Source organism: Falco biarmicus, chromosome 4 (genome assembly GCF_023638135.1).
Source record: "Falco biarmicus isolate bFalBia1 chromosome 4, bFalBia1.pri, whole genome shotgun sequence".
Lineage (NCBI taxonomy): Eukaryota > Metazoa > Chordata > Aves > Falconiformes > Falconidae > Falco > Falco biarmicus.
Window position 1 is genome coordinate 96,918,733 of NC_079291.1, and position 227,370 is coordinate 97,146,102.

General features: G+C 45.8%; 2 protein-coding genes across 3 annotated transcripts; both read right to left on the bottom strand.

Moving 5' to 3' along the window:
• Positions 1-3,987: 3,987 nt before the first annotated feature.
• Positions 3,988-7,408, bottom strand: SNTN (sentan, cilia apical structure protein). Its single transcript, XM_056338016.1, has 4 exons — positions 7,212-7,408; positions 6,567-6,601; positions 5,679-5,818; positions 3,988-4,235 (listed from the first exon to the last, which is right to left on the bottom strand). Exons 1-4 carry the CDS (start codon positions 7,319-7,321, stop codon positions 4,077-4,079), a joined length of 444 nt encoding a protein of 147 aa, XP_056193991.1. The 5' UTR covers positions 7,322-7,408; the 3' UTR covers positions 3,988-4,076.
• Positions 7,409-13,628: 6,220 nt separating this feature from the next.
• SYNPR (synaptoporin) lies at positions 13,629-123,503 on the bottom strand. 2 transcript variants are annotated; one of them, XM_056338068.1, is made up of 6 exons: positions 123,371-123,503; positions 123,212-123,277; positions 43,344-43,468; positions 25,452-25,650; positions 16,162-16,353; positions 13,629-15,416 (listed from the first exon to the last, which is right to left on the bottom strand). In XM_056338068.1, exons 1-6 carry the CDS (start codon positions 123,386-123,388, stop codon positions 15,150-15,152), a joined length of 867 nt encoding a protein of 288 aa, XP_056194043.1. In that variant the 5' UTR covers positions 123,389-123,503; the 3' UTR covers positions 13,629-15,149. The 2 variants fall into 2 exon arrangements, with proteins under 2 accessions (XP_056194043.1, XP_056194042.1); XM_056338067.1 differs by lacking the exons at positions 123,212-123,277; positions 123,371-123,503 and adding an exon at positions 59,284-59,457.
• Between the last annotated feature and the right edge of the window lie 103,867 nt (positions 123,504-227,370).

Below are 227,370 nucleotides of genomic sequence, written 5' to 3' on the forward strand. Positions count from 1 at the left end.
CAACACTCCGAAGGAAGGTTTTCCTACCATGCAGCCACAGTTTAACTGCTACCTTGGTGGGCTGTGATGCAAACCTCTACTTCTCTCTGCAAAGTGACCTGCTGCAAGAACTGCGTAAGGGGAGGCAGCACGCAGCTGCCGAGAAGCTTTCATGGGCCACGACACGTGGAAATACTGAGTGGGGGCGTGCATCACACACTTGCAAAGTGCGTGCAGCCAAGGCAAGTTTTATTTTACATGAAAAAGTAATGCAACACCTACTATGAGAGAGGAGGAGACAGGCAAAGCATCTCTCAGACTGTAAGGTTCCTCAGCATCCAGGCTCCAGGGCCCCAGACAGGAGGTCTTACTGAAAGTGCGATAACAGCGAGGCAGCTGGGGAGCGTATTTCTCGTTCCTGAAAGATCTATGCAAAGCTGCAGACCCCACACGTGTGGCCCTAGGCTCCTGGCAGAAAGCTCAACGTGCAAAACTGCCGTGACTCACCCCCTGCAAGTCAGTGGGCTGGATGCAAGAGCTCCCCCGTGATCTGGGAGGGTGCCTTAGAGGTTAGACTGAAGCCAGATCTTCAAAACCTTCCAAGTCCAGCAGGCCATAGAGTTAACACCAGATATGAAGGAGGAAGCCATGGGGAGAAGCTGAAGGTGCACTAATTAAAGTATGAGAATGAACCTGCCTTCCTGAGCTGATATTTGGAAATGGAAACTGAAGATCTGAGGCTCTCCCTGACCCTAATTTCTCCTCTGGCAGTCATTTGAGAGCTGCTCATGTAACTGCAGAGATGACTCAGACTTTTCAGGGCAGAACTTCAAACTTTGATCCAAAGTCTGCAGAGCCTCCCAGGGTGGCTATTCACACCTGGACAGTGTAGCTGGACAAATCCCAACTCAACCCTGAGGCCACAGAGGCCAGGTTTTGACTAGCTGCTCTCTGTGCTGCCATCAGTTCTAAGGGGTATCAGATATTGATAAGATGTTCACGCTTGCTGAGGCAGAGGAGCCTGCAGATTTTATCAATTTAGCTGCCTCCTCAACTCCTTAGCACTTGCGTGGGCTCTGTTATGAGAAATCAATGACGAACTCCCATCACTTCCAATAGGAGCAAGCTAGGGACAAAACAAAGCACAACAGTAGCCTTTTAAGCAAGCTTTTAGCCAGCTCCCCGAGGATGCAGCCAGACATGCTGTTTACGCCAGATCAGCTTCAAAGCCGTTAGCTGAGAGTGCTCAGGGCAGCCACAAATAGTCTGAGCTAATAAAAGAGCATCTTCCACAGCCGAGCTGCAAACTTCTGCCTACTCCTAACTATAAGAAGATGCTGGGGCTCTTCCAAGTGTGTCCGTCTGCTTTTGAGCATCAGGCAGGACTTTCAAGGACTGATGCAAATCAAGCCTTGCATATCCCATTCAATTTACGCAGAAATTCTTGCAGAAACCATCGTAGTGCCTCTTGGAAAGCCGTGGTCTTCTGTGCAAGAAGCTCAGTGTAGACTGGCATCCAGTTCCAGCTCTGCTATATGTGCTGAGCAAGGTACTTGGTTATTCTGTGCCTCTGATTCCTTCCTTACCATTTGAATATCTTTGCTATTGAGTTGTTCAGGAATTTCTTCTTTCTTTGTATTTTCGTCGTGCTTAGTACAAGGGGCTTTTGATCAAAACCAGGGACTCAGGATGCTAGCTCACAATACACCATGCTAGAATAAAAAGGGTTTGCATACAATGAGATGACAGAATGAATTGGTCTGATAAAAGCTTCTTAAGTCATTAATTCAAGTCATGCAAGATTAAGAAACATTTCAGCAATAACAGCAACTGTGTTAGGGCCTTGGGAATTTCAAAGAACTCTTTCTTAATTGGCTTCACAATATTGTTCCTTTCGGATTTTTGTTGTAACAGAGGAATATTAGGAAATTCATGCTTTCAGAGTCACCAGTGGCTCCCAAACAAGTTTTTCGGGGCTGTGCCGTGTTTTCTTTACTTTAGTAATGGGCAAGCCTTCTAGGGAGCCTCACATTCGATCCATCTTTCTACCCCAGAAAAGGAGCACCAGCTGATTTTTCAAACTTGCATAGATCTTCTACCTGGCCAAAACCCAAGGGCACAAGGGAAGAAACTGAGCAACGCTAGGGACACATTATCGATATGAAGCTGTGATACCCATATGGATGAGGCTACAGATTAAGTCCTTATTTTGATCCAGATCCAGAGTGCTTGATCAAGGTCTGTTTCCTCAGTGGACACAAGCTTAGAAGAGACGGTCTCCAAAAGAGGTTTGCCCGCCTCACCCATGCCCGTGCTCCCATATCCCACCTCTGGGAGATCTGACGTGCACCCCATGGGGGCAGTCATCCTTGCGGCACAGGGCCACTGGTCCCTCAGTGGGATATGTACGGGAGGGACACCTCCATGAGCAAGCAAATAGACAGAAACAGCTGCTCACTGGTTTTGTCACTTGTGGCCACAGGTTTGACACTGCCTATTCTTGCAAACCACCATCAGAGCAAGGGACTTGGCTAGTGCAAGTTTTTATGTGTAGGAAGCCCACTTATGCACATTTAGCCTCCAGGCCAGGCCGTGTCTCAGCTGAGGTTCAAAGCCCGTGGAGCAGCACCTTACCTGCTGAGCTTCATTTCAAAACCCACCACATCCATCTGCATTTCTTCTTTCAGCTCTGTCCCATACCACACAGAGACACAGACCTCCCCTCTCGAAAAAACTGGTTGCCGGCTTCCTACTGCAGCGTGTCTTTCCTTTGCACCAAAATCCATTACAAAACATCCTCTTAGCTTCTGGAAACCCTAAGAGCCTTTTTATGTCAAGGAGTTAAATCTTGTTACTCAGCTGACATTAATTTCCCTCTTTCAGCACCAAAGGTTTTGATCCCTTCCTGTTTAAAAAAAATTATGCACCAAAGCTAAATCATTCTTGTCCTCTCCTTTCCAGACAAGGAGGGAGAGAAAATGAAAAAGATTGCAACGTTTTGCTGGCTTGCTCATCTTATTTGTAGTAGTCGAGGCTTATTCAATTCTTGCAGAGGATATTCTGCTCCTGGGGTGTGAGACTGTTTATTGGTGCCCTAAAGAGATGTCACAGTGGGCTAAACCTTGGCTCTGAGCCAGGACCTTATAGGTAGGAATTGAAACAAAGATTAGGATGATGAGCATTTAATATTGAGGTTCTGGCCCTAACCAAGCCGATGGCTGGGAAGCCAATATCATTCAGATCCAGTAAAAGCACTTTACTGGCCACCCTTCCCACCCCCCCACCCCCCCAGTCTGGCTGACCTCTTAGCTTATCTGGTTTCTTGTCTGCACAGTTCCATGAAACAACAGATAGTCTGACATGCTGAGCTAAGCCGTCCCTTCGGTCACACAAGTACAGCGTTGCCAAAGGTGCATTGCAAATACTGGGCTTGAAATTCCTTCCATAGTGATCCCTCAATGAAGAGGGAGGTCAGCTGGAGGAGGAAATACAAAGAAATAAATGCTCCTTTCAGAAGGATTAATGGTGGGTTGGAAACCAGGCAGACTAAAGTCAATGTTTACCAAAGGCTGCAACAGATTTTGTGTTCGCTGCCAATTGCGAAACCTGCCACTGGTACCACCCTGAGGTAACTGGGAGAGCCCTGGGGAGCTGAGCGGCCACGCCACGGATGCTGCTGCCCCCAAGGGCGATGGGGCTGCACATTCCTGCGGCAGTCTCCCCATCATCTCCCCACAATGGTGTGGGAGACGATGGAGAGGTCTGGGAGAGCATGGCCTGCCTTCCCCTGGCACTGAGCTGGGCTGGGGGCTGCACCCAGCTGCTGACTAGTGCTGGGGCCTCAGGGCCCCCCGAGAGCCCCTCAGCACCCCCCCACCCCCAAGCACATATATAGTAGGCACAAAGGCCTGAGCACCAACATTTCACTCCACAGACCATTTCTACAGAGGAGTGAGTTCAGCCAGGTTTGGACAAGACTTTATTCCATTTAGCAGGGACCCGCACAGGGTATCCAGGCACTCCGTGTGATCTCCGTGTGTGGTTTGCTCCTGCTTTCCTTATAAAGTGCCAAGCCATTTCTTCTTTTAAAGCACTGATCACTTTGTGGTTTTCACATTTTTGATCTCCTGCAGCAGGTCAGACATTAGAGTGAGACTGACTAACAAGATCATGAAATCTTCAAAATCAATTTTGTTCTCTGACTCCTCATCCAGGGCAGAAATTATTTCCTGGTATTTCGGTTTGTTTTCTTGGCCCTATGGAGAATTAAATTAAAAAATTAAGCATGAAGTTCCTTTTTTGTTGCATCATTAAAAAAGGTAGAATGAATGACACATACATAAAAATTCAGGTCTTTATCTTCCCATTCAGGTCTTTATGTCCACATTCATATTAGTTTTTTCTAAAGGTATCCCAAGAAAGTCAGAAACATTACTGCAATAAGACAGGAGAATCACCAGTCCCCAAAGCTTCCACCTGAACCCAGAATACATCTTTTGAAAGACACCTAGTCATGACTGAAAATCTGGCAGTGATGATGTGATGATGATGCAGCTGGTAACTTTTTTTTTTTTTTTTTTTTTTCCCCCAGCAAAGTGTCTGTGCCTTGATAAAACCAGGGAGCGTGAACAACGAACCAGCCCTCCTAACTTTAATATTCAAGACAGGTCCTCAAAAATACACCGTGGAGGTCTCAGAAACTGTTGATTTTACAGATTTAACTTCAGTAGTTGTTATTCTCTGTCCTGTTGGACATTACCACTGGAATGGAAGAGTTTATTAAAATTACGTGTCATGTCTGTTATTCGTATTTTCTAATTAAAAAAAAAAAAAAGCTCCAGGATTATTTTTTTTTAACTTCATAATCTTCCAAACATCTCATGATTCCAAATTTGATTGGCTATTGATATTTTCAAGTCCTTTTCCATAAGGTGCCTAGTTTCTAATTTGATACCAATTCCAATTCTTCAACCAGTCATGCAATTGTTATTCTTGGAAGCAAAGGTATCACCAAGAATGTATTTACTCCTAAACACCTCTCTCATTTACTTAGTTAAGCTCTTTTTACTAGTCCTATACAGTTTCTTTCTACCACTTGATAAAACTGTTTGGTGTTCTGTTGTTTATCATTTAGGGAGAGGAAAAAAAATCTGCAAGAACTTTACAGCCACAAGTGCAGATGTAGCTGTTTTTCACCGTACCCAGCTGCCACCAACGCCCCGGTGGGTGCCCAATGGAGAGATGCTGCCCACTCCCTTTCCCCCAGCAGGGACCACAGTGCACGCAGCGGTGCTGTGGCATGGGACTGGCTCTCCTGGCACTTGGTTGGTGCTCTGGCAAACTACCAAATGTCTCATTAATTGAATGGGATTCTTCTTTTCATAAATACAGTCTCTTATCATCTGAGGGTTTTTTTTGCAATTGCCCTATTTTCTTTAAAAAAAAAAAAATGCAAGCAGGCGCATCAGCTGTGGTTTATTGCTGTCCCCCACTCCTTTAGCCCTGTGTTAGACATAGGCTCAACATAAAGCAACTAATTCACTGAGGGTGTTTGTGCCAAATCACTAAAGCCTCACTTGGGATTACTGTATGGACCGATGCTTGCCCAGCTTCAGGGCAGAGCCCAGGGTGCCATTCCTGCACCCAAAGCACCTGGCCAGCGCTGGCCCAGTGCCACCCACCCACCCACACCCTCTCACCTGTATGAAACGCCCAAACTGGGTTTGCAGCAAGCATTTGGTTTCAGCTTTGCTGAGCTTGCCCTCAGGATCAGCAGAATTGTTATACACCAAAGCTGCGGTGGCAAAAGCTTTTTCGAGGTCTGAACCTTTTCCTAGAGCTGAGAGGGGAAAAGTTACCAGCCTATCGGAAAAAGTGGCATTTGAGATATAATTGAAAAGAATTGTCAGAACCATCCTGAGTGGGTGGAAATCTGTGTAGTTTCATTAAAGTTAATGAGACAGAAACTGTTTATGCCCACAGAGGACCTGGCCCAGATTTTATTTGGAGTGGGCCAGCAACATGCCTCACGTCCCATGGAAACACATGTAAAGGAAGCATTCAGTCAGAGCTGGGGCACTAACACCGAGTGATGTGCAACACCCATCTGCTCTCTCCCCCCACCCTGAGCATCCAGCAAGGACCTGCCACACCATGGGGACAGGCCACGCTGGCCATCTCCTGGGTGCATTTGGACTCCCAGGATCCCGTATCAGGGAAAATATGGCCCATTTGGGAAACCTGGCTGAACAGAAATCCCCATGCTGAAGTGCAGCGCTGATGCTCAGACGCACAGTATACTTGGGATTTGGGCTGGATTCCTTCCCCCTGCTCCTGGGCTGCATCCTAAAGACTGCACGCTCACAGCCTTCCATTAGCATCAGGTACCACAGGTGGCTCGGGCTGTGATTTTTAATGATGAGGTAAGCAGAAGAGGAGATGCGCATCAACGCAGGAGCACGTCGCACAGGGCTCCACGAGACCCTCCCATCTAGCACCAGCTGAGGGTCTGCACGGCCTCACAGCTCCGCTAAATCACCAGGATTTACTGCACTGAACCCCCAAGGGACAGTGAATGGGTCCCTTACCTTTTATCGATGCCAGCTGCTTGGCTGTAGGTATGCTGGTAGTGAGAGAGACGAGAGGCACGGTTATCACCTGCTGATTTGTGTGTGCGTATATAGTTTCTCCATGAGCGAGCTTGCTCATTTCTGTTTCATTTAATCCCCCAGGAATTCAGGGCTTCCCAGGGGAGACTGACTTTCCTTCACAGTGGAAAGGAAAATGGCCTTTACAAGCAGCACGCAGCTCCTAATTCTTCACTTGAGTAGCCTGGCATTGTTATTAAAGATGATTATTAAATAATTTTAAGAGGGGGGCATTGCAACAGCATTCAAGTAATTTCTTCAGAACCTGAAAGAGCCCCAGGCAGTGTCTCAGGTTTAAGCCCATCCCCAGAGGGGTCCATCATCCCCCACTCACCAATGCTCCCAGTCTGGAGCAGACACATGGCTTTTATTTCCAGCAGCACTCACATCTACGAGAAGAACCTCCCTGCTCTCTGTTAAAACTTAAAGCCTTCTTACTTTTGCTGAAGTGCTGGAAACTGCTACAGAGCAGCCAACAGGCAAAACAAGAGCTGGTTTGTGACAGAGACACAATTACATCCAGATAACAAATTTCCAGACAAACTGGAGATCACCAGAGATGCAAAGAACAAAGCTATGGCTTACCGCTTGGGCATGCCTGCTGCGGCCAAAGGGCTTGTTTTGGTGGAAGCAGGAGCTGGCTGGTTGACTGAGTACTGCTTGGTGCTGGGAACACTGGCTCTGCAGCCACACATCTCGAGGCCCGGGTGTTTGTGATCTCCAAGCAACTCGCATAATAGCAAACAGGTGAATTCAAGCTCTGCCCTGTGAAAGCAGCCTGCTCACAGCCATGCCCTATCAATAATGCAAATGCTGCCTGGTGATCGTGGAGCCAGCTAAATACATCTGTCTAAAGCAGCACTGCCAGGCTGGCAAATAGAGTGGCTTTTATGTGAGAATTTGACAGAAACAAACCAAACTAATGGAGCCTGAATCTTCCTAGATCTGTAGGGATGTAACTTTGCATCAGGAATAACTAATACACTGCATCCGTTCAGCTATACACGTTATCATTTTAATGGGAGTGGGCTCATGTAATTTGCCCCGGGCTATGAAGTGAATTGTTCCTATAGACAGAGTCAGAAACCAAGGGCTTCACAATTGCTGACCCGGCATTCATCCTCCATGAGCACACTCCTGCTCCACTATTTATCCTCCCAGCGCAGTGCAAAGAGGAGATCTGTTCTTCCTCCAAACCGCTTGCAAAGCAGCATCCAGCACGGAGCCTTTCCTTCGGTTTCTACCCGAACGGATGCTGCCTGCTTCCAAAAGCAGCACGGAGCCATATGGCAGAGCAGTCGCACATTAGAGGGACTGGAAGGGCTCTGATGAACTTTGTTATTTATTGGCATGGATATTGCTATTAGAAAACACACAGCTTGTCACGCTGCCTATCTCTGTGCACAGTCTCCTTTCTGCAGATCCCTTGCCTAGAGGTGTCTAGACAGGGTAACTTCCACCTAAAAGACCAAGCGGCCGTTGCAATCCCAGGGTGGTCTGTTAATAGGTAGTGACTTCAGCTACCTCATCCAGCTCATCGTGGCTGGTGAAAGGATACAATACTGATGTTAAAACTACCCAGGATGAGACTTTATGTAAGAGGACACGCAAAGGAGACTGCAACAGATGGCCTAGAGAATTAAAATGTTTTCCTCATTTGGTAGAAGCTAAATTACTGAAGGCTAATGAATAAGGATGTTCACCACCTTACTGTTCCTGGATTTTAATTATCTTAAAAAGCATGGGAAAAGAGAACCTTTAATTTTCCATCTAAAAGTGTCATTACTCAAACAATTCAGAGCCTTTTTCTGAGAGGTTTAAGCTGTCTTAGATCTCTAGTGCATTCTTTAGGACTGGCTCATGAATAAAACAGAGCCTGTAATTGCAATGACGCAGCCAAAACACATATAATCAATGCTCATTATCCCATCAATTAACACACTAAAATTAAACAAGAATTCAGGCTTAGTAATCTGCCATCAGCTAAAAAAAAAAAAAAAAAAAGGAGTCTTGATATCATGTTGAAGTGATAATTCCCTTTCACATCTGTTGAACCGTACAAGGAGGCATGAAAAGCCTTACATCCCGGTTAATCTGCAGCATGGTAATGTTTGGTCTTAACATCCAAGGTAAAAATGAGAGTGAGAAACAGACTCCGTTGCATGTTTATCAGCTACAGGCAGTGCTGTGAGCTGGCTGGCAAACCCAGCCCTCTGCGTTTTGGGCTCTTTCCACCATAGATCAGATTTCAGCTCGCAGTTTTTTTTAATCTAACTGACTTGGGAGCGCCTGAGCTCTAGAACAGGTAATTTGCTTTGCTAGGGTAGTAACAAGTTCAAGCAAGCCTGGGGTACATTATCCCTCTAAAATATACTAATTAGCGTATGCAGGAGCATTAGTGCCTGACAGATAAAGGGTAGCATGAGGATAACCCTTGCCTTTGCAGATGATCGGCTTTGAAGACAGCAAGATTTTGGCTGGATGTGTTGCTCGAGTATCCTGGTCAGCAAGGTGTGCGGGGAGCCAGGCCATCTGCTCTGTAGCTATTTTGATAACACACTATTTATGTTTGAAATATCCAGGTGCTTTTATCGGTCAAGTTTTAGCATGTTTCACACCTTAACAATATTGTCTGCACAAAATACGCAACCTGATGCTCAAAACTGCAAAATCTTTACAGGCAGTTCACTGAAAATAATTGCCACTGCAAAAAGCTGCCGTCTCCACTTGACTTTGGGTGTTTTCCCATCCTTTTTGCTTTCTGCAGTTCTAGAAGACTTACATTGCGAAACATTTGTGTGTGATGGAGCCCTGGCTCCCTCTGAGATGGCCCTGGGACAGTCGGCAGGGGCAGGCAGGGGCATGCTGGGGCTGGCAGGCGTCGCTGGGGACAGAGGCGCAAGGGAATACCTGAAACAGAGGATGCACTCAGGCTTTGTTTCTTCAGCGAACGCTTCAGCAGCTGTAGGAGAAGTGCTGCTAACTTCCACCCAAGAAGGTAATAGCTTCATTTCTTTGTGACCAGAATATGGTCATTTTGATCTTAGAGAAGCCCCACACTCCATCTTAGCCCAAAGCAGGACTGGCTGCCACAGCCTAATACTATTTTCCTCTTGTTTCACTTGAAATCAATTACTTAACATGGGAAAAGCCAGCAGAACCAGCAGGTCTAGCGTGCTCACCATGGTTGGTCTCTCCACACCAGCCCCAACCTGTGGTGCCCGCACGAGCAGGTGGGCTCAGCCCCACCGGGGAAGTACCTTCTCTTCTGCAGGGTGGCATGCGAAGAGGAGACACAACCCAGTGCAGGTTAATGAAGGATTTAACCAGCTCAAGGGATTGATAGCTGTGCTGCTGCAACAAGTAGTCTGCTTTGCATAAATACCCTCTGGTCACAGAGCCACACAGGCTCCTGCTCACCGGTAGCTGGTTTACCCCTGCTAACGTCCTGCTAAATAGTCTGAAACCTGAACTGCTGAACCCCTGCATTTATCCCAGGAGGCAGGGAATGTGGCGGATAAAGAAAATTACAGAGTATTTCCTGCTCATTTGTTTCTCCATCACCATGCCATTTGGGGTGCACGCTGCTGCTGCTGCTTCCATCTGTGCTGGGATGGTGCAAGTAAAGTCCTGTGTGTCCCAGGAACATTTCCCTCTTGGCCATCACCATTTTTTAAAAAATACCTCTTCATAGTCAATTCGATTTCACTCAAGGGGGAAGTCTGCACCACTATTTATCTGCATCAGCTGGGCTGGGTACAGTTTGCTGAGCGGTGCCTGATGATGAAACTGTGACTGGCTGGGTAATGCAAAATTCTGCCCCACTCAGCGGGCTCAGAGGGTCTGTGCAGGGGTCGGGGTGAGGGGGAGACCCTGGCTGGGAGCCACGGATGGGTCAGCCCACCTCCCCTACTGCACACGTAGGAGATAACTCAGCTCGCCCTGGGATTTAGCTCTGGGGTCATGATTAAAATATTTATGAGTCCCATTGCTGAGACAGAGCAGGTAAAATGTCATTTAAGAAAAGCTATTAGAACCGGTCTTTCTGCAGGGGAACACCGTTTGTCATCTCATGTCCAGACATTTTTCAGACATGGTACAGCACTTTGGCCAAAATAGGCTCGTGCCTCGTATGGGGACTGTCAGGGAGCAGAGTGGCTCCAGGGATTTATGATAGGACATTTAGACTTCAAAAAGGCAGCTGTATTTATAAACCCCTAATATCTTATTAAAGGACACAACAGTAAAAATGTAAGAAAAGAAACTGGTAGCTAAATGCAACAAATGGGATGAATTAAAATTTCATATTGAAACGCTAAGATCTTCATACTAAGGATGTATGGCATTGACAAATGATGGGATAATCAGCACCAGATGTATTAATACTAAAATACAAATTATTGCTGCTTTTAGAAAATTCCAGGAGGAAAATCTCTTGGGTTTAGTAGGAGGGAATAAAAAGAAATCCTGAAAAAGAATAGTTAAGTCAGGGAGACTACAAGCTAAGTAACCCATCCATTCACATATATAAAAATTTTGACTCAAATCTGACTTAAAACTAGTAGAGAGAGGACTATGCTTTTGACATGACATAGCATAATATGAGAACTTTTTCAGAAAAGGATGAAACAATACGTGGCAGTTTTTACTTTGTAGTTCTTTATCTGTCTGTAATATTAACTGTGAAACACGGGAGATGCTGTCAGGAGCAGACTATAGACAGGTGCAATGTGTCTTGCATGTAGCTGCCTCCTTTATCAGTACATCAGAGTTTCAGCTAAGAATAATTCAGGGCTAGAGCCCGAATTGCTCATTCAAATTGAGAGCATATACAGATTGGAAATAATTAACTTAATCAGGTCAGGTAATTGCAATATGAATTCGTGCAACAGGAGCACAAACTTTCTCAGAGTCCTGGCCATCACTGAGGCTCTGTTACAGGCAGCTCAACAGCCACAGTGAAGGAGATTTTAGGAGTCATTTGGAAAGAATTGCACAATAAAAAAATACCCTGTCAAGTAAGGGCACAGCCCTGTAGGCTGGATTTGCATTTAACTTCATCCTTTTCTCCTCGATGTGTGGGGCAGGGAGAAAAGCAGGCTGCAGAGCACCGGGTACCCAGCGTCATGCTGCCTGCCCTCTCCAGCACCTCCCCGCGCAGGGCAGGATGCTGCACCTTTGCAAAGTGCATCCCCTCCCCAGTCAAGAGCGGTGTGTGAGCATGCCTCTTCCTTGGCCTCTGAAGCACCTGGAGAGAAAGTCCTGTGCTCCCACCTCCCCCGCCACACTCGCAGAGGTACCAGCCTCTCCTCCACAGCTCTACACTTGATAATGCAAATATGCTCCCATCTTGAGTAGCTGAGAAACGGGCTATAAAGAGAAACACATGGGGAAACAGGAGGGACAGCACAGAAGATCAAGGAACATGTTTTTTCCAAGGCTGACCTAGTTATTTAACTAACTGGCAGAGATACTCACTAATGATGAAGTAGGAAAGCAATCGGTCTGCCAGCAGCAGTTTCACAGAGGATGCTCAAATTTACTTAGCTATTTGTCTTACACCTAGGAAACATCAAATAAAGTCTTTTCCATCTTGCTGCTCAATGCTTTGGTATACAGTCACTATCCCCAGTTCAAATAAACTTCCAATTTCTCAACAATTGCCAAAGGATGTGATAAGAGTCGAACCCAGAGGAACACAGAGGAAACATTCAGATACATTTTCTTATATAACACAGAGAAGTGCATGCATCATTTTTGTTTTCGTTTTTGCTGCTGCCATACTATATTCATCTGAGAAGCTGTAGAGGAAGAGATATTTCATCCCTCCTAACTCACAGTGAAGACTATAGTCCCCAAAGGACAACAGCCAGCTCAGCTGTTCTGCACGGCAGCAAGGAGCCAACATACCTGTGAAAATCTGGCGAACTGGGCAAGTCAAAGGGCAAGCCTTTCATGAAAACATGTGCCTCTCTCACTGCTTTTTCCAACTCCCTTCCACCAGTTCTGCCCTTCATGAGAAAATCTTAAGATTTGGAGTTAGGCAGATAATACCCAAAATAAGTCATCAACTTCATTCTGTCCTCAGTCCTGTGTTAGGAACTGCCCTTTCTCCAGGGGTGTCCAACTCCTGAGGCTTTGAAAGCTGCAGTTCTTGTGCTCACATGGTTACACAAGAATTTCAGCTTGTTTGAAATGCAGGAACAAACCTAAGCAAAACTCAAGTTTCTGACCCTCAGCATTGGATAGAAAAAATTAGGAATGGGACACTGCTCATCAGGGTAGAAAAGTTCATGGAGAAAAACTAGTTGACACAAAAAACTCTATCCATTTCTAGTGGGGAGGCTCAGATAAACCAGCTTGGGATATTCCTGATCAACCAATACAAAGTGGATTTAAAAAACCCAACCAAACAAACAGAAAAAAGAAGAAGTAGGACTATGTGGGATGGGGTATGAAGAGCATACATCCCCTCCCCCCATCCTTTGCTTCACATAGATTTCACTTTCTCCTGGCTTGCCTATATTGGACTTTTCCAAACTAAAAAAAAAAAAAAAAAAAGAGGAACAAAAGGACTAAGTAAAATTTTTCATTGACCAATAGAATTGTATTTTTCTCCCATTTGGAATACCAGGACATTCAGATATTCCGCTTTGTCCTCTCTACAGCTCAAACATGGCTTTCCAGCAATCCACAGAACTGAGATAGCACAGTACTGGGCTAGTCCTAACTGACAGATGGAAAGAGAGGTAAAGAGGCAGGCAGGTATTCAATCACACAGTTTTAATTATTTTTTTTTAATTGTTATACTGACCTTTAATGACAAGCGTCTGTAGAAGTGTCGTACTCTACTGTACATTAAAACAATCCTCATAAAAAGTGTTGGAAAACAGTAAGAATATGACCAATAAGGTAAAGCACAGGAATAGTTCTTTATCTTTAATAGTTATCATAGTTATTTTGCAGTGACATTTTAATATTAACATACTCTGAAAACAGGCATTGTATGCAATAACTTTATTAGGGTCAAATAGATATCACAATATAGATTCATCCACCGAGTAGCCATAAATTGGTTACAACAATCATAGAAGAGACTAAGCTGTTTTAAGCTAAGATGCTTTCAACATTACAGCTCATACAATAAGATTATATACTGATAACACTTTGATTTAGAAATGCAGATGATCAGTTTTGATTACTATATTGTGCTTCAGGTTTTTGTTTGCGTCAATGCATCCCATGTGCTGTAGTGAGGAGGGGCTGAATTTCCCAGGGAGAGATCCGAACGGGCTACAAGCCTGGCTCTGGCTCTTTGAGGATGAGTTCCTCCGAGCCTGGGTTATTTGGTCAATCCGGTTACATTCTCCAGTAGCACCAAGCTAGCGCTCAGAGCAGGAGCCTAACAGAGGGACACTTCATCTCGAAACAGCACAGATGGAAAGGTTTTCTTATTATAAGAGGGTATAAAGGAATGTTTATGCTTTGTAAGGTCACAACAACATGGTTGTGATATGCGGTTTTCATGTTCTGCGGTATTAAGCAGCAGGGCATTTTCCCATGGGTTTGTATACTGATATCTGCACCTCTGTTATCTTAGTTAAATAAATACCTTTGTAAACATATAACACAGTTACTTGGTCCTTATTCTCCACAGCTCACGTTAAAAGATTCACAAAACATCCATAGAAATAGTGGTTTACAGAATGAATACTTAGCTGAGTTAAATGGAATAAACATTGGTCAGGTACCATATATACTACTGAATGCCATTTCAAGGAAAAACATTTTAGTTACAAAGCATTCAGAACTTGGGTAAGCCATATATTCAACTCTGCAAAATATATAAAAGATGCATACTTCTTTTAAACATACATTTAACAAAATGTAGTGGCAGAAGTCGAGAAGTTCCGTTTACACGGTCCAGACATTTGGTAGTATGAAACTGCTTATCCATGCACTAAATTACGGATGACTCAGTTAACTGAAATGATAGTAAAATTGTCTGAAACAAAAAAGTTTAACAAAAAAGTGCTCCAAAGAGTCACAGACAGGCAGTTTTGAAAATTTAGGTGCAATGTTACATGCATGGATATACAGAGTACTCTGTAGAAATAATAGTAAAACACTTTTGATTTTCACCAAAATGCAGAAGGAAATTCAATTATATTATGCATATTAAATACTACAGACTTGAGGCTACAAAATGCTTCTACCGTCTTAACACATAGAAAACTACCATAAAGTTATCTCTACAGTACATACTACAACACTGACTCCAGGGCATCACCTGCCACAAGCATATCCCCTGGATCTGGCTAGCCAGGGGAAAAAAGGACAACTCCAGCCCGCCGGCCACCTCCCACCTGCCTCAGGAGGTAGGCTTAGATCTTCAACTGACATTAAACACCGTGTTGTAGTCGTAATTTATGGAAAACCCTTAAAAATCTTGGCGCCACTGAAACTTGAGACCTGTGAAACTCTCTACACGTGGGGGATGCAGGAGCTCATGCTGCGTGAACCCTAGATCTGATTAGCGAAGGAGGTCGGCCCGCTCTGGCCGTAGCTCTGCGACTGGCCGTATTCACCCACCTGCCCGTAGGAGCCTGGCTGGTTGTAGCCACCATCCGGCCCGTAGCTGTCTTGGTTGTAGCCACCTTGGTTGTAGCCACTGGGCTGCTTCTCCATGGTGTCCGGAGGGTGCCGCTGGCCCGAGGAGTGCCAGCCCGTCTCCTTAAACACAAACCAAATGTTGCCTGCCCAGAGGATAAAGTTCAAGAAGCCAAAGACCTGGGTGGGGAGAAGAGGAGCTTGTCACTCGGCAGCCGCGGTCTCACAGCCCAGCCCAATGTTATGGCCCTTGCATGGTTCTGGGAGAAGTCAAAGCTGCTCCCAGCTCATCCTCCTCCCAAAACCTGCTGGCAAATTTTCTCAGCTTTGGAGCAAATGCCCAAATTCATGTCCCTTAGCTGTAGCTCACAAGGTGTCTGTCTTCCTTTTTGTTCCGAAAAAAGATTAAGCTTTTAGGCCAAAACATAGGGGTTTTTGTTTGAAAACGTAATCTAATTTAAAGAAACCATAGAAAGATAATATTGGTATAAACCAAAAAGTGAGATATTAATTTGTCAGCTAACTGGATGTTTTTTGTTGTTGTTTTTTTTTTCTTTTTACGTTCTGAAGACCAATTTTATGTTGTATTCTTAAAGGAATTTAAGGCACAACCCCTTTTCCTCCTAAAGGAACACACAGCCCCTGTCGCAGCGAGCAAGTTAAAAGCAGACAGGCCAAGCAATGCGCTTGGACAGACACTTTGCATCCTCCCCATCCCAACCTTGCGCCCTCATCCTACTGTAGCTCCACGGCATGTAGCTGCCGTGAGTCATGCTCTGCCTTTCCCCGCAGCAAGACTGTACTTCCAATTAAATCATTTCAGCTAACTGGTTTACACCAGCCGATTTATGCCAATGCACAGGTGAAAAGAGACGAAAACATGTGTTCAAGGTAAGGGTGAAAAGCAGTCATCAAAGTCACTTACAACCGAAGTGTTGAGGCTTGACATAACAGGGCTGCGAACAGGCAAGCATTTGTTGGACTGCTGTTTGCAGGCAGACATCAGTAACAGCACTTCGTCTGGGTCGGTCGCAATCTTTACATCTGACAGTCCTTTAGCCCAAGCAGATGAGCTCACTAGCCACAAGAACGAGAAGACCACTGTCACAATGAAATCCTAAAAGACAAATCAGTTAGAAGCATTATACTGGTGTGTCCAGTGGGGAGGAAAAAAATATTAAAAATCACCAGAAAACCAAAAGCTTGCAGTAGAGGAGAGAGAAAACAAGAGCTTGTAATTTTGTGGAATGTTGTGATGACTGTCATCACCCACAGCACTGATTTTCGAAACGCTTGATGTGCCTGATGGGGCAGAGCCCTTCGGCTGCCATCTGCATCTCCGACCTTGAGGCCAGATTCCCACAAATGTTTGGCCGGTACCCGGGATGCTGAGCTGCCTTGGAAATGTAGCTGTTCACAGCACCTGGCTGATGAATTGGGATCAATGAAAAACCAGAGATGCCTGGAAAAGAGCTGGGCCCTCCCGAGGGCTGGCTCTGGCCCCGGCTGCTCCTACAGACAGCTGGGGTGGGTTTCCAATAGGAAATGTTTCCATCTGCGGCAGCATCTCCGGGAGAACCTGAAACTGGCTGATCCTCAGCTACCAGATGAGGAGTTTTCTCACCAGCTACAGGTAAGGCCAAAAGTCCCTGCTGCACGAGCCATGCAGCTGCTAATTATCACGAGCAAACAAATAAACAGCAAGGCTTGCCAAGCACCAAGGCTCCCCTCTGTCCCGGTAAAGCATTTGCTCCCAACGCCTCTCCGTGTGGAAAGAGGGGAGAAGGGGTGGTGGTCCCTCCTGGATCCAGTGCCTCCGAGCAGCTCTGTTCTGAACCACTCTGCTCACTTTTCCCTCGAAAGACTCTCAGGAGCACACACAGGCATAAACTTCTCCTTGTCTTAGCCAGAACAAGTGGCCAAGTGACACTGTTGTTGTGTGGGTTTGGGGGGAAAGGAGGGAGGAGGTGTGATTTTTCAAGCTTTCTTGTGTCTTGCTAAAACAGAAGAGCCTTTCTGCTGTCATATTTCATCCCATCTGTCAGCCCACAACAGATGGCAGAGGTGCCAAAGTCTAACATACCACTAACTGCATCGCTGCGTCTTGATATCCCACCTCCCATGGGGGCTGCTTCCCCTTCCTCCTTACCCAGTGAAGGTGGACATGGGAGGAAGAGAAAACATTCATTACGAATACAGCACTTCAGGTTGCTATCCAAAGAAATAAGTGATCCCTAAGAAACATCATTCTCCTCTTCTACAAGCATGCTTGACATTTGGGGAAGGAGCTCCCCATGGCACCACAGGGACGGAGGACACGAGCCTCCGGCACGATGGAAGAGGCACCAGTCAATAAACCAGCCGCACAAGCCAGCCATGAACAAAGGATTTCTCCACTCACGCAGATGGGATTAAATTAACTGTGCTTGGATGCTTTCCCAAAGAATACATCCTTCTCTTTTAACAGTGCCACAATTTGTTTTCTGCAGGTCTGTGTCTGCCACAGAGCTTTGAGTTCCTCTGACCTCCCTTCATGCTGCCCAAATGGGATCTCTTGAAGAGTGTGAAGCTCTTAAACTATCTTAAAACCCAAAGAGACTCTGTGTAGGCAGAGGCATATAGCCCAGAGTAATTTTTCTTCTCAGGGAGATTTCCAGCGAAAGAAATTATTGTATCTTATATGTCCTAGCAGTAACTGCATGAGAAACTGACTCCTAGAGGCAATTCAATTGCAAACATTTCCTAAAAACTGCAGTTGGTAGAAAAACCAGACATTCACTGAGCTGTGGATTATGATGGGATATGCTCTTTATTTGCTATGAAGCTTGACACGTTATCTACCTGGATGCCAAGACCCCATATAGGCGCCGACTGACACAATAGACAGGGACACACCAGAGTTTAGGCGAATATATTTTTTAAAATGACAAGCCATTCTCTCTCAATGCCACCGTGCTTCTAGACTTTGCAATCTAAATCACGCCATCAGTTCATTGGCAGCAACAAAATAAATGCATAACAGCAGGGAGAAATCTGCAGCAGAGACAAATGTACCAAAACTAACACAATGTAGGAGCTTAAACTTGCTAAAAAGAGGGAAGTTTTAAAGTGAGCAAAGTTCTTTGAGCAGGTGGCAGCAGCTCGGACCTGCTGTGGAGCCCCTCGTAGACCCTGACCCCGTTCCGGTGAGGCAGTTGTACAACTCATGGCACAAGTGACTGTGATGTGCAGGAATCCATCACCCCAACTAATGGCTGGCTATAACGTGCTGGTAGGAACACCCAGCGGCACTGTGCAGTTGAGGGGCTGGTCCTAAAGAGATGAAGTATTTAGTGTTATTTCTCAGGTCTTGCCTTCTCCATCTCACCCCATCTTCCAGCCTTCTGCTGACCTCCTCCGCTCCCCTGCACCAGGGTGTCCACACGCACCTAACCCTGCCCTCTCTGCCACCAATTCCCCTATGAGAGCAGATCGGAGCCCTGGGGAAAGGCTTTGTACTCCTGGTGGATGGGATCAGCCCTCTTACACAGGAACTTCCAAAACCAGTTAAAGTCTGGCCAGGTGCAAGAAACACACCGTGCCAAGAGGCAAAGATCCTGCAGTGGCACTCGGAGAAGGAACCACGCAGCCCATCCACCAGCTGGCCAACATCTTGTCAAGAAGTTTGGTCAGAAAGGCAAATGAAACACCAGGAGTTTTCAGCAGGTGCTCTCACCAAGGCTACATGGTGAGGCTTGGGCTCTTGGAGAATTTGTTCCATCTCCTCCGTGCTGTGCAAGGAGCAAAATATATGACTAGAGCAAACTCCCATCTTCCTATTTATTCTGAATCTTCGCTAACCTTCAGCTTTGGCTGGAACTCGAACCTCACTTGTTTTCAAGTGGGTTTGGATTTCTGGCTGAACATTTTCACAGCTCTGGGTGGAACGCAGCTACAAGATAATGACATGCTAAAAAGTGAATTTCAAGCTAAGCTGTTCTGTGGCTTAATGTCTATCTGGAGAATTTCTCCTTGGTAATTAAAGCCAGAGCGTCTGCATACTAAAACAAATCTTGCATTTGAATGTTTAATATCCCCATAGCATGGGTGATTCTTTTTTTCCTTTGGAACAAAGTAATTTTTGTAGTTGCTCTCTTGAAATGGTGTCTACAGATCTCTTCTGTGCGCCTTGTTGTACAGTTATGCTATGCTCCTAATACTGCAAAGTTTCTTTCTCGGATCTCAGCTGAGATACTTTGGTCTGCCTTCAGGTGCCTTTGGGAAGGAGGCAAAATAGGAATGTGTAGGAGAAAGCAGAAAACAGTATTTAAAATATGCTGAATATCCAAGCAGGGAGTTTTTAGAGCCTGAAGTATGTGTAACAAACAAAAAAAATAATCTTGCTGCCTTTTTCAAGTTGAAACTTGCTATTACTGAGTTTGCCAAAAATGCCTACTTGGAACAGTTTTGTATATTATACATTTTAGAACAGAACTGTGAATGCCTTTTCTTTTCATGGCAACTAAAACATTTCTCCTTGCTATCAAGCTACTGGCTTTTGCAAAATGCCCATCTCTGGAGGGGACAATCACTTTGAGTTGCTTAAACCTCCCGAGCACAGTTTCAGATCAGTCAGCATCGAGCGCGATCTCACCCAGCCAAAAGCATCTGCAGAAGCTGCTCGTTGGCTTGGAAAGGGGACGTGTTTCCTTTGCTCGTGGCTCTAGCAACCCCCAGGGCACGGTAACACGTGTCCCCGAGCGCACTCTGCCCTGCTCTCTCTCCTGGCCAACGTGGTCCAAGTTTGGCATGATGGCCCTGGGCTGCTATGCTTGAAAACGTGCAAAACCTCAGCTCTGGCCAGGCTGGAGGGTGCCCAGCATCCCTGCTGCGCTGGCGCTCCCTCCTCCCTCACTGAACCACAGCTGCGGGCCCCGTAACTGGCTTCCACTCAGGGCTTTCAGTGCCTCTCTGCAAGCGCTTCCATCTGCTAACACTCCTGCTACAGAACCTTTGCATCTGACGAAACCCTCTCAATACTTTTACAGCAGACGAGGGAGCAACTCCTCACACACCAGAGCCTACAAACCCTCCCACCAGAGCCCACCCAGCCCAGCAGCATTGCCTACAGGCTTCATGGGCAGCCAGGCAGGAGCAGAGGCAGATTTCTTTACCCCAGCAGGGACAAACCATTCAGAGGATTTGCTTTCACAGTAACAAACAACTTAAAAATTCAAGAACCACCCCGGTGAGAACCATAGCCCCAGACCAGGTAAGTCCAACAGCAGGTTTCTGCAGGCAGCAAACACCTTCTTCCTACAGTGGCGTTTTAGCTCTTTTTTGGTTTGAACAATGTCCCACCCCAGATTTTCTGCTGAATGAAGTTTTGAAAGAATTACGTGCTTCTTGCAATGGTGTATGGCCTTGCAAGCTTGCTTCTGCCAGGGATGTGCAGAGCCCTTCGGGAGGCACCAGCGTGTACAGCAAGGTCACCATGTCTTGTGTTTCAGAAAAGGAGATGACAACAGTGGGCTGAAACAGCTCTTTGAAATGCAAAGAATTATTCAGGTTATTCATAATTTCATTTTCAAACTGCAAGAGTTCAGTCTTTGTTTTTACAGATGGCTCTCTATTCTTTTCCTATGCATTTTCTAGAAAGCTGGACAAAGGGGAGGAAATAAAACGTATTTAATCAAAGACATCTCCAAAGAGCAGACTAGGAGTGTGCTTAACTCGCTTGGTCTGCAACATGTGTCGAGAACCAAACTGCTTAACGTGATTATTCACATAACTCCAGATGGAAAGGAAAGATTTCATCTTCTTACAGGTAAGCATCTTTATGCACTGTAAGAATGAGATTATCTACTAATCACTATAAAAATGAAATATTTCTTTTCACGGCTATGTCAGCCACTTTTCTTGGCTAAATATTTTTATGTTTTTGTATTAGTAGATCAGAATACTAATAAGATCATTTACATTTATACATGAATATATTTGTTTTTCCATGACCAACCTATAACTTCCCCAAGACAAACCTGAAGGCACACAGAGACAGAGTTGCCAGCGTGGGTTTTAAATGGAGTACATACGGGGTATTAAGACGTCTGAGTGATACGTACAGATACATATTGACTCTGACTATTCTTTCCTTTATTTTCCCAGAGATATATGGAAGCATCTACCCCTGATCCCCTAAAACTTCAGCACAGGACTGACTGTTGGGTCGGGTACTCTCTGCTCGCAAGCAGCTGCAAACGTATAGATCTGAAGCAGGGCATCGAGACAGAGGTGCTAGGGGCAGCAGTCCCAGGGTGCAGCTCATCTCTGCTCTCGTGACAAACCAGCAATGCCTCCCCAGGGTACATAGTGGTACACCAGTGGAAACCAGTTTAGGTTGGTCTGGGAGATGCAGACATACTGAAAACTGGTGAGATTTTGTACATAGCATTCATTAAAATCTAAGTCACCATCTCCAATTAATTTTCTTTAAAATGTTTTTGGCTCTGGAGCACTAATCAGTCATTTGAGACACTGGCTTGCACTTGTCACCGCCGAGGTGAGCCCCCAGCTCCTCCCTGTACGTGTGCATTGGCGGGAGTTTGCAATGAAATTAAACGCACAGCTGCAGTTTGCAGAGCTCAGAAACACATTGCACATATCTATTAAGTATTTAATATCTGGCAAACTGCTCCTTGTGGCTTTAGGAACTGGGAATCCAAGGTCCTCTCTTAGGTTCATCTATCTATTACGACCCCCCCGCCCCCTGAATGGTCTCTGCATGGAGCTAGCGAGGCAAGCGGAGGGTGCACACAGCAAGGGCTCACTGGGAAGGGGTGACCCTGCCTCCATCACAGATGTGTGACACAACCAGGGCCCTTGTGTGACCAAAAGGAAGATTTTCATCCCCCACACCTGACAGGCGATGTTAGCAACAGACATGGCTCACTGCACAGCGAATGAAACAAGGTGGCATCCAAACGGCCACGGAAGGAATAACGGCTTCACCGACTGGAAATCCTTCCTTGCCGTGATGTCTCACTTCAGGCTGAACGTTACAATATTTTTCCACAGTTAAAATGATGCTTTGTGAGATCTCAGCACATGCAGTTGAGCTTCCCTATATCTGTATAAACAAGGTAAATGTGAAACATCTGTGACTGAAATGTCTTTGCGAGTTTCTCCTGACTTAGTGGTCATTAAATTCTTTATAATTGTATATTCTGCATCCAGTCAGGCTGCTGCATGTTGGTAATATATTGATGATTCTCTGACTGTCTGTGCAAGGTTGTTTTTTTTTTTTTAAATACTTTAAAATTTCAAGTGAAAGGGTTTTTTTCCACTCTCCACTTCTCCTGTCATACTCATTTTTCAAATCCTGAAAATTTGTCAGGAGGAAAGGCAGCCAGTTCGGAGAGGGTGCCACTTAAAGGCAGATGTCATCCCAGACTGAGCAAATATCAAGCCAAGAGGAAGCACAAGGCTTAAAATGGGAATGGGTTTAAAATGGTTTTTGTGATCAGGCACTGCAGCAGAAGCAAGGACAGATGAAACTATCGTCTTCTAACTCTTCACTAAGAGGTAAAAAAATGGTAGTCTGGAAACAGTGCCCGCCACACAGATCCCACCTGGCGACAAAGCAGTGTGGGCTGCCCTGCCTCCTGCACCCACACGTGCTGGTGGCTGCTGGCTGGACTCGGGTGTGCACAAAGTACCTCGGATTTCTGCAGCACTTTTTTTTTTTTTTGGAAGGAACAGTCTCAGGGATGAGACGTACTCACACATCTGATCTGATATACGTGATATACGTGTGATCTTGCTGGGTACATCAGTTCAGTGTAGCATCTCCCTGGAGCTGGAGGATGCATCGCCTGCCTCCTTTGCACAATGCATTACACCCCTTAGGTGAGCCCTGCGGCTGGGGAAGCTGGTTTTCACTCTGAGTTTCCCTTGACCCTTGAATTCCTCCTGGCTACAGTTACTTGTTTTTTCTCTGCCTGGGGCTCTGCATTTTCCCTACACCTCCACTGCACAGCAGGACTCCCACCCTGTCCCAGTCAGGCTGTGGTCTCGCAACCATTGCACTGTGCAGCCTCCGGAGAGACCAGCAAGGATGTGGTCCAGGTGAAAAAGGGTCTTTTTTTCTAAAAATACCCAACACAACAGAGCTGGCAGCGCAAAGGAGATGCTGAAGCGTGGGGCTGGGGCAGATGGGACTCCCCTCCCAGCAGGCACAAGCTGAGCACAACCCTCAGCCACTTCCCACCACCACTCACCCGCTGGAGCTGCTTTTGCTGTAGGACAAATTCAGAAGCATCTTTATATTCTGAACAAATAAGGTCATTTAGGCTTGGTTTAAAGACTGGGAAATAGCAAACAGAGGCTTTGGTAACAGACACTGTTAAATTTAACCTGTGGATTCAATTACAGTCTATTACACAGAACAAATTAAATCAACTCCACGTTAGCGCTGTAGCGGATTGCACCACGCATCCTATGACAAACATGACTGCAGCAGCAAGGTCCTGGACGATAGCAAACAGCCACATCCTAATCTGACTTATTAGTATTATTTCTTCCTCTTTCCTTATTCTGTTGCTACACAGGATAACGTGGTTGGTGAGAAGAAAGAATTATTTTCCTCAAGAAAATTAAAGTGGCAGATCTCTGCAACTAATTCTTTGATGAGACAGTCCAAAATGAGATATTGCTTGGTATCAACCGAATCAAGAAGAAGCAAGGCACTTCATTTCTTTACTGTTTCTGTAGGGACCCCTTTATCTTGCCTGTTCTACCTCTCCTCTCTGAAGATTTCCCCTCCTTTCCTTGCCATTTTCTAGGGAGAGAGGAAAGGTCCCAACAGTCCCCAAATGAAGAGATTAATTTCATTTGATATGGATTTAGAATTTCTCCTTCTGTAACAATTCATCAGTTCTGAATTATGCAAACTTAAATAAAACAAGTCATATCTCCTTGAGGGAAAGATTTTCCTGCTGCAAAACCCTGTGATGCTAAGATTACCTTCCTACGGTTTAATCTTTTGCTTACTGTTACTGTAGTTATTCCCTTTAACAGGTACAGCCTTTCTGTGCTGGCATTTATTTTCCTTTCTGTTTTTTTCTTCTTATGCTCTTTACCGGTGGCTTTCAGTCACTTAAGGCAAAATCTCAGCCAAATGTCTGCTTTCTGTCCATCGTAAAATTTAGATTTTTCTGAAATCCAGAACTAACTCTTTACATCAGTTCTCACTAAACTCTGCCCACCTCCCCTTTGAATTGCTCTCTTCACACCAAGACATCAGAGAAATATTTCCTCTACCTTAGTGTGACCTCACCCTTGCAGCCACGCAGGAGAGGGCTGCCCATGGAAGGGACAGTGCGCTGCAGCGCTGCAGCCCGCGGAGACCTGACCCAACTTGAGCGCAGCGGAGGATGAGCACACAGCCCTTGGCAGCCCGGCAAGCCCATGGGGTGTACCACGGGCTGGGATGTGTGGACAGGTAAAGCACACCGCCAACAAAATAGTTCTTACTGCCTTTACAGTCTGGATTTATGAGAAAATGAATGCACAGCAGCACTTGCTTTTTGTCACAAGCCTTCAGGAATCAGTAAAAAGAAAAATAAAGGCATGAACAGCCACAGCTTGATGGGTGCATAGAATGATAACTGGAAAGTAAGGAACCTCATAAACCAGTGCTGAGACATAAATGTGCTGGGAGCTCAGCGTAATACTGGAAAACCAGCCACAATTTTCCAAAGCAAAATAATTTGGCTGTACCTGGCGGTAATTAGCAATAAGCAATCTCCCTGGCTAGGCTTTGGTCAGGGGCATGGTTTCATTTGTTTGCTAGGGTGATGTCCAAGATCTCCTCTTCCCTTTTTTCCCCACCGACCAAGCTGTGCTGTCCCAGATGTATGGCTCAGGCCCCAGTTCTGCAACCACCCAGCTACATGTTCATTGTTTGTGTGAACACCATCACTACATGCAGTGGGAGAGCAGCAGGGAATCCCACAAGTACAGACAAGATTAGGACTAAACTCCACCCGCACTTAGTCTTTGTTACGTTTGATGTTACAAGTTTAAATCATCATTAAGATTAAAAAAAACAGAGATGAATGCAGAGATGCTTTGGGCATCGGGACACCTGGATCTCCCAGACCACACTACATCCTCGACCACCAAAAAAAAGCAAGAGGTGAAGACCTCTGCATGAAAATGCTGCAAATGCACACTTACAATTAGAGGCCCTCTGTTGTTTTCACGGTACTTGTTCTGGAAGAAGATATAAACCACGGTGGCCGCCAGCGAGTAGAGGAAGGCAAAGACTGCAATGGTGACAAAGAACTCCGCTGAAGAGGAGAAGTCCCCTATCAAGGAGAGCTTTTCTCGGCGCTTGCCTTCACAAGTGGGAGCATCGAAATTCACTTGATGCAACCTGGAAAACATACCAAAGAACGGCAGGTGAAGTATAGAAAAAGGGAACTGTGACCTGAATAAAGATATAAATACATTTGCTCTGTCTCCCTATCGCATTCCTGATGCGCATCGATCTCCTGTTTGAGTGCAAGTGGTCTTGTGGGCTGCGCTCATCAGAGCTGCTTGTACACATGAGATTACCTCCATGCGAGTGTCTACGTGAGACTGAGGACTTGAAGCACATCTTTTAATCAGCCTCAGAAAAAAGTTGATGTTCCAATGGTTTAACACAACCTCCCTCTCCTTTCTGGGGTTTTGCCATGGCAACAACTGAAAAAGGATAACACAAAACCCAATTTGATTCTCAAATTCTTATAGTCAAGGCAGCAGAAAACAGGTCCTATCCTCTATACTAAGCCCATGAGCTACCTGACTTTGGAAGTTTATGACTTTCTTGTCTAGAACTGCCTAGTGCATAACTACCCGGGGCTGCTAGCCCCTGGGGCCGTGAGCCACAGAGCACTTCTACATGAAAAGCTTTTAAAACCAAGCTGCAGCAGGAATACACAACTTGGCTCAAAGAAATCGTCCGCATGCCCTGGTTTAGGCAACCAAAGCCCTAACCTTATACTCACGCACCGTTTGCAATCAGCGGCCAAGCTAATAGATTTGTGGCTCTGACTGGTGGCTCCTGCCAGACTCTTTTTTGCTGTAATGATTTTAATTTCTGATTCAGAAAGAGAAAGGGGATCCCTGGAAGGGGTACTTGGGCAGGTCCTGTTGCATGGCCCAGATTACCAGCAGTGGGGACACAGAGATCACGCTGCTCTGCGCAGGGAGAGTGGAAGGGATGAAGCCAGCAGCAAGTTAACAGCAGCAATTAAAGAAGTTATGATCTGGTGCAGAGAAAGGATGAAGCCTTCTGGGAGACATTCCTCTGCTCAAGGGCAATTAATGTGTGCAACAGCAACCCAACTGTAGCAGCAGCCATGAATATATGACTAAATAAGAAGTTGGGCCCCCAGAGGAAAACAAAGCACCTGCAGCAGAAATCACAGAAGATGGATTAGTGGATGTTAGAGGATTGCATGACTTTTCACTTTTCCTGGTCCAAACTAAATGTACCCGAATGCCTGGCCAGAACCTTTTCATCAGCGGTTGACGCATAACACCGGTTATTTGCCTCAGGCATTTTCTTCCCTGAGATTCTGTCACTATAGTAGTGGTGGGATGAAAACAAGAAATGTGTCTGCCTGGGCTGCGGAGACGAGCAGCAGCTGAGTCGCCTCCCCTACGTGAACCCAGGAAAGTCTGATGAAAACTGAACACATAAGAGAGGCTCTAATGCTCATGATCAGACAGTGTGCACATACACTTTGTCAAGGCTTATTGTGCTTTTCTAAAGGGGGTGAAAAAAATGGAAGGAAGATTTCCTAGTGCCTGTCATGCCAATTTTGCAGCCTGGAGAGAAGGTGGTTTTGTTTTAACCCTCGCCAGGATTACAGAAAGATTTGAAATGCATGATCTGCATGGTCTGAAAAGAAAGGTTCCTCTGCTTTCCTCAGGCACATGCAGCTGCTCAGGTGCTGTACTGACACAGAACGCTGGGAACCTGGTTCCAAACCCTTTGAAAACAGTGGCAGCCTCTGTAGGGCTCTGGATCAGTAAGAATCTTGGCCCCATCCCTGCTTGCCGAGGGAATGCAATGGTGTACAGCCAGAGGCTGCGCTCACAGTCCCCTCCAGGGCTTGAGGCTGGCTTCAAGCACACTCCCCACCCAGCCCGGGGCAGGGGACACCTGCAAGGTGTGCAGAGCCAGCGCTGGCAGCCACCCTGTGCTCCTGTCCCCTGGCACACCCAGGGTCTATCATCAGCCCAGACTTTGCAACTCAGTATAGACATTCAAGGTTGGGTGAGGGTTTGTGTTTGTCTGTTGTTGTTGTTGTCACCCCCACCAAAACACCAAATGCTTAAGTATCATTTTCTGGTTCTTGAATAACTAACCACGTTTGCTGTGTTTGAACGGTCGCGCTCAGGTACCACAGCTGCTTTTCCAGGGCCCCGTTTCAGGGTGTGTTTTCTGCTTTTCCAGCTGAGCACAGTGAAAAGGCTCCGTCCCCTCACCAGAAAGCCAGGCTTGGCTGCAATGGTGGGACCTCTAGCTTTACATCACCACCTCACACTGCTAACAGGCTTTAGAGAATTGCTCTGCCCCTCACATTGCTTGCACAACCACTGTGGAAATGGGCTGAGTTACATTAAACACAGTCAGATTGCTTTTTTTGGGGAAAAAAAACCCCAAAAACCAAACTAACAAGGCAATTCTGCACACATTTTGTCATGTAAAACACATCTTCAGGGTGGTTTTTTTTCCTCCCCTGGAGTCCTGAAATAGCACACCGGGCAACGCATGGTGTTGCAAGTAGCAGTTGACACTCCTGAGTATACCCAAGATGAAATAACTTAAGGAACGTTTCTATCAGGATTTAGGTTGGGAGCTGCTGCCCATCCCTGGCCCCTCTGACTGGCCTCGGTCACCACAGCCCCACCCAGTCTAACCACCACCAACCCATCAGCCTTTCTGAGACCACTTTCCTTTTCCATCCCTGTTTTCCTGACTGCACCTTAGTTCTGAATCAAGCCAGAAAAACCCCCACATTCATACATTATATTACCATCATACTTGCATCTTCCCAGCAGTGCTTTTGTGGCCAAGCATCTGTCAGGGATACCAGATCACAGAAATCTTCTTCCATCAAGTTATTTTTATTCACTTTGCTTTTTTTTTTTTTGCTTTTTTTTTTCCTTCAGATTTCCCTAGCGTCCAAGAGGATGTGCAGTAATTGGTGCCTCTTGCGGCCACTTCACCGCTGCCCAAACAACCGAGATCTCAGTTGTGCAAAGGGCCCCAAAATAGACCATGACTCAGACCTGGGAAGAGAAGACGTGGCAGGGAAGAGAGATGAGTGAGCCAAGCCCTGGGGTGGTTAGGGTGGATGTCGACTTTGCAAGATAGATTTGAAGCGTTTCTTTAAAGCAAGGGAGGATCAGTGACAGAAAATCCAGTTTCACTGATCGAAACCTCTTTGATCTGGAATGGCATCCCAGAGAGAAAGCGCTGATTTTTCCACCGATGTTGCTGAGTCAGCCTTTCTGGGGGCAGGATGGCTTGTTGATGACTCACAAAAAATTAATTGCCTCTACCTCTGCCTCCCACTTTTGATGTAATTCTACCTGTTCTGCATCTTGCTTTCTCTGACTTGTTCTTCTTTCATCTTCTCTTATCTCTCACTCTTTGCACCCCACCTTTTCCTTCAAGTCATCTTGCGTCTTCCTTCTGCTGCTCCCCTTATCTCTAGCACCACCCCTGCATTTCACCTTTGCCTCTCCATTTCTTAAGCAAAACCAGAAGCCCTGGCAGTGACCTTTGCAATCGTGCCCTTTGTTAGCACTTGAGCAATACTGGTGGGCTGCATTAGCAGAAGTGATTTTCCCTACTTGGTGGACAATGTAAATAAAGAGCACTTCAGTAATAAATTGATCTAATCAGGGAAAAAAAGTAGTGAAAAACCTTTCCCCTCTAAGTTCCTCCAAAAATAAGCTGGACAGTGCTTTTTGCCTTGTATTACACTGAGTGCTGTTATTAATTCAGAAATGAAGCTGACGACTCAGGAATGTGACCTTGCAGCCCCCACTCAGGCAGCGTGGCACCAAGGTTGCCCTGGCTGCTCACTGCCACTGGCACCATCCCCTTCACCTGCTGGTTCTGTTTGCAAACAGCCACCGCCACTGCCAAGCCATCCAGGTCCAAATTCCCTCAAATTCCCTTGAATCTGTAGCAAGTCCACCCAAGGCAGTCAAGTTTCACCGATGAAGTCACAGTAATTAAGGGCTTCTGAGGTTTCTTCTACCATTTGGCAAACTTTCTGTTGCCGTGGGAAATATGATGACAAGACGGCTGTATTGTCTGGCTTGACAAGATCAAAAGAGGGCAGGAATGTTTTACAGTGAAAAAAAGGATTTTTACATTGTTCCACAATAGCGAAGAGCAGTTACATTTTCAGACACTAATTACCCCTGCTCTGAAAACAAGACGTGAAGCCAGACATGCTGAACAAAGCTACAGCTGTTGCATATGCGTGGGGGAGCAGAAGCTGTGCTCTCTCCATGTAAATGTCAAGTTGCCTTTCCTTCCTGAACTTTCTCAGCACAATATTCAAGCCACAATTCTAATTTTAATTATGGCCCCTCTTTTTTTTCTGAGCAGCCTAGTCTACCTGATGATCTTTGAGTTACAGAAATGGTCAGAGCCAACCACCCCAAAGACCCATCTTGTCCCATGTCCCACTCCACGGAATTAGGGACACGGAAAAGCCCAAGCAGGAGAGTGTGCACCAAGTGATCTAATCTTGCCTGACTCACCAAACCTCCCCCTTCAGCAATGCACACAGGGCTTAGACTTGAAACCAACAGAACATGCAATTAACAGCAAGTATGTGCTCAAGTATTATTGATGAACCGGCACAGATTTCCTCTCCTGGGCTTTGATCAGTGCCTGGATTAATAAATAACAGATAAAGTTCTGCTTCCAAAAATTCTCAATGGGGTTAGTGTTTCTCCATTCTTTTACTAGGACGTGGTGAAAAACAGTCAAAAAAAAAAAGCTATCTGTTTTGGCAGGTTGTCCTATTTTCTGAAAATAGCATCTTGTAATCCACCCCCCAACCCGTCTACAACATGCTTGAACAAAATCTGCAACACCCACACACGTGCTTGCAAAAACCCAGAGATCCATTATCCTTTTACTGGGCTTTATTTCTCCCTCACTTGTTTCTGGTAGTCAAATTGTCAATTGTATTTATTGTCTGCAAAGTAACGAGAGAAATATACTGCTGGAAATTAGTTACTGCAGGTAGCATTTGTGGAGGAATTTGCAGTGAGATGTTTATCTTGGCTGATAACCTTCAAATTGAGGGGGAAAATGAAATTTCAAAACAACAGTAGTGAGATGCTGAGTGTCACAGGGCCCTTGAGCAAATCAAACCGCTCTGTCGAGGCACAAGAACATGACAGGGTTTTTCGCCTTCATTTCTCTGGGATCAGTGTAAAAGCATTTCTTTTAGTTAACCCTGGAAAGGCTGCAGCTCCCCCATTTCAGAGGACTGTGCTGATGTGCTTTCACACCAGTGCCTCCAGCCAGCCAGTCCCGGGGTAGATGCCCCTGCAAGACACCAAACAGGGAATTTTCATAGGTTTAGTAGAAGAAAACTAAGAAGTGGGAGCCTTGCCTCTCACAGCAGAGCTCATCACTCCCGTAAAGCTCCTCTAGAGATATTACCTGCGTTAAGAAAAATACTTTAGAAGTAACCTTTAATGCTCAGGTGAAAGTGGAAATCTGCCTGAGACGGAATGGTCTTTTCTCTAACGAAATGGAAGTCTGTTGGCTTTTCCAGCACTCTTCCCAGCCTGTTCTCAAGGACGAAGCAAGGCACACAGTGCTCCTCACTGCAAAGAACATTTCCTGTGGTGCTGGACATCCCTGCATGTTCAGTGCTAAATTCTGGCTATCTGAAAGGCTGCCCACAGGGAACAGGCTTTCTTCCAGCCTTCGGAAGGGTGGATGGAGTTGAGCTCTGCAACTTTCTCCTTTGCCTTCCAAATCTGCTCTGGAGGGGGGAACCCTGCAGCAACGAAGCTGTGCTACAAGCTCTCATACACACCATGAACTCTTGCAGAGGGAGCCGCTGCTAAGCGGTTTCCCTCAGTCCATATTTCTTGCCAATTATAACCATTATCTAGTAATTCCTGTAGGTTCTGAACATTTGCACCCAGGCATCCTGGAGCTGTTGACATCAGTCTCTTCTTGAGGTAGTCAGCCTGTTAATACCACATTTGAACTGCTCAAAGTCATTAACACTGAAGTTCTCTCCAGCCCTTCCAGTGAAACAGCTGAAATGTTAGCAGAGCCCTGGGCAGCCGTGGGGTTGTGATGGGCTTAGCCCAGCAGCGGGACAGCGGGTATCACGGACACAACTGCTCCCTGGCCCTTTTGCACTTGTAGTGTCCTAGCAAAGCCAGAGTTTTCTACCCCTTCACGAACAGCGACAAGACTGTTTCTCACCCCAAGCCTGCTCCCTAACAGCTCTCTTCCCAAGATGAAGAAATTATCATTTACTTGAGCGTTCCTGTCCCCCGCTTTTGCCACTGCCCATCTGCCACAATGCGCACCCCAGCGCTGCCTGCATATGCCACAGACATTTGAAACTGTGAGGTGCTTGCCAGTATTTCCTAACTGTCCCAGCAATTTTGCATACCTCACTCTACCACCCCGCAAAAAGAAATACCCGCTCCAGACTTCCCAGCATCCAAAGGTGCCTTCAGTACCCTCCCCTCCTACGTCTCCTCCCCTTCCAGAGCAGCTGCACATTAGTTTCTACCACATAGCTATCCTTACAAAATCAGTTCATTTTTCTCTGGAGATGGAAAACAACAATAAAATTATCCAGCTGACTCAGCAATCCAACCTTGGTCTTTTGTTTCTTTGCTTTCTAGCGGAAGAAAGAATATAGTTTGCTCATCAAACAGCATTCAAAAAAAAAGTATTTCACCTTGAGCTTCTGTTCTCTCAATGAAATCTCACCGTTTCTTCCCAAAACATCCCAAAGCCCGTATCTCTCTAGAATTATTCAACACTACCAGTAGTTTCACTCACATACTTCATCTTGCAAACATTTATTCCTAACTTATGTCCTGGACATTTGAACATCCTAAAGATCTCCCCCTTGCTTCAGCTGCCTTCAGTGGCTTACACCCATCCAAACACATGTCCAAAGCAGCATCACCAAAAATACCCCAGAAGACGCTGCTGGGAAGCTAACCAGGAAAGCTGTAGCAACCTGTATCTCCTCTTCTGGTTTATTTCCAGTCAAAATAATGGAAAATATCCCCCCACCCCCACCCCATATTTTTGATTTCTTAACTTGTCAGGTTCCCAGCCCTCACTCGCACATAGCCGTTGTGCAAACATTTGGCCAGTACTATTTTCCTACAGTAGTGTTTTTAATAGGACAAGCTGTCAGCCACAGTTGCTGTTGCAACACACCACACTGTGCGTACCGTGCTGGGAGCAGTAGCAATTCCCCCAGTGCAGGCAGCTCAGAGCAGGAACACCAGGATGCCTACCCAGAGCTGCACGACATGCATGTCCTCTGCTCCATCCCTCACCACCTCACATCTCTCTCCTGCTAATACAGTGAGTCAGAGACCCTCTGACGCGCTCGGGTCTTCAGGCAGGGAAGCTACAAAACCCTTTTGAGGATGGAGTCTAAAGACATTGGAATAGGGACAACCCCAGCGGTGGTGGGGAGAGGGCAGCAGTGCCGTGTCTGCAGCCTGGGAACCCTCTTGCAGGACCTGCTTCCAGTGATCACGTTCACAAAGCTCTTGGAAAACAGCCTGCGTAACAGCTTCGTCACACTCCCAGAGGAAGAAACATCCCAGACGTGTGCCAGCCATAGCAATGAACCTCCCCAGACTGTGCACGTAGCAGTAATGCAAACCCTCGTACTCTGTCGTAGCACCAAAAAAGAAATAAAACGGCTCATTATAGCACACATGCCGCCGGGAGTGCTCGGAAAGCTGAGTGGGTGATCCCAACCCCACTTCCAAGCCTACATCCAGACCCAGATTTATCTCCCAAGATATTTTCACAGCTCTTCTCAGAAACACACGCTTTTCCTTGCTGTGCAAGCAGAGCACAGCGCTCAAAAGACATGCTCTACTGGTCTTTACAAACCCAAATACCTCCTCAAATTCAGCACTTACGTTCTCTGCGGTACAGAGTGGTGGCACTACGCTCTCATTTCCCTATTTTCTTGAGGTGAACTGCCTCCTAGTCACTGGGAAGTCTAGATATTATCTCTGAAGGAAGGTAACCCTTGGTTATCTTAAAAAAAGTCATCGTGTCCATGGAATAACGCACATTTGGAGGCCTGGAAATGCCACAGGCATGTATCTGCATTGCCATATATTCAACTGCCCAACATTACCCGGTCCCACCATGAGATCCTGACTGAAGCCATAGCTCTGATGTCCCTCCTGCTGCCCTCTCTGCTGGACCTACTCAGGAATTAGCCTCCAAACTAACAAGCCTCTGTCAGAGCAGAACAAAAGCTGCTGTTCAGAGAAAAATCTACCAAAACATAAACATCTGGATATGTGACATAAGCAATAGAAAGTGCAAAGCAAAGGCCTACAAAAGTCACGGAATCTAATAAAACTGTTACTGAGAGCTGGGTGTATCAAGTCCCCTGGCAGTGCTTTTGCATGGAGCGATGTGGGACTGCTGAGCCCCCCTTCCTGCACCCCAGCACGCTCCGCTGCTGCGCGCATTGGTTCATAGCACTCGCGCCACCACCAAGCCACCTCACCTTCCACAATCACACGGGTTATGATCTTCCCATAAAATCAATGCAAGTTCTTGGGCATCACCTGTTGTTCAGCCAGAACCACCTGAAAGCATAAATCCCTGAGAGAAGCAGCGTTCACATACAGTTTAATCTAGGTCTGTAAACCCAGAAAGCAGCAATTTCACCTCCAAGACCAGCCAAGATAAATGCAAGAGCAACTACAGAAGATGCAGCTATGTTTATTCCTTGTATTGTCTTTTTAACATTAATTTTGTATTTTAACTATAATTTTCCCAAGTATATTGGCCTAAGGTACTTAAGGCAATCAAATTAAATCCTCTGTAGAGTATTATGGCATGACTCCAATAAAAATCTCTATCAAAATATTTTCATTCCAAGTACATGTCAAATCCTTTCCTCCAGGAGCCCGTGGTCTCCGTCGCAGCCCGAGCAGCACGAAGGGCAGGAGCCGAGCCAGACCTCTGGATAAACCATCAGCACCTTCACACTGAATAACTCGCAAAGGTCACTCCTGGGAATCCAGACAGGACAGCGAGAGGGACCTCACCGAGTGGAGCTATGAGGGATGGGGCTGGATGCCCACCCTCTCCATCTATTGAATAAGAAGCAATATTGCATTAAACTCTTGGCAAAGAACTTCATGTAGAAGCCAGGTGTGAGAGGAGACCAAAGACATCCCATTTATCTGGTTCCCTACGCTCCTGGGGAAACTTTGAGGGCTGCTGCACAGCCAACACGCGTTTGGGAGCAGGGAAAAGGGGAAGGACATGTGTTCAGTTGTCCCCTAGCTGGGTCATCACATGCTGTCTGGGGCATGGGATCAAATGCCAAACAAAGCAAAGCCAAAGGGTTTCTGCTTTGGTTGCTTTTGTACTGGCAGCATGAAAATGTGCAAAAAGAAATTTGCAAGGCAAGTTGTCAAAGGCCTGACTTTTAGAAAAAGCCATTGTGGCAGGCACAGATAAAACGCCATCACTGAGTAAACCACAGAGACTGTTCATGAATATATATTAAAATTTCAAATTGTGAAAAAGCTGCATATATTAACAAACCCAAAAGTGACTTCCACCTTAAGAACAAATTCAGGCTAAAGCATTAATGAAGACTTTTTCTGGCACTGAAACAGCGTTAAACATAAAATATAGCTTCTATGAAGCAAAATAAGCCAGTCTGGATCAATACCACCCAGATTCATCAAGAATCCAATTGTTATGAGTGCCAAAAGAAAAGCTTCTACAATTTAACAAAGATTTAAGAAGCAGCATTCTCTCTTCTCTGCAGCAGACACCATCTCCAGAAAGTTGCTACCAATTTCCTTCCCCATCTACCTCCCAGCCAGCTGTGTGTCTGTGGGCTCTGTGTTCACCCAACGTTTGTGTGTGGACGTTCATAACAGAGGACAACACCTGACCAGTCTGAAGAGCTGCAAAGCAAGACAAGGCTCCTCTATGGCCCCAGTTCAGCCCCTAAGGTTGCGTTTGCTTCAAATGTTAAGTCATTAAAAACTACAAAGTAGAAGCTGGAGAGCACTGAGGAGAGCAGCAACTGAGAAGACCTCAACATCTGGAAAAGTCGTCTTGTCTGCAGAGCTGCTGCCCCGTGACAAGCCCGCTGGCTGGAGCAATCAGCCTCTCCCTGGCTGGGTAACGGACTAGGGGCTTTACAGTTTTACAGACTCTGGCAGCCAGACCCCCTCCTCTCACCTACACAAGCACTGTATCACCGCACACAGCCCAACACACCAGCGGCGTGAATGGGCAAGGACTTTGCCGCTTACGTAGCCACCCTTGGGCTGTGGCTCCCTGGCTGTGTACAAAGTAGTCTGGCATGGAAGCCAAGCCGTTCAGATCAGCTAAGAGATTGTGGGGTAGGCAGGGTGCTGGATGCTGAGTGTGGTTGTGCAGAGGACCCTGTGCACAGGGTCAGCCTCAAAGAGAAGGTGAAGATGTGGCTGTGTCAGATTTCTGGTGGTTTTCTATAGATCTCATGCAGAAACAAAGCATCAAGTGGTTGGAAGCATCTCCCAGTCCCTCACTGGTGGGAAAAGGGCACTGGCATTTATCCGCAGTTCCAACAGAAGCGCTAGCTGGCAGTAATAACCATTCTTTGGCCAAGACACCAGCCTTGAAGTATTCTACAAAGTGGGTTTTGAAGACTGTAATTGGGGTCAGGAAGAGGCACTCAAAACTAGAAGAGCTACAAAGTCATCCTTCTTGATACCTCATTTTAATCAGAGCAGCAACGATTTAAACTCCCTGACAACAGGGATCGTACCCTGTGCTCACAGACAGCCATTGCTTCAGACCACTGCTGTCCGTGTATAAAAGCATAGACATCTTCTCCCATTTTACTGTCCTCTTGGTCTAAGGACAGTATTCCCAGAGCCAGTGTGGTCCTTGAAGACCCACGGACACTGAAGAATACCAATTTGCAGATTTTAATTGCTTTTAATAACTCATTGATTGGAGAGCTTGGCTTGCCTACACCAGCTGCACATCCAGGCTGCTTACAGACTTGCTTCAGTACAGAGACTTGACCAAGATCTTGATGCCTTCACTGCCAGGGAAGCCACATGCTTTAAACAGCTCAGAAAGTTCTTGCATTCATGTCATCATGGAATAAAAGATTTTAACTGGATTTTTATTGAAAAACAAAAAAGATTTTTAAACAATCAAGCTGCAATTTTCTGGACTGCCCTAAAAATTACCAGAATGTACAAATGGCAACCAAGGTAAAAACCAACTTCTGTATTTCCTGGTTAAAAATACATCTTAATGCTTCAGTCTGCTTTGCATCATTAGGTCACATTAAATATGAAAATACTTTTGTGAAGGCGTCACAGTTAGAGATTATCTGTATCCTGAAGGATTCATTTCCTGAATTTTGCCCAGCAGGATGCAACATTAGGCTCCTCACTTGCATCATTGCCAGTTTCCACTAACAGTACTTAAAATCTAAAAGTCCTTGTTAGGCAAATTATTCAAGAGGTCAAAATCAGGTATAAAAAGCACTGTTGAGATCAGGGTTTGAAACTGTTGTGGAAGAAGATAATTAAAGCCAGGACTGAGCCCTTAGGGCCCATCCTGAAGAGCCAGTTTATATAAATTGAGGTATTGATGAAAATCTCCACCTTCACTAATGTATTATCGAACACCTTCTTGTCAGTTCAGATATTAACCCCAGATCTGCAGTGCCAGATGAGGTGGTCAGTTTGGCAAGAAAAGGGACTAAGTTGATGCAGCTTTCGCGGGCCAGCCGATGGCAGAGCCAGAAGGGACCACTGCAACCATGCAGCCTGTGCCCTCTGCTGCTGAACTTCACCCGGCCGTCCCTGCAACTCCTGCTTGTGCAAAAGCACAGCTTTTCAAAAGGCACCAAGTTTTGATCTAAGGAGTTCCAGGATGGAGATTTCTCCCTTCATTAAGCTGGAATAGGTCATGCAGGGTTTAACCAGTGCCTCTCACCTTCCTGGGAGCTCTGCCAAATCCGCCTGGGAACTGGGGCATCTACATATTGGCACAGAGCACACCCAAAGCTAGTGCAACTTCTGCTGGCTTGCTTTTGCTTCTGTCTACGCACAGAAGTCTTATGAGGCCACAATCTGCCTTTGCAGAAGGGGCATCTTCTGTGTGATGAACACATACAAAATAAAACACGAACCTTAGGGAGTTTAACCAACTAGATGACTTTATTCCTTCCCATCTCCCACCTTTGACTGGTACATCGGTCCAAGCCAGCTGGGAGCGGAGCCTGCCACTGGTGCCTGAAAGTCAGCTTTGCAGGCAATTACTTCATTTAAAGACTTCCTATTTATCAGCAGCTCCTGGTCTGCCAATTTATAACCCTTTGGCCAGAATGTTTTCCACTGAGTTCTGAAGCAAGATTTACTACAAATGGATAATAATAAAAAACAAAAGGCTGGTACACTGGCACCGAAATGTGCTAATATTAACAGAGGCTTTTTGCAAAGAAAGACAGTTGCAAAGCACAAAGAGTTAGCTACTTTCTCCTTAATTATCATCTGTAGCTTCTAAGTAGACAATTTAGGTCTGGCTGTCATATTTTAAATGAAAGACTAGCCTACCGATCGCATGCAGATGAGGCATACACTTTAAAGGGTGCTCAATGGGAATGTCTTTATTCAGATGAGATGCTTAGGGAGTGAATGGAAAGCTCCCATAAAACACAATTTCCTTTTCCTTCAGAAGCAAGGATTACTTCAAGAGACAGTTTTACTAGCTCACTGGAAAGGTGGTTTAAAATAAAATAAAAAAATAAAATAAAAATGAAAACAACATTTGTTTTGCTCATTGCTGTGATACAGAGACATGCACAGACATTCTTTCATCAGGCCCTCACATTAGCAGCATCAGGCAATCCCATTCTGTCCTGCTAGTGGCTATGGCTCAATTCTCCTAACACCTACGCACACCCTTATCTTAACCACTGACTCAGGTGAGACTGTTTAAAATTTAATCAAGTGATCCTCTGGGCCAATGCTTTCCAAGTAGCTTGCAGGATGAATGCCACAAGAAAAGCAAGATACACTCCAAATGGATTCCCCCATGCAGCATTTAACTTGGAGGATAGCCTGTGCCTGCAAGGTCGGCTAAAGCACCTCCAAAAGCTAAAGGCAAAGAGATTTTAGTTCAGGACCTGCCTCAAGACTTGACAGACAGCACTCCTATGGGACTCCACTGACCACGGCACTGCAGCCCTGTGCAGCCCAGCCCTTCGTCCTGGTGCTCCCCAGAGCCATGAGCCCTGTGCAGCATCGCCCCACAGCCACGCTGGGCAAGGTGTTCCTCCCACCATCAGGACAGGGATTTGCAAAAGTGAGATAACCACAAAGCAGCAGGTGATGATATTAGCAGATAACATCTGGCCAGCAGCATGCTGCCTGCCTGTGCAGCACAGCATCACCAGAGCGCTTCTGCTATGCTAAGTTTAATCTAAATCAGTAGCTGAAGAAGCCCAAATAGTTCACTACAACTGTACCAGTTACAAGAAAACCAGTTTGTGATGAACAATTATGTCGCAAAAAATCTTCAGTATAGACTCTGTAAGTCAAGCCTGACCACTGAGCTTGTAACTAAAAAAAATTTGCTTTTAGGAGGATTGGTTAAAAAGCACCTTAAAACAATGAATACCAGCAACAAATATGTGCACAGTAGGTGTACTCTTCAACCACTCACTCTCAAAGTAAAACCAATGAATAAAAAAGTACATGATAAAGATGTTGCTGGGATCAGAATAATATAAAAACAAACAGGACCTTCACCAGGACCCTTACTATTGAAAAAAAAAATACTGCTTCAGGGCACTCGGATGAGTGACAAATCCAATTTGAAAGGGTGATTGACTGTGAAAGTTACAAATAATTCCAAGATGCTGATGTTTTGGTTTTTTTCCCCCCCTCGCTCAGAGGATCACTACTGGGGTGAGGGTCAAACTGATGAACACCCTAATGTGGGCCAAGTCTGCAACAGATACTGTACCAAGCACAGATCCCAATGCTGAGAAAAAACTGCTAGTGTGGGACCAGAGATTTTTTTTCTATATTTGAACTTGTAAAACTTCTGAAATACATATAGAGGTATCCAGATGAAAGGCTGATTTGTGCTTCAAGGCATGAAGAGGTAAAGAAATCCTGTGTGATAAAACTAGAATCAGGCAGAAATGAGAGGAAACTTCAGGTGATTATTAGAAATGGCCTTATGAATATCAGCTTGGACACAGAGGAGTCTGGCAGGATGTGTAGCGAAGTGTGGCAGAGCTCCAGGAGACAATGCTGGAGGGTATTTGGATTTGAACTACAGGTTTCTCTGTACATTACAGGGTGACTACAGGGTTATGGATGTGGGTTGCAGGAAGCTTAAATGAATCTGTGCAGTTGTAGATGGAAAAGCATCCACCTCAACTCCTATTCCAGAGGAAACTATGGAGCCAGATTTGGGTTCAATTACTCGGTGATGCTGGAGAGACCCCTCTGCAGTTAGTACACGACAGCCTTGCGCAGGTGCCCACCACATGGGCTTTTCTCTGAAGGGATCACTTCTCCTGGCCATGCATAAGCACCACTTTGCCAGATTACTCTGATGGTCTTCTCTAGTGATGAATGTACTTATCTGTCTTTCCTCACTTGTTCCATTTCAAAGGGCAATTGAATCCAGGTCCAGAACTAAACTGGGAAGAGAATGTGATTCTCACAGAAGTGAGAATCAACCACTTTGTGCAGGGGATTCCTTTGGGTTTCTTTTGATGCTCCCCAAATTCCTGTTGCGAGATTACAGTGGCAGTAAGATAATGCAGGAGCCAAGCACAACTATCATCTTACCATAACTTTAAACTGCTATTAGTTCTTCCTTGACTTTTAACTATACCCTTCAAAACTCTGTCTGCTGGAACAAATGATTTCTCTTTAATTCATTCACGCTGTTTGCTGGAGACCTTTGCAACTTCTATGTTGGGGCTGAGAAAAATCTCGGTAAGAGGGCACGGAGATGCTCCTTGATTTGCAGGAGTATTTGGAGCTACCTGCTGCAGAGTGCAATGCTTCAGTACATCCAGGACTAGCCTGGGGCTACAGGAATCACTGGCTTGAAGTCAGCTTGGCAATCTATGTTTTAATCACACAGCCCCAGACCCCATCAGCATTGGTTTTGCCCTCCTGCATCCACCCTAAGGTGATGGGCCCCAGTCACAAGCAGACTTTCAGTCTTGGAAAACTCCCTCCCCATTTTGATCTTGCTTTAATGGGCATGTTTTCAGGCTCCTTCGACCTCACTTCCAAAACATCTAAGTCCTCTTGCTTTGCCAAGCTGTCCTGTTGAGCCTTACAGTTTTGTTTACTTGCGTAAAGCTCTTGACATGTAGTTATCAACTAGCCAAGGTCTGGCAGTTCAGCTTCTAGAAGAAAACAAAACCTCAAACTCACAGCAACAGAAATGAAAGCAGCTGGTAGCACGGCTGCATGGCTTTCTTCATTTCAGGTCATGCTGGAAGGTGCAGCTCAAAAAGCAGCACTCGGGTATTCGACTGCTTCAGTGTCACTGCTGACAACCACACCAGCCCTGTGGTGTCAGATGCTCCACAGCATCTCTCCTTCCACCTACACCTCCCCCAAATGTCAGCCACTAATCAGAGCATTGAAGGCATTTGAAAGGAAAATGCCATGTGAATATGGACTTACTCAGATCTGGATGCAAGGCAACTGGTGGGAAATTCATCCTACCTACACAAAGCCCGTGCCTACATGCCTGTGCAGGCAGATGAGCTTCAGGATCACAGTTTTGATGAGAGAGCCTGTACTTAAAATGTGCCTACTTTTTCCAAGGGCATCAACTGCTCTAATATGAGATGTTACCGTTCCCAACTAATCTCACTGCTGTTTTTAGAGCATCCTCTCTCCATTCTGAGGAAGGAGCACTGGAGAAAAGCAGAAAGAGCAAGTTCATGAGGACATTCCAGGAATATTTAGATAAAACAGTGAAATGACACCAAGTGCCACAGGTAGCACTGGGCCAGGTTTTCCAGGCACCCATCTGCTACCCCACGTAGTCTGTGGATTTGGACACTTCTTTGCACAAGCCTCAGGTTTAGCATGCAACATTCCAAACTGCACAAAAATTGAATAATCTTCATGCTTCTCCCCAAACACCAGCTGGCTAAGTGTCACCTACCTTCTTCCCTGCAAATTGAAGGTGTATTTACACACGTGGCCAGCCATCCCACTGTACACACCATACACCCTGCCTGTTCATGCTGAGCACACCCCGCCACAGCTGGGAGCCACACAGGCAGCTCAAGGGCCACCTACAGCCTCAGCTGGGTCCCTTCTGCAAATAAACTCTGTTTTGCATCAACTTGCCAACATGCTGGAATGTTACAATTACCCAGAAATTATTTCCCATTTTCTAATAAGCAAGACTGTGGGAAGCTGCAGATCCAGCTACTTCCTTTGAGAAGCAATGGTCAACAAACCTAGTAAAACACCACGAGATACCTGCTGGCTACTTCTCTCCATTTTATTAACCTCTCACATGAAGTACTACTTTATAATCATGCAAACTAGAAGCACTTTAGTGTAGTATTCTGTAATGAATGCCAGAAAAATGACCTATTTGGAAGTGAATCACATTACAAATTCATATAACTCAATTTTCAGGATTTCTCTTATGCATACTAAGCAGAAATGAAAGAAAATGCAGACAAGTTCAAGACAAAAATAAACATTTGTAATACCAGGAAATGTGCCGCTGGAGTAATAAATGTGTGTCAAGGAAGAACAACAGTTCAAAGAATCAAATTCAATTTCCACTGTTTGGAAGTTACTGCATTTTAGAACATGTTAAAGAAGTAAATGCTATTACATCTGGTCTGTGCATAGCAATCATAAGCAAAACAGCATGTGATTTCCAAGGAAGCAAAATAATTTTAGAGTCACAGTGTACTAGACTTGAGATTAGATTATGCATTCTTTTCTTAATCATCTCAATTCCTCAAAGAAATCACTTATGCAGAAGTGAAAGGTTTCTAGAGTGGACTTGACATCTTTGAAAACAGAAGGCTGCGGATGTTCTTCTGAAGCAGGATCATAAATGGCATGAACATTTATATATATATATATACCTCTCACTACAAGCTTTCAGACTACTTAAACAACATAGAATCTGGTTTTCCCAATTCTCTAGGTTCCAGGGTTTAAAGTATTCAGGCACCAAGATATGCAGACAGGCAATTGTAGAATTTTAAAAAGCATTTCAAAATTATGGCTCAAATTTATTTTGTCTTTTGCTTCCCTGCCCCCAGGAAGCAGCTCTTCTATACTCTTGCTACTCCAACGGCTGGGAATACCCCCTCATTTCCAGCTTAATGGCAATGCTACAGTCAATGGACACTTTATCCCCCTTTTTTCATGGACTGATGTGTTTTTGGTTGGTTTTTTCCTTCCCCTCGTCTGCTGTATTCTGCCCCCTGTGAGTCCCTGAGCTGCCCTGGTCTTTATGGGGCTCTGACACCCACAACTGCTCTCTTCTTCACTGAGCTCCCATTCCCCAGCGGTGCCCACAGCCCCATCCACACCAGCTCCAGCCAAACTCATTCCTCCCACACACCCAGAGCCTAAACAACATTGTGAGGAAAATTCAGGAGCCCCCCCCCAGATTGGTGCTTAATCAGAATCTGCTATAAATTATGGGACACCCCCCCGAAAATGGGCTCTGCATCAGCCCCCGAGTGCCTGCTCCCTGCAAACGAACCGCCACGAGCCCAGCCGGGTTACCTGAAGGGGTAGGCAAAGGCTATGTCAATGTTGAAGTCACTCTCTGACTTGTTTGCACAGTCCACACTGAGGCGCAGTCCTCCAGAGTACCCACCGCATGTTGCAAATGCAAAGATTGCAAAAAGCTGTCAAAAACAAACAACATTTTTATTTTATTTCCTTTCAGCAACCACCACAAGCAGATCCATGCGGCAGCTCTCGCTGCAGCACCGGCCCCCTTGGGTCAGGTTATCCATTACTATCACTCCGTGCATTTAAAGCATTGCCATACATTACTCCAGTGCCCTTCCCGAAAGCAAATACAAAGAACCACAAAACATGAAGCTCTTTTGCCACACGTAGATGCAATCATCACCATTTGTGTCAGGCATTTCTGCCCTCCCCTCCTGTTTTGAACCGCATTTGGGATTCACAGCCCAGGCAGCTATTTAAATCATCCCACAGACAGGCAAGCTCGGACAAGAAGAGAAGGATGAATATTGACTGAGCATAATGAGTCAGTCTTAACCCAAATAAAATGCTGGCAGAAGTATTTATAAGGAGCAACCAGGAGTAGCAATAGTAGATCAAGGCAGTTCATGTGGCCACTATCCCATTACATAGCAAAACACAGAATCATGCTGCCTCTCTCATTTCATGTGTGACTTGGCAAAAAACCCACATTTTTTTTATTATAGCACCGAGAGGTACAATAAAGTTACACTCAGCAAAGCAGAAAAAAAAATATCAAGAGTTAGGATAAGCTCAAGCAAACCAGACAGAAGCAAAGAGCTTGGGTGGTTCTGACGCAAACCCCTATCGTATCTTAATCTTCCAGGAGAAAAATGTGAAGGAGGGAGCATGCAGGCCAGAAACACCTCGGCATTGATACCAAAGGGTTCAAACACAGGAACTGGAAGCAGGCACGTGTCTTAAAACGTCATTGACAAAGCAGGCTTCCCTGGAAAATCCTGAGCAGAAGCAGGGACAGTTTATTTATGCAGTTGTAATTTAAATTAAAGGACAGGTTAGGTGGTGTTGATTGTAGCACTGTAGCTCTGAAACAACTCCATCAGCTTTAACAGAGTTACTCTGAGATGTACAGTAGGGCTGATATGGGAAATGACAAGCAAACAGCCCGATCCCTGTCGCCATTAAATAAGCCAAAAGTCAGCAATGCAGAGGAAACAGTGTACACATCTGGAAAAGAAAACACGTTCCTGGACACCAAAAGATTATACAGCACGCAGATGTAATGGCAAAATAAAGGACTGAACATTTCAGTAAAAGCAATATGGAAATATGATAGAGAAAACAAACCTATCCTCGCTGCACAAGGCTCTGCAAACACATCATTAATCTTAGTTTTCCCAATCCACAGCCAGAACGAAGCCAGGAGTTTCAGCTGCCTCCTTGGACTTCAGTTCTGCATGTGCATCTTCTCCCCAGCCACTGCCGGGTTATGGGATGATTCCTGAGGAGAGGGGCACGGAAAGCTGCCCCAGTTGCAGGTGATGTGCTGAGCACAATGAAGCACAGAGAACAGGAAAATAATGCAAGTTCCCACCCGGCTACTCCCCAGGGCGTATCACCAAGGAGAGATTTGCAAAGGTATTTAGGTGTCCAAGGATAAGGAAGGTTGATAAAAAACTTTGATCAAATCAATTCCTCATGCTGAGCTTGCTGGAGAAAGGGAAGGCTGAACTTTACTGTGAATTGACTTGTTAAATATGTGCCATGAAATAAATGTTTCTACTATAACTTGAATTATGTTCCCTCATCTTCAATGAGACACTTCCTCTGCAAATACAAGAGGTTTCTGCCTTTACGTGTAGCACAGCACTGAAAATCAGTATTAAACATCTTCATTTAATTTGTGAGGCGATGTCAGAAAACAATATATTGAGATGATGGAGAGATGAGTGTGACCTGCTTTCTGACCTAATTAATGGAGTTGCAAATATAAGTGTTTTGCAAATACATAGGGAGGCACAACGATTAATGCAGTGATACCTCAAGAGGGAACTGAAGGGTTGCGGTGTGAGACAGACCTGCCATAAAGGAAAAGCCATCGCCTCCCACCCACAGCGCTCAACGTGGGGACAAGCAGAGAGGAAAGATATGCAATGGAAATGCATCTCCCTTCATCAAGTACTGGAAACCAGCATCAACATGTGCCACGGTGATTATTCACCAAGGCCATAGAGCCATACCCAAAACCACAGCTCGGGCTAAAAGGGATCTCCTCCAGAGTTCCTATTTTTTTCTCTCACCTACTGAGAGCACCTCTGACAGCAGACTCAGCACCCAAAGCCTCAGTCCCTCAGGCAGTTGAGATCCAGTCTTTACTCACCCTTTAGCCCCACTTTCAGCTCCAAACCAGAAGCTTTCCAGATGCTTTCACTTGTTCAGCAAACCCTTCAGCCTCCTTCCTCTTCAGCCACAACCCACCAGGGGCTGCCCACCAGTTTTCACCGTTACTCATCACGGATGCTGCCACAAGCACCCACAGCACCCACAAGGCAGGTAGGAGAGGGAGAAGGAGCCAGCTGGAGGTTTTCATACCGAACTTCAGCAAGGCCACAGCCAACCCGAGCCTGGCTCTCTGCCGTGGCTGGATCAGGTGCTGCTAACGGCTGGCATCACCCAGCTGCCAGTAAAGCCCAGCCAGTCCCCACAGCTGGGTGCTGAGGCCGTGCAGCACCTTTTGCAAGCATATTTACGTTTTGCATTGAAGGAGAGCAGGGTGAGGGCTGTAAATCAACGGTATTTCCCTGGGGTATCTTGGCCAAGCAGCAGGCATAATTCTCCTCTTGCCCAAGCAACACCCCCCCGCCCCCCCTGCCCCCAGTTTTGCTGCTTTATATTGTCAGTGGAGTGCCTGGTGCAATAAGCCAAGATTTACTTGTTGGGTTTTGCGCACACTGTAATTCTGTGGCAGTAGCAAGAATGCTGTAAACACCACTGTATTTTATTATAGCAGGATTTGTGTAAATGGCAGTTGTAAACCCCATAATGGGAGCTTTATGGGCCAGATTCAATAAAACCTCCATCTGTGAGATAATTTTATTGAATCTGGCCTCTCTGAAACTGAAAAGTTTATGGAGAAAGGGAAAGCGTTTCCCTATGTTCCTATTTACTCCTTGCCTATAAATCCACACCCAGCGCCAGTCCCATCTGCAGTATGCATGCATATTGCTTTTCCCTTTCGTGTGAGATAAATCTCCTCAGCACACGGTTTACCTCTGGTTACCACATGGCTGCTGCCTCTCAAGGCTCAGCCCCGATGGCCGGTGCTGCACCTGCCTTCCCGGAAGGAGCAGCAGCCGGGAGAAACATGGTGCCCTTGAGGCAACAAATCCTTGCTGCAGTGGCTGTGCCGGGCTGCTCCTGCCTGCTGGCACGGGAGAGGGTGAAGCCCATGGGCACTGCATCCCTCCTGCAGCTGCAGGCATTGCCTTGCAGCTGCGATGCAATGGCGAGGTCGCTGCCTTCACACCTGCCTGTGCCCTTGTGGGGAAATGGGGAATGCCTGTCCCCAGCCTGGATCCATGGTCCATGTTCGATATGGGATAAGACCCTGAGCAAGCATCCCGCTTGTTTGACGTGCGCTATGGAAGCAGTTACCAACGCACCCGAGGAGGCCATAGACCGAAGCGGGAGGAAGGGACATTATTTGGGCTCTCCAGCACAGACCAGAGCAATGCACATCTCCCATGTCCAGTCCAGCCTGGCTGGAAGATCACCCTTCTTCCACATGGTTTCCCACACATCTCTAACAAGACAGCACATCTCTGAAGCTCACAATGCCTTTCTGTATGGTGATTAACACCCCATCCACTGCTCCTGTTATGGTGATATTCCCTGTAGGACCTTGCAGCCTTGGCCTGTACTATCGGTATATTTTTGTAAGGAAGTCAGGTAAATCCCATAGCCTAACTTAACCAACAGAAATTACATTTATTATGGTATTGCACAATAACAAACAGCCTTCTCTGTCAGATCAGATTAGCATGTTTTAAAGATCACTTGGCTCCTTCACACTTTGAGAAAAAATAGCAATATAATATCCAGCAGAGCACACACTTTTCACACCCACCCAGGGCAGGCAAGAGTTCACCAGCTGATTTATGGGATCATCTGGAAGGCCTCCTTCTTCTGGTGCCAAGCTCCAATGCAATGGCAATGGACCCTCTAATTCAGTATTCAGGAGCTGTTATTTATCCAGACTCCAGGCTGGTCCCCTTATTTCCCAGCCCAGACGTCCTCGGTGGCCAGGGGCTTGGGGCATGCGATGCCCTGGGGGAGCTGAAGTCCCAGCTGTGCATTAGACAGTTGGCAGCGCCTCGGCAGACGACCCTGGACATCACTCATCCCGCCATGCAAGGGAAAAATGGGATGATTTCCCATCGCTTCTCCACGTTTGGCTTTCCGACAATTCCTCTCAATGCCTGCTGAGCGACAGGCTCGCTGTGCGCACCAGAAGAAGGCAGAATGGTTCCTGACAAGGCGAGTTAAAAGGTTTATGCAGAGCATGTTACAGCTAAAACATCCCGTTAGGAAGATAACACTGTCATTTAAAATTGATGAAACTTTTATATAATCCACTTGCTGTTTCCGGGAGCACGTCTTCCCTGTGCAGCAGCCTTTGACAGCTCACTGGCAGATGAGATGTAGCCACCCTGGGGATGCACCCCAAATCCATCCTGGTGCAAAGGGGAGATCCTTGCTCTGCCTGAGGGCTCCTCAGTGACTCCTCCAGGATGGCAAGATCTTGAAAAGTAACTGTCTTGGTCTTACCTGGAGCTGTGCTGGCCCAAAACAGTCTGTGAGGGACACATAGCTCACTATGTGGGTTGGTCTTCAGCACTTTCACTTGGGCTTGAGGGAGGAAAATGGGAATGAACCTGTTGGATGCTTTCCCAGAGAGGACCCCCAGCCCCCTTCCCGTGCCCTAACACTGGAAAGCCAAGGGGAACTCCTGACACTTTTAAAGAGCAACCTGAAATATTTGAAACGCCTACTCTTTTGTTAGTCCTTTAACATGTTCAAAGCGTTTTACAACAGGCGTATTTTCTTGGCATCATTTCTTGAGGTAAGACTTCCCTTTCTCCGGCTCACCATAATAAAGAGACAGCAAAAGCTTTGCCAAATGTTATATTGCTTTACATTTTCTGCTGCTCACCGTGGCCAAGGGCATGTGTGAGAGCGGGGAGGGAGCACGCTGCTGCCAGGGCCCTGGAGACATGCCCCCCACAGCCGGCATCGCTCACCCGGCAGAGTGTCTCATTAAACTGAGATTATTTATTTATAAAGCAGAACCAGTAACTGAACATTATTATTAAGGCTGTAAAGGGAAGGTTTGAAGGCACTAACTGACTGTATGGGAAAACATTTACTGCAGAGCTGATGGCCCAAAATATGTCACCAGTGAAGGATTAGGAAGCACTCTCTCCTCCGGGTCTCTGCCTGTTTCTTTTTTTAAAATCTGGCATTTTTCCTGCACGGCTCTGAGCTGCAGACTTCCTGGAATCACTTCTCCTACATACAAGCCTTTGTGCACTGGAGATTATCAGATTATTGACTTCGGCATCCCTAATTATATCAACTTGACTGGTTGATGAATTGGAGGTGGATAGCATCGCAGCCGACGCAGTGCTGGGCGGGTAGGCGATGACTAGCAGGAGTCATTATCCTCCAGCAACTATACAGGGAGAAAACTGAAATATCTTCTGCTCCTGCTGAGAAATAAACCCTAAAGCAATTGTTCACTGCTTGCTGGGATTTAGCGTGTACCCCCTTACAAATAGATTGCAGCATCGCAAAGAACGATCCTGTGCCTGCCCACACCTGTTCTGCATGGAGGGGAAAGCCCAGGGATGAGGGAACATCTCAGAGTCTGGGGCTTGAAGAACCATGTATGCCCCATCTGGGGAATGTTGTATGTCTGCCCAAACATTGACCCCAGCAGTGCCTGTTTTAGCACCCCACTGAAGGACCACTCAAGCAACCGTCTCATGTCCAGAGGCACCTGCAGACCATGGGCACCTCAGGATGTGGTGGCAGCTGGGAAAGGGCTTTTGATGTCACCATGCTGGAACTGGGGACATACAAACTGTCCAGATCCAACACAAAGCACCTCATAGCTTTCACTTAGCATCAGACCTAATGTTTCCAGTGTCTTTTCAAAGGGGAATGGAAATGCAGGTACAGTTGTGCTGGAGGAACATCTCTGCATCAACAATTTTGTATGGTTCTATACTGAGCTAAGTGAAGGATGCCCCTTCTTACGCATGCTGTGTGGTGAGGATGGCTATTGCTGGAACACACCACATCCTCCAGCCCACAGAGGCCAGCGGGACCTGCACAGCACGAGCTGCCGTGTCCCCAGCCACTGCCACCCACCTGGAGAAGACATGCTCCAAGACCTCCCCACATGGCTGGGCTCTTTGCTGGGGCACTTGCAGCAGCAAACCTCTGTTGGGCATTTTAGGGCACCCTGCAGAAAGCAGCCCTCGATGCTGCCAGCTGGACAGAAGGACCTGACCCTGCAGCGGGCAGGAACCCTGCAGCATCCTCTGTTTAAAGAACAGCATTTCATGTAGTGCTTTGCATTTTTAAAATGAAAAAAAAAAATCCACTTAATTTGATTCTTAATGGAAAGATTTATGGAATGAAATTGGGGTATTTTTACTGAGTAAAGACCATTTTATAATAATTTAGTTCTACAATACTTTAATCCCAAGGAGACAATTTTATCTTTTTTCCTTTGAAGAAAACCTTTATCTTTTTTATTCATCTTTCGTTGATTATTATAAAAAAAATCTGTCCTGGTTTCAGCTGGATAGAGTTAATTTTCTTCCTAGTAGCTGGTACAGTATTGTGGTTTTGAATCTAGTATAAGAATAATGTTGATAACGCACTGATGTTTTAGTTGTTGCTAAGCAGTACTTTAAATCAAGGACTTCTCAGTTTCCCATGCTCTGCATGGAAGGTGCACAAGAAGCCAGGAAGGAGCAGAGCCAGGACAGCTGACCTGAACTAGCCAAAGGGTTATTCCATACCACAGAACGTGATGTTCAGTATATAAACTGGGGGGGTTGGCCAGGAGGGGCTGATGGCTGCTCGGGCACTGGCTGGGCATCAGTCAGCGCGGGTGGTGAGCAACTGTGCTGTGCATTGCTTGTCTTTCTTGGGTTTTGTTTATCTCTCTCTTTGTGTTGTCTCCCCTTTCAATACATGATGATGATGATGATGATGATGATTGTTGTTGTTATCATATTTAATTTCAATTATTAAACTGTCCTTGTCTCAACCCATGGGTTTTACCTTTTTTCAGATTCTCACCCCCATCCCATCAGCGGGGGCGGGGGGGGGGGGGGGGGGGGGAAGCAAGCGAGCAGCCACACGGTACTTAGTTCCCAGCTGGGGTTAAACCACAACAAAATCTCATTTAGCTCCACCACGTAATGGTACAGCAGTCTTTTCTCATTATATTTTAATAGAGTAAACCCCAACTGTATACGAGAGGACTAGCTAGTCATTCGTCGAGGTAAAGAACACTGTTCCTCCAGATGGCCAGACAGAATCTGTGTAATGCCTTTCCTATTTATTAAGCTCAAAATATAATGCAAGATGGTGAGATGTGTTTCACCCAGTATTTAATGGGTAGCCATAAAGTTGAAAGCTAATGCTAAGGTTGCCAGCATGCACGGAAGAGTTAACGGGCAGAAAATAGACATATTTAGAAAGCCTGTTCTTGGACTCAGAGAAATGAAAAGTTGTCAGGGCACAAAGCTACTTATACAGTGGGGCAGAGATGCTAAGCTCTTCCAGCCCCTCTAACCATTTGCCAAAGGTTTGAGAGAAACATTTACAAGGACCTGAGGGTCTGTTTTGTTATTTATTGTGTAAATTGCTTTCTGTACGTGGAAACTGACAGAGTGGCAACAAGTCTTCCATGAAACAAAATCCACCAATACTTGCTGCAGAGAGATTTAGGAGGACCTGGGGTAATCACCAGGGGTACGCTGCTCCCATTGGGGCGTACCACAGAGCCACAGCATCACTGCACTGACAGCTAGCAGCCCTTTCCCAGCCCAGCTGTAAGGCAGTCTGGAAGTTACAGCTCTCCCTCTGCGGTCTCCACAGCTCCACATCCTTTTCAGAATTCTTCCTCCACTCTTCTTTTAAGGATGTGGGAGCACAAGTTGGACAGTTTTGTTTAGATTTGTACCTATGATGCCCAAATAACTCAAGGTGTGTCATCTCTCACTTCAGAGCAGAGACATGCACTCCTTTTCAGCCCTGAAAGCTTTTCCAGTCGTAGACTGCTAGCAAAACAGACAACCGTGGTGGTCTCGACAAGGATCCGCACTGTGACAGTGCCCAGAGCATTGCCAGTGCCAGCCCAAGAGAGCAGCCACCTCCAGGCTGTGTCCCCTTCCTCTCACCCATGCCAGCTGTCCCCCCACATGCCTGCACCATCTCATGAGCTGCTTTGGCATCGATTACGTGTGACTGCCACATGCAAAAAACAAGGAAAGCCATGCTCAGGTAAAGGAGAGGTTTTCTAACAGCTCATGTTAATCCTTATTTTATTAACAGGTAAGGTTCGGCAAGCCAGCAGATGCTCAGGTTCATGCATAAATGTAATTCTTTTCCTGCTCCCTCTTGAAAACACAGATTTTGTACAGGCTTTACAGGTTGATTATATGGGATTTACTGTGTAACAAGTGTAAACATTTAATTATAAAATAAAAAAGGTTGGACGGCTGCTCTTTTCCTTGCTTGCTTGGTGGGTTTAAATCATCTGGGTTTAAAATGGCCCACAAGATAATTTAAATGCATACAGAGTATGATCAAAGTTATTACTAAGGATTTACTCCTTCTAATAAACACAGGGGTTTACCTTACGGCTGAGTGACATCCACATGTGGGAAGCACTCAGTGAACGGAAAGTGCCCCCGAACTTAATGTCACTGAATCCCTGATGGTGGATATGGCCTCAGGGGCTCAAGGACAACCAAGATTACACAACACCTCCCCGGCCACAGTGCTGGATGGCAGGGGACAGCAAACCCAGCTGGCAAAAGCAGTGTTGTACGCAATGTGCATCTGCCCTGGGCTGGGGCTGTGACAAGGCACCTCTCCCAGCCCAGGAGCCCAGCCCCAGCTCTCCCAGCATCACCCCCAGGCACCCCAGCAACACCGCCTGATGGCTGCTGTAACTGCTTCCATACCCAGTTTGCGTTTTTGCTCTTCCCTATTAGCTTCAGCTCCTCTTTCCCAGCACCACCTGGTAGACCTGGGCTCCGGTGGAGCATTTTCCTGCTCTGGTGACAGATGCACACAGAAATGAGAGGTGGGGAGCACTCCTCTGACCAGAAAATGCTCCGTCAGCTCGGTCCCCCGGCGCGGCACAGCATGGGGGCTGCAAGAAAGCCATCCCGGGGTCAGCACCAACTGAAAATGATTATTACAGGAAAGGCTGCTGTCCTTCAATCATGCTGTATTATTTATAAGCTAATGATTGCCCATTGACTAGCAGGGATTATACGTTCTCGAAGATGTTTCTGGGTGAATGAAAGGGCATTAACCTCATTATTATCACGTCTGTGCTCATCAGAGGCCATTAGCAGCTTCCTCAGCTCCCCGTGCTGCTGTGTAGCTATGTGGTGTCATCTGCTGCCTCTCCACCCGCCCACCCCACACGCATGCATGCCTGCATTCGGGTCTGTCTCCTTTCTCAAGCAGATTTAAGGAAATGGGCGAAAATTATTTAGCTTGGCAAGGAATCTGCAAAGCCCTTGGGATTAATAATCTAGTGCAACAGCTTTTTCCCATGAGGATTTGAAAGTGCTTTCAAATTGCTAAGCAATGGGGCCTCCAATCCCTTATTACATACCCAGCTGCACTCTTTCAGATGAGGTCTGACCATTTTTTTCTTTTTTTTCCATCCCATAATACCTGTATGAGCAGGACCACTGGGAACCAAGGATCTGCTTTTGGAAAAGCACAGCTGGTTTTCCAGGCAGTGTGTCTGCAAAGCCCTCCAGAGACCATACAGCCCTGGCCATGGAGGCTCATTAGGGGTATCCTTCATCCATCTGACCATCACAGGTGTCCCCTTCTTGCTCCAGATCCAGCCTCACCATGGCACCTTTTACGATGGAGGATGGCTTGAGCCATCCATCCCAGAGCTCTGCCTGGCATCCGTGGAGATGGGACCCAAACACGGGACCTGTTGGCTCATCTCAAACCAGTTTTGGGTGGAAAATTCCACTGAAGCTGGCTCTGACCTCAGCACTCGCCTCTGTGAAAAAGGCTGGAAGAAGAATTTGCTCCTGGCTAACTATCAGCCCACATGGTAAAAATAATTTCTTTTCTAATAATTAAAATGATGGGCTATAAATGAACGTTTGCTTTGCTGAGCTCTGGGAATTCACAGGGAACATTCTGAGCATTTTTAAAATTAAAACCTCTCTTCCCTCTTTTTTTTCGCCACTCCTCTTATACTCTGTCCCCGGAGATATCAGTGCTCTCCATCCCACATTTAATCATAAAAAGCAACACCTAAACACAAATGTTTTTAGGAAATGATAAAAACAGTGTCCTTAAATTGAAATAAAATATTCCTTATCTCACTAGCTCTTGACACACTTCATCTGGACAGCTTAAGTTGTCCTGTTTCCTCTCCATCCTCCCCCTTACTGTGCTCCTCCACACTTCTTGCCTGTCTCTTTTTCTTTTCACACCCTTTCATTCTTGTTCCCTGAAATCTGCAGCCATACCTGCTTCTAAACACAAAAAAAGATAACAAAAAAAAAAACTTGGCAAAAACTTTGCCTGAATGTTCTCCGTTTCCTCCGTGGCTCAAAATACTTAATTCTGAAATAACCAGGCGTCCTTTCCTTTCTCTCAGCTGCTAGCAGCTGCTGCACATCTTCTGTGTCGCTTCCCAATGTACTTCAAATCCTCCTAGACCTCAGAAAAAAGTAGGCATTTGGACAAAACCAATAATGCATCAATATGTTTTTGGCTGTTGCAATCTTTATATCTGCACTGCTGGAGATGATTATCTAGCTTTTTTTATCTGTAGATTCAGGCCTGTGGAATAAAACCAGGGCCAATAAAATAAGGCAGAAAAGAAAACACAAGCAGAATAAAAAAAAAGCAATTGAACATGCTGTAAATTCAGAGTCAGGTAAAAGCTAATTCTGGACATGCTCACTAAAAAGATGAGGACGCAGCGAGGGAGATAGACTTATTAATTATTTGTGTTATGGTAGCACTTAGAAGCCCCAATCCTTTATCTGGGACTAGCTGTGCTATACATGGCAAACACTCAAATATATCTTTGGGTAATTGCACACAGTTTTAAGAAAAATGTGCAAATGCTCTGTTCTTTCACCTTCAGCAGTTTCTGGTTTGTTAATGGTGTTAAAGGAGTCCAAGTTCACCATCAGTCTCATTCTGAGCAGCTCCCAGGATGGTCCCATGGGTCAAAGAACAAATAATTCAGCAGGAGGGCACCCTCCACCCATAGCCGGATTGAATAAACCACAGCAAACCCCCCAAAGTGGACATGAGATACATCCATCGCTATTGCCATCCCCATCCCCTGGTGAGGGGGACAGAGCACTCACTGCTGCCAACACGGATGTTTCATCCTCATTGACTCTGTGCAAGTTTGATTGCTTTTCTAATTAAGATACATTTTATGGTAATCTACCAAGCCCCTTAGACTAAATCACTCACTTAATCTGTTGTTAGTGCCCATATGTTTACAGCTTTCCAGCCTGCTGCAGCATATTTGCTTTGCCACAGCACCGGGGACGTTTAAGTGACAGATGAGCCGCTGTGCAGCCGTTGGGGTGGCACAGAGCCCTTCCACCCGGACAGCCCGCGGCACGGATGGATGGATGGACGGACAGACGGACAGCCCCGGCACCCGGCGGTTGGGAGAGGAGAGGAGAGGCACGGCATTGCAGACACAGCACCCCATGCTGATCACCTGCCTCTCCCCCCAGCTGTACAGAAGGGTGCAGCATATCTTTCTCATTTTCCTTTCCTTCCTTTTCCCCTCCAAAATAAGAGGTTGTATACAACAGGGGAGGAAGGCTGAGCAGTTTCACAGCACCCTCACGTCTCTGGCCCCAGAGCTCACTTATGAGGATTTTCACCGCAGGCTCAAGGGCTCCGAGCAGCCTTTGAGTGAAGGGCAACAACTACATTTGCAGACTAAGGACAGGCAGAGTCGGACCCTCCATCTGTGCTGGACACTGAATTAAATAAAAACTGAGCAAGCGCTCCGCAGTTCTGCTCCTGCTGACCCTGTGAGCCTGGGCAGCAGCATATGCCCCCAGCCCAGACACTCTGATGGGCCCTTCCAACCTCTGCAGGGCTGATGCTATGCCACCGCACGGCTGGTGAGGAGCTGCACCTCTCCTTTGGGCTTGCCTGGGCTCTCCAGCAACCTTGCGTCCTGTACGGACACGTGTGTGCTGTGCGGGCAGGCAGCAGCTTCATCACTTCATCCTACACCAGGCTGCCCATGGCGGTTCCAGGTGAAGCAGGAGCGATGCACCGAAACGGGATGTGGCTCTTATCTCCCCAGTCTACAGCTCTCCTCATGCCTTCCCACACGCCTGCATCCCATGGTGGTACCCACATAGGCAGAGCTCAGGTAGGGTCCGTGGACCCCAGTTCTGCTCAGACTAGCTGGGCTGAGCCCCCAGCCCACCACACACAAACACGTTGTACTTACACGGGTGTACCACGCTACTATTGAAACAACTTGTGCTCAGCTTGCCTAGAGAAAGAGAGCCCAAAGGCAAAATCAGGAAAACCACCCAAACTCTAGGTCAAGTTGCCATCTGCCACCCTAGGTACAAGGAAATATTGCCTGAAAAAAAAAAGGTCATATAATTGTACAGGATCTCCTAATCAAGAGTGACATGAAGAATAAAACACCACCTGCCATCACCAGCAGTGACAGGTAGCTACTGTCCAGCATCAACACTAACACCTTTCCCCCTGTAGAGAGCCTATCGATCTGAACAGGATCAACAGAGGTGAGGAAAGTACTCATTAAGTCTTCCAAGGACTTGGCTAAAAAAAAGTATTTGGCATTCAGGAGGAGCCAGATATTTAAGAAATCAATTTTTTATGAGTTTAAGGAATTTTTCTAGGAACTGTTTGAGCTGCTAGAGGAGCAGCGAAGGAGACAGGACTCAAAGGAAAAGAAGCTCCCCAGGATCCATACACCCCTAAAATAATGCTTCAAACTCCTTTCAAAGCCTGATGCACCTGCTAGAAAAGGTCAGTGACTCCTCCATCCCGCTGGCACAACTCTCCCATTTTCAGCCCCAGAGTTTGTGAAGCACCATGCTGTGAACCTGTCCCTGCAGCTGCACCAAGCCCTGGCGGCACATCAACCTGAGGTCATCTTGCAGAGAGGATGTCATGCTGCTGGGGAGGTGATGGAGGCTGCTCCCAGGTCCCAGAGGCAAGCGGTGGTCTGGGGTACTGGACTGGGGAGAAGCTGCCCCTAGATCTGCTACCACCAGGTATCCAGAGCTGAAGGAGCACCACGCACTGCAATGCTAGGATGGGTAAAAGGCAACAGATGGAAAACCATGAGCACTGAAGACTTCTCTGTGTGTAACATGAGGAGCAGGGCAAGCTCTCCCATCCTCCTGAGTTTGTCTCAGTCGCATCCTGTACAGACATCATGTAGGGCTGAAGGGATCCTTTCTGCTCAGCCACAAGCTCCTCTGCCAAGGGAAAGTCTTGCAGTGATGGGCTTAACCACATTATTCACCTTGTGCCTCACACTCCCCTGGCCACTGGCGACCTGCCTTCCGGGACAGGGGTGAGCCGTCCCCCTGCCTGCAGTCAAACCAACCAGCCCTGGTGACATTTCCTGCTCCAAAGCTGTTAAGATGAGCTCAACTGGCTTCCTTAATGAACTGCAGCCCAGCTTTCAGGGCGGTCTGGCACCTCTGCTCTGGTGAATTACATGGCACAACCCCCCCAGGCCTTCAGTTCTGCAGGGTAGGAAGCAGGAATCATGCTCCTCTGTTCATGCTACACAGCTCCTTCCCCTCCAGGGTCATCCAAGTGTGCTCTTTGATCACCATCCTTCTGCTCACCTGGAGGACATTGCACTGAGCCAGACAGCAAGGCTTGGCAAAGTTAGAAATGCTTAATGCTGTCCTCAGGGAAGCAGGGTTATGCTTAGAAAGTGTGTGAGATGTGCACTGCTCAGACACGCATGCCCTCCACACCTGAGAAGTTAAATGACTGTGAAAAAGACAATTATTGTTACGTACCTTGTTCTCTGACACTGTGGTACGTAACACATTTTACGCACCATGTTTTCCAACACCGTGCCAAGCACATACATTCAAGTTATGCAGCTGGAATAAATACATATATATATATGGCCTTTATGAAACAGCAATCATGCAAAAGCCAAAAATCCACTGAACCGAGTGCCTGTTAACTACGTTTTCAGGAGCCGAGTGCACGGGCTCGCCTGTGCAATGCCCCACGCCCGGCTGGCTGCCGTGGGATGCTGCACGCCAGCACCAGCTCCTGCCCAGCCCCGGCTTGGGCAACCAGGGCACAGCCCCCAACACAGCTCGTGAGCCCACTGCAGAGGGACACACCACAAAACATTCCCATCAGCTGCTCCTCAGGCAGGTGAGAAGGCAAGTGCAACTATTCAGTTTTGAAAAAACAAGAACAATTAAATTGGTTCAAAAGCAGCTTAAAATGACTAAGCAGTTATTGCCAATCTGAAATTTCTCTCCGGAGGAGTTTAGCTTGGACTTCCAGACACAACATCTTTACCTTCTCCTGTGGGTTTAATAAACTCATTTACAGCCTTCTAACGTCTTATTAAAGTACACTTCGTATATCTATTAGCATGCCCCGGTATCATGAGAGTAGGCAGATTATTCTGGGTCTAATACGTTGATTTTCTGAGCAGGTAGATACTTAAGCATGTTCTCACAGCAGCTCCAGCTTGTGCTGCAGCTGGAGTTTTTAACGACTTCTGAAACGCCAAAGCGACTGACTCCCATGGACACGATTCAAGTATGAAAGAATCGAAGTGCCAATAAATTAATCAATATAATGCTGCAAATTCAAATATTTATTATGCAGTCTGTAAGTATGACAGCTATACATCTTGTTTTCCTCAGCTGTGCTACTACGATCACTGTCTTGCACTCCCTGGAAAGCACACCAGGAGCTATGATGGGGAGAGATAAATAACTGCACCTCGCTGTTATTTACAGGTAACGAAGAGGGCTCCAAGTTAGCCAAGAGCTGAGGAATGAGGCTGCTAAGCTCTACAAAGCAGAGGCAGGGAGCAGAAAGTCAGAGCAACAGCCTATTGACCTGTATTTATGATGTTACACTCCGAAAGCAAGCTATTTTCTTAATTAATTTAAAGATTTTCTTTATTTCATGAATACATTTTGATGAGGAGCATGTTGCTGCCAACCTGCTACACTTCAGATTGATCTTTCTAAGGTAATATGCAGGCAGATATTCATACTTCAGCTTGATCATTATTAAGTATCTCTTACTGTTTTTTTTTTTAAATATCAAATATTGTTGCAATATTTTTGAGGCCTCTTTGATTTAAAATGCCATAAGGAGCACAATAAATCAGAATTCCCTTTCCCTTTAATCCTCGCTCTCCGCGTTTCTGCTGTAAAATGAAGTGCAAAACAAGTTTTCAAAGCAGGCACTCTCCTCTGCAAAGCAAAATACAAACTGAAAATATTTCAATCTATCTAAAACCCATGGAACAGTTGGGCTCAGCATGAGAGTACAAAGAAACCAAACCTAAAAACAATTCTGTGAGCTTCACAATTCCTGTAAAACCCCACTTCTCCCCCAGACAGTACAGTTACACAAATAAACAGAGATGCACATAACTTACCGGAGCAAATATCACCATACACATTTACAAAAGAATTTATAATCCAACTTGCGTCTCCTGAAATAAAGCAAGGTTTGTCTCATACTAAAAATAAAGGCTCCCAAAAGCTTCTCACAGGAGAGAGAGAGAGAGGGAGGGAGGGAGGGAAGGAGGGAGGGAGGGAGAAGGAGCAAGCAAGCACCAGCTCCTTGCCTCGCTTTTTATGAAGCAAATAAGGAGAGCAAGAAAATCAATGCCGAGAGAAAGTGAGATGATATACCAATCAGGCAGCAGCCTCAGCCTTATTTGCAGAGACATGGCAAAATGCTCATATTATTAGACAATGACTACACACAGCCTAAGTAGAGAAAGTGAATACTTTCCCCTCGGTGAGAGGCTGGCTGCTTTGTGTGCAGGTACCACCACAGTGGGCTGGGAGATGCAGCCCCTTCCTCCCCACTGCTAACGCAGCATCACTTTGAGTCCTTGTGCGTGCTCTACAGGAGAGAAACAGTTCACAATTCTGGGCTAAAGTTGCACTAAGCTTAAAGATCCTCCAAAGTTCTGATGCTTACAAACTGCCATTGGAGCAGTGCTTCTTCGTTGCTGGGTTTGGGGGGTTTTTTGGACTCTACTTTGAGATGCCTTTCACTGCATCTTAGAAAGCTACTGCAAGGAGCCCACCCAAACAGGGGAAAAGACCCCTCAGGTCTCCCACACTTTAATGGGCACTGAGCTCCTCCTGTGCTCACACAAGACTAGACCTCCAAAGTGTCCTCCAGGAACCGGAGCTTTCACCCCCTTTTGTGTATCAAAGAAAACCTATGGGAAACCACAGGTTCCCTTGCGCCAAAAGGGAAAATTTCTGTGCTATTAATCCACCCACACAAACCCTTTGCTGTTCCCTGTGTGTGTGGGGAGGAGGAGGAGGAGAAGGCAGCAGGAGGTAAGCTCATTGCCTCCGACATACAGGCACCTGCTTGGGAACAGGACACATCCCTGGCAAGTGCCTGCCACCTCTGTGCAAAGATGCCACATTTGCTCCCCCCAGCAGCCACACAAAGACACAAACCCCACGCCGTTCCACTGCAAACCTCCTCACAAGGGGGGTTTCAGGCTTGTCCCACCTCTCCACTCTGTGTTCAGGACTTCAGCACATTAAAAACATAAAATGGATCCACCAGCCCCACTCTGCCAGGCACTGCTTGCTGTTACCCAGGCTGTGAATCACGCTCTATGCTATTTATTTATCAGCCTTGGGTTTATCGCTGTTTTGCCCTCTTTTCTACACGCTGCATCAAATATTTCCAAATACATGTGACAACGGATGAGACACAAGGTGAACTTTCTGTTTTATTTGGAGACAGAAGTTACACGCTGGTATACAGAAACACCTGCTGGGTGACAACAGCTCTCTACGCAGCAAAATTGGAGCACAATTGCTTTTCCCCAGCGGCTTTGGATTTAGGCTGTGCAAGAAGAGCTGGAATTCACAGGGAAAATCCTGAAGACAAAACCAAGGAGACTGAATTTGTCTGATAATTCAATTTATCTGTTTGGGGCTGGCACTTCTAGTACAATCCAGACACACAGGATGCTCCAGCAGCCCTTCATGAGTGCTGATCCTCAAGGCCCCTTCCCCACGAGCAGAAGCTGCACTGCCATGCTGACAGATGTCACTGCTGATGATGTGACCCCGTGTTTCCAACAGATACAGCCTGATGCTGGCTGATACTGTAATGAGGAGACATCGTGGTGCTGAGAGAGTTCTCCGGGCTGAAGCACTGCTCTGCTGCTTGGTGCATTTTAAAGTATGGGAAAGCATTTGTCGGCTACTGTGCATGCTGCCCAAGTCCCAGCCACACAGATTAAACTCAGCACCTCTGGTCTGCAAAGCTGGGCAGCATCTGCCTCCCACTGCACCGTGAGCAGCATTTCTTTTTGTTGCCTTACCCACACAGGAACCGCACTCTGCAGCCACGCTCCCACCATGCAGCCTGCATGTGGGACACATAATGTCTCAGCATTTGCCTCGTTAGTGTTAGTTAGTGTTGGCCAACACACCTTCCTCCCCGAGGACAGGGCTTACACATCTCACTCCTTCCTTGCCAGCTCTAGAAAAGACAGAGCAGCCCAGACAAGGTATGGAGGAGATTTTGAAGGAGTAACACAGACCCGAAGACAAACATGAATCAAAAGCCAGCAATGGGCAAAGGTGCCTGAGGACGACACAAAACTTGCCACCCACTGCATCAGCACAGGGGTTACTGCTGGCTCTCCCATAGCCCTGGGAGAGCTCTTCTCCAGCCTGCGGGTGCCTGGGTTTCTCCCACACATTTGGCTGAGAATGGCAGGAGGATGTTCAGCCTGCCTGAACTCCCCAGCTGACACATCTCATTGCTCCTGGCCTTCTTCATTGCATTCAGCTCTCCAGCTGGCACTGAAACTTGCTGTATCTCATGGTGACCAGCCTCTTGCTGCAAGGTGTGACAGCAAGTGAAATGCAAACACCTCTCATTTTCATTTTCCAGTGAGATAATTTTATTTTCCCTTCCCACAGCTAACAACTGCTGTTACTGAAACTCACTAAACTCTCCTGAAAACTTTGAAAAACATGCATTAAAATAGTTTTGCAGAGGTGCCCCTGGGAGCTGCTTTGTCTCAGCCTTCTAAAATGTGTGCCCACTTGGGCACCTGTGCAGGACGTGGGGGTGAGGATGCAGTTTTAGCCAGAGCACGATGGGTTGCAGCAGGCGATGACCTGTCCTGTTGCACAGCTCCTTCAAACAACGCTGCAACACGGACTACGTGACATAAGGAGATCAAAGCCTGCTTTTATTCCTGAACCAGCGACAAAACATGAATGCTGTGGATCAAGCCTAACGTTGCTGAAAGCAGATGTGTCGGTGTTTGCTCACAAGGCAGACCACTTACCGGGCTGCAGCAGACCCTGCAGCACTGCAGGCTGGTGCTCTCTTCAGCTTTATTAGATTCTTTTTCAAAAAATTCATCTGAAATACTGAACGGGGCACTCAGCATCACCAAGCATAAAGACAGCTGCTGATGATGCCAGCGCTGTTATACCATGTTGCTCTCTATGCTGTATCAGAGCCTTCCACTTTTGATTTTTAAGTTGGGAGTTTCAAAGCAAACTAAAAAGCTTCACAGGATTTAAGCCCCAAACTCCTTTAGATACTACTGAAAAGCTGTACACATCCAGCAGATTACCGCCAGCTTTGCCACATCACTCAGGGCTGAAGAGGTTTAATCCCTGCCTCTATGAGGTTCATGGCCAACAGAGCTAAAAGGGATGCAGGGACACCAGTACCAGAGAGGGCTGCAGCCTGGGGAAAAGACGTCTCCCCGAGTACAGTAGCAGCCATGGGAGGCATCTGCACAAGGATGGCAGGAGACGGGGCCACTCTTCTGGCTCCCCACTGCGCTTTGCTGTCTCTTCCCACAGCACCCAGCCCACCACAGGGTACCTAAAGCCCCCACAGAGGGAGCCCAAAAGCACTAGTTACATTGAGACCCTCTCATTGCTGTGTTGCTTTACTCTTAACGCATCTGCTTATATTACCCCAGGAACCCTGTCCGTGCTTGCACATGTGAGCAGATTTACAGATGCCTATAAAATCACCCACTGCATGGTAGAGATGAAGTTTTACTGGTCTCACCATGGAGGACCTAAGCTAGAGTTTTTTCAGCATTATGGCCCTCAGCTCTGCCCCAGGCTGCATCACACCCAGGCTTCCCTGCCCAGGCGAAGGCAGGAGCAGGCAGCACCACCACAGGCCCTTTGACCACGCTACTACGCATGTGCCCACTCCACATTTGGAAGAGCTAATGAGTAATATCAGAGCCTCCATCCCACCTGTTCTGTAGAGAAAACATCAATCAAGGCAGCAGCGGCTGTGTGAGCAGGTTGGAGCTTGGCAGAGGGGCTGCAGCCCCGGCTGGGGCAAGGAGAATTGGCCAGCCCAGAGTTGCTGCTACAAATAACCCACCAGCCCAGGAAATACTAAGATGTGCTGCCTGTTTGCCAACAGAGATTTTCACATTTCCCTCTCAATCTTTATTTAAATTTGGGAAGACAGAAAATTAACGAAGTCTGAGATATATAACTGGAAACCATTTGTTTTCCTTGTGGAAATGGAACGTTTCCTAATGAACCTCCCCTCCCCCTGTGCCATTCGGCTCTGGATGCAAATATTGCTGCGAGTTTATCAATCTGTGGCTTGTTTCACGCAGTTTGCAATGCTAATGAGTAAACCAATTTTGACATATTATGTAAGCCAGTTTCTGAAACAGAGATTCTTGGCAGGCCAAATGTAAACACAGACACCCTCTTGCATCCAATTTAAATGAGCATGTTGCTGAAAGCACTAAGGGCTTGATTCTGTTGACTTATTCCTGATTTACTCCAGTGAAAAAAGAAAAACAACAAAAAAATACCCTTCAATTCAATTACTAGTGCAGCAATAATTTGCAAAATGGATCTAATTTTGTAACAAGGAAACATGCTGGAATAAGCTAATGCAGGGTGGTGACTCGGGCACTGCATGAGCATCAGCACAGCACACGATTGGAAGCACACACACCATTCCAGATGGAGTTAATGGGGGAGATGTCAGCTCTCCTCTCCCTCATCCTTCCAAGCCAAATTCAGCTCCAGGTAGCACCCCATGGGATGGACCACCCCCAGAGGGTGACTCCTTTCAGCCCCTCTGCTCTTCCACCATGGCTTTGCAGGAGAAAGACATTACCTACCTGAGCAGTAGGCAAAGCCCAAGAGCAGCACTGAGTGTTTTGAGCCACATGCTGCCCCTGCTGCAGTTATGCTGGGGGTGGTGGGAACCCAGAGCATATTTGTTTCAGCATGCACCAAAGGTCTGTGCCACACCAGGGCATACCTGGGTGTTGAGAAGACATGAACTGCTCGCTGCCTTGTCCACCTGCCTCAAACCTGGCAACTGGCCCCACCACAGAGGCAGTTGGACACCCTGATTAATGGATTATATCCAGGTTTTACAGACTATGATCTCAGCACCAGAATGACGTGCATCGGATGGCAGACTGCAATGCCCAGCAGCACACCTTTGAATGACACAGGGACAACCTGAAGGTCACAAACTTAGAGTTAGGGGTAGGAGAAAGGAGGAGGGAAGCATTTTTAAAACCCCCTAAAAAAAAAAAAGGCTCTACCAGAGAGATGAACACAATTTTATTAAAGTGAGGAAAAGCTGGAATCAAATCTTTCATTTACACTTTTCCCGGTACCATCTGGAACATTTGCATCTGCCAAAAGCACAGCGTATTTCTGTCGACAAGTGGAAGCAAATGAGGTAGCAGCATACCTGGAGGTGGCCTCTGCCCTGCTAATTGCTCTGGGCACCTCCAGAGTGTATTAAAACTAAAACATGAGTGTAAAGTTGAACTGTGATGTTACTGCTATGGCAGAGGAAAAGTAAGAGTCATACTCTGCTGCGAGGTCAGGTGTGCTGCTGCAGAGCTTCTTTATTGCACGTGTCCAAGATCCCACCAGGCACCGGAGCTGCAAAACACACAACCTCATATTCAATCCCCTTCACAGCCTCAGGACCAGGATATCATTTATCATACCTGGCTCTTTTGTATTATAAAGTAAAGGAGAGCAAGAGGAAGAATACTTTTAGCCTCCAAGCAAATATCCCATCCTGAGCTTTCGACGGTGAGAGCAAACCTGAGAGCTCTTTCCTTTGTGCTGCATAGCGCTTTCAAGCTATGATCACAAGCAACTGAAATGCCACACATTTGCTGGCTCATCAAGTTTTACCCTGCAAGTTTGGAAATACACAGTTGATAAAGTAATTACAGTTTTTATGGCATGAGAGAAAATCTACTGCTGTCTAGACACAAAAAAAAGGACCGTGCTTGAAAGGAGGGCAGCTGACAAGTAAGCATCCCTTGGGATGAGAATGACAGGGATACGTGCCGCCCGTACAGACCCAGCACATCACAGCACCAGGGGCTGCAGAGGAGCAGCAAAGATTGGGAAAAGATGCCCCACAGACCTGAGGGATCGTGCAGATTCCTGCCTGAATCAGTAAAAGCCTAGCTCTTTGCCAGCCAACAAATACCTGTCCCCACTCACGCTGCCACCCCAGCACGGAGCCCAAGGTGGGAGCAAAGCCCAAGACCGGATCACCACATCGGGTCCCATCCCAACAAGGGAGGCGACGGCAGCGAGCACCTGGCAACCAGACTGATGTACTACAGCACTTCCCTCCCTCCCTCCCGTTATCTATGTATGGCACAACACAGCATCAGGCAGGCAAAAGAGTGCTTGATTTATAACATCTCATTTTTACCGTAATTTTAAATGATTTGGAGTAACTCCTGTGGTTAGAAGTCCAGCTGTTATTCAGGGCAAGTCAATTTGGAAAGCCCTCACTGTCCATCCAAGCACCCCATGGATTTCTGATGCTTGGAATAGTGTCACTGCAACACCCTAACTCTTAGTGCTTTCTGCATTTTTCAGCTTCAAGTCTTGTTTCTGCACATCTTAAATACCAGACAGTAAAAACACAGAAAATAATAATCTGAAGGTCAAATGGGCACGGACTGTATGATGAAAACAGCTTGGAATAAAAGAGAATGAGATGACTTTCTATTGTAATTTTTATAGCTATTTAACAGGAAGAATGAAAAAGTCTAATTACTGTCAACTGTAAGTTTTCAGCTACCCAGCCAGTAGAGCGCTGTTATTAAACTACTGCATAATTGCCTCTTTTACTCTGCTTCCCACAGAAGTTGTGTTATTTCACTCATAGTTAAACTCATAATATTGGCTTCATAACTAATCCTGTCAATCGAAATCCCCAGGGGCTACTGCAAGGATAAAAATAGCACAGAGTTGTTTCTTCCCTCAGCTTTCCTTCAAAGCCTGTTTCTGGAATTACCGGGGCTGTGGCTCGGCAGTGCCACGGACCGTTGCACCCACCACCGAGACGGGAATGCTGCCCCTGCGGCTCAAGCCAAGCACGGAGCAGAGGGATGGCTCCTTCCAGCAGGCGATTCTGTTCCCTGCACTGTGGGTCTGTCCCGGCCAAAATAAATCCATCTCTCCCTCCCGACACAAGCAGCTCAGATAAGATATTCGGTGTTGTGTGGCTGAGCCTCCATCCCCAAGCCCAAAGGTGACTGCCCACCCCGGGGCTTCATGCCAGCACTGAAGTTCAGCTGACACTTGCAAAGCCTGGGGACGCACGAAAAGCGCAGGTTTCTCCCTTCCCCAGGCATCAAGCACTGGGTTGGCTCCTCACATACAAACCCACAAGACACCCAACTACATGTTCAAGACATCCACTGAAATACCTGTTGGACTTGATGATCTTATTTTCCAGCCTAAATGATTCTATGAGATGAGCACAATTTGTGCACTTACGCAGGAGACTGCTTAAAGCACCAGATTTTTACCTGCCCAAGTTCTGTAAACTCCGTCTGAAGCCCTGCTTGCTCCCTGTGCGTTGGACTGATGCTCCTTGCTAACTCCTGGCACGGTCCTTCCCTGGAGAGGGCGTTGGGCTTGCTGTAGAAGACCCAGGCAGGGTTTCTTGCCAGAGCTTTGCATGGCAGCATGTCCTCCCTGTCTGGTGGGATGCTCCTCTTGTCTCAGACACAGCATACATGGTGGGGCCAAACTCACCATTCAGCTCAGGTCTGGGATGAGACGATAGGGCTGGAAGGGGTGAGGGAAGATGGATTTGGCCTCACACTCAGACCTGCCATCTCTGTCTGTGTCTCTCTGGAGACAACAACCCTGTGCTGGGATTGCTCTCTGGTGGGCATGCACAGAAACTGCTGAGAGCTGGCGAGGAACCGACGGGAAAGAACACATTTCCCGAAGCGGGGTCCCAGAGCAAGGGCCTGGGGTGCCCATGCCAGGAGGGAGGCAGCGCCAGGGCTCTGTGTGCACCTGAACCAGCCCCAGAGCCATCACACTTGCCTCTGCCCTGCCCAGCCACCACTGGAGGAGCCCCTCGCTCTGCTGCGACTGACAGCCCGACAGCACATAGCACACTCACTGTACCACCAGGTCCACGGGGGAATCACGGGAAACTGCTTCAGTTGAGGTGGTTTTCCTCCTGGAAAAGCCACCACCCTGCCTATTACAGCCACAGGCAGGTGATACTGCACAGACCTGTGATGCTGCAACATCACTCATGGTCTGCAGCTGGAGCCATCCTCATGCTGGACAGCAGCAACATCCATCAACCAAGGAGTGAGAAAACCAGAGGAGCGGTTTAAAAATCTGTGCAAAAAGAAATTGCTCGCCCTCTCCCCACCCCTCCGCAGCAAGGAGGGACCAGCTCCAGCACAACACTTTGCAGCCACACAGGAATTATCGCTTCCCACGCAAGCCTGAGACACCCTGACCGGCACTCCAGAGGGGTCCCAGGGTTAAACAGCCCCTGTGCATGCACTAGGAGAGCACGAGGGTGCCCAGCACAACCCTCTGTGGGATACTCCTTCCTCCTTCCACCACTGTCTTTGCTTTACTGTTTGAAACAAGAGGATAGAAAATTATTCATGCCATTGCCTGGGCTGCCAAGCAGCGCCACGGTGCTCTTGGGCAAACTGGGAGAGCTCCCAGCAAGCCCAGCTGGGAGAGCCCCAGCGTTCCCAGGGGTTAGGGTGTCTCCCCAGGAACCTTACCACTGCATGACTGCCTCCCAGGAGGTGGTCCTCACCACCTGCAGACAGCAAGCCTACCAGAGGACACCCCTGGAGTCAGCGGGGCTGTGGGACTGCCTTGGTGGACACGGTTCACAGCAGACCCTCAGATTTAAAATAAACACAGCCTGACGCAGTGCTCCTGTTCTCACCCATGGTGCTTGTTCAAATGAACCCTCAGGCTGATGGATCTCCTCACCCAGAAAGTCGCAGAGACCCAGAGAAACCTGTGTTATAGCCAAAGTTACCACTGGCCAGAGAGCAGAGCTCACAGCTTCCACACCTGTGCCAGGCACAGGAAGGACAGGGGGGTGAAGCACCAACACATCAGGGCTGAAGCAAACCCATCAGCATGGCTGGGAACTGTCCCTGTGTCCAAGTACAGGTTGAGAAGAGAAGAGTAAAGGGCAAACAAGGAAAACTGAAGCTGCCAGGCAGAAGGGCAGCAAAAACTCCTACGGGAGCAAGTGTGGTGACGGCAGAGTGTGCACAGAAGCTCAAAGCACCGGAACAGATCAGGTGGCATGAGCCAGCCTACCTCCACTGGGGGTGACACCATACACCCCCTCTTTGCATGCTCAGCAAGGTCCTCAAGGAGAACACGACAAAGCAATCGCTCTTATAAACACAGGCCTTGATATCTAGATGAACGTCCTTGGGGTCTGACTCTTCAAAGCCTCAAAAACTGCTGGGGGCTCCTGATCTTCCTCCATCTCCACCAGACTCTACTGCTTGTGGTGTGTCCATTTAAACTTGTCAACTCTTCATCCTCAAAGAAGAGGAATGAGAGTCCCAGGCTGTCCTGTGCTCTTCCTGATGCGGCACAATGGTTTTGACAACTTCCCATCACTCAGCAGTAGATCCTTCAGGAGGAATCTGGAAGAGGAGAGCACAGGCTGCGTAAGCACTGGGTTAAGTCCAACTGTCAAATTTGCACAGTGATCCGAGCATGCAAGAAAACACATGCAGGGTCTCACTATTTCCCCAAACTACAGTACTATAGATAAAAAGGGTAAAATTGTATTCCAATTGACTGACTGGGAAAAGGAAAAAAAAGTGCCTTCCTGTTTCCATAGCATCAAATTAGCAATGGAATTTTAGATGCAGAAAGCAGAGCATTCATCTTGCCACGTACTTTTCATTTAACATAGTTCAATCAAAGTGGCCATCAACTCTCCTGGATGGAAGTAATTAAGGAAGGCAAAGGCTGCTGTGTTTCCAGTGGAGAGGAGAGCCTTTCCTTTGGCAAACCTTATGCGTCTGGATGCGTCCAGCCCACCAAAAGTTTTCAGTCAGCTGTTAGCCCAAGGCTTGTTCCCAGATGTGGGGCACCCCACTGCTCCAGCTCCCTCAGATCCGCAATCCTTCCCCCACCATGCAACTACATCCATTATGTGAGCAGAACACGGCTGTTCTGACAAGCGCACACCATGCAGCAGACATGCCCACGTGCCTGGGTGCAGGGAAGAGGAGCTGTCTGCATGCGCTCATCTGATGATGCAGGACACTTGCACTTCAGCTCTGTAATGGATGGACATCTAGTCACACCCAAAGGAGTAGGTGGCCCCATGTAACAAGACCAGGGACCACTGAAGAACCCCGCCATAGAGAAAGCAGCTAGTGCAAGGCAAGGGGTTGGCTATTTGGTGAAAGCCTACACCTCTCCCACTGATGCCCAGGCAGACACTGCAGTGCAAGACCAAGAAGGTAGCTATGCCACCGTGCTGAGTGTCTGTTCAGTTCTGTCTCAGTCGTGAATGAATGTCTTGGTCACCACTGAATGTTGTGAGGGTATCTTCTATGGTCCCAATGCTCAGAACAACCAGTCATGCACCTGACAGCAAGTAACAGAGCTCATGCAAAAAACAGATAGTATCTTACATGAATCATCATCATCAGGGCTCTTCCAGACACCAGCTTCAGGAAGGTCAGGTGGTGAGGTACTGTATGTCCCCTGTGAACGAAGGGGAATGGTGCATTTTTTTAAGTTTCACATTAGGCAGCTGTACAACTGCTTTAGGTGGACCTTCCCTGTGGATCGGAGAAGACTGTCCTTGTCCAACCATCAGAGGGTTTCTGTGCAAATCACCTCATTGTCCTTGGGCTTTTGCACATTTTCACGTGTATAAGCTTAAAGTGTTTGTTATTATTTCTTGAAGTGAGGAACCCCCAGAAGCACTTGGTGAGTTTGCATGGAAGACAACACACTTGCACATCATTTATTTCCAGTAATGTATTCAACAAATATCTGGGTGTCCAGTACACGCTTGTTGGGAATTTATGCAAATTTATTCTACAAATAATCTTGAGAAACAATGCTAAGAGTGAATTTGAGCTGAGACTGTCTGAGATTGAAGGTGTTAGTTAGGTTATCAGACACAGTGGGTGGCATGTTAATGAGTTCACTTCTTAACTAGTGGGTATAAGTGAGAGGCTTGATCTACAACTGAAAGAAAAAACTGAAAGAAAATTTGAATTTAGAGCACAACAGCTATTCCTGAATAGATTCACATGCAGGCACTTGTTTTACCGCAATGCCTACAGAAATATGCACGGAGCAACTGTTTCTGAATAGCCCTGTGTATAAACAAGCCTGTAAAATTTGGTTTCTGGTCTAAATATTTAAACTGGCTGTCTGCATGTAATACAAGGTAATAGTCTTCTACAAAATCACTGTTTCAGTGAATTTACTGGCATCACCTTTGTTTATCTGTGTAAGAAGGGGAGGGAAGCATCAGACAGGCCTGAAAGCCAGCAAAATAAATTCAGGGTTATTTTCAAGAGGACTGCTTGTCTCACAGTTAAGAAAATGGACCCGGAGATGGAAGGTCCCATCTCTGCCATGGTCTATTTTAACTCTGCAGAAAATCAGGATGTGTTTCTCGTACCAGACACAAAGCATTTTCTCTTACTTCAGCCGACAGTCATTTTTCCCTAAGCAGTCACATCAAACCACTTACAGTTCTTTGCATCCTACTGTAGCTTTGTTTTACTGTAATTGTCCTTATTTAAAAAAAAAAAAAAAAAAAAAAGTACCTTCCCTCTTTTTTAAAGCGATTAGAAATGTCATTCACATTACCCTCTGGATGTGAACTGAGCTATTCCCAACAGCCACTCAAAAAATACATAATCACCATAATTACTAGTGGCATCTAATTAACATTCAACTTCCTCTCTAGAGCAGCTACAGCTGGACAACCCATTTATTTCAACCTAAAACTAATGCCCTCCTAATTATTTTCTGTCACACTAAGCAGCCCACCTGTGTCCATCTTCACCAGTGCCTCCGTCTGGCACAGCAAGCCAAGTGAGCACCTCTGCACACACTGTGTGTGCTCCGCCTGCTAACAAACGCCTCGTGTAAACATGGGGACCTGCTCCCACTGATTATACAGCTGGTGGCTCTATTAGCGTTCTTCACCAGGATTCACAGGAATAAATAAATAAAAAAAAAAAAAGAAGAGAAAAAGCAAAGGAGCCTCCTACATCAAATGCAAACCACCCTCTGCTTGGCATCATCGCTGGGGAAAAAGGCTGCAGCCACCCCAAGGTACTCAGTGCTCTGGGTCTGACCTCTTGGGAGAGGGCAGAGGATAAAGAAGCCCATAAAACACTTGTGCCTCTTGCTCCTGAGGATGCTGGGGGCTGTTTGCCCTTTACCATGGCTGTGATCCACCCTGACTGTCCAGGGTGCCGCAGCCGAGCAGGAGGGCTTTGCCTACGCCTGCACTGCCTTCAGCTGGGGCACCAACCACCCTGTGCCCACACCAGGGCCATGGCTCAGTCTGACAGCTGCCAAAATTCACTTCCATCAGCCAGGTGGCAACAGGGTCTGGGTGGGCATGCGGACGGCCCCAAGTCCTGGTGTGTCCTGGTGCTGGTCTCCAGGCTGGGGCAAACCCTCTGCCATCACCTTCGTTCTCCTTCCCTGGCCGCTCTGTAGCAGCAATAGCGCCAATACTGCTTAACCCAAACATGATTTTAATAATCCAGACAAATAGGGATTAGACAGATTAAGCAGCCTGTTTTTATGAACTGCGCAGTATCAGGCACTCATTCTGAATAAACCAAAGTACATACAACTCCGCGATACCTCGGTTGTTTCAGCCTACTCCTAGTCCTTTTCTGTAGTTCTTGCAACCCCCATCCACTAATCAGGCAACTTTTTAATTCTCTTTCATTCTCCAGACACACATCATCCCTGTTGGTAGGAAAAGCAATGCCTGCTGCTGCCATCTAGATGAGCTCCAACTCATTAGCTCTCTGTTTCTTTCCAGAACTCAGCTGAAAACTTATTTTCCCTTTTGCTCACGCCTCTCCATTTTCCTCTCTCTTTGCTATTATCTCTGTACTTATATTATTTCAGCCTGTAATTATTGTAGCACTCCTAGGAAAGACGCTCTGCAAAATTACATCATATTTGCATTCTCATTTGAGCTTTCATCATTACACCGACCACATATATAAAGGGGATGAGAAGGAAACTGACAGTTACTGGGGGAAGCTCTGACTAAACTTCTCCCAAACTCAGGAATTACTAATGCCTCTTTCTTTCCTTCTCCTCTGCTTCCATTTGTCATCTTCGGTGTGAACCTCTGCAAGCAGAGGTCCCTGCTCAGCCCAGCAGCCACGTAGGGTCACAAAACCCACAGCAATGCAGTATTTACCCCCAGTCAAATGTGGCTAAGAAGGTCAAAATCTATAGGTAGAAGGAAGAAGCTCAGACAGCATGATCTTGCAGGCTTCGCTTGCTGAGAAAAATACAGCAGATCAAGAGTTGTCAGAAATGGCCTGAGTTTCAAGGGAAAAAAAACAATTAGAAAAAAATAATTAGTGCATGCACATTGGTGGGCCATTTATGTGATAGCCAAGTTATGGTTTTGATGCCAACATAAGAACTGCAAGCCCCAGTTAAGCTCCGAAATTCAGTATCTTTAAACTCTGCATGAATTTTTTCCCACCCATCATCACCTGCTGAGCAGTAAAATGCCTCCAAATTGAATTGTCCAACCTTCCCCAAATAAATTTCCTGCACCACAAAAGAAAATCTCTTCATGGGAGCTGATTTGCGAAACAGTTTAGACAAGGCTATAAGCAGATGATCAAACTTTATGAAAATGCCCTAGCTCTTATCAGTGCAAATCAAGCTAAGACGGATCAGAGTATTGAAGTCTTAGCGTTTCATAAATCAAAGAGCTGCCTACATGCTCTGCTGGCTGTCCAGGAGCACCTGCGTATGAAGGACTAATTGCAAACCAGTATATTTTTCTTTGCTACTTTTCCAGAAAAGAACAGAGTTATCACAAAGTGCTACTCTCCAGCTAGCAAAACATTGCTAAGGTTTCCCAGGAGAACCACTTGCACCTCATTTACCTTCCCAGCACATCCCAGGTTTGCAGACACCTGGGTTCTGAGCAGCCCACCCCACACCCCACCCTGCCCAGCATCCCACCACCGCCCTGGCTCAGACCTTCCGCTGCATATCGGTTCTCCTGGGAAATGCACCGAGAGCATCAGCAGGGAAAGAGCCCTTGCCCAGAGGTCCACAACCAGCCTGGTGGCAGAGGAGGGCTGAAGGTGCCCCGCACAGCATGGCTGCCTTGCAGCTCCACCACTGCCATAAGGACTCAGCAGTGCCGTCAACCAGCCTGCTAGCCCTGCTAGCCTTGGCTCCTTCATCCCATCCCTGCTCCCACGGCCAAAGAGAAGACACGGCCTCTGTCAGAGGCTGTTGCCGTCAAGCCACGTGCAGTTTGTTGATCAAAAGAGCAGGCAGGCGCTCTTTTGAAGGCAGGAGCTGGCGGTGCTAAGAAATTGGGGAAAACACATCAAAGAAAAGCATGAAGCATTAAATCCCAGTGGTCTCCCCAGCCCCTGGCTAGCACCAGCAGCTCGGCTTTTCAGCTGATTAGACACGGGTCTGCAGGGCTCCGCTGACACGCTCTGCCAGCGCACACCAGCCCTCGCCCGCTGTGCTTGCCCGCTTTAATTGCCAACGAAGCAGAAGGAACCAGCTCTTCCCCTCCCCTCGCATCAGCATGCTTGGCAATGCAATGCCCCGTGGATCTGCCTCCCCAGTCCTCTCAGCGTGGATTCTCTGCTGTCTATAAGAAGCTGCACATACACCACCTCTACAAGAGCTCTCAGCAGGGGCAGTGTGGGAATTGTGGGCGTTCCTTTATTTATTTATTTGTACAAAACTTCCAGAAATGCAAACTCTTTGAAGTCATACCACCCTGTCCCACTGAGTTGATGCTGGCCAGCAGGTTCAAAATGTATTTGTACACCTTCTCGAGCTGTGGGGAGCCAGACAACGTGCAAGTTGAGTCACAACAGAATTATTTCAGCTGATGCTTAAAGATAAGACTTGCAGACAATAAAACAAGCACCCCCTTCGAAGTAATAGTCCCCTCCAAAAGCCAAGCAGATAGCAACCTATCACTTCAAACCTCAGCTAGCACTCACCTGCATTCCTAATTGCTTTTTGTCTCCACTTGAGGCAATTAACTCCATACCCCCCCTCTGACACTTTCTCACTCCAAAAAGCAGTTTCCATTTTACTGGCACAAGGCTCTGCATTTGGATCTCAAGCTTCCGTGCTTATTCCCTTTTCTCCGCAAGGCTCTGCACATGTTTGTGTCTGGGCATGTGTTTTCTCACCCTGATGAATTCATTATTTACGGGGCTGAAAGAGCGAAGCTGCTGAAATGGTTGTTCATCATTTAGCTCTTCTACATGTCTCTCAAAGGCATAACAAACATTATGGGAAAGCAAATATCAGACTCGACGGGGCTGCTTGAGTGAAAACACAGAAATGAACTCGTGGTTACTGTGCAGAGGGTATGTCAATACGTGCCATACATCCCTGCCGGGCATGGAGCTAGCTAAAACCCTCCTAACCTGGAAGCTGCCAGGTTTCAGCCATTCCCAGGCCCCCAGCATGATGCCCAGAGCAGCCCCAAACTGGCACAGGTCAGTGTGCTCCAAGGGATGCACTGGCTGAGGCATGTTCCCAGGATCACTGATGTGTTGGGTTTTAACAGATTTGGGAAATGGTACCAGAGGGCAGAGATGTTTACCCTCAGCATAACCAAGACAAGGAAAAAAAATAAACCATTACTTTCAAGCAGCTTTTGAAATCTCCACAAGCCTGTCCAATATCAAAAGCCTGTTAATATGCAAAAGCCACTCAACATATTTCCACTTAGAAGTGACAAGCACAGGCATTAATGAGCCAACACTTCCTTGCTTTTACCATCTTTACCAAGACTGGAAGACCTCCAGGTGTGAGACAGCCTCTTGCCAACACAGCAGCAGCACTGCCAGCAGGGCCAGGTGTGGTCCAGGGTGCACAGGGCAATAGGGATAACCTCTGCAGCAGGGAGGTAACAAAGCCCGTTTTCTTCCCATCGCTGATCTTGATAAAAAGGTTTTTACTCATCAGGAAGCTTTGATCACAGAGACCTGAAATTACAGACCACACTGATACTCTGATTGCTGCTAAGCATCTCGACAGATGATAAGTGCTTCCAAACAGACAAAACCTTCCAAGCTTTGTTTAGAGCAGATGACCACAGCCCACGGGAACCCCTGTGGCCAGGCAAGCAAGACTGTGTGAAGGCACATCCACCACACCTACAGCAGGATCTCATTCCAGAGGGCAACTCCACCAGCCACCACTACTGCAGCCAGACCTCAGCTTGCTGTGCCGGGCTCAGGAGGAACGGCAGGGACCACAATTCCCAAACCTGACACACTTACACTGTTACATGCAAAGTGTTTTGGACAGTATACACTTGCTAACTTTTTTTATTGCACTTTGCTGCACTGTTCTGGTAGCAACAGCTCCCTCTGAGGGGGATGCCAGTGCAGAGAGCCCCACTCCAAACCACGCACAAATCCTTTTCTTATTATTTCCCCAGTGCACACAGTGTGCTTTTCTTTATTATTATTAATAAAATCAGTCATCCTGCAGGCCTGCCTACTGTTGAGCAGGGAAGCAAAGGAGTCTTGCATCAGAAAGTCACCGTTTACTCCAGAGCCCAAGAACTCGTTCCTAAAGCAGCACGAGCACGCTGCACTGTGCCCAGCTCCATGCCCACAGCCATTCCACAGGAGAATCCCTCCTGAGAGGGGAAGGAAAATTCCTGCAAAATACAACTCAGAGCACAGTGCAGTCACGGCTCTGGCAGCAGCTTAGAATAATGCTGGCCATCTTGATAGCATGAAAAAAAAAAAGTCTATTAATATTTAAAGAGAAGGATGAAAATAATAATTACACCAGTTTCAGGTCTCAGTCACGTTTTGCCCCCTGCCACAGCTACTTTATTCCAGGTCTCTTCCCCCTGGGCACACTCTGCATCTCCTTCCTTGCAGTGGAAAGCAAACACGTTGACTGATTTTTGCGCAGAATTTGCTTTCGATGTCATCATAGCAAAGATGGTTGGAAGGAGCCTCAGAGCAGAGGCCAGGCAGCCCATCACCCTACCTCAGGCAGGGTCAGCTCTGTCTTTTCTGGCAAATGTTTGTCTAACTTCTGACCCCCAGTGACTGCAGCTCCACAACTCCCCAGGGTAAATCTATGCCAGTGCTCCTCTACCCTCATCTTAAAAGTACATATCCATGCCTTAATATCACTTCTCATCCCAGCGACCACAGACATAGAGAACCGCCCATTCCCTTTCTTTCTGCAGCAGCCCAGGAGAACTCAAACATGATCTACACCTCCTTGCAGTTATCTCTTCTTGACAGTAAAGGGCCTTAGCCCCGCAGCCTCTATTCTCAGCTCCTTTTTGCTGTACCTTTCTCAGCTCTTCCCCTAATTATCTCCTTCTTTGAGGACAAAGCCCAAAATGTGCTGCTTTCCCAAGGGCTAACCAGCACAGAGTAAAGCAGGAGGGATTGCCTCACCACCCCATTAGACAGCGTTCCCAGTTTGCTGCAGCCCCACACCTATTCGGCTGCTTTGCAGAAGAATACTTGTTACTTTCAGTCTACGAAGCATCATGTGTTTACCAAACCCTTTCCTCAAAACACCCCTCCCTGCAGAGTCCCACCCTAGGCTGTAGTTGTAAAGCTGTTCCTGCACCGCCCCAAAGGAGGCTTACACAAAAACAGACAGCTGCATATATTTTCTCAGCATCAAAGTCACCCCTTGAATTACCTTAAGGAGCATCCTCTTTCCACTGGCTACATAAAAAGCCCAGCCAGACCACATAACACTGTTTAATTAACCTAAAAATCTCTCGATCCCCTTACTTGCTGGTCATTTTGGCTTCCTCATGCATGTTATCAGTCCCACCCCACCTATCTCCACACAGGGGTCATACTGCAGAGAAAGGCAACAGCAAGGACCAGGCAGGTCTGACACGAGCACATCACCTGCCCTGCTTGCATCCCTGCCAGCCACTTCATCACAGTCACTACTCCCTCTCTCTTCCTGAAAAGCCCTGGCTGAACAAGGCTCTGCAGGTGTGATTAATGACAGTCTCTTAAACTTTCAGTCCAGGTGATCTGAGCCCACCTGTGCTGACTTAGGCATTCAGGATTTGGTGATTTAATTTCCTGCTCACAAATCCCAAATACACCACAGGTGTGGCCAAGCCCCCCCCTCAGTTCATCCATCCCCACACGGAGAGGCTGTGTGCAGCACAGGCAACTTGGGGGTTGTGGAAAACTTGAGTAATGTTTAGATTTACAGATCAGCTTCCTTCACTCCTTTCTGTGTACAGCACAATTTGGCACGCAGTCATCCTCTTTTAAACAGAGTTGGGCAGAGCACTAAGATGGATGCTGTCCCTGTTCCCCATATAATTACTAATAAATTACTCCTGGAAAGCAGCAGCAGTAGATTAATATTAGATAAATTTCTTTCACCAGCTGTGTGGTCATTCCTCTAACTGTGACTGTGGTATCATGTACAGCGGTGTGGGAACACTCTGCTGGGCTTGTTTAACTTACACTTTATGTCCAGGTCTGCTGAAAAGCTTCATGACCTGTCTGAAAAAAACTTCATTTTTTTCACAGAAGCTGACTCTGAATTACAGATCACTCAGGAAAAAATGCTTATGAAAGTCAAAAGTGCTAAACTGAATATGCATATGAATAACAAAAGGACTAGCTCCCTACCGAGCAGAACACAAAATACTAGCGCTCCTGCATAAAATGAAATTAAGCCAGACATGGTTTAAGCAGCATTACAAATATAACATTCCTCTAACGTTAATGACCAAGCCTGAGCCTGGTTCCAGCCACCCTCTAGGATTTTAGCATCTAGCAATTCTTGACTCTAGCCCAAAAATGCCTGCCAAATCTGCCTGTATGCGTTTGCAGCAACTCATATGCTGGTGGTGCAACAAAATATATGATTTGCACATGCAAATTCTCATGAAAATCATAAACACACAATTAGCTTAGACAACTTTTCAGTACATGCTCGGAAGCTGTTTGACAATTTAATCATTTTAAGTATTAAGAACTCTTTCTCTTACTGCAAAACTGGGGCCTGTCATGAGGTTATAAATAAAATACATACAAATCGCTATCTGAAGGGTATGAACCATCAAAGCCAAAGAACACCAAGGCCTGGATGGATTTAAAATCAGAGCAGAGCTGGCATCAATCAATTGTGGTAAACAAGAGCCTTCAAACAATTTCATGCATCAATCTCTATGTGTGTGCATTTGGCTACACATATTATCATATTAAACGTGACATGTATAATACATGTTTATGTAATACTTTAGGCACGGCTGGCCGTCCTGGAGGATCTTGCAGAGGGAGCGTGCACGTGCCATTTCACTCAGTGGTTTTGGACAGGACTGTGCCCATCTTCACCTACGTGACGCCTCCCATCCCTGCCAAGGCTGCTTCTCCCGGTGCCTGCGGATGCAGCCAGCGCTGTGTCCCCAGCGGGGAGGAGAGGGACCCAGCTCAGGGTCTCTGATGTGGAGGAACTGGGCTTGTAGGCTGGGGAATGTGCCTTTTCTGAGCAGCCCCACAAGGCAGAGAGTGAGGATGGGGTGGGACAGGCAAGGGCCAGGCTCTGAGCAATGCGCCGGGGCAGCCAGACGGGTACGGGGAGCTGCAGTGTGCCCCAGTGCTCCCCGTTGGGTTGGCAGCCATCGGACTGCTTCCCCGTGCCCCCACCTCGCTCCCTCTGTCGTCCCTCTGTCTTGCACCTGCAGCTCACTTCTGTCTCATATGGCTGCCAAATATTTTGAAGAGTTATCTCATCAGTCAAGGGAAAAAAAAAAAAAAGAATATCAGATGTGACATTTAAAAACTGAGAATCACCTTGTAGCTGCAAATCCACATAATTAACAAACCCATTTTCTCTTCCATCGTGTGAGTGTTTTTAAATTCAGGAATGCCAGCTTTAATAAAAACGTGTTCCATATGAAAGAAAAAAAAAGTTGCTTTATTTGTAATATAACTATTTGATTCTCTTCTCAAATATTTGCACAGTTTTGTTTAATTTTGTAGAAACCCAAAATGGAGACCGAGATCAAAGAGGCCGATTTCACTAGAGACAATAGCTTTCACAGAGCTCTGCGAAGTTCTACCATCGCCTGAAGATGTTTTAATGCAGGAAAGATCTTTACATTTCCAGCCTGCCAGTTTCAGTTAAGACTAATAATTACAGTCCTAAACGGACCTCTAGTTCTTACCCGAACTGTGATTTTAACACCCAGTTTGGAGGCAATGTTTTCCTGTTCATACTGGGCAATTTGGGCAGGGTTAGAAACGCTCGTATCAGCCTGGTCACTTACAGCAGTTGACAGCACGGTTCATGTTTTGGACTAACAAACTGCAAATACTTTACTGTACCTGGAGAAGCAAAGAGTGGGAAATAAGGAAAAAAAATCTCTAGCCCTGCGTTTATTTCAGCCAGTCATGTAGTATTACACTATTTTATTACCTTTTCTTGTTGTTGTTCCTAACTAGAGTTTGCTGGGTCCTCTGTATAAGGATTATCAGTGGCAAAATTCAGTAATATTCTATAGTACATGACTTCAAACATACACAAGCTTAAACGAGGCTTTGTAGACAGTGACACTAAGGGGTGTCAAAAGGAATGCATTTGCTCAGCTTTGGGGGAATTGACATGGTGACTAAAACTAGCTGCATCAAAATCCAACAGGTCAGACTCTCTCTGCCCTCACTTTTACATCCATTAAGCACTGGGAGGTGATGGGGGAAATGGGCCATTATTCACATGGCATATGATTTCAGCCAGCCCTCTTTAATAACCCCAGCACAGGAAAATTAATGACAGTTATTTCTTTTAAAGCCATCACAAAAATACCCCAAACCTCTAAAAACTAGTATCATGTTTTCCAAGTCCACAGCTAGAGCTCTCCACTGCCAGCAGGTTCCCAGATCAAGGCTGGGGAGCGAAATGCAGCTCCCACGGGGGACGCCACGCATCGCCCAACCTAGGGCGACCTAGCCACACACTGGAAGAAATCTCTGGCTTTTTCTGCAATGCTTTTCCTTGTTTCTCTGCAGCTTGATTATCCTGGTAGGGCAGAGTGCAGTCACTAACCACTCCAAGCCCAGGGTGGCAGTACTGAATCTTCAAGATTTTAGCTAATAAAAGAAATTTATATTTTTTGCTCCCGCCCCCTCCTTGAGGTTTGGACCCAGGAAAGGCACAGAACCTTTGAAACTGCCCTATGCAGGGCTCCTGGGAGAGCTGACATTGCTGCCGGTGGGGTTTACGTTGGTGCCATCCCGCTGCGGTGCCGGAGCCGCCCCAGGACCACGCTGCAGGGTCGGCAGGAGGCATGGCCAACACTCACTGCTCCACAGGAGGGCTGTCCCGGAGGCGGTTCGTGCAGAGGGATTTGTGCAGAAATCTCATGCTAGCAAAACACGCAGCTCTCAAATAGGTCAATCTTCTTTGAAGACATTTTTTGTTACAAAATTAAACATATTCATTCTCCAGCTGCCTGTCGCCCTGTGTGCTGGGCAGCCCCCTGCCCAGCGGGATGCCCCTGGGCAGTGAGCCAGGGCTGGTTCTGCTGCAGGGACTCCCTAAACCCCGGCTGCAGCTGGTCGAGGCCAGAGCAGTTTATCACAAGCAGATCCAGCTCCACCAACAGAGATGACGCTGACCCAGTGGCAAGCGATGGTCTCCTCCACAGGCTGGTTTTCTCATCAGTCTTCTCCTTCTGCAGATCCACCTCCTTCTCTCCAGGTTTCATCTCAAGCAGGTCAGCAGTTCCTGTTGCCATTAGGGTAAAACACTGCTGTGTTAATCCTGGCCCCAGTCTGGGGCTTATGGAGACAGCATCTGACCAGAGCTCCCAGGGGAAGGTCAGGGTGGATGTGTCCCCTGGCCCACAGGCCAGCGTGTTTTGGAGGAGATGGAATACAAAAAAAAGAAGAGCCAAGGCTGCCTCTTCCACAAAGCTTACAGCAAGTAATAACATAATGCAGGTATTTAGTGATCTTGTAATTGCTGTAATCCAGGCACAGTCACGGCTGAGTCCTTGTGGTGCTTTGATTTTCAAGCTCAAGCCTTGTAAACAAGTTGGCTGAACTAAGGATACGGATAAAGGCAGCGGGAGGCTTTCCCTCTGCAAAAAGCAGAAAACTGTTTGTCTTGAAAAAATTAATCACAAAAACAGACCTCTATTTAAACAATTTCTTTCCAAAATTTTGGAAGGGATTTAATTTCCCCTTGAACTTGACATGAAAGCAGACGTTATGTTTGGGTTAACAAGCACCAGAAGTAAAACCAATTAAAATTTTACTGTCACTGAAGACTGAACCGACTGGGCATAAAAGCCTTCCAGATTTTTGTTGATGCAGTGATGAAACACAAATATTTATGAGCTGCATACTGCCTCCAACATAATTCAGAAAGAGTCCTTTTTGTGCTCCAACCATCTTGTCAGGATTACAGGAGAGGAGGCTTGCCACTGATATGCTCTTCACCTTAGCCTTTCCCGCAAGGCAGATACCAGCAGCTGTACGTTATCGCTGCATGTATCTCTTCTTCATCAGTGTTAGCAAAGGCAAATGAAAATGTGAGACAGGATAATACCGCTCAAGAAAAAAAGAAAGAAAAATCTGGAGATAACTTTGAAGTGATGAATCAAACTACTGCACAGAAATATGCAAAAGCAAGCCTTATTTGTTTCACAGCAGTAAGGCTGGTGTGTTATTGAAAGGAACAGCCTTGAGCTCCTGATAGAGGCAAAGAAGATCTCACTTACAGCTGAGGCACAAGAAGAAACCGCTTCCCAGCATCTCACAAAGTGTGTGACCCAGCCAAGAGCTGAGCCCGCAGTTCCCGGTGGCAGTCCAGCACCAGGAACACATCCTTCCTATCAAAGAAAGGCTGGAAGAAATGCCCTGGCAGTGCAAATCCATACAAGAAAATTAAACCTACCTAATTAAGAAGATACTCCTCTCTGTCTGTGAAATCTATTACTATAGGTCAAGAAGAACTTGTCTTGTCAACTCATAAACACCATGCACACCTCACAGTGCTCTGTGCCACCTCAGCAATGTGCTGGTAGAGGTCCAAAGGGATGTGGAGAGAAATATGGCAATCGTGGCACAGCACCAAGCAGTCCCTCTGCAGCATCCTCCGTCGGGCAAACAGGAAGGGCCATCTGGGCTCAGCCCACAGCTCCACCTAGCTCCATGTCCTTTCTTCATATGGCACAGCTGAGAAATGACCAGTGCCAGCCAATCCTTAGGAAAAGGGGAGGAGAGGGGGAAAAGCAGGGCATGCACAGACTGATTCTCTTTCCCCACTTCTATTAATGAGTGGGTTAAAGACTTGCTGAGCTGGAAACCATCTTCTTAAAAAGCCACTTTCTTCTCTTCTCTTCCTTAAATCTACCTGCTCCTTTTTGCTTTTCACTTTCATGGCATTATTAGGCAATGACTCTTACAACTTCACTCAAGTTCCCTCAAATCAATAGGTATTTATTTATTTAGGACTCAGCATTTTAAAAGATTGTTCACCGTTGCCTGCTATTATACATCCAGGTATATGCAAGTCACACATTTGAGTTTAGAAACTGAAATGGTTTGTTTTCTGTATCATCTGAAATCCTACAGCACCAGGTGCAGCAGTACTGTTACTGTTATGTGGTTACAGCTGTAACTGAATAGTTTCAATTTCTTTGACATTCTCTATCACGCACTTTATACGTACAACATGAAAAGCTACTCAGCCTAATTTGTCAAAGCACACCGTCCTAGGACTGATAGTCATCTATTTCAAACTTCCATCTTCCTCATAGAATGTTAGTTCCACCAAATAAATGGCAATAAGTAGTTGGGGCTACTGAAGCACTGTTTTCTTTTTAGGGAGTTAATGGGTCTCCATCATTGGACATACTGGGAACAGGTAGGTTAGATAAATCCCTGTGGGGAATAGTCTAGGCTGATCCTATCATGGGGTAGGACAACGGGTGAAATGAACTCTTGAGATCGAAAAGGATGTGAAACAGCTGAATTACATGGAAAAATTATTGATCACTGGATGGGCAAAGTTGAGCAATCACTTGATTATCTTTTTTATTTCTCTGAATCAGGAGAGATCCTGTAAAGCCAAGTATGGTCACACTGCTGTGGGAAGAAATGCTCATATCAAGCATCCCATTCCCAAACTCACTGTCTCTGTCACATACCTGCTCTCATGTAACCCTCATGGAGGAAGAGTAGCTACAAACCTGTTAGGAAAATAATCCTTTTAGTATCTATCATGATACAATCTACAGTGTCCCCTCAGAAGGCTGTGGAAGAATATAGCAGCTAGAAACCAGAATTGGGTCAGTTATTAAGTTCAAGCAACATGTTAATTAAGAAAAAAAACCCACTTCCAAACCCTTAGGGGAGATGGAGGAAAACCACTCCCTCCATGGGCCAGGTCAGTTCAATACCCAGCTGCAGGAAATTCTCTGAAATAGCAACAAATGCTGTGTTCTTGCCTGGGATGCTGCAGGACTCAGCTTTTGTTTCCTGCCCAGGTCATTCCTGTCTCCATATGGAAAAAGACAGTACAGCTGCAATGCGCAGAAAATACATGCATAAAGTTAATAACCTCTGTTAGCTTAAACTAACAGAGGGAGATTCCAGCTTGATGTAAAGTGAAGAACTGGAGGTCAGTTGAGACGCTGAACAAAAAAATCCTTTACAGTCACCAGACTGCTTTTGCCCACTTACCAGTTTGCAGGTTTGTTCTACTTTCTTAAATAAGAATTTGCTATCAAACACTCTATTTTATGTATCTATCTAGGTGATGAATGTATGAATCTGAAGGCTGAAGTGTGTCACAGAGCCACACCACACCTGCAGGGTGGCTGCTCAGCTTCATAAGTGCCCAGCCCACATCGCCCCAGAGGTGCCAGACAGCGACAGCAGGAGCCTCCCTGCCAGACTCAGGGGCAAGGACTGCAGCACCTGGGAGAGGAACAGGAATTTTGTGATGATCAGCAACAAGAAGGAAACTTGTTTGATGTACCACAGGAAAGCAGGGAGTGTGCCTGTAAACCCGGGGCCTTTGTCACAGTTGCTTGAACAAACACTGAAGAGAAAACGGATGCTGTGCACCGTTTGTGCACTCACTGAAAAACACACACTAAAACGCCTGTAGTAACTATGGAGACTACCGGAATGAAACTACGCAGTACGATGTCAAATCATAGGTAACCAGGAAAAAATATTTTCAGTTATCATTCCCTTAACCTGAATCGATATGTAATATCCAGGGGCAAGTTTCCCAAGGTGTGGGCACATGATTACCCACAAGACTTCTGCAGTGCCAGCCTGACTTTGGGGAGCATCTCCCGGGTGCTGCTTTGACAGCTCAGCTGTGAAAAGCTGGCAATGCAGAGAGGCACTTAGTGTAAAAAGCCTGTGGAGATGAGGAAAAGAGGGCAGAGTTCTGCAGGGCTAACCTGTGGCTGTGCTGTCGGAGCACGGGCATCCTGCACCAGTACCACCAGGAGCAGCACTGCCCGTGTTGCCAGCCCGGGGCTGGGGGCCACCCTGCCTGCACCCCCCTTTTACCTGCTGGGAAAAGCAGCAGCAAGCAAGGAACAGCTGGAGAATGATGCCTTCCTTGTGACGGACTTCAGACAGGGCTTCTTAAACTTCTTAAACCAGTAGCTTCTTAAATGTCTAAGTTCTTGGACGTGCATGGAGTGAGGCGCTTTTGGCACACCCAGAGAGCTCGGTGTGCGGTAATTTGCTACACCCAGAAATGCTGGTGCTCACCTCCTGACGAGACAGCCTTTTCTGCACCATCCCTCCGGTGCTGCAGACAGCTGGGTAACTGAATGGCTCAGAGCACCAAGACGCGCAGAAAGCAAGCCTAATAAAAGCAAGGTAAGACTTCTAAGTGAGTTACAGTGCCACTACTGTCGGTGAAAGCTGCAGCCACCACAGACCTCATGGAGGACAGACAGTGAAGTTCATTAAAGTGCTCTCAGCAAACATTTCTTGTGTCAATCCCATTCCAGAGTTAGCCTGCAGCTTCTATCTATGCTGCCTGTATACCTGGTTCCTCTGGGTTATTTCAGAGATGAGCAGCTCTAGGACAAGGCATCGCTTCCCTGCTCTGCCCAGGACATCAGCACCCTCAAAATGGTGAATCGTGTTGGGGTAGAGCCCATAGAAGAGTTTGATTTTCTCTAAGCTGCCCCTGATTCACCAGCTGCAGCCAATTCCAGCAGCCAAGCTCAGCCTGTTGGCATTTTTCTAAGAAAACAGCATTGGATCTGGGCTGCATCAGGGAAAGACATGTTCATGCTTTTCGTATTCTCTATCCACAAAGACAGTCCCCTCTGGGCCAAGCTTCCAGCATGACCACTCCAAATATAACACACACACATCTGTTGAGGAACGGCTGGATGTGATCCTGCCTTTTACACACAGCTGCTTATTTGCCATCAGTCCTCACTGCCAGAGAAGGTCAGGCTGCCTCCTTTCTCACCCCCGAGCTTCTGTATTGAGCCCCATACAGAGAGCATCCTTCTACTTGCCTTTAATACCAGGGTGGTTGAAGTTCCCCAGATAAACACAGATTCTGCTTGCGTGGAATTGTCCCCCATGGCACAGGTTCAGTTGTGACAGGACCAAGAGGATTTCAACGTGGCTGAGAGCTGGGTACATTCAATATGAGGCCAAGCCTTCAAACTGCCCCATAATGCTTTTCTGATTTTTGTTTTGGTTTGATGGTTTTGGGGTTTTTCGGTGGTGGGTTGTTTTTTTTTTCTTTTCCATATTCTTACACCATAGGCAGTATGTGTGTTGGGGGTGGGGAGACAAACCGGCAGTAGATGAGCAGGCAGGGGAGTGGGGATTGAGACATTTACCACATTTTGGATATTACAGGAGAAGCACATGGGAAATCGTGGCTTTCCCAAATCCTTAAAACTCTACAGCTGCTGCCAAGCACAGGAGCTTGATCACAGCAGGGGCAACAGGAGCTTGCCTCAGGGGAGAGATGGGTTGCATGCAAACCTTCACCCTCAGCATCTCGCTGTCTCACTGCAGCAACACAGGCTCCTTCCACACTACTTTTAAATACCACTCTTGCCACACAGTACACATAAACATGCACTAATCCATGCACAGGAATACCTTTGGCTGTCTCTGATACTGAAGTTATAACTGATGGCACAGCAAATGGGGACCATTGCTCTTCACACCAAATAGCTTTTCCCTGTATCCAACTTCATCACAAGTAGGTTCTTATATGCTAAATTTATGCAAACCAATGCTATTTTGGCAAATTGTTTTGTCAGCATTTTCATGACAATGGATACACGCATAATGCAAAGAATCCACCTTGCTGAAGAAAAAGGCAAGTGTTTCTGAGAAAATTAGAAAGTTTTAGGGAAAAAATATTCTGGTCTGGAGCAACTGTCAGTATCTTCATAAAATTATTCATTGGTTCTTTCACTGGTGAAAGGTATTGCAAATGAAGGAAAAGAGAATTAAGGAGAAGCAGGTAAGTCTCTTTAACAGCCACCCTCTGCAAATCAACCCTTGGAGCCTGCTTGCCATTTACCAAAGTACGCAAGGGTAGCAGGGCTGGTTTCCCACATGAACTCGTGTAATGCATGACCATCAGCAGCAAAGCATCCTTCTCTGGAAGCTTGCCAAGGCCCTGACTCACCATCACACACATCTGTAGCACATGAAAGCTGTGCACTTGTTCTCTCCAAGCTTTGAGAATAATGTCCCCTATCAGACTAAATAAAATCACATTACTTCAAGATACATCACTGCAAGGGCTTCACCCAGGCAGATCACGGTAGTGGAGCCCTCCGTTCAGTGCCTTGCAAGAGCATAATCCCTTAGTCAAGCCTTGAAAGACCAGGCTGCCAACAAAGTTCAACCCATTGTGCCTGGGATCTCCTTAGAGCATTTGGATGTTCTGAGGAGCAGGACATCCTTCCCCTGCCGTGGCATCTCCCAGCACCAGCCACAGCTGGTGGCTTTCTGAAGTGGTTTCTAAACCACAACCACAGGCAGATCTGCAGCCTTCAAGGTGGCTCCTTCCCTATTTCTGCTGGGAGTGCAAAGCAGATTTTTGCATAGATAAGGCCAGATATCTGGTTTGGGTTTGCTTTTTTTTTTTTTTCAATTATGCCATAATCTACTGATACGTGTAATGCAGATTACAGATTCTGTGTACATGTAAAAATGGCAGCTTGCTTGGTCAAAAGGTCAGAATCACAAGGTGGTCCCAGATCATAAACAAAAAAGCAACATCTCTCCTTGAAAACTTTAAAAAAGTAATTCAAATTAGTGACTTTCATCAACCTGGTGACGCTGCACTAGCTGTTCAAGCTGAGAGGTGTTTTATCAAAAATACATTCTGTATTTGGAGTCCTCCATCCATGTGTCATAACCTCAACCACAGCTTTTTTTATCGCAAAAAGTCTCTGCAATTATGATCCTGTCACTGTTCTCCCTTACAGGTAAGAAAAGAGAAATAACTTTTTCATTTGCTTTTAACAACATTTTATGGGATTCAATGTAAATACAGCCACCTGTGCAAACCCAGGAAACTCCCCTTCAAAATAAGCTTGATTGCCAAGAGGAGCCAGCTGCAGTAAAGCAGGATGGAACACAAACCCCAGGCAGGGAAGGAAACATCGGTTTTCCCTCTACTCCACTCCCCTGACACATGTGCATAAAGGCACAAACCAAAAGAGGGACAAACTGCCGATGAAACACGGGCTTTTAATCTTCATGTTGCATCTGAATAATACAGTATAGAAGTGGATTTCAATGCTTAATGTTTTCACCTTTATTGAGATGGAGCATTAAAAAAAAAAAATCTAATACAGATTCAGAATGGTTCCAAAAGTTTACAATGATTTCAACAAACACCTGATGGATCAGAACAGATACGCTCAGCTGGTGTACAATTAAAAAACTCACCTGAGAGGACAATGTTACCGTCTTTGTCCATCGCAGAGGCCAGATGAGCTCAAAAAGACAACTCTAGGTATTTTAGACCAGGAAAGTTCTTGATTGACTGTTTTTAGGAGGTATACATGGACTTGACCTTCACTGGAAACAGTTGTCATCTTCATCCATGCACAGGCTCATGCACGATTATGAATGTGTATATATGTAAAAAAAATAATGCATATTTTACATACATATATGTATATGAATAATGCCTTGGACTTCATAAAACAAGCTTATACCAGCATAGGCTTCCCCTTTGGCCCCTGCACTGATAAAACTACACAAGTAAGATGCTGTACATTTAATAAACATGGTTTCATTGCACAGAAAGCAGCAATACATGCATAAATGGTCACATACCTATCTTCAGCATACCAGGATAAACAAAAAGATCTACTAAGGACACAGAGTGATTTTGATATTACCGTGCCTGGGTAAGCAGGGAGATAATGAGCTGTCACAGCGAGTAACAGTTTGGCACCAGTGATGCGGCTCTGAATGGTCACAGCTACCAAATAATAATGTTTACTTCAGCATTTCTGTTGAGATCAACTTGACGCCTCAGGCGGTTTGGGGAAGAATCACTTAGTCAACATGCAAAATCCAAATTCAACTGGACGAAACTAATTAAACTGATAGCATGAAAGACTTCCAAAACATTAAATAACATATGAAAAGACACCTTAGTACAACCAAACTGACTGGATTTTTGGAAAAGTCTCTATTTCTCTGATCTTAAAACACTGGGCATTTTAGGCCATCCAAGAAATACATTTCATAGTTAAACTCTTGCAATAAAGCCATCACTGGAGAAGGAATCAGCAGCAATACCTTCTGAATAATCCTTTTCACGTCACTCCTCTGATATAATGATGCTACACTCCTATTGACCAGAAGATGTGATTGTAAAGGATGAAAAGTCACTTTCAGGAAGTCTTCACAAATATTTTAATTGGTTTTCATTTTACAGGGGTTTGGGACTGGAACCGTTTTACTCTTTGAGATGCAGGAGGATCCCGATGGCAGCCTGGCTGAGGCTCTTCCCTTTGGCTCAGCAGTGATGCCTGCCCCCCCCCCCCCCCCCGAACAGCAGCTGTTGCTCATCCCAAACGGCTGCTCCATCCATGCACCAGCCTGGCAGGCTCCAGGAGTGCGCGGGAAGGGTGCTCACACCAAAAAGGGTCAGTGACTCCAAACCTCCCCTAACCGGGCAAAAGTATTCTTCCCAGTTCAGCGCTGGCCAGCACAGCAGTATGGATAAATGCAAGCACGCTGTTTTGGTTTTTTTCACCATTTCCCTATGTCTCTATAAGATGAGCCGGATACTCATAAGTGATACAAAACTTACGCATCCTGCTAAGTAGAAATGGTATTTAGTTACTCCGAAATACACTAAGTAAGATGCCAGTTGAGCTTAACCTCTGCTACAGTCTGTCCTTCCCCAAATTTCCCATATGTCACAGAAAACACATTCCAGGTGATTTCAGAGGAGGGCATCGGCTGAATTCAAGCAGCTAGAAGGCAGCATGACACTCGGGGACATCACTGCCTGTGCAGCCAGGAACCACATCTGAGTCGGGATGCTCCTATTGCTGCACACAGCTACCTACCAGGTTTTATCTTCGCAAAATCCTGGAAGACAATACCTCTGATGTGGAGCGTTTTGCCCTTGTCAGAAAACAGCAGCTGGTCCCGCAGAAGCACATTTAAAGGGCAATGGTGGAATCTGGGTCAGGCAGCAAAGCGCATGTTCCCCGGCGGGTTCCGCAGCCAGCCGGCGCCTGCCACCAGGTGTCAGCAACTTCTTGATTAACGCAGATCAGATCTGAAAATGCTCCTTCATCAGGCTATTTATTACTCAAGGGGACAATTTGCACACGTACCACCAAAATAACCAGAAAAGACGGCCACCCTCACCTCCAAAATCGGGTGCTGTTTGCCTCTGTTCCTATACAAAAGCTTTCGGTACCGTTGCCTCTGGATCAGCATCTTATATCATTCCTGCAGCCTGGCACCTTACGGAAAAAAGAGAACTGAACTTGTCTATCAGGCTTAATTCTCGATCCCCAAAAGGCTGTGGAGGCTAGGGGGTGTCGCAGGCTGCTTCTGAATAAAGCAGACTGAATCCTGCCCTAGCCTATGGGGAAACCCAGTACTGACGCCTTTGCTTTACTACCAAAAACTGACCCACAGAGCAGTTACAGTCCAGATTTCCAGAGGGGAACCGGTTTGGGTCAATCCCACAACTCCAGCTGAGGGGCAGTTAGCCCCTAGGTGTGTAAAGCAAGGTATAAGACACAGGAGATAAAGAGTAGCTTGGAAAAAGGTAAGTGACAACTGCAAAAAGCACAGTTACCTACCCTGGTGTCCAGAGCAAACAGTGCTGAGACAGAGGCTTCCTACATCAATCTGAAATAACACGGAAGTTGGAGCAACAGAAAGAAAAACAGCTCAGACGGGAAATCATCTTTCCAAATACTCTCACATCTTCATGTACCTGTGTGACATTTCTACAATCAGCACAGTGTAGGAAATAGAGAGAAAATATGAGTTACTAATACCTCTGCATCATTCACAGAATTACCTGGTGGGGAAAAAAAAAGACGTTATGGCAGGAGATAATGTATCCCGGCCCTCTGGTGCAATGCCACACGTGGAGGCAGGGGTACACATAAGCAGCAGCCAGCACTAGCTCTGGGAGTGCTGCCACCATCCTTGGTGCCTACAGACATTGCCACACTTTGAAGATGATCAATGAGGAAATATTCTTGCAGCATCTTGACACTGCCTCGTCATGTGAAAGATACTCCCGGAGGGACTCAAAACTATCTTTTTATTCTGATTTGAGCTGCCATGGATACAAATGTCTTCAACTGGAAACAGACCTTCCTTACTGGTCAATAAGCCCCAGGTCTTCTGGTTCAAGCAAGTAAACCCTCACAGAGTGACAAAACGTAACAGCAGCCTTGAAACCTTCAGAATCATATGAAAATTAAGATCTTCTGTTTTTCCTCTCTCTCCCTCTGGTTATCCATCCCAGTGATGGAGCCTTATCAAACAGCCCAGAACTTAGAGCATCCATCTGGCAGGTCCTCATGTCATCATATTCCTTGAAATTGTCACTGTAATGTCGACTGAAGGCACCATTACTGCGGACACTATCCATTAGGTTCAGGGAGGACACTGTCCATATCTTCATATAAGACAAACCATGGAATCTAAATTTTTTGCACGCGCTTCATTAGGCCATGCAGATACAGAATCTGAGAGACAGATATGAGACCAGAAATGTTTTACTTTATTTTCAAGGCAACACTTTATATGGCATCCAGGGATATTTTCACTTCGAATGGCCACAAAACCCATGTCCTCCACATGAAGTTTAAGTCACGATCTTCATCTCAAAGCTGCAAGAAATCCCTCAAGATTTTCAATTGTATTTAAAAATCCAAAAAATTCAATTCAATCCAAAGCTGTAAGTAAAAACGCCTCTGATCTGTATTGATTTCAAAGACGCTATGTACAATTTGCAGCCCAACCTTGCCTGATAGCAGTGCAAAATCTCAGGAGTATTGTACAATGTGTCAAAAAAACCTTGTAATCTGGGATGGCAGAGATTTTGACAGTCTGAAAAGCGAAGGTGCTAGCTGTGGTTTCAGGACAGGCGTATCAGCTGAACGGTTCTGGTAAAATCTCAACTAGTGAGTGACCTGGGCACATTCAGCTCATTTGTCACTGGGAGGCACAAATCCTGCACCTCTCTCTGGTTCTCTGCAGAGCCAGAAAGATGCTGTGTTCTGCACAAGGAAATACACAGCCTGCCTTTGAGCCCATGGCACATTTCACACTGCATATTCTGCTCTGACAAACATAATGCACCACGGAGATGTGCAGCAAGGCAGAAACGTCCGAGGTTTGGCCCTGCTCCCACAGCGGATCTGGGCAGCATCTTCCTCGCAAGCCCAGGATCAGGCCCTCTGCACTTAGAAGCGGCTGAGCCATTTTCTCAGTGAAGGTATCTTCTCATCTGACAGCACTGGGCTCGAGCAAAGAGGGCTTGTGTTCTGCTTTGATTCTGCATCTCGTTATCCCACTCTTCACAGTGAGCAGATGTGAGGAGGCTTTTCGCTTTCTGGAGCATTGCTGTATCCAGACTGGGTAGAAAATACTGCACGACACCAGACAACTGCCCAAATGTATCAAAGTGCTACAACCTCTTATCCCTTACCCTACTGCTTAATCTAGAAGTAATCCAGGCCTCCTCCTCCACTGAACTTTCATTTTTCTTGACGTATGATGAAACCCAGCTTTGTTAGCAGCATCAGTAGGTGAAGCCGGCTGTCACATCATTAAATCAGTGATGGGGACTCTGCAACTCTCGATTAAATTCCCAGTTCAGACACCCTTTCCCTGCAGAGGCAAACACCAGCCTTCCCTGCTCCTTGCTTTCCACGCATGAAACAGAGGTGGCGGCTGTTTCTCCAGGCTATAAAAGTGGGGAGGGTGTTTGGCAGCACTTACAAGCCACGTCTCAATACAGAAAAGGGTGAAGCGAATGCCTAACCCATACTGAAGTGTTCTAATTGTGTTTTTCTCAATGGTGAGGCATTGCAAGTCAAGAGCTGTGACGATATACCCTAAATCATACAGGATTACTACATTGTGTCAAACAAACATATAATTAAGCAGCTTTAATATGTTAACAATTTGGAATCAGATTAATGTTGTATTAGGCTAATAGAGTTGGTCCCCATTAATCCAGATCAATTGCTCAACTCTGTTAGTTAATTTAGGTTTTTTTTCCCCCCAGAAATTTAAAAACATAAATCTAGTTCTCAGCAGAATGTGCACATGCTGCAGGGCAGGATGAATTCATCAAGATAACTGGGCACGTGGATAAACCAAGTGCAGCTTAACTGGTTCAACCGCACAATGCAGAACTAAACCCTCTAATCCCCTGTGATGGGATTTTTGTGCTGTACGAACACAGGGAGTAGCACAAGAAGAGAAGATGCATCTGGGCAGCAAGGTCCTGAAGCACCTCTCCACATGTGCAAATGGCACCGAGCCCTGTGCGGCTTAACACACTCTCAGGACCAGTATCGGAGCCCAGCACCACCTTACATAGCAGACACAGGTGACAGAGGGAACGCTGGTTTTGGAAGCAAAAAGGCAGGTATGCAAGGCACAGACACATGTAAAACCTGCTGCCCAGCTTCCCCATGCTATCTGAACCTTAAATATGGTGTTTTAGGGATCACACACATCGTGACAGCAATGCTGGGATATCAATCATGACGAACATGTGCAGGACTCAAATGCAGGGCTTGCACTACAGCACTTTGCAAGCCAGCCCCAAAAGGGTCTTTATTTTCCATCCATAGATGACTCTTAAGGATGACCACGTGGAAGCACCCGACTGAAAGAAACTATTAATACGGGGGGCAAGGAGGGGGGTTAAGGGCCAACCCATATAGCTCATGACCTGTATAGCACTGACAAGATTTAACCCAGCCTCGTTCAATGCAGCCTACTCATGGCACATGCAAACACGAACTGCAGCAGAGTGACACCATGTCCCATTTAAGGTTCGGTACAGATTTCAAACTCAGAGGTGATGCTTCAAATCCAAATGCCTACAGCCATCCACACACACACTCTCTACTTTATTTATATCTATATGTGTGTGTGTGTGTAAATATATATATTTAATCTTCCAACATATGCATCTTTTCTATAATCTGCACATAGATGTACTCTATATTGCAGCAGGGCAATGGCCAGATTTTACTGCTTTGGTTAATCTGGCTAAGGCAAAATCACACATTATAGATGCAATCTCTTTTAAGCAAATTCTGTATTGCTTTATACTCGCAAAACATGGAATAAGTGTAGGCAACACCAATGTACAGTTGTATTAAACTGGATCAATTGTCCACATTTTTCTACGTCACTGCAAAACCTGCATTTTAAGAGTTATAAATATAAGTTCATAAACAATGCAATTTCTAACAAGACAGTTTCTGAAGTTCCTGTCTACATTCAAGGTAGCTTGAGAGTAGCTAGAAAGAGGTTTGATTTACATTGCATGAGTACTAGCAAGTCACTCAAGCACCCATAAAGCAGATTACCGTGTAGAAGTGCCAGAGAGCTAATTCATCATGCCCTTTCTGTGACAAATCCTGCGGTGCAGAAGGCAGGGTGCTGTAGTCACCCGAGATGGGGACATGAAGCTTTTATTCACGGTGAGATGTTATTCTCAGTACAGAGTACCAGCCCTTGAGGTACAAAGCATAAATCCTGGTCCACCATGTTTATGCTACTGGGGCCAAAAAGTCTGCTTAGAAATATTGCTGGGAAAATGTCAAGCAACGAGCTATTCAGGATGGAATGGCATGGAGACGATGGGTTTTGTTCTAAGAGTAAAATGGCAAAATACAGGATGTAAATAGGTTTGGACAGCACAGTTTTTCCCAAAGCCTGAAGCTCAGCACACAACGCTATAAAGAAAAACCACTTGCATCCATTTTGTTTATGACTGAGTCATAAACAGCAGTCAGGTAGGTATTTTTTCTGTGCTATCAAGCAGTTATTGATGTGTAGCTCACCAAGATGAAAATATTTTACGGCGAAGACATCGGCGAGCATCCTTACACCAGCAGAACGCAATACTGTGCCGAAGCAATATGGTACAAACACTTCTCTTCACATACATCGGTATTTACAACACGCAACAGTAAATGGCGCATAAAAAACATGGCCACAGGCACTTACCTCCAAGAGCAGCCTCAGCAACATGTCATTAACATGTATTTGTTGACCATTTTGAAAGCAAACAGGAAAGCCTGTGTGGCAGCTATGCTGGCAGACAGCTCACCGGTGCAGCTCTAGCCCCCTGCACTGTCACCACGTTGATGGCCAGGCATGTTTTCTCATTAATATGAGCTACTGGTAGCGGACACAGTGCTGCCCATGGGTAGTTTCCCCCGAGGGACAGGAGGCTCCTCTCGGTTTGGGAATGCACCTTTGCTAGGGCGCACTCGCTCCCAACTGCTCTGTCCCCATAGCCGATACCAAAGTGCCTGATCCTTTGTCGGGGAGGAGCAGGACCCATGAGGCGGCACTGTGCGAAAGTGTGCTCCTCAAACCTGGAATTTCTCCCAAGGTCACCTTGTGAATCATGTTTCTTCCCAAGAAATGGTAGCCTGACCTCTGCTCTTCCTTATCTCTCCATCTGCAATCAGCCACCTGCACAGAGCCAAGGCTGCAGCGCTGCTGGCTCCTCGGTTTTGACTTTCCATTTCCAGGATGCCTCAAACATTTCTTTGCTCTCCAGCAGATAAAGCCACGTGTCATACTGGGACTGTGACAGCAGTGCCATCAGCCACATCCTCCTGAAACCTCCTGGCTTCTGCAAACAGTGGGCAGCAGTGGGAGATGGTCTCCTGCGAGCTCCCCCAAGCACCGTTGGTACAGCAGAAGACCCATCTTCCCTTCCCATCGACAAGAGACCGGTTGACTGAGCTTCAAGAAGAATTGCCATTGATTCTCAAAATATGCCACAGGTCTATACCAGCCATTACCTCTTCCGTTAAAACTGAATTGTGTTAAGCAATGCAGCTGGAAAAGAATTTCCCAAAGAACTATTATTGTGCATGTGTGTTTTCCCCTTCAGACTTTGATTTGTCACAAATAATTGCAGACAGGAAGGATGACATGTTCTGCACAGACATTTTTTACCTTGTCAAAATTCTCGTTCTGAAGTTTTCAAAATGAACAGTTTTCATTGAAAAATTTTCATTATAAAATTTTAACACGAATTAAAAACAAAAAACCCCACAAAAAAAAAAAACCACCACAAAACCAAAAACAAACAAAAAAAGAGTATAATGGATCTAAATCAAAATACTTCAGCTGACCAGACCTGAGTTTTGGGGTGTTGGTATCTTTTTCAAGGCAAACAGACTTTCAAGTTTTCAACATTTCTTCTTGACTCAAACCAGATAATATTTTGGCAGTCTTGCCTTTTTACAGTGAGACGTGAAGGCTGTTTCACACGTGGCTTTGCCAAGCATCATCGAGGAAGAAATTACCCTCATGTATAGGGAAAGGGCACATTTTTCTCCTCCCGTGCCCCTCACCCTGTGACAGCTCCTGGAGAGCAGTGGTGGCCAGAGAAGGAAACACCCAGCTGTGGAAGCAACCAAGAGGGTCACCAAGTCTCCTGCTGCCGAGGCAGGACCCCACCATCACTCCAAAATTTCCTAGCTTGCTCACAAAACCAGCTTTGCTTCCCTTCTTCCCACCACGCTGGCAGAGGAGCCTCATCCTCCCAAGGGTGGCAGCATTCCTCTAGCCTACGGTGTGCCTACAGCCACACAAAGGTGGTTCATTAGCTCAAACAGCTGTTCTCCCCTTCATGTGTTTAAAGAGCAAAGTTATTTTTAAGTGTGCCCATTACACCAGAAAAACCAAGCCAAGCCTGCTTTTGTCTCCCTCCTGCACAGCGATCTCCATTTCTCAGCACACCAGCAATTTTTTGCACCTTTCCCTGCTATCAGAAACTCATTTAAAATCAAACACCAGGCAGGAAAGCTCTCCTTGGCCACCTCTTTTGCTCTTTTTGTAAGGTGTGACCCAACTGTAAACATTTATCTTCCACAAATAGTGCCTAACCTCCACAAAAGCAGAATAGTTCAGCCTTTTCGGTGTGACTGCTAACAGATTTATCACCTCCATCTATTACCTGGCCTATGACACTGTTAAGATTGATTCGTTTCTAGTACGTCAAGAAGCAGAGCATGCTGAGGATGCATTTTTTCCCAGAAATCAGACTTCCAGCAGCACACAGAACAAAGGGAGGTACAGGGACCCCCGACAAGCACCCACTCCACACTCCAGCCAGCCAGCTGTGCATCCACTGCATCCCAGCATCCAAATGGCTCAATGTCCAAAGGGAGACCAAAAGCCCTTGTGGAGGCACCACAAACCTCACAGGCTTCACACTCAACCTTGGGAACAGCAGTTTGTTTTCCTCATGAACTTCCCCTTCTGCACTTGAAGCATGGACCGGCAGCCAGCACACACAGTACACCGGGACCACGAAACCCACAGCCAGAGGTTTTATCCTGCACAGAGGCAGATGTTGTGGCTGCCATCCCCAGCCCAACCTTCCCCTTCAGCACTTACATGTATTGGTTGAGGATAATGAGCCTTTAAACCATTGCTCTTAAGACTCTGCCACTTTCCATAAATCAGATGGAGTCTTGGTTTGGTTTTATATTTTGGAAAGGAGGAGGAGGGAGGCTCTGATATTGCCAAAACGCCCCAAAAAATCCAACAAAGTCAAAATATACCATTTGCTTACCAATAGCAGAAGCTTGAGCTAGCTTTTTATTTGTGTTTATATACAGTGAAGACATTCAGGTGAGAATAATAGTAAGGTACTGTGTCACAGGCTCAAAAGTACTGTCTTCCAGGTAACAAAGCACTTATGAAGACAAATCTGCATCACAATTTCATTCATAATCAAATATGAGGGAATGAGTTGGCATAACTGACAACTCCATCTTTTTGACATATTTGTAATTTGCTTTAAAAAATTAATGCAAACACGAAGTAAAAAATGTTCAACATAGAGGATAAAGAAACCCACGACCAACGACTCCGACTCCCCTCAGCCGGAGGTGACACACTCCCTCAAACACTATATTTATCTTGGCATGTCTAAATTATTGGCTGTTATCACCATTTTTTCTCCTAAAGATGTGCCAAGGTATTACTTTCCAAATTACTGGCCTGTATTCTTAATTACCTGCAATTTCCATCTCCTGTGAAAGTCAGGGCAGCCACGTGGAGCTAAAGGCTGGCAGCACGAGGGGCCGTTTGCCCGTGAACCCCCTGGCCTTCAGGGCGCTACAGCGCAGGGACCCCCCCAAACACAGCCCGTGCCAGCTGCTGCCCGCACCAAAGGGGCTGAGATCAGGGAGAGGGGAAGGGAAACCAAGTCACGGGGCTGCCGCCGGCCAGGGACCACCCAGAAGAGGTGGGTGAGGTGTTGCAGCCATGGAGCTGACGGGTGCCTGCCTCCTCCCAGCACCCCAGCCAGCAGGATGCACACCGACACGGCACCCTGCGCCTGGCTACGGCCCCTGCAGAGCACATCGCTTAAACAAGCGCCAATTGTTCGGTACTCAGGAGAAATTTGGCCAGGCTAGATGTTTGGAGATGCTGTTTAGCATCATGTTGATGCATCATCCTCTTACCACAGTATTTTTAGAGATATCTGTAATTCCTAGCCCTTTCCAGGCTAGAAAAAAAAAAAAAAATTCCCACTTTGGCCATGATGAGCACATGTCAAGGAAAAGCCACCACATATGCACCATCGCACTGTGAACATGTAGCAAGTGCTGGTACCCTTTTTTGCTGTAAAACAGAGGGACCAGACAACTGGAGCATTTGGATCCAGATCTTCTTCCTTCAGGTACTGAATTTAAACACTTTGCAACAGCTAAAGCAGCACAAGGATTCCACATTCAGTTCTGAACTTCTCCCTAACCTTTGTGGTGGCATTAGCATAAGGCAAGGAGACATATTTTGACTCCCATCTGTGCAAATCCTCCCCGTGCTGCAGAATCAACATTCTGTCAACCAATTATTTTATGCTGTATCACAGCACCGAGGGGTGGGGGAGGTGGGGGGGGGCGGGAAGATGAGGGGGAATCATCACACCTACAATCAAAAGAGCAAGGTTTTGCAACATAGCATGTACTAAAGATGTCTGTCTTAAGTCAAACTAGCAGCCATATTTTATTCAAGAAGCATGTAAACAAATCTGGCACATTCATTATAAAAAAAATTGTGTACCTAGCATGTTCATCACATTTCAGATATTCCATTCCTCCCTCCCCACTAAGCTCCATGGAGACAAGTCAATCACAGTTAACCATCTGGTAATCCTTAGCCCAGGCTGTGCAGCTGCTACCTACCATTTTTAATCAGGGCTATGTCTTCCATTCATGCTAAATAGGAGGCACGAACAGCTGCTTGGCCAACACTTTCAAGCAAGCTCTCTCTCCCTCTATTTAGTATTCCTGGCTTCTCTTCCTTTCAGCTTTACATTTTACCCATGTTTTACAAGCTCTCACTTAAAAAAAAAAAAAAAAAAAAAAAAGTAATAGTGAAACAAGAGGAAAATGCTACTGATCATTAAATCTTTAGAGGGTATATCTGTTCTAAACAAGTTCCTGGGGGACACAGACTGCAATCACAGCCTCTCCCTTTAGAATGTAAAACTCAGTGCATCCATGGAAATAGGTTGGGCTTTTTACCTACAGGGCCCCGCAGAACAGCTCTCCACTGCACATTTCAGGTAGTGAAGTTCCAAGCATCTCACAGGTAAGAAATTTAAATTGTTGAGATCCCTTTTTAAAATGGGCAGAGTAACTTCTCTAGCTTGCAAGGAAAGTTTCCTGCAGGCTTTTCTGTATCCCAGCAGCCAAGCAGAAGCCTCCCTGCCTCCAGGAGATGAAGGGCAAGGGCATATCCCATGTACCAAAATCACCACCAAGCCAGGCTGCCTCACCTGCTTTGCTTGGACCCAGAGGAGCTGCTCCTATGTGAACCATGTATTCAGCTCCTCTCCAAATCAAAAAAAACCCCTTTGGGTTTATTTTTGTAGCAGGTCCAACTTTTATAGCAACCAACCATCTTTTCCAGAGGTCTAAATATAATAGCATCAGCATGGCAGCATCCCAGCTGCAACTGCTCCAGAAGGTGGCATGTATCCTGCTTCAGGTGGCAGATACCAGCCCAGCGCCATGCTGGGCACACACACGCAGTCCCTCATTCTCTCTCTTGTGTGCAGCCAGAGCAGTGACTGTAGATGTCTTACCACAATAACATGAAAAAAAATCAATTTTTATCCATTGCCAATGACAGATTTGCTGCAAAGTCAAGAAGATGGGCATGGCAATCTACGGTGATGCCACCTAGTAGAAATGACTCGGACGGAATCAGTACCCAACCCAGCATGATTTCCACCCGGATTTTGCAGGTATCGACACTGAGGTGTTAGCTGAGCCTGTTTGTTTAGGCCAACTCCTCCAGCACAGGCTGCTTGTGAAAACATTTATTTGCGTTTGTTTTTTCCCGAAATCCTCTTTCAGCCACGAGATGCATTATTTGTATTGGCCTTTTCAGCAGAACAGTATCCTGGAGTATGGAAATGGCCCGCCACCTCTGCACCTCACACCGTGCAGCAACCGTCACAATTTGTACCCCAACACCATGTTACAGGTAGTGTTGTAACTGCAGGACATTGTTCCTTGCTCAACCTAACAACAGACAAAACCAACATGAATGTCATGCTGAAAGTAATAATAATAATAAAAACCACAATGCTATAGCTATTAGAAAATGCTGTCTTTATTAATAGACACATCACTGGGGAGGTAAACTCTTCCTTGGCCAAATCAGTTAGTTTGCCTTAACAGAAAGAAAACAGAGCACATGTTCAGCTCAGAACAATGCATCAAGGTTAGTGTAATTGTGTATTCCTCTTAGCCCACCATGAATGCAGCATTTAACTTCTGAGTTTGCCACAAGTAAAAAAATCAAGAACTAAATTAGATGACAGGATGGTGTTTCATCTTGTGAAGGGCAAATTCCTCCAAAACATGTCAGAGCAAATTGTAAGAGAAAATAAAAAAAGGTCTAGAAATGTGGTAGAAGGACCTTGTGAAAAAATAGCTCCAGGATAATGAGTGCCATCAAATCGATAAGGTTTACTTCTCTTTTCGGTCTTTATGCATACATACACAAAAAATCACTACAAACATTCTGCTATAATGGCATTTTAGTATTTCATAGGGGATAAAAGAAGTCTTAACTGCTGTATCTAAATGTGCAGATTGACTTCAACTCTTACATCAGCCAGAGGGGATTGGAAAATCTTAAGTTTCTCTGTCACAGATCAAAGAATAAAATCCAAACCCTATGTTAACCCTTTTGGGAAGTCTTATTTCAACCAAAAAAATCCTCCTGATGAGTTATGGACCAATGCCTATATGTCTCTTAGGCAATGATCAGGCTGACAGCAGTGAAAATGGGGCAAGAGAGGAGAGCAAGGAAGAAAAACAGCCAGTGAAGAGCACAAGTATGGATGATTCCCTGGCGGGAAAAATAGCGTATAATATGGTGGAACAGTTTTCTGCCACAAACTTAACTAAACTTAACTGGAGCTATGTGCTGTACATATGAAACTGACCCTTGCTGAAGGCTGCCTTCTGCTTGTAGGTTGATATTCCTGGTCTGCAAAGTCTATGTTCTCCGAAAACCTCTGATGCACCCTGCCTGTTGCGCATCCCTCCATGTTATGGAAGTGAATAAAATCTAAATTTAGCACAAAACACATAGTACAAGCCAATCAAAAACTTACATACACTAACAAGCGGCAGCAAACTAGAGGACTATTAGGAAACCATGATACCCAAAAGATTTTATGGTACTTTGCTCTGATTGTGCCAGCTGCTCTACTTGCTCTGCGGACAACACCGAGAACACTGATGCTTTTCCAGAGGTGATGACGTGGCAGAAACCCAGGCTCAGCAGCACCACCTAAACAACTTTCACACAAACTACCACATGCCAAAAAAGCGCAGAAAAGACCTTCTGTGACTGAAATGAAGAACAGACTTCCTCAGTCACTTCAACACTACAAAGTTGTAAAAACCTAAGCTTTGCAGCAAAAATACTCTTACACATTATCCTAAGCAGCAATGCCCGTGCTGTACCAGTGGTTGCTATTTTTGGCAGAGAAGCTTATTCTCTGATGACACTACTGCTACACCAAAAGGGACCATCCTTTTTGATAAGGAATTACTTCCCTGAGCCCTTGATTGCACTGTTACAAGACGAGGCAAGTGATGTTACCCCTTTCCCAAGCAAGGAATGTCTCCCATAATTAGGAAAAGCTTATGGCACTTACACCCTTTGCAAGTGAAATCAGTGAAGTACCGTTAACCCTCAAAGCCCTGGACAGACACACACCACACACTGCAAAGGCTCAGAATGGCTACATGTTTCCATACTGACATAAACTATGCACGTTTACCTCAGATTTAAAGATGTCCAGGGTGCAAATACTGGATGTGCTGGGATGCTGTGCACAAAACCCATGCAAAGAAGGGTACGGAATTAGTAATATAATCTTGGGGCTTTTTTTTTTTTTTTAGAGCTAAAGTAACACTTTCCCATGGGGAAAAAGCTCATTTTTACAGAAAGTGATCCCAATAAAAGAACACATTCTTCCTTAGATTTACCCCTGAATAAAAACCAGTTTGGCATGTTTGTTGGTTGAGGAAAAAACAAATCTCAAACTGCCAGATGTGAGCTATAATAATGGTGGTGGTGATGATTCCAAGTTTGGATTTTTTACCCCCATCATGTATACTAGTTATGAAACGGAGACTGCAAGGGCTGAAAGGGAATTTTAGCATCTTTAATTAAGAAAACAGAATGAACTAGAAAACTGGAAAAAAAACCCTTGTGACTAATATGCAGATTTTATCAGCTTGTAGATCGGAAGCCACAGTTTGCTGGAAGTTGTCTCCTTTTTGCTAATTTTCCTCTGATGAAAAAGGCACTTGTGTTCTCTTTAACTGAATGCTTTACTTCCATGCCTTTTGCAGCATATGCTCAAGTTTGCAGTTACTATTGATAGAATGGGAAAGAATTACAATTCTTAAGATTTTATAAAAATTCTTTCAAAGCCTAAGTGCTGTAGAATTTAAATTACGATTCAGATATTCACACTCAAACATCATTCCTGGAACCTTCCCTTGCAAAATTCCTACCAAAAATGGAGTTTAAATTAAATGAAGGCTGTAACGGTGGCCTCATTGGAGCCTGCATATGTGCATGAAAGCTAGCGATGCCAGGAAAACAGCGTTCAGATTATTTTAGGTCAAATGTCCAGTGGGACACTTGAAAACTGTTAATTTGGAAGAGGATAGACACGTGACTTTGAAGCAAGAAGAGAAGTCTGCTCCTCTGTGATCATTAAGCTGAAACCTTGGGAGTATCTGTGCCATTAGCAGAGGGAGCTGGCTTAGCCAGAGGATGTGGGCTGGGAGAGCAAAGTCCCACAAGTGAAGGATGCCCGAGCCCTATGTACACCTGCACAGCAAGCATTTCTTGAGCCCACCAGTCCCAGTGCTAAGGTATGGGAAGCTGAAGTCATCAATCATAATCTGCAAAAAGGATAAAACCAGTATCACGCACAAGGTTACTCTTGCAGGACTGGGGCTTATGATGACCCTCAACCAGAGTTTTCTGCAGGGATCAAACCCTTGGTTTCCTCCCTCCCAAAAAAGAAGAAAAAAAAAAGAAAAAAAACCAAAACCAAAACACCAGCATCTGCTTAAGTGCCAAGGCACTAATGCTGATGGACTCTGGAGAGCATCTCAGAGGCTGTGTGACAGCAGCAGCAGATTAGGTGCCCCTGGGGCAGGGACAACGGCTGCCAGAGCGCTACCCCTACCCTGGGCATTGGTGCAGCACCAGGGGTTTGGGGGCAAAAGTGCACGAGATGGTGCATCGGGGCCCAGCAGACAGAGCAGCTCTGCTGCTGCCGCTGCTCACCCCTGACTCTGCAGCCAAGCCACAGGAGATGAGATGAGCGATGAGGAAAGTGCAGATGGGGCATTGCACTGCCCACCTCTGTTTCTTCTGCTCTGATTTGAGAATTCTGTGAGGCATTTCTATCAGAAAACACTAACTATACCAAACTTAGACTCCATCAGTGTACTATAGTATATAACTCTGAATAGGAAAACTGATCTCCGTGTTATTGGGCATGCAATAAACTAAAGGCACCACAAACAGGAGGTATATGCATCTAGCTATAGGAATGCCTTTGTTACACTTGAGAACTGTTAAGTATGAATTAGACCGGGAAACAAAATTTCCATTTCCTAGGCTTTTACTAAAGCAACATCACAGGAATATAGACCAGATATATAAGCACGGACAACCTCTTAGATGAGTGACTAAAGCTATCATAGTATGTATGACCGGGTAAGAAACATGATACTGTCACTCAGTTAACAACAGGATAAATGGGAATGTAACACAGAAAATGTATCCCTATGGAGTGTGAAAATACATTAACTCCTTGATGCTCTTTACAATCCATTATCAGCTACAGAAGGCACACCATAATATCCAAATCCCAAGTGCAAACATTAAAGACATGATATGCAGCCATAATCAATTGTAATTACATTGTTTCATCCACAATCACCCTGTAAACAGGTCGGGAGCTAATTAGATCAATAAGTGAATTCCCATCAAGTGCAATGAGCTGCACATTCAGCAGGATAAGTTACCCCTGCCTATGGCTACAGCAAAAGAGTGCGTTCGCAGCATCAGCCGGACCAGCTCACTTTTAAATTGGCTCAGGCTGCAGATCGCAGCGTTGCCTGCCCACTGCTTCCCAAAGGCTCGCTGCAAAGGGCAAGGCTTTCAGTGGCTACAGATAGCTTACGTACCCACCGCAGTGGTCTTCCTTATATTCCGTATTTGAAGCATAAAACATTCAACAATGGGATATTTTAACTCCTAAAACCAGTCAATTACATTTGCCAAATTAGCCTGTGTGACTGAGTTGGTAAGCGCAATGAAGGAGTAAGAGTGAAACAAAAGCCCTGTTGGAAATAGGTCACTCCTTTAGAAAATTTTGCAATGACACACTGCAAATGCATTTGTGTGTTCAATGAGTAAGACGTGTTTCTTGCAATGAGAAAGCCTGGAAAAGCTTAATCAAAGCCTAGCTTATCAGGAAAGGCTGATTGGCTTCCATTGTGCCTCATCCAGCAGAATCTAGCATTAGCGTAAGCTTCGCCAACCATTAGTTGGCAGAAAATCCCAATTTATTTTGATACCAGAGGTCTTACCTCCAGGGGTTTCCATGACCACATAATCAGGTGGTGCATCAGTAGCCCATCCCATGCCCTCCAGTCAGCATCACCCAGTTAATCAACTTGACAGCCAGGAAGGATGGGAACTGACCATAATGCAGAGTAATTTGGGAAGGAAGAGAGGTACTAGGGTGATACATAATGAGCTGAAATATTTTTCTTTGAAGAAAGAGTGCAAAAGAGAAACTAATTAATAAACTGCCATGAGTGATTCAACCCAAAAATGCAAAATAATGATGGACTGAAGTTTTCCCTACAGCGAGCTGTCATCTGAGTTTGTGAACTGTAAGGCTGATTTCCCCAGCATTATGCAAAGAAATGGTCCCTTTTTGCTTTTATTTAGACTTCATATTTTAGCTGCTGAGTCTTCTTTACACTGAGGTGGGTTTGCAGGCACAGAACAAACCTAACCCTTCTCTTCCTGGGCATGATCTGCCTGTGCAAAAACGTGGTCACATTCTGGGGAAGCACTTCTCAGTACTTCCAGACTTGGATATCTACCAGGATGACACATGACAACAAATGACAAAATCTAAAGGAAGTCAGACCTTATGGGGGCCGGGGGTTAAGCACATTTTATATAAATATGAATTTATTCATTTAACATTTCATCTGAACTCATCTTACATTTGTGCCACAGCTTGACATTGTTATAATCAATCTAGCAGAAAGTATTGTGAGATACCATTGGTGCAAATAAACATCAAGGAGCACGAACCAGAATTTATTGCCATTCTAAACCTGGTATGCAGGAAATATTTTTGTCGTTTCAGTTCAGTGACTACTTCAAGGGTGAAGAATCAAGTCCCACCAGGACCACCTGTAAGCATCTCGTGGCTATTTGCCACGAAGCCACTGCAAAATGGGATCTTCTTGCAGTCTCGTATAGCTATCAAAAAAAAAAAAAAAAGTACGGGGCAAAGGTAAATGAGATAGCTCTGCAAGCACTGAAGACTCATCAATACGGCGCTTCATTGCTGAGAAGCAGAGTTAATTAGCACTGCCCCATTGACGGCACCACATCAGGATCCAAGCCATCCCCTCCACACAGCACTGCCCGGTGTTGAGTAGATCCACCAGCTCGTCCGGAGCCAGCCAAGGCGTATCTGCCCTGCTAGCCTTTGTCATTCAAATCACCCAGCTACGAAACTGTGACTACAACGGTTAAACACAAGCAAAACAATCTAATTTTGTGCTTCAGAAGACCAGCTAAGAGTCCCCTCACCATCTGTAAATCCAAGTGCCAGACCTGGGCGATTAGGACCGCATGTTTCCTAGGTGATAAGCCTTTCATTTTTCTGGAAGACACTTGAAATAGAGCATAGGAAGATTAATCCTCCCCAGAGAAGGGAGAGTTCACTGGCTAATTTCTCTTGCATTTAGATGTAATAATTAGGCGTATTGATTCTCCTGCTTTATTCCTTACCATTCTAATGAAATAATTAAGACAACTTCAAGGAAATATTTGAAAGCTCATTTCACATTGTCTCTTCAAACACGGGCCACCTAACACTTATGTGCACACTCAAAGGGAAAAGCAAAGGCAGATTCTCGCCTTACTTATCTCCGTAATTCATCAGGCATCAACTTCAGGCAGCAAAGTGCTGCCCGAGGCTCCACTCCATTTGCTGCCTATCATGACTATGAACAGCAACACAAATGAGATCCATCTGGTGCAACCAGGACACACATTGCTCCACTAAGCTCCCACAGCAGCTTGTTATCAATGGGGACTGGAGAGAGGCCGACCCTCTCCAAGAGTTCCGAAGAAAAAAAAGCCACATGGTTAATTCCCCTCGCACAGCCTCACAGTAGCATTCTTGCAAAATATCATGCATATGCTGTGCCCAGTTCAAACTTTTAATTTTGATTCTTGGAAGGTAACGCTGAAGTGTCTACACCAAAGGGCACTCATGATCTCCATTCTCTCAGACAGCCGCACAACCAAGCTTTTCAAACACAAGCATGAAATTATCCATGAAGGGCTCAATCTTCGCACCGCATCCACAGGAGGAAAAAGGACCCCTGAGACAAGTGGTCTGGGGGCTCCCTGATGGCCCTCAGGGATGTACAGTGTGGCTGAATGGATACAGTTCAGACCCTGATGCACTGTGCACATTGGCACAGATACTCAGGGAGAGCCAAAACTGGAACAACCGTTAGAAGGATGAATGAAGATATTAAACATGCAAAAAGTTCTAAGAAAAGCCACTTAAATTGAAAAGGATTTTCTCATGTCTAATTCAACATTACTAATTCAACAGTTGATAACAGTTCTCTGATCTCTCCAGCATGTCTCAGATTTAAATAATTTTCAGCAATTTTGTATTAAATAGCCTTTAAAATATTAATCTTGTAAAAACATAGGGAAATGCATATGCATTTTAACACACGCTTGCTTCAAAAAACCACTAAGCCCAGCTGATACAAAATTATAGTCTCCCAGCTGCCAGGGGCAAAGAGGATGACTGAAAAGAGCTCACGCCGCCAAAAGCATGCAAGAGATGCTGTTCTGGATCTAACACAGATGTGTTAGATATTGATGAGTGTTTCGGTCCAAAGTGAGGACCAAACTTTCCAGAAGTGAGGCATTTACTGCAGATTGAGATCGCTTGAGTACCTTGACCCAAGCAGTACAGTTGCAGGCTTCTTCGCCTCTTCCCTTCATGCAAAGCTCACCCAGACCCTCGTGACTGATGTAGCTCTGGCAAGGCATTAGCTATAAACATTTAATAGGCGTCTCCTGCATCTAGTGGTCACTCTGACAGCAGGGGACTGATGTTTATGATTGAACACTTCAAACAGAAATCTTGGATATGGCTACCTCTCAGGAGGAGGAAACATCTGAAGAATGTGTTTTTCTGATATTTATATTCCCTTAGAAATGAAGGGTGTTTTCTGTATGACTCACATCCATGTTTTTCACTTGTGATATTTTTAAACTCCGAATCCAGCACTGATTGGAGTGCAAAAAGTGCGACTTCTCTCCCGTCCTACCCCGAAGGGCCTTTCAGCCAGGTACAGGTGACAGCAGGAACTAAGAACAGGTCATCTCCAGGTTTGCTATGGGGACAGAAAGCCTAAAACAAATAGCTTTGGGATCTACAAACATCAGTCATATGTGAAAGCTAAAACCTGGCAGGTTTAATGAAAAAGGAGTAAATAGACCCATTTCCTATGAGAACATCATGTATATTTGAAAACAAACAGAAAAACCCACCCAGAATAAGGGCTTCTTTCTCTCCCCTCCACCCAAGAGTATCTTTACAGTTGAGAGCAGAGCTAAATTAAAAATTGCAATTAATTAAACAAACAATTCAAGGAAATATTCGCATGACAAATGATCTGATGCAGATTGCTGGCATTCATTTCCTCCTGCTGCACATCCCTTCTCAAAGTCAGCATGCTCGCATGAGGCCATCACGGAGAAACCCACGTCTGTCGTAGCTATGTGGCAGGGGCTGCACCCAGAGTGCCCAGGTCTGCAGTGTCCAGTCCTCAAAGAGACAAAGGATGCAGAAAATAAAACAAATAATGATAAAAATTTCAGTGCTTTGGAAGTGCTCCCTGGAGTTTCAGCTCGGAGAAGGCTAAAGGTTTCCTCACTGGAGCAAGGCTCACCATGAAATCTTGTTGGCTGGGCTACAATGCCTTTAACATCAGATAAATGTAAATGCTGCCTTTCTTTAAACACAGTTTAGTTCCTTTATTGCATCATTCAAGAGACATAAATGCCAGCCTCAAGCTCAGACAGACAGAACAAGCTATTCAAAGGAAAATCACGGGCAACATTTTGCTCTGGGTGGAAGCATTCTGCTAATGGTTTTGCAAAACATCTTTTTCCTGCAGGAGCCAAAACGAGAGGGAAAGTTGAGGCAGAAAACCTGGAAACATGAGAAAAGGTAAGAGAGAGATCTCTGCCCAGCCATGGGGAAGGAGCCTGAGGATGCAGGGTCCCTCACGGGACACAGGAACGTGCCAGGCTCTTCCGTACTGCTGGTGCAAATAAGCATGAGTACATCACCGAAACATCTGAAGTAACTTCTTTTAAAAAAAAATAACTGGCAAAGATCTGAAAATTTGGCTAATGATTCAGATCAAAAGGGGTACCATTATCACAGAATCCCACTCAGCCTATACAAAAATGCTCCAGCTCTCCAAGTGACAGGGAATACACTGTTTTCTTTGCGGTAACACAGAACTGTACAAGATACAGGGTTTAAATACATTTCCATTCAGATAAGTTATCTCTTCCCCTCCCCACCAGCAGCTTTTAAAAGATGCATCTTGAACTTACAGCACTGGAGGGTTTTTTCTTCTCAGATTTTTAATCCACTGGCATCATAAAGACCTTTTAGCAATTCACAGTGTGAAGAGCACTTTCTCTTCGGACTGCCCTGCTTTGAGCCAGTTTGTACCTTACGGTTACTTCATTACTTACATTGCATTACACAGGGGCAAATGAAGCAGCCGTGCTCCTCTCTGTGGCAGATGTGCCCCGGGGCTGGCATGAGCCAGATGTTTCCCAGGGTCCCACATCAGGCGCAGAGGATGGACTGCCCAGCTGCTTTACCCCAACTGCCCCTCCGCGGCGTTGAGCCAGACAACACACTTCTGGCCATCATGCTAGCTTGAAAGAGGGGAAAATCAGAGATATACTGCAGTGGAGGCAGCCACATCATCAGGCTGCACTAATCAAGGTGTTGCAATTAGCAAAACAAACAAAACCCACCAAAACAACAAACTTGTGGGAGACATCCAGTTTCTGTTGAACTACAGAAGGAACACCAGAGGGACCGGAATATATTTCTTGCTGCGATGGTCTTGGCTATTTGTCCTCCTGCAAGCCAGTGGGACACGTGCCAGCCTCTTCAAACCCTGAAGCCACGCTCCCCACGTGTGGTTTTGGTGACAGTTTCATCAGGGGTTAAGAGTCACAAATTTAATGTTTAACAACTGTAACGAACCAACATGCAAAACTTTTGCTCCGTTACTCAGTTTCTGTCTAACAAAAAGGCATCTTGGCCAGCAAAACCCATGGGTCTCCTTCATACACGTACAAAACAGAGCTCTCCCACGACTCGTTGGCTAATTCCTGACCACTGCTTCTGCAAGACATCTCTTTTCCCTGAGCCCTTCCCGTCTGTACATGTTGCACGTCGGCTGTAAACATCACGAACAATACAGGTTGTAAAAACCAGAACAGACTGCAAGAAGCTCGTTTCCCTCTTTGAAGGCACCTGTGCTTTCTTGGTAACGTGGTAAGCTGATGAAACGCCAGGAGGATGGTCTATAGGGAATACACAAGCACTATACATGGCACGTTGAATCCGATTTTGCTGCATACCACCATATGGAATGGAATCTCAGCGGCATCAAACGTTTACCTAAACTCCATTAATGTCTTCTCCAAGCCAATATTTATAGCATACACACCAGTATCTGCTGTCAGAGTGTGTATAAATGTTAAACTGAACTGTTAAAGAAACATAATGACAGATGTAGAGATGCTGAGGAGTGCAATCTATTCTAATTTATGATAATTTATTTCCATCATCTGGAGCCCTATTCAGAAGAGAAAGCTGAATGCATCCCAAAGCGCATCACGGGGTGGAGTGTAAAAATCCCCAGAAAAAAACCCTCTTTTGAACCAGGCAAGAGTACTCTTGTCCTACCACCCAGGACATGCTTAGCAATCTCTCTGCACAGAAGGAATACAGATGTGGGGTACTCGAGCCCTGCCTCCCGGCAGCCCAGTGACATGCAGGTTTTATGGCAAATTGGGAATAGCTGGGAACTGTTTGTCCCATGAGAGACGTTTGATCGTTGCTGAGTCACTACTTTTGGGGGACTAAGCTGCGCCAAAACCATTTATTAGCTCTGTCAGAGCCTCTTCAGCTGCATTAACAACCAATGCTGCACCCATGGGTGGCCAGCGCTAACGAGCACATAAACAAAAAGATGGAAACCTATTTTTAAAAATGAATGAACTATGCCACAGCGAGCTATAGAGCAGAAAGAGCTTTTCTATTTAACTCCTCAGCAACGCATGCTGTGCTGGATCGGTTCTGCCATGAGACCCGAGGTCCGCCTCGGTCTCCTGTTGCTGTCATTCTGCTGTGAAAGCCATGACGAAGGGGATGAAAAAAAAGAAAAGGGGATAATAAATAAATAAAACCCAAAACCAAACAAAACAAAAAAAGCAGTGACAGCACTTGGTCCCTGCAGTGGGAGTGGCGGGCCGTGGAGGACCGCAGGCAAGGAGCTCATTTTCACGGCATCATCCCTGCCCGGGAAGCGCGGTGACGTGGCAGCGGGAGGCGTTCTGCCGCGTGGCACAGCCAGAGTCCCCCGCATATGTCGGCCCACCGCGAAGCCAGCTCCTGCTGCCTGCCAGGGCCGCGCAATCTGGACAGGCACAGATTCTGTGCTGGAACGGGCGCCCTCTCCGCAGAGCTGCCTGCCACGAGTGACAGGCTGCGCTGGCAGCAGCGGCAGCGCGTACAGCCCACGGAGCCAACGCAGCAGAACAAGGCGCTGAGGAGCATGGCTCACCGATTCCCTGCTCAGTGGACTGTGCTGCCTCAGCACAGCCCTGAAACGCTCCACATTTGACCAAGAGAAGGGCTAGGCACACAAGCATGAACTACAACACCAATATGTAAATGCTGCCTTAGATCAGCTGAAAATTTCCCACCAAAACCATTTTCTGCATTGGAGACTCACTCATCTTTTTCAAAACAAGTTGTCTCTCAAAAAACGTAGCCTCCTCTTTCTAAGTCCCAGTGCCAAGGGCTTGCAACAGCCACCCTGGGGACACTGCTGTGCCCCTGAGGAGCCCGGGCTGGCCCCTCGCTCTGCCCCTGCTCTGTCAGTCGGGCTCCACAGCCGGACGCACCGTCCCGGTGCACAGGGGGGTCACGGGTGATGTGATCCATCACCGGCTGCTCTGGGAGGGGCAAGCCCAGGGCACTGCAGTGGGGTGTGGAGAGGAGAAGGAGAATGGGACCCAACCACGGCTTCTTTACAGAAATATTTCATGATGAAATGTTGTAGTTTCTGGCATAAATTTTTCTTCATTCATGATCTCACCAGAGTGCCAGTTTCCAATGGAAATTTAGATTAAAAATTACTTTTCCCCCAAGAAAATGAAATCTGTTTTACCAAATCAGCTCCACCAATGACTTTTTGATGCAGCAATGACAGATGCTTCCCTGACATCAAGGTACAGCCCAAATTGCAAAGCACAAACACTCCACACACCCCTCAGCTACCTGCCCCACGCTGTAACGCACGAGGAAACTCGCTCTAACACGTTTCCTTGCTATGAAAATACCACGTGCTCCCAGCTCATTTACCGCCTCTCATCATCATCATCGAAGCCCAGCCCCCAACGGTGCAGGGGAGACGATGTGTTACCTCGTCTCTATTTGCAGACCCTTCCACACATTTTGAGATGGGCTGCGGTGGGGCTGCTCGGCTGCGCGCCGCTCAGCACCCAGTGCCGCACCGCAAGCCGGCAGCCTGCCAAGCGCTCCCAAACCTGGCACTCGGCTGGGACTAATCAATAGAGGTGCCTAGCCAATGCCATACAGCTCTGCTTTTGCTCTGAAGGATCAAACTTTATTAATTAACCCACATGAAAGTGAATGTTTTGCAATGAAATCTCTGCTCCTGGCCTCAACTCTCTCAATGAGTAATTCCATCAAGGAAACTCTTCTTGCAGTACCATTCACAGAAGTAGATTAAAAATGGGGAGAGAATATGTTCAGAAAGAAGCTCGGTTGAGTCATACTCTTGAATCATCTCTCTTTCCACACGCCTGTGGTCACCAGTTGGAAAAGTCAGTCTGCGACGCACTTGGTACCTGGCAGCGTGCAGCTTTTGCACTTTTATCCATACTCAAATGCATCCTTGCGTCTGTGTGCAAGATTAGAACAAAACACTGCTACGACACAACAGCAGACACCATGTATATCAGCTTGCTGAGATCAAAGGCACGCAGCAGCAAAGAATTTAATTAAAATGTTAAAATTAAACAGGAAGACATCCATTGTTTAATTTTTTGGCAGGCGTGTTCTTTCGAACCAGGACCTAATTCCACTCCAGCACGCTGACTGCCCTTGGAGATGGCAATCAGGAGAGCTCTGCTGGATTTATCAGCTGCTGGATTTGGCGGTGGGGGAATCCCACACTTGCTTTGGCTTTCAAGCACAGCCTCTGAAAAAGCACTTGGAGAAACTGCTCAACTCCAAAGAAAAATTATCTCAATATACATATTCTGCAGTAATAACCCAATTTCCAGTATCAGACCTAACCCCACTGGGCTGGACACGATACACCCTCACAGGCATCATTCCCTCTTATGGTCCCAACAGAGAGCTGTGACCTTGCTATGTTCAACCACTCCCAGCCACCACTCTCTCCATATGAAAGATGTTTTAAATAGGGTAAAACACTGATGCAGAGCAGTGCTGCTTTGTGTGTAACATAGCCTCTGCATGAGGAATAGCAGGGTAAGCAACTATGTGGTTTTTAAACTTGCACACAAATGGGGGACTCGCCTTGTTTTGCTTCAAGCATACCTCCAGCGCACAGCCAGGGAGAAGATTATTCTGAAAACAGTTCAAGCAAGGCTCAAGTTTGCTTGTTAAATAACTCTAAGGTATTTCCTGGCATTCTAGGGTATTTTGACTTGGATACTGAAGGCAGTCATAGGCCATCATATGGCCCACATCGGGGAGCCTGAGCCAAGCAGCCTGTTGTGTCCTTAGTTTCTGAGAAGCTAGCAAGGAAGATTTTGCTACTTTTATAGTATTATTTGGGGTGCCACTGAGGCTTTTCACCTAATATTAGGAAGATTGGCAGTGTCAAACACGGGCCCCTAATACAAGCACCCAACATGCAAGTGCCAAGGATTTGAGCTGAGGCTTATTACTTCAAGCAACAGAAACTCTGGATTTGCATCACCTGAGAAATAACACAGGAGGGCAGAGAAATGGCATCAGGAAGAGTGAAGACTGAGGACAGACACAACCACTTCTTGAAATTCAAAGAGCTGTTGCTATAAATCACTTCCTGATGTATCAATGATCTTGCCGATGTTAGGTGGCATTTTTTTCTGAGATCTTCTGGGCAGAATTTCACCCTCAGTACTTCAGGTTCTTGAGCACTTCTCAGGAATATTCAGTCAGGCTGTTTGCAGCAGGGTCTGGTATTTCTCATGGAATAAAGATCAAGTTGACAGGTTGGGGGTTTTTCAGGACAGTCAAATCAGATTTATTTCTGACAGTGGGTCTGGGACAGTACACCTCTCATCTGGAAATGTATAATACTTTATTGAAATCCTCCTGCTCCACAGTTTTTCTCCTGCTTCCTTAACACAGAGGAATGGGAGAGTATCTGCCCCCTGCACATCTCTGCCTAGGATGCTTGTTGGGGGTCTTCTCAGCAAAGAGACATCCCCAGTCCCCCAGCAAGAGCCCCTGTGCAGGGTGACACGATCTCCGACCATTCTGAAAATACCCTCGCCAACTTTTACCTTGCAATTGCACTGCCAAATTGGGGCTGGGACATCTGCACCAGCACTTCTCTAGGAACAGGAGCCCACAAAGCTCCCCCAGATTTCATCCCAAGCTCCGGGCTGCAGCACTTTCTGCTCCCCACAGCATTAGCTCAGCAGCTCCCGCAGGCTCTGCCTCTAACACAGCCTCTTCCCCAGACACCGAGGCATTTTGGAAGAGGCACAGACAGAACAGCTTGTTCAGAGAAACACATTTGTCTATCCATTAGAACATCACAGAGAAGGAAAAGGTAAAACAATAAAGGGCAATGAGCACATTACTTCAGCCTTTCCCGGCCATTTACATACCCCACTGCTTTAAAGACCAAAGTTGGCATTAGGCTTGAGAGACCTTTCTGCTTTCCTCTCCACGCTGAGGACCAGAACACTGCTTCATGCCACAGATGGCTGCTCATCCAGAAAGCCCCTTCTTGAGGGGCTACATCAGTCTAATCCTTTGCTGATCCTTCTCCCCTAGCAGCACTATGAAAATACACAACCACAGCAGCAACCGAGCTGCCCGATCCAAGACTCCCTGCCTGGACTTCCCTCCCTCTCACACCAACAAACACCTGAGCCTGACCAACACCAGTTCTCACCTCACCATGCATTTCTGCTTCAATTCAAGCACTTTGAAAATGCATGCCAATACTACATGCAAAAATCTTCTGGACTATGTGATCATGGATGTGCCCGCATCCATAGGCTGCTAATGAGACAACATCTCATATTTTTTGCTTATATAAAAGGTTCTTAGAGAATATTTCCTTACTGAATGCTATTAACAAGCCCTTTCCATGCCACGATTTGTACCTACAATTATAGTCACTGAAACCCCCCATGATTTTATGCAATCTAAGCACTTCCTTAAGAATGGGGAGTGAAGTATTCTGAATGGGAAAACACTGCTTCCAAGGACAAACCTGAGAAGTCTCTACGATAGCCAGAAGATAAAACTGTGCAAATTAAACAAAGCAAAAGCTTGCAGTTTTTCTATATTCAGTATTCTTTGGCTTTTGCCAAAAAGCAAGCAAGCTGTCACCTTAGCAACTATGTCACACTTTGCAGTACATATGCCACTTTGAACAAACACCTTAAAAGCCGAGGCTCCACGCTGTATGCTCCTTTCAATAACGTTCCTTGCAGCACTTTGCAGGTGCCCCCTGAGAGCAAAAGCCATTAAGACCCTTTTGGCCAGTTGCTGGGCTGGACAGCCAGCCAGCTGGCCAAGTGCTGTTTGCCACACTGCACCCCAGGACCATACTACTACTTAACTACTTTTATTTGGTGCCTAAGGGGACAGCGGTGCTAGCAGGGGTGTGACGTGAGCACTTTGTCTTCCATTGCCAGCCCTGCGCAGAGCCCAGCGCTACCCTGCTTCTTTCCTCCCCCCTTCCCCTGCATCAGGAGGGGGTCCTCACTCCCAGAGCAGGGCAGAGGTTTCAGCCAGCAACCAGGAGGTCTCCTGCCCCTTGGGACTACACCTGTGCCATGAAGCCAGGTCAGCTTGGGGGTTACAGGATCCATGATGAAAGGGTTTTGTCACAGGCACCTCTGAGCCTGTCCTCCCCCAGCTGCAACATTTGAATCCAGAGATGTCAACATGCAGGGCTTTCACCCGGGGCTCCAATTATGCAGACGCTGATTTACAGGAGTGATGACTGGAACATCTCCCTCATAAAAATTGGCAAGGAGACTTTAACCGTGTATGTCTAATGGCAGAGCCCTCTATCTCCGTGCATCTCCTTGCTAGTTTGAAAGTCAGATCATTTTTGTTCTTCCCTTCATAGAAACCTGGTTTGCATATGTAATCAAATTTAGCATTAATGAGTCTCTCTCCTCATCTTCTATTCCTAATGCTTGAAGCAGCCACACTCAGATAATGCCAGCCATTGCAATGTCTTATCACGAGGAGCTTTTATCGGTTTCACCCAGGAATTTCCACGGAAGCAGTACATAACTCCAAAACCTCCTGATTCCTGGAGCACCGTATCTCAACCATATGTGCTAATCCTACATAATTATTTTATATCAGGTCTCACTCCGGGCTGCTTGAGAATCATCAGAATTTAAACAAACTTCAGGCGACCTTTTAAAATCAACTCTTCCATGACCACAACATGAGCCTACGTGGAAAACGGCAGGCACTTTCCAGATGTAAGGTGCCACTTATTTGCAATGTGGCTGGGCATTGCTGGCCTCTTCTCCTTCCCTCCTTGCCTGTGCCAACATTTGTACCATTTTAACTGCAACCTTTCGATGGGACAAGCACAGTTCTCAGTTTCCAAGATCATCTGCATACAGCTAAACACGCATGTGAACAGCGTGCAGAACAGCATGCAGAACAGCCAACTCTCTGCACTCTGTGTAAACCCATGGGATCACAAGACAGGTTTTCTGCTCTTTCATGTTTTGGGTTTTCAGTCTTTAGGGCTTCCATCCTTCTTCTGCTACCCTGCTCTAAAAGCATATGGTTTATCAAAGCCAAAGGTTTCAGAATCACAAGACTCTCAGAAGTTAAGACCACAAGGTAAAATACCACGTAGGCACTGTTACTGCTTCTGCTGCCTTTATCCCAGTCCCACGGACAGAGGGACACGTGGCTTTCACATCTGGCTTCAGTAAGACTACAAAACTTTTCAGATCTCTCCTGTCGCACACAACACAGCCTGATGTCTAATGGCAACATCGACCTCTCGGTTCTTCCTAATAAAAATAACTTGTCCGACAGAGTTCCCTGCCTGCAGATTACTGATGCCCCGATACGTGGTCAGAAGTTGTAGGTCCAGTGACAAGGACCAATACAGCCTGTTTGCAGGGCTCAGGGGTTTTTGGATGCTCGGATCCCATTGTTTCACTGTGGCAATTTTTGCCTGTACAGAGCTGCAGTGCATTTTGCATGCATTATGCTAAGCTGCCTATAAGAAATCATCCAATTAATGACAGCTTACAGAGAAGGGTTAGTTACAGGGTAATTACCTTTCTAATATTAAAATGCCATAGAAATGGATTTACATTTTTTTATTAAGTGGCACAGGTTTTATTGACCTGACACTACACCTACAAGACCTTTGAGGTAGCAACTGGGACCAGGTTCTCAAGAACAGTTAGGTACCTGCATCCCAAGGCAGACATCAAAACCAATACATTTTTCACACGTGTTTGTGTAGCTTACACATCAAGACAGATGGACCCAACACTAAATGCAGCACTTGATCCTGGCATTGCATAAGCAACATTAGCAGTCAGAAAGAAATATTTTATTAAGGTTTCTCTTTCAATATGAGGGCAGAGAAGAAACATTCAGCTCTTCCAGCCCTGCATTCCTGAGGAGCCTTAAGCTTCTGCAAGGTTACCCTGCTCCACCACCTCAAGTCTCCGCCCATGCCAGAGCAAACAGCAGCTTTCTGGTTAAGCAAAAACCAACCACACATAAGCAAACATGATGACGAGTCTCAAGCAACTACAAATTATCTCAGGCCCATAATACACTATGTAGAGCAAACTACTAAACACACATCCCTCGTGTAAGCATTACCTTCTTAATTTTTTTTTTCATTTATTTTCAGCATCTCAAGATATCTAGGCTTTTCTAGGACACACTTGAAAGCATGCAGCTACTTATGGCCATTCATATGCATGCAAATATAATCCAACAAAAGCGCTCCATGGCCAGATGAGCAATCAGCATTAGGACAAAAAGACAAGACTTATTATCAGTCTTTCAAGATTCAGATTCCCTTTGCCTTCGAAATACACACCTGTTTGCGAGGCAAGGGGTGCTAACCCTTTCAGAATCTACACAAGCAAAGCAAGCTTGACTCTTGCCAGGCTAGCAACAGCCTGGCCTTTTTCTGGCTCACCAGTCAAATGATCAGCATCATGAAGGCAAGGAAGCAAAGCAAGGTTAGCTCAGTCCATGTACACATAGATTTTTCAAACCACCTTGCAACTCTCTTGTCCAGTTTTCACTGGAGGTGGATGGGGATTTGTTGTCCAAATGCCCTGCGCTGCTTTGGAAATCTTTGGCACATCCCATGAAGATGCTCATGAGCAGTGATGAGCTGCAGTCAGGCAAGGCCTGGAATGTATTTTCTCTGCACAGAGGCAAAAATAAAAACAGCTCCTCAGACACATTCAGGTCCACTTCCAAGTTGTCCTACAAAAAAAGCCCCAGCATCCACAAGATCTGTGCTGCAGCATAAATGACTCGCATCTGTCATTTTCATCATCATCATCGTCATCTCATCATCAAAGACACTGGCTTCGACAGAGCTACTTGCACTGTCTTTGTGCTCATACCAGCCCAGACAGGGCTCCAAGCTGGCGGAGCAGGAAGCTTGTTGCACGGTATTTTAAAACAATCTGCAGATAATCAGCAAGGCAAACACAGCACCTCCCAACTATCAAAAAAGCTTGAGATTCTGCAACTTTGCTATTTATCGAGGATTACAGGGAAAGGTGTTATGACAAGCACTGCATCTCCTGTTATTTTACACAGAAACTGGACAAATGTCAGGTTGCTTTGGGTCTGCAGTAGGAAAGTTGTTTGTGGCAAATCGCTGCGAAGTTCATTAAAAACCTCAGCCTAGTGATACAAAGTTCCCACTTTTACAAAAGTATTTTTGCAGGTAACCACCTGATTATACCTGAGGTAGTTCATATACCCATCACACCGCGATGCGCAGAGCCTTGCTTTTCACTTAATTTGCCTTTGTTAAGGCTCCAGAGAGGCAACGACTGAGAAACAAATAGACCACAACTGACAGACTTGCTTGTCTTGCTCTCTTTTTGCAGACCCCAATAAAAGCAGTCTAAACACATCCCGAGATTCACAGGACTGAAATTAATCCAGGGAGACGAATGAACATATTTCTTTGCTTTCATCTTTCGTTATTCATTACTGTCAGGTGCGTGTATAGGAGAGTCATTTCTCAAGTGAAGTTGTAATAGGGTTTGTGACATTGCAACTGGTTGTAGTGCCACAGTAGATTATCATGAGAAATAAGCTTCAGAAGGACACCCTCTTCTCATGCAAAGATCCGTGGAGTAACAGCCAAGGGAATAAAGAAGAGCAAGGACACACAGAGCTTTCAAACAGCTTTTCCCTGCCCCCAGCACATGTCATGAAGCAAGAGCTGACTCAAAGCTAGAAACACCCAGGGCTTATCTTGTACAGCTATGTGCAGTTTTCCAAGCTCAGTTTGTGATCCACATACTCCAAGTACACAGTTACCAAGGTAGAGTTTAAAAAACACAACTCTTGCTTAATTGCTACAAACCCTTCCCCTCCCTTCTCTTAACTTTTCCTGGGCTGAGCCAACGTTGTCTCTTAATGGCTTCTAAATGCAATGTCTTGGCTGAAAGAAATACAATGTATGTCGTAAATACAAATGAACACATATCACAGTGCTGTGAATATTCCGAAGAATCAGTGTTGTCTCAGCATCTTGTCTCTGGGTGTTAGGTGACAGTCGAAGTAGAAGACTGAAAAAGGTCAGATATAGAGACAAAAGTACAGAGACAGAGGTCCATGTCTGAGACAGACTATAGGTAAACTGGAATTTGCACACCTATGGATTCATTCTGCAATAGCTACAGTTTCATGCCTGAGAAACCTACAGCCACCTCAGCTGTCTCCAGACTTGCAAGTGTTTGCACTCGTTAACACACAAATTTCAGCAGCACTGTTGTGCAAGAGGTTTATTAACAAAGATGCGCAGACCCCTGAGCCACCGTGGGCCTACCCAAATTGCCCAGAAGATGAGAGTGAAGATTCAAGGCTGGACTGCCCAGCCCACCTGAGGACATTTTCGGTCTACACCATCTCCACCCCAGCAGCCTTTCTGAGGAACCCCCATTCCTCTGCCATCTGTGCTGCAACACCACGAAGCCTCCCCGCAAGCACAAGAGCCAGCCATCGCCCAAGATCACTGTGTCACCAGCTGGGCTATGAACTTTATTTCTTTGCAGATGCAATCTAGGACTCTAGTGGGAGGTGTTAAGAGGTGTCATGAGTAGCATATGGGCTATAGTACACAACAGGGCAGAAATGCCAGTTTTCCCCTGCTCAGATTGCAGAAAGGGCTTTCCCCACCCTCTGTGTCCTACCTGCTTGTTTTTCACACTAGATAGCCACAACTTGGCTTTCTGGGAAACGTGCATTAAAAAAAGCATAAGCTTTTCAAAAGCAGAAGTTAACACCTCCCTTTTAGATGACAAATAAGCCAAAAGAAGACAACATTAAAATTACTGCACTTGCTTTCCCAAATCCTAAAACTCTGTAAAACTGGGTGTTATGATTCAGCTGCCACATCATTCACATGACACCAGTCACACCCTCTGACAGGTGATTACTGTAAAGCTCAAAAAAACCTCATCAGCATTAACAAGAGCAGGTCTGATAAATTCCACTGTCACCAGTACTTTTTGCATAAAAATGCCCCACTCACACACCATTTAACACCCGAAATGAAACGGCTGTAAATCCAGCAATTAATGGTGTAATTTGACTGTTCTGATCAACTGCACCGAGGGTTTCGAGGCTGCCTGGGAATGCGGAATCGGACACAGAATCAGCTGGAGCATTTGGTCTTTAAGTTTAAAATGCTAATTAGGCTGATAAAAGGAGTTTGAGGGAGAGAGAGACAGTCGAGACTGGAGATGGCAGGGAGGTGGATAGCAGTTGGTAGGCATGGTGAGAGGAAGATGGGAGCAACATGATGAAGCGAATAGAGCTGGAATTTGGGTAATCCCAAAAGCCTTTCAAGTATTTTAAAAAAATAAAGTCTACCACACTCTGAGATATTATACACTAAGATGTGCTTAGTTCTACTTACACATACGCGTCAAAAGGGGGAAAAAGTAATTTCTTAGACCATCTTAAATGTTAACATGCTCCACTCCCTTCTCCTGCGTTCCCTTATTGCCAAGGACTGACACACTGCAGCTGTGTCGGAAGAGCTCTGCCTACATGCAGCCGCACGTGTGTTCCTGTACACGCCAACGGGCAACGTGCAGCTGGAGCAGCCAGAAGACTTCGGCGGGGGGCTTTCAACCATGACAAAGGCAGCTTTTATCTTCGGCCGTTGGAAGAAGTTACAAACCTAGAACACTGCCAAGGGAAAAGAGCTCCCACTTGCTGTCCCAAGGATGCCAACACGCCGGGGGGAAGAGCTTCCTCAAGGGCACAGCCTGCGGCCCCCCGCTCAGAGCCCTTCGCAGAGGGGCTCGCTTCCCAACCACCACCAGGCACAGCTTCACCGGGCCAGCAGTCAAAAGACCCCGTTCCCAGCAGCAACTGGCCATAGAAATTGCTTTGCTCCCCTTTCTTCTGCTCCACGGCAAGTGACGCGGAGCAGCTGAAACACCCTCAAAGCAACATCTGGGGCTCAACCCCTGGGTGTCCTGGCTCATCCTCAAGGCAGGAGCAGCAGCCAGGTGGGTTTGCAGGAGCTCTGGGCGAGGAATGCTAGGGGCCTTGTCCATCCTCCACATGCAGGTCACCCAAGCCCACGGCCCCACCACATCCCCATCACCCATCTCCATGGGACCCACTGCGTCGAGGTGCCCAGTGGGGAAGAGGCGCTGCCGACCGCAAGCAGGGACTGGGAAGGGGTCCGGGGCGAGCAGCTGCCCCCAGCCCACCTCACCAGCCCCTCACAAACACCCTGCGGCCTGGCTGCACAGCGGGTGCCAACATGTGGCTAAACGCACCCGCGTGGGGACGTGCCCCCCAAAATCCGCGGCTTACATAATTCCCCAGCCAGCCGGCGTTAGGGGAATGTGATTAATCCTCCGTGACATGTTCTGAACTTTCCGTTCAGAGCGGCTCGCTCCTCCCGCAGACCTACTGGCGATGGATGTCATTTGACCTGCAGACTTCACTACGAATGAGCATCACAGCAACACACAGTGACATTGCTCCGCAAACCAATTATCCGTCGCCTTCCCCGCTCGGCCCAGAGACAAGTTTGCTAAATGCATAATGAGGATTTTATTATTAATTATTATTATTATTATTATTATTTCGCCCCCTCGTTTGTAAAAAGTCGTTTACAGCCAGCACAAGGATGGGGCGGTGGGGGCACCCGCCAACCCTCCCGCCGCCTCGCTGTAGGACGCCAGTCCCCCCCCCGGCCCCTCGGTAGCCCCCGCCGCCGTCCCAGCGCGGCTCCCACCTGTTCCGCGGGGCGCGCAGTTTGGGAGCAGCCCCCCCGCGCCCCCCGGCACTCACCCACTCGAGCACCCTGAGGAAGGCCAGCGGCTCCTTCACCACGCGGAAAGTGCCCGCGGAGGCGAGCTGCGGGCAGAGAGAGCGAGTCAGCACCGCGCCCGCTCCGCGCCCCCCCCCCCCCCCCCGCCGGATCCCGCCCGCCCGCGGGGCTCCGCGTACCTGGTCCACCGCCTCCATGGCGCCGCAGCCCCGCGGAGCCGAGCGGAGCCGAGCGGAGCGGAGCCGCCCGCCAGCCGGGGATGCGCGGCGCTGCCCCCGCGCACGCCGGGCGGAGCAGCCGGGCGGGGCCCGCACCCCCCGCACCGCCCCGCGGAGCCGCCCCGCGCCCGGGCACCGCGCCGGCCTCCGCCCGCCGCTCCGTAAATCGCTGTTCGTCTATTTCCGATTTTTCTTAATATTTTCTTATATTATTATTTCGGGGCGGAAAGGAAAACGTCGGGATAGAAGAAAAAAAAAGTGGGGGGGGGGAGCCAACACACTGCGCCCCCCCCCCCTTTGGCTGGAAAGAAACTATGAATATTTTTGTGAAGCAGCAGGCGCAGGGGTGGTGCCACGCTGCTCCGTGTCCTCCTGTCCCCTCTCGCCCTCCCGGGGCCGCCTTGCCCGCCGCCCCCGGCCCCCGCAGGGCTGCAGCTCTGCGAGCCTGCTCTCTAAGCACGCGCTCCCTCCTGCTTTTCCAGCATTTCCTTGACAGCAGAACAGCATTTTCTGCCCTGCTGTTGTTCTGGCCTCGTTTCCCAACACAACCTTAATAATTAGAATACATCCTGGGTGGCACAGCCTGGCAGAAGCTGCTGTTCCCTGTGTCTGTCCACACTTGCTCGCTCACCACATTCCCAGCTCCTCGTGGCATTAACCCATCACCATGAGGGGCTTGTGATGGAGCCAGTGCCTGCCCCGGCATTGCCGAGGGCACAAACCCATCACCCTATTTAACAGCACACATCCAGCACCAAGAGTTAGGCCTTGATTCCGCAAACATTTGCATATTCAACTTAACTGCCACCCTGACAACCAGTTGTGCCACCAGGACACCAGTGCTCAAATAGGATTTGGGCCCTAAGTAGGTCAGAGATGGTGATATCTGCCTAAAAAAAATACCTGAAGCTTTTATGCCCTGTAAGGAATCAGCCATCTGCAAAAGTTTAATAAGTCAATTAGTTTTGCTCAGACTAAAGCTCTTTTTGAAGAAAAACCCAATTGTGTTTGTGGAGTAAACAAGATGCATGTAGGGGGAACACATTTCTGAAGGTTTCATTGGAATCTGAGGCAGAGGATTTTGTGTCAAAGTCATGGATCTGCAACAAACCCAGCTGAAGTCTGTGGTCTCAATGGGCGTGGGTCAGGTTCTATTATTTTTTTTTAAATAATCTTTTTTTTACCTTATCATAAACCAGCTTCGGGGTCAGAATTACAATTATATTTCATTTTTTTGAGGAAAAAAAGGTTACGTTTTTGTGCCTTCCTTTTTCTGCCTTAGGAGAAAAAAAACAACAACAACCAACAAACAGGAAAAAGAAGGAGAACTTTTCCTTAAAAATGTTACCAAGTCAGCTTTTGTTTATTTACTTAAATAACCTCTAGGAAATATAACAAGCTTCTCGGAAATTCTAGTAACTGCCTGCGGGTGGCCTAGTGCCATGGGAGGCAGAGTCCCTCGCAGAGGCACAAGGACACAGCATCCCTAAGCCTCCGAAAGGCACAAGCAGGCAGGGACAGGCAATTACCCCTCTGACTCTCAGCCAGAACCTCCCGCTGGTGCAGGGATGCAGGGCCAGGTCCCTGTGAGCCATCTGCCCTCAGCTCCCACGCCTGAAGAAGAAATGAGTCCAGTCCCCCAGAAAAGCAGGGTAACTGTGCTGCCTCCTGCAGAGATTTCCAGCTCCGGTATCTGCTCTCAGCCCCAGTTTATACCAGCACAGGTTCTGGCCATGGGAAGTTTTGTTGCTTTGCAGTTTCCCGCCGGCATGTGCCGTTTCCTTTATTAGGTTTTTTTCATGGAGAGACTTAGAGCTGCGGATGTATTGAAGCAGTTCAAAAACCTCCTGAGAGATTAAAAAAAATACTGAAACATTTAGTCAAGGCATAGCTGAGCAGTAGGCTGGGGAGAGGTGGAGAATCTTTTTTCCTTAATTTTATTGGCAGTATATTCTGGAAAAAAACACTATGCCCAATCTCCATTGACTGCCATGGAGAACTGGAAGCCTAATTCACCCTTTATTAATTACTCCCTATCATAATCTTGAGATTTTTCAGTAACACTTGAACTTCAGTTCTCAAAAACTGTCGAAGACAGAAAACCAAAAGCAAATATTCTTAAGAACTTCACTACTGGCAGGCTGGGCCCTCCTGAAGACTGGGATGGTTTCCCCACTGCTCTCCAGCTCAGCACAGCGGGTGTGCAGCAGCTTCAGGAGCTCCCTCATGCTGTGTTTTCATTCCCCTTCTACCCTCCCAGCTGTGTTTTGGCTTGGTGCTCTTCAGCACTCAGCCACCCCCACCTCGGCTCCCCCTTTGGCTGGAAATCCTTGCAGACCCGTGGCAGCAACCTGGTTTTAACAGTCAGGGCTGGTGCCTCCTCTAGCTGTCAGTAAGTCTTCCAGTGGCTGTTGGCACGTGTACTGCCCTACGGCAGCTGCTCTCTTTACACACGGTCCCGGTTCGCTCAGAAGTAGGAGCATCTCCCACCCAATTTTTGAGCCTCCCAGAGCAAACCTTGCTCTGCAAATGGCATTAAAGATCCCCACTTTTTTGATACTACATAACAAAATACACTGAAAGTTACGTTCAAACTAGCAGAGATAACATCTGCAATTACCGGAGATACAGCAAACAGCTATACACCACAGTACTAAATTATATTCACTGCTCACACCTGGATAACCGTTTGATATTCATTAACCAAAAAACGCCATAGAGATGCAGTTATGAATCTCCATGATGAATGAAAATAGCCTGCAGAGACCTGAAGTGTTTCTTAGAGACAGCACTCCCCACTGAGTGTGCTCCCTAAAGACAGGAGCCTCCCACCCATTCTTTTCCTTGGAGGGGGTCCACCAGTGCCATAGGGGAAGCGGCAATGCCAGTCCTGCATCACTGCTGGGGGCCAAATCCCACCCCACCCCCCATGACACTATTGCTTTAGTGCTCTTCCCTCTTCCCTTCAGAAGAATAAATTTAATGGGCACAAATCCTGACAAGGCAAGTTTAAAAGCTACAGTCCTCACTTCAGAACTAGCACCCTGTCCCGCTACAAGCAGTGATTCCTTCCTGTTCCTAGGATGCACATACCCTGATTTTTCATTTGGGTAGGGAGGTTCCCTGATTAATGGCAAGTGTAAGAATTGCATCTGTTCGATGTGATATATCAGCAGCAAAGCAACAAGGGGTGCTACATCTCTGCTCTTACCTTGGCAAGGTTTTCTCCCAGGGCCTTTTCAAGAGGTACGTTAGACTTCTGACCCGCCTGAACCTGTCTTCTGGCAAATAATTTCTGACAGTGCCCTCCAAGTGCCAAGCCAACTGAATTCAGCCTTTCGCCCCATACCCGTGGGCTGCAGACCACGCTGCGCCGGAGAGCGGTGGATCAATGCAAGCAGTAGGTCAACGCAAGCACAGCTGTGCCAGCACGACTCCCGAGCACATGGCTCGGGATCAGATTGTCCCTGTGGGAATGGAGAAGGTCATCCCAAGAAGTGAACACCATCTTCAGGGACGGTAGTGATGCTGTCCCTGCCCAGGGCTGCAGCAGGCAGAGCTGTGCCAGCCTCAAGGGGCTGAAAGAGGACAGTGGGGATTTGTCTTTGCTTGGGATGTCTTTTAGTTTAAATCTTACTTCCATCTGCTAGTGGCGAAACAGTAAAGAATGATCTCTTGACCTGCTAGACTGGACATTAAATGTAAGTCAGATACATTTACACACAGCTATATGCATGCACACCTATGAAAAGTAAATAGTTGAAAATGCATTTTTCCGTGCACATGGCAGAGCACAAAGCCTATGACCCAGGGGCCATGTGGGCTGCAGCAGCGAGGACCAGACGGTGGGGTCACCCAGTTTGAAGCGAGTTTAAGGCAACTGGTGATAGCACCAGTGCTAATTTTTGTGAGCAGTTGGGTGTAGAAATGAGGTCTCGCACGCGCGTTAGGAAGACCATATGGCGCTTAGCACACCAGATTTCCCAGCTCCAGCCAGGCCTCAGTCTCACACTCTACCTGTCACTCTTCTCAAGATCCACACTGTTGAGGGTCATTTCATCCTCTCGGGGTCTCCATCAAATTTGTTCACAATACATTATCCCCAGAAAGGGAGAGCTTGGTGCCATCTCTTGGATCTTTCTGCTGTTTTTAAAGCTACCAGTGACTTTGATTAGGTTACAATATTTTCCCCTGGGGCTGTATGCTGCACCAGGGAGCTTTTAACTTTTTCCTGGCACAGGGAGTTCAATCTCCCATCCTAATGCCAATTGCCAGTCATTTCATGGCTTGGCTTCATTTGTTTGATGTCTTCACTCTAAAATTTAATAACAGATAAGCAACAAAATAAGAGGCCTTGGGATAGCCAAGAATTGCCACCCATGTGACCAGGAACAATATGCGGGGATCTGTGGGAGAGACCAGTCTCTGTCCCTTAGGTCCCAGACAGCTCCTGTACCACATTTTCCAGCACCCACAAGCCTCCCCCCTCATTCCTTTTTCAAATTCTAGGTTTGCACCCCTGCCTATAAATAATCCCTAATAAACCTGATTTCCCAAAGAACCTCATTTCCCAGTTTTCCTTGTGTCCAGAGGATAGGGCCAAGCAGGGACGTTGCTCCCCCTTCACCATGTGTTTAGGTCAATAAGCTGAAATGTCACGATATTGCAGAATATTCCACCCTCAGAAGCTGAAAAAAGTCTGCACAGAGAAACCCACGTGTGCTTGTTTCAGAGCAAAATAGCTTGGAAAAAAATGCGTGTCTCAATATGTTGCCGGATAGACAGTAAAAGTCTCCAGGATTCGAATCAGTAGAGGAATGAGGCCATCACTCATTATTAAGCTAAAGGTACAAAAGTATTTTTAAGAAGAGCTTTGTTGAATCAGCATTTGTTTTTCTAGCAGCATGCACAATTTCTTTAAGCAGGGTTATTTTCAGAGTATGGTATGAAAATAATTATGGAGCACTTTCTAAAGGTTCAGTGATTAAGGCAAGCAGCCAGCTGTTTGGCTGCACAGCTGACATTGACCAAGAAGTACCATGTCTACAAGTCAAACTATCTTCGTAAGATTTCTAGATCTCACACAAGACTTGACTTACAATTATTTCTCTGCCGATCTCTAAGAAGAGCTGCAGAAATCATCTTTGGTGTTTCTTTTTGGATTTCAGTTATGTGCCTGTGAAATGAAATTGAAAGTCATATTATTGGAAGTCAAGTTTTCCCTAGCCCAAAAGGTTTGCCTGACTTCGCTGCAACCTTTGTTCCATGTACAAAGAGCGGTCCTGATTTGATTTTAAAAATTAATCGGTCATTTTTCTTTTCCTCCTTAATCCTTCACTGACATCAAGTCCTGTCATTTTTGATCCTAGCTTCCAGAGAGCATTGTCTGGCTTTAATCAAAAGCATTCTGTAATTAGGTTCCAGCTAATTTAGCTTAGACTATTTAAAAGCAAAAAATAACCTTGCTTCCTGGTAAAACCCAGCTAAGTTTCAAAGGAGCTGAACACCGGTAGCTCCATTTCATAAATATATTGCTGGCAACCAAATCCTTCCCTTAAAAGCACGGGGATATAATTTATCCTGGGCATTTTGAGGGTGATTTTGTACACAGGAACATGAAGAGCACAAATGAGCGTGAGAAGCACTGCTGCAGTCATTTTCTGTCTCTCTCCAAAAACCTGGGTCTGGAGCTCTAGAAGGGACACTGTCAGGGCTGGGATCCTTCAAATCCGACCTACTTTTCCATTTCATCCTTTACCAAAGCAAATGTTTAAATGCTAGATTTTTTTTTTCTTCTTAAAGGAAGAGGGGAAAAAAGTCAGCGCACCGTCTCTGAGGTACAGCTGCAGAAACCAGAGGTGCTTTGGGGTAAGCACTGTGGAAGGTGCTTGCACCACATGTCCGCACATCCATGCTGTGCCTTGGCCCAATGCCTGCTCATTGTACCAGAGCAATAGCAAAATCCCACACCCATGTTGCTGCTGTTTTTTGGGACAAAAGCCCTTTCCAGTGTAAGGAGCGAGGCAGTCAGGAGTAGCCAGTGGGGAGGATTTGCCTTGCCAGCTCCAGGACTGAATGAGAAATATTGCAAACCCAAACGTTATCCCTCAATACTGGTACAAAGGACATGCACGCAACTTAAATCCAAAGGGATGAGGTAGGCATACTGCATGGACATCTCTGTATCACAAGAGGTATTTCCCCTGTCCTCCCCTTGCTAAGGGAGCATCTGTTTGTCTCCCTCAGCCTGGATTAAAGCTCCATAATTGGGCAGCACAGTAGGTGCAAATCTCTCAAAACACAAAATAGAAAAAACACACTCACCAAAATCCCCAAATTCACACCAGCAAAGCCCTGCAAGTTCAAAGGCGTTTTTCACGCTAGCCATGTAAGATAGCTAATAAAGATGCAAAGGATGGGAAACATCCCAAACACTGCCACTCTTCAAGGCGCACCCATGTAACTTCACATGCACCCACAGCCTGAAGCTGGTGCTCCATCACTTCAGAGAGCAGCATCAGCTCCTTCTCCTTAAAACTGCTGCTTGCCTTTTACCCTGCTGCCTGCTGGTCTGAGCTCTTGCACAAAGCATGGGAGGAAAATTCAGTCTCTTCTCTAGTCAGGGAAAGTTCAGACTCATTATGGTTTCCAGAGGGTGCCCCAAGCACAGGGCTGCAGATGAGGCCAGGCTGAGGCGCAAAGCATCATCTGCTGTGCAGCCCAGGCAAGGTCACAGCAAGGGGGATGCTCCGAATAAGAACAAAATACTCAGCAGGTTTCACTGGTGAAAGCCTGGGCACTCAAGGCATTAAAAACAGTGACCCACTTGGATGTCCTTGTAAAAGCCATCTAATTAGTCCTTGATGGGTGGACAGACGAGCTAAGCATGGCACCAGTTCTTGTGATCTGCAACAAGATCCCAAAATCTTAGGAAATGAGCAGCTCCCTACATCCCACTTTTGGGGAATCGGAAACAAAAAATGGACTAGAGAAGTCTAAATTGTGGGAAAACAAGAACATCCAGATCCAAGAAAGACTGCCTGTAACGTCCCTGGACTTCAGCCCTTGCTCTCCTTGCAGGCAATTCACACGTTATCTTTACTTCCCTCACGCTGACTAGGGTTTTCCAACTACTTTCTCAAGCTTTGGGGTTGAACAAGAAACAGTGCTGTAAACCTTCAGGTTTTAATAAGGAACTTTGCTGGATTTATTTGGAAACATTGCTAACACTATGAATAGTTTTCCAGCATGTGCTGAAACCACATTATCTGTAGCACCTCAAAACAAGATTTATTGCCTTGTCATAAAATCAACTGCTTAAAACACTAGATAATCACCCAAAAACAACTGGAAATATTCCTTTTCATAACAAGTAACATAACATCCCTTTCTCATACTAAACTTTATTTATATTTCCTTCAGATCTGCAATCTGGCTAAAGCTGGTGCAACAGTCATGCTGGTTGCTGACGTACTATTTATAGCACTGTTGAGAACACTGAAATCCATCCCCTCCTCCCAGGACTGTGTGTTTTAACTTCATGTTTCATCAAATTGGAACTAGTAATAAAAAAAATCAAGGGTTGGTTTTTTTTTGGTGTTTGGTGGAAAGATTAAAATAGAAAACAAAAAAACCAACTTTTATTGCCCATTCCAACCACCTGTTGAGTTCACCCTCCCTTGCAGCACTGGCAGGGAAGGGGGCAGCTCCCCCCATGTAGCAGTAGCTCTCCCCAGCCTGAGATGGGCAACATTGAAGCGTCCCCGCCCTGCCAAGGGGGTCCAGACCCTGCTGCATCCTCATTGCCACATGAGGACTTGGGTACCCACAGGTGAAGCTGGCTGTGCAGCTTCAGAGGTGCCCATGAAGGTGGAGGAGAGCCTGGATGCTCACAGCTAGGCAGACCCTCTCCTCTGCCCCATGGACAGCATGAAAGGGGAAAGCCCCTCCTCTCCATTTGCTCCTGAGGATATTAGCTAATACCCCTGGTGTTATTATTTAGGTACTCAAAGCACAGAGAACCAGTCAGTGTACATTTCTTACTTACCAAACACCACCCAGTTTTCATGAGGATAAATTAGCCTTCCCATCTGGTTAGCAATACCCTGTTAGAGTTGTCCAAACACCCACAGTCCCTGAAGCTGCAGAGAAAGTGACTGTCCTTTGGTTTGAAGAGCTTAGACCCTGCTGCTTTGCTGGAAATAGAAATACCAGGAGACCCTGCAGGACAGAGAGCAGGTAGAGACCACTAACAGAAAAAACATGGTGAAAGGGCGTTACCAAACACAAGGAACAGCATGAAAACTGAAGTGGAAAAATAGAATGGAAAAATAAATAAAAGGAGTTTAAAACCCACAAATCTCACCAAAAGATCAATTAAAAAGAAAGCAGGCACAGCCCAGCACAAAAATCTCAAATAGCTACAGATGAGCAAAAAATAGAAAGGGCTTTGTGAGAGGGAGGGAGGGCTTATATGGAGTTAGCTCCTCCCAGAAGCATCATTAAGTCAATTAGCGAGGGGTGGGGAAGGCTATGTATAGTGCCTGAAGGGTATTGCTGGGGTTTTTGTGGGGAGTGATGAGAGAGGTAGGTAAGGCAGTTACATGAGGCAGCAGTGGGTTGTGCACTGAGCTATTCCAGAGCCTGGCTAGATCTGCTGAGCTTTCTGGGTTTAGTCTTCTTTGTAGCTATGTGCTTCCTAAGAGACATACATTTTCTTTTCTTGCTGAAGGTTGTTTTCCTTAGAAATGAGTATTGAGACCTTAAAATAAAAAAGGAGTAGCAGAAGGGAATTCTGCAGCATCTTCTTTCTTTTTGTTCTCCTTTTTGTATTTTATCACCTCTTGTTTCACTTTCTCAAACTTTCTTTTGACTGTATTTCCTGCTGCAGTTTTCAGAAACATTTGAAGCCCTGCAAGGACATCTCTTCAGGTGCAGAAGCAGCTGGGGGCTATGGCAGCTCTCACAGCATCAGTCTGGGAGATAGAAAACAAAGTCTTGAGTCTCTGAAATAACTTATCTGGGAGAAATGATAAACCCGGGCTGTCTGAGGGCATTTGGTAGGGCTGAGGAAGGATGGGAGACAGGACAAGAGAATAAAGAAAGTTCCTTTCTCCGCTGGCTGTTGTCAACAAAAGGTGGTGTGGTGACATTGCATTGTTTTTTTTTTCTAAATCTGCCTTGGCAGAAGCAACTTCTAGAGCAGCCTGACCTGTAGGAAGGCCATATAGTTTATTTCAATGATCTGTATGTGCCAGAACTTCCCGGTGAGGTTGGAGATCTGTAGAGAAGCCCAATGTGTGTGTATACTCATGTATTCATACACATACCTCAGTGGGCGACAGTCCTGACACTTGAACAGTGACTTTATTGGCAGCGTCTCCCCATAGCAGTGTGAGCTATAGGGGACACGTGTGGCCAGAGGACCAATCCAGCTCTTCTGGCCTTAAGCAGGGAGCTCAGCAGGTGTGTCTAGGACAGGGTCTGGCTGTTCATGCATCAGCAGACAGCTATGAGGCTGCAGCACAATATGGCCATGAAAAGGCAGACACAGTCGTGGACCCTCCCGGGGGTGGTATTTTCAGTGGGGATAAAGGAGTGTCTGTACCCCTGTACAATTTGGGATGTTGTGTGACGTTATGACCACTCAGGAAGGAGGAAAGTGTAATCACAGGGGAAAGTGCAGAGCACAAGAGCTTTTACCCACTTATCTGAGCAGAATGAGACGTGCAAGGGAGCATTACTCCTACCCGAGTGTCCTGAGTGCGCCAACGTACTGAGGGCTCCAGTCTCAGGCTCGGTCTCTGGCAGAAACAGCAGTTTCCACATACCTGCCACTGGCCTGTTGGCCAAGGGGCTCAAAAGCAGCCCGTGTGTGCAAGTGCAACCCTGCACCGCTCTGGATAGGTACCAGGCATGGGAGCTCTCAGTCTAGAAAAAAATACGGGCAAATTAAGGCTTCAATGGGCAAATTTTGGTACTTCCAGCTGGGGACCTTGCCGTGTGATTCTCTGCTCCTTTTCTCCTGGCTCCCTGGCAGTTGTCACTAATGTGGGAGTGACCCTTGTGAAACAGCCGTTGTGGGGTGAGAGTCTGGTGCTGGCATTTTGGTTCAAACCTGAAACTGAGTCTGGCTGAAATCAGCTTCTGGCAGAGTATTAAGATCATCTGCTGAAACTTAGGCGGGTTCATGATTTCTCTTTGAGGATGGATCTGACAGTGCCGGTAGTGTTTAGACTGAAAGCTCAATTGTGTTTTGACAACAGCTTTTCCCGTTGTGATGGAGAGGAGCATATCCCGAAATCTGTTTTGCCCAGGCTTGTGTCTCAGCATTATTTAATAATCTGGGTTTGGATGCTCTATAAATAAAGCAAAAGGCTCATGAGTCTCCCCAAGACAGTCTCCTTCCTCTCCTGAATTTAACGCAGACTGCCTGCAAATCTGAAATCCAGATACATGCATGAGAAATCAGGAGTGTTGCATCCGGAGGGCTCTGCTCCCTAACCCTGCCGCTGCCGCAGGGGAGAGCAGGGGCTCAGGTTAGGGACAGCAGTGACCGATGCGGCCAGGCTCTTTTTGTCTCCATCACAAGTGAAATGAGGAGAAAAGGGAAAATAAGCATAAACCCTGAAGAATACTTTGTTAAATCAATTAATTTTTCATCCTAAAATATTATAGAGGTCTTAAACAAAGCAGGTGAGCGTATGTGTGTGCCTCATCTGGTCCTGTTGTGCTGAAGGAAAAGGTTTAAGAAAATCCATAGTGGGCAGGTAACAGATTGAAGAAGCAGGAGAAGGCACTTCTCCAGCTGCAGAGCTGATCTCACCCGCATTCATTCACCGTCTGAGCACGCAGGCCCAGGACCTGCAGGAGTTGCTGTATTTCAGAAGGAAAAATGATGGTAATTGATGTGAAAAGGTTGATATTAAATGCCTTATTGGGACTTAGTGATTTAAAAGCAAGGCCATATCTTTAAAGTGCTGTATTAAACACTCTAGCAAATTAGATAATTGTATTAATTTAAAAAGATACAGGTCAGGCAATGAAAATGCTTTTCAAAAAATATTTCATAACACATTCCTTTGATGTGAAAACAAGGGACAGCTTGCTTTGTTTTACAATAAAATCTCTATTGACACAAATAACCACGCTACTAAATGAAGAAAACAGTCGAGCCACAGAATGGACAAAAAAAGAACAACATTCTTTGTGTTTTTAAAGGATCTATCACTTTTTTGGTACAACCCTTACCAGTAATGACATTTATGTGCATATGGCAAAAGGAGGAAATAGGTTCTTAGGAAGACTTTCATGGCTCTCAAGCAGGACATCTAGTGTAAACCCCGCTCCATGCTGATCAGTGTGAATACGAATGCAGCAGGATTTGGGGTGGTTTAGTTGCCTTTCGTCTAATTCTTTTAGAGCAACTCTGTTGTGAGGAAATCCATGGTCATATTTCTTTTGTAAAGGCAAAACATTTCGATCATGAGGGGAAAAGCTAAACTGAGGACTCCTGATAAGCAATAAGCATTTCAACAATGTTAAAGATCATGAGCTTTGTATTTTAATGTCACTTCTCTAATATTTGAGCTATTTTTTCTCTCTTTCATAATTCAGATGAAGTATAATTCCATTTCACAAATCATCAGCTCATTCTCAACCCTCATTTGTACAAAAGCCTTTTTACACCTTTTTGGTAAAGCAAAAAGTCCCTAAAAATAAGAGTAATTTGCTGGCACAGAATGAAGAATGCAGCATGAATAAGAATCAGACCCCTTACCTAAAATACATCGAAAAGAAAAACCTGCTTGTATTCCATAGCAACAGGAGTGATTTTTGCAAATAATGGCTAAGTTGTATGCATATTTACATGTTAATCTGAGCTTGCAAAAAAAAAAAAAAAAAAGTAATGTTCAAAGTGAAAATCAGGGAAGCCTAAATATTTTGTAAATATTAAATATTAATTTGGTTTTTGTTTTATTGTGCAGTTTGTCACTGTGGGTATTTTTGGTCAAACTTCATCTGTGTTGCCATTGGAGTGCCTTGCCGTGCCTGGCAGCACATACTAGATAACATTTCCATTTCTCTGCTGCGTGGCCATACCCAGCAGGGCAGAAGCAGGGCTTTTTTCCACCTCTGGTTTGGAAATTAGTAGCAGGTTTGGGATGGCAAAGAGCAAATAGAAAGACCAGTGTCCGGATACTGATGAAAGGATCAGGGTGAGAAAGCTGTCACTCAAATGCATCAAGTCAGTGATGTGAGCTCCAGAGAGAATGATTTTCAAACCGCTTTTGAAGTCGAGCAGGAGCACCAGTGGTTGACTCCCCACCCTTCCTGCAGGCTATTTCCAGTGTGATTTGCTGCTGCAGGGTTGAGATGTGCATCAAGAAGCTGGGGCAAGCCAAATTTTTGCCCGGGGATGGTTCATTTAACCATCACAAAGTCCTTTCCTGGCTGCATCCATTCCAATGCAGTGTAAGGCACTGAAGCCATCCGGCCACCCTGCTCCTGTGGTACCTGGAGCCTCCCGGGGCCCTGCTGGTCCAGAGGATGCTGCAGCACCCACCTGGGGCTGCTCGGTGTTTTGGGGCCAGCAGCCTGGAGCAGCTGCAGCCGGTCTCATTCTGACCCTGCACAGAGCTAAATCTGGAACAAGTCCTCTGAGATCAGTGGTGTTTCCCTCGCATAAAGCCACTGTACGGGAAGGCAGATTATCCCAGACCAGATGTCACTTTCTGCAGCCACTGCCGCCTCCGCCACAGTGCGCGTATGACTGTCTGCACCTTTGTCAGCTTTTGTTGGGCTCCTGTGCTTACCTTAACTTCAGCGTGATCATCCAGGACAGCTTGTTATCATTCCTTTTTTGTCTACCTTATTTTTCAGAAGCTCAGTTTCATCATTCATAAACACAGACCTGGCACCTTAAAACATGTTTTGCTAAAATAAAGTTAGGATTTTTCATAATCAAACTTAGGATACATAGGGATCAAACTTTTTGACAATCTTGAGAAGCGAAATCTTTCATTTCATCAAACAAAAGCCCAAAATAGTTTCTCAAGCTACTGCAACTCTAGGAAAATCCCAAAGCATTGCAAGGCTTGTGACTACATCATGAGCTCTGTCAGCACTGGAGTGTGCACAACAGCCCCTTTTAACCTCTCAGCCAAACACAATCAATGCATTTCATCTACCATCCCTAGCTCTGGTCACAATCTAGCCACGCACAAAACTGTTTTCTCCTATTGCACACTCCTTACAACAGCAGCAAACCACCCTAAGGCTCCAGGCTCCTTCCAGGAGCATCGCTCTGCCTCTCCCAGAGGATGTGAACAAATGAACCTCGTACAGCCTGAAGCCCCTATCTGGACAATTCATCTTTTCTTCCTGAATAAAGGAAAACCTTGCCTAGCTCTGCATGAGCATATGAGTTTCAAAGCTGGCTGTGTTTAACTCTGAGTGAAACAGAGATTAGATTTATTACTTGTACTGGAGAGTAATTTACAGTCTTGGACATGGGCTAGGAGCTGTAGGAATCGAGAGCAAAAATGCTTTGTTTGAAAGCTTTGCCAAGAAAACCAAGTACTACTGGTTGTTTGGCAGATTTGGTATTTGATTTTCTTCAGTTGCATTTGCCATAGGTAATTGTGTAGTTGCTGAGGGAGATAAGATGGTTCTGTAAGAACTGGCACAGATCAGAATACACTCGCTTGTGAAGGAAACCTAGCATTTGCACAGATAAAAGCTTTTTCCGAAACATCTGGGCAGTCAGACCCTGTCACACACATTATTGTGAGAAAAGCAGAAGAGAGAAGGTGATCCAAACATGACTAGATATCATCAAGATTTAGAGATTGCAAATATATTTGCACATCATTTGCATGCTCTTGGTCCTGCTCTAATCAACAGCATAGCATCTGGACCTGTATTCTTTGGAAGCTTTGAAGAGCAAAGCACTTGTATGTCAAATGAACTTCCCTTTTCTTCAGTTTCAGACAGAAAGACATCAAAATAACACCAGAGATAATAAGTGGCTAAAGTATACATCATTTTTCGTTGTGTAGACTCCGTAATCATACTATGCATGTGCTTTCCCTAACCTATTTTATAGCTATGGCATTAAAAGCTCTCTTTGAAGCTATATTGTGCAGGTAGACTTTAATTTGGGGGAGAGAAATGGAGCAGACACCTGTGCTTCATTACATAGCTTGAGTTTAATTCTGAACAGAGAGAAATGGAGCAGGGGTCTGTGCTCCATGATACAGGTGGAGTTTAACTCTGGGGAGAGAGAGCAGAGGTCTAAGCAGTGGGTTTCCCCTGAAAGTCCATACCTGTTGTGCCAGCTGAGAAAGGCAACCTTTGCCCATGTTCCTCCAATCCCTGCTGTACCTTAACCGTGTATAACCTCAAAGGGAAAGGAGCAGGAATATCCAATATTCTCCTCTCCTCTGGCATATGTCGTATTTCACAGCGGGAGTTTAATGCCTAGCCATAATATTTTTCTATAACCCAGCATGCAAGTGAAAATTCCCAGTGCTTTCAATTACCGGACATCTGACTGAAGAAACTGCTGCTGACAGGATTAGCAGCGGTGCAGGGTAAGTGGCACGCAGTGACCCGTGGGGACCTCGGAGCGGCTCCAGGAGCTGATTCCTGCAGCAGAGCCTGGCTGTGTGGTCAGTGCTGGGTGGCCAGGGTCCTGCTCCTCATACCAGGGGGAGCCGGGCAGTCGTAGCTGCTGATTTCAGCAGGGATGGAGTATTGCATGGTGCAGGAGCGTGGGGGTGAGCCTAGAAACTATTGCTGGTGGCAACAGGAGTCCCATGAATTTCCCGGGGGCAGGGCTGGGTCTCTGACATGCTGCATTATTTCAAGCGAGATATTGCGTCTTCATGCTGCCACGGAAGGAGACAACCTAAGCTGTCTCTTGCACTCACACATATAGCAGTATGACCCCCAGAAATCTCGTCTCCTGCGGTATACGCTGCTGGTTCTGGGAACTGTAGCAGGTCCCACACGTGAATGAGCAGCCTCAGTCGTGGAGCGTAAATGTCAGGCTCCACCAGTCACGGTGCTCTCCTTTGGAATGATTTTGTATGTCATGATATAGAACTATGAAAAATAACTCAGTTATCACTCAACCAAGATAAATGGCATGATTATAGTGATCACATATGACATAGGAGAGCTATCAAGAGGCAGAGCTCAATACGGGGGACACAGCTCTCTGGCTTCATTTGGATGGGAGCTACCTGTGTTGTTTGTGCTTGCCAGTGCCCAAAGCGTGGTTTCAAATGGAGAAAGAAAGGATCCTTTGGATGGCCTGATGCCTTTGTGCTCTGTATTTAAGAATGAGGACTGATAGGGCGACTGAATATACCCTGAAACATTTGCATCACAAGGAAAAGCAGCATCGGTGCTCACCTGAGGCAGGAGGGGCAAAGCTCTGCCTGCCACCTCACGCTGCATGAGGCTGTGGAGGATTTAATAAGTGTCATCCCCAAGCGTGGTTTGGGTATTTGTGTTTGCTTTTCAAGCATACGATACCTGGTGTAATGAGTTCCCAAGGGGGTGCAGTGAGGGCTCCGGGATGCCTACGGGAGGCAGAAGGGGGGAAAGCTGCAGCCTGCCTACTTCATCTTTCTCAGTGTGTAACTGGCAGAGGTGAGAAGCCTCTGCAGCCCTCCATCCCTTATCTTCAGCCAAAACACAATGCAAAGAGCTTTTTATTTTAGTCAAAAAGAATAAAAAAAGATGCCAGTGTGTCATAAAGAAATAAAGAAAAAACAACTGGATAGATGACTCACAGTCAATAATTGGAATCCAGCTGATCATCCCACCTGTTACAGAGTTTTCAATGGTCACCACTAAATAAAACACCTGAAAAGAACAGAAGTACATGAGTAAAAAATGCTTTTTGAGAATCACTTGCACTGGGAGGTTGCACAGAACTGGCAGCCTGGCAGCTGAGGGGCAGCTGGGCTGCTGTGCATCAGCATCTTCTTCCTAAACATCCCTAGTGCCAAGAAGCTACTTGCTGTCCTTAGGTAGTTGGATGCCTTAGGCATTTAGCTAATTACTGGTCTAAAAGCCGTGTTCAAGAAAGTTGTGGTTCTAAGAACTCTAAACTTTTCTAATCCCTTAGTCCTGTGTTAGGCTGTAGCAGGTAGCTTGGGCTGTGCATTACATTTACAGGCATTCCCGGGCTGCTTTTCAAGGCTCCTTTTGCACCTCTTTCTTCAACTTTCCTCTTACAAAATGCAAACTTTTCATGAGTAACTGAGGCAGAGTAACCCACCCTTGTTTTGTTACAGAATAGCCTGAGCTTGTAACCTCACAAAAGAAGAAACAGCCTCAAGTTGCACCAGGGGAGGTAGGTTGGGTGTCAGGAAAAATCTCTTCACCAAAAGGGCTGTCAAGCACTGCAACAGGCTGCCCAGGGAGCTGGTGGAATCACCATCCCTGGGGGTGTTTAAAAAACACGTCCATGTGGTGCTTTGGGACATGGTTTAGTGGTGGGCTTGGCAGTGCTGGGTTAAGGGTTGGGCTTGATGATCTTAATCTTTTCCAACATAAATGATTCTATGAATCTGTATCAGGGAGTGTTATGCCAGTGTGTTTGCTACATGGTCACTTCTTGTTACCACTCTGTGGGTAGAAATATCCTTTCAGAAGCAAAATCTGTATTCCTTTGCAACAATATTCAGCAATCAAGAGTTTGACTAGCTCTTAGTGTTTCCAAAATGGATGGCATAATTAGAGGATTTAAAGCCTGCTGTAATCAGGAGTGCACAGCCAATGAATATTCAAGCTGTTGGCATTGTTAAGGATGATAAAGAAACATCTTCTCTTTAGGTGGGTTATTTTTTACTGTCTAAAGAGTCATCCAGAAGATGGTGCCACAGTTCTGCCTGTGAAATGAATGCCAGCCCGGAAGAGAGTCCTTGCACGGAAGATAATACTTCATAGAAATTTAAGAGCAAACTTATTTTCAAGGGCAGTTCAGAGCTCAAAACCTGACATTTAGTCTGTGTTAAGGCTCTTACTGAAAACTGGGGCAATGTATCTTCATTGCTTTTTCTCTGTGTCACTCCAGGCAAGGTCAGCCAGCACGACAAGGAGGACAAAACCCATCCCATCTCCCTGTCCCCTTCTGAAAAAGGGACAAGTCTTCAGGTATTTGTTAAACTGCTCTTTCCGGGTAGCAGAAAGTCATCAAAAACAATAAATAAGATGAGGACAAAATAAGCTTCTCTCTGGATGCTTTATGAGGCTTCGGTGGGAGCAGGAAGCGCAGCATAAATAGAATACGTAGCTGTTTCTTTCCGCTGAGGAAAGGAGGCATTTCTGAGGCTCTGTGTCATGGAAGAAAATGATGATGTCAAGCCTGTAGATCCTTGTAATCAGGTTAAATAATCTGATTTCCATTTCACAAAGCTTTGCACTAACACAGAAGGAAAAAATGAAAACTGAGATTGGTACGAAGTAAAATCTTTGCTCCTACCGAAAGCAGGCATTTAATTTTTTCTTCCATTACAATTTTCTGTTGTCTGAGGTCTCTTCTCTGTAGCTCAAGCAATTTGTCATCCGATTAGTCTGATGAAGCATAGAGAAGTCATTTGAACTGTAAATTTTCTGCAGGCAAAATAAAATGCAAACAAGAAGAGCTTCCTGTGCCTGCCAAAGTGATGATACTCAGAATACAAATAAGAAAAAGCCATGCTGACAGCATAAGCTATTTTTATACGCTGTCATTGGCTCCCGGGCATGGCAGTTTGAACAGGACCACATCTGTATTCCCGAACCCAAATAAACCATGTAGTCTTAAGTGAAGTTCATGTCTTACAGAATAGCTGTTTAATCACAGTGAAAGGATACATTGCAGGAAGGATGAATCATGATGTTGATTCACACTCAAGCTGTACATTTACTGTTCGGATCAACCCGGACAGAACAGCTCAAGAGAGGAGAGTTTCCTGCTGCTGACATGAGAAGTGCTGTGCCAAGCTGGAGAAGCCAGCAGGGACTTCAGTGGTGGCAGCAGGAGCTGAGGGCACTTCACTTTGCTTTTCAGCCCTGGGACTTTTAGGAGCCCACATGGAGACCCAGCCTGTTGTGGTGGCTGGGCAGGGCCCAAGGGCATGTTGAGGACATGGGTCCTCTGCCACCCTCCCATGGTGGCTTCCCAGCTTCCCCAGGGTGGCTGGTTTCATCGCCTGAAGGTTGCCTCCAGGGCAAAAGCTCACCGTAGGACAGCCTTCACTGAGATGGTCTGAATGCAAAGGGTGTTAAATGGTAGGGATGGAGAGGGATGCGAGGCTATCGGGGATGGAGAGGGATGTGAGGCTATGGGGGATGGAGAGGGATGCGAGGCTATTGGGGATGGAGAGGGATGCGAGGCTATGGGGGATGGAGAGGGATGCGAGGCTATTGGGGATGGAGAGGGATGCGAGGCTATGGGGGATGGAGAGGGATGCGAGGCTATCGGAGATGGAGAGAGATGCGAGGCTATTGGAGATGGAGAGGGATGCGAGGCTATTGGGGATGGAGAGGGATGCGAGGCCATGGGGGATGGAGAGGGATGCGAGGCTATTGGGGATGGAGAGGGATGCGAGGCTATCAGAGATGGAGAGGGATGCGAGGCTATTGGGGATGGAGAGGGATGCGAGGCCATGGGGGATGGAGAGGGATGCGAGGCTATGGGGGATGGAGAGGGATGCGAGCCTATCAGAGATGGAGAGGGATGCGAGGCTATTGGGGATGGAGAGGGATGCGAGGCTATGGGGGATGGAGAGGGATGCGAGGCTATGGGGGATGGAGAGGGATGCGAGGCTATTGGGGATGGAGAGGGATGCGAGGCTATGGGGGATGGAGAGGGATGCGAGGCTATGGGGGATGGAGAGGGATGCGAGGCTATTGGGGATGGAGAGGGATGCGAGGCTATGGGGGATGGAGAGGGGTGCGAGGCTTTGTCTATCCTTTCCCACAGCCTCACCATCTCTCAGCCTCACCCTCACACGGTTCCTGTGTGAAAAGCAGCTGTGGCCTCATTCCCTTCTTTAAAACCTGAGGCATTTAGAAAACACAAACTCTTTTTCAACACCCTCAAGCTGCTGAATTACACACAGACATATGTCATGTACTCATTACCTGACAAGATGTGCTTAACGACTCTGGCTAATTGCAATAACATCTTGCTCTTATACACCATTTGCCATGGCTGGACCTCAAAGCCTTTCGGGAGGTCAGTAGCATTAGCAACAAGCGAGGTTTCCCACAGAAAGCAGAGCTGAAATGAGTGCTAATAGGACTGTAGCTAGCAAATGGACCGTGCAATCACACAGAGGCCTTGATCCTGCAAGTTGTTCCAAAATAATCCTCTGGAAAATGTTATTGGAGCAATAGGAGACTTTTGTGATGCCAGGGAACCACTGCTTATGAGTTTCTGGAAAGTAATCTTTCTTTCTCTAGATAAGCATCAAAGGGGGACTTCTGCCAATCTGGGGAGTGCTTTACTATCCAGGCACTATTATTTCACCACCATGCAATATTATTTAAGTAATGCCATTAATGTTGGCCTCCTGAATTAGAAGATGACTCTGATCTCTACAACAAATCACTTTGCAAAGCTAGGACCTTGCCTGGGTTGGCACAAACAGTCTCACCGCACATTGCATGTCAAGAGACAACCCTTCTCTGCCTCAGCAGAGCCCAGGGCAGCTTCCCACCAGGGGTGATTTCAGCAGCCATCCAACCCAGATGAAACCACTTGGTCAGTGAAACTGGGGGGAATAACCAAGCCTATCATCAAATATAAATTTAATTCTTCTTTTAATCAGGAGAAATGGATGAAGGCTTTGCTTCTCCCCTCGCTGTCCCCAGCATTTGCTTGGCTGACTGCTCAGCAGCTGCTTGGGCCATGTGGTTTTCTGGCAACTGCGGGATGCTCAGTCAAGCGGTGACTTGAGTGGCACCAACGGCCACATCGCGAAGGGATGATTGATAACCTGATCGGAGCCACGACTGTGTTTCCACCCACGCTCGCTGCCAGTCCCTTTCAAGAGCGAGACGCCTCTCTGCCATGCTTTGCTTTTGATGAGCAAATACAGCAAAACACACAGTAAGATTAGTCCATCAGGCTTTTTACAGCTTTGAACAAGCCTGGCTATGACTTTATCCCAACTTTGCATCTGAGCAGCTATGTTCTGGGTGCTCCCAGCACATCCCAAAGCCAGGAGCTCTCTGGCAAACTGCCTCCCACCCTGGATGCCCATGGGTGGATATTGGCCTCGATATAAAAGGCTATAAAAAGCCTTGCCTGGTGAGAATATGAAAGGAAGGGGCAGGAGATGCATCGTGTGTCCTGGGCGAGTGACCCAAACAAGGAGCCTCTAATGTCAGTGCTATCCCAGGCCCCAGAAACCTTGTAAAAACTAGAAGTGGATAATTCCCGTGCAAAACTTCCATTTTCAAAAAATGGTGCTTCTTGGCAGGAAGGAAGTGGATCAGTGGATTATTTTATTTTATTTTATTTTACTTTATTATCAGCCGTTTCTCTGCAGGAGTGGATGAGAAGCTGGGAGTTAGGCAGATCCTTTCTGGCACTGGGGACTGGGAAGATCCCATGGATAGAAGATGCCAATGTTGTGGTGACTTAGCCAGCAATGTGGTGAGGGCTTGTAGGAGAGCTCTGAACTGTAAATTCACTCTTGTTGGAATCCACCTTACTCAGGTTTGAAAGAAAGGAAGGGGAAAATAATACCCAGATTATTAGCACTGACTTTTGCTTTTTTCATTAGGACTTCACCCCTCAGGAGAAAAATAGGAAGGCAGAGCTAATGTCATGGATAAAATTGAAGCCCAAACCTGATTTTCATGCTCTATTTATTACAGTAGATCAGAGGTTTTGTCTGAGATCCTTGGGAATGTAAAGAACAGTGAGTTTGTTAGAACAAAGCGGCAGTTGCGTATTTTCTCCCGCCTCAACACAAAACTCAGCTGTTTTCTCAGACAGAACTGGGTCCTTGTTCAAAAACTGACCTCAGGAATGAAGGTCCTTGACACTGGCTGAGAATTTGCCCCCAAATGCCTTGCACACGTGCTAGCTGTGGCTGGGCTGGAGCGCGACCGCTTTGCCCTGCGCTGGAGGATGCATCACCCCGGGTACTGCAAGAGGCAGTACCTGGTGCTCAGGCAGTGCCGGTGCCAGCACCAGGCTCCCCAGCACCGAGGACACTGGGGGACAGCTCCGGTCACCTGGAGACCCCCTGCCTGGCTGGATATGCCATGAGCATCAGGCACCTGCTAGAGCCACGATTTGGTGCAGGAGCAGCTGGCGGGCGGTTGGCAGAGCTGCCGGCTGTGGGCAGGCATTGCAGCAGCGCAGGAGGGAGGCACCCCGCCATAGCAGCCTCTGAGCACCTTCCCTCTGTGCCCAAACACCCCCCCAAGTAGGGGTCCTGCTCCCTCCCTCCAGACAAGCACCCTCCCCAGCAATGCTGTTGTTGTCTGGCTGCTATTTCAGCATGGTAACTTACTGGCGCAGCGATTAGGAGTATGCATCCACTCATTTTCTCTTACCAGGATCCAGCTGGGTGCCTTGGAGGCGTTAGAAATCCTCTAACATGAAATTAAATTGAAAATCCCAGCTCCCAGTGAGAGGGCTGTGTTTCTAGCCCAAGCTTTGTCTTTCAGGGAAAATGGCCTCACTTAGCGAGTCATCTGTGATTGCGTGTAGGCTGCGTGCCAGTAATGCTATCATCTTGCTATCGGCTGCGTGCTGAATTACTCACTATTCAGTGACCTTTTAGCAGATTATTGGAATTATATTGAATTTCAGCGGGGGTTGCCGGAGCCTGTATCACTTTCAGGCCTGGTCTCTCTGCCTCTTCAGTCCCTGAGCTGGGCAGCACAGGCTGCTGGAGCCAAGGCCTGGGGAAGAGTCCTTCTAGCTGGGAGGCTGGCATGGTGGCTTTCCACGTGTGTGATCCGTCAGAAAAGTTGTGCTCTGAATCCAAAAGCAGCGAGTGTGCCATGATCAATAGTCAACAAAAGGGAGATTTTTGGTTTTCAGTAACAGAGGTGCAAGTTTTTTTTCTTGTGGGATACTTCTTACTGAAGTAGATGCAGATCAGCTGGTCTTTTCTTTAGGTGTCTATGGTCATTTGCACGGCAGCAGTAGGGTTTAGACTGGTATTCCCTTAAATGAACATAACAGAAGGTGAGGAGGAGAGAAATCATTAACAGATTCGATCACAGAATTGCTTTCAAAGCTCTTCACAGGTATTTTAGGGAAAAGTACTAACTGATGGGAAGATTTTGAGTATGCTGCTGCTAATCACAAATGGTCTCAGGCTGGTTGAGTTTAAACTGGGGAACTCTAGCTGGAGTTGCTTTCCCAGCTGGACAGGTCCCTTCTAGCAGTGCCAGGGAGCCCTTTCACTGCTGACAGATCAGCAGGTGAGGGAGGGAACATGGCTTGTGAGCCACAGCAAGGGCCACTGGAAACTTTTCTCCTGTGCAAGAGTCTCGTAGACTTTCAAATTACGTTCTGTCCTATGAAGACTTCTTGAGCATACTTGAAATGGAGCTGAGCTGGGGTGCAGGGTCTTGCTAACAGCAAAGCCTGTTCTCTACTCTTCTCTACCTGTGTAGGCAGCATCAGAAATCAGGACAGTAAGCACCTCAACTATTTGTTGATTCATTACAAGCCCTAAGATTTGTAACCTTGTACACTTCGATGCCAGTAACAGCATCATTTTGTATCCTTTTACTGCTGTGATGATGTTCAAGTGCTGAAATACGCACTTGAGGTTTCTAAGCCTGTAGTTTATGCGATGGCTAATGCGTTTAATAATCCCAAATTCATTTTGTACTAAACTTCCAGTAGCATGAAACTGTATTTGCAAGGTTGCTCTTGTGCCCTTGCCTGGGTTGTGCTGGGGTGCGGGTCAGGGAATGGGGCAGTTTACAGCTTTGGCTAGAGCTAAAACCAGCCACATCGCCTTTCCCCAAAACTGTGTCGTTTGTAACCCACTTACACAGCACATAGGGTAGTTGTACGCTCTTACGTGTGAGGCGCACACTGTAATCTCAGCGACATTTCTAAGCATTGCACTAAATAATTGCACGTGCATTATACTAGACCCTTAGCAACTTAACACTTTCAGTGAAGAACAGTGATTATAAATAGGGGTACTCAGAAAAAAATTAGTACTTAAATTAACTGAATTTACTGTTGCAAAGAAAGTGACCCTTTCTAAGCTTCCCCTGTAGCAAGTGTGACCGTTATGGCCAGCACCCTCCTCATCTGCAAAAGAATGTAACATTGGGAACTGCTGTCGCGGCAGGGCGATAGGAAAAAGACAGATGTCAATATTTAATCCCTAGGTTCAGCTGCTTTAGTAGCGTTTCCCCGCAATTCGCTGAGCTGCCACTTGATGGGGCCGAACGTCTCCTTTTGCGGGAGCCGCTCCCCGGCTTCCCGGGGCGGGGGCCGGGGTCGGGGTGCCGGGGTGCTGGGGTCGGGGTGCCGCGGTGCCGGGGTCGGGGTGCCGGGGTGCCGGGGTGCTGGGGTCGGGATGTCGGGGTGCCGGGGTCTGGATGCCGGGGTGCCGGGGTGCCGGGGTCGGGATGCCGGGGTGCCAGGGTCGGGATGCCGGAGTGCCGGGGTGCTGGGGTCGGGATGTCGGGGTGCCGGTGTCTGGATGCCGGGGTGCCGGGGTGCCGGGGTCGGGATGCCGGGGTGCCAGGGTCGGGATGCCGGAGTGCCGGGGTGCTGGGGTCGGGATGTCGGGGTGCCGGGGTCTGGATGTCGGGGTGCCGGGGTGCCAAGGTCGGGATGCCGGGGTGCCGGGGTGCTGGGGTCGGGATGTCGGGGTGCTGGGGTCGGGGTGCCGCGGTGCCGGGGTCGGGGTGCCGGGGTGCCGGGGTGCTGGGGTCGGGATGTCGGGGTGCCGGGGTCTGGATGCCGGGGTGCCGGGGTGCCGGGGTCGGGATGCCGGGATGCCGGGATGCCGGGGTCGGGATGCCGGAGTGCCGGGGTGCTGGGGTCGGGATGTCGGGGTGCCGGGGTCTGGATGTCGGGGTGCGGGGGTGCCAGGGTAGGGATGCCGGGGTGCCGGTGTGCTGGGGTCGGGATGTCGGGGTGCCGGGGTCGGGGTGCCGGGGTGCCAGGGTCGGAGTGCAGGGCGGCTCACCCCCCCAGCCCTCCTCGGAACCCCACACCCCGCTGGGGGGCTGCCATTCCCCACCCCCCACCCCACCCCCCCAGTTTGTGCTGTGCTTGCGGTGCCTCCCCTGCCCTCATCTTTCTATATGTTGTAATTATGTAACTGTTAGTTATAAGCACATTTTGATTCTAAGGAGTTAACCTTCATGATGGAGCTATGTTAGCACTTATTAATCAATTACTTATAAATCGCTGTGCTGCTTGTTATCCCAGACTCTTAGTGGAAGACCCTATGCTATAGACCATAATACCCTTAGTCTTTACTCTCCAGACCATAACCAGAGCACCCAGGTTCTGTTGCGTATAGGGTGAGTTATAGGACAGCTTGGCAAGGCCGATATCCAGCTGTCCAACTTGGCAACAAAACTTCCTTTTAAAGTGTCCTGAAGTGAACTACCTTCATTGTCTAAATGACTAAAATGACTTCATTACCTAAGTGACTAAAAATCATGCCCACAGATCAAGAAGACCCTTGCCCAGGTGAAGACGCTTCCCCTGCGCAAGCGTAGTAACAGAAAAGGATGACACAGCAAATATTACAATTATATGCAAATTACTAACCAATCATTGTAACTGGGAGTGTACGACCATGTTATTTTGTGTATAAATGTAATGGTAAAATCTACACAGGTGCTTGATTTGTGGAGATGCCATCGAGCACCCAGCGCTGCCATAAAGGAGTGCCTGCTTCTTAATACTGCATTGGTGTTAAGAGGTTTGATTCCTGATTTCGGTGACATCATCGCTCCTGAAAACCCTCAGCTTTGCCCCAGGAAAGGGAGAGCGGTCCTGGTCCGGCAGGTGTGGATGGCTCCTTGGGACAGGTCACATGGCCTCACAAATGCAGGTGCAGAGCTGACTTCCCTGAAGAAGCCGGGGGAATTTGTTTTCCCAGCTTTTCTTGCTAAGCTTCTGCAAAAACCTGGCCAGCAGACCAAGGGGAGTTACTTTCCCTCTCCTCTCAAAGCACCTGGTATAAAACATCCAGTTTGGGGTCCTCCAGTGGAAAGGGGATGTGGAGAAATAGAGGAGGGATTCTTGAAGAGCTGCTAAGGTGGCGAGGGACTGGGGCACGTGGCAAGGGGCAAGGTATCAGGACAGCATGGCTTGTACATACATGCCCCGCGGCTGCTGCTGACAGGGGCTGTTGTGCTCTGCTCCCTTCTTGCAGGGTCAAACAGCTGTGGAGGCACCGGGTATCAGCTGAGCCCACCGCAAGCCATCCATTTTTATGGCCTTATGCTTGCTAGAACTAACGTAAAGAAAGCTGTGAGCATCAAGGGTGGATGAGGAGAGCATCTGGCCCCAGGCCTTGCACAGCTGTAGCTGGGTGGCCCAGGAAAGCCACGCACTCAGGGAATGGGGCTCCACTTCTGCCCTTGCTATTCCCAGCAGAGCCAGAGTTTTCCCACCTTGAGCTGAGGTTTGAGATGGCCCCCTTTGGGTGGCTTTCTTCTCATTCCGGTACCAACTTGCAAGTATCAGGAGGGTTGAGGGTGTATTTTCTCAGTTCAGAAGCAGGCTGAGCTCTCTTCATCCTTTGTTTTCTGCTGAGGGAGATGAACAGGCTGTGAAAGAGACACAACAGCCCTTGGAAGTATCTCTGCCTGAGCTGGGGGCCGAGCCTGAGGCTCAGACATAGTGAAAAGCCAATATTTCGTTGCATGTGCTCTAACCTAGAATGTCCTTGGTTGAACTGGCAAGTATATGGAAGTCATATGATATGTTAATGAAGAATAACCATCTGAGGACTTGAAGGAAAAAAAATAATTAGACCAGTGTCTGTGCACAGGTGAGGTGTATAGGCTTTGGGAGAAGGAGTGATTTTGCGCGCTATTTTTGCATTTCCATGCTCCTGGGTTCCTACCACGGTCTGGTTGAGGGTGAGGGCTTCAAATTTCCCACTCATTACTTGGCATCCCTTTCGGAGCGCACCACCTAGCTGGGCCAACGTTGCTATCTTAATACTTTGCTGTCTGTAAAGAAACTCCCTTATATTGTGCAAACATGCTGTATGCTGGCAGGCAAAGGAGTGGTGCTAAATTGCATCAACTCTGAATATGAGCTTAAACATAGAACTCTTTTTATAACACCAGAACCATCTTTGTGTGATGAACATGGAGAATGTAGCTCATTACCAGCCCATGGGAGGAATGAGGCAAGGTGGCAACAACACCGCTGGGCCAAGGGACCATGACTTGCTAGGAATGGGCTAAACATAGTCTGTTTCCTCCCTTACGTGATCACAGCGGTGTGCAGCCAAGTATTTCTAATTGCTTCCACCAAAGTTTATTACCTTGAACTACTCAACAGTGAATTGTGCCGAAACCTCCAAGGATCTGGGGAGAAAAGAGGCATTAAAGAGGTTGTAATATCTGTCAGTCAAATACAATAGCTGATTTGTAAATCAAGAGAAGTGTGGCAGGTTTAACAGGCTTGGGCTTCTGCAAATTGCTTGCTGAAGGTGTCCCCAGGGGGGACTGTTGGTTACGATAGTTAAGAAAGAACTCACATGAAAACTAGGCAATGATTTTGAAAAGTTGGATAAAGGTGAGAAACCAGCATCTTTTTTTTAGCACAACACCAAACACCGGGCTAAAGAGGTGGTAAGGGGCTGTTCCTCAAAGAGTGGCCCAGGCTTGAGCCTGTTTCATGTATTAACAGCCTTTGCAAACAGTGAGTGCTAATGGAGCTTAGCAAGGAAAGAAAGCTGGAGGCATTTTCACCACAGAGAAGATCTGACCACTGGGGAATAAATATGGGATGTAATTTAGTAGAATCAAAGCACCAGGAAATGCACTTAACGAGCACTTCTGCTATAAGTCGAGGGCTTATTATTTGGAAATGATTGCTCTCCATGTATCTGTTGCTAGCACACACAGAGATGTGAACTATGGATCAGGGAAACGGGATCCAAGGATGTAGCAGCAGAGAGCTTCTTCTAACGCTAACACGGACCTAACCGGGCACCAAGAAAAGAGGTCCTGAGTGGGAATATTAGGGTGTTGGGGGTATATGAGTGAGGTCTGTGAGAGCTAGGCTGCTTTAGAGTTTAGCTAAGCAAAACTAAGGCTGGGTACCGTGCTTAAAGGAAGCACCTCACCCAGCAGCCCCAGCCACCAGCAGCACAGTGTCTTTGAGACCTGCTCGGCTCAGGGCAGAGCTCCTTGCCTCAGCAGGTGATGTAGGTGGTGACAGGCAGTGTGGCACAGCACGGCACAGCATGGCACATCACTTTGCTTTGCCCCACCGAGCATGCCTCTGAGTGATGCTGACACCTGAAGGCTTTGCTGACTGGGGGGCTGCATGTCCATCAGAGAAGCTCCCGGCAGTTTACCAGCACTGAGGGGCTCAGGGGAGGGGGAAATTAGGATAATTGGCAAAAATAAGCAGTTGTACATTAAGTACAAAAGAACAATATTTGGTTGATTAACTTTCTGGGACAGTGAGATTGCTGCAGCTGAAGGGGCAGAGCGAGTGCCTCTTCCAGACCCCTCAGTGCCATCCCCAGGTGGCAGGGATGCTGTAGGGCCTGCAGATGCCTATTGCATTTGCAGCTGAGACCACTGCTTTGTTCTGCCAGTCCCTCTGTGCCTCCCCTCCCTCCAAACAGGGAGTGGAAAGCCTCTGCAGAGGGGTGAGCACCGCTGCGTGTCTGCATCCAGATACATGAGCAGTGCCTGGGGGGTTCCAAACACAAAGCCCGTGTGATGGTGCTGCTGGTTCTGCTCCTTCCTCCTCACCCTCCTCCTCCTCACTGTGTGGGTGGCTCTCATCAGCTGGGCGCTGCCTCAGGGAGCAGGAGAGATGCAGGGAACCCACAGGCGAGGACCAAAGGTGCTGCCAACAGAACTGGAGAGGCTCTTATCAGTGCAACGCAGCACCCAGCCATACATATTCATTTTATCCTGTCATTTTGATTTTCTCTGGGTTTGAGAGACCTAGCAGAAGGCTCCCTCTCTGAAAGAAAGACTTACTTCAGAAACAAAGGATTTTCCTAGATATTTTATATACACAGTGATTTGCTTGGTACCATTTCTGAGGCCGAGCTGGTAACTAAGATACTGTGAAAGGGAACTGTTCTTGACCACGTTATTCCAGAGAAGGGTCCCTGAGTGTCTGGTCATTGAACAGGTCCCAGGTCTCCAGCTGGCTTACAATGCTTTGGAGGCAGCACACCCAGGCTGAGAGGGTGTGTGTAGCAGGGGGACTTCAATGAGAACAAATCTCAGCCACCTTCATAGCACCTCCCATCAAGGGGAACTTATAGGGCTTCCAGAGTGTTTAATGAAAAAAGCTATATTATCATCCCTATCCTAAATAAATATATGTAGAAACCTCCAAAACCGTATCAGCTTCATAGAAGCCTTTGTGAGCCTCCCTGCACCCCTGTGATGGTGCTGGTGAGCTCCCTTAGTTGCCTGCAAACACTTTTCCTCCTTCAAATTGTTCCTAAAATGCCCATCGGATCCTATGGCTCAGGAAGCTCAAGAAATTTCAGACAGAAGCACTCAACAGCAGGGTTGGAAAGCAAGACATGAGCACCAGTCTTGGCTGTTTCTCCAAGTGCCTTGGTAGAATACAGCTCTTGGGGTACTCTCTGTTCTGCTTCTCACAGCAAGCCGACACACAGCTGGAGACCTTCCTTGCTGACAAGAAGGACACATCAGTTTGTTGGGTGTCCTGTAAGGGCAGAAAATGGCAGCGCAAGAGAGCGCATTCCCAAGTGCCTGGCATGGTATGTAACTTGGCTTTAAAAGACTTGGCACAGCACTCAAGGAGATATTAATTATGGCCAGTGCCACTAAAGTCCACGCTTGCCTGCGCCAAGCTATGGGCAGGGCATAGCGCCAACCATCGCAGAGCGTCCCTGCGTGGCTGATGCCAGTTAGGGTTTATTGTCAGCTTGACATGGGGCTCTTCTTTTGATGTGCCCACGCTGATTATTTGAGTATTGAAACATATATTTTGAGGCACGTTTGCCTTAATTTAACTGTTGGATATTTTTAAAGTACCAAGTTACCTACAGTAATACCCCAGTGATTTCAACAGCAGTTGAGCATAAAATAACTGTTGAATATTTTTAGAACATTCTATACAAATACCTTTCAAATATCTGCACATTGTTCAACTATTTGTAGTAATGTTGTGCTAGGTTTAACAAAATGAGAGGTTCATGCCCTGATGCACTGAGAGCTTGCACAAGGTTTCCTGCCCCCAGTCTAGGAGCTAGGACCCAGGAAACTTGCTCCAGCTTGGCCATGCTTTCAAGGGCTTTGAGAGTTTCATACAGGAATGCATTTTTTTCCTGACTGTTTTAATGAAGTGTCACCAAAAAGTCAAGGTGTAGAGGAGTGAAGGCAGTGGGTTCGTTAGCATTGACAACGTGCAGCTGTGGCCATGCCGCAGAGGCAGTGGGTTGATTGACGTGGATGATGTGCAGGTGTAGCTCGTTCCTGCTAAGTGGTTACATAGCCCTGAGGGCTGTGGGAGGGGGGCTGGATGGAGGAGGGGTAGTGTGGTTTGGCCTCTGGAGGAAGGAGCTACTGCACAGACAGTAGAATCTGACCGAGGGTAAAGCCTTGTTGCAGCCTGCTAGTTTGATTGTGCTGCAACAGGGGGGCAGCCCCGGGCTTCAGGCACCTCTGTGGGCTGGACATCAGCCCATAGCTGGCTGGGAGGTATGTGGAGGGGGGCATGACTGGGGTTTCTGTTGCTGCCTTGTCCTTGTCTTGCCTCATCCAGGGCATGTGTTCTCTGCCTTCTCTCTGCTTCTTCATTGGCTCTCAGCCACTTCACTTAACCAGCCACAGCTGCACCTTACCTACATCAGCCCACCCAACACCCCTGAAGCTAACTCACAGTTGTATATTATGCTAATTAGCCCAGCTTCATTCCTCTACACTTCCCCCTCCCCTTTCTTTTTTACATTTCGTACCTGATGTTTTTAACAATAATTACAACCTTTTCACAAATAAACTTTTCATACAGTCTTTCATAACTCCTCTACATCAAGGGAACATGAGCACATACCTGGTTTAAGCACTGCTTGAGCCTGTTTGTTAATCAATAGTATGCTTGCAAAAATAGCAGCAGCTTGACCTATTTCCCCACTCCTTTTTGATCTGGATTTCCTCCTGCTCCCTCATCTGCCAGGAACCACCTCTTGACACTTGTCAGGTCTTTGGAGTAGGTCCCTTTTTGCTCTCTCTGTTTGAAAGTATAGTGCAGTGAGATCCTACCTGTGCTCAGAGAGGAAAAAAAAAAAACCAACCCAACCTTTTTGCATGGAAGCTTGCCAGAATTTCCTAGAAAACTCTCTTCTCCAGGGCAGGTTCATGCCTTACTTCAGGGAAGGTGGCTTGGTTTCAAGACAATGTGTTTAATGTGGCCTGGTTGGGGGAGTGCATGTTCCTGTGCCTGTAGCCAGGAGCGCTGCCCCGGCCAGGGATGCAGCAATGGCTCTGCTTCACAGCACTGCCGTGTATCTGCAAAAGCCAGTTCTTCACTTCTCTGCTTGTAGGAGATGATTGCTGCCTTCATGGAAAGTGTTGCTACCAAACAGCTTCTTGTGCCTGCTTCACACAAAACACAGGCTAAAATCCCTTTAAAAAGAACTCCCTGTAGCTGTTACAGAGAAATGAGAATAGGGGACTTCTGAAGGGTTTACATGATTTCTTTCTCTGAAGTGGAGCAAAATTTGAAACAATGGGGAAATTCATTGACCATAAGGAGACTGCATTGATTTTAAACACACTGATTTGTTAGCGGGAAGTAGACAGTCTAAAGTTGGGAGGTGAGAGGGTCTCACTGTCTTATATCTGCAAACTAATTTTTTTTTTTAATGTGCTTACCAGAAAGAAAATGCAATAGAAAGCATCAGGAAATTCTGATTTGGTTCAGTTATGCCCTCTGCTGCTACAGGGCTGAAACAGGGTCTGGCATAATTCAAAGTAGAAGCATGCAGCATTTGATTTGAAAGCTCTTCTTTGGCTTAGAGGCTTGGAGAGCTAATTAAAACCCTTTTTGCTTAGAAGACTTTTCTGGCTTTTTTTCTCTCTCTTCCCTCCATCTAATAAGTAAGCCTTCATTAGATCAACATTATGCAAGAGGTATCACTTGACTACCTTGCTCAGCCTGACAGCAACTGCTGCTGCTGTCAATATTGGCAAAGAGACTAACCCAAGCCATGATGTATTAGTGAGGGGCCATCAGAGAGAAATCCTTGCATAATTTATTTGAAAAAGTGCAGGAGAGCAGCTAGGGAGGAGAGGGAAAAGAACTGCTGAGGCCTGATCATCAAGATGCCTTCATTTGGAAGGGGTCCTCTGCTCAGACAGTGCTTACAAACTTCCAGCCAAAACGAAATGCTTTGGACTTTGTCTACCCAGGAAACTGATTCACTCCTCTCAGAGCACAACTTATTTGTGGAATTTTCATTTTCTTTAAAAAATGTATTTATTGATGTCTACAGGTGTTCAACAAGCATGAGTGTGGCGTTTCACAGGGAAATAGCTGTTACCCAGTATCCCACTTTCAGGCATGTTTGGCCTCTGCAGCACTGCAGAGCAATATGTAATGTTACAAAAGCCCACATGGCAAGGGGACGAGGGACTTCACTTTTGACCTGTGATATCTAATGCCTCTTTGGCTTTTCATATCCCAAGGCTCTCTGAACACTTGTTTCTTCATATGCTGTTGTCGCTCTCCCAAGTACATGAAGCTGTTGAACTTGTTGCTGTCTCTCTCCCTTGACAGAGCTCAACAACTGCAAGTTTTCTTATGAAACGTTACAATACAAAGAGAAGACAGCTCAGAAATACTGAAATACCACCCCTAAACCCTGCAGGGATTTGGGAAGACAAATGGATAGACACACATGGCGTTACAATGAGCCCCAGCCGTATGAGCGGTGACATGTGAAAGAAAACTGAAGGGAAAATTGGGAAGCTTTATTAAAAATATGCTGAAAAATGACAAGGATGTCTGAGGTAGTGAGAGTCTCTTGGAAAGGAGAAAGAAAAAAAAGGAAATATATGATAATAAAAGATGGAAGATATAAGCGGTTTGCCCGTTGCTGCTGGCACCACTGTGCCATGTGAGAAGATGGAGTTGTTTCCCCAGCCCGGGTGATGCTCAGGTACTCGGTGCTTCCACAGGCTGAAGACCAAGGGTGCAGATCAGGGCAGGGGTTTATGTAATGCAGGAACACGCAGCACCGATTCTCGGACCTGAGGGGACTTTGGCGCCTGTCATCAGCGTCTGGGAGAAATGTTCCCCTTTAACTGAATGGTTGCATTTGACGTGACGTGGACGTGACAGCTTCATGTGTGAAATGGCACAGGCTTGGCTGAATCTTTGGCAGGCTGATACAATGGCTACAGCTTGGATCATATCTGAGCAGCAAAGAAGAAAAGGTAAGTCATTAAGTCATCTAAGTATTTTACACTTAACAAACATCTTAGAAGGTTCCCACTCTTACATGTTCTCGGGATCAAATATGACAGATCAAATATGACAATAGGTGAAGAACTGTTTCTGTAGCAATGATTAAGCAATGTGGGAAGCCTCTTGGAGCCCAGGATGTGTTAAGGGGGATGTAGCCCATGAAAACTGTGGGTTTAACCAGAAAGCAGTTACAAAGAGATGTGAATGAAGCCAGGAGCAGTCTGGCATTAGGCAGGATTCAGGCTGTGCCCTCCCCTGTCCCTGCACACACTCAGGCACACACACAGCCCTGTGACTGGCTCCTGCTCCCCCCCCCCCCCCCCGGCCCTTGCTCCTGCAGTGTCTTCGGGAGGAGGCAGCCCAGCTCTGCAAAATTAATAGGGCATCAGGGTAGGAACAGCTGGCATTTCTCATAGATGGAGCAGAAGAGGGGAAAAAATAACAAAAAGTTGTAATTAATTGCAGCTCTCCTGCGTTTGCATGCAGCTGGTTAGATGCAGGCTCGGTGCCTGCGACGCGCTGCCCTCGGCCAAGCAGACAGGTCTGGCTGGTAGGAGCTGCAAGAGGCAGCCACCAGCCGTGCTGCTGCTGCTGCTGGGAGGTGTCAGATGCTGCTGGAATCCGGGAGACTGAAAACACTGGCAGAACTGGGAGCACAGCAAGAGCAGGCAGAAGATGCTCTGGGTGAGCAAAGGCTTCCTGTAAAGGGATGCTGGTGACTGGGCTTTAGTTGCCTTGGCACTGTAGGTACTGGGTGCTGAGCTGAGTGGGAATGGCCATGGTGGTGGGGAGCGGAGCCCTGGCATCCCTGAAGTGCTGGGCACACCCCTGCAACCATGGATGATTAGCTGAGGTCATGAGTCTCTTCTTTGATTCCAGGCAACATTTTCCCACATAAACTTGAAACCTTCTCACCTTCCCAGGGTGGAAGAAGTTTGCCTCAGCAACATTAGGTGGCAGGAGCCAAGCCTGGGGTCTCCCTGGGGTCAAAAGTCAGTGGAAAGATGCAGACTCCGTGGGTATGACTTATGTATGATCCACTATGGATGTCAGCTCAGACATGGCCCAGACTCTTAAGTGCTTGTTCCCCTGCCTGCTCAGGGAGCTGAGGCTCCCTCCAGCTCCCACCCATCAGGAGGCAGAATTGGGCCTGGCGGGGGTTGTTTCCTTGCATGAGCTGCTTCTGAAGTCTGGGAACCAGGGAGACACATGATGATGCTGTGGTTTTCTGGAGCACTGTGCTCGTGAGGATGCCCACAAGAAGCACCGTGCACAGAAATGTGCCGCACGGTCACCTTCTGCACCGCCCGGAGGGTACATAGGCACACACAGGCCATGGTGCTGGTGACCGCCTGTCAGCTTTGTGGGCAGCCAGCATCAGCTGCTTGTGATGAACTGAGCTGTAGTGTATTATAAAAAGCACTTGAATTTATTTTGGTGTTTTTTTCTTGCATCTTTCTGCTTTTTTTTCCTCAAAGTGATTTTTTTCACACTCCATATTCCTAGAAATTACAATGGAGGGATAGCTGCTATTTTATGAATGGACAGAGCTGTTGAATTGGTTTAAAAAAATCATTGTTAGATTCATGGCATTTTAAGAATTCTGCAGTTATACTAAGTGTTTCAAATGTGCAGGACTCTCCTTGGACTTGCTCTGTGCTCCATTTTCCCACAACCTGTGAAAGAGCCAAGGATCATGCAATCCCTTCACAAGTCTGCAGGTGAAAACAGTGAACATGAGCCGATTTCATGTGAAAGCCTGAGAGACTGGGAGCAAGTTCAGTCCTGGCTAAGGCTCATGTTAATGGATGGCTCACCCTCACTTACAAGCTGAGATAGCCACTGTCAGCAGCATTTCAGAAAAGCAGAATACAGCAGATGCCTCGTAATCTGCAGGAGAAGACAAAATGTCTTCCAGAGGCTGATTTTCACCACCCAGTTCTGTCCAAGTTTGCTTCTTCCTGGGAGGCGGAATCTGGGTCCCTGAGGGAGACTGGCATAAGGCCACAGCTCTGGTGATGCTCTCAGGTTTGCATACTCTGCATCTTCATGTCGGCAGCCACCACATCCCCAAAAGCAGCGATTCTGGCTGCTTATCATCTCTGCCTTAATCACCCTGCGACATTAGAGGCATTATTAATATCCACGCACCCAGATGGCTCCCAGCCATCATCCCCGGCTCCCTGTGGAAGCTGCTTGCTCAGACCAACTGGCTGCGCTGGGTATTATCTCAGAGACATGAGACAACCAGGGAGACGCAGCACTTCCAGCAGCAAACACCCAGGCTGCAGGCTGCTGAAGTCCAGGCAAGCACTGCCCTTACTGGCAATAATCTTTGGATGGGGCGTTAAGTATGATAATTACTGAAAACCAGGGATTTTTGTTCCAGAACCATATTTTGCATGTGATTCAGATTCTCTCTGATCTGATTAATATTTACTTTATTTACCTGAAAGAGAAAAGCAAGGGAGGAGGGGGTGTGAGGGTGGGTAGCGTGGCACGAGGGCCAGGCTGTGGGACACTGCTCTATGTCCTTGCCCTGAGCTTAGCAGGCAGCCTGTCTCCCAGACAAGATGCCCATCTGATGGACCACGTGCCTCTCTGTCTATTCAAGGCAATACAGTGAGTCTCACAGCAGGGCAAATCTGAGCAGATGGGGAATCTTACATCATCTGAATTTCAGGAGAAATGTAAGGTTAGCTGTGCCTTATAACATGCAAACTTCATTCTCTTTAATCTTTTAGATAGCACTTGTGAACAAGAGATGCTTTGGCAGCACGCTGGATTCAAATGAAAACCTCTTTGTTTTCACACTCAGCTTCGTAAAATTGTTGGCCTTAATTTCTGTTTAGATGTACAGTTTGCAAACGCTTTTATCAGTAGATGTATTTCTTCTGCCAGAGCAGCTCCTGTTGCCATTTTTCAAATTGTTTGTAAAAATTGTGAAGCAGAGCCCTGCTCTCCAAAGATGCGACCCACCTATTAGGACTTTTTATTAGGAACTTCTTATTCTGAATCAAGTCTCTAGCTTTCAGAAGTAGCTTTACATTTTACCTTATGGATTACAGGATTTCATAGTTGAAGTATCTGATCTCATAATTTAAGTTCTACTGCTCACACAGCTGTTCACGCTGCAGCTAACACCTGAACCACCTTAATGTTGCTCTGGTGGTTTCCTTTCTCTGCTGGGCTTCAAAACCAGCCGTGGTTGCACTGCTACAAGCCTGTAGATAACAGGGTATTTTCCTAATTGACAGTTGACATCTCCCCTCTCCATCTTTTTGCTTTGGATCAATTTGTTCGCTGGTTTTATCTGTACATTTAATTACCTTATGAGCTCTTATGTTAATTGGGGTCCTCGTTCTGACGGTATTTCTTGGCAATGCTGAAGATAAGGATACAAGTGCACATGATGCTCTGTGGATAAAGTCCATCTTCCTGCCATCTCTGTCACTGCTGTCCTCATTGCAGCTGCCAGCACTGGCCTCGGCTCAGCAGGAGCTGGTTTACACACGGGTGGATTTGCTGCTCTACCCGAAGGAGAATCGAGTGCACCATACTTAAACATCCTTCACATTATTTTCTTGGTCTAGGAAATATAAAAGGACTTCAGGGCAGGGCGTTTTAAGGAGAAAGAAAAAAAACACCGTTGCAGAAGATGTTAACATGGCTGAAAATAATAACATGCTTCAAAAATTACAGTTTTTTTAAAAGTGATCTTTAGTTTTAAAATATATTTGAGGAGGAGGGACCATCTATTTTGGAAAGGGCCATTATTTCCATTCCAAAAGACACGTACATGAGAAAAAACATCAAGAAAGCATGGGAAAATATGCAATGCACAAAACCCCCTCGTATTTTTTTTAAATATTTGCATTTAAATGCTATACTTCTGTAAATTACTTGCCTTCAGATTTTCATTTCTATAATCTATGCACAAAACATATTGCAAAAAAGGGGGGACATTAAAGACTTTAGATAAAGGATCTTTCTGCCTTTTTTTCCTCAGATCAAGTTCTCTGTCCTGCGTGTGCACATTTGATAACAAGTCCATCAGGGAGGAGGCTCCTGCCCCATTAGGGACCAGCAGATGCTTACTGGAGAAGCCAGGGGGCTGAGCTGTGTGGGCAGGCAGTGCACCCCTTCCCCCTCCCCAGCCCGGCACGTGCCTCAGTCAGGACCTTGCGGATATTTTGACAGCCCTGAGGAGCACGCAAAATATTTCCCAGACTTGTTCAGCCCTATGCATAGTTAACACAATTACAAGCACTTGTCTCCCAAACTTTATTAAGAAGTTTCTTAAAATCTGTCTGCGGCATCCCATCATTAGGTATAATTAACGAGCGTGCTGTGGATAGGGGTAACCGCTCAGATCAAAGCTGTAGCAATTTATTTTTTCTGTTGCAAACAGCAACAATCTCCAGAGCTCCCTCGAGTCGTTCCATCTTTATTAAATAGGCAGAGCCTTGGCTGCTGAGATTTGATAAATCAAGGGCCAAGCTGTGGGCTGAGGTGCAAGCGTGTATCTCCAAACATTCAATCAACCACCAATATAATGAAAGAAGGGCTGATAATTATAGAAACCTAGTACATTAACTGGCAGAACATTAATGGCAAAGAACAACATACAAGCTTATATTCCCTCTGGCTGAGAAGGTAAATTGCATTTTCAAGTTATGACAAACTTGACATTTGTTATTATCTATTATTATATTATTTATCTCCTTTAAAGTATCGTTTAGAGGCCTCAGCTGTGGTCAGAGTCTGACTGTGCTCCAAAAGGTTATATTTTAAGTCCCTGACATTCAGGATAATATTTCCTGCTGTCTCGGATCTGTCAGCTTTAGCAGAAGTTAAGCTAATTGGGAAAACGTCCATCTGAGTGTACGGAGGAGTGCAAAATGCAAATCTGAGAGACTGCAGGTACATATTAGCCAGCATCCTGCCCAATATCCATCACAAGTACTTGCAGAAGGCCTCCCTATAAAGTCCCCGGGGTGTGGGGGTCCTCCCCAGCCCATGGGTGATGAGCAGGGGCACCCCAGGCACCTTGGTCCCCTCTGGTCACCCGCACATGCCAGTGTGCACATGGAAAAGGCTGGTTGAAGACTGGACAAAAATGAGTTCCCAGCCATACATTGCATGCACACCTTTGTCACCCCGACACCGGGTGGGTGGGGGCAGAGCAGCCCAGGGAGTGGGGGGGCTGCACCCCCTGTTCTGCCTGCACACCAGCCCGGGAGGAAAGGTCACCCCCTCCCTGCCCGCCCTTCCCTCTGCCCTGCGGCAGCCTGGCAGTCTCCAACCCATTACTCCTCATCAGCACGTGCCACCATAATTAACAAATGTGATTGCGAAGTGCAGATGTGCTGGTGTTGCACCTTGTCACTATGGCAGCATTTTCTTCTCTCACTTGGTGTTATGAGCTAATAATTAAAGCTTTACATTTTTAGCAGCTTCATGTAATTTAGGGCCAATTTGTTGTGGCATTCCCTAATGTTCTCTTCATCCTCACGGTACTTAGTACAGGCTACTGCCACACCAGTCAGAGGTGATTTTGTTCTTAATTACCGCATCTTAAAATGACAATCCGGTTTAAAATTATATTGTATAAAAACAAACTTATGTTGCACATACCTTTCAGGCTAATAGAAATAGATGAACTAGGAATATATCCTCCACGTTTCTGGTGTTTCAGGTTTTTGTAAATTCTTTTCATAGAACCGTAGAACAGCCCAAGTTGGAGGGCACCTCAAAAAATCATCTGGTCCAACTGTTAGTCCTTAATGCTGATCATAAAACAAAGAGCTCCCAACCTGTCACAGTATTTCGGTTTGCAGACAGTACATGGATATAGGAGTAAAAATGGTTTAAATAATTATTTACAGAAAAAAAAGAAACTGAGGTCCTAGTTGACTGGGTAGTTACTCAGAAAAGGGTGAGAGTTTTGGGGCTCTCATGTAAGGCATAAATTGGGGAACAGGGAACTGAAGTGAATAAAAATAAGAGTGGGTACCAAGGAGCCCCAGAAAGATTCCTCAACTGAACTTAAAAATTACTGTAGTTGTTGCACTGGCCAGGAAAAGCTGGGCTGCAGCAAAGGAGTGTCTCACTGCCAGCAAAGAAATCAGCTGACACAGGTGCATTATAATATTTCAGCCTCATTTATTTATAGGCAGGTACAGCCATGGACAAGTATTATAAGACCGAAGTGAATCAGGTAGGGAAGCCTTCTAAACTCCAGAAATCGAGGTTTTTCCCAGTTGCAGAGAAGATACACCTACACCCATGTCTTAGCCAAGTATGACCGTACACCTGAGCCCCCCTGCCCATTTTTCAGTGCACACACCTAACCAGATAGGTCCAGTGTTGCTGGGCCAATGCACCTATCCTGCTTGCCAGCCCGTGCTCAGCACTCTCACTGTTGGCTTGGACAGGGACATTTGATCCAGACACTTGGGTGTCTGCTGTTACTTAGATGTAACTTAAGAGTTATTAGCAACATCTTTGAGTTTCACTTCAGATGTTTCATAAGGAAATGGCCACTGACTACCCAGCTCAACTGAGCTTGCAGAGACCTCCATCAAAATCACTGGGCAAGGTGCCTACAGCAAGGTAGGTCCTTGCTTCTGGCAGTGCCATCGATGTACTGGGGGACTCACCGTGGGAAAAGCTATGGGCCCCCAAAACATAAATGGGTTCAAGTGGAATCAGCTGCATCTGTGGAGGGTAACTTCATCTGTGGCTATTGAACATCATGCCTGTGTACTGCTTCTAGCTGCAATGTTCTCCCAGTGCCAGCATCCCAGGAACAGACAAACCCCTGGTGTGCGCTCCTTTCTGTAAGTGTTCCAGGTGCAGCCAGGACCGGGTGTCCATTTTTGTGCTTTTCAGGAGAAAACTGTTGCAGCAATAACCCTTTCTGAGGAAAAAAGCAAGCAGCTCCAATGGCACAGGGGGGTTGCTGTGTATCAGTCACTTACCTCTAGCCTGCACTCTGTCTTTTTGTCAGATATGAGTCCCCTCTCCCCTCAGGTTGCAGTCCAGACAAAAGGGTTTATTATCTCCTGCAGTCTGATTAAAACAGATGACAGAGCACTGTGCAGGACCTTGTGATCCTTAACCTGAACTTAATTATGCATTGCCCCAGAGAGCAGCTCAGCTTCCCTCCTGGCAAACATTTGCAAAAACCACTGCAACCAGCCGCTCTCCAGCCAGGTCTGCGTGTTGCAGCCACATTTCTGTGCTACACAAGCAGCTCATGCAGCAACAGCCTGGCTCCTGCAGTTGCCCTTGTCTAGTCCTGTTTAGTTACAAGCTAAGCCCAGGTGGCCTGTGAGGTGTCATGTAGCTTCATGCATGGAGAATTAGGGGAAAAGGTCCCTTCTCCTGCAAGTGTGTCCTGAAAACCCAGGATGAGCTGGAATGCTCATACTTTTCCCAATTTTAAATCATACCATCAGCATCTGGCTCATTTTATGGAAAGGCAACAGCTCGCTGCACCATGCAGATTACTGAAAGCCTCATTTATTATCCTTACGTCAGCAATGTACCTCATCCACGCTCTTTGCTAATAGCTCCAGCAGTCATTCCAGGATGAGCTGCTTGCTTAGGGCGAAATGGGGTTTGTGGGTGTACAAACACTTTGGGACTCTGTGACACCCAGGGGGTCCACAGCCTTCCTGGGGGTGGGAAGAAAGGCTTCATCAGTAAAGCTAATTGTGGCTTGCTGACATGCTAAATAACTTCTGTATTAATTAGTACATACCGTGCAAGCTCATGTAAAATCCAGTATAAGCTTCTGGATAAGCATAGCTGCAACTGCAGTGTGAACTTAGCTGGTAAAGTATAGCAGAGTGTTTTTCTTTGGTTGGTTTTTTGCCCCACATGCACACTTCCAGCTTATTTAGTCATTAATGAGGTTTTAGGCTATGGGCTGTTTTTGTCATGCCTCATGACCATGGTGATGCTGGGCTCACATCAGGGGGCTGTTCCTCACTGTCCCTCTCCCACCACTGCTGACCATGTCTCCCCAAAAAAGAAAGGGGAAAAAAGCTCCCAAGAACTAAAATAAAACTTAAATCCAAAATCAGCTGCAAAACCAGGGAGTCCAGTGCTGGGATGCAGCTCCCATGGCATTGCAGTGGGGACGCATAGACAAGAAGAGAACGCCTCATATGGCTTAACTGTGTTTCTAGTGCATTTAATACACTGGATCTGAGACAAAAACAAGCTGGCTTAGCCTTCATCTCCATTTGTCTGGACTCTAATTCCTTAATGTGAAAAAGTAATGATATATGGGCCAGGTGAGTTGCCCGGGCTGCGCAGCTCTGGGGCCAGGAGCTGGTGCTTGCAAACCCATGGGGTTGTTAGGCCTGGGACACCTCCACTCCTCTCTCCAGGGACCAGCAATGGCAATCGTTGGGAAGCATCTGAGTAGTTGCCCAACCCACCTTGCACATGGAAGGGAGGAAAAATTCAGGCTCCGTCTGGCTCTGGTGGCACTGCCAAGCCCCTCTCTGTGATAGCATGACAAGTAAGGACTCAATCCTACATAAAACTTTTAAAATGCAACTAAAAACCTTGCCCCACTCCATTTTCTATAGATCCAGAAATCAGCCAAAAAAACCACGCAGTGCATCAGCATGGGCTCCACAGCTTTCATCTCTTCCCCAGAAGGGCACTGAGCCACAAAGCCAATGAAATCCATCACAGCCTTTGGGATGTGCTCAGATACACTGGTTTGGAGGCTTGATTTGGACTGGGAGGGGAGACAGGAGAGGGCAGGGCTCTGGTGGGTGCAGGACCAGGCTCACCGCGCAGGCTGGCTCTGGCACAGCCACTAGCTGCACCCGGGTTGCAGTAGCTGCTGCATGGTGCCCATTAAAAGACACTGCCTAATTCTTGGTCTAATTCTTTCATCTGAGACTGTTAGTCCTTTGTTCTCAGCTTACATTGTTTTAAATATTGTGTTTTGCAGGGGCTTTTCATGAAACTCCTTCAGTGACCTACTTTGAGTTTAAAATAACCTTATTAGTAACGCAGTAATGATAGTTAGCCTTCCTACATACGATTCGTCTTCAAGGCGTTGCTCCAACTTTAGGTACTCCTCACAGTGCTTGTGAGAGGCAGGTGCTCGCTGCAGTATTTTGAGGCAATTCTGTTAAAAATGGAGATGATGCAACAATAATTGGTAGATTCTTAAGCCTGTTTTCTGCCTGATTTTTTTTTTAAGGTCTAATACTAAATTCTGTTAGAAGAAATGAGGTCATTAAAGGACAAGGAGGTAATGGCTGTCCAGCATTTACCCAGGGGAAACTTTCATGTATAAGCAGCTAGAGTAAGCATAAAGCGTCTGCTCAGTCTATTGGCACCAAGGCCACTCCCTGCATTTCAATTCATCAGAGGGTCTTTTGGCTAATTTGACATAACGAAGCAGGCAAGAATGAGCTGAAAGCCCAGGAGAGCATTTCCAAACTCCCACTGACTCCAAAATACCTGAGAATTTGGCTAAGTCCTGAACAGGTAAAAAAATTGTTTTCCTTTGGCTTGGAAAAAGTTTCTTTCCAAGGTCCCTCACTAAGTCCTAGACTAAACCACATACCTTGTTTATGGGATGTGCTTAAATCCATTGCATATAAACCTTCCCTGGCCACCTCTGAGCTGCACACCCAGTCTTGCCTGCCTCTGTGTTCTTTTTGACAGAAGTTAGAAAACATACATCCAGAGGAAAGCAACGGCTATATTTTGCTGCTGAGCCATCACTGCAGTTAGGTCTGAGCAATTCCCTGAGCAGCCCAAAATCCCTTTGCTGTTCAGTGTTTGAACAATGGCAAAGCATTTTATATGCTACCGTAAGTTTTAGTCTAGAGAAGGGATTGAATGTCAAGCTGAATGGAATGCTCTATATAATTAATGATCGATATGAATAGACATTGTATTGGCACATTTTAAACAGCCATGAGACCTGACCGTCACGGAGGGGTACCTGAGTGGGATAGAAGTGAGAGGAAGAGCTCCCCTGATGTTGCTTGACTGGGCTCTCCAGATTGAAGCAACAGGTCATCTGTTAGCCCAGAAGAGGGTTTTTTATGCCTCAAAGAAAGAAATCGTAGGTTTGTGTGTTTTCTGTATACCCTGCCTCAGGGCATGGGCTGATCTTAGGAAAGATTTAACACTGGGGGAGCTCATCTTTCTAAATTGAAGTTAAGGTATTGACATACTCCCACAGCAGCGAGCCGCCTTTCCTCCGCGACCGTATTTCATCTGAATTCCCTGGAGGTGAACTTAGATAAGAAATAATAGGCTTCATGATTCATTGCTGCTTGCGTTTGGAGGAGAAAGTGCCGATGTGAAGGGCCCTGCATGGCACTGCGTAGCTTCTCTCCACACCAAGGAGTACATAGGGCTTCTGGGGGCATCTACCTGAACCATCTGCAATGGAAAGGCCAGACCGTCTTCTGGCATTTGCTCAGCAGAAACTCTGTAATGACTCCTGACTAACAAAAAATCCTTACTGCATCTTTAAACACTTCCCAGGGAGGTAGGCACGACACGGGAGCAGCCAGTGTTTGCTGCAAATGCAGAAGCATTTGGCATTTTTTTACCTTTTACTTGACCAATTCCTATCTATTTTAATTTTTTTAATCTCCTCTGGGTCCTTTGCCACCAGCCACTGTGGGAGGTGGACCTCAATATGACTCACCCCACGTTTACGGGGAAGGAAATCGATGGACAAAGTCATTCCCATTTGGGAGAGCCAGGAAGTTTTCTCCATCTCATGACATTTTCCAAGTTTTCATCCAAATGAAAGCATATTTGGCTTATCAAACTGAAAGAAGTCAGCTCAGGGCAACTGAGTTAATTTTCTTCACTAAAGAAAAAATTTTGAAAAGGTCTTTGCATGGAGAAGGCTGAGGTGAAAAATTACATGGACTTGAGGAATGAAAGTTGTTTCAGAATGAAAATCAAGGTTGCACTTTGTTCAAACACAATATTGCAGCATCTGCAAACACATCTTTTCATTATTTTTGTTAGAAAAGCTTCTTACTTCAGGTTTCAGTTTTGATTAATTCGTTGAAAAAATCCCAAGAAGATTTAGCTCGTCTTTGTCTCATTAAGTTTAACAAGAGATGGAACAAGTGGACAGATCAGAAGGGGACATATGTGAGGGCGCCTTGCCCAGGCCTCTGGGAACTTGGCCCGTGCATGTTTCCAAAACTGACTGTTTCCCTCTTTGGCGTTTGTCAGGAATTGAAAGATTTTCTCAAAAGACGGGAAGCTGATGCTTTGCAGATATCCGTCACTGCAGGATTCCCACTCGTGTCTGCAGAGGCTGGCGCTGCCCCTTGCATGGGCACAGGGTGTATCCCAGCCCTCGGCAGACACCCCCCCCCCACCTCCCCAAGGCTGCTCCATGCTTAGAGGGAGGAGGCAGGCTGTGCAAGCCATAGGTGACCACCCTGCTAGTCTACAGCCTGGTTGCGTCAGGCAGGTCCTGTGCTATACCTTCAGAAAGGCTTATGCTGGATGCGTCACTGTGCTTAAAAACGGAATATGGCACTATGACTCATTCCATATAAACCTGTTAGTCCTAAACACAAATAAATGCTGAAAAGTATCTGCTGGAAAGTTTATTTCTTTGCTCACAGAGCTAAAGCAAATGCCATGGCACTGCATAACCCTTCCATTATTCTGTGTATTCAGTTTTTCCTCACTCTGCTCTGCCAGTAACTTAAAAGGTAAAATACCTACAGGACACCCAGTATTTTTAGTTGTGCCATGGAGTATTGAGTGCATTGGAAGGCTGACCTCTGAGACTTCCAGTGATATCAGTAAATTATCCCTCTTTGAAAGCCCTATTAGCACTGCATTCTCATCCTTGAAGAGTTGTTTGAGTGGTTTCTACCTAATGAAAATTGCAGCACCCCATCGGGCTTAATGAAAACGCCTGGTGCCTGCATGGAACTGCTTTTATTGTAGCCAAACATCTCAAAGTGTATTTACAAAGATGGGCTGGCACTGAGATTTTCCTTGACAGAGAAATTGTCAGGGAGTGAAAGCAAGATGTGTGAAGCCAGGCTCTCCTCTCTGCTCGGTAAAAAGTGGCAGTGGTTTGTTTAATGAAGGAGAACCAGGGTACAGCCATGTGCCTTGAGGCATTCATAGAATCACAGAATCATTTAGGTTGGAAAACACCTTTAAGATCATCAAATCTAACCATTAATCCAGGACTGCCAAGTCCACCACTAAGCCAGTTTATACCCACAGACCAGTTTATACCAAAATGTGTCAGGAACCATCTGTCCCACCACCTTTCTGGGTGGCACCTGGGAACCTTTGGGAAATGTACCCAAGGGGGCTCTCTGTAGGACAGCTGTTATTTCAGGACAAGAAACCTGCTCATGCCTGCAGGAAGGGAACCAAACCCCTGCTGTGTGTGGGGGCTGGGGCTTTTCTGCTCCCAGAAAAAAAACGGTTTTACAGAACCATAAAGGCAAAGCAGAGTTGCTGTCCTCTCAGAGCATGACATGGACATGCTGGGACGGGGTGTGCACTGCTCTGGTGCTCAGCAGGAGTTAAGTGTGTCTGAGGTCCATGAGGAAACCTCCTTCCCCTTGCACAGTGAGAGCTGAGCGCCTGATGCCCTGACTCTCCAGGTCCAGCGACAAGGAGCGGGAGGGAGGGAGGTGCCCACCACCTCTGCACCCTCCTGCTGGCAGCATCACCCAGAGACCTGGTGTCTGAGGACACCAAAAGCTGCAGAGCTGCCTTCAGCCAGCTCGCAGCAGAAATCCCAGAGAGCCTCTATGGGAGAGAGATCGCTTTGAGACAGGCACAGAGAAAACAACATTAATTTAAACAGAAAATTAAATTAAACAGAAAATTTGAAATGAGGGAGATTGTTGGCTGTCTCACCAGGAAATTACTGTCCCTTAATGTTGTTAAGCGTCCAGGCCCCAGGGCAGCTGGGCAGATCATCTTAGACACTGGGAGCACAAGGCACTTTGTAAGGGGGGATGCTCAGGATGAGTCCAAGCACCGGAAGGGGCAACACAAGCAGGCATGGTTAGACAGTGAACTATTGAATGCTTAGAGTTGGCAGACACCTCCAAAGCAGCAGATCAGACTCCTTCCATTTGTTTGCAGGAGACTGGTGGGAGAGGGCTGATGCTGCAGCATCACCAGGTGACAGTCCCTGCACAGCCCCAGAGGGCCCTGATGTATGCAGTCCCCTCTGTCCTGGGGCAGAGCTGGCATCTCCCTGCAACACTCTTCGAGCCTGGATGCAGCTGGGGTTGTCTCCGAGCCTTGAGAACAGGCTTCAGACACATCTGAAGTCATGTCTTAGTAGTGCCCATCCCCACCTCCTTTGCAGCCAGCCGCCCTCCCTGATGCTTGCTCAGACCGGCACTTTTGGGGTGGTTGGGCAGTGATCGTGCATGCACTTTCTCCTGTGCCACCTCTCCAGGGAAGGGGCTGCAGAATGAGCTTTTCTCAACCCAAGAAGCTGGCACAAGGCAGTCTTTGCACTAGCGCTTTGCCAGGTTGATCCTCCACCTCCCCATGGGCAGCAAGTATCATCTAGCCCAAACCTTGCAGTGACCTTCTCTGCAGGTGAGGGTCTCTCCAGCAGCTTGAAGTTTGCAATCACGCAATGGAGTATGGCTGCTGAAAGAAAAGGGCTTTCCTCGCTCTTTCCTTCAAAGGCTGAAAATGTTAAAGGTAATGGAAAGAGGGCATGAAAAGACCCCTGAGTGGGAATAACTGTAAAGAGGAATAGATGGGTATAAAGAGCGAGCTAGCTTTGTTCATCCAAACTTGCAGCACAGCCCAAGCCCAGAAAATCTCCAAGGACAGAGTGGATTAGTGACAACCCTCGGGAACATGCAATAAAGTGTATAATTGAAAACAGCATCACTGCCATCACAGAGAACACAGCAGAGTTAACTCAGCTGGTAAAAGTGTCAGCTTTTTATATCTCCTCCTTTTCAACCATAGGTTGATGTTTAATGCATATTTCCTATTAGAAATGGCAGGTAAGTTTGAAAAGGTCTTCTGGCAAGTTCCAAGCTTTCTGTAATGCCTGAACATATTTCACCAGTTTAGAGCTATGATCATGTTTATGCTAATAAACCCTCTTAAATAGCAGTTTAAACACAAATTCCTGAAGCTGAAATCGATTAGATATTTCTGTAGAGAACGCTGAAGATCTGAGAACTTGCATAGCACATATTGTAGTATGAGAAATAGCAGCAACCTAATAATACTAACTGCTTAGTAAACATAATGGAAATGAGCAGAGAGCATTGAATACAGCTCCTCTGGAAGTGTTAAAGACTTGTCTTAAAACTGTGGGTAAGGAGGTGAGGTCTTGGCAGCTACTTTTAAATAAGGTAAAGCATGAGTTGTTAAAATATGCATCTCAGGATCCAGAGAACTCAGTGAAAACATCTTCAAAAGAAAGACTTACGTGCCAAGATGCCCTGTTTACTGCCTTGTGCCTATACACAGGCAAAATATATCTTCATCCCAGCCTTATGTTTAGTGGAAATTTGGATTTATCATACCTTTTGCTGAGTTCATGTTGGAAGGCAATTAGTGAAAGAGCTTGAGCAGAGGCCATCAATATTGCTCTGCTTGATTAAAAAACCCATCTGGAGCTGGCAGTGAACTAGCCTGCTATTGGCAGGGGTTATTTAGTGCATCACTGTTCCTCTGCAAAACTCTGCATTTCCTCCATTATCACAGGGTGAGATCCCTGTGGGTAGAAACTTGGGAGATGGTTTAAAAAGTGAATGTGAAATGGCGTGAGACCATGACACTTGTCAAAGAGATCAGCCCTAGAGGCTGCTGGCTCTCTAGGTTTTGGTACAACAGATCCAACTCAGGGGCTTCAGCATGCACTAGGGTTTAGCTCATGTGTACTCCTTTATCTGCTTATCATGATAATCAAGGCTGTCTCCTGGGTCGTAACCCCAGTAGTCTAAGGACGTAAATAGCACAAGACCTACAGGGAGAGGTAACATCTTGGTTTGCATCATCTCTAACATCTGGAAAAAGAGGCAATGCGAGCTCTTTTTCAGTTCTGAAATCTTACTGATGTAGGGCTGTGTGGGCTGAGCACTGCGAAGAGAACAATGAAAAGCTGAAACAAAACCTACCTTAAATGAGCCTTTATTCCCACATTGTTCCTTTACTGGGTCCAGTTTGTCTTTGGAGCTAAATCTTCCGCCCAGAAGAAGGGGTTGCAGATCGGAAAGCATGTCTACTTGTTCCAGCTGGACCAGCTGCTCCAGAAAAGGTGTTGTAAGGTCTCCTTACTGGCTTTCTCCTGACCACAGTTTTGTGTGTATGGAGAAATAAGTCTAAAATCTTTTGCTCTATTCCTCTTGATGGGAATTTCATACCTGCTGAAAGGGAAACTGAGCCACGCATGAGGCACATGGGAATTTCACGTTTGTGACTAGAGAACGGAGGCTCAGGCTGGCCAGGAGTTTTGCCCAGCATTATGCCCTGGGCCTAGGACAGAGATTGGAATTCAATGCATTTTCCCAGAGTCTGCTGTCAGGATTTACGCACGCCATCCTCACAAGGGTCGTAATAGTAATGTGGCACATTGCATGTTCATTCCCTCTGGTCCCTCCTGTTGTAGCTGTGGGAGAAAAGCCACGCTGAAACTTCCCTGGCTGCATTTTATAACACTGGTTTATCAGCATGACAGGAGACCCAGGATCACCTGAGCTCTCAGTTTCCCAGCCAAAGCAGGTAGGGTAGGGTGGTGGTCAGCATTTTAAAAGGTCAGACAAGAGCAAAAGGTCTGTTTTCCCTGGCAGGGGCTATTAGCGACTGAGTAGGTCTACAGTTGAGGAGGAGGAGGAGAAAAAGGGGGAAATAAGGTGAAGAAAAGAAGTTAGACACAGTGGATACAGTCTTATCAGTACTGGTTTTAGATGCACTTCCCATTTTCATTCAAAACAATGGATTCCAAAGAAAGCTACCGCCAGGAGTGGAGCCCTTCAAAGCTGAACTGCATTATCTTGGGTGAATCACTGAGTCATTAATAAAGGAAACCAGCCTGATTGCTTATTTTTAAACCTGCTTTTCTCAGAATCCTCTGGAAATGGAATTTCACAGCTCCTGCAGCCCAACTTTTGTTGGCAGCCTGCAGCCACCTGCCTAGCAGAGCTGTGGAGCAGCACCCCACTCACCTTCCTGTGCTCAGAAGTCCAGAAGGAGCCTCATTACCATTCACAGCGATGTACGGGCTGTTTTTCACCACTGCTGGGGCATTATTAAGCTCTTTCCAGCTCGAGGCTGGTACATTTCCTTTCAAGGTTCAGAACGTGAAAGCAAAAAACTGTGGAAAACCTCTCCTTCAATCACTACTGGGACAAAAGTCTCAGATTTGTTCAAATACTTGGACACAGGTTTAGCTCTGGCATAACAGGGCATGGCTACAGTTCAAGCCGCTCAGTTTGGATGCAGGATGCTGTTAGCCCTAGGGACTTCAGGCTCGGGGTGGGACTGCAAGGACAGATGTGTCACCTGTATGTTATTATCTGCTGTGGCGCTTCCCTATGTTATAACCTGTATATTAATGTGATTTTTAATGGGCAGCATTTTAGTATGGATAATACTTTACTGTAGAGCTTAGACTGTCCTGTAAACCTGTCCAAGACTGCAAGAGCTGAGAGAATGTGCTGCAAATTAAAAAGAGACTATTTCTTCCCAGGGCATCTCTAACTGACCATAAGCCCGTTCCTGCTCACTTTCAATGTCCCTTGCCTGTTTTAAGTTCTAATATCTTAATAAAGGCTTGGGATTTCAGGGAATTCTTGTGTGGAGCAGAAGTGCAAGTCCTTGAGGTGTCCTGGCACAGACGCTGGTCCCTGTGCCCAGTGCCAGGAGAGTTTCTCTCTCCAGCTATCACTTGTTTGTGAAGGTGATGGACACGGTGTCACGCCGTTACAAGAATGCTCTTTTCAGAGGCAGGATGGTAGTTATTTCATCTCAGTCTGTAGCACACGGAGCCAGAAAGGGTCACACTGCAGCCTGGAGCTTGTGCCCAGAGGAAGAGTATCACTGTCATCCTTCTGTTATCACCCTTCCCCTTGTGTTTGCTTTCACTGAATGCTGATAAAGAGAATTCCAGTGCCACAGAACAACTGACTTCACAGAGCACCTTGGTCTTATAAAGAAGCAGGAGAAGCAGATGTAGACCTTGATATGCAGTCACTGCACCTGTGTGTTCCTGCATTTCTGTGCTGGTTTGGGTTGGACCTTTGGCTTAAACGTTTCCATCTTGCCAACCCCACAGAGGTGGGATGGCTCAGCCAGACACGCCAGCGTGGATGTCAAAGCCTGATCCCGTGAGCCCGTCTCCTGAGGAAGGGAGCGCAGCACACGCACTGAGAGGGCCGTTTAATAATAGATCTGAGACAACAGTGCAGGATGTCATTTGGAGGGATCTTCTGCACTGAAGAGTGATGGAAAGAGAACTGGCTAAGCCTTTTCCCCGCCATCTGTTATTAAAGCATCTCAGTTTTGCCAAGATCCTTCAATTATCTGCAGAAACCTCCCCACGATGCTTCTTTTCTCTCATTGAGGGTGCCGAGGATCCTGCAGGGCTTCAAATCTGCCTGGGCCCTTCTGCTTTTGCTTAAGATCAGTCAAAAAATGCTATAATAGGAGCTTTGTACCGAGCCAGGGTGCTGGCCCTGCTGCCCAAGGACACCAAAACACAGCAGGTCTTGTGTCACAGGTGAGGGCACTTAGATGTTGAGGAAATGTAAAATATGATTAAAAAAAAAAAAAGATTTGAGTTAACATGTTAACTGGAAAAATTACCTGGGAAATAAATATTTGTTCTCCACCTTTAAATAATTTTAAGAGGAACAAAAGGATCCTCAGGCCACTGGCTCCTGTATATCCCATATTGGTTTCCAGACTCGGGTGTCACATCATTTCCCTGGGTCAGATGTCACCTTGCCTGGCAACATATGGTGAAATAAAACAGCTGAAGGAAGGGCATTATTGTTAGACCATAGTCACGTAATTTTTACCCCTAGATCACAAGAAGTCTGTTGTTATTCTTTACCTTTGTGGGTCAGGCCAAGTTCATCCCATGTAGGAAGACCATTACAGACAGACCTATTAAAAGTAATTTTCAGCTGAAGATTAGCACTTTAGGAGGCAGGTAATCAGTGTGTTAGAGTTTGGGAGAATTAGGGAGCATACTGTTAATAGAAATTGAACTCTTCCTTCAGACTACCAGAAGGCAGTACCTGGGTAATTTCTCCCCTTGGGAGAAAATTTCCCATGCTCCCATCAGCTCCCAGTTTTGGTTTTCTTTAGTTTTCATTGACTCTCTCCATGCCTTTCATTGGCAACCGGTGACCCTGTTTCCACCTTTCAAAGACCCCACCAGACATTGTTAACAGACACTGAGGTACAAACATGCAGAAATGCAGTGCATGCAAGGTGCATTGCAAAACCTCTCTGGGTCAGTCTCTCACCAGTGGTTTCAGTGGAGTGATGCTATCTCCCACCAGACAAGAATATAACCCCGCAAAATTTTTTCTTCTCATAAGATAATACATCTACATAACACTGTAATACGGTAAGGTTGAACAGCAGAATATGCAGAAAAGGGGAAATTGCTGAAACACAACTGGACTAGTTGCCAAGATAGTGTTACAGACCTGGCGATGGAAACAGCTTCGCTGAGTATGCTTACGATCAAAATCAACTGAAAGGCATTGGTCACACTGGATTTTAATTAGTCTAATGGCCATGCCTAAATTGCAGTCAGATTTATCAATTAGAAATCCCTGTAGCTGTCCTTATTTCATGAAGCACTAATGCTAGAAGACCATTCCAAAACTAAAAAGACATTACTCATACAGTATATGTCATTTAAATATAGAAATGGCTTCAGGTCTTAACTACACAGGAATTAGCAAGATGATTTCAGAAGTATTATTTGACCAATTTATTTTTATGAAAATATTTTTTTAAAAAGAAACAAGCTGCTTCAGCCATATTGCACTTGCAGCAGCAAGGGCATCTTTTTGAAAACTGTAATCATTCCTAGGGATTATTCCTAGGACTATTTGCAGGGAGAGTAGACCTGCCTTTTCCTTTCAGAGGTCATTGACTTTGTCTAATTATCTTTATTTGCTTATTTGCTTATTTTCAAATCAATGGGGTATCTATCCATACTGCCCATACTGTTAAAAACATTTTTTCTTCCTTAATGCAATCAAGTTTCTTGCTACCAGCCCACCTTTTTGCTTGTGTTATGTATCAATCAGGTAGGCAGGGAGCTGTGATAAAGTGCTCCATAAATTAACGTAGAACCTGACCAGATTCAAGTCAGGGTGAAAGCCACCAAAAGCCACCTCAAGACTAGAGGCTGGTGCCGGGTCATGGCAACATGCTCTGCCTTTGAAGACTTCATCTAGCATGTCTTCAGCAGCTGAAGTGGCAGTCACTTGGCACACTGGTCAGGTTTTCAGCTCTGAAGAAAATCCTGAGGTTTTTTTTTTCATTTTAAATGGGAAAAAAAACCCAAACCAGAATTTTCCTGTAACTGTGGTTTTTGCTTTTATTTGGTTTGGGAACATGGGAGTGTTTCTTTTCATTAATACTGGATCATGTAGTCCTGATACAGCACTAACTTTTGTTTCAATAACATGAAAACAGCTATAGCCTAGTACTTATGCTGTTATTACAGCGAATATTCTACTAAATCAAAGTCCAGGTGAAAGAGCTTTGAGCTATTATGAAACAAAGTATTTTGACACAATAGAGAAATGAGTAAGTCAAAATGATTCACTTCAGATTTCAAAACTTCATCCACAGCCAGTCTTCTTTAAAAAAAGCATTACTAAGGCAGAAAACCACTATTTTGGAAATGCGTTTGCTTGTTATTTATTAGCATAAAATCACAGCTGCCTTTTGCAAGTACAGCCTAGAGGAAGGGAGCTGCATTTCCCAAACTCTTTCTTCTCCTACATCTGCTCTCAGCTAGGGAGAAAACCAGCCCTGAGCTGGGGAAGCCAATAAATTGTGGTTTGATGATTCAGTAGCTCCTGCGCTGTGACCGCGCTGGCCCCAGGGACCGCGCGGTGCCGAGTGTGCTTTCAGACTGCCAGACACCATCCCGCACTGTTTCCAGAAGTCGGCTCTGTAATGGAGGTGAGACGACTTGGAAAATAATAGTGAGGTTTAATCTAATTGAAAAGATTTTCTTTACCTTTGCAAAGGTTCAGGTCCCAGCTCAGCTGGTGACCTTCAAGATCTATGGTGGAAAGTCCAACAGCACTGGCGATCATTACATAAATTATCCTCCCCGAATGCAGAATAATCATCACAGTTAATACAGCTCACTAGTTAAATTTACTTTATTGTATTTCACACAGCCCTATTTACACTTTAAGACCCAATTTGTTCCTGTCTATTAGAATACATATTGATTTTTTTCAGTTTTAGCATGCTGCAGAACCTCTTGCAGGAGTATTTACATCTGAAAGCAAGCCCAGCTGCCCTGAAAGATATTCTGTATGGCTGGACCTGAAGGTCTGATAGTTAATAAAAGCCAGAACAACACAAAAACCAGCATGTAAAGGGCCAGCAGCCCATCTATGCTGTCATGGCTCATTTTCTAAGCATTCATGCAAGGTATGCATTAAATATTTCGATATTCCAGAGGAGGATAAGGGGTGATTCCCTGACATTGAGCCCCCAAAAGTGAAGCAACAGTGTGAACAGGGGTGCATTGAAAGACAGTGACTTTCAAGCTGCAATCTGGGGGAGTGCTTTCATATGCTGTGCTTGTTCACTGTCAGTAATTACTAACATTGCCTTCAAATGGGAGATTTTGGAACCGAAACATACGAAAACCCCCAAGGTTTTCAGCCCCAAAATCAGTGCAAAACTGTGGATAACTGGCTAGCTGAAAAAGTTTACATAAACATAGTCTAGCTGGCTGGACAAAAATGCACATCGCTCTCAGCTTATCTGAAGTAAAGCAAAATACACTGTCTTTGGCTGTCCTTGTTACACAATAACAGGAAGATTTTGGTGGGAAAAGAATGTTGCAGGTGGGAACAGATAACTACAGAAGAGAAACTAGGGGCGGGCTTGGTATTTAGGCAACTAACCAATAATGAGCTTAACTTTTGTAATATGTATGAGCTAATTATAAGAAGGCATAAAAGGTGACTGTAAGAGACAATAAACGAAGTCTGCTGATCACTCATATTGAGCGACTGTGTCTTCCCTCCGTCGCAACACAAAACATAAGTAATTTTTTAGAAATGAGTAAGTAAGCTTAGTGCAAATCTTCTCCAAATCCTTAAAGCCAGAACTACATGTTCTCCAATACACAGCGTATAATTTACTTCTATCCTTACTTTGTTCCAAGTCAGCATGATGATTAAATGTTTGGAAATACCATTGTGATCATTAAGGAGCAGCATCCACCTATGGCAGATTCTTCTGATGTAATAAAGATTGGGAAGCAAAAACCATGGAGACGCTGTCCCTGCCTATGGTGAGTTTGTTGACTGCGAGTGAGACATGGAAACCATTGCCATGCATCCTTCTGGGTTTTGCATTTTAGCATTTTGCATGCAGGAAAGGTTATTTTTTGGATAATGATCTTAGTTATTAAAGTAACTATTAAAATCTCTGCACAAGGTGCATTTCAGAAGGAAAGAACTATGCAGCTGAAAAGAACTGAGGGGAAATAAAATAGGGGAAAATATAACATTTTTTCAATTTTAGAAGTAAAATGGTTTTGGAATGTAAAGCATTTTGTCTCAATGCTTTCTAACTGCTATCAGACTCTTCATTTGAAAGAAGAGCTGTTTATCTTTTAAAATTTGACCTGAATTTTTAATGAAAGGAAATCATTAAAGTGTTTACAGTGAATCAGAGCTTTTCATTCCAAGACAAACAAAAAGTTTCAGGTGTACTCAAACAATTTTTTTTTCTTTTAATTGTTTCATCTAACGGTTATTATTCTTATTTTGGTTAAACCCGAATTACATTGCCCTTGGGAAGAATGCATTAGTCTCCCACTCCCACCTGCAGGTTTTCAGAGAGGGCAAGATGGCAAATGCATTTGCTGTATGAGGGAAAAGATGTGATGACGATTAAAAATTAGAGATCTGCCTGGGAATAACAGAGACAACAGATTACAGTACAACAGCCATTACTAGACGCCCCACTTTCCCCATATTAGCTGTTTAATCCTGTCACTATTAGTGGCTGTGCAGTAAAATATCTTTTTAAATCTTTAATTTTAAGCAGCCCAGGCTTCTCGGGGTGCCCATGGGACCAGGGCTATCTTAAACCTGTGCCCCTTCCCTGGCAGCCCTTTAGTCTGGGTCTTAGTGTCCGGCCAGCCCTGCACCATGGGTGCTCAGTAAGTCACGTTGTGTAGAAGTCATCGTGCACCTTGCAAAGGTAGAAATAATAGCTGAAATACAGTTATTGGGATATATGTAACTGACTGGCATGTATGTGTCAGCACATGGCACCAAATTCTTCTTTAGGATATAGTAACAGCCTCACTTGACTGTACTAGAAGAGATACTTGCATACTTAAGGGCCGTATTCAGCAATATGTTATAGTTTCTATGGAAATACATGTTTTTGTTTGCTTGGTATCTGAAATACAATGGCAGACATTGCAAAATCCACACCAGAGGCTTGGTACTAACTACGGCACTGCAACTGTGTAATCCCATGCCCTGTGGAAAGCTTTGCTATGTGATATAAGGGCTCACTGGTGTTCACCATTTAATTTGACTCCAGGGAAGCACAGAAGACTAATGAGCCCCTGGACAGCTGAATGCTTAGAGTTGCTATTATGCAGCTATTCCTTTCCCTAGAATGTAAAGATTTACATTTGTACATAAATTCTGCTCAAAATTGTCTTGCAATATTGCTAATGAAACATGATGATCCTTGCCACAAGTTATCTACAATTTTAATGTAAGGTGAGATATGGAAAATGAGAAGAAAAAAAAGAGAAGAAAGATGATCAGAAAGAAGAGATGATGTTTCATCTGAAAAATTAATTTTGTGGTCAAGTAATCTATGGATATCATACCTCAGAAAAAAACTCACTGTTGTGTGCAACTTAAATCTCTGTATAGACTGACACTGGCAATGACCAAAGCAAAATTCCTATTGAAATCCACAACACTAATATGGATCTAAAATAATCCTGTTGCAATGCACACAAGATGGCAATTCATTTCCAGAATCAGCAAAGCAACTCAACTTTCTAGAGTGTATAAAAATGTCTGTGTGGGGACAACCCACAGAAGCTACTCTGGTAAATGAAAATGGAATTGAAAAAAAGAAATATTCTGAAGAATCCTGGCCTTAAAAATAAATCCCATGTAGGAAGCTGCACTGACAGAAAAAACAAAATTGTCACAGATGACTCTTCTGCACTACCAACACTAAAAAACACTTGAAAAAAGGAAACCTCAGCTCAGCTCCCAACTCTTCTCTGGAAATAGCAGCAACAGTAAATTTTAATCTCAACGCTGATTGCATGGGAGAAAGCAAAAATAAGAACTCTTCCGAAAGCTGTTACAAAGCTTGGAAAAGCAGCAAGGTTTCGTCATCACTTCTAGGCTTTCTACTTCTGTCAGTGTGCAGGTCAGATCCTGAGAGGTGCTGCTTTTGCTGAGCTGCCTATTCCTAAGATAAACCAAGAAATAAGGTTGATGACAACCACTGTGATGTGCCACAAGCAGGACTGAACCCTGAATGTCCCATTTGAGCTGGAAAAGCAAACTTGACATTGAAAAGTTACCCAATTTTTATTCATAGACATTGCAAGCAGATTATTAGGTGACTTTGGTCCTCAAAATTAGCACTCCATATTTTTTTTACCGTTTCAGGGGGAGGATCAGTCATTTTGCACAAATTCCCTGATGCTGCCAGCAAACTCGTTACCTTGTTTGAAACACTGTTGCGTGGTGGGGTGGCTGGTTATCCCAGGGGTTTGCCACGGCCTCCTTCCCAAAGGCAACAGTTTCACAAATACCATGCCAAATATTTTTAGGGTGTCCTTTGCTATTACCCATCAGCAACATCACGCCATGGTGCGTTACAACCCTGAGCAGGAGCACCCCATGCGTCCCCTTCTCTCCCATCCATGTAAAGCCGCCCCCTGTGGCACTGCCTAAAATACAGCAACGCACTGCAAAAATCATTCCGAATATCAAGTAACTCCAAGGAAAATCCCTTTCCAGATCATTCCAGATGAGAGAAAAAAAAGCAAAAAAGAGGAGGAGGGGTTTGGATAACCTCAGAGGGGTTGCTGCTGGCTCTCTCATGCCCGTCACTGCAATGGAGAGTGTTCCCATACATTCTGCAAATTTCTTCTGCAGTTCTGGGGATGAACTACTCATGATTGAGAACCAGTGACGGGTTTAAAAATAAATCCCTGTATACGTGCACTGATAACACTTAAAATATGCCCCCAGAACATTACCTGGAGAAAGCCTGAACAAGCCATCTCTTGGTGACAAGGTAACGACCACTCTGGTCTTCATTTCTGCATCCTTAGTCTGCATGACCAGCCATGTCCAGAATACGGCAGCATGCATCAGGCCTCAATACAACAAAGCTTCTGAGAACATTTCACTCTAAGTAGACGTTTAAATCCTATATTAGTACCAGTGGGACATAGGCAGCTGCTTAAACACTTTATTGAACAGGAATAGACTTAAGCAGGCACTTACATGCTTTGCTCCATCAAGACATAAACTAGCTCTGAAGGAAATCAATGAATTTTCCCTTCCTATATGCACATGCATAAAACATGCACCTGAGCTGAACGCTAAATCAGAGCGTACTTTCTCCCTGAGTCTAAGTAAATTCTTGTTTGCTCCAGAGTCAGTTCCTGCCAGCTGTTTCTCATTTCAGCTCCACTAACAGGCACAGCAGGCTCAGCTTCCGTATTTTTAACAAAGTTATTCTGATGGGCACGATGGAATGCGTTCTGCATGCGGTACATAAAGAAATAGGTGTGCAGGGCCCATTAACAACAATACCAGTTTGGCATAGTGAGTCTAATAAAACAACACAGGTGGAGAAATGAGAATCATTAATCTGTCTCTCGATCCAGACTTTTATCAGTCCGAAAAGAAAGTTCTCCGAAATATGAAACTTTCCAACATGTACCTAGCTAATAACAATAAATTAGCTCTCTCCCTCTCTGTTTTTCAGCCCAGCTGCCTGGTGTGTATACACAGAGGCACCTACTAGCTTTGCTGCGGCTGAGGTTTTGTCAGCATTACCATTATTAAATCCTGTTTTCAGAGTTTTATAACTTGCCTGTGAAAATTTACTCCAGGCTCAGAGTTGACATTTAAAGTGTCAGCTAAGAAGAGATTAATACTTGGAGTGTATTTTTGAATGTGTATGGCTGGGGTTTTTTTTAAAGTTGCATGAAAATAAAGGGAATTGGAAGTTGACAGGTTGGCATGCTTTTCCTAGTAATAAATATTTTCAGCCCCCCGGGGAACCTTTCAGTTTTGTTTTTATTTAAGGCATAGACTTTGTTCTCACTCCTCAAGGGCTCGACAAAATCTAGTGTATTCACTTCAGATGAGCCATTCCGGGGGAGTAGAAACTGGCCTGACATGGCAGATTTCAAGAGGGAATCACTCCACGTGCACTGTTAGCTCAGTCGTCTTACCCAACAAAGCCTGTGCAGAAGATGTTCCATGCAACTGGGAGGGATCGGACGGCTCCAGTGGACACCGCCCACTTCTGTCCATGGCAGGAGGGAGACAGGAGCCCCATGGGCAGCAGACCGCAGGTAAAAGCCACCCAGGAGGTCAGGGGTCTGTGGTCTCACAACAGCAGAGGAGTGAAGATGCAAACCAGTGTCCTTGCACTGGTGGTGTGGAGAGCCTCCACTCCTAACCTGAGACCTAAACCCTTAGGGATGCATGCAAATACTGCTTACCACGGGTCTCGGGTCTCTGGCTGCACTTCTGCTCTCCCAAAAGTATAAAATCAAGGTTGTCAAATACAATTGCTTATGAGATGCCAGCAATTAACATTTTTGATGTGTACAGGAAAGTCCTTTAAGCATCCAGTTGATCCTACGTGCTCTAAGAGGAGTGTTCCCTTTTCCCATAAATTGCTAATAAAGTCTAGGTGGTCAGACACTGCTCCTGGTGCCCTTAAATAAAGGAGAAGATTCCTCTGCAAACTGTGCAGCTTCACAGGACCCTGATGCTGATGCAGCACCTTGGTGAGACACTGTGACACTGTTCCTGGTGACTGCAGCAAGACCAAGGTTTCATCCCTCCCGTGTTCACTGGGACCATCCTCTGCCTTTCACTGTCCTTGTGATGCAACCTGGACTCTTATGATATGCTTGCTGGGTATATATCTGCTTTCCAACACTATCTTCCTGCCCCAAATTCTTCTCTAGTGGTTTTCCTTCATATGAATTTAAGTCCACTCTGTACCTGCTCTTTACGAGAAGCTCCTTGCCTCCCAAATTAGTGTATTCATTTTGTATCTTACGGTTGCTCAGGACTGAACTAATTTAGCCAAGGCCAATCTAAATGACAAACTAAGGTTTTCTCTGGTGGGCATTTAAACTTTTAAAAAAGCAGAACGATTGTAAAGACAGTTTAGAGCCAAGCGTCTGGCAGGCATTGCATTTGTCACTAGGGAGACAAGGGCCATCAATCTAACTAAATTGCTGTGTGTATATGAAATACTTGGCAATAATCAGGCAGTGGAAAAAACCAGAAAACAAGCACAAATTGTAGGCTTTGCACCCCCAGCCTTCCAGGACCAAAAATGAGAAATTTCTTGTTGTGCCTTGCAGCGCGAGCCTGCAGAGAGGCAAGGAGCATCGCTCCTGACCAGCCAGCTGCAAGAGAGCCAGAGCCCAGCAGGGACAGCATCACTACGTAGCAGCTCAGTAGCTGCAAGGGCCAGGAGTCCACTTGCAAAACTGTTGCACAACCCCCCAGAAAGAGACAATCCCGCTCCAGAGAGCTGCCTGCCCTAGCAGATGAGGCTGGCAAAGGCGAAGCAGGAGGCAGGACTGAAGAGCTGATACAGGTTTCCTGAGCTGCAGCCACAAATAACTCCCCAACTGCATGTTGTAGAGGTCCTAGGAAATCACCTGCTCTCTGACTCTCTCTTCCAAGTGATATTTCTTTGTAAAACATGCTGGACCAAACTGCCAGCCATTTCCAGCCAAAACAATTTCAGTGATGCTCCCCTGCTGCCTGCCCCTGGCGGAGGCTCAGGAAAGCTTGCCCATGACAGTGAGCATGGTGTGCTCACCTCGGTGCACCACCGAATCATAGAATCATTCAGGTTAGAAAAGACCTTGAAGGTCTTCAAGTCCAACCATTTACTAGTGTGCGTAAGTATGAGGGGTAGGTGTTTAAATCCCTCTGCCTAGTAACAAAAACATTCCTCTTGCCCAAACGGTGCTATCTGTAGCCTGATTAAATCCCACTGATTTCCATTTGCCCAATACCTCCCTCTGCTGTGATGGACTTTTTGAGTGGACCAGCTCACAGCAGACGGTTTTTGCAAAATGCCCCTGTGCCAGGGAACGTGCACCCAGGGCAGCCAGGCACCTTTCAGCCAAAACAGCCATGCCAGGGGCAGTCAGATACTTTGGCAAAGCCTGTTTGTAACAAGGTTTTCACACGTACCTTTCTGTAATCCAGTGCTAGAGTATTTTGCAACAGCAACGTACTCACTCTGTTCGTATTTACAGGTCAGCCTGCTCCCAGTGGGGTCAGAGCAGTCCTCTCTCTGGTGCGGAGTGACTGCAGAGTCCTGTGGGAGTCTGCTATGCTGAGTTGCCCTGCAAATTAGGTTTTATTGATGGCTCATGGTGGATGGTTCCTGACTGCTTTCGCCTCCTATTCCCTTGCCTGGTTGAATATTGGAATGCAATTTCATTTCAGGCAAGCTCGCTCGGAGTCTACACATTTGCTTTCTCTTTTCTCCTTGTCCCAAGTACTCAGGGTGATTAGATTAGGGTTACTTTGAGCATTTTTCAAAGAAATCCAGCCTTTGACCAGCCTTCTGCTTCTGCTGTATGTCCCATCCCTATCTTCACCCTCAAACTGTCAATCTGATTTGTAAGTGATATCAATAGTTTCCTTATACCATTTTTGTCTTACTTTGTAAATCATATTCCCTTTGTGGCACACTGTCAAACGCTTCCCTGAGATCATGATAAATGATGTCCTCTATTACATACTTATCTAGCAATGCCCTGATGTACTCACAGAATTCAAACACATTTGTCAGGCAGAAGCCTTCCCGCATGAATGCAGCAGTCACTCAGAAAGTCCTGGTGATATCTGCTCCAAGCTTGGAAGGCATCAATTCTGCTGCAGATTTGCTCTTTCCAACAGCATTTTGGTGTGATATGTATCATTTCATGGGGCTCCATTTTCCAGAGAGTGAGAAAACAAACGAGGAGAGGTACTTGGAAGGCCAGAATTCTTTAAAAAGAAAATAAGGACAACCCCCCAGGTGCCAAATGCTGCTTATCCTATTCCCAGCAGAGACAAATTACCATTCCTGTCACCCAGACTGTCCCTTTCATCTAGAAGACTTGCATGTGAATATCTCACCAGCACTAGTGGCAATGTGTTCCCCAGAAAGTGTGCAACACCTGCAACCGGGAAACGTCAGCAATTTGTTGTGGCAAGGCACATCTCTGGGTGGACAAGACCCCTGCAGTGCTCTGGGCTGGACTTGATCCCCCCAGGAGATCCTGATGCCACGGAGCCCCATGAGAGACCAGCACAGAAGTGGTTAAGAAAAAGCATCTCCAAGATGACAAACAGCAGAGCTGGAAAACCTCAAAAGCCCTGCAATATGTAGGCTGGCATATGTCGGCTCCTCATATGGTTGGTTAGGTTACACTGTGAGTGATGATGCATTCGCACGTAGAAGTCACTGTAGACGTTAGAAGTGCCATCTGTATCCTCATGTGACAACTGTCCCTTGTCAGAGCCTGTCCCACATGTACTTCCTGAAACTACCCATGTCATTTATGTAGTTATTGATCCCTGGAAACACTTTCCATAACTGTTCTGGAAATTTGAGCAGAAATTTAGTCTTGCAGTGTTTTTCTGCTCCTTTTCCCTCTTAGAAGAAGGAGATTTGACCCACTTGCAGATCTCGTAATTTGTATCCGGTATATTGCAAATCCTGAAGATATTAAAAAATAACTTCCAGTGCCCTGTTTTCCACCTGCCAGGCCCACTTCCCATCAGCAGGCTGGTTTGGCCAGTTAGGTAGAACAAGGTCAAAGAAAATCAAAGCAGCATATTCAGTGTAGCTTCCTTGGAGACCTCTGCTGATGCTTAGCAGGAGAAGGATTGCATCTGTTCCTCCAGAGAGGGGAACTGCAGCCACTTCCCTCCCAGCTGGGGGTGGAGGGTACAGCAGAGATGTCTTGACTCAGAGACATGTCCTCCAGGACAGCTTTTGGTGGTGAACAGTTTCCACAGTGAACAGCTCCCTCTCAGCACAGGCTGTGCCTGCAGACAGATTGAGTTCCTGGATATTCCTGGAAGACGAAAGATGGAGGGATTGGTACTTCACCTGTCTGATGAGTCCTGTTGCCTACTGCGAGCACAGGCAGAAGAGACATATGGCAATGCAGACCACACCAACTGCCTGTCGCATCCCGTATTATTTTTATTCAAAACAAATTAATACATATCAGGGCTCTCTACCCTGCTGGAAAAGGTGTGCTGCCCACACTCGTGGTGCTTACAGAAACTTCCCATAGAAGCCTTCAGCATGCAGCTCAGCGTTCCCAAAAGAGGATCAGACAGAGAGATCAGGTATCTGTGGGACATGCCCAACCTTCAAGCTACCTGTTACTTTTCATGTGTGTTTTGCCTGAAAGTTATTGTCCAAAAAACTGAAGACAAAAATAAGATGTGGCCTGCTACACTAAACCTAAAGGGACTTCCAGACCAAACCTGTACTTGGTACAGATACCTGCTCCAAGGGGAGGCCAGCAGGGTTTCATGGCACCCTGCTAAGGCTGGCATATGGTTCAAAACCATCTGATGTCCTTTGATCTGAACTGAATTATCCTTAGTGAAAGCTGTAAGGAGCAAAAAAGGAAAATGCTTTCTCAGAATGCTCCTGTGTGAACCCCTCTATAAGACTCATGTGGGGATCAGCCCAAGGACAGCATCCCATCGGTGGGACATGGGCGGATGCACTGGCTCTTCTTCCTGCCAGCTCTCCTGGGAAGGCAGTTGAGCCCCCGCAACTCAGACACTGCTGCTTGCCTGCTGCCCCCCGATGTACTGCCTTCTCCGTATGCTTTGCAGACATCCAAGGTGGGCACAAATTGATGTATGGAATGGGTGATTTCACATAGCTTCTGGGAGCCGTTGGTTTAGTAACAGAAAAGTATTTTAATGACAGATTACAAATTGAATTTTAATGGCAAACAAATGGTGAGCATTGTTGCTGCATCAGCAGTCTCACAAACAGGCTCCTAAACCTATAAATAAGTGCTTGTTGATCCTCTGCATTAAACCAGCTAATCACCAAGGAGCAACTTTGCATTTTATACCACCTTCCCACAGATATACCTTTTGGGCACACCATCTCCATGGTGCGTTTGGATGGATGTCACATTCTTCTGATGGACGGCGTATCCTCAGATCAGCACACATATCACTTAAGCCCTTATCAAGTGACAGAAGCAATAAGAGCAATTAAACAAAGAGGTCTAATGGGAATTTTCCTCTTCTCTCTTCTAAATGATGACGGATGTCAGCAAAGGATATGTGGAAGAGAATAATTGAGTGAGATCCCTACACTGTGTCTATCACTATGAATAGTTTTGATTTCATGTGAAGTGTATCTGATATAAATAAAGCACAGTACTTAGCGGGACCAACTAATAAGAGCAAACGTGTCTTCAACCTTTCACTAGTGGCAGTGAGAAGGTTTCATATTCTCATCCTTTTGTGTCTGATTGATTTCCTTTCCTCTGGTATCTGTTTGTAGTGTTTATGACCCAGGGAAAAGCAACATTAGGAAACAGTTTCGTTACCTGTGTCCAGTGCAATACTGAGAATGGATTTTCAACAGCACTTGTTGGCTTGGTGTGGGGGATTTGCTGAAATCATTTGGCTGTAGGATTTTAAAATTGGACATTTAACTTTCTATGTAGAAAGTTAATTGCCTTCTCCTTGCCAACAGAAATTAATTTCCACAAATTTGTTAAAGTTCACAAAACATCTTTTTGTTTTAAGTCAGCAGCTTGTAGCATGCAGAGTGATATCATTCCAGCTCTGGGTCAAAGGCCCAAATAGACATTTTGGTGACATCCCTGTTCCTGTCATCTCATTCTAGTGACCTCGTGAAAATCAAATGTAAAACTCCCTGTTTCATCTAAGAAAATTCCCAGCTGGCGATTCTCTGACAGCCAAATGACAGCTGAGGAAGGCTGCGGTAAGGAGGGCATGGGAGATAGTATTGTGGCAGAAAGACTGAGCTAAGCAAGAAATAACTACATAACTTCACTGGAATGAAGACAACATTCAGGTACAAAACTAACGGCAAAGCTAATAAGTTACAGAGAAAATCTGCGCAAGAACTTACAAGCAATGGAAATAAATTCAGAATGTGAAATTTAGAGAGTCTATTTCCAAACTGGCCTGGAAATATTACCTTCAAAGTGAGTAAAGGCAGCACACTCCCACACCCAGACAGAAACCTCAACAGCAAAATGGCTCAAGTTCAAAGAAAGGCAAAGATGAGAACAAAATCCATGGATTCTAACAGAAGAAGACAATGTGAAGTGTCAGACAAAGCGTTTGACGGAACCACAATACACACCAGAAAGCTCATCATGTGAGGAATTAGCCCAGTTAAAGTCAATCAGCTTGAAGAATCCAAATTGCTAGGGCTGGGTTTGGGAGCAGGGTAGCTTTAATGAGTCTGTGAGGCTGCATATCACCTTGATGTCTGTATTTGTTCAGCAGAAATCTCAGAGACTTGCTGAGGAGAGCTAAGATGTGTGTAACTTAGCTGTGTTGGTGTCAGATCAAAGAAAAATGCAACTTGGTTTTTATTTGGCCTGATCTTACACACAGAAGATCTTCACTTCAGTGATTCATCCAAAACTCTCTAGACAGCTACAAAATATGAAACTTTAAACAACTTTTGCTGTCACTGCTTCCATTAGCATAGAAAATTTAAAGTAAAGGTTAGTCATTCATTCAGACATGGTCAATAGCCTGCCTGGTACATGGTGCAGAGGTTCCCTGAGACAAGGTGTTTCTCCTGGGACCTTTTTCAGTTTCAGAAAAATCCAACACAGCTGGTTGTGCACAGGATTTGGGAGAGCAAGGGTGAGCATGGAGGCTGCCCCCGGCCCATGGCCCTTCTGCACCTATCTGTCCAAGCTTAGGTGCCTAAAATACCTTGTAAGTGAGGTTGTGGCCTGGGATGCTGGAGTGGGATGCAGCATGCGTGAAAAAGCAATTTATTCCAAGTGAAAAAACTGGAACAATAATGATTAAAAAAAAAAATCCTAGATGAAGGGAACATTTTGGAAATAGCAGATTTCACCCAGCAAATGGAAATCTCCTCTTTCATTCTTCTTTTTGGAACAATTGCCATTCAACACCAAGCAAAGCCATCATCCTTATCTCCCAGGGCACTGTTTCCAGGTGTTCATGTCAGCACACTCCCCTGTCCATCTTTCAGTGTGTCTCCAAACCATCAGCAAGTTTTCAACCAACTTCAGTGGTTTTCCATTGCTTCCTTCATTGCCTATTTAACTCCAAAGCCTTCCCTATACCCTTGCAGGTTTTTGTTCTGGGAAACAATTGCTTCTGGCATGACTCACTCTGCAAATAACTTATCTGATTTCTGCCATCCTGACTCAGCCTGCCACTGCAGTATGGCAGCCACCAGCCCCTGGCAGCCAGTGATGGAGGGGCTCGTGCCACCTTCCCCGTGGTTCTTGTGATGGCTCTGGGTCCACAACAAGAAGGGTGCTGCAGAGAGCCCAAGGAGCTCATCCCTCTCACACATTGCCAGAATCTATTCTTCCTCAAGTACTCTCTCCTTGTGACATATTATGACAATTTTGTGCTGAATAGCGAGTGCATCAAGTTTAATACCCATTGAACAGCTCATAAAAATTTAAACAAAGTCATGAGCTGGCGGTGGGGCAGCTGTGGCTGGATTTAATACCTCAGCCCAAGAAAACTAATTTGTAATTATCTGTCTAAAACACCCATATGGCTGGGTTTTCTACAGCAGCTGAACGTGCCACTATTACCGATGTCTGCTCAGAGCACCTCTGCACCCTTGTTTTGGGCTGGCATCCCCACTTTATGAAAGCTGCTCCCAGCTCAGCCTGCGGTGGCCAAGAAAACCTCCTTGAGCCAATTTAAATCACTGACTGAGAGGAGCAGGAAGCCAGCTCTGCCAGCGGAGAGCTGCAGGGAGGCACTGCTCAGTGCCATTGCCTTTTGCCTTTTCAGTGCTTCACTGCACCCACGAGTGGGAAGCCGGGATGCAGCGGGGGTGGCTGTGACAACAGGAGCAGCGGGGACAGCAGCAGGTGCATGGAGGCTGCCCCCAACCCATGGCCCTTCTGCAGCTCCCTGAGGCCAGTGCATGTCTGATTGCTCGTCTGCTCTCCAGCGTGGACCAGAACCAGTCCCTAAGGAAAGGGGAGTTGCACCCAGGCAAGGCTCTTGCTGCCTTACAGGAGCAATGCCTGGCCTCAGAGGTTTCAGGGCAGCAAAACATCTTCTGAATCCATTTCATTAAATAATACTATTTGTATAGAAGGGTATATTTTTAAACTTTCTTGGATTTTCATGCATGGTTATGCTGCAGGTATGTGCATGGTGTGCTACAGGTGTGTGCATGTTCATCTGCTTTCAGACTGTCTCCCTCTAATCCCCTGGTAACTCCTGGTGGCAAGAGGAGCCTGCTCTCAGGGAAAGGCTCTTCTCAAGCTCCAGGCTGTGGCAGAGCTGGGTCAGCATGTGGGAGAGCTTTCCTCAAGGCACAGACCTGTAGAACAGACAGTGTCAGTTTTGCTGGCTCTGCAACTGTTTGTGTTAATTAGGCACCATGCCTAGAGGATTGGGAAGATAAAGACACACGTATCAGCTCAAAAAGTCTCTTCTCTGACAAAATCTGAGATGTACTACTACTAATGTGATATAATAAGAGGACGAAGGTGCTGAAGGCTGAAGGGGAAGGCAAGCTGGCCAGACAAAATACCTCCTTCTCCTCTTTGACATTGAGCCACTTACTTGCTCTTTTGGCTTCTTCATCTGTACTGTGGGGATGACAATTGTTTACTAGTGTTACCTGTAGCGCCAAAGGGAAGGTCAATGGAAGATGTCCTAAAAGCCCTATTTGGATTCTGGCACCTGGGAGGAAATGGTGGGGTTTTAGCTCTCTAGTTCTTGCAGAGATTTAAGAAGGTGAAAGCTGAGGGTCTGAAGAAGAACTGAGCTCAGCTTCCAGAGCTTTAAGAAAGCCTTTCAGCAAGCTACAAGGAGGTGAGCCTTGAAGAACTCCAACCCCAAATGCAATGCTGTTTCTTTCGTTTTTTATGGGAGACACAATGACATTGCCTTTTCCCAGGTACCAGAGAGAGGCACTATATAGGCAAATAGAGAAGGAGAACATTTTCTGCAAGACCCTTCTGAAACAAGATGCTTTCTGAGGCTGTTTGGAAATAACCTAGGTTTCTCACCTTTATTTTACTTTGCTCCCTGGCCAAGGGGTTGCGAGGGGCTGTGCCTGCAGCAGGGAAAGCTGAAGCACAGAGCAATGCTGGACAGGGCTTGCTCTGCTCCCACACCTCTCCTCTCCCATCAGGACAGCTCTGAGGGAAGGCGGAATGGGCAGGACAGTAGAAGAAGCCCTGGGTTCCCCAAGCCCTGGTCCCAAACATGAACCTCCTCCTCATTAGAGGAATTAATCCAGGAAATTGCTATTCTTATGCATTGCCCACTTCTGTTTTTTTTCAGTTGCTCATGAGAAACACTCCAAGGTCATGCCTAAAATCTCGAAGGACATAGCCAACAAATTGGTTTTTTGACAGAGTAATGATCTGGTCTTTAACATCTTAGTGATATTAAATGTGTTAACAGCAATATTTATAAAAGCCTTTAATCCTCCTTTATCTTGTGACATATATCATAAGCACCCTTATGGTAGGTCCTACTTCCTTTGTGTTTAGAAAGCACTGGAAAAAATTTAATAGGGACATGACTAATCATTTGCTAATCACTTATCTCTTGACAAATTCCTAGTGACACAGCAAGAGTTATAAACATCTGTGCCCCATGAATATCCCTACTAAATAAGTCTTCTAAAGGATTATATTTAATTTTTCTGAACATATTATAGAAGATTTCCATAGGGGAATAAAACCATATTCCTAACAGTTCATGAAGCAAGGCAGCTCACTTGCAAATGTGCCACACAGAAGAGGATGCGGGAGGATGAAGAAAAGAAGAAAGGAATTGCTTGAGGAGTCCATTCTGCCTACTTGCATCCTCACAAGCCTCAAAATAGTCTAGCAGCCTGACCCAACACTGAGTCTGTTTGATGGCAAGATATCTAAATGTATTTGGGTCCTTAAATAGCATAGATGGCAGGGGGCTTTGAGTAGCCAGGGCATAGAGAGCCCATATCCCAATGTGCACAGAAACCCCCTTGCACATCTGTATCCACATGTGGTCACCCAGCCCCCGTGGGGCTCATGGGCTGCACAGCCACAGAGAGATGCATGAGCAGCCATCACAGACCTGTCCACTTCTTCACATGCAAAAGTTGCAGTCACTAAATGTTATTTGTCTCATCTACCAAACAAATTTCATATCAAATCATCTTTGCCTGAGGAGGGTAAGGCTGAATAGCCTTTATTCTTCTGGGTTTGATGTTGGGAGACCATTGATTCCCTTAAAGTAACTCATGGCAGGAACCCAGACCAAAAAGGAGACAAGTCCAGTTGCTGATTCAGTAGATGTTTTGTCATTTTTTGCTATGTTAAAGAGAATGTTTTCTTTGGAAGCTCTACTCTTTTTATACTGAATAACAGCATTCTTCCAAGAAAAGCTGTATTGGCAGCTCTATTTTCAGTCTCAGACCGACAGGCCGGTAGGAGCCTGTGAGCAAGGTAAACCTCTGTGGGAAGTCAAACCACTGAGACGTACATCACACTACTCGAACCTGTTAGCTGGGATCAGAAAAGCCCAAGGTTTTAGAGGAATACTAACTAGATAGTCAATGAAATTCTTTATATTTAATGAAAAATACTATTTCAGCCTAACTTTGCAGGTGTGATATTTTATGCATGATATCATGAAAGGAAAGGAATGACAGAGGGCAAACATATTCTTTTTCATTTCTAATTAATCAACAAGAAAGGAGTGGGTAAGTATGAGAGCCATGCATGCAGCTGGCACAAGCCCCACTGATTACGACAGGGCAAAACTGGGGTCCTGGGTCAAAAGGCGGTTGCCCATGGGAGAAGGACCCTTACAGACCATTTCTGGACAATTCCACGTGTATTTACAAAGATTTTGTAAATGCTCAGTTTTATTTAGAAAGGTAGCGTTTGCACCTTGCAGTCCAAGTTCCTTAAATCTGGCTGCAGAAATGAACACTTGCTGTGCATGATAACTTTGACTGCTTCCACCATGAAGCAAGGGTGAGTATCAGGAGCACTATTAAACAAAATTGTTTCCAGAATTGCTAGTTTAAATTTGTGATAAACTCCCAGAGATGAAAAGATCATTTAGAAGTAAAGCACACACCTGGATTTTGCCAAGTCAGGTAATGAAATGGAAATTTTAGGAAGGGCAGTGGTCCCAAGGAGGAGTAGAAAAGAGTTCAGTCCTTGCCTACGGCTTAGGAAAGGAGGAAGGATGGAAGTGATTTTTCTCCACCATTACACTGGAGAATACACCACTGCAATTGGCGTATAAAAGCTCTTTTAATGGAGTGCTAAAAAGATGGTCTGCAAAGCTTCATGAAGAGCAGGGTGATGGTGGTGATGGTGCCACTGCCTGGAGGCAGTGCTGGAGGGAACTTGGAGATCGGGGATTGGACTAGATGATCTCCAGAGGTCCCTTCCAACCCTGACCATTCTGTGATTCTGTGATCCCTCGAGCCCTGGGGTGTGCAACTGGCCTTGCTCTGCCCTGCTGGGATTTAATCTTCTCTGGTCCCAACCACTGCCACATCCAACACTGCATCACACATTGACCAAACTGCCTGCAGTGACCATCAGCTGTCCTGCCTCCTGGCGTTTCTGTCTTTTCCTGCTGAAGCTGCAGTGGACATTTCGTCCCTGGGAATATTATGTCAGCTAAGTCATTCCCTGAGTTATTGCAGGAAAGGTCAGACGTGCGCCAGCTCTGCCCTGGCATGGTCATCATGGTCATGGGAGCTCATGATCAAGTGCGGTACACTGCACATCATACACAGCGGCCAGTCACTTTGGGGTTATTTGCTGCCAAATGCCTGTGGTCTTGCAACTCAATTTAAAATAGGTTAAAAATTCATGTGTCCACAGATGCTAAATGAGGCAAATGATACAGATTTGACATGCCTGCATGTTCCTGGCAGTGGCCTTGTGCTGTCAGAGAGTGCTCATGGTGTCTCCAGTCAAAAACCTTTTCATGCTTGCAATAATGTGGGTGGCAGAGCCCCTGTCTCCAATTAGTTAAAGTCCAAAGACCTGATGGTTAAACAAGGATAAAAAGGAGGTAAGCACTTTTTTTAAAATTTTTAACGTATCCAAATTTTTATTTATCTTGCTTCCGGTGTTACGTTTTGTTAGCCAGCATGTCATAAGTGAAGAGATGGCACAGGCAAAATAAACTTCTTGAGCGGGACGTGTGTGCTGCTGGCTGAGATTCTGCTGTTCATGTGGTCAGCCTGGACCTGCATTGCTCTTACAGCCAGCCATGCTTGGACACCTGTGGAGCAGGGGAGAGAAGAAGCAGAGATGGGGGCCTTTCTGATTTCTCAAATGTTTGGTTTCAGTTTGATTCAATTTCTCTGACATTCGGTTTCAAACTTTTTCCAACAAGCATTTAATTTCCATTTCAGTTTCTGCAATGTACCTTTTGTTCCTCCCCTCCCAATTTCCCAGAAATCCTGCCCTTCTGTTTTTGTCTGGAAGTGGGTATTTTGGACATCAGTACATTAACATTTACAGTCAGCACTCAGACCTCCCAGGTCCCATCTGTGCCACAACCAAAGATGAGGCCAGTGCAAGCCCAGGCCCCCCTGCCCACCTCTGGGACTCCTCCTGCAGCTTGGCTCGAGGCTCAGAGCACCCATTTGGTTTGGGAGAGCAACACTCTCCATTTCCAACCTAACTCGGATTGATTTTGAGTTTCTTCTACTGCTGGTTGATAACGTAAATCCAAAAATGCCTGGTCTTGGAAAGTAGTAAGACAAGTTTTTAATGCTTAGAGAAAGTAGCATCTGTTTAAATAACTACAGACAGGTTTCTCCTGAATTTGAGTCTCACAAATGCTTGTTGGAAGCTCATTAGAGCCATTCTGGGCCATGCCAACTCCCACTGCTGTCAGGGAAAGTCTTTTGCTTGACTTCAACAGGCCCTGGATGAGCACCAGAGACTAACATTGCTGCTGTTTGCATACTCGAACACAACGATACGAGTATTGCCCAAGCAACAGAAAGGAAAAACCTGCTCTGAGCAACACAGCGAATGTGGGCGAGGTTTCCATTTTCCCAGTTCTTGTTTCGGGGAGGCAGGGTTATGGCCAGGCTGGCGAGGTACTCGGAACAATTTGGTGATGGGGCAGCTCACAAAGTTGTGGTTTTTTTAAAAAAAAACAGTTTTAAGCAACTCCTTTGGAGCTTTGCATCCTACATTAGTAAGGAAGGACACTTGCCTGCTGCTGTGGCAGTCAGACCGATCACTTGCTCTCGTGGTTATGAAGAAGCGGGGACAGACAACCTGAGCTTGGCAATGGCAAGTGTTGCCAAGTCATTCTGCTGCCTCCAGATCTCACCCTTGCATGCGGTACTTTTAAAAAGGGGGGAATACAGGGTGCTTCTAGGGGATAATTCAAATAATTATTGAAATGCACATAAAGACAAGTTGATGATCAAAGTGGAACAAGTGCTGTCACATAAAGGGAGCATCTAAATCCTGTATGATAAGGGCAGCTATCCCTGACCTATTTAAACGTTTCTGGCCTTGGGCAGCAAAGCTTCAGAAGAAATGAAATGCATAACAATACCCAAATGAGATCCACCTCTGCAATGCTAACTGTGCTTCAGAGCTGGAATTATATTTATTTTAATTCTGGTATAATCACATTATCTCAAGTGTATGGTATATTGGAAAGAAAAATTCCGACAGCTTTATTATATATACCAGCAGAGTATGTTAGGATAAAAATCTATGTATATATAGATACAAATTACTGCATTACTGATATTTCTCTGAATTTTATCTTTTCTACCTTACTCTTGAGACACAGCAACTTGTGAATATATTGCATTTCCTGGATAACCCTGGTGATTAACATCCCAGTTCAGATGAAAGGAAAAAATAAATACAAGTATAATGTGAAATTCAACCCAACAGTACAAAGGCTCTGGGTATGAAAATCTGCAAGTGGGGCTTCTGTCTCTCCCAGCAGCTGTGGCAGCCTTGGAACTGGCAATACAACAAGCAGCACAGTGACCTTTCCATGGAAAGAGTTAGAAGGATATTTTTAAAAACTGATGTGTAAACTTTAGATTCTAAACAGATGCCTAGGCATCAGAATGCTAAATAATAATAAGGGATGCAAATAGCAATAGCCAGAACAGATTTTCCCAGCTGACTGATCACAGCTCCAAAGATCAGTACATGTAAATACTGTATATTCATCGCTGCAAATATTTCAGCATGTGGCTACATGATTATCAGCGGTCTGTGGCTCCAATCTAAATGTCAAACAGATCTGGGGCATTTCTGCATCGTCCACAATGCAGAAGTCAAAGTCTTTAAAGTGAAGGCTCTTGAAATATATATTCAATATAAATTAAAGGGTGAGTCTGCGTGCATGTTATGTTGTGTTATCCCCCCTGTGCTTCAGACCCTGACCACATCACACCTTACCCCACAGCTTCTGCAACGCGGCAATGGCCAGCGTGCCCTTAGCTCAATGAAAATGTGAGACAAAAAGACATTACTGTAACCTCAGTGGAAGAGGTCTAACACTGACTCACCAAAAGTATATTTTAAACTAAACATTTTTGGAAGTCTTGTCATGCTCCAGCTAAGTGCCCCAAAACAGAGTGGGCACTCACTCAGAACTGGATAAACAGCAATATTGAATAATGGCTAAGGTTTAGGGAAATCATCCCCCCATGGGCTGTACCGTAGCCACCCCCGTGATGATGAAGATGACTTCTGCTGCCGGCGCTGGGTTTCAGACCCAGCCAGGTGCCTCCTGCAGGGCGGGGTGAGTCACTCCCTGTTCCACTAACGGAATGGCATCTCTGTATGCACAGGTGATGCTCAGACAAGTGTCATTGCTTCACTCCTGGCTCAGGAGAGGGCTTGAGAAACACACTCAGAAAGGCTTTTTCTTCGTAGACATCCTGCCAGCAAGTATAGGAGAAACCTTATTTGAGTTTTCATATCTGATTTTTCAAATTTCACATGAGAGCTGAGTATGAATTATGTGTTTTGATTATACACATATATTCCCTGGAAATAGTAGGTCTTCACGAATGAATCTGTTTATGGGAATGGACTAGTTTTGCTGGATTCCTTTGCTCAAAAATAAAGGAAAAAGTCCCTGAAATGGTCCAAATGTTTTGGTGCTGATATTTATCATGTAGTACAAAATCCTGCACTCCATCTTCCAAGAAATATTAATGTCAACTGTGAAGCTGGCTATAGAAATAAAAAATTTTAATGATGGTTGATACTGAGATGGACTGCTTTCAATAATCTAAATTAATAACCAAAATAGTCTGCCTGGTTTCACCCATAATTGTGTCCAGGCTTTGATGTTCAGTCCAAAGGTTTGCAATTTATATCTGTATATAAATATATAGATATAATATATATTATTAAAAAATCTCTAAATATAGAAACATATGTTTGTATAAATATATATGTGTGCAGGGGTGTGTGTGTTTTATATATATATATATATATATAAGTGCTCTTTGAGTAGATGCAGTCTCCTGAAGAAACACCAAAACATCTGGATGCAAATCTGGATCCTGATACCATGCTCACATCTTACAGGGTGCAGCTGTGAAGACAAGGTGATGAATGCCACTGCCGGCCCCCATGGAGATGCTCCTGTTCAGAGTAGGAGGGACGTGGGCTCCAGGCTGGGACCAGCATACACAAGCTCCCAGACATTTAACTCTGAGCTCATGGTCATTGGGGTATATGCAGGAAATAAAATGATACTGAAACAATGCACTGGTGTTAAATAAAAATGCTAACACTTAATGATCCTCATCTTTTTCTGTGAGATAGGAGTGGAGGAACACGAGCAGTGTGTTTATCATGCTGAAGGCATTGCAGGCTTTGACAGGAATGGAAATGAGAGGAAGGGAGGAAAAAGGATGGAGGTAAGGGAACAATATTCAGAATAGGCAACAGCTTGCCAGCTTCCTCCGAGGGTAACAGGGGAAGAGAGAGATTTTCATTAATGGATAGCTGGCATTCCTCTACTTTTCAATTTTAACAAACCTTCTAATGATAATTACAGACTTTCTGTATTTATAGAGACCCAGTGCGTGTGTAGACAATAGCGTCATCTACCAAGTCCTTTCTTCTGCCACTGTACAAATTCATCCATTATCTTTCATGCCCTTCATTAAAATATGAAAGGAGATATGCAATATATAGCTATGTCATTTCTCAGTAGTAGGAGGGGAGGATCAGAATTAACTCTGGCTAAGGAGAGCCAAAAGAAAATCTGAAGAGGGAGTTAGAAAGAAAGGTAGGCAGAGCTGTGCTCACACAAATTCCTGTTGTCAGCACTGGCTAATGCTTATGGGAATGATCAAAGGTGGAAAAACAATGAAAGGACTATAAAACCATAGGGTTAACACTCCAGAGAAGGAGACACACAGCCCACGGGGGTCCTGTCTGCACTGGCCGTGCCCAGCCAGGCAGAATTGCCATGGTTTTCTTTTCCTTGTTCTTCTTCAACAAATACACACCTTGGTGGGATAAAAAGCTGACATTTTCAGCAGAATTAGTCATGTCACATGTTTGGATTTATGGAGTAAGAAGGGGCACAAATTCCACAAATTCCGGATTTCAGCACAAAGGACCATAGCAGATGCCCAGCGTAGCACACGTAGCAGGCACCTGAGCCAAGTCATGCTTTGAAGAAGTGCACATCCCTGGTCGTATTTAAACTCTTTTTGGATTTTCATTAAAAGATATTTTAAAAAACAGCTTCTTCCCCTCCATTCTTATATAATTTCCTTTAGTGACTTGATATTTGTGTGATTAACAAAAAAGCTTAAGAAAATGGATTTTAAGGAATTTCTCCCAACAACTGGTATCATCATGTGCTTTCAGATTTCACAGACTCACAAATTTGGTAGGACTCATTGAGCGAAGAGTCTTATGCCTGAAATATCTGTCAGTCTTGTATTTCTACCAGCACATCAGAACATTTTCTGTGGAATCTGGACGTAGTCTACAAAACTCAGGCTCCTGGCTGTCTCAGGGTTGTAAACCAGAGCAGTCATCATTAAAAGGCACTTTAATCTTGGCTGTAATTTTTATACTGCAAAAAGCATTTGGATGATCAATTTGCATTAAAATAAGTCATCCAAAATATGGCACCTGCAGCCTCGGAGCTGTATGGGAAATTCACTGCAGCTGATGAGCCCTGCGAGTAACACGTCTGGGGAGGTCGTCCCTATCCCTGGCTACCCTAAGGGCCCACTGGCATTTTTCATGTGCTTTTATTTTTTTATTGTCCTGTTACAAAACCATAATCACCTCTTTGCTCCAGCCAGCCAGAACACATCTCCTGATCTTTCTCTTTACCTAAAGCAGCACACACACACACCCCTCCCCCTTTTCTAAAGCAAAAATCATGGTTCTGATGGGAGAAGGCACCCAAAAAATGTCACCAGAGCATTTGAAGCATCAAATACTTTTGCTTTCTTTGTAATATCTGTGAAAGTAAAGGGAAATATCTTACCATCAACTTTCTATGTGCTTACAGACAATCTATAGTATTTTTCAGTAGCAGGAAAGGCTCAGAGGCATTTTCTCTCTCTGGAAAGTAGTAATACGAATACATTCATACAAATGATGTCCTATAGCATTGAAATTGCTTTTCTAACTCTGATGTGTAAATATTTTCCTGTTCCCTCAGTGATCTTAGCTATGTACGGCTGTTTCTTTTGGAGTGCTGAATATTTGTTGCTGATACCTTGGGTAGAAGATGCAGCCAGTGATGAGAATAACCCTTTTTGGGGGATGGGCAGGATTGGGAGTGAAATGGAGGAACGGGAGGGAAAACTGCCTTGTTTTGCTGAAGAGCCTCTAGATTCTGACGGCGACAAATCCACTGCAGCAGACAAGGCAGAGCCTCGCATCCTCCAAAAGTGCTGTAGAGGTTGCTTTGCAGTCAGTCATCGTGTGCCACGCTTCGGTGACGTCGTTCATCATCTGCCCTTCAACAAGGTTATCTAATGATAGTGCTTTTATTGATATTCCTAATGGTCACAGAAGAGGACGTTTGGTGGCAATTCTTCCAGAATTGGTTAAAAATAGCAGCAGCACTACAAAGCTAGGCAGGAAGGCTGTAAGGGATCTCACTGAGAATTGTTAATCCACATCTGCAGTTTCATTTCTCATCCTTTGGTGACTGAAGGGTTGTTGTTCCTTTCTCAGGAGTTTATAAACACCATCACCACAGTGAAAGATTTGATGTTCAAGTTAGGGAAATTATGGGAGAGGGGATAATCTAGACTGCAGAAATGACCATGTATTTTCTGCTTTCTGCAAATCATAAGCAATTCCAGTATTATTTTTCTGTTTAATTTTGACTTTCTCGAAAGCTATGAGTGCTTCCAAGCTAGCTGACATTTCCATTTTTATTTAGCGTTTGTCCACTTTGTCATTCTTCAGTTTGCATTTTAATAACATTACCAGAGGAGGCTATTTAAAATGAAAAGTAATTCATGTTCTTTCTTCACGAAGATAAAAGCATTAAAGGAACCCGAGCACAGAAAGTGAATGCATTATTAGGGGGTGATATTTCTGAGCAGTAAATAATGATCGTTGCGGCTGTGGCTTACTGCCACCGGAGGAAAGTTGTAGTTGCCAGTTCACTACTGCCATAGGCCAAAATTTTGTGACCCCATGGACCACTCAGCAAATGTGGACTGCTGTTTGTTGTCTTGTTGACGGGGTGCCTTCATTTGCTCCTTGGCTTCCTCCACCTCTGCAACAGCACCTGTGGCGGACTGGGAGCCAAGCGCTGCGGGGAAGGCGGACGCCAGACGAAAAGGCAGGTATGCCTGTTTGAGTGCCCAGTTCATGCTACAACTGTTGGCCGATGACTTTGTTTTATAATAATTTAAAAATGTGAAAAACTCTGTTCCCTGTAGCAGTTTTGTATGGTGATGCACTGCGGTACCCTGGACCAAAGGCAGAGGTCTGGATAACAGGGCATTGCCCAATGTGGAGTGAATGTAAATGCTCACATCTCCTGAAAAGGGCAGAATGTTTTTCAAGGGCATGAGTGTGTCGCAGTGAAACACTGCTCCTGAGTCTGCCAGGGCAAGGCAGAGGCAACAGTAGTTATTTCCCTCCCAAAACTGCTGGTCCAAATCTGAAAAACATTAGGCAGGAGATTTCAGCCTTTGCTTTCTGCCTCCTCCACGCTGGCCACAAGCATCCTTGGGCAGCAGGCTGGATGCCGTCGCTCTGAGCAACCCCTGCCAGCTCGCTGGCAGCACCGCAGCCTCCTCCGGTGGGGCCGGGAGGCTCAGCCCCAGGAGCCCCGCACACCATCGCCTGCTCGGCTGCCTCAGCCCTGCCAAAAATAAAATTTCGGCCCAGGAAAGCAGCAATGAGAGACATTTCCTTTGGTAATGAGACCCACCACAGAATGAAAAACACCCTTCATCCTCCCTATGCATCATTATTTTTTAATTGCTAAATGTTTTCATTTTTTTCTTTATATTTTTCTTCCTTTGCTCCTTTGTGCCTGGCATCGGGCTGTTGAACTGTAACGTTACACAACCACCGCCAGCCGTCTGCCTCGGGGAGGCTCAGGGTAACCCAGATGTGTCACATGAAAGGAGAAGTTGGGCTTATGACAGTGGGAAATGCTTTTGCCTACTTCTTAAAAAAAAACCACCCTTCCCAGCTTCATCCTAATAGTAGAGCTCAGAGTAATCCCTCCACAGTGCTCTGACCTGCTGAATGAATAGCATTCTTGTTGCTGTGTTATGTTGCTTTTCAAACAAAATTTGGGTAATTTAGGAAGAAAGCTGAAAACTACAGCACTTGGAACTGAAGCATCACCCCTGCCCCCGGTGCCAGTCACCAGGACTTGATAGTTAAATTGCTCAGTCATTGATTGAAACTGATTTTGGTTGGGTTCTCCCCACAAAGTCCCTATCAAAACATTTGCAGGGCTCAATCCTTCTTTTCTCATGCTCGAGAGAGAGCTCTGATTATGCCACTGAATATGGCAACCCATTCCTGTGTCCAAAGCAAACTAGAATTAATACTAGGGAAATACCAGTAGTTCTGACATGTATACCCCAAGTCATTTGACAATTTAGGCATTAGATATATAGTACAATGAATGATCCAGGAAGAAATAATCCTTGAAGTGTAATGCAAAAGCAGAAGAAATGTCAGAATAATTTGCCACATGAGCCAATAAAATTAAAAGTCAGACCCAAACTTATTTGAAATCAATGAGTCTTCTCACTGATTTGGTGAATAGGCTTTGAGTCAGACCATAAACGAACCTCTGTGGCAATCTTGGTGGATGTCAGAAATAAGTCTGCTAATGAGAATATTAGAAGAAAAATAAATCCAGCTTCAAAATATCTCCCTGTGATTAACTCCTCCATGCCACTGCATAACGCGAACAAGTATTTTTGCTGTTTAGAAAGTCTTTGGCATAGTAAACGGTACAAATGACTTTAAAGGAAATTACCTTATCACCAGCTCCAACTCCACATCTCACTCTAAGTTACTTCTCATCCTAAATAATGACTTCTGATCCTGTTAGCCTATGAGTATAATGGACAGTCCATACCCTTAGGGCAGATCTCCTTAAATAAATAAAACTCAAACAAAGTCTGTCTCTATTATGTGGCAGGGGAATCCGTGCACGCACAACAAAACCTCCTGGTTTAAATGACCATGTTTTGTACTACAGTTCGGGTCATATCCAGGTCTGTCAGCTGGTGGCATTCACAGTGCAGATAAGAATGACTGACAATTATTTCTTTTGCATAATTGGATTACCAGCAAATATATTTGTTTGCCTTCTTGTTTTCTGATATCATAATCAATGGTGTCACTGTGAATTTGCATGCATAGAAACACTTTCAACTCCCTTCAGTTTCTTGAACAGAAAAAATTCCTTGAGCTTCTCAAGCTACCAGTAAGCAGGAGATCTTTAGATGTGGCCTCCAATTTATTCTTCTGCAAAAAATAATTCACATTCTTATTGCTCCCTCCACTTCCTAAGGGTCAAGGCAAGGAGACTACAGCCAACAGGGAGAGAGGAAAGCTCTGAAGCCACCAGGCACGAAGGTGAAGCACAGATTATGCATGTGGCATGACAACTTGCAAGCATCTGTCTTTCAGTCTATTATGAAATTCTTCTGCTTCACTTCACTCTCAGGACCAGGGGCCATGGTTCACATGACAAAAATGGATAAGAACTTGATTTCCACCAGGGTATGGGATTCCAGGAGCAACCCTACAGGCCTGTGGTTTTAAAAAATACTTTGGACAGATGAGATAGCCCTCTTTCAAGATTTTCAGCCTCTGGCGTGGTGCTTGGCTACTCCAACAACAGAAAGGAAAAACAAGCACTGTATGAAATGTGCCTCTCAATAACATTTCCATTCCTTGAGGAGGATTTCCAGAAGAATTTGTGAGTAAATTGACTGGAATCATTTTCACATTCTATAGTACTGGCACACACTATGACTTGACTTACAGGTACTCCAGCCTCTTCAGAGCTTTGCCATTAATTTCAGGATGAGGATGGTAAGGAGCAGAGCAGGATGAGTCCTGCTCCCTCCCTGAAGCCCTGACTCACGCACTTGGCTCCCTCAGCCAGGATGGAGAGGTGCTACACAAGGGGTATGGCTCCTTACATAGAGCTTAGTCCTTTATTTAGCTAGATGATGCTTTGACCCTCCTGGGCTAGGGTCTTTCAGCAGCACACAGTGGTGGGTGATCAGTGTGAGGCTCTGACACATGGCCAAGTCTGCTGGGCTCCGCAGGGTGGCACATTGGCCATCGCTACACATAGGCTTCATGTGAGGCAAATCACCTCCCATTTTCCAAGGGCTGACGGCGTCTGGGTGAACACTGACGGGGACCCAGCCGATCTGCCATAACTGAGTGCCTCTGGCAGCGGGAGGCTGATGCTGGTGGTCCCAGCGAGACTGAAGGTGAGGGAGATAACTCACCGGGGCAGCAGGATGCCTGTCAGCACTGCCGCTGCAAGGGGCTCTCCAGCCACTGCACCGCATCTAGGACTCAGTCCAGGAACTCCAGGACTCAGAAAATCAGCCAGACGTGTTTGTGAAACATTATCTGATACTCCCTGGCAATAATTCAGTGGTGTCCCCTTCACTCTGCACCATCAGTTCTGAAGGGCTCTCTTTTTACTCCTTGAAAAGCTAGAAAACCACATTTCATCATGTCACTGGGGAATTCAAGGAAAGCTGGTGTATTAATTAGACTTCCCTGCAGTTTAACCAATCATTACTCCAGGCTTGGGATGGAAATATAGTAATTAATCTTTTTTTCCTTGGTTGTGGTTTTTTTTCCATCAAAAGATAACCATTTGAGTATGCCTTGTTAGCAGGAGAATAATCTTGCACTCAATTACCACAATTATTACCTTATTTATGGTTTTGCAGTGTACCCTGCAAGTGACTGCACAGCGCATACAACAAAACAAGCAGCGTGATTAGGGCAGCCAAAGAAGGGCTGGAATCAAATAGCAACTTCCATTCTAGTCTTATAACCAAAGCTACAGGAGCGAAGGGAGAAGATATGTCATTTGACTTTAAAGCTGAGGCAATTAATGACTTATTGCAGTCTCATTGACTCTACTCATTTTTTTTTTAATCAGTGTTAAACAAAAACTCTTGCATGAGCAAAGAGCCTAAGCCATATGGCGAGGTATTGGCTAACACATATACTTCATCACCGTTCCTGCAACTTTAGCCCTGTGGGAAGCCCTTAATGTCCATATGGATTTCACAGGACATTCTTCATTCCCGTTTTCTCTGGGGAGCTGCTGTTTGGCAATCTTCTCCACATCAGCCATAAGGACTACTGGGTCCCAAGTGCTCTGGGAAGAGCTATTGACTATGCTAAAGTTTTATGTGTCTCCTTAACTTATGGAGAAGAGAGCGGCTCGGCTGGCCCCACACCAGCTCTGCTGTACACTGGGACAATGATGGATCTGTAGCTACATGCAAAGTTCAGTAGCTAGTTTATTGGTGCTGCCATGCTACTGCGTTGTCTTGACACCACCACAATACGCCTGAAATTGCTTCTATGGAAAAAGCAGAGTGACTGATAATTCCAAGGAGGAATTATTTTAGGTTTGGCATCTTCAGTCCATGCAATTTCCAGCTGCTCAGCAGATTAATATTTTGCATTTTAACCTTTGCATCCATCTTTGGATACCATTGTATCGAAAAGAAAATGCTTTGAAAGAAATTGCAGACCTAAGCTGGTGAAGGACTTTAAATAATGTAAAGCTCTTAAAGAACAAAGAGTTCATTATGTAGGTTTAAAACTGTTCATTTATTTGTAACCAGACCCTTAAAGAAAAATCTGTCAAAGTACACCCAAATATATCATTACCTGAGTAGCCCTGACAGGGGAGGGATTTTGCTTCCTTTTCACTATTGCATCAAGAAAGCAATCTCAAGCAACCAATGAAGCATTTTTGCAACAAGATTCCAAAGTACTCTCAACAGATTGAAATTCAAAACCTGTTGATGAAAAATGAGAAAAAGAAGTATTGTAATGCATAATTCGTATTTGCTTTTACTTTTTGAGGTGTTGCTTATGTCTGGGGTAAACAGCATATTTCAGCTATTTGTTTACAGAGTAAACATTTACAAACTGGAAGCGCATGAATCAGGCTGTTGTTACTGTTTTGTCTTTAACATCTGATTACTTCAAACGATGTTTTGTTTGAGGTATGAAGCAAAGCTGAGGTGTATATTCTAGCAGTGTGCCTCTTCATCTGCCTAATCTCAGCCTTTGCTGCAGCACCCATTTCTTTCATAGGAAAAGGCTCAACTCACCCTACAGCTCTGGAAGCTGTGACAAAATTGCTGTAATGCAAATATTTCCCTGGGTGGCCCCATGCCCTTGTCCACATACAGCTTAGTGAGTTTGGGACCACATCCAGAGACATGCAGTGATTAGTTTATAACACATTTATTCAGTTTAACACAATTTTGTGTTAAACACATCAAAAAATGGGTCAGAACCTGCTTACTGCCATGAATTTCTGAAAGCATCTGATATGGCAAAATGTCAGAACTTGGATGCAGGTAACAGATGCTGAGTTGAGAATGGTTAATAGGTGTGGTGATCCTGCCACAGCATGCAGGATTTGGGACAGACCCGAGGCTGGCGAAGTTCAGGCAGTGGCCTCGGTGGCCCCATGCTCCCCAAGGAAGCACAACTCCGAAAGCTCCCAGCTCTAGAGACAGCACAGCTTGGGCTCTAATAGTTTATAATTTATTTGTAATTTTGTTACCACAAGAAGCCATTAGTTGTGCATTATGTTACCCAATATCTTTGCAATGCTGTCATTTATTAGGTAGTTCTCTGGATTAATATTTATTGTTATTGCTCTGTTTATTATCATTCTAATGGTTATTGATATTGTGCTTATTTTGTGTATCGTGAACTTCAGTATATTAGCATCTGGTGTAGGACTAGGCAAGGTCCGGCATGAAATGACTGTGAGCTGCAGGTTTTTCAACTGCTGCCAGCCCTGTGCTTTGCTTTTGAGGGTCTCAGAGCCCTGCCCTAAGGTCGGCTCATGGCAGCCAGGACATGGCCATAAGGAGGCACCAGGAGGGATTTCCCTATGCTGCAATCTCCACCCAAGATTCAGAGGGAAAAGTATCCCATTTCGCATGGATGCTGAGCCACAGCGTGGCTAAAGGGCGTCCTCAGACTGTTCAGTGGCTGAAACACAGCACAGAGATGCCCATTTCTTGTTGCGTTATTCAGAGCAACCCTATTCCCACCTGCTCACGGGCAACGGAACTGCAATACATCACACCCAGACTGCTGATCAATTAGCTCTCCATAATTGATTCTTGGCTCATCTCCTTAGTGTTGTTTCAGCCAAACCTGCTGCAGAGCTCAGGATACTGAACTAAAAGAAGTCTGGCTGCTGGCATGGTGCTGTGCAGCAGCTCAGCTACCACAGCTGGGAACAGACCCTGCTGGATGGGACTTGTACTTTTGTTTTACTTTTACTTACTCAGAAAGAGGAATGGTTATCAGCCACGTCACAGCCCTGTGTTGCTCGTTGACTACAACTCAGCCTGGTTTCTGAGCATCCCCAGTGCCGGTGACCTCCAGCGCGAGTAGGGTCCGTGCCGGAGGCAGAACCAGGGACTGGCTTGGGATGGTGCTGAGCACTCGTGGGTGCCTCACCCTGGGTGCGCCAGGGACCGGCCACAACACGCAGGGTGCCCAGCAAGGGTGATGGAGAACAGGTTTAGGAATCAGATTAAAGTGTTCAACGTGTTCACTTATGTCTTAGACTACAAGGTCCCTCACTTGTATGTGGCTTTTTCTATATCTAGGTTTAGTTTAAATCATGGGATGTCGTTCCAAGCTTGACACTTTTATCTGACATATTATTGCAGGGGTTTTCCCTGTAAAAAGGAACATCACCTAGGAATATTCCACTGTGCATCCCAGATTAATTGCAGCGGCTACTTCTATGACTTAACAAACAGCAAACCAAGCTGTCAGCCCATCAGGCCAGTATCTCACTCAAGTACCTCTTTTGTCAGTCCTACTTGAGGCTTACCTTGATTGGTTTGGGGCTCTTTTGGTATAGAAAAAGTACCAACAATAGGAAAATCCCAGAAAAAAAAGAGATAGGGAGTCAATTCATCAAGGAGACAGTAAGTCCATAACAGCAACTTTCTGCCTTAACTACTCCCTAACATAGAAGGCTCACATCTTTTGATATATCCTGATGTCAACTATGAATGCAACACCCTAAAGATAATTACTTATTACTTTGTATGTCTGTGTCTTGTAAAAATTTAGAAATACCTGTATTCTTAATTGTTCTTCAGGAAAAGTTGACAGGGAGATATTTTGATAATAAGTAATGATAATAAATTTTGATAAATGCTGAGTCCTTATTACAAGCCACCAACACCAAGGAAAGTCCTGCTTGCAAGACTGAAGGATGAAATCACTCCCTGGTCTTAAATTACAAAAAATTTATTTGATAACTTTTAAGTATAATGATTTTCCGGTCTTCAGTGCCATAAATAATCTTGACAGTGTCACTCAAACTTATTGAAAGCCAGGTCAAGCAAAACATATTAAACCAGTAAATTAATTTTCCGTATGAGGAGATTAACAGAACTGAGCTCTGCCATTTGTCCTCCTTTCCTTCTCTTCCTTACCAAATGGCCAGAGCTTGTTTTTGTGCTCTTTGCTGGCTTCTTTGGATGGCCATGGTCTGTCGCCCAAGGGAGCTGACACCGGACAGTTCAGTGAGTTTTCCTTTTTACTTTTTTCCACAACGATGCATAAGGTAAAAAAAACAAGCTTGAAAAACTTCAGGTCTGAACACGAGGTGGGAGTCCTCAACTTTTCTAGCAGAGTCACTCTTCAGGAAAATGTTCTGTTTTCCTTGGTTTTATGACTAAGGCAAGCAAAACCTCCAACATTCAGATGCTGGTTTGTCTCATTCCCAGTATGAATAACCTCCTTAGAGAGTGTATAGATTTCCATGAGCCACAAGTTTCACAGGAGGTTTCACGTTCTCCTACACATTTTTCAAAAGCTGTAATTAAAACATTTTGAAGAACAAACACCCAGCACCGTGTAATTATGAGACTAAGGTGACCTGGGTCTTCCAGCCTGCACTCCCAACCCCAGCTGCACGCCCTGAGGGTGCCACTGGAGAAAAGTGCTATCGTGACACAGGTCTTCAGAACGCAGTATTTCTTAAATGCTTTTCTGGTAGTGAGATAAGGACAGGGCTGATAACCATGTGGCAGGGCTTTGGCAGCATCCTTGCCCCTTTGGAGAAGTTCAATGCCTGATCCAGACTTCTACACCTGGATGGTTGCTTTCAACCCATTTCAGACCCAGGCACAGGCTAGCTAGCTGGTTATCTGCGGCTTCTGCTGAGACACGTGTGTGCCACTTGTACTATATTTGTATCTTCTCTGTGATCGATACATGGAAGAATAAATAGATCTGTCAGTTAATTTCAGAGAGAAAAACATTTTGTTCCAGCATCTTTCCTTCCTTAAGGCAGTTGAAATAGTGAAGGTATATTATTTTTATTCAGTGCTTGAGGTTACAAGTCAAATTAAAATAACAGCGTGCTCCAAATGAGATCGCAATATATGTATTGGGTTTCATTTGATTTCTTAGACTGGGATATTAATTGAATTGGCTAGTCACATACTTCACAGGGCAGTGAATTATTCACAGGAAAGCTTGCAGTTAATTCAGCCTCCTGCAAAGCATAGTTAAACTGTTGTTTTCATGGACTGTGACTCAGGGTCTGGAGAGCTGCAGCTTTGGGTCTCCTGGACTGGATGTTCAGAACCTGGGGGTCCAGGGCCCTCGCAGGGATGAACACCTGGTGCAAAGCTGAGATGGGATATTCCCAAAGGGTATACAACAAGGGGTTAGCCTGCCCCAGAGAAGTATGCAGATACTGGGTCTGGCAAGTCTCCCTAATAGTATCTTGTGTACGAACGTGCTCTCAGTGCTTGCACAAGTAATGAGAACTGGAGGTAAAAGTAGCAGATGTTCAGCTCTGCTGAAAATCAAGGAGATTTTATCCTCCACCCAGACAGCCCGGTACAAAACAAGGAGCAAGGGAGACAGATTCCAGCCCTTTTAGAGAAGGCCAAACCCCTCCTGCTCCACACTTGATACATCCCACTCCAGCTTTCCTCTGCTCCGCCAGTGTTGCTAGACCCTCTGTTTCTGTTGTGTACATAAGAAAGCAAAAAATAAAGCAGTCAATTTTTGCAGCTCCAATTTTAGCACTATTTTCACAGTTACTATTGTGCCAGAACTCCACATGACACAAAGAAATCTAGTAGGTCAGCAGCTTGAAAATAAAGTCTAATTTTATATTTAGGCAAGTTATATAAGCATTTGCTAATTAAGAAAAGTGTTTGCCTATCATTCTCCCAGAAGAGAAAAACACACACAGTACTTGAAAGGTCCTTTAAAGTTAAACCCAGCATTGCTCAGAATTGCCCTTTCCATAAAAGATTTCTAAGAATTTTCACAGGCCACATCAATATTTAAAAATAAAATCAAGTGTTATGTTTGAAAACATAGCGAGAAATGTGTTGGGTTTTAAGTAGCACAAGACGATAATGTTAGCACCTCTGCTAACAAAATCTCTGAAGCACTTGAAAGGACCCAATTAAATTAAAGGAACTTTTTGTTTTCTGTTTTTTGTGCTGTAAAAGTAATTTGTCTATCCTTGGCTGGTGATTGCAGTGGAGCTGAACCAGTAACCAATTTGCCAGCAAGAGGCAGTAAAAATTGTAAAAGGTCTCCAGTTTTCACCCTACAGGAATAATTGGTGGAATCACTTTTGGAAAATCAGCTAAATTCTGTGATGCATCATTAGTCAGTGGCAAAAACACTGCTCACGAACAGCAACATACCTGCTCCTGGCTGGAAGGTGAGGCCCCGGACTTTACGTTTCTCAGCGTGGCAGGATTGGAATGGTGCAGGTCAGAAATCTCCTTTTCCTGGTGAGAGATCAAGCCAGGCGGAGTGAGTGGGACCGAGCGGAGTAAGCAGGGAGCTGAGTTTTTGTACGCAGTGGCGGTGGGGGTGCTGTGGCAAACAAAGAGTTGTCATTACACTTAATAGTAAAGGTGAATGTATAGATTGTAAAGAACCAGCTGCTAGTTTATGAGTGATTAATCAATCAGTTTTACAGACTGTCAGAGTTTAAAAACTCAGAAACTTTAAAAATCATGGTTAATAGTTACCTATATTGCATCCTATTGATGGGCTTTAATAACCATCAGTATCACAGGCTCGTTCCCTGGCTGTGCTTTCAGCTACAGGATTTAGCTTCGAGCTACGGGGTGAGTAACATGTCCAGTGAGCCAGCTTTCATCTGATATTAGTATCTTCTTTAACTGGAGATCTTCATTAGCTGCCTGCTCGTTGTAAAATATTGGCAGCGGTTGCTGAAAGTTTTCTTTTGAAATGGCCTTGCTGAAGCAGCGCAGGTTATCTTTCTAGTTCAGTAATTTTTGTGGCTTGCAGGCTTGGCTGAGCAAAAACGTTGCTTGCCTCCTCCTTTTGTACCACCCTTACGCCACTACTGACAAATCTGGCCACCTTCACATGTTTTATAGGCTTTTTTCTTTCCTCGAGGTTTCTGAGTTCACTTAATTAATCATCTTTGTTCCAGTTCATTCTGCTTGATAATTAAGTCCATTTATTCTAACCAGCTTTCTTCAAACACGGAGGATTCATATGCATGAAGGATACCCCTCAGCAGTGACAAAAGAAGCTGCTGAGTGCTTCGGCCACATTGCCGGCAGTGAAAAATGTAATTTTTGATTGGCTTGCAGGTTACCCTTCAGGAGTCATCAGCTAAGGAAAAACCGTTAAAACAGTAAACAAAAGTCTTCTTAGACCTTCACTTCAACTAACTCAAATCTTTTGTTTAGGTGACTTTACTAGAAGTAACTGATGTTATTATACCTTCGCTTCCTTCAGAGAGAAAGATAGCCTTTCCCAGAACATCCTGAATTTTCCCACCCCTCCAGTCTGCTTGGCCTTTTCTTCTCCAAGAGGTCCTTAGTCTGTGCCACCTTATGTCTGTGGAGCTGGTTTCCCCTCCCAGAGCTCAGCATCCACAAACCTATCTGAGGCTACTTCTGCAAATGGCATTTTCACAACAAACCAACCTTAGTGTCTAAAGGGATGTTACTGTTAACTCTCTCCCATTGCTCTGCTACTCTTACCAGAGTCTAAGAAAAATTTTATGGGGATCCTTCTTTAATGCAATTCTTTTCCATGTTTTGCTGGCTGGAGAGAGATTTAAAATGAGTATGAGCTATAGCTAATCTTCCCCTAAGGTCTCCAGACCTGCTGTGGCACTCCTCATTTGAATGCACCCTGCGTCCATCACTTAATTTCCTAACCAGATGAAGCACAATGGTTTCTGGCCTGCCTGGCTCTGGAGTTCTCATTACAATAGCAGTCTGGGTATTAAAAAAAGACAAATACCTCCAAGATCCTTGTCAGTCTAATACATTCTTACTAGAACTAATAAAATACACGTAGTTTAATAGATGAAGACTTACTCATTCTCGGGAAAATATCTCAGTGGGAGTGATGATAAAACTATTCACATTCTCCCGTTTTGTGCTTAGAATTATATGTGTAGCTATGAATCACCTCTGCCGCCGAACAGGGGATGGGGGAAAGCCGGTAAGGCTCCTGGAGCAAAGGCTTTGGCTGAATTTGTAGAAGGTTCTCTGTGCTTTATGGTTTTCTGGGAAGTATTTGTATTGCTGTAATTTTTACCGATGCTGAATACGTGGAGAACTTGAGTGACAAGAAGCATCATACCAGGTCTGCAAAAGTGAACTTCAGTTGTGCTTCCCACAGATGACAACAAGAATTTATGAAGAAGACCTCTGATTTATAGTGAGCAATTCTGTCCTTGGGAAAGTGGAGAATTAGTAATATCCAGAGAAATTATGCAGATTTAAACAAGTGGTGATATAAATCAACACACAGGGCTCCATATCCTGAGGATGCCCTGCCTGTTCTGCATGCAGCAGTAAAGAGGGGGAGACCTGAAGGGAGAAAGCAGGTCAGATAGCTTCAAGCTAGCAGCCACAGCTAAATCTAGTAGGGTTTGTGAATCAGAGCAGGCTTGTGACTTAAACCCTACAGGAATATCACCAAAAGCTGGGATGGGACGAGTAAGCCTGCATCCCTTGTCCCTTGCCAAGGGCAGCTTGGCAGATTAACCTACAATTATATCTGAAGATGTGACACCAGCTGTTATGGGGAAAAGAAACAGGCTAGGAAGTAACTCAAATATTTCCTTCTGCAAAACATTTTTCCTTTTTTTTAAAAAAGAAGTTTTTTTATTTCCTTCTTGACATTTTCCCTCTTTTCTCTCTCCTTTCCTTACTTTTCCTGTTTTAATGCTATTCTTCATTAGAGAGATATAAAATCCTGCTCTTCATAAAAACCTCAACACCGCTTCATATGATTTGTAACATTTTCTCAACCCTGAAGATGAAGAGTTCATATTCTGTGCTTTGTAGTGCTTTATAATGACAAGCTGGCTTTAGGTTTCTGCTAGCTGTAGAGTAAAACTGAAATAAAACCAGATTGCAATCAGGAAATTACACCCAGTGAAAAGATAATTGTTTAGCAGGCATTAAGTAAATTATTCATCATAATTGGTGTGGTTTCTGTAAAACAGGTTAGCCCCACCATGGTAAATTCTGTGGTCCATCACTGCCATTGTCACTCCAGTGGAGCTCCTCCACCCTGGCAAGGCTGGGAAAACCCCAAAGGGCTATGTTCACTGGAGACTGGGAAAAATACATAAAAAAAAAAAAAAAGGTGGCTTGTCTCCAGAATCCAATCCATTTTGTGGTAAAAGAAGGTAGCAGCGTTTCTGGCTGATGAATATGGACTTCTTGCACATTCCTGAGAAACAGAAAGCCCAAGTCTATCATACAAGAACTGTTTAAATTTAAAGCCAAGTTGTTTGATGTTTGTGTTCAGAAAGGCAGAGTACTAAGTGCTCCATTTCAATAGCAATGCTATGTTTACATTTAAGTATTTCAATTATAAAAATATTTTATTATACAATGTGCCTAAATTTTGATTTATGAAGCTCTTGCTTCACCATCTCATGGCTTCTTTTACCCCTTTCATAATTCAAGTTCTCATGTCATATTCCTCTGGGAGATTTCTTTTCTTTTTTTTTTTTTTTTTTTTTTTAAAAGGGGAAAACTCTTTAAAAAGCATTCTGCCTCCACTTCTTTGACTCTTACCTGTAACTGATATAAACAGAGATATAATTAGACATTAAAAAGTCAACACATTAAGCATCTTAATTAATTATGATTTGCCTGTTGAGTTAATGTCCTTGTAAATTATTCTGCAGGAGATGTGATTGCCTTTTCCAGACATAATTGCATTGTTTATCCTATAGAGGGTTTCCATTGAGTTCTATAAAGCCAAAGGTATTTGTTAATTGTAATAACAACCCATGCACAAAGCAATCATTTGCATTGTCCTTTCCTGCTCACGACTTTCAGATATGCAGGCAATTTACAAAATCCCACAAACTGCCCATATGCCATCAGGCATAGTTTTTCTTTTTTCTAGAAATCTAAGTATAAATAGCTTAAAATCAGGTATGTAGATTTCCGTATCATATTCTGTAACTAATAGCCTTTATATCTCAACTTTTCAGGTGCAGTACCTAGGCTCCGGTGCTTTTGTAACTCAGGATATAGGCTAGATAAGTTATGCTATAGCTACCTGTAGCTGTCTAAAAACAACACTACTGAATTTTTAAGCTATTTCCCATGGCCACAGGAAATAAACAGGCCTGATTATACCCTTCCAGAGGACAGCAATATTCCCTGTGAGCATACACACATCATCCATCTATGAAGACTGCTAATTAACAGGGCACATATTGCTACCACCTGATACTGCACAGTTTTGCAATGAGTGATTAACTTTAAATAGCTTGAGAGCCAAGTGTGGTTTAGGAAGGGGTGGGGCTGGGGTGCTGGAATTATTAAAAGAATCAGGCAGCCTCTAGTTTTTGCCTGTTTCCTAGAGATTGGTGCCCTTATGGTTGTTTCCTATAGCTGGCTATGCTGTGCTCCCAGGAGGGTGGGTGAAGGAGCGAAGCAAAGGTGCAGCATCATGTAGGTATGGGGGAGCTGTTCCTCTCTCTTTTGACTTCCCGTTTGGTATTCTCCATCTCCCCGTGCTGGGCTGCAGAAGCTGCATGGCTATCATGGCTCACATCAGAGGGAGCTGCTTTGCTAAGAGATTTATCTTCTCAGCTTAAGAGGTGGATTTGCTCTGCTCCTGAAGATCAGCAGCTGTCAGGTATGTGCTCCACCAGGGTCTAGGACCATGCAGGGCCTGATGGCAGGGCTCCTGGTGCTGCTTGGTGGGAGGTTTTGCTTCAATTCAGTTGCTTTTTCCATGTGGGAGTTCACATACAGTTGGGTTGTACTTCACAGGCTTTAATCCAGCTGTTTGGATGTCTTTGGTGGGCCTTTGAATACCTCTTAGGGAAGAAAGTTCCCACCTGCACTTGCCTTGCTGAATCAGGTGGTGCAGGAAAATTCAAGTGACTTCTTTCCCATTAATTAGGCTCCATCTCAAATGCAGAACGTGATGGTAGCTCCATAGCATTGATCTGGAGTGGAAGGACTGTAGTAACCGCTATTACCATTTGAGGTTCTCCCTGCATTCTCTGCTATGATTTTTGTTTCTCTTTTGTTGTCTTAAGAATTACATGGTTTGGTGACGAGAAACTTCAGAAAATTTCTCATTGAAATTATATTTATTTCACATTTCTCCCCTGCCTGTTTCCTGGATTGGACAGGTCTGCCCAATCCTTTCCTTCTTCCAGCTGATCCCTTCTGTCTTTGCAGTGTTCTCTTAGCAGGAAAATCCTCCTCCTCCTGTTTTCTTGCAATGTTCAGAAACCACAGTCGTGGGCAGAAGGACTCACTGTGCTGAGGTTCATGGGCACTCTCTGTGGTCTGAATTATTTCTGAGAATAATTATCCTATCGGCTCTTTTTGACAAGATTTGTTAAGTTCTTGCTTATAGAAAGCAAACAGCAAAAGCTTTAAACCTTTAGAGAGATGTCAAATAGGGATTCAAGCCCAAGGTAAGTCCCCTTCTGCAGTTTGGCACCCCCCCTGCAGATCAGCTCTTCCTCTGGCACCTGCCTTCTCTCAAATTGCTGTGCAAGATGTGCACATGTTATTTTCCCTTCTGCTGTCAGCTCTTTTCTCCACATCATTTACTACTTCAAATAACACTTTGAAAAAGGAACTCTGATGTCTGCTTTCAGATGAAAAATGACAATCCCTGGGTAACATGTTCAAGCACATTGATAGGAAAGCTGTAATTTCAGGATGGCATCTTTCCCTCTACAGTCACGAGATTTATTGCAGATGAATGGAACAACTGAGAAGTAATTCTAGTCACAACTTTCAATAGATATACAAGGAAATACCCTGATAATCCATTACTACATTAGACCAGAGATACATAAGACATAACTTGTGCAAGTGATCTCATAGAAGTGTATCTACCTTCCTCCTAGCATGAAAAGATACTTTCACAAATGTATTATTCCATGAAATCTCAAAAGGTTATTGTATTTTGGTTTGGGTTTGTAAGGTCTGATTGTTTCACTTCTTTTTAAATTAAACTATTGTGTTCAGAAACAGTTTTTTTAAGCTGTACATATATATATCTATGTGCCTTTACGTATGACTGTAGACATCCCTGTGCAAAGGAGAGAATGCCATTGCTGCTGTATTTCTGCAGCAGGGCATTTGGGGGAAACCAGAGAACTGAATATAAAGCCTAAATGTGTAATAAGTTGGAAAGCTGTGGTGAGCATAGGTGTGCACATGAGGGTTGCTGTGCAGCAAATCCAACCAGCAGCAGGTGTGGTGGCAAATTTCAATTTGCAATTTGACCTTGAGGATTTCTCTAATTTTGCAGCTGGCCCTAAGTCCTTTCAAATAAGTGGAAAGAAGCATTTGACAAAGAAATGGTACCTAAAGCATATGCAGCTTTTTTGGCTGTTTCAGAAATATAGATAGTCTCTTCAGATGCCATGATCAGCCAGGTGATTTCATTGAAGAGCTGATTGTCACAGAGGTGAAACTCCATGGCACACAGGGCACAATGGAAGTGCTGGCAGCCCCTGAACATGGTGCCGTTTATGCCAGAGTTACGATAAACACTCTGAAAAACACTTCCAGTTATTTTAAATTACTTTATTCTCTGCATCCCCGAACTCTGATCGCTTGCAAATTGAAGTGCTCTTAAAAACTTTAAGTACTCCATTAATTTTAAATTGCTCTAAACTGTACAAGCCCAGAAACCCAAAGCACTCTTGAAAATCTGAAGCGCTACAATTACTTCGAATCACTCAAAAAATGTGGGTTCAAAATACACTTTTATGTGTTTATTTCTTTCAAGTTCACATTTTTCCTTGCAGTACAACAAAGAGTAGAGACATAACATCTTCAGCCCACTAGGAAAAAAAAAAATCATTCTAAGAACAAGTCTTCATCCAAATACTTAAAACAGAAAAGGGGTAACTTTGAAAAAATTCAATAATACATAAGGATTGCCAGAAAATGTGTGCGCCTTCACACACTCCTATCTACCCCAAATCTTAGATGCAGGCAGGCATATGCCATGTTGTTTCCCTGTTGCTGATGACAGTATTAAATTCTTGAAGAGGCTGGTGCTGGTTCCCCGTGCCCACCAGTGGCACCCTGGGCTGCTCCGCCTGCGCAGTGTCTGACAGCAAGCTCCTCAGGGGCTGCTGGGCACTGGCCACTGCCTGTGAGCACAGAAACCTTTCTGATCTCCACCTGGATTGACAACGAGCTTCATCCCTGAAGAATGTCACTGAGATTCTGATAAGTATTTTAATAAATATTATATGAAATATTAAAAGAAAGGCAGTGTTGATAAAGGGATGAAGTTATTAGCAGGATGTGTTGGCAGACTGTGAGTACAGGGGCAGTGAAACTATAATGTTCCCCCCCCCCCTTTGGCTATTGCACACACCTTATGCACCACTGGCACAGCCTCCTCCTGGGGCTGAGGTTCTTGATCTCCATTTCCATCACATCCCTGATGAGTGAGCCTGGTTTGAATTTCAGCATTCCGAAGGGTTGTGACATTTTTATAGAGGGGCAATACCTTGATTTAACTTTGTGCAAAGCTTGCCCAGTTCCTGAACTGTTTCTATTCCTGAAGCAGGGGTTATAGGACCATGATGCTGTAGAAATGGATTCTGTCTGTACTGAAAACTACTGCCATACAAGTACTTACGTTGCTTCACTGACTTCAGTGGTGCTATTCCCGTGCACAAGTGTCCGCCTGGTAGTTTTGGTGAGTGAGAGTTGTGACCTTAACCCTGTTACACACAGACTTGACTACCAGTTACACCCCTCCACTGAGCCACTCTGGGTTAATATTGTTGTAGCTCCCACCAAATCCTGGTGCTTAGGCTGTGTCTGAGCCAGAGCCCCAACACTCACATACATCACCAGGGCGATTCCCCACAAACCACTGAACATATGTATATCCATATATTTCTTTATCTTAGAATGGTTTGGGTTGGAAGGGACTTTCAAGATCACCTAGTTCCATCCCCCTGCCACGGGCAGGGACACCTTCCACCAGACCAGGCTGCTCCCAGCCCCGTCCAGCCTGGCCTTGGGCACTGCCAGGGATGGGGCACCCACAGCTGCTCTGGGCAGCCTGTGCCAGCGCCTCGCTGCCCTCACAGGGAAGAACTTCGTCCTAATATCTAATCTAAATCCTCTCTCTTTCAGTTTAAAGCCATCACCCCTTGTCCTATCACTGCCTGCCCTTGTAAAAAGCCCCTCTCCAGCTTCCTTGTCGGCCCCTTTGGATACTGGGCGGCTGCTCTAAGGTCTGCCCAGAGCCTTCTCTTCTCCAGGCTGAACAACCCCAACCCCTCAGCCTGTCTTTGTGGGAGAGGTTCTCCAGCCCTCTGATCATCTTTGTGGCCCTCTTCTGGACTTGTTCCAACAGTTCTGTGTCCTTCTTACACTGGGGACCCCACACAATGCATGCTATGAACCTTTTATATTTTTACATCAAATATCATAGAATTTTTTAGGTTGGAAAAATCCTTTCAGATCATCAAGTCCAACTGTTAACCTAGCACTGCCAAGCCCACCGCTAACTATGTCCCCAAGCACCACATGAACATGGCTTTTAAACACCTTCAGGGATGGTGACTCAGCCACTTCCCTGGGCAGCCTGTTCTAATGCTTGACAACCCTTTCAGTGAAGAATTTTTGCCTGATATCCAGTCTAAATCTCCCTGGTGCAACTTGCATCTGATAAAGGATGGAGATTCTCCTTAGACCTCCTTTTGTTGCTAATGTATTTAAAGAAACATCTTTTATTGTCTTTTAGGGTGGTAGCCTGATCAGCTTTGGCCCTTCTGATTTTCTCCCTTCATAACCTCACAACATCCTTGTAGCCCTCCAGAGCTGCCTGCCCTCACTTCCAAAGGTCAACTCTCTTTTTTCCCCTGACTTTCAGCCAAAGCTCCCTGTTCAGCCAGGCTGGTGGTCTACCCTGTTGGCTTATCTTTCGGCCATGGCCTGCTCCTGTGCCTTTAAGTTTTCCTTGTTGAAGAATGTCCAGTCTGTCTGGACCATTGGCTCTTCGGGGTTGCTTCCCAAGGGTCTCTTAACCAGGCCCCCCAACAGGCCAAATTCTGGCCTCCAAAAGTCCAAAGTGGCAGTTCTGCTGACCCTCCTCCTTCTCTGAGGATCAAACACTAACATTTTGTGACCACTGTGCCCAAGATGGCCTCCAACCACCACATCACCCACCAGCCCTTCCCTGCTCACAAACAGGTCCCACGGGCACCTTCCCGAGCTGGCTCCCTCACCAGCTGTCAGGACGGTCTCCCACACACCCCAGGGACCTCCTGGGCTGTTCCCTCCCTGCTGCGCTGTATCGCCAGCGGACATCGGCTAAGGTGATGTCCCCCATGAGAACAAGGGTTAGTGATGGTGAGACTTCTCCCAGCTGCTTGTAGAATGTTTCATCTGCCTCTTCATTCTGGTTGGGAGGTCTATAACAGACTCCCTCTATGATATCTGCATTGTTGGCCTTCCCCCTGATTCTTACCTATAAATACTCGACTGTAATGACTATAAACAACATATAGTTGCCATCATTAAGCTCTAGACAGTTCAAACACTCCCTAACATACAGCATTACCCCACCGCCTCTCCTTCCTGGCCTACCCCTTCTGAAGAGTCTATAGCCATCCATTGCAGCACTCCAGCTGTCCGTCATCCCACCCCATTTCCATGATGGCAACTAAGTCATAGTTTTCCTGCTGTACCATGGCTTTCAGCTCCTCCTGTTTGCTGCCCATGTTGCGTGTGTGTGAATATGTAAAATATTGTCTCTCCTTATACATTTCTTGCTTCGCTCTCAGAATGGGAACAAGACTGTGGTTTACTGGGTGCTGCCTGAATTCTGTGCGGGTTTCCTCTTCTCAGCATCTTCTGCTGGGGACAAGGGACACAGTGTGTGGTACTGAAAGTCCTTGAGTGTCAGCCACCAGCCATGATAGGCAGGTTTTGGATTGAGTGAGGAAAATGTCACCCCATTTAATTGCCAGGTTGCTATGGACAAGACACTTAAATGTAAATGAGCTCCAAAGAACATCTGTGACAGGTTCCTGGCATATGCTGGGAGCCTCTTCCTGCAAGTGAGAGAATGAAGGAATGTAAGCAGCTCGAGTGCAGCTGAATGAGAAGATGAGATGGCTACAGCTCCATCCTGCCTGGCCTCTTGCCCACGGCTGGACCACATAAAAACTGGGATGGGGGACTTACTTTTTTGATGCTGATTTTCTGAGGTTTCATCCTGGAACACCAAACCAGGCTTTCACACCCCAGTGAACCCAGCGCTACCTCTGACCCACCTGGGTACCAGATATCTGGATAGAATTTATCCTGCAAAGCATGTTCCCCACTTCCATGGCCAGGACACTTGGGCATGCAGTAGAGAAGAAAGGAGGTAGTATCTCTAGGCCAGCTCAGGGACACAGTGGCTTTAGTTTGTTTCTTTGGGGAAGGAGGATTGGAAGGTGCTCTCCTGTGACACTTGTTGCATAGGGTAATAAAATGAGCTTGCATTAACTGCAATACTGGAGAAATCAAGCTCAATGGTTGATGTGACACCTTGCACTTGTATTTCCAGCTCATGCTGTCCTCACCCACCTGCTCAGCAGCAGGAGGTGTGGCATTGCTCTCCCCGCGGGATGTGGAGGTGCAGGAGGGCGCTGGGTCCTGCTCTCCTTTCGGCCCTGGGAGCTGAGACTCCTGGCTGAACTTGGCTGCCAGCTGATGGAAGCTGAAGCAGCTCTTTTTCACGTACAAATGCTCAGGAGCTGAAAGTTTTCCACAAGAAAGAGCAGCAGCATTGAAAGCAGAAGTTAGTTTTGAGATGAGCACCTCAAGAGATTGGCCAGTGCACTGGGCTGGCTGCTGGGCTGGCCGGGAACGATGTGTATTTCTTAGTAATGTAGGAGCCCACCCGCTCGGCGAGAGCTGGGGCTCTGAGCCCCTTGCGGATCTGGCCCCAGGCTGGCCCCCCGGAGCAGAGCCAGCTGTTTCCCCCATCCCCGGGGAGCTGCCTGCTCCCCCGCAAACTCCTGCTTCCCCAGCGCAGCCAGGGCGACATTCGGGAGGATCCTGCAGATGAGCTGCTTTCAGCTAATATCTAATCAAAAGGAAATACCCTTTTGGCAAGGCGTGGGAGGAGCAGCGCGGTGCTGTGCTTCGCTGGGGACAAGTCACGCTGTGATCTTCAACTGCTGGAGGAGACTTAGGGATGACTAATATGTAATAAAGCAGCACACCAGGTTTGGGCCCCTGGTAAAGCCTTTGATTTCAGTAGCAGCCATTGACAGATGAAACCAAGAAATGCTTTGCATGCTCAGACAAAGCCATCTGAATAGTATCATAAACGGAAACTTTAAATAGACCTTTCCTCGCAAAAAGGATGAGAAATAATAGCTATGCAAGAAAGCTTTTGGGGATCTCCGTTAAGTCATTTGTTTTGCATTTGTTTTCCCAGAAATTTTTACAGTAATATTTATCACAAAATAAATAATTCAGCATATTTAAAAAATATAAATAAAATATCTGATCATTACTTCCAAGAAACAGTATCAAATATTTAGATTTTCCTCCTTTCTAAAGTAACTGTTTCCGTCATAGGCTTGTGGCCTCCTGTGTGGCTGAGCAATGCGATGCTTTCATCTTCAGTCAAAGCAACCATCAAATACTTCTGCAACCCTCCCTGTCATTGGGAAATCCGCTGTTTAAAAGCTCTCCCTACTTCTAGGCTCTGATCTCTCTGCTATGTTCAGCTGGGGAAAAAAAAAATCAAAAATTGGAAAAGCAAATTTTAATCTCTCTGGGGAGATTTTCACTTTGGGAGCTCTGCATCCTTGGTTGCCTTTGACACAGCCCTTATTCCACGAATACATCAAGGTCTGACTTTGAGCCTGCATGCCCTGCAGTGTCCCTGCTCTGTGGACATCCAGGGAAGGACGTGCTGTCAGAGGACTCATCGCTGGGGCACCCTGTGTGGGATGACCGGTACCTGCCCAGGCGCCTCACAGCCGGTGGGCTGGTTTGGAGTGCTAGCAGCAGTCCCAGCTGGCTCGGAGGTACAGAGGCTTGGTGTGTCCCACGGGGGCCAGTGCAGCTGGGCTTCCCCACCCCAGCCCCATGGCTGTGCTGGGGACAGGGCGAGGGCCACTGTCCCTGTGCCTCACCGAGCTCCCCATCCCAGCCAGTGTCTGGCAGCACAGGACATCCCCAGCGAGGTAAAAGCAAAGGCAGCTGGGCTGGTGCGACGTTTTTTATTACTACTCCCTCCTTATTAATGCCATGTAATCAGTCAGTCCACAAGTGATTAATAGTGGCTCTAATTGCCTTTTTTCTCCTCCACCCTCCCACTGGCAGATGCAGCTGCACAAACCTGCCTTTGCCTAAATCCACACGTGTGCTCCAAGACAGCGAGCGTGTCACCTCAGCACGAGTCTCATCCCCTTGCTGCCGACGGTGCTGGCAGCCAGCACGCTGTCGGGAAGCGAGATGAGCACCCCATTTGCTTTCAGACCTCTGCATTGGTGCCAAGAGCTGATTTGGTGTATTTGTCAGTGACAATACAGGTTGATTTATTTCTTATTTCAATTTTAATTAACAGGACTTCACCCCCACAAGACATAGGCTGGTATGATGGCTGTGTGTATGCATTAGAAATTCAATAAACATCTGCACTTGAGCATTTTTCTTCCCAAAAGAAGCAACCAAATGAAGGCGGGTCGGTTCCCTGCATGGCATTTGGCAGAAAGCACGAGCAATGCAGCCGTGCTGTGGGACTGCAGCCACCGCAGTGAGGTGGCATCCCAGCTTGGCCAGGGATTGGGATGCAGCAGCTCCAGCACTGCTGCTCTGCAACGGGAAGGACCAGCACTGTTGCTTTTCTTACTGAATTTAAAACCTGGGGGTGGGGGCAGGTGTGTGTGTGCAGCAAACATGGTGTGGTTTAATCTGGCAGAGCTCAAATGCTCATTCTGGCCATGCCAGTATATCAGGTTAAAAATGGGCATCTCAAAGCTGCTGCCTGACATGTGAACGCAGCAGACTGCCTCGAGTGTTTTGGTGTGGCTTTGCTTGAAGAGTAGCAAAAAGACAAGGGAGAAAAAGGCTGGGGAGTACTTTTAAACTAGGATTAACATTTTCAGTCCAAAACCAGTGTGCCTACATCACCTCAGTTACATGAGGGGCGATGTGGTTTCAGGATAGGTCTGGGACATTTTCATGAGAACTGAACTCAGGATACTTGATTTTTACTAGCTGTTCACAGCTCTTGGTAGCTTAAGAGAAAAGATTTGAAGAAATGTATGAGGATGTGGGTCCTGAGGGTACTTTGTAAATATTTGCATTCTTGAAGGACCAATGTACTATGCTGGTGTGGAAAGCAGGCTGTTCATCTTGCCCATTCCAGCAGTGCATCGCCCAGGTGCCGGAACCCCTCAGCAAGGATCTGCAGTTAGTGATCCAAAGGCTGTGTGAAATGAGCTGCTTGGATGGAAATACACCTTAAAGCACTTTAGCCATCATCAGCTACTGGAACGAAAAATATTCAAAAATCCATCATTACTGTATGGAAGCTAAATGACTGAAAAATCATTACATGTGCCAGCTATTAAGTGATGCGTGATGAGGTGCTTTAGCAGTTATCATTGAAGAGATGAAACCACTCTATGAAACAGAGGGGAAGGGGAAAGACAGAAGAATCTGCCTACGCCAAACTGAATTCTCTCCAGGAGATGAGACACTGATTTTGTTGCACTGAAGTAACTGCTAAAAAATAAAACCATTGAACTCGATGTTGGAAAAAAATAGAGATCTCTGTTCAATAGGTAGTGTCATGATAGCAGTGGCTGCAGCTTCCAGCTGTGACATCGCTCTAAGAAAAGATCCTGGGTTTCACTGCAAAGCCTCATGGAAACATTTCTACCATGAGTGGATCCACCTCAGCACTTACAAGCATGCTGCTGCAGCCAGCACAGTGGTTCAGAAATAATTGTCTCAGACCCCCGCTGTATTAGCCCTTTAGCCATTTTATACCTAATTACCCATCCTCAGACCCAAATCTCTCTCTCAGAAGCTGCTCTGGGCACAGCTCCACCACGTCCCCATTCTTGCCGAGTGCAAGTGCCACAGTCTCTTTCAGCGCATGACCTTACCTATAATTTAAAGAAAACGTGTGTGGTTTCATCGTGTTCTGCTAAGCAGGACACCTGCCCCTGCATCAGGGAGCTCTTCTCTCCGCTGCTCACCCATCGCCCCAGCACGGGTTAGCAACCAGCTGGATCCGATGGGATTTCATGCGATTTTTTTTCAGGTAACCAGTAAAACATCACCTGCCTTGAGGGCAAGGAGTGATTTCTGTGGAGTTCCCACTTGAAATGTACCCACATCAGCTGGTCTTTGACAGGTAATTCTTTTAGCTCATATTTAATTCACTTTGGGTGCTGTGTTGATTTTGTACTGAACTGGCTTCTTGAATGTTACATTGTGGAATACTAAGTCAAATATTTTACAGAAGCTTAGATCAACACTATTTCCTTTATTAGGCAAAATTATAATCTTATTAAAAAAAAAATCCAGTTAGTTTTAGAAGATCTATTCCTTATCAGCCCCTCTTGATGGGCATTAATGATTCCTGCAGTTGTTTCTCATTGTCTGGGATCCATTATCTCCCCAGGACCAAAGCTCAGCAGGTCTATCAATATCCAAATTATTCAACATTCCCTTAAATAGCAGCTTTTCTTCTCCTGCTGTAATTTTGCCTGTACTCCATGATCTCTGCAAAAACAACACCAGCAGTCCAGAAAAACTAGCAAGTTATCTTCAAAACAATTCTATGCAAATTATTTAGACTGCTGATTTGAAGATGCTTAACTGTTGTAACTATTGCTTGCTACCCCCGAACTTCTGCTGTTATGCAAATTGTTGTATCATCATCATCTGATGGGAATGCATCATTTGTGGTTGTTTTTCTCCCCAGATTCAGAACAGGAATATTTGTTCATTAAAAACATTTTCCTTTCTGCATAATTATTGCCATTTCTGTAATTTCAATTTGGTAATAATCCAAAGACATTGCTTGGCTTCTCTTCATCCCTAATATATTTTAAAGACTTTTTCTTACTGCTCTTTTCTCTGTAGCTGTAGCCTGTCTTTTGTATTGTTTTCCTTCCCTTATCTAATTTGTCCAGTTTCTAATTTCCAGATTACATTAATTGCAACTTTCTCCTTTTCTGTTTGTTTTCTGTTTGGATGCAAACATTTCTCCTTTCATTGTTTCTCTGAGACACGTTCAATTTCTGTAACCATCTCAGGCATCCTTCGCCAGCGAAGGGACAGGGGCTTTCAGAGGCTTTGGTTGCAGAAGCCTACAGAGCTGTTTCTGTATTTTCCGGGTTCCATTTCAGTTTGCCTTGCTACATAAATGTTTTGCATTGTGAAACTGGCTTTTTCAAAGTACCCAATGGATGTGTGACTGGATGAGATTTTTTTTCCAGCTTTCCATGAGTTATGAACAACGCCTGATCTTGTGCTCCTGGAGGAATGGCTACATCTCTGTCCTGGAGTTGATTCCTCTCTGCCTGAGAGCAAATACTGTCTTGTTGGATGCCACTTGTTTTTTCATTATAAACTTTAGAGCTTCAGAGGGTGCTGACAGGTACACAGAGATGTCTGCTTTCGGCCAGCCCTCCCTCAGACACTTTCTCATGTTTTCATCCGTAGCTTCCACCTCCATCAGAGGAACACCCTGAGCTGCACACATTTGCTGAGCTGGGAAAATAAGTGCACCCACATGAGCAGCAGTTTATTGCTAAAAGAGGATGCCCCAAAAAATGCAGTTTCTCATTGCTGGGATAATTGGGCCAGGGCTTACTGACTCTGGTTTTCTGCATGGGGTTAATTTGCCAAATGATGAGTATTTTCTGCTGGACAGGCAGCACATTTTCTCAATTATTTCTGTTTCTGCCTTTAGGTAGCAGACCTAGATTATCAGAGGTCATCCTATGGCCTATGGTATGAGCTATGATCCTATGAGATGAGCAAGGACACCTGGCTTAGAAAATCCAGTGCTCAGATGGGTGCCCGGGGGCTGCTGCCTTTCCTGGGCCACCTAGGCTGGCAGATCTGGGGCTGGGTTTGCAAGGGCTCGCATCCGTTGCCCTGAACATCCCCAGAGGGGGGTGCCACTTCTCTTGTATCTCAGCCAGACTCTGAGGACTTGTACTCAACACGCAGTGCCAGCCTTGAGGGGACTCCCTTTTTGACCACCTCCCCAAATACAGGTGCTCCAGATTTTCTGTGCATTTCTCAAATAACAAGACCCCAATGCAAAATTCAGCACGTCTGGATAGTATGCGAGTTGGTCACGCATTCTACCAGTGATCAGCAAAAGATGACGGCCAGCAAACCATGAAGTCAACACCCTCTTCTCTGATGGAGATGCCTTTCTTTGCAGTTTTCTCAGATTGTTTAAATAAATTGCATCCATTTCCTTCACACTGCACAGTCTGAATCTTAAAAAATAGCACATTGGATTATGAATAAATGGAGGATAATACGTTATATTACTGAGAAGGTTTAGTCTACCAGGATACGGCTACCCACTTTGATAACTGCTTGTTCCACACAGGAGCCAAATAAGTAGTTCTCTGCTAATTTATGTCACTAGGATGTAATTATTTTCTAGTAATACTCTTGTGCGAGGCTTTGTATAAATACAAAATATTAAAACGTCCCCTGTGTTAGGAAGTTGCAGTTCAAATGACATAGAAAGTAGTGCCATATTAACTAACATAGAATCATGGTGGGCCTTATCTATCCATAGTTAGCCATCAGATCAGGCTGATATTAGATAAAATACAATTACTTCACAAGCACTAACTCTGATTGCTCACATTAAAATTATTATAGAAAGTCATATATTTACCTAAGCAAAAAATGGCCCCAGAGTCTGTGTTTACTTTAGTGCTAAATACAAAAAGCATTCTATTAAAGCAAAGCCTTGCTAGCATCTTCCTTGTCTTGAACACCAGCCCATGCAGTTCCCAGCCACTGAGCTTCTCAGGAATGCTGCTCTTCTCTAGCTTGCTCTGCAGCCAGCAGTGTTGAGCGTGGTCTCTGCAGTGACCAGTTGCCAGCTGAAGGGATGCTCAGTGGGCAGGGAAGAAGGCACATTTCCAAGGCACATGGCACTGTGTGCATCTGCAGCATCAAAGTCCTCCCCAACAGGCTTTTATAG

Coding starts and splice junctions, on each gene's coding strand:
- SNTN (XM_056338016.1), bottom strand. CDS start 7,321: ATGTGTGGCTGCAGAGCCAGTGTTCCCAGCACCAAGCAGTACTCAGTC. Junction 6,602..7,211: donor GCAGCAGGCATGCCCAAGCG/GTAAGCCATAGC, acceptor TCTCACTACCAG/CATACCTACAGCCAAGCAGC. Junction 5,819..6,566: donor GCAGCTGGCATCGATAAAAG/GTAAGGGACCCA, acceptor TTCCCCTCTCAG/CTCTAGGAAAAGGTTCAGAC.
- SYNPR (XM_056338068.1), bottom strand. Junction 43,469..123,211: donor TCCTCAGGGTGCTCGAGTGG/GTGAGTGCCGGG, acceptor TGTTTTTGACAG/CTTTTTGCAATCTTTGCATT. Junction 25,651..43,343: donor GCCTTTGCCTACCCCTTCAG/GTAACCCGGCTG, acceptor TATGTTTTCCAG/GTTGCATCAAGTGAATTTCG.